This window comes from Hirundo rustica, chromosome 4 (genome assembly GCF_015227805.2).
Source record: "Hirundo rustica isolate bHirRus1 chromosome 4, bHirRus1.pri.v3, whole genome shotgun sequence".
In the NCBI taxonomy this organism is placed as follows: domain Eukaryota; kingdom Metazoa; phylum Chordata; class Aves; order Passeriformes; family Hirundinidae; genus Hirundo; species Hirundo rustica.
The window spans coordinates 47,755,621-48,014,785 of NC_053453.1; the positions used below are offsets into that span (position 1 = coordinate 47,755,621).

The 259,165-nt window shown below is 45.0% G+C and overlaps 8 protein-coding genes and 3 long non-coding RNA genes across 29 annotated transcripts; 6 read left to right on the top strand and 5 right to left on the bottom strand.

Annotated features, from left to right (window-relative positions):
• Positions 1-770: 770 nt before the first annotated feature.
• SEPTIN3 (septin 3) lies at positions 771-23,362 on the top strand. 8 transcript variants are annotated; one of them, XM_040062059.2, is made up of 10 exons: positions 775-1,201; positions 15,507-15,698; positions 15,948-16,076; positions 16,799-16,880; positions 17,255-17,392; positions 17,759-17,876; positions 18,320-18,415; positions 19,249-19,348; positions 19,828-19,879; positions 21,120-23,362. In XM_040062059.2, the coding sequence occupies exons 1-10, from the start codon at positions 1,153-1,155 to the stop codon at positions 21,253-21,255; spliced, it is 1,092 nt and encodes a 363-aa protein (XP_039917993.1). In that variant the 5' UTR covers positions 775-1,152; the 3' UTR covers positions 21,256-23,362. The 8 variants fall into 8 exon arrangements, with proteins under 8 accessions (XP_058276198.1, XP_058276197.1, XP_039917993.1 ...); XM_058420213.1 differs by lacking the exon at positions 775-1,201 and adding an exon at positions 4,569-4,682; XM_040062058.2 differs by lacking the exon at positions 775-1,201 and adding an exon at positions 5,208-5,975 and having other exon boundaries at positions 19,252-19,348; positions 21,120-21,668.
• On the top strand, positions 5,999-8,309 carry LOC120751743 (uncharacterized). The gene is made up of 3 exons (XR_005700525.2): positions 5,999-7,084; positions 7,857-8,041; positions 8,176-8,309. It is a non-coding gene; the product is annotated as an uncharacterized LOC120751743 (long non-coding RNA).
• Positions 23,363-24,478: 1,116 nt separating the features above from the next.
• On the top strand, positions 24,479-35,244 carry WBP2NL (WBP2 N-terminal like). Its single transcript, XM_040061435.1, has 8 exons — positions 24,479-24,599; positions 27,548-27,656; positions 28,191-28,326; positions 29,875-29,967; positions 31,076-31,294; positions 31,812-31,931; positions 32,265-32,341; positions 33,714-35,244. The coding sequence occupies exons 1-8, from the start codon at positions 24,541-24,543 to the stop codon at positions 33,759-33,761; spliced, it is 861 nt and encodes a 286-aa protein (XP_039917369.1). The 5' UTR covers positions 24,479-24,540; the 3' UTR covers positions 33,762-35,244.
• On the bottom strand, positions 35,189-41,064 carry NAGA (alpha-N-acetylgalactosaminidase). Its single transcript, XM_040061436.2, is given in 9 exon segments — positions 35,189-37,478; positions 37,731-37,874; positions 38,083-38,280; positions 38,755-38,916; positions 39,581-39,675; positions 39,955-40,132; positions 40,275-40,449; positions 40,816-41,010; positions 41,012-41,064. Coding segments are annotated over 9 exon segments (1,368 nt in total). The 5' UTR covers positions 41,050-41,064; the 3' UTR covers positions 35,189-37,295.
• A 426-nt stretch (positions 41,065-41,490) lies between these two features.
• PHETA2 (PH domain containing endocytic trafficking adaptor 2) lies at positions 41,491-48,018 on the top strand. The gene is made up of 3 exons (XM_040062038.1): positions 41,491-41,571; positions 42,519-42,615; positions 43,145-48,018. The coding sequence occupies exon 3, from the start codon at positions 43,155-43,157 to the stop codon at positions 43,968-43,970; it is 816 nt and encodes a 271-aa protein (XP_039917972.1). The 5' UTR covers positions 41,491-41,571; positions 42,519-42,615; positions 43,145-43,154; the 3' UTR covers positions 43,971-48,018.
• A 159-nt stretch (positions 48,019-48,177) lies between these two features.
• SMDT1 (single-pass membrane protein with aspartate rich tail 1) lies at positions 48,178-50,668 on the top strand. The gene is made up of 3 exons (XM_040062040.2): positions 48,178-48,410; positions 48,891-49,031; positions 50,374-50,668. The coding sequence occupies exons 1-2, from the start codon at positions 48,255-48,257 to the stop codon at positions 49,026-49,028; spliced, it is 294 nt and encodes a 97-aa protein (XP_039917974.1). The 5' UTR covers positions 48,178-48,254; the 3' UTR covers positions 49,029-49,031; positions 50,374-50,668.
• Positions 50,669-54,468: 3,800 nt separating this feature from the next.
• Positions 54,469-57,146, bottom strand: NDUFA6 (NADH:ubiquinone oxidoreductase subunit A6). The gene is made up of 3 exons (XM_040063400.2): positions 56,978-57,146; positions 56,674-56,789; positions 54,469-55,482 (listed from the first exon to the last, which is right to left on the bottom strand). The coding sequence occupies exons 1-3, from the start codon at positions 57,102-57,104 to the stop codon at positions 55,351-55,353; spliced, it is 375 nt and encodes a 124-aa protein (XP_039919334.1). The 5' UTR covers positions 57,105-57,146; the 3' UTR covers positions 54,469-55,350.
• A 370-nt stretch (positions 57,147-57,516) lies between these two features.
• LOC120752195 (cytochrome P450 2D14) lies at positions 57,517-67,617 on the bottom strand. Of its 2 annotated transcripts, XM_040062930.1 has the most exons (9): positions 67,128-67,617; positions 64,723-64,894; positions 63,855-64,007; positions 63,101-63,261; positions 62,796-62,969; positions 60,833-60,974; positions 60,043-60,230; positions 58,983-59,124; positions 57,519-58,869 (listed from the first exon to the last, which is right to left on the bottom strand). In XM_040062930.1, the coding sequence occupies exons 1-9, from the start codon at positions 67,338-67,340 to the stop codon at positions 58,691-58,693; spliced, it is 1,524 nt and encodes a 507-aa protein (XP_039918864.1). In that variant the 5' UTR covers positions 67,341-67,617; the 3' UTR covers positions 57,519-58,690. The 2 variants fall into 2 exon arrangements, with proteins under 2 accessions (XP_039918865.1, XP_039918864.1); XM_040062931.2 differs by lacking the exon at positions 62,796-62,969 and having other exon boundaries at positions 57,517-58,869.
• Positions 67,618-94,056: 26,439 nt separating this feature from the next.
• On the bottom strand, positions 94,057-231,460 carry TCF20 (transcription factor 20). Of its 11 annotated transcripts, XM_040061563.2 has the most exons (8): positions 227,165-227,187; positions 224,535-224,596; positions 218,915-219,025; positions 134,184-139,796; positions 107,278-107,371; positions 102,101-102,150; positions 99,084-99,211; positions 94,057-95,353 (listed from the first exon to the last, which is right to left on the bottom strand). In XM_040061563.2, exons 4-7 carry the CDS (start codon positions 139,758-139,760, stop codon positions 99,128-99,130), a joined length of 5,805 nt encoding a protein of 1,934 aa, XP_039917497.1. In that variant the 5' UTR covers positions 139,761-139,796; positions 218,915-219,025; positions 224,535-224,596; positions 227,165-227,187; the 3' UTR covers positions 94,057-95,353; positions 99,084-99,127. The 11 variants fall into 11 exon arrangements, with proteins under 11 accessions (XP_039917497.1, XP_039917496.1, XP_039917494.1 ...); XM_040061562.2 differs by lacking the exons at positions 224,535-224,596; positions 227,165-227,187 and adding an exon at positions 231,330-231,442; XM_040061560.2 differs by lacking the exons at positions 224,535-224,596; positions 227,165-227,187 and adding an exon at positions 231,330-231,442 and having other exon boundaries at positions 99,084-99,178; positions 218,910-219,025.
• On the top strand, positions 166,164-167,415 carry LOC120751560 (uncharacterized). Its single transcript, XR_005700466.2, has 2 exons — positions 166,164-167,198; positions 167,386-167,415. It is a non-coding gene; the product is annotated as an uncharacterized LOC120751560 (long non-coding RNA).
• LOC120751559 (uncharacterized) lies at positions 167,662-173,647 on the bottom strand. The gene is made up of 3 exons (XR_005700465.1): positions 173,591-173,647; positions 171,812-171,860; positions 167,662-167,892 (listed from the first exon to the last, which is right to left on the bottom strand). It is a non-coding gene; the product is annotated as an uncharacterized LOC120751559 (long non-coding RNA).
• Positions 231,461-259,165: the final 27,705 nt, after the last annotated feature.

The following is a 259,165-nucleotide window of genomic DNA, read 5'->3' on the forward strand; positions in this document are numbered from 1 at the left end:
ACAAATTCGGGCCTTATACATTTCAGTGGATATTAATCATCCCACAAACCTTTACAATAACCCACTGTGGCACATCTGCAGGGCTGTAAGTGTCAAAAACCAAGTGTGTAGAACTGAACAGCACAGGCATGGGAGCAGGCAGTTGTTCGGGCTGGAGCCAGTTGTTTGATTTTGCAAAAACTTTTTTGTGTTAAACAATTTCTGGGTCATGGTGAAAATTTCCCTTAAAAAAAAAAAAAAAAAAACACCAACAAAACAAACAACAACAACAACAACAAAACCCAATATGGAAAAACCAAACCAGTTTGCATGTCCCCATTTTTGTGCTGGTGAAAAGCTGAAAATGTTTTAATAAAACATCTCTTGTCAGCAGCAGCAATGACAGAACTAGGTATTGGTTCAGGAAAAAGGTATTTCACTGAAAGCAAGAATAGTACTTCAGATAGCACTGATTTTCTGTTTCCTGATGTAAAATTCTTTTGGTCAAAGTGTTGATTGTTTTAATTGTACATAAAAGCCCTGAAGCCCCCTTTCCTCTTCCACCCCTCTCTCTCTGCCTCTCACCCACTGATGAAAATCCACTAGCCCCCAGTGTCTGGGCTGCACACGCTGGTAGATCTGTGGAGCCTGAACATTCTGTCCATTTCCATCATCTCGAGCTCACACGCGTCTGCCCCCAGCATTTCTGCTCCTCCAGGGCTGCAGCCGAGCTGCAGATGATGCGGGAGGAGGGAGAGCATCCCGCGGCCATCTCCCCCGTGGCTCTGACCCGGGTACCACGTGCGGGTGAGCTGGGGAGGCTCGTTGCCATAGCGAGCGCTGCTAAAACGCCCCCTCCTCCCCGCGCCGGGATGCAGTCGGTTGCAGACAGTCGTTATTGCGTGCGTGGGGGAAGATCGGCGATGGGGTGCCCCGGGGAGGCTGCAGCGGGGCTGACACTGCCAGGGAGTCCCGGTAGGCAGTGAGGCCACGCTGCTGGCTGCTTGTCCTTCCCCCGCCCGCCGCGGCTGCTCCCGCCATCCCTCCTACCCTGCCTCCCGCCCATCCGCCCCTGTCGCCTCCCGCTGTCGCCCGGCTCTCTGGCGCGGTCCCTTCTCCCTGCACTGCCTGGCCGGGAAAGGAGCCTGACTCATCCCGGCTGGGACCCGGCAGATGCCGGAGGGAGCAGTCTCATCCCGTCGCCCTGCACCCGTGGAAGAAGGTAGGTGGCAGGTGTCAGTCAGGGCAGGTAGCGGTGCTTGTTGGGGATGCGGTGCATGGGAGCGAGATCATGTCTGGGTCCCCAGTCATCGGCAGCTCCGAGCCCCAAGCTGCAGCCTGCCCCAGGGTGCCCAGGTCCGAGGGAATCTCCTACGGTCGAGCCGAGCCCACGGCTTGTAACGCTGCAATCCCGGTTGTGCTCCCAGCCGTGCACGCGGGAGGGTTCTGTACCCAAATTCTCCTGTGTTCAGGTATGCTGCTCCTAGCCTCCCCCAAGCAGTTTCTGCCCTGCCACTTGCAACCTGCCTCCTGGGGCTCCTGTCACAAGTGTACCCACAGCACCTCGGGGGCAATGGGAGGTGGCATAGGGGGTCCATGGGCGACATTGAAGGCAAGAGGCTGGAGGGAGGTGTAGCATGGGTTTAAAAGGGGTCAGACAGCTTATCTGTATGAGACACGCTTTTGGATGGAAGACCAAGGACTCTTTCATGTCTTTGAGGGGACATGGATGCCCCACTGCAAAATGAGGTGCCGAAGATCAACTGGTCTAGCAAGGTTAAGGCACATTTAATATCTGCAGAACTGCTCCAGAAAGCTGACATCTTTAAATGAAACTCAATTTTTTCAGTATTTGCAGGAAACTCTGCTCACCCGCCTGACAAAAGCAAGTTGCATCTCCAGGCTAGCCCTGCAGAGGCTGGAGGGGGGCTCTGACACCTCACCCAGCGCTTGGCTTGGCCATGATGAGGACCTCTCATTGAGGGGGCGGGGGCAGGTGAGCAGCGTGGGGGCACAGCACAAGGACAGGGCTCCATAGCAAGTAGACTGAAGAACAGGTTGCTGGTGAGAAGCTAGGATATGTTAGCTCTACTAGTGATGGAGAAGGGATGAATTGGGAAGTTTGTAGGGCTGCTTTTTATTGCAGTGCTTTTTTGGATGGCAGCTTCATTCACACAAATTGGAAAGCGAAAGGTTATTGGCTTTCCTCCTGTCAGCCCAGGAGGTCCAAGCTGAACTCACCTTCACAGTGTGCCTAACCCTGCCCATTGCTGTTGCCAGACAGGGACAGATCCCAGCTGCTGAGACACCTCTGAAAAAGGGATTTGCAGCCTGAGTTCCCCAGGATGTCTGCAGCTGCAGCTGGAGGGTGCAGGGGGTGCAAAGGAGCTACTTTTGCAGAGCATGTAGGAAAGCTGTGCTGAGGGGTTTCTGGTCCAGAGTTCAGACCCAAGTCCTGTTGAGGAAGGGGTTTGGGGTTTGTGCCTAATTCGTCACATGGTCCCTTAAGGTGCATTAAGAGAAACTCCCCAGCTCCTCACAACACCTCTGTGGTGTTTATCCAAGTCATGGTAGGAGCTTTCCTCAGCAGTTGCTCACCTGAGGAAAGCACAGACAGCATAAAGAGGCAGCAGCAGTGTCCAGATCAGATCCATGCCAGTAAGTAGGAGGAAATCAGGCATTTTCTGCATTTTTTTGCTTATGGTTATAAGAATTGCAGCTTGTTTCAGACCTTACCCTGTGAAAAAAAACTTACTGTTACAGGCCCTTCTGGGACAAGAGGTGTCCAGAAGATACCCATTTATCCAGAAGATAAATGCTGCTGGGCACACTGGAAACAACTGATGGCTGTGGTATTAAAAAAAGAGAAGAAGAAAACAAACAAACAAACCAATCAAAAAAAAAAAAAAAAAAAAAAAAACCACCACCACAAAAAAAAAAAAAAAAAAAAAAAAAAAAAAACAACAAAAAAAAACCAAAAACAAAACCACCCACAAACAAACAAACAAAAAACACCAAAACAAACAACCACCAACCACCCAGCCCTGGTGTGGAAAAGGCATCTACCTTATGGGCGAGGAGCAGGGAAGAGGATGGAAATACTCAGAGCTCTCCTCTTAACATCCTGTGCAAGGGATTTGGTTATTGCAGAGGGATGACTTGAGTGATGGTCAGACATGACAACTTTCATCTGTCTGGAAAAGCAGGAGTTTGATATGGGTGCAGGTCTCCCCTAACTCTGTCCCCACTGAAGTCAATGGGCATTTCATCACTCCCACCAAGGGGCGAGGGTTACAGAAAGTTTCCTTTCACGACTGCGTTTTAGTGCTTTCCCAAGCATGAGGGTCCCAGGTTTAATCCACCAAAGTCTTTAACAAGCAGCACATTCACAGTGCAAAACCCAGAAGATCTGGTGCCTGATGAAGTCGTATCTGTGCTTTTTGTGGGAGGTGCTTTTTGATCCCCTTTTCTGTCCCTGTATGATCCATACCTTGGGCTGGCATTTTGATGCAGAGCAAGCAGCAGAGCTCAACAGGTTGGGCACCTTTGTGGGTTGCAATGTGGGTTGCTCTCTCGCTCTCAAAGGATGGGGATAAGGGATGGGCTCAAATGTGACGGATTTAAATGGCCCTAAGTTAGGGTGCACGCCCTCAGCATGGCATCAGCAGGGCCATAATGCTGGCGAGAGAGTGTGCCAGGGCACCAGCAGGTTATGGGGCTGGGACCCCATTTGTCCACTCCTCCAGAAATTTTCAGCCTGACATCTGGACAAGGGGATGTTTGCTCCTTCCTGCTGTCCTGTTTTTAGCACTGGGCCAGCAGCAATCCCACAGTGTGGTGTTGTTTTGTGCTCCCCAGGGCAACGCTGCTCTGGGCTCACCTCGCAACCAGCTGGCCAGGGGTTCTTGGCAAGGCAGATCAGTTGCTCCCAGTGAGTGTCCCCCACTGCACAGTGGCTGATGTGGTGGAGGGATCTCAGATCTGCTCAAAGACTGGTGCTGAACCAAGGACCCTGAGCCCTGGCAAAGCAGGACATGAAATAGAGGTGTGGTAAGGGAGGTCTCAGTCCTGATCCAGATCACCTCAGACTGGGTATTCAAAGGGGTGAGAGAGTATCAGGGGAAGCAGATTTTCCCTCAAGCAGGAGGTGAGAAGCAGCTATATTTACCCACTGCCTACCTTTAATCAGTGGCAGCAGGGCTGGGGGCAAGAAAGCTCAACCCCCTCTGTGGGGACGGAGCAGAACTGACACTCTGTGCAGGGTCCCAGGAATGACCCCAAATGCATTAACCTCTCCAGTGGATGAAGTGCCTTCATGTGCAACCAAGCATAAACTTGGTGCAGCAGGGCTCTGAGGAGGGACTGGGCACTGCTGATGGGGCAGATGTCTTGTGATCAGTCTTGGTGGAGGTGTGTTTTGGGTGCTCCTACTGCATGAGCTTTCTCTCCTTTTCTCTGGCAGCCATGCCCCACTTCTTGGATTGGTTTGTGCCTGTGTATCTGGTGATCTCCATTCTCATCCTGGTGGGCTTTGGAGCTTGCATTTACTACTTTGAACCAGGACTTCAGGAAGCCCATAAGTGGCGAACACAGAGGCCAATCATGGAGCGAGACCTTCGGAAGACACTCATGATTCGGGACAACCTGGCCTTTGGGGTGCCTGAGGTCTGACAAGCTGCCCATCACAGAGGCATCTCTCCTGGGTAGGCAGCAGGCCACAAGCCTCACTAGGGATGGCAGTCCGGCCCTGGTACAAGTGGGGCTGATCATCGCTTAGCTCTGTGCTGATCTGGGTCTCGTACTCGTCACTCACCATTCTGCCCCTTTGCTTCTTAGTCAAGATCTGTGTGGCTGGGGTTTCCCGTGTGCTCACAGCTCTTCAGCTAGCCAAGGATTTCTGCTCCTTCCCATGGCCAAGACTGACGAACCACTCAAATGAAATATTCCTTGTTAATCACCTGAGTTTGAGCTGCCTGGCATCTCAAGAGGACCTTCAGTAGGAGATGTACCAGGTTTTGCAAAGGGATACAGAACCTTGTACTCCTATTCCCTAGGTTAAAACTAACACAGTCTGCCCAAGTCCAAGGGGTATTTTGGGGAAAATAAATGGGGTTTCAATGCAAATTGTTGCTTCAGCTGAGCTCTTCCCAGCCCCTACTCTTGGTGCTAGGATGGTGAGCTTGCCAAAGCCCTGTGCAGAGGAACCAAGGGCTCAATGAGCCTCGGAGACTGAATGCCTTTATCCTTGATAAGTGCACACCCCTTCTGTGTCTGTTTGGGAGATGGAGAACATCCATCCATCTATCCATCCATTCCAGATGCACCACATTCAAATTAAATGTCTTTATTAAAGGGGTCCTGTCAAGTCCTGTGTCAAGGTGAGAACGTTCTGCAGATCTCCATGAAGGGGTGCTGCCAGACTTACCGCATGAGCTGCTCCTGATCTGCCTGACCTTCAGCTCCCCTGTCATGGAGGGAGATGGTATGGTCTGTGAAGCAACTTGCACTTGTTCAGTCCCCTGTACTGCAGAGCCCTACAGCTTGGATAGGCCCTTCCCTAACTGTTTTCCAATGAAAGCTGTGAAGCATCCCTCAGCCCATTTTTCCTGCATGTCTCTGAGAAGGAACATTGAGCCTGCCATCTAAACAGGCCCATTGTACCACCTTTGCTTTCTGGACTCAAGCTGTATAACGTGGGTCTGTCACAAAATTCCATGTTTATAGACTTCCTGCACTGTCACGGGGATGACCAGCCACCAAAGTGCTGTATGAAGCTGTGACACTGGGGCTGAGGGGGATGTTCCCATCCTCTCTCTCCCTGCCAGGCCAGTGTAATGCCCAGTGTGTACCAGGAGGTTTGAGAGAGCAAGGAGCCTGTGGCAAGAGGTTGTGTGTCCTCTCCTCCCACCCCAACTCTTTGCAGGTACATAGGTGCAATGGTGCTGTGAATGCTCTGGACGGGGGGATACTGTGTGCCCCACTCTTGCATATCGCAGGTACGTTAGCTGGTGCCACCATCCTATGTGCATGTCTGTGCAACCTGTTCCAGCACCTGGGCCAGCCAGTATATTGGCAACCCACATCTCCAGCGTCCTTTCATTGTTATGTGCTCTAGTCCCCAGTGGCTCCTTTCAGCAGCAGGGGTTCCTCAGGCCAGCTGTGAAAATCTGCCACAGCTCCTGACTTGTGTCACTCAGCCCCACCTGTGAACCTGGGAGCAGGAAGTTTTCTCCTCCATTCCCAAAGAAAGAAAGAGAGTTCATTGGGCTGCTGTGAGTGATTTATGCAGGGAAACGCAGCGAGTGGGATTACTCCTGTACCCAAAGTTTTGCTTGCCCTGGCAGGCAAAAGCTCAAAGCACAGGTGCAGCCTGAAAGTTGGTAATTCTCTGGAGATGGAAGTTAATTTTTAGCTCTAAGGAATGGATCAGGATGTCCTGCAAATATCCTAGGTCTTTCTGGGACATTTCATCTACCAGACTGCAATTGTATTTACCATTCTTTTCCACACCAAAACCAGGCACACTGGCAGGAGCTTTCTAGTTCTGTTTCAGACAGAGGACAAGTCAAGAGTCCTCTCATTCAGCCAACTAACAGAGACCGTGATGCAAGTACCCTAACTGGGGAGTCTCACTCAGCAGGGAAATGCAGTGAATGCGACTGCTGCTGTGCCCAAAGATATACTTGCCCTGGCAAAACTCAAAGAGCAGGTGGAGTATGAAAACAGATACCTTTTCATAACTTGGGGCTGGGTTGCATTGTCTGATGTGCCACCCTCACCTGCATGGCTCACCTTCCCTGCCCTCTGGCACATCACAGCCATACTTGGAAACCTGCTTCATCACCTTGACTCCCTGATAGGTGGGAATGCCCTGTAAATGAACACAGCTGAGCTGTGGGATAGCATAAAAGCCTCTCCACTGGAGCTGAGGGGTTTGGAGCGGTCAGGAAGAAGTTAAACTATCCCACTGGGGAGGGGAGCCTGCACTTACAGGGGTTCCCTCCCCCCCTCCTTCGTGTCTTCCTCTGCATGCTGTTGGGCCTGTTTGGCCTCCACTCTGCCCATAACTCAATGCAGAAACTGAGCAAAAGAAGTCAGCAACCAGGTGAGGGCTGGATTAGAGAGAAACTAATTGTTCATCTTATCTAGCTTATGTTTCATGCTGTTTAGTCCTGCCACAATCAGCGTTAAGACTTTATTGTCAGCAGTGTCAAAGACTTCCCCAGCAGAAGTGTGTGACAAACTGCATGGTCAATGCTTTATTTTCCTGTTGTTCCCCCTGGGAGCTACTTCACTCTAGCTCTGGGCAGGCAGCAAGGAGCAATCTGCAGTGAGGTTTCCTTTCTAACAAGGTGGGTCTCCATCGGCCTGGCTCTTGTGCCAGCTACACTGCCAGGCTACTTGAGAATAACTAAGCCAAAGGCAACCGCTGCCAGAGAACTGAGATTGTTTCTCCTCTGTGAGATCTGTACAACCAGAAAGATCTCAGGGGAGAAGGAAATAGTCACAGATACTGACTTAAATGGCATAAAAATCAGAGAAGGTACTTCTCTGTGCTGTGTTATACTACACAATATCAGGTTGGGTTTTTTTCTTGTTTTCATTTTTCTGTCTCTTTGCCCCTAAGGAAGTAGAGAACACACACCGTCCTGAGCTCTGCCTTCTACCAGCACTCCCAATGGCTTGATATGGGTCATTGGATGGTGATTCCTCTTCCACTTCCCTCAGGCCTGGTCACCTGAAGTCACACAACCATTGTCCCTGCCATGTTATGGGTGCTTGTCTCTCCTTCTCTTTGGTCCCACTTGCCCACCAAACCGTTCATATTCTCATCCCATCCCATCAAAACACCTTTCTCCTTGTGTTGCCCTTCAAAGTCTCTTACAGTGAGGAAGGTGTAGATTGGCAAGCTGAATCCCTCTTGACCCTGAAAATGCCACAAAGTTGGCAGAATTAAGAAATAATCGTAATAATGATAAAGAAGAAGCAAAAGAAATTCAGAATAAGGGAATGAAGCATCAATTTGGATGAACACCCAACAAGCACCCATTGAACTCATACGGTGAGATATAAATTGTTGCAATGGAATATGCATTTGAGGGGAAAAGAACTAAGAGAGGAAGGGAAAGCATTTCAAATTTTTTTTTCTTTTCTTTTCTTTTCTTTTTTTTTATTTTTTAAATCTATCCCACCCAGTGTCCTTGGCAGCAGGCAGCACCGGCCTGACCTGGCAGGTCTGCATCACTCCTCTACCTCCTGCCATGGGAGCAGGGCAGGGGAGCTGTGGAGCTGCCCACGCTGTGGGGCTGCTGGAGCCAGAGGTCAGGAAGGTGCTGGGCAGGAGCGGCCATGGCACCCAGCGTGGGAACGAGCCACGCAGGCCACAAGGGCCCCATTGTCCCAGCCGGAGGCGGGCTGGCCGGACAGGGCCGGAGGTGGGAGCTTAAGCATGTGAATGACAGCAGCCGCAGGGAGCCCTGCACCCCGAGACGCCACAACCCCGACCGCAGGGACAGCCTGGCAGCCCCCGCCCCCTGCCGTCGCACCTCTGCCTCCAGCCCTCTGCCGACCGCCATGGAGGAGGATACCGCCCTTCGTCGCAGCTGCCTGTCCGCCCCAGGGAGCCCCAGTGGCCCCAGCCGCGTCCCGGGCCCCTCACGGCTGCGGGACAGTCCCCTCGGTGCCGCCGCCTGCACGAAGCGGAGCTACCTCTCGGTGACCCTGCGCCGGGCTGGCGGGGGCGGCGGGGGGCTCCCCCGGGAGCGGCTGCGGGGCCCGGCCCCTGTCACCCCAATCCCTCCTCGGTCCCGGCCCGCGGCGGCCGAGGGGCCCCAGCGACACGGCAGCTCTGACGGGGCCGAGGCCACCCTGGTGGCGAAGATGGGGCTCTTCTGCGCCCCACCACGCTCCGGTGGGTCTCTGCTGACGGGCTGGGCAGGGGAAGGGAAAGCACCAAGGCGTCCCTTGGCGATGACATGGAGCCCAATATGGGCAGGACCCTTCGGGAGAGGTAGGGTGATGAGAGGGAGGATGGGGGCTTCCTCCCCCTGGAGTGATTTCCTCTCGACCCACGCCAGAATCGAGGGTGGGCAACAGCTGGTGGGAGGACAGCCCGCGCGTTTGCGAGCCTGGCACCCGGTGGGGAGACAGGCAACTGTGGTCACCACGTCAGGAGATTTTGTGGGGGCTGGAATGTCTGTCAGAAACTATCCTGTCCACTGCTCAGCCTAGCTCGGGGTAACTGCTGACAATTACTTCTAAACGTTCCTGTAACCTTAGTGGGTGCAGTTTTCTTTTTGTCCCAGAGCATTGCAAAAAGAGTAACCCCAAACTACTGACAAGTCTGCCAGGTATCCTACACCCTGGCCCCCCACCCAGGGGGATTGTCTTGTGGTGGAGGAACACATGGTGCTCCTGTCTTTCCACTGACTCCAAGGTCAGAGCGTTCTCAGATGTTGGTTCCCCAGCACAGCATGACAGGGACACAGTGCCTGTTGGGGCCAGGGCTCACAAATGTAGGAGAAGGAAATGCAAAGCAGGGAAAGGGCATCCCCATCCAAAGATGCAAGCAGCCAGACGCATCCAACATGGCTCTCCAGGCACGGGCACACGGAGGTGCCTGCCAGAGCACATGAGGATGTGACCTGTGTACCCAAATATGGTCCAAGTGGGAGGACCTGTCCCTGCCTGCCACAGGCAGGCACGCACACACCTGCACGTTTGTACACACACACACACACACACACACACACACACACACACACACACACGAACGCCGAGAGGACAGCACAGGCTCTTGCCTCTGCACCTTGGGCTGACAGCCAGGAATCATGGTGCTGGAGGAGAAAAGGTTACTCACATCTCCGCAAGCAAAGCTGAAGGGCAAATCGCTTTTGATGAACCAAAACATTTCCAATTTTCTCCCTCTGGGAAAGCAGAAGGAGATTTTGCTGTCCCCTGATACCAAGAAATACCTAGGGGCAAAGAGTACCCTTTCTCCGCCCTGCCGGAACTAGGCTGTGAAGGGTTAAATATGCCCCTCCCTAAACAAGCAGAGATGCTGAAAAGGCTGGGGAATTGGGAGGGAAAAGGGCAAGAAAAGGCCTGTGGGGTGTGGGTGCGCAGTGAGGTCCCCTCCAGGCCATGGGGGCCTCATCGGCAGCGGCCCCTCCAACCTCGAGGCCAAGCTCCCCCCACAAGTCAGGGAGGCTGGCGGGGGCCTGGGATGGAGCCGGGGAGGGTGCGCGAGGGGAGATTTTGCGGAGATGTTTAATATTCAGGTCACATGACGATGGCAGCAGGAGCAGCACCAGCATCCCCGCTCTGCTGAAATAGTCACTGGAGAAGGAAGGGGAGAGGGGGGAGAAGAGGACACAGGGAAGACAAAGGTAAAAGCAAGCGGAGCCTTACAGCACACCGTGCTGCTTCATCAGCATCAGGCTAGAAAAGTGGGGGGAGACCCATCCCCTTGGGAGAGGATTCGGAGACAAAGGAAGCTTCATGTTCAAAGGTAGGATGTTCCGGGCTTGGCGGGGCTGGGCAGAGGGACACCGCTGGGGCTTTTTGCGCAGGCATTCTCCGAGGTGCCCCCACGCTGCCCGGCTCTGGCCATGGGGGAGGGAGAACCCTGGAGAGCAGTGCGGGAAATCGGTCCTGGCTTTGTCTTTCCTCTGTTTTCTTCCTTTTGGTGGCAGCAGCTGGTTGTGGTGCTGATGGGGAGTAGCTAGTGTCAGGCACTGCTTTGAAAGGAAGGGATAATCCAGCTGGGGAGTGCCCACAAACTCCTTGGCACCTGGCTTGTCCCTTGCCAGTGACAGACAGTGGGGGTGTCCTATGCCTCTCCTTGGGCCTCTGCACAGGAGCCAGCAGGCATGGGGGCAGGGGCACAGGCAGCTGTGGTGGTGTGGGTACCCTGGTCCAGGGGTACTCAGCGTCCTCTCACCTTGTGATACAGCTGTGCCACCCGGGGGTGAGCTGGGACATGGGACAAGGATTGTACAGCTGGAGAGCAGCACCAAGGGCAGGGATGGGGCTGTGGTGGCTGGGGATGTGCCCAGCTCCTTCACTGCCAGCTCCTGCATCTCCAGAGAGGCTTCGGCACGTGCTGCCCTAGATTTCACTGCAGCCGGGCTCTTGCCCAAGCCCCTTACAGAGTGCTGAAGGGGAGAAAGGTTGCTGTCAGGAAGGCTGTGGCAGCCCAGAGGATTGGGATGATTTTCAAGCCAGGCAAAAAGATCTGGTAAGAAGAATGGTTCTGTTCTGTACTCTGAAGTCAGGCAGTACATCCAGCAGGGTGCAGCTGAAATGCCCTGGGGTCATCATGGGAACTGAGGAGGGAAAGGTATTTTTTCAGTGGAGAGATGCTCAGTCCAGCACCTCTGCAGTTCTGAAGCAAGGAGCAGGTCCTGATCCCCACAAACTCCAGGAAGGCTGTACTACTAAAACAGCTGCTTGCTTTCTTTCCTAGTAACCTGGCATCGCCCTTTGAGGGCCTGCTTCTGCCTTCAGGTTTTGAACCCATCCCTCCTCCCTGTTCCATGTCTAGAGGGAGTGGCACTGTGGGTACAGGACTGCGTAAGTGGAAGGGGCTGGGGTGAGATGTGTGTGAGGATCACTGTGTCCAGCTGCAGAGAGACAACCTTGTGCTGCACTGGAGGAGAGCTGCAGCAAGGCCATCCATGTGTTATGTGGGGGTTAAATAGCTTTTCCTTGCTGGAAGCTGGTTTGTGGTGAGCACTGTTTGCAGCTCTCCCTCCCTCTTGCCAGACAAAGGATGGAAAGGCAGGGGGAGGGGATGCAACTGTATCTGGGTTATCGGGACATAGTAGATGTTAGCCCCTAAGGGACCTGCAGGACCACCCCTGTCCCCACACAGCTCCTTGTGAACATCAGAGCATGAAGGGTGAGCTGCAGTAGTGGTGTCTGCTGCTGGCCACATATGCCAGCCTTCCAGGAAGAGGTTTTGGGGTGAATCAATGGGTGTCTGAAGCAGGAGCTAGCTGGGACCATGGGGACCTCTCTGGGCACTCATTCTGGTTCTGCCTGTCCCTGTCTCAAAAGCTGTGCCTTCTCTTGGTCCAGTCACATGGAGCATCTCCTGTGAGCCCGATATTCCCTAACAGCCTAGACCAGGGCCACCTCCTGCTGGATCTGGGCAGCGTGGCGGTATCACCAGCTACAGCCCTCTTAAGTGAGCTTCTCTTAGCACACAGAACAAAGCAGCAGGGAAAAAGGGGGCCTTGCAAACAGTAGGTGTAAGTGGTTAACCTTGGCTACTCCTCTGTTCATTATGAGCTGTACTGGCTGTAGTGCTTCTCGTGCATTCAGTTCAGGGGACGGTTGTGAGGGCTGTGGGATGTGCCCACATTATTAGGAAACATTATGCCACCCCTTAACCAGCCACTCCGTGTGCTCAGGAGGCTTCCTAGCAGCATCAGCTTTAGTGCACATAAAACAGAGCCACACCCAGGTGAGCAGGCATGTTTCATATCTCAGGGAGCCTCTTGGGGCTCTGGTCCCAGTTTTGCACACCCTGAACCCTCCAGCAGGCTGTTCCTCAGCTGGCTCCTTGAATTCATCTGTGGGAGGCAAAAGATGAAAAGCCATGTGCAGAAACATGAGCCTTGGGAAAATTTCTGCAAAATGGGGGCTTCTGTGCCTGAGGCTGTATGGGAAGGAGCCCCACGCAGAGAGGAAGGCAAGTGACCTAGAGGACAAAGGCAGGTGGCTTACCCTGACTCCTTGAATGTTATGATATAAAATTCAGGAAATATATTTAAGGAGACTTCTGGAGATATTTTCTCCCAATCTCAGGGTTTTCTACAGCTGCCCAAACACCTGAATCTGAAATATCTGCCCTAGTCACTGCAAGCTCTAACAGTAAAGCCTGCAAAGGAATGGTTTATTATGATGTTCACAGCAGTTAGCAACATCTGCTGGGTCTGGGCAAAGCTTTCCTTGGTGAGACTGAGAGATGAGTTATGAACCTCTTAGTGAGCCTTGAGGCTTGACAGCAAATTCCCTCCTTTCTCCTCCCTAGGTAAGAGCAAGGTTTGAAGGAATAAAGGAGAGGGCAACAGACTCCCTAAGGACAAACTCCCACCCAGGCATTGAAAGGGTCACAGCCCACATGGCCTGTGTCCTGCACCCATCCCATGCAGCTGCTCAGCTAGGCTTTCTTCCCATCTTGACCTGTTCCCTTCCTCCTTTGGGGTTTAAGTGCCCCCATTTACTCCAGTAGCCAAGTGCCTCACTGGGGCCACATCCCCCTGTCCCTAACTCCCTCAACGTTCCATTTCTCTCTCTTCTCCCACTCTTAGCCGTAGGTAGGACCCCAGCAGGGCTGTGTGGGGTGTATATGGAGGACACTGCAGCAGCATAAGGGACACAGCACAACCACACAACCATGATACAGGTGATGTGGGCAGCCTGGGAGAGGACGAGTGAAGGGCAGAGTGCAGGAGAACTGGCTGGCCTGGCCTCCTGTGCTGTACCAGAGAGATGAGCTTTCCTGGCTGACATCAGCTTTGAGAAAGCTGAAAGAAGACAACAGGAGCCTCAGGGGGTGTTTCGTCAGCAGGAAAGGCACATACTAGTTGTGATGGTTGTAAGAGAGGTTTGCAGCTGAGAAGCACTTGGCTTGGCAGGCTGCTTCCTCCAGCAGCTTCCCGGCAGCATGAGGTGCTCCAAATTACCAGTCTGACTCAAGCCAATGGTCCATCTTGTGCTCTGGTTGCCCCAGGGTGCTGCTTGCTGCTTCAGGAGAGGGTGATGATAGCCCAGAGTGCCTCAGTGGGGAGAAGCAGGAGGGGAGCCATCCTCCCACTGACTTCTCCTGTGTGGGCAAGGTGGAACAGAGGTGGCACAAGAGCCTTTAGATGTTACCCACAGTGCTGTACATGAGTGGCTGTGCTGCCATCGTCTCACACAGAGGAAAGCTCCTCCTCCCCAGTTTTATATAAAAGACTTCCCAAGAGTGGAGGCACCGTTCTCCCTGCCAAGGGGGGCCCTTTCACAAGGTCTTTCCATAGCACTTGATAGTGGGAATATTACAGCTTATTAAAAATGTGAAATCTTCACTGTGCAGAGCATCCCTTGCGTCAGCACCGGAGCTTTGATGTGGGAGTGCCAGGCAGGGCCCTCAGTCAGCCATGGAGCCTGCTGCAGCCCACCCCTGTTCTTGAACAAAATCTTCTCAATCTTTCTCTGCCTAGCTTGACTAAGCTATCACAGGGACCCTAGATTGGTGCCCTCAGTGTCCCCAGCCCGGTGACTTCTGAGTCATTTAACTTGCAAAGAGGGGTATGTGTCACCACCAAATGGCAGTCACCTGCCTGGCTGCTTATGTCCTTTTCTGTTGCCAGTGGATTCTGACACAAGGAGAAAAAACTCTGCCAAAATGATGGAAAGGGATAATTTAGTGTGAGATGCTTGAACTGAAGTGGCATCCAAAACAAATGAAGTATTTACCAAGCAAAATGCATTCTGTCTCTGTCCTGGAAAAATAACCCTCTAATGAGACAAAGCATGGGGGAGTCAAGTAATTAGAGTGGGAGAAATTCTGGTTTGCAGCTGGCTTGTAGATGAAAGGTATTTGGTTCTATCTCCTTCATCTTCCTTTCCAGATGCATTCCTCATGCCTCCCTTCCCCACCAATTAGAGCTTTTCTTCCATGCCCTGTCCTCTCCCAACCTCCGCCTTCCTCCCAGCGGGTGGGAGCTACTCACTAATGAGAAAGAGATAAATGGGTGAGGCCTGCCCCTAACAATGTGTGCCATCATCCAAAAAAGGGTCAGGGAGGCTGGAAAGCCCTCAGGGTTTTCTTTTTACCCGACTGTTTTACAGGGAAGACAAGACTTGAGGAAGCAGAGATGAGAAGGGAAAGATGCAGATAATTAATTTTCTGATGATGATGTTTAGTTTCTTGAATATGACAAAAACCATTGATCTATGGGTGGGAGGCAAGCACAGAGATTATGGCCATGCTTTCACTTCCACCACTGTCTTCCTCTGAGGAACTCAGCCTGTGGACCACAGGCAGTAATGCAGCCTTGGCAAGAGCCAAGCTTGCAAATCCTCATGGTACATCGCAAACTCTGTTTCAATGCCAGGACTTGACACATAATTTTTTAAAGTCTGTTCCTTTGCAAATTTTATGGTGAACTTGAGGGGTGATCCTGTTGAGAGCTGTGAGACTAAAATAAGGAGACATATAGAGCTTTGGGTATGTGATTATCAGCCCAGCCAGCCTCGCTGCCGCTGCTCCTGCTGTTTGGAGGTAGGCATCAATATGCTGCATTCTCAGTGAACCTCAGTTCACCTCCTTGTCTGGAGTGGTACATAGAAGAGTGTTCTGGAAACTCAAGTAGATGTTCCTCCAGAGTCTTAAAATAAAATCTTGACATTCAGTTATCCTCAATAGCCCTTGAAAAGGCTGCTCAAAGCTGCCCTCAGCCCCCTGTGACAGTTCAGCAAGGAAGCTGTTGGTACACCTCAATGATGATTTTTCAATCTTTGTGCCCATGCAGGACCAGTGGAGAGCAAAAACGAAGCAGCCATGTCTGAGCTGGTCCCAGAGCCACGACAAAAACCAGTCGTATTAATGAAACCCATGGGCATCAACACCAGCTTGCTGGGCTACATCGGCATTGACACCATAATTGAGCAGATGCGCAAGAAAACCATGAAGACAGGTTTCGACTTCAACATCATGGTTGTAGGTAGGCAGAGACCAGCTGCGGAACTGGGAACCATGGCTAGGGACTGTCCCCTGAGGCCAGGTGGGAGAGCAAGCCCTGCAGGGAGGGCATGAGGGAGCAGACAGAAGTTGCTTTGAAGGAAAACAGGGCCTGTGCAAGGCAAGGAGATACCTCCACCCTCTTCCCCCGCCAGCCTAGCTCTGTTCACTGGGCCTGCTGTCATCACCAGGCTGTGGCAAATGTCACAAACTTCCTCTCTGCAATCCTCAGGTCAGAGCGGACTGGGAAAGTCAACATTGGTAAACACCCTCTTCAAATCCCAGGTGAGCCGCAAATCTTCAGGCTGGAACCGGGAGGAGAAGATCCCCAAGACAGTGGAGATCAAAGCCATTGGGCATGGTAAGAGCCAGGCTGCTCCAGTGGAAGCAATACTGATGCCTCAGCATAGTCTTGCAGAAGATCCCAGTAGTCTGTGCAAATAATTCTTTGGTATTAGGCAGCTCTTTCTCCATAGAAAGCTAAAGGACAATTTTAGATGGCTTCAGAGACAGACAAAGCTTTTCTTAAACTGGAATGCTCCTGATGCCTCAGCCAAAAGTGAGGGGTAGAAAAATGTTTAGAGAGATTTCATTGTCTAAGACATTAATCTCCAGTTGTGGATTAAGCCTTGCTGTAAGTCATTTTCACCTGCAGTTACATTTAATAAGCTATACAAGTTGCATTGTTGGGTCCCATCCCAAGCCTGGCAGTGCACACCTCCTGAAAAAGCATCAGCACATCTCCTACAGTGGTGCAGGGTGAGGAGCATCATCTCAGATTCAGGATGATGCATTAGAGAGGAGAAGTTGTGTTTAGGTAGGTACCTCATTTGGGTAGTACAAAATTCATTTTCCTGTGGCAGTGTTGTAACGTGGCTTTTGCGCAGATATTACTAAAATTTGGGGTCAGACATGCAAATGAGGGTCATAACTGTTGAGGCATGACACAGCCTGGTCTGGTCATGCTTGCTGGGCAGGGATGAGGGCAGAGCTCTCTTGTTCACTTGTGGGACACAAGAGATATGTTTCATGATAGAGCAGGTTCCCAGGGAGGAGTATGATTGTTTGCAATTTCTCCCCTAGTCATTGAAGAAGGTGGTGTCAAAATGAAGCTGACAGTGATTGACACACCAGGATTTGGGGACCAGATAAACAATGAGAACTGGTGAGTTTTACAAGGTCAAGGCCTTGTGTCCCAAAAGGGCTGAAGTTAAGATGGTATTTGAGTGACTGTCATCTGCTTGGCTCTTGAAAGCACCTGGGATCCTGTTGCACTCAGGGGCCTGATAATGGGGCCATGGGACTGTGAAACCATGGATCTCTGTGTGTGATTGTGGCTATGCACGTATTACATGGTGAGTGCTTATTTCTGTGCCTAGTTATAGAAACACTTAATCATCTGTGCTGATGGCGAGATGCTTGAAGTGGATTTTTTTTATTCCTAAAACTGCTTTGCTGCTGTCAGAGCTGGGAACACTGTAGGCAGAAACATGAGGAAATTTGTACCTGTCTATTCATCTCTTTCTCCCACTTTAACAGCTGGGAGCCTATTGAGAAATACATCAATGAACAATATGAAAAGTTTTTGAAAGAGGAGGTGAATATTGCAAGGAAGAAACGAATTCCAGACACACGTGTGCACTGCTGCCTCTACTTCATCTCCCCTACGGGCCATTCGTATGTACACAGTCCCTCATCCTTCCTCCAGCCCTTGGTACCTCTATGCCAGATATATACCCTACACTGCTGCACCTCAGATGTGGAGCCAGGGATCCTGCCAGCAGGGCTGGCCACTGTTTAGTTTAATTTTGGGTGCTGTGGGGCTTGAAAGGGTCTAAAATTACAAGAGTGGGAGAAAGGCCACTGTGTTTTTTTGTCAGAGGGCAGAATGGATGGGAAGAAAGAGATGAGAACATGGTGGCAGCAAGTAGGGTGTGTACAAGGGAGGGTTCACTGGTGCCCTGATGCTTGGACAGTTATTAAGATGAAAGGCGAGGAGGGTAAAAAGTGACCTCTTCCATCTTGTTCCTTCTTGGGCTGCAGCTTGCGGCCTTTGGACCTGGAGTTCATGAAACATCTCAGCAAGGTAGTGAACATCATCCCAATTATTGCTAAGGCTGACACCATGACCTTGGAGGAAAAGACCGAATTCAAACAAAGAGTGAGTATCTCCTCTTCTGGATGGGATCCTCCCCTGCCCTGGCTTGGAGGCGAGAGGAACAAGTGGGATCCTTTTTCCTGGGATTGCAGTGCAGTCCCCAGGGTGTGCGCAGAGTCCAATGTAGGGTTGGTGGGTAAGTCCTAAAGATGCGGCTGTTTATACCTCTGAGGGCATCTGTTAGAGAAGGAAGAAATGTGTGTATCCCTGTGATGTCTTGTGATATATTCTGTCGTGTGAACTGGAGAGCCAGACAAGTAACTGAGGTTGGGAAGAACAACTCATCATTGCTGCCCTGTGTCCTCACTTAACTGTGCCCTTCCTTGGGACAGTACCTTCAGCTTCCACCCACTGGAACAATGTCCCAGATGTGTTTGCCTGGCCTTGCCAACTGCCTTCCCTTCAGGTTTGTGCTGCTTTGTGCTCCAAACTGTCTCTCTGCTTAGGTGCGCAAGGAACTAGAAGTAAATGGGATCGAGTTTTATCCCCAGAAAGAATTTGATGAGGATTTGGAAGATAAAACAGAGAATGACAAAATCAGGGTAGGAAACATTTTATTGTGGGTGGGGAAGGGGAGCGCACCACATTTTGTTCTGCACTTCAGCATCGTTGCCCTCACACATAAGAAATAAGCTGCTTTTTAATTTCCATTCCTGTGGTAGTTGCAGTCTCTTTCCAGGGGTATCTATAAAGCAGATAGAGCACCTGTGAACATCTGCACAACCCTATGGATCGCAGAGTCTCCTGCACTCTGTGCTCTGGAAACAGATAGTTTCTCCCTGTGCTTAGAGATATCTGGGTCCCCAGTAGCCTCACCTACTGTCCTACTTTCCAGGAAAGCTACACTCTTACTCCATTTCTGGCTTTCCTCAATACAATTTCAGCCACTTAACTTCATGAATGTTCTTGTGGCTTATAGGGAAGGATTTTTTGAGTCCTGTCTTTCTACTGTGACGAACTAAAATCTGGTCAGAAATATTCACCTCAAACTATCCATATGAGCAGCTCTGGGCTGACAGATCCCCTGTTGGTTATGCTAAGGTACTTCTTCTCTGGTCATCCCCCTCCTCAGAAATTCTGGAGATAATGCAGAAAAGCCCTGCCCCGGCTCTGGAGCCCTTGGCACTGCTGCAAACTACCCACTAAGCTTGTTGGGGTGCAAGGACACTTGGAAAACAAGAGTCCAGAATTCCAGGGATAGCACTGAGGGGTGAAAGGGACAGCCAGTGCAGCCAGTGAAGTTTTGCCCTGGAGAATCTCTTTCCTAGGAGAAGGTCTTGTTTTTGTTGAGCTGAGAGGTGGAAAGGTAGATGGGGAACTATGGTGCTGGTCTCTGGAATGGGTTCAATGGATCTTTCCACGTGTTTCTCCCCAGCAGGAAAGCATGCCCTTTGCAGTAGTGGGCAGTGATAAGGAGTACCAAGTGAATGGCAAAAGAGTCTTGGGCCGGAAAACACCTTGGGGAATCATTGAAGGTAAAAAACCTCTTCCTTATGGGCACTGAAAGTATTGTCTGCAGATCACAGTAATAGACAAGGGTCTAGATAGCATGTCCTGTGGCTACCTTCCCATCCCATTTGTGACAAAATGCTTGAAACCAAGCAAAAGGAGAATTCTCAAATAGCTGTGCCAGGAGGGAACTGCCACGGTCAATATGACGCCACTGTCACCACCTGGCAGAAGCTGGAGCCACTCCGAACACCATGGCATATGAAGCTAAGCTCCTGAGGTTGCCTTGGTTTTCACATGAAGGTTCATGTCTGACTGCTCAGCATCTCTTAGTGTCTCCTCAACGCTCGACAGTGTGGCATTCAGACAACTGTCTGTCCTTTCTGAAGTATGCAAGCTCTACCTACTTGGAACCTGCCCCCATGGCAGTGACTTTCCCATGCTCTATAACCACAAAGGGGCTGTTGAAAAAATCAAATGTAACAATTGCTTGCTTTCTTTTCAGTGGAAAACCTCAGTCACTGTGAATTTGCCCTACTTCGAGATTTTGTCATCAGGTAAGGTCATCAAGTTTACTCTTGATGAGCTGGGAGTCTTCCTGAGATCCACTCAGAATGAAATAGCCCCTACTAAAACGGAAATAAAGTAAATTTCAGGCAGTGAAAGCTTATGTGGTATAGGGTTGGATTAAGTTAAAGGGGAGTTCTAGTGCATCTCTTAGTGACATGACCACTATGTCAGGTAGGTGCTAGTTTTCATGTATGAGCTGGATGCCTGGAGAAAGGCAGGATACTACCACCCCTCTCAAGGTTGTAAAAACTCCCATTAAGGGAGTTTAAAACAAACAAACAAAAAAATCCCATTAAGGTTGCAAAAAATTTATTTGCTGCTGACAACAGATCAGTAATAAAGAGGTCACAACCACATCCTAGATTGTGTTTCATTCCAGGTTGAAGGATGTGCTGGAACATATGGGCTGGAAGTGAAAAGCTTCATATTTCATTAGCTTTCATCATCCTGTCTTATTCCTACTCTGTTTCATGAAGTTGCCTCAGCACAAATTCTGCAGGAGAGCTCTAGATCCAGGGTCACCTCTCTTGCTTATAAAAACAACACACAAAAAAAAGAAAATAACAGAAACACCATTCAAAACCAAAGCCCTGTGGCTCGTTCCACTACTGGGTATGGTGCTATTTAGACATTTGGCCAGCTACAATGCTTTGACATCACCCTACTTTCCTCTTTTTGTTCTGTAATACCTTCTGCAGCAGAAGTGCTTTTCTGAAGTCTTTCAGTAAAAACATCCTATCCAAATGATCTTCTCAAAGCCTATAGCAATCCAAGCCCCCAGGCTGTCTGCGGAGGTTAGGGATGATGCTCACAGCAGTGCTCTGCCGCTTATGATCTGCAGTGAACCTGATATACCTCCTGATGCTTCCTTGTCTCACCACTGCTTCAGATAAGTCCCAGTCTGCTCTGACACACCAGGATGGCCAGTGGCTGTGCCAGTGGCACAGGTGCAAGAAGGGCAGGGCACTGGCAAGCACAGCCAGGGATTTCAGCCCATGTCCTGCATCCTGCCTGTGTGTTCTCAAATGCTGATCCTCCAGCTCTCAGCTGTGTATGATGGCACCCATGCTATCCATGCAGAAAGAGGGGTAACAATAATTAGCTAAACTGACTGACTGAAAAAATCTTCCATTTATTTTGGGGAGTGAAATTATCATCAGAAGAATAATACTTACTGTACTGATACTAGCTATCATATCCTCTCCTATCCCACTTTGTCCCCTGCAGGACTCACCTTCAGGATCTAAAAGAAGTGACCCACAACATCCACTATGAGACCTACAGGGCCAAACGGCTGAATGGCAATGGAGGACTGCCCCCCATGACTGTTGAGACGGAGGAAAACCATGAAAGTAACCTGTGAAAGACCCTCCCCCTCCACAGCCACGTGGTGACTGGATAGACAGTCACCCACCCCTGCTACCTTTGACTCAACCATGGGCCTGTCTCTGAAGCATGTGGCACATCCTCCATGGGAGTGAGGGGATGCAAGTGTGAGTGTGTGTTGACGTGCGTGTGCCGTCCTGAGTGCCAGAGAGGGACAAGGGCGTCTCCCCCATCCTTCCCAGAGTGTCCTCATTCTCTGTTTTTTGCACAGTGGATTGTCTGTCAGCCTCCTTTCTCTTGTTTCTGTGTCTCAGCTGTGTATCTTGCCTGGGGGAAATAGTGTTGGGAGGGAAGGATTACTAGGGGCATGGATTTTGGAGGGGGGAGGGGTGGGGCATGCTGTAATCCTGTTTTTATCACTTGGAGACATGGCAAGGAGAGACTCTGGGAGTGATGGTGGAGTCGATGCATGCATGTTTCAAGAGATGTCAGCAGAAATTTCCCTTGGATCTTCCATGGGTGTAAAGGCAGCTGGTTGGTCTGAGGGCACTGTGGCCTGGCATTTAATTCCCTTTTCTTGCTATGGCTTCCCAAGGGGAAATGACAGTCTGGAACAGGGTAGATGAGAGAATGGCATTTTTTGTGGTTCAGAGCCAGTGACCGGTGGGAGGAGACAGAATTAATTCTTGGCCTGTAGCATCTATTTGAGAAGCACCGAAGTACTTGGGAAAAATTGATGTATTTTCCAAAAGAAGCAAAACCCAGAGGAAAATAACGTGTTCCTGCTGCAAAGGGTGCATTTACCCTGCCCAGCACTAAGGTCAAAAGTCATGTTTGTGTCACAGGCATTTGACTCTGTGCAGATCAAACCAATGTGTGTTGGGGTCACCCCAACTCATGGGATCACCCTATGCCCCTGCTGCAATCCCCCATTGCAGTGGTCTCTCTCCACCAGCACTGAGCAGGTCCTGGCCAAACCTTTCCCTGCAACATGGCCCCTCTGCTGTGGGAGTGCAGGGAAGACAGTGCCACAGGGGGTCCCTGCTGGGACCTCCCCCAGCCACAGCTCCGCTTGGCATAGCACCTTGAGGATCTTGGAGGAGTGCAAACAGCCATGGATTGAGAAGCATGGGGCCAGGGTGGGAGCACAAGAGATACCTCTTCCTCATTCTCTTCATTGAAATGGCTGCATCTGCTACTGCAGCAGTGCTGTTCCTCTGCTCTCTTACTGTCCCATGTCCTCCTCTACTCCTGTGCTTTTGTCCTCAATCCCTTTTAGCCCTCCATAGCTTCCTTCCTTCCTTTCTTCCCCTGACTCACTTTCTCTGTTTTTTATCCTTTAAGTCTCTCCTTCATTTCTCCAAGTACTTGAATATTCCTCTTCTCCAGGCTGTTTCCTCCTTCTCCCAAGCTCTCACACCTTCTCAACAATGTACTTTTGTGTCCTGTTGACAAGCTGTTGTTTTACCTTTCCCTGGAGGGGATGGGGAGGAAAGGTAAAGATGTGTGAACAGAAAGAGGCACAGCTTTCCTGAAGACTACATGCTTATGTCTATCTGGTCTGTCAGCTGTTTTCTGGTGTCCCTGAGCAAGGCTGAAAGTGTCAGGGCTGTCTGGGTAGAAGGAAGGAGGGGAGAAGACCAGAGATGTCCTGAGGCTGGCAGTGTCTGCCTGTCTGCATGTCATGTGATTGGCAGGGGCTGTCCCCTCCAGAAGAGTTGCCAGCCACACTCAAAACACATATGGAATGCCATGGCCTGGCATGGCAGCACTGTAAGTAAGGGGAAGTGCAAGGGGTTTGGGATGGGGTTTGGAAAGGCTGGCACTGGAGGGAGGGAGGAAGAAGACAGCAAATGAGCAGCAGAGGAGGACTTAAGTCAACCTTAATGTTGGTTGATGAAACAGTATGGGGACCAGGGCTGGGAACAGGGATCTCCAAGCCTTAGCAAAACTGTCAGGAGCACACGTCCATCTTGTGGCTTTCTCTGGTGCTGTCACTGCAAAGCAGAGGTTCTCTTCACTCTCACCTGTCCACACAAATCAACCATTCTCAGCACCAGTAGGATGTGAGGGCTGCACCAGCACTTCCTAGTCCTTTCACCACCCACATTCACAGCTCCTGGTGTTCCTATATGCAGTATGTGCATACACTCTTCCCCCTGCACCAGGCCTCCTCAGTCCTGCAGGGAACAGGAGCATTGTCACTGGTGCCAGCAGCCATACCATGGACACTTGCAGAAACGGTCCTGTCACGCTGCCACCCATCCTGCCACACAACTGGCCCTCCTCAGCCCAAGGACATCAAAGACACTGCCAGGGCTCTGCTTCTTCACAGCACTGAAGCAGGAAGCCACATTCCATCACCTTCACCCTGGGCTACAGAATGGTAATCTTTATGACTTCTGGGCCCAACCAAGGATTGGGCAGAGACACAATGCTGCTCTGCTTAAAGAAAGCAAAGCAGACCCACGCAAAAGAGACTTTCCTTTGCCTGTAATGTGGATTTGAAGGACAAGGCTGTGTGTTTTGCCCTGTAGGTATAGGAATTTTTGTTTGTAATAACGTGGTTTTTACACCCTGCTCCGTAATTTCTTGTTGGATCATAGACTACTTCTAAGGGATCCATAAAAGCTTGCTGAGAAAAACAAGCTCAGGTACTCCTCACTGCCATCTGCCCAAGCCAATATCCTACCAACATCCCGTGTACCTACCAGGAAGCCTACAAATGGCAAATACAAAAAAAAATTAAAAAAAAAAAAAAAAAAAAAAAAATCCCACTTGGCACGACGACGGGAGTTCCAGGATGACCACAGGAAGTCAGCTGTTCCCGAGATATCCCCTGAGTAATACTGCAGAAGGGGAGAGTCTAAACCTTACACCAGAGATACCCACTCAGCGCACTCGGAGGCACACAAACTGTTCACCAGATAAGCCGTTCGCCAGAAACTTTGCTGAGCACGGCAATCCTGGACAACTTCCACTGAGGCGACCACAGCAGCGAACAGGCGTGGGTGCTCTGAGCAGAGAGCCAGAAGAACGAGCAGGGCTGCGTGTAGGCAACGGTGTCTGTGGTTCGTTGTGCGGCCCCGCGCGGAGCAGGGCGGGACTATCCCTGACAGCGTCCCCGCCACCACCGGCGGCCATTAAACCACCCAGCGCCGCCTCGCTTCCGCCTCGCTTCCCTCTTACTTCCGCCCGGCGCGCGCCGCGGGCCGCGGACGCCTGGGGGGGCGGGGCCAGCGGGGATGGGCCGCGCGGGGGGCAGCGTTTGGTTCGATGTCACTGCCGCCGCCGGCGCGGGGGCGGGGCCATCGGGGCAAAGATGGCGCTGAACAGGAACCACTCGCAGGAGGGTGGTGTCATCATCCCCAATGCCGAGAGGTACCGGCGGGGTCGGGCGGGTCCTCCTTGCCCCCTGTCCCCTCATCAGGGCCGGGACGGCAGGGCCCGGTGGGGAGGAGGTTCCCGGTGGGGCGACCCCCGTGTCCTGCCCGGCCGCGCAGGCCAGGCTCGGCCTGGGGTTTGCGTTACTAAAGGGTTCCCTGGCAGGTTGGGGACGGGCTGGGGCGGGCGGTGGGGAGCAGGCTTGGCTGGAGTCCGTAGAGCTGCCCCGTCTTCACCGCGGGACCTCAGGGGTCCTTAAAGCCTCTCCAGTGGGCGTCCTGGATGAAGAACTGAGACTGCCATTGCTTGTATGTCAAGGAATTGGCCTTTTATTTTTAAGTTCGTGCACTTAATGACGCCAGAGAGGCAGAGACTATTTACGATAGGAGTCTTGATGACTTGAATTCAAAGTTCTTCTGCGCGGAGAAGCGCCTCTCCATGGAAGCACAGCTGGCTGCTCGCCCCGAGTGGGGATTGACAGACCAGTTTAACAGACTTGGCCTGCAGTTTGGTGGTGTTTGGGTGCTCCCAGCATCCTGGCAAGAGAAATCCTAGAAACTCGACACCCAGGAAAGGATCGAAGTGAAAGGATCAAAAGAGTTGGTTTGGGTCTGGTGATCAATAGGAAAATTACACTCAAAAAATATGCTGCATTTTGTGTTGAGTTTGGAGCTTGACTCCTTATACTTCAGTCAGGAAGGTCCTCTGACATGTTGAGCTCATGCCAGTTTAAAGGACGTTTTTCTATCCTTTGAATCCTGGGCTGCATCAAAAGCAGCGTGGGCAGAAGGTCAAGGGAGGTGATTCTGCCTCTGGATCCCACTTTGGCATGACCTCACCTGGAGTGCTGCATCCAGCTCTGGGGTCCCCAACGTAAGAAGGATATGAAACTGTTAGAGCAAGTCCAGAGGAGGCCATGAAATAGGTGAGAGGAATGAAGCACTTTCTCTGTGAAGACATGCTGAGAATGTTGAGGCTGTTCAGCGTGGAGAAGAGAATGTTGTGTGGAGACTTCATTGCGGCCTTCTTGTGTCTACAGGGAAGGCGCAGAGGGACTCTTAGTCAGGAGCTGCAGTGCTAGGACAAGGAGTAATGGGTACAAGCTGAAAGAAGGGAAATTTAGGTTAGACATTAGGAAGAAATTCTTTACTGTCAGGTTGATGAGGCACTGGAACAGGTTGTCTGGATGAGCTGTGGATGCCTCAGACTTGGCAGTGTTCAAAGCTGGGTTGGATAATGCCTTGAGCAAACTGATCTAGTGGAAGGTGGCCATGGCAATGGCAGGGAGGTTGGGATTAGGTAATCTTTGAGATCCCTTCCAACCCTTAACATTGGCTTGAGATCATAAAACCATACATCTTTGAGGTGCTACTCAGTCACAAGTGAGGACAGTGTGGCTCCACAGGGTGCACAGCCTCCCATGACAGCCCTGGACAGGCATGCAGGTGCAGACTGGTTCAGCAGCCTAATTACTCTCTGTGGTGGTGGCTGCATGTCATTGGCTTCCATGAGTAGCTGCAAAGCAGTAAACATTACAATGACTACATAGAAATTCTTCCCAGTGAGGCAAAATGATGTGAAATGCTGCTGCAAGACATGATAGAGGGAGTGCTCCGGTAAGATTAAAGTTGTCAAAAAGTTGGTTGTATTTAGCTTAGAATATATGTTTCCCCCTTGTGTTTTGGAAATGGGAAGAGCTCTGCTGTCTCATAACTCTGTCCCTTACAGCCAGTCTGAGAATCTCCATCTAGCTCAGCTATGAGGTAGTATCCCAGTAGAACTTCTTGGTCAGGTTTTTTCTCATCAAAGCTAGATTTTTCAGTGTCTTAATTCTCGGGTAGCTGCATTTTTCATATACATCTACAGTCTTCTTTTCTTCCCTAAGGAGCAAGCAATCTGCAACTGTAGGGTGTTTGGTTGTTTTTCCATATGGTGGTCCTGTAGATTCCTCCCTTCCCCAAATAATTGCACAGTTTCCTGACTTTGACTTCTACAGTATGCTGAACAGAATACATAAGGATTATTTTAGATCCAGTCCATTCAGGCTTGTGCTGATTTAGGGTTTTGTCACTTTGTTTTTCATGCTCTTGAACCATAAAACACCTTGGATTCTTCCACCACGGTAACACACTGAAGGTTTATCACCCCCAGGGTTCTTTTGTTTCTTCTTACTATGTGGTATTTTTAGATCTGCACCATAGACTCAATGACGTGCTTTCCCGAGATGACTCTTTTTTCTGAAAATGTATTTAATTTTTCATACACTTCTATACCCCTTACCCTGCAGTGTTCACAATTCTCATCTGGGTTTGTGTCATTAGGAAACTCTGCTAATGTTCCCATAGACATCCAACAATAATACCTTTATTGCTGATGTTGCTGACTCATTGTTTCATTCCTTAATATGTACTGTTTACTACAAAAACTTACTTAAGTCATGTGAGGCAGGGTCAGCAGTGAGGGTGTCTGTGCAGCCACTTCCTCAGTTTGCACAGTGGGTGTGGTGTTAGAGCAGTTATTTTCCAGTACAGTGGACTTGATTTGAGCATGGACTGGGGAGAGAAGATTGCTCTGAGATTACACCTTGGCATCAAGGGGATGGTTTCTGACACCTCAGTCCTTTCTGTGCCCTGATCTTTGGGCTGAGGGTCTTCATGTGTAGAGTGGAGTTCCTCAGTCTGACACCTTTGAAGACAGAACCTCCCCCGTATATTAAAGGTGCCCTTTATGAAGGAGGAGCAGGGCTTGTCTCAGATGCGAGGATGAATTCTTCCAGTTTGCATAAATGATCCATCTCTGTTCAAAGTCAAGACGGCGGGGCCCATAGCAGGGCTTTGGGAAATATTCAGAGTTTTGCTATGTTATTCCCTTCCCTGTGTGTTGAGGGTATGTGTCAGAGCTGTTACCAAGTTTGTCTCTCCAATCTGTCTGATTTCCTCCTGCAGTGTCCTCAAACAGTGTAAGGATGTGGAGCTCTCCTTCAGTGATGTGACAGGCAAGCCTGAAATCTTCAAAGGCACCAAGAAAGGAGTGTTGTATCTCACCCCTTACAGGGTAGGTCTGACGCCAGCAGGGTTGCTTCTTTCTCAGAGGATCCTGTAAACTTTAAACCTGAAACCTAGCTGATGATAGAAGGGATTTTTGTTGTGGAAGGAACCACTGACAGCACTACATAAGAGAAGGAAGGGTGGAAAGGGGGTAGTTCATACCTACGTCACAATCGCAATCACCTACAAAGGCACATGCAGTCCTGGAAATCATTGTCTAAAGAATATATTTCATAAAATGTTGCAGTCAATGATACTTCCTTTGCTTAGCTTATCCTTAAAAAGCAGAACAGTAAAACTCTCTAAATGTGCTGGTGTGTTTTAAGTGGTTTATTATTTTGGAATGTGCATGCTTCAGGTGAGTGAGCCATGTGCTGTCAAATCTGTTGGGGATCCCCAGTATTAAAGCTGTGGAATAATTCAATGCATACTCATACTAGAGGTTAAGTTACCTTCTTTTTGGATGCTGATACAATGAGAGCTCCATCATCACTCTCTATTGAATTCAGGTAATTCAGAGGCATTCCCTCCTGTCTTGCAGATGATCTTTGTGTCCAAGGGCAAGGATCCTATGCTGTCTTTCATGATGCCGTTTTATTTGGTGAAAGGATGCTCCATTGAGCAGCCTGTTTTCTCTGCTAATTACATCAAAGGACAGATCCAGGCTGAGGCTGGAGGTATGTGCCAGTGCTCTGTAGATTGAGCTCTTCCCCAAGCATTACAAGGCTTTTTTTGCTGAACATCAGACCATCTTATGTGCACAGGAAAGGTAGAGTAGCTGTGTGGTGTAGCTGGTGTGTCCACACTGAGGTAACTCCCCTCTCCTGCACTTCAGGGTACTGCTACCATGCTATGTTCTGCCCCCAGGCCAGGGACTGACTTGCCCAGGATGATTTTTGTTCAATTCTTTAACTTCTGTCTTGCTGTGTGTACCATGTTTATTCAGCTTGTTTTTCTTCTGTCTTTGACCTGGAAGTATAGGTAAAAGACCAAGGCACCAGTCCATGCTATTGATACACAGAATTAGAATTAGCAACCACTTTTGGTTTTGGTGAAGTCAGGAGCCCCTTGGGTATAGTTTGCATGGATCTGGGAGTCTGCTGCACTGTCCATCACTGATTTAGCTTTGATCCCAATTTGATTGTGAAGATGCAGTAAGACTTAACAGTGGTGTTTATGACCAAACATGGGGAATTGCAAAAGATAAACAGGGTTTGGAAACGTGGCTTCTGGTCCAAATTTCTTCCCTTTTCAGCCCTTTCACGGGTATTTTCATGGCATCTGAATTTGGGGGGGGGGGGGTGGGGGGGGGGGATTGTTTGTTTGTTTATTTGTTTGTTTTTTCCTTTGCTTTCTGTTTGTAACAATGTTTTAAAGTGACTGGGTTGTCTGGGGATCGTGGATCAACCCACTTTCTTGGGCTGAAGTCTTACTAAGACAGTGGTTTTATAGAGGTGGATCTCCAAAGGAATGACTTTATCTGTGATGGACTCTTATTTTCCTTATCTAATTAAATTATTATCAAGAGAGATAGTCTCTTGGGGACAAAGTAGGAATAAAGTATATAACAAATCTTATACTTAGATGACACATATTTTTTGTTAAAAACACCAAACCCAAAGCACCTTCCACCAAAAATAAGACCAAATCCAAAGAGCCCTAAGAAAACAAGACCTTGCAAGGTCTTAACCTTGCAAGACATCACCTTGAAATTTTTTTTTTTTCTGAGAAATTGCTATTATACCTCAGCATTTAATAATCTATCTGAGCTTCTATGTGTCAGTGAGATTAAAGATACTGTGTTTGATTTAAATCCTAGCTTGAGTTGCAGGTCCTGATCAATAGTTCACTGAGGATGTCAATAAAACTTAATCTGAGGGCTTTCAGCTAATATCCTCAGTGAAATAAATGTTTGATCTTTACACTGTTCATTATTAGGTTCTATTAAACTTTTCAGGAATGAAAAAACCAGCCATGTATTTAGAGTAGGCTGCTTCTACATGACTATAACTTTCAAAGGGTAAAAAAATATATTCCTGATCCTCTTGAGATATTATTTTGAAGGATATCTGATAGCAGTGCTATGACTCTTTCTCCCTGATAATAGGATGCAAAATAGTTTTGAAATAATGAAGAAAAAAATAATTGAAGCACAAACAATTTTGCTGTCTTGACTGGTATTGAGGAGGCTAATAGTCTGATTAAATTCTAATTCTCTCTCCAAGGTGGCTGGGAAGGGCAGGGGACATTTAAACTGACTTTCAACAGTGGAGGAGCCATTGAGTTTGGACAGCTGATGTTGAAAGCTGCTTCTGCTGGTAAGTGGTTTTCAGATCCTGTGGTTCCTCCAAGGTTGGCTGATCTAGTAAGCAAATCGCACTCGTTCTGAACTTCATGGGAAGAGGGGTACCCTAGGCCCTCTTCCACAGCAAAGTGTTTTTTCTCTTTCCAGGGGAACTTTTGGTTTCCCTTTCAATCCTTTTTCTTTATTTCATCTCAGTGCTTTGTGCAGTCAGAATATTCTGGGGGATGGGCTTCTGAGGTGGACCACATTTACTACAGTATTGATGATTGATAGAGAGATGGGAAGACTGATTTGGTGATCAGAATTCGATTTTCCAAAAGCTTATATACAGTTTCAGAAAGTTTAATAATTTTCCACTACAATAATCAGGTTAAAAGATCATACAGACAACTCATATATTCACAGCATGTTTCACTTGCAGAAGGTTGATTGAATCTCTTCCCGTAAGTAGGTTTAATCCTATTTCCTTTAACCTTCGAGGCTCTGTTTGTTCCTGCCATGGCATCTCGGTTATCAAACCAGCCATGCTAATTAAGTCTGTTTTACTCTCTGTCTTGTGCATTCCCACACTATAAAACCTTATTTCTCCTGGAAAAATGTTGAAATATGTGATGGTGAAAACTTGCTTCACTTACCTACTCTCAGCTCAGTTCTAAAATAGTGCAGTAAGATGGGGAAAGCTAACATGCCCATTTGGAGAGGGGAAAAATGGCTTTTAAAAAACAATTTATTTTTAAAATTTTCAAATTAAGGAACAAGTACTTTTTTTCTGATAAAATTTTCTTTTTAAAGAAATGGGCATTTTAAAATGTACTTGTTTTCAGAAAGAAAATACATTAAAAAAAAGGAAAACATGCTCTTCTGCTGCTTGCTTTAGAGTTGTCTTTTCTTCAAGCAGTGGGAGTTCTGTGGTAGGACTGGAACCTGTGAGGTTGTATTTTTGCAGCTGGTTTCCTTTAGCACTCCGTGACTAATGCTTTTCAGGCACAGTATTATACCAGGACTATATAGTGAATCTAGAGAAAGGGAAACAGTGCTGCATTAACAGGACTATTTTCATTTTATTCTGTACATTTAGTTCTAAGAAAAGATGTCTGGCTTACTAAACATGTGTTTGTTAGCTTCCAGTGGCGTTCCTCTGCAGAACCCTGGTTATGGATACACGCCTGTTCCCGGAGGATATGCACCCACTCTGCCTGCCCCTGGGGGCTACTCACCTGTGCCAGGAGGCTACGCTGCCCCACCGCTACCGAACGGATCTTATCCCTATGCACCACCTCCAGTGAATGCCTACGGACCTGCTCCACAGCCCATGGGATATCCATACGCCCAGACTCCAGGTTTGGAAGTTGTGTAATGACGGTTGTGTCAGGTTTTAGCTGTGAAGAAATCACTGTGGTACAGTGAGGGTTATGGTAAGGGTTGCTGTAGTTTTGTCTCCATCAAGGAACCTTCTCCTTGCAGAAATCTGTCATGTGCTGTTGATCACATCTTCTGCTGCTGTTTCTCTGCATCACTTCCCTCTCCCTCCTTATTTTGATGCTCTGTGCTACTTCTGTCTGCTCTCCCAAATGCATCTGCTTGCCCGCTAACCTTGACAACTTAACACTATAGTTCTAGCTACATGAAAATGTGGTTTGCAAATTGTGCTGCTGCTTGGTAGAGAATTACTGCCTGCTGACATGACAGACATTAGCAAATTCTCAAATCCCTGCTGTCTGCATCCCTGCCAAGCCTAGAGAGCTTCCCTTACCACTGCTCTTCGCCCCAGCTGATGTGCTGTTGGGCCTGTGAGCTCTATCCCCTCTGTCCTATGGTCTGTGGTCCAAAGCATCAGCTTGGTGTTGTCTTTTTCAGGTATTTACCCACCACTTCCAAACGTGAACCCCATGTACATGCCATCTCCACCACCCTACTCTGGGGCACCTCCTGCAGCACCCTCAGCTCCCCCAGTCTGGGTGAGCCCAGGAATGCCAGGTAAAAGGGATTGGGCAGTTGCCAGGGTCTGGGTGCAAAAGGGTGCCTGGGGGCTTGGGCTGAGGGTGGCATAGGCACAGCATGGGGTGGAGAAGCTGTTGCAAGAGCTCCAAGTCTTCTGTAGGGAGCTGCTCAGCCTTGCGCTGCACAGCTTGTGATCAGCTCTAGCTAGCTTTCCTGAGCTGCTCTGAATTCTAACCCAGCTTGCTGCAGTTCCTGTTGGCTCCTTGGGCCTTTGTTGGCTCCTTGGAAGAGGTGAGACTGGGGAGAAGGCTCTGGGGCTAGGGCCATTGCCTCAGATATTTAAGGTGACTTCTTCTCTTTCCTTTCCAGGAGGCAGTAAGGCCGTGGAAGCTGCTTCTAGTGCATATTACAACCCTGCCAACCCACACAATGTGTACATGCCCATGGTGAGTACCATGCCTGGTCTTCATGTCCCTACTCCCTCCCTGTCACTAGCTGAGATGGTGCTTTGCTTTTTTAGCAAAGTTCAGTGTACCTTCATCCTGCATATTGAACATGCACAGAAAGTATGCATTTTTCTGTGTGGGAGGCTCCCATGAAAAAAGCTAGTTAAATTTTTAGTCAGGAAAGGAGGAAGGCCTTAAGATTGATCCAGTAACTGCCATTTACTACCTGTCGTACTCCTAAAGGCATAACAGACTTGCATGGGCACAGAGAAAGCACGGAGCTCGCTGCATCCATTGGGTCTGAAAATGAGGAGAGTTAAAGAAAAATAGGTCACTTAAGGATGATGGCATCTGGGTTTCTGTTTTGCTTTCTTTCTGGGCTGCATGGAGACAGGGAGGTCTCTTACTGTTCAGTCAGTGGCAGCCAGTAGGTTGTCTGTAGCCTCCAGCTGGTACATGGCAGTATGGCTGTGCCCCTCCCTGCGTCGCTTGGCTCTGGTGGGCTGGAGACTGGTTGTTAGGAAAATCAATCCACAAACAACAGAGGTTTATGTCCAAAAAGGAGACAGAGGAGTCCTTTTTACTTTATTCAAATAAAGGGAGAGGCCATAAGGCGTTTCCCCTGGGGTCACTCAAATTTTCGGAGGATGCAGCCTCCTTTTTATCCTAATTTCCCGGCCGCATTTCTCTCTTTTTCCCCATTGGCTGAGGTACTTGAAAGGTACAGACTTCCTGGAATGCCTAATACCTAAGATTCCCCTTTTAATGTATAATGCCCCTAATTTTTAATTCTTATGGGATTTATGGGTTTTCCCCATTGTTACTTTCATCTTTTGATATCCAGTTTCATTTATAAACAAGCCTACAGACAACGGTTTGTTTGTAGAGGCAAATACCTTCTTTTCCTTTCATCAATCAGTGGAATCCTTCCCACTGTTTCTCTTATCTCTCAGTGCTAGTTTTATCTACCAGCAGACCTAGGACTTGTTTGTAATGACAAATCTTGTCATTCCTCTCACTGATGGAGCAGCAAAGCTGGCCCTCAGCCAAGGGTTTGGTGTCTGCTGGGTCAGAGTTATAAACTTCAACAGGGACAAAGCCCTGGAAGGGAAGGGAGGATGGCATTTAAAACAGATTAAATGGTCCATTTGCAGTAGACATTTGTTACCTGGTTTTGAGGGGACTTTTCCTAGAAATGTTTTGGAGACAGCATGTATCATGGAACATAGCTGATACTAGAGAGGAATAGAACTTGGTTCTGTCTGTAGCTCACTACAGGGCACTCATTTCTGGTGAGCCAAGCCTGGGAATGCCTGGAAAGAGCTGGTCATAAAACAAGGATGGTTGTTGACTCTGCTGTATCTCTTTCCAGGATCAGCCGCCTCCTTATGCACCTCCTGAGGATAAGAAGAACAACTAACAGAAGGAAATTGCAGCTAGCCTCCCACATTCTCTCTCCCTGAAGACTCTTTGGCTGTTAGTACCCCTCAAGTTAGCATATCTCTAGATCTCTGTCTACAATATAGTGCTGAGCGGCTGAGCACCTGCCCTCTTTAAACATTGAGTCAGTGGCAATACAAGGCAGGACAACAGCACTTTCCTACTTACTTGCTTTATTTCTTGGGGTTGAAGGACTAACTTTTGCCCTGCCGTTGGTTTCAGGAGAGAGATGGACTTCTTATTATTAAACTGTATCACATGACTAATCTAGGACTAAAATGTGAAGGCTCTGGGATCTTGTTGTGGTAGAACAACTTGGAATGCCAAACTTTTGACTTCTGAAGCCTGTCCAGGAAGAAAGGTGTAGAGAGCTGTGGGGTTCCCTGAGGATCCTCAGGTGCGCTAGAAAGGCGTTAAATTTCCTTAAATTCTAGGGCAGTTCAGTGTGAGATGGGACTTTGGAAATCCTGTATTGCGTTGGAAGTGTGTGGCATCCTGGACTAACCGTTGAGGGGTGATGACCCTGAGAAGTGCATTTGAAGAGGTGCTGAAGCATTTGGCTGCACAAGAGGGAAGGGGATGGGTCCCAGTCAACCTGTCTTTGTAGCCATTGAATAGAGACAAAAACAGAGGTGTGCCTCAGGGCAGTGAGATCATAGACTGGTAGGCCTATGAAGATCACTGTCTTTTCCCTGTCTGAGCACGCCCCATATCTGTGCAAGGATTCTGTGTCAAGCAGCTGTGTAATGGAGTCAAGTGCTGCATGCCTTGGAGTAAAATGTTACATTAGGCAGATGACCTGGAACTAGCTTTATCAGGAGACAAGTCCTGCAGCCCTGGCTCCCCCTGCTGAGCAAGCTTGCACTATGTGCTACTTCCGTAGGGGAGAACTGGCCTTCATGTTTTCCTTCAGCTGCTGGAGCCAAGCTGTGTGTGCCCACGTCTGAGCAACCAACACGGGCAGGTGGGCACTGTAATTCAAGAGTTGGTTGCTCACAGGTGCAATGCCCTCAGCTGGGAACTGCTGTCTGGATGGGGTTACTAATGCTCGGCTCTCTTGCAGAGACTGGCTGCTCAGCCACCTTTCCTTTTTCCTTAGGACGTAGTGCCGTTAAACTTGCTCTGAAGAGTCTCTGTTCTGGTGGAGAGCTTTGTGATCCTTTATATATAGGGTGATTGTACTTCTTCTTACAGCCTCCCTACCTTCACAAGGAGGGGTAAGGAGTGTTTTCCCTCTTCACTATACGGCAGGGCTCTCCTGCAAGTCAGGTTTGCACAACTTAAAAGTATGAATTTCTAAAGCAGTTCCACATGGGGGGGTGTAAGTTTCCTTATCGATAAATACTTTTTCTGACTTAGAGATATTCTAACAACTCTGTATTTAAAAAAAAAAATCAACCATGAATGTTTGTAACTTTTTGAATTGCACTTTAATACAGGAGTGTTGATATCTTTATCTGGCAGTTCACTGTTGTGTGTGTTGTGTTGACCTTAATTCCTGCATATTGCACAGAAGGCTGGAATGAGCTACAACCACTACTGCTGTTCCTTGGGGTCACATGTGGGTTAGTACATCTCTCTCCCCTAGTATGTGGCTAAGCTGGACTTGGAATCAAGTAACTGGGGGGTGAAGAAGGTGGGGCTTATCCCTTTGCTGCCTGGGAAGGGTGGAAGGCTGGTGCCTGTGGTTATGCCCAGGGATCCAGAACTGGCACATGTTCATGTCCCATCACTGCATGTAGCAGGGGCCATGTCACCACACTGATACTCACTACAGCTGCATTCATATGCTACTCTTCTATGTACACTACACCAGAGGGCAGGCCTTTAAAGTCTTTAAAAGAAACTCCTCACCAGCAATTTTTTCTAGCAATGGAAAAATAAATATATAATAAGGAAAATGGCACTTGGCTATAGACTGTAAAATCTGTTTCTCATTGTGCTAAGGAATGCCGCTGCCCGCTGAACATGATGTAACTACTGGAAAGCCATTTCTTACTCTGCATCAGTTCAGTTTCTGAGAGGAAACCAGTTTTATTTCCTAGCACAGTTGTTCCTGTTTTGAGGAAATGACCATGTAATCCTGCATTAACAGCTATAGCTAGCAACACATGAGACAGAGTTTGTGATCTACTTCCCTTTATTCAAGCAATTTGTCTCAATCGCTCCCCAGGAATAAAACCAGCTCCTTGTTTTGTTAGAAAGTCCTTCCTTACTAGAACTGCAAGTTTTGTGTTCAGTACCTTGACCCTGTACCCCAGAGAAAGTTTCTGGAAGGGGCCAGAATCAACTATTTGGTCCTTCAGGAACCAGAATAGACAGATGACCAGGAACCCTCCCACAGCGGAATAGAAATTAAGATTTTTTTTTTTTTTTTCCTAATCTAAAATGTATTTCCCCAGTCTGAGGCTTAATCTTATGTCACCTAGAACTCCTCCATAGGTAGTCTGCTGTATGGAGATGAAGCAGTTGAGGGCTTTAGAAGTGTCCTGACACTTCCAGTTTATTAGTGCAGGCTCCTCCTCAGGATAGAGCTGTGGATGCAAGGGCCCTTGAGAGAAGAAGCCCTTCCCTAAGACACCCTGAATTTTCAGCTGGAGTAGGATCCAATACTCCTTTTAGCAGAAATTTCCTTCTGGAGAAAGGATGCAACTTTCAGCTTGGAGGCACCTGTGACCACTCCCAACCCAAAAGATGATCTCAACTGAGCATCAGCATCTTTCTGCCTGCACTCCTACACCATGTGCTATGGCTCTGCGGTTTTTGGTGCGTATACCACAGCACGGCTCCCGGGTCGTGCGTGGCTCATGGAGATTTTTGCTCTGCTCTGCTGTAAACTTCTACCAGAGGGGCTTTAATACAACGCTAGCACGTACCCTAGGGTGCAGTAGCCTCTAGGATTGGCAACAGGATCAGGCCTGCAAGCAAAGCCCCACTGCATAGGACCTCCATTATGCCTCCAAGAGCTCTTGGTCCTGGTGGGGATATGTGGGAAAGATGCAGCTGTTGACAGTCCCTTATTCTAAACCGAGCTGATTATAGCAAAAAAAAGAAGGTGACCAAGTCTGATCCTTGAGGTTAACTTGGGGGAGGGGGAAAAGGGGATGTCACAACCCTAGGAGATACTAAAGTACCCAAAGCCTTTCTACAGGTGTAGTTCAAACAGCCCCTGCAGCAGCCAGTGGCACCCAGCTCAAAGCAATGAAGTTCTCAGGTGTCAGAGCTGACAAAATTCAGTAGTGGTTGGATTCTGCTTGGATGGCATCTTCCACAGGATCTCAAAAGGCTTTGCAATCACCGAGGCACTACGTTCACCACACCCTTAATCAGTGGGCAACAGGAATTCCTGATTTAAGCAGATGAAGCAGACATTAGCAAGCTGGTACCAGGGGATGGTCACTGCCTAGCATTTCTGGGCTCACCAGCAAAAGGCACTTGGTGCAGTGAAGAGCCATGTGCCCTGGGTCTCAGGGCTTACCCTGGCACTGGTCCACACCCCATCCGCTAGGCCCTGTCACAGATGGGCTGGGCGGAAATCCTTGCTGAGAGCTTGTTGTCTGACAACATGCCAGGGTTGTACCAGGAGTGTCATGGGACGGAGATACCACATCACCACTCCCGAGGGGTTAATAATGACTGAGAAGTTGTCTGCTGTCTTTAAGGTCCCGATGATCTTCCCGACGTACACGTCTTGTACCTGAAATAGAGAGATGGAGCTACCAGCAGTTCCAGACCTTTCATCTTGGGGTCCAGCTGTGGTCACTGACAGGATATAGTGGGACAGGGCACAGCAGTGGGCAGCAGAAGAGTGACCCAGTGGGCAGCTGCCCACAGAGACATGGAGTAAGACTACACCTTCTAACCCCCCCAAAATGCACAGAGATCTGGGAAGAGGGGGATCCATGTGCCGTGGGACTGCCCTGCTATGCAGTGTGTCAGTGGGGCTCACCTCATACACAGCATCCTCAGGGAAGTGGAGCTTGGCTAGGCTGGTGGTGTAACGGAAGGGCATATCCGTCCTCCGGCTGAAGAACACAAGGGCACTGGCAGCCTGGGACAGCGGGCGCAGAAACACCTCGATGTGGGATTTCTCCTAGGGGTGGGGATAGTTGGGTGAGGCAGAGCTGCTAGGAGCAGTGTAACTTCTGACTTTGCCCTGTGGGGCTGCTACACCAGCAGGCCCACAAACTCCCACAGCTCTCCAGCTCCTGTTTCTCTGCATTGCTTCCCTCTCCCTCCTTATTTTGATGCTCTGTGCTACTTCTGTCTGCTCTCCCAAACACATCTGCTCGCGCCCTAACCTTGACAATCCTGCGCCCCTGGATTCCCAGGGGGTCCTGGTTGATCTGGATCATCAGGCGGTTCTGCAGGATCTCCTTGGCACTGGGGGAGATGGTGCGAAGATCCGTGGACATGAGGAGCGGAGCTGCCATCACTGTCCACAAAGCCATTTGGGAGCGTGACTGCTCATAGCTAAGGCCGAAGTTTCCAATGATGAGCTGGAGGGGAGACGGTGAAAAGATGGAAGAAGCAGAAAAAGATTAGAAAATTGTCTGCTTGTCACCCACGATGCTGCTTCCTACTGGGAGGGAATGCACAAGGGAAGCCTCACACACACTTTTGCTTCCCCTTTAGTCCACCACGGCTGCCAGAGTCACCCGGGAGACCTCATCCCTGCTAGCAACATACATTCAAATGCACTCATTAACACCCTTTGTTTCCCCACTATTTGCCTTCAGACTGTGCAGGGAAGGACAAGAGCACCTGGAGAACTTGACAGGTAAACTGAAGTGGTGAAGGGTTTATTGCAACCACGGGTTTTTCCCTCGGCTTAGCCAAGGGAATCACCAGCTTTCTCTCTGCAGCAGCAGGGCTCCTACTCCTGGAGCTCTTCCTTTGCCCTGCCCCTAGAAGGGGATCCCTGGAGATCCTCATCCCCGGACAGGGTCAAAGCACCCACTACCCATCTGCACCATGTCTGGGTCATTCCAGTGACCGGGGCCAGCTACTGGCTGCAGCACGTCCTGGTTTGTGAAGAACCAGTCCACGATGGAAAGTACACTGTCCCAGGAGTCCTGGATGTCATCATAGTTACGCCACAGGTTGCAGATCTCTGCCAGGATGGTGTAGTTCACCTGACAAGGAGAACAGTGTCAGGCAAGAGAGAAAAAAGAATTGTTCTGGGAGGTGGGGGAGGCAGGGGCAGCACCGTTGAGTTGTTGAGAGCTGCACTGTCCAGCAAGTGTATGAAAGGCAGAGGAATCTGGAGAAGGGTGAGGAGGGAAGGGTAAGGAGCAAGACAGTCATATCCAACTATGTCTGGGCACACCCCGGTACAATAGGATGTCTGGCAAAACAACCATAGAGGCCATGGGGAAATATGGTAAGCTGTCAGCTACAAGAATGAGAGCAGCTCAGAACTGACCCAAGAAGTGAAAGAGGAAATAAGTGAGTGCAACCAATTCTCAAGAAACATATACTGATATACACGAGACAGTATTGTCTCACAAGAAGAGTGTCAGGACCAAGCTCACACCATCTGAGTAGGATGGAGAGGATACACCCCAGAGCCTTCTTCCCACAAACACCCATCACCTAGTCATACTGGGACACCCAAGTGTCCCTAGATGCCTGGCAGGAAGGCCTGGGGACCCTCTGGGGTCCCCTCTGGGGACCTGGAGCACCATCCAGGACTGGAAAAATAAGTGGGGTGTAACACCCTGCTCCTGGTGCTCCAGCAAGAGCTTCTCCAGGGCACAGGGGACACGGGAACTTGCCAACAGACGGGAAAACCATTACCTTGGGGGGAAGACCCCCTTGATATGCTGGCCAGCTGCAAGAGTAGACAATGGGGCGGCCTGTGGCGTTCAAAGCCCTTGCCATTTCTGGGTATCCTTAGGGAGAGAAGATGACAACCAGTGAAGGGGGTGGCTGGCAGCAGCCCATGTCCCAGTAGCAGCCTTTGTCCCAGCCCACCCAGCAAGGGGAATACCAGGCTAGCCTGACTTCCTTTTTTACACCAGCTCCAGAGCACACAAACTCCCACCTCTTTTCCCAACAGTTGCAGTAGGCAACACAAGGGAAGAACTGGCTGGCTGAGCGTTGCTGCAGAGGGTCAGCTGCCCCAACTCAAGTAGCAGGGGGAGGAATGTCCGAGGCTGGTGAGCTTTTACCCTTTGCCTGCTCCTCTGCAGACGAGTAGCACCCATCCAACTTCAGCATGTCCACACCCCACGCTGCAAAGGTCTGGGCATCCTGCTTCACATGTTCCAACATGGTGCCTGGGTAGCCCCCACAGGTGAAGATGCCAAGGTCACCATAAATGCCCAGCTTCAGGCCCCTGGCATGGACCTGTGAGGAAAGCAGAGCTGCAATGTGCAAATGAAGGAATTCAAGGTGTCTCTCAAGTACCAGGGTCCTCTATTCCTTCCCAGCTCTCCTACCATACTGGCATGGGGACAGAGATCCCCAGTGGCCCCCAGCAGGCACTCACATAGTCAGCCAGAGCCTTAATTCCACTGGGAAATCTCTTGGGATCGGGAACCAGCTGTCCCGCCGCATCCCGCTGCTTGGCAGACCAGCAGTCATCCATGTTGATGTACTCGTAGCCCAGTTCCCGCCACCCGTCCTCTGCCAGGCGGTCTGCCATCTCGAAGAAGAGCTGCTCGCTGTGGATTGAGGAGACATGGTAGGCTGAGACACTGAGACCCTTGCGCCTCACCAGGTGAGGTAGGCAGGGGGATTTGGGGGTTTACTGGGGGCTCTGGAGGGCTGGTCCGGGCCATAAGAGCGTCTCCAGCGCTCCCATTTAAACCCTGTCTGTGTTTATTGACCTCACCGAGGAGGAAGCGTTTTCCCTGACTGCCTGAAAAGCCCGGCCACATCCTTCAGCTCTGAGGGCTCTCCGGCCCAGCACCACGGCGCCTGAGCCTCCCTCCTCCCATGCACTGTCCATCCCGGGGTCCCAGGGACGCAGACGGTGCCAGAGCCATCCCGGGCCTGAAGTTCGCCCTGACCGAGCCCTATCCGCTGACCTGATGCAGTTGCGAGGATCCTCCTGGCAGTCCACGTTGCAGCGGAACCTCTCCCAGGACATCCAGCCCATGGGGGGAGTGCGCGCCAACCCGTTCTCCAGAGCCACGGAGGGCAGCGCCAAGACCAGCGCCAGGACCAGCCCACTCAGTTCCGTCGTCTCCATCGCTGCCGCCGGGTCACAGAGCGACTCTCCGAGCCTCTGCCTGGTCCCGCTCACATGATGTCGTCCGCATCACCTGACTGACCGCCCACGCCTCCCGACCGCCTCCAGCGACCGCGCCTCGTCGCTATCGCACCCCACGGCCCCGCTACCCAATTAGCGTCGCCCCTCCTCGCTGCACCCTGTCCGTGTCGCTCTCTGTCCATGCTGCACCCCACTGCTGCTGTACCATTGCTGGTACCCATCAGCATTGCGCCCAGCCCGTACTGCACCCCATCGCAGCTGCACCCCGTTACTGGCACCCTGTCACCGCCGCCCCCTTGCCTGCTGCACCCCAACAGTGACTCTGGGAGCGGAGGGTTTAGGTCCCTCCCAAGTGGCAGACCCCGCAGAGGTGTCGGGCGGAGCGACCGGGTGCAGGAGGACGCGGCTCCGGTCCGGCTGCGGTGTCCCCGGCCCCCCCGGCTCTCCCCCGGCCGGCGGCGGGGCGGTGCTGCCGGCGCGGCGGGTCGGCCCCGGCGGCCGCAGAAGCCTTCCCCCGCCCAGCCGCGGTAGGGCCGGGCTCCTCCGCACCGCCGAGCAGGAGCGGCCGGAGGTGAGCCGGGCGGGGTCCCGCCGTCGCAAGGGAGGCGCTGGGCAAGGGCCGGGTAGCGCCGGGGCCGGGGTAGGGTGGCGGCGGGGCAGGAGCGGCGGCGGGTCCGCGGGGATCGCAGGCACACGACGAACACACACGGAGGGGCGAACACACGCACAAAGAGACACGCAGCCCCAGTGCACTGGCGTGCGCCCGCACACAAAGACACAGAGCCCGGCACGGAACACGTGGGACCCCCACAGCCCCCTCGCGTCAGGGCCGGCCTGGGCCGCCCGGCTGTCTGCAGCCTGAGTGTGCCAGGCTGGAAGCTCCCGAGGGCATAGCACCTCCAGGGAGCAGCCTTTCCTTGTGTCTGATCGGGGCCTTAGGCATTTTTCAATGGGGTCCGTGAGCCCATGTGCTCAGTCATGTCCCACAAACCCTGATGGGAGGGAGGGGATCCGGGAGGGATTCTGGATGGTGCTCAGCAGTGGGGAGCTCCTACTAGCCAAATCTGTCCTGGGAGTGGTGGCCGTGGTTTGTTTTCTGCATGTTTCCATCTGTGAAGTTTTAGCGGTTAGAAATCCTTTTGCAATTGAACAATCCACAGAGGTTGTGCCGGCTCTGTCCTTCAAAACTCTCTCCTCCTTGACTTGCTGAGTTGCCTGTCACAAGGCCTCCAAGTGGGGCCTGACAACTTCTACAAAACATTTCTTTTTTTCTTTTAATAAATCCACAACAAACCCAGGAGCCAGAAAACAAACCCACAGGAGCACTGGCCTGTGCTGGGATGGGGTTCAGGCTTTGAATCGAGTGCATGTTACCCCAGTTTTGCCATCCTAGTTTCCAGTGCCGCTTGTCTGCTCTGAGGAGCCTGGATTTCTGGGGTGGGAGTGACACAGCTCTTAGCTCTGTCAGTCCCAAACTGTTCTGGTTCGTAACTCCTTCATCCTCTTCCTCCAACAAAGGATGGTGCTCATCATGCTGAAGCTTCAGACACCCTCAGCTACAGAGCGGCCTGGCCAAGGAAGACAGCAAGGGTTTGCAGTCTGACCTGCACAGCTGGTATGGCACCTTGCACCCCGCTGCTGGTGAAACTGCTGGAGCTGGGAGTTTTGCTGCCAGGAGGGCTGGTGGGGGTGGGTGGTCCTGCATGAAGACAGGGAGTAGGGAAAGGGGGCAGAAGTGTAAGTTCCAGAGCCCTTGGGTCTGAAACACTCCTTATCTTGCTTTCTAATAGAGAGCAAAAGGAGTGCCTTGCAGGCAGAGAGGCAAATTTCTTTAATGTGTCCCATTAAAAACCAGCAAACTGGGTCACTTGTGGAATAAGAAATGAAACAGCAGTGTTGGTGTTCCCAGGGAAGGCAGACGTCTGGGTGGTGAGGCTCTGGTAGTGACCTCCTCTTTGCGGCAGTGAGGAACCATCCTGCCCTTTTATAGGGGTACCTACTGGGTTAGACACTGTACTGTATCAGTGGCTGCTGGAGTCGTAGCTGCTTTTCCCTGGAAGCAGGATCAGGCCTCTTCTGGTGGGGCCAGTGACATGTTCCTCACACCTAGAGAACTTCTTCCCCCTCTCTTCCTCTGCTCCTAGGTGGGGGGCGATGAAGCTGAATGAGCGTAGCGTGGCCCACTATGCCACCTGCGACTCGCCCGCCGACCATGCCGGGTTTCTGCGCAAGCGGGTGGAGCGGCACCACCACCATGTCCACCACCACGGCATCTCCTACCAGCGCCACTGGTTTGTCCTCAAGGGCAATCTCCTCTTCTACTTTGAGGAGCGGGAGAGCCGGGAGCCTGTGGGGTTGGTGGTCCTGGAGGGCTGCACCGTGGAGCTGTGCGAGGCCGCTGAGGAGTTCGCCTTTGCCATCCGCTTTGATGACGCTGGTGCCAGGGCTTATGTGCTGGTGGCTGATGGGCAGGCTGCCATGGAGGCCTGGGTGAAGGCACTCTCACGGGCCAGCTTCGACTACATGCGGCTGGTGGTAAGGGAGCTGGAGAAGCAGCTAGAGGAGGCCTGCAAGAGCTTGGCTGCTTGCCATAAGTCTCCACGGAGGTCTTCCTCCTCCTCTGGCAGGAAGAGGCATCTCTCCAACCCTGCCTTGCCGCAACTCCAGGAGAAGTCCACCACCCTGGAGAATGGCTACTCCACATGGAGTAGTGGTGGTTGTGTCGCTGGTGGGGCCACCTGCACTGACCATGATGGGGGGCAAATGAAGCCCCCGCCGCTGCCTCCACGCCGGCGCTCAGCCGCCAGCAGTGCCACAGGATCCCCAGCACTTGGCCTCTCACCAGCCATGCTGGAGAGCCCAGTGTCACCAGAAACTATCTGCTTCTCCAAGCTGCACAACTGGTATGGGCAGGAGATCGCAGTGCTGAGACGGGAGTGGCAGGAGAGGCAGAAGAGGGGACACCCATGACTGGGGGCACAGGACGAAAGTCACTGGCCAGCTGATGCCCAGCAGCCTGTCATGAATGCAGGAAGAGTGAAGTGAGGGATGCTGCTTGTCTCCTCCCCTCGTGAGTGGCTGAGTGTGTGGGGTGTGTATGCTTCATTTGGGAGGGACTCAAATATCCTCTAAATCTCACATTTAATTTCCATGAGGCTTTATACAGCCAGAGAGTGTGTAACAACAGAGGAGCCACCTTTATTTAAACTCTCTCTGCTGGAAACAGGAGCTGCCCAAATCAGTACATATTGCAATGAACCTTAGCCAACAGGCTTGGCCACTTGACATGGTGGATGCTGTAGGTGTTTCATCCCCTACCTCTTCTTCACTACTCTGTTTGTTTGTTTTGGGTTTCTGTTTGTTTGTTTGTTTGTTTGTTTGTTTCTTAGTGTGGAAGTTTGCTTTTGATCTGTGCTTATTACTGTCTGTGGTCTTGTGCCAAAGTCCTTCTGCCTTTTTTTTTTTTTTTTGCAGCAGAAAAGGCTGGGCTCTTATGAAGTGCCTCTGACAGGCCACTCGCCCCAGCGCATGCCTCCAAGCCTTGTGCCTCTCTCACTATATGTAAAACCACTGCAGCTGTTGCTGGCCCAGCAGCTGGGGCTTTTGCATTGTTTTTTTTACTTTCATCTGTACTAACTCTTCTTTCAGTTAAATCCTTCTGGATGTGGATTATCATGGTCTTGCAACTGTCTCTTTGTGTGCTCATATTCAGCAGCAAGCCTGAAATAGAGACACGGAGCTTGGCCTGAAGCCACAGTGAGGACACCAGGAGCTCCCCAGGGCTGATCTGGACTCTGTCAAGTGGTAACCAAGCCTGCTAATATTCTGGCTCAAGGCTTCCCTGTTCCTAAACAGGGATGCTAAAGCCTCTTTGCCTGGGCAGGAGAAAATTTCTCAGCCTTTGCTTAGATCACAGTCCCTGCAAAGCGCCCTATAGGGCTCAGTCAGCTCATTGGGCTGCTTGCCCAACAGGGTCTCTAGAGCCACACTCCTGCAGGGCCTCTCTCGGTGGTGTAGCTTTGCCCAGCTCCTGGCCGTGCTGTGCAGTTGGAGGAGAGGCTTTGAAGGAGTGGGGAGGGAGAGAGGACTGGTCTCAGGGGGAGACGTGAAGGTGTGGGAGTGAGTTATGGGTGTTGGCAGTGTCTGGGCTTGCCTCTCCAGCATCAAAGCCATATCACTGCCTTCTACCAAGCCTGCACCTGGCCTGCTGGTACTTCACTCTGATTTCACGTCAGCATTGCTTGGCTGATCTCTGCAGCACATTCTATCTTCCCAGCAGGCTGGGAGGGCTACAGGGAGGCATGCCTGTTGCCTCACTATGGAAACAGACTTGTCCGTCAGTAGGTCAGAAACCTTGGCTGCAAAGCACATGGTACAAGTAGGTGGGTGCCAAGTCCAGGGACTAGAGCACCCTTGGGATGGGATTTAAAAATTTCCCTTATCTAGTTGCATGCTTCCTATCTAAAAATGTTAAACCTGTTTTTTATAGTTCTGTTTTATTAAAGAGCTTTGCTAGGAAAGCAAAAGCCCTTTTCAGGTCATGACTGGCTGGAACCTTTCTAGACTTAAACACACTCGGCTTCCTACTTTGCAATAGCCTGTAGAGATAGCCAATGAAGAAATCAAAATTAATTCTGTTAACTCTTGGTGCCTTTTAAAATATGTCTCTGGTAGTTTTGGATGATGAGCTTCCAGCCTCCTGCCTAATTAGGGCTCGATGGTATATTAGAGGAAATCAGATCTTAAATTAGATCTTACAAATTACTTTGGGCAGTGAGAGTGTAACCTTCACTTGCACGTAATGCAATCCAGTCCTCCCTGGTTCTTGGTTGTATAACTTCACAGTAAGGGTCTTCAAGTTTGGGAGGATTATTTTTGTTCTGCTTTTGTGAAAACAGTTCAGAAAAATCAGGAGCAGGTGGCCATGGGGCAAGGCCCTGGCTTCATCAGCAGCTCAGCTGGTTGGACATAGGGGCCATTTCTGCCTCCCTACCCTGCTGCTTGAAGAGTTCAGTACTGCAGCATTCCTGGCTGCAGATGTGTTCCTTTTCTCATGCCAGGGCAGCAGCATCAAGGGATTGTACTACCTGGTGCCTCCTTGCTCTGAGCAGGGGTATTTTGGGACCAAGGTCAAATTTGTCAAGCATTTTCCTGTGGTTATTTTTTTTAATGTAATACAGAGAGAATATTCCTGATGTCTCAGATTAACATAAAGCAGATTGACAGTAAAGACTCAACTTCCAAAACAAATCAAAATATAGTGGCAGTTCCTACATGAGAACCAAGAATTGCAAGTGACTTGAAAGGGAAAATAAATTAACAAAGCCAGTTCTGTCAGAACTGAAACTGGGACAGTATTATCCATTTAAGGGCTGTTTCACTTTTAAGAAGCTTAGTTTGTTTTAATAAGCCAGGATTGTGCCCGTAACACTAGTAAAGAGCTTATATTTAATGCTTTAATCTGTCCCATTCAAACAGAACAATATCCATGCGACCTACCTTTGCGTTAGCACATATCCCAGCTAAATCCCAAATCCTGCAAATGGGATGCTGCACTCTACTTTCTGTCTGATTACATTTGGAATAATTTTGTGGTTTACTCTGCAGTGCTGATAAGAAAATGGCTGAATCCTGATCCACACTTATGCTCAGCCCAGTCATCCATGCCTGGGTCTTTGCTAGGTCGCTAAAGCACTGAGTGACTTTGGATGCACTTTATCAGGATTCCTCACCATCCCATTGTTGCAGCAGGGTTGGCTCTTTTCTGAGTGAAAAGAGACATAATTGGAGCCATGCCGAAATTTGTATTGGAGTACAGGATTTTTAATGACCACTGCCACTTGCTTCATCAGGCAGAAAGCACCTGAGTGCTGCACTGCTTCCTCGGAGATGGAGGCTATTGAGCCAGCCCAGCTGGACTGGTTGTGCTGGAAGTGCCTTTGAAGCAGCCCCCAGGCAGGAGGTTGGAATTTCAGCTTCCGGAGGTTGAACATTAGCTGGCTAATGGAGCAGCCTGTCTGTCTTTCTACAGGCAGAGATAGTTACAGGAAAAGAAGAGAGTTTTCACTGCACATTGATCTTGGCAGCAAAATAAGACTGATTGCCACCCAGGGTTTTTCTCCAGTCATTCATGCTGTTTCAAAGGTGTCTCCACTGCCTCCTCCTGCCTCCGCTTGTCCTTTTTATTTTTAAAAATAGAGAATGTCTATCTAAACAGGTTCCTTGGCAAAGAGGGAGCTGAACACTGAAGTTGAATAGGTACTTTTCTTAAAGTACTGAAGTGAGATCCTTTTCTAAGAGTCCTCTTTAGTGCACAAGCGATAAGTGCTAAAATTTAAAATAAATTGAAAGAGTAAGGGCAATTCTGATATGGCCTTTGTGAGCTGTGCTGAGAAGGGCTCCCAGTCCTGCTAAAATAGTTGATTAAATCCTTACATTTTTCTGAGGCTGGCATTTCAGATTTGAGCCTGTGAGATATATATATATATATATATATATATATTTAACTGCTGTTTTCCACTGCATCCAGATGAAGAATAACCTGAAGGTTTTACCCGTGGCCACTCTTAGCCATGTGGTGGACAATCATGCAAGATCAGACATTTTGTGTTACGGTAGCTACTGCACTAATAGTGCCTCGGGGAGCCACCCCTCAATGTTACCTCTCTCGGCTGCCTTTGCAGAGAGGCTGAAAAAGCCCTCACTGAAATGCACGGGGGCATCTTTCACCAGCAGCACCAAACTCGTGTTCTCTCCCTACAATTACCGGGAAAACACTATGAGCAACTCCTGCCTTTCAAAGTGCTTCTGTTTTAGGTTGGGCATCTTCCTTTTTTTAGGAGGTGATTTTGCATGTGCCTTTGTTACACAGAACTTGTATTATGCATTTTATTACATTGTTTAGAGTTTGTTTTACACGCGGAACTTGTATTACGCATCTTATTACATTGTTTAAAGTTTGTATTTTAAGCCCTAAAGCCGAATAAACCGGTTTGATTTGTAGGCCGTGCGCTGCCAATGGAGCCGTGAAGCCCCCGGGCGTGTCTGCAGGCCCTGGGCATTCCCGCCCGGCCCAGTTTTCCCCTTATCGGGAGGTGACCCGGGCCCTCCCTCCTCCGAGGCATCGGGAAACGTTCCCAGGCTCCAGGGGCGCGGCCTCGTCCCGCGCATGCGCGGTGACGATCTCACCGCCCCCCAAGCCTCCTGAGAGCCCAGGTGACGTCTGGGCTCGGCCGGCTCGCGGTAGACGGGACGATGGCAGCGGCAGTCGGGCGGCTACTGGCGGCGACTGTGGCTCGCTCAGGGCGTGCGGGCTGGGGCGACCCGGGCCGAGCCCTGGCTGTGCAGCTAGTGCCTTCCCGAGGTGCCACCGTCACCCGCAGCGGCGCCATTTTGCCCAAGCCGGTTAAGGTGAGAGACGAGCGGGCGGGGGCGGCAGTAACGGGCGGGAGATGTGGCCAATCGGCGGCGGCGCAGCTGCTGCGGGCGGGGCGGTGGTGGTGAGTGACAGTACCTGGGGCCAATGAGCTGCGAGCGGGCCGGCGGAAGCGCTCGGGAGCGGCCCCCCGAGCGGGGCAGCGCTGTGGCGTAAGGGGGAGGTAACACCCCCCCTACGCGCCGCGTTTTGTCACCGGCGACCGCCTCCGCCTTCCTAAGCCACGGGTGTTCCTTGTCCCGGGCTGCTCGCTCGCTGGTGCGGGTGTTTGTAATACTATTATGCTAAAGTAAAGCGCGGTGCGGTGACGGGGGGTTGGCACTAGGGACGAAGATCGTTCTTCGGGCCGCTTCCCGGGTCCTCCGCGCTCCTGTGGAGCCGGGAGTGTGCCGGTTCAGCCAGAGTGCGATTTGCTTGGATGTAAAGATCCACTTTTTACAATCGACTCCTTGCAGACGCCCTTCGGCCTCCTCAGAGTGTTCAGCGTCGTGATCCCTTTCCTGTATGTTGGTACTCAGATCAGTAAGAACTTTGCAGCCTTACTTGAAGAACATGATATCTTTGTCCCAGAGGATGATGATGATGATGATTAAAGGGTATGTCATTAACTACACCAGCAATCTAATTATTTGTGCTTCCCGTTTGGCTTGGGGCAGGGAGGAGAATCTCAGACAAGGAAATAGGCCAGCAACAGCTTAAAAGACGCACTTAGAGTTAAACACATAGACATGGATATGCCTTTGGTTGTGAACTTTTTTGTTCTGTACCAGAGTCGGCCAGACTGGTATCTGCAACCTCCACACCATGCATTTCTTAGAGACTGGAAAAACTGATGGTGTTTTAGATCTTGTCAGCTGAATCAGAAATAAAATGTAATCAGTGAGGGTCTAAAGTGCAGACAACAGAGAGGCTTCAGTGTTCCTACATTACACATCCAAAGAAGGACAACAGAGCTGATGAGCAGTCTGAAGCACACCTATTATGAGGAATGGCTGAGGGAGCTGGGACTGTTTAGCGTGGTGAAAAGAAGGCTCAGGGGAGAACTTATCACTCTACAATTTTATGAAAGGAGGCTGTAGCCAGGTGAGGTTCAGTATCTTTTTCCCAAGTAACAAGCAACAGAACAAGAGGAAATAGCCTCAGCTTATACTAGGGGAGGTTTAGATTGGATATTAGGAAACAGTTCTTCAGGGAAAGGGTTGTCCAACATTGGAACAGGCTGCCCAGGGAAATGGTGGAGTCACACGCCCTCAAGGTATTTAAACGAGGTGTAGATGAGGCACTTAAGGACATGGTTTAGTCTTGGCAGTACTTCAGGACTTTTAGTACTTTAGGACTTGGCAGTACTGGGTTAACAGTTGGGACTCAGTGAACTTGAATGTCTTTTCCAACCTAAACGATTCCATGATTTTGTTCTACTTGTTTACTTGTTTAAAGGTCTTCTCCTAACTCACAGAATGACTCTTTGAGAACAGAGTCTCATACTGTCCGAAATTCTGATATAGGTGAACAATTTAATAGAATTCTAGAATCCATCAGAACCAACTCTGGTGGGTGATACAACACTGATCTCTGGAGTAGTTGGACCATTCAGACTCATTGCAGAAAGGAAGAATGGAAGTAATTCACCTTTATCTGCACCATGCTACATTTTCTACCATCTTCTATTATTCTGTTTAGCTTGCTCTTGTGTAAAGATTTGAGTTTGAGTGTATTTGATTATTTATAGAACAAAGAAACTGTTTTAGAGAAGTTGTTGTAAATAATGTAGATTTATAATTAGTTTGGTGGATGCACTAAGACTTAAAAGATTGCAAAGACTGCACTGGCCTGTTGGAAACTCCCTTTATGTAAACCCCATCTTGTGTTGTTTCTGGGAGGAGGATACAGACTGCAGCTCAGTAGTGTATCTGTAACAGCTTGTTTTTCTATTTGCAGCACTGGAACTGAAGAAAAGAAGGGAGAAAGCCATTGACAAAACAATGGTTCCAACATCTGTCACCTGTGTTTTGTGCTTCCTAAAGTGGACAGGGGGCTTTGCATCCCCTTTTGCCAGTGAGTGTCCTGCACATCTCTGTATGCTGGAAGTCTGTAGATCAGAGTTGAAGGAAGTGCTTTGATAGGCCCTGTGTCCTTGCACACACATGCTCACCTCATCAAAGACTGCTTGGGATGCCTTTAATTAGCAACATGGGAAACAATTAATTAAATATCAAGAGATTGACAAATGCAACTTTGGTCCTGTGTTTTTATACATTATTTGCCCATGTCCTAGCATTTCTGTCTTAACTTTTCTATCTCTGTATATCTGTTCCAGTTGGAAAGCTCTCCTCGTGCTTATTTTCTCTTTTGAGTCCATTCAGTAACTACAGGACATGTGGAATCCTAGGGGAAACAGCAGCCCCACAACACAGCCCTGTCAGAGAATGAAGTGCACATCAACAATGGCACTGTGGTTCAACAACCTAGCAGCTGTATGTGATGGGGACTGTGTCATTAACTTTACCTCACTGAAGATGAAAGACAGTATTATTACCACACTTTAAAACTTTGAGTGGCTTTGCTAAAAGGTTGAGGTCACAAGTTGCAAATGAACTTGCTCATGTGTTTTATAGCATTTAATCTCTGAACACTGGCTCCAATTATCTAATACTTCCTAGGTAGTTCAGTACTTCCTTCTGAAAGAGCCCTAATGTATTTGTTTTCTTCACCGTATGAATTTCAACTCCTCTTTTCATAAGTGTTTGCCATTGCACTTAAATCCTTGTATTAAGACTTAAAATCCTTGTATTATGACTTGAGAGGTCTTCTCTGCTGTTATGGCACAGGAAAAGTATCTTTAGTCACATCACACCAGCTGTTCTCTCAAAATGAAACTTTGAAAGGTTGGTCAATTATTTATTTTTCTTAAGCAAGCATTGCCCCAGCGTCTCATGGTTTCTGGTCACTAGATCTGGCCTCTTGACTGCCCACTTCTTTCTTCCTTATTGGTGTTGCTGTTGAATTGGGAGCAGCGTATAGTTCAAACAACCACATTGTTCCCTTATTCTTTGGCACAGCTTTTAATGTTTGCTCAGTAACTCTCCAGCATGGCTACTGAGAGAAAAGGGAGCCTCTAATCTGAGTAACCTCAAGAGCTGTAGCTAAAGGCAGCTGTTAGCTGCTTGAGTCACTTGGTATCTGAGTTGCCCCGTTCTTGCCCAAAGCCACCTGAGAAGCAGTTGTTCCAGTTTATGTGCTCTTGGGAGCCAAACTGTAGGTGCTCTATATGCTGCCAAAATCCTTTTCACTGCTTTGTCCCACAGTTCCTCCTGGGCCCCTCCTGACTTTGTTAACCCTGTCTTTATAAACATGCCAACCCTGGAGCCCCAAGGTACCTATGTACACATTCCTGAGGAGTGCTGTGTTACAGTCCTCATGGGGAAGAAAGCCCCACTACTTACAGAATAAAAAGATGTTTATTTAGGCTGGAAAAAAAAAGAAGCTTGAGTGTACTACAACCATCCAGTGCTGGTCACATCTGGAAGAGCTCCAGCATCAGTTACTTGCTGAAAACCCATTCTATCTGGTGAAAGAATAAATTCTCCTTATCCCTCTCAAAAGGGAAGTAGTAATTCCTGATTCAGTGCATGAGGTGATGGTAGGACACCATCTCCTGCTGGGCTTCAGAAGCTCTTACAGAGCCTTCCTATTCTAGAAAACAGTACTGTCATGGGTTAGCACAGTTTGGTTTTTAGTTAGGGAGGAATATAGAGTGTTTTTCCCTGTCAGGACCTTGGAATTGCTTTAGAAAGGACAGGGACCTATCAGAAGACTAGTTTGGGATATTTGCATCTGTTTTGACCACTGAGGATGTCAAAGGTGACTTTGGGAAGTACCCATATATAAACCCTGATTCCCTGCAGGTCACTCCCTTCCAGGTCAGTCACCAGGTAATATCATGGGTGGCAGGGGGGCCCAGCTCAGGCCCCGCTGCCCTCTGGGTGCCCGGGCCGGGCCCGGCCGGGCCTCCGGGAGCCGCTGCCCGCACGGGGAGCAGCCCGGCCCGGCTGAGCCCCTTTCCCCGGCTGCCGGGGGGGAGAGGGGAGGCCGCAGCTCGGCAGCGCCGGCCACGTGCCCGGGGCAGCGGCAGAGGGGGCCACGCCATGGCCCGGCTTAGCAGCCGCCGGCAGCAGAGAAAGAAAACCTGCAGCTCCATAGAAACTCTGAGCTGAGCCACCCTAAATGAGACTGAGGGGTGGAAAGGACATCCACCAGCCTCCCCCATCAGCAGGCTGATCTCTACAGCCCTGCAGCCAGGGGCAGAGAGCACATGGCCACAGCAGGCCTGGGCAGATTTAACCCTTTCCTGGCAACATGCAGCTTCCAAGGCCTAACCATTCCTCAAGAGAGAGAAGAAAGAGACAGAGTGCATGTAGAAAAGACACTGCATGACGTCAGTGGATCAGAAGTGAAAGAACTGGTAATATTAATGGACAGACGGATTGAGGAAGTAGACATTTTTAATCAGAGTTCTTTGGGGTAAACTATGGAGAAATGCAATATCTTAATGTTGTTTGGGGGAATGCTGGTTCTAATCACAATTGGGGACTGATATGATTGAGATTTAAGTGAGAATCTCAGAGCCCTCACCCCTAGGTTAAAAGGAGGTCTTTGTTTCTTTTGAGATAGAGACAATTTTAGAGATAGAAGAAGAAAATCCGTGTTTTGTACTAGAAGAAGCATTCTTAAACAGCACCCCAAATACACTGAGAGGCCCATGAGTAGGCAGGGGAAAAGCTGCTGATGGGTGGAACAGCACAATCTGCAAAAAATTCCAGTTGCAGATTTGTGACATTGGGAGGCACTAGACTGTTTTTGTCTTGTGGCGAATGTCTCTATGGTACTTAGAGACTCCTCCCAACGTGATGAAAGACTATTATCACAGGTTGTGTCTCCCTCTGTTTTTTTGTAAGAAGGTGTCATGGGTTAGTACAGTTTAGTTTTTTACTTATAGAAGAATGTAAAACAATTCTCCAGGTCAGGACCTGGGAATTGCTTTAGAAGGACAGGGACCTATCAGAAGGTTAGTTAGAATATTGGCATCTGTTTTGACCACTGAAAATTGTTGGCTACGACTTTGGGAAGTACCATAGAAAACCCCTTGATTTCCTGTAGGTGGGTCTTTTTTCCTTCTTTCCTTTAGCCAGAAAGAGACAGGTAACATCGAGTTGGGCCTGCTGCTCCCCCTTTTGGGGGGAGCTGGCCTGAGGCCTGGCCGGATTCTGTCAGCTCCCGGGTGGCGGGGGCGGAAGGAGAGGTTGCTGCTTTACAACAACTACTTTCTCCAAACTTCCCAGAAGCAGGGAAGAGATCTCTGCCTGGACCCTGATAAGAGCTATGGCCACCATTTAAGCTGAGGCCGCCCCGATTTACACCAAGGGGTGGGCCGAAAAGGCATTTATGATCCTGCCTGGTTTTTTGTGATTCTGGATTGCCCGGGTGCTCTGATCTCTGATGTTTCTGTGAGTTCTTCCTCCCTCACCATCATGGCCTTGAACATCTAATACCATGAGCTACAAAGGACAAAGACTGAGCAGATTTAACCCTTTCCTGGCAACATGAAGCTGCCAGAGCTTGGCCCTTCTCTGAGAGAGTAAGAAAGGACAGAGTAAACATAAAGAAAAAAACAGCATGAATTCAGTAGAGCACCAGTGAAAAGACTATTAGGACAGAGGGCTGAAGAGTTGGTTGTTCTATTCTTACTTGAGCCATGGAAATTAACTTTATATTTAGATCATTCCTTTAAATCATGGGAAAGATATGCATTTGGGGAGATGATTGTTTTGTGTGTAGATTTGAGCAAAGGTGTTTGTGATGGACTAAGTAATATTAATCCTATAAGATGCTTGAACAGAGATAAAGATGAGAAGCCCCCTGCGCCAGTGAAGAAGTGAGAAGATATCTCTGTACCTTGAAGTGAAAAATCCTTTGCTTTAGAGTTATTCATCTTTAAAAGGTGACACCCCAATATGCAAAAGTCTAAGACCAGAATTTAATGAACGTAAAACCACTACATTTATTAGTGTTTCCGCCCGGTTGCGAAATTAAAACTATTACAGAAGGTTAACAGTTTGCAGGGGGAGGAAAGAGTGTTTTGGAGTTTCACTCTGTTTTGTTTTAGTTTTTTCCCCAACTTTTTTCCATCCTTTTAGTGTGTGTTAATAAAGCTATTTGTTTATTTTTAAGCTTGAGCCTGCTTTGTTTTTTCTCCTAATCTTTCTCCCACAAAAAGAGAATAAATCCTAAGACCACTGCACTAAATTTGGCAACCAAAATTTAGCAAACATGAACCACTACAAATACAAACCCCCTTCTGTCAAGTACTTTCATTTTACAGCAGAGAAAATGGACTCTGCTTATGTTTTAATGCACAAGGATTTATTTGCCTACTGAATTTTATATATTCTCTGTGAGAAACTAAGGAGACTAATGTATAATTAAAAAAACAAGGTTAACAAAGTCACAGCATGAAATTGCAAGACACTGCCAGAATACACATGTACCTCAAGCACAAGAATATTTCTGTGAGTACGGTGGCTTTACTGAAGGCCTGTCCTTTTTCTCACAGAGCCAACATCTACAGATGGGGCTGCAGGCTAAGCACAAAGACCCACAGCCAGGTTGTGTTGTGGTTATTCAGCAGACACCCCAGGCCATGTGATGGGAAAAATGCCATCCACTGAAAATACACACTGGCAAAACTAGGAAATTATAGCTCTTCAAACAGATCATAATCACTTACACATGCTCTGGATTCATGTAGTCATTAGGCTCCTAAGATGCTAGAGAATCTCTTTGTATGGATTTTTTTTTTTTTCCTATTGTATAGAACTTTATTTGTAATGGAAGGCACGTAGACACAGAGTCAGTTTCTCAAGGATTGTGGCCTGCATAGAATCTGGACAGAAAGTCTCTAGGTTGCGGAGTTTCCGTCTCATGGAAGTACCTCATGACGTGAGTCCTCTGCTTCCAGACATGAATGGTTTCTTGAAGCTCCATTTTCCCCTGCACACACACAAAAGAATTTCAGACTAGTCGGCAGTTAGAGCCTAAGTCTAACCACACAGTACTGTGAAAGTTATTTGAATGCACTTAAAAACACCTTAGAAAATAATAGCTGCATCAACAGTTCTGTAGTCCTACAACCTGCATGCATCACCTACACTGTGACACAAAAATACTGTTCCTGACCTGGGACTTAAGTTGATTTCTCTGCAGCACAGCTTCCCAGCCCTGTGAAACAGGTAAGAGACTGTCTCCTTCTTAAAACCTGCTTTTTTTCTCCCCTGACCAGCATCTCCCATAAAATTCTATACAACATTCCAACTTTTGAGCACCTCTACTGAATTTGGGAGAACAGCAACACTTTAGCTGTAAAATTAACTGCTGCCAAGTGATTTGCATCAGTATCACTGCCACTGAGACAAGCAACTTCTTCACGATTCCATTCTTTTGTACCAGTTCTATAGGATGGTAGCACAGAGCAAGATGAGACTGCCTGGAATTGTCCATACCAACCATACTACCTAGGATTCTGTTTCCAGATTTTTTCATCATGTAAAGACAGAGTAATTGCCTTGAAATGCAAGAAACAAAACAGGTGAGCATGGCAGTCCTTGTTTGGAAGCCTTCTAATGTACTAGACCTGCAGAGGTCAGTTACTGTTGCTCAGATACATTTTGAAGGCTATTGGGCTGATTACTGCTTTGAAGCAGACAGGGCTCTCAGGCTTGTAACACCACCAGATGTGTTACAGAGTTGGAGTGTTCTGCCATCAAAACCAGCTTCCCACCAAGTACTGACACTGTAATATATGTTTCAGAATCAGCGAAGAAAAGCATTTTCCAATCCAATGAAGTACTGTAGAGGGTAGAGAGTTAATTTTTAATAATAAACTACTGAGTAGCACCTATTTTCCCTTTCTTTGATTGCTGTTTTAAAAAAAAGACAAGGAAGCAAGCAACAAAAATAAAGAACAAACTTAGTATTTTAACTGCTACTTTGCTTGACATACACTTGCTGAATTCTAAAGCCACCTGATCTCTTATCAACAGGTTTCCTGACATGGATATACCAATCCAACTGCCAGAGACAACCACTCCATAGACAGGCTGATAAAAAGTTGACCCTCTCTTCCATACCCACAATCATCCACATTCTCCGCAGCTTCAACAAATCAGAAGTAACCGCTTGTACCTTAATAACCAACATGTCTATCACGCGTGGATCCGTAACGTGAGCATTCTTCATGAACATCTCTCGCACCTTTTTACGCCCCTGTTTCACCGTGATGTCCAGCTGGTACAGGTGCACTGAGAGAAACACAACACCTACTGCAGTCATCCACGTCGCCCTGCAATTGTTCCACCGACAACGCGCAACACAACCCTAAAAAATCGCTACATTATCACAAGTTCATGCGACGCCCTCCGGCTTCTCCAATGTCATTAAGGCCGTTCCGACCTTGAGCCCGTACGGCAGGCCCGCGTCCCTCACCTACCCGTGTTGGGCACCTCGCGGTACCAGGCCCGGTACAGCTCCCTGACGCGCCGCTTCGCCTCGCCCAGGTCCCGGCTGAAGATTGGCTTGACCGCGGCCGACACCACTCCCTTCCCCGCCACCGCCATCTTGCTGCCGCCGCCGCCTTCCTCGCCGCCCGCGGGAACGGGCCGGGCACGGCAACTTCCCCTATTGACCGACTGAGCTGCCACTCCAGCCCTCCGGGCCTGCCACCTTCCATCCGATTGGTCAGAAGAAACGCCAATCACCACTACTGCGAGCAGTGGAGGCCCTGGTGGGCGGGCCCATGTTCGGGCCCGCCTCCTGACGCCGTCGGGCCCGCACCACCCCTCAGAGCTCGCTCCTCCCTCAGGGCCGGGCTGGGGATGTGATTTGGAATGACCGCTGCGTCGTTCCCTTTGCCCCCGGAATGCCGCTGTCGGTTGCAGTTCAGTCTTGCAGCTGGACTTCCAGCTCACTCTTGCATGTAGACAAGACGGTCCCTACTCTAGCTATACCGACGTTTTTATCCAAATACACGAGTGCCGGGACGCCCTCTAAAGTTAATTTCTCTTTAAACACACTTGGGTATGTGCTGGCCACTATAAATCCGATCACATTCAGTTCAGTGTCATTGAACAGATCAGAAAAGTAACACGGAAATGATCTTGAAAGACGCAGATATGGTGTTGGGTGTGAGGAGAGAAATCTCAAGTGAGTATCTGAGGCAGGAGCACAGCAGAACTGAGGCAAACACAAAGAGGAGGGGGAAGAAGGCAGATTTCACATTACTTTTATTCTTTCAACTTACTTTGTAGATGAAAAGCATAAATGAGCTGTTCCTGCTGAAATTCAAATCTTAATTATGTTAATATTTATTTGTATAATTCAATAGCTTTCACAGCTTCCAAAATTACTATTACACAAAATTACTACTGTACACAGTTGTACATAGGAGATCTTTTGTGCTGTTGTCTTTTTAGATGTGGTAGGGGAGCTACTGCTAATTTAAGCATCAACATATTTTTACATTTTGCAAAGCAATTTGTCAGTAATATTGCAGGAAGAAAGATAAATGTAACTCTGAAATCTATGGCCACAGAGTTTCAGTTTAACTCCACCGCTTTGTGAGTTCCTCCAAACTTGCCCAAGAGCTGACTTTATGTAATGCCAAAAAAAACCCCACCAAGTTTTAATTAGAGGCAATAGTAAACCTAAACACAAGGATTTCTCTTTAAATATATTTATCTAAATTTCTGTATTTCACAAACTACCTTCTGTGGCTGAAACACCATATGGATTATTCATGTACTTCTTGGTACTTACTCCTACTGGAGGCATAATGTGACATAAGAGTTGTCAGGATTAAAACTTACTTTCTTTGAGGCTATAAATTAAGACAATACAATACTTGTTCAACATACAGGAGACTGCAATAAACAGGAAGGAATGAAGAGGGCATGTACATCTTGGATAGTAAGATTTTCCAAAAGCACTACTCTTAAACTACATTTTAACGTCACCTTGTTGTTGAAGCTGAAGCTCTCTTATCTGATTCAAAAATCACAACTAGAATTAAGCTAAACAAGATATTTGCCTAGATCCTTATTTTACACAGATGTAGCCCTCTGCACAGATTTGAGATCGAACCTGGCATGATCTTGCCTAGACCTGCAATGTTTCTGACAGAGTTTGGGTGGGCGGTGGTATGCACTTATCTTGGGAGAGCTCGCAATAGGTATGGGTGTGGGGAGTTTGTGAGTGCGAAGTGACTATCCTCCCGTGGCCTGGGCTGGTCCTCAGGCAGCACGAAAGTGAATTTCTGCAGAAGAGTGGTAAAGAAGAGAAAGAGCTCCATCCTGGCCAGCTGTTCTCCCAGACAGGCACGGCGACCTGCAATAGAGGGAATAGACAGTGTCTAATCGATGCTAGAATTGCTGCAGGGCGAGCAGATCACCCTCCAGCTGTGCTTCTGACTTGCAGCTGGATCCAACCCTCAGATTTACCGGCTGAGAAGGGCAGGAAGGCCTCTGGTTTCACAAATTGCCCTTTTGCATCCAGGAAGTGTTCAGGGTAAAACTGGTTTGGTTTCTCCCAGACTGTCTTATCCTTCAGCACAGAAGATAAGTTGGTGATGATTGTTGTCCCCTGCATTCCATCACAAAAGGAAACAACTTAAGTGAGAACAGCAGCATTATTTTGGCACAACGGAACAGTGCTGGTCCCCCTTTAGTCCATGTCTTCCATCTAATAGCACCCATTTCCACTTCTGCATCTCATTTGATGCAGAAGTAAAGCAGGGTCCTTTTCCAGTGGCATATGGTGCCTACACTACACTCTGAAGCATCTAAACTTTTGCAATTTGTATCCTTACAAAAGCTGTTGCATGCAAATGCCAGTTTCATGGTTACACAGTGGAAACAGCCTCTGCTTCTCAGATCCTCCTAGACTTGTTTTATAGCTGCAGAGAAAAAGCTTACTGATAGACTTCAAAGACCAGCTTTCACAGGGAAAAACCTGTGTTCTCTGGGTTGACATGGAAAATTGCAAACTTTCCTGTTTCACATGTCAAGGTTCTAAACCAGAGGAGATACCACATGGCTACAAAAAATACAAAAATATCTCAGGCTTGAATTCTGCCACTGCTGCCAGGGCAACTTCTTGTCACAGCAGAACTGGTCTGAATGCCAATGGCATTTGAGTAGCTTCAGAGGTTAGAATTTAACTGCTACCATCTCAGGAAAGTCAGTAAGTTGACTGCCTCCCGAGAGCATGTTAGACTTCTTCTGACAGGCAATGAATATCATGGCTCATCAAGAGGAAAGGAAACCTTTGCACACAGTTGCCACTGCAGTTGTGTTCCCATACAACAAGCGTAAGCCTAGAACGCAGATGTGACCATCTGCTTGAATTTAGCATTTCAAAATGTCCTATTTTAGTACTTAACAGTGACTGTAATTGGGGCTGGATGTCCAATGCTGCAGGGTTGGATGGGATCATCCGCACCCCATGCCTGGCATCTGCACAAGGAGAGGCTGCTTTATTGTTTCTTTATTCCACGGTCACCTTGGGAATAAAGAAGCCTTGCAACTCAGTATCCCGGTACGTCAAGTGAGGTAGCCCAATAGGAAGGATATCCCCGTAGCGTTGCACTTCATGGATCACAGCATTAGTGTAAGGCAAGCTTGCTTGGTCCTTCATGGTGGGGGGTCTCTCTCTGCCAATCACTTTATCAATCTCTGCCTGGACCTTACCTGAAAGCAGAACAGATAAAGAATTAGAGGACCCTTAGATAACCAGAAGCTGTTGGTACAAGCTGAAGGAAGACTGGCTGCATGAGACTGTAGGCAGTGTGTGAGAACAGGGCAAGCAGCTAGAGACAGAAACAGAAACCAGATGGGAAGGCATTTTTCAGTTGACTGGTGACTCTGTATAACTGTTCTTTGCTTATAGAATGTTTAATAAAGGCCTTACTACTCAACATGCTACCTTACCTCTCCTCTATGCAGCTTGAATGGTACCTGGGCAAACAGCATTAGAGAATTTAAACCAATCAGCACCTATTCCAAATACCGGAAGAGGGTACACTGACCACTGCAAGTCCGCAGGTGAAGCTCTCAAAAGGAAGGCAAGAGCAAACTTGCCCTTCGAACTCCAGTCTTTTTATCACAGATACCCCCCTGCCAGAACAGCTGTTTGAGAAGTGTTTCTCCTATGTTTCTGCTAGACCAACAATCATCAAAGCCATTCCTCATTGCAAAATCCATGGATTACCATTCCTTATTGCAAAATCCTTGCGGAAAAATGAGTCTTGAAGGGAAGAGGCTACACTTCTGTAAGTAAGTTTCTGACTTACTTTGTATTTCTGGGTGGAGAAGCATATACAGCAATGCCCACCGGAGAGTGGTGGAGGTGGTCTCAGAACCAGCTACAAACAAGTCTGTGGCCACCAGACGAAGGTTGCTATAGTGGAAACCATTCTCTTCAGCTGCCTTACCCTGTGGAGAGCAAAAAAGTGGGTGATTGGAGCTGGGCTGTTTGCTGGGTGAAAAGACCACTGTCCAGAGAAATGCTGAGAGGCACTAGATCCCTTTTTTATCATATGTTCCTGTTTTTTGTTGGGAAGGTAGAGCGCAGCACAGGCAACAGTCTGAGCATGACTGATGAACTTTGTAACCTTGTTACCTCCTGTATTTGAAAGTTCTCAAACACCTCTAATATACTAATATAGAAGAATGCTACCCCTCCCTTCAGGACAGAAGTTAACTGCATTCAGCTCAAACAAACAGCAGGCCCATGCCCCTCACTGTAACATCTTCCCCCAGAGGAGGTAGAACACAGCTATTCAGGTTTGATCAGATGATAAAAGCCACAGAGTAAGGAGGAGGCTACATTGATGTGGCAAATGCAAAATTAGCATTATTTTAAGGGGGTTATCTCTAGCTATGCATTACAGATTTTTGCTGCTCCTGCCCTAGTACTTTCTTACAACTGGAAAAAAAAAAAAAAAAAAGTATCAGGGTTATCAGGTTAAAGGATTATTGCTGCCTATTAAGTCTGCAACACTACTTTCAGCAAAACTGGTCTCTCATCCAAATGCTAATTGAGCTCGAATTTGTTAGCATGTGAGATATGACAAGCTCTTTGCTTGAGTTCATCTGCTTGTCTTTTCTAATCCTCTTTACACTTCCCTCTCCTAGAGATTAGCTTCTGTTAAATTATTCTGTATATGTAGATGCTGTTGTGATATGGATAGCAATTAATAATGCATTTAAAGGCTCTACTCAGACAAGGGAGTTTGGGACTGACTTCATCAAAGTTACCTCGGGAGAGGGATTTATCAGACTGGCTTAACAGCTGATGTTAGTGAACAGAAGAGAGATATGAGAGGAGACAGCATGGTCAGGCTCACATCAACCCCCAGACTGTATTGCTCAGTGCAGAGTAACATGGGTCACATTGCTCTTCGTGTGAGCTGTGGGGGGCAACACATGGGCTGGAGGTGCCCAACACCCACAGCATGGCAGGGTTTGTTATGCAAAGCAGCAGTCCAGCCTGAGTTGGACTTGGATGGTGGAAGTGATTTGCAAGCAGAACTTGCTAATATTGCTTATCTGGCACTTGAAATTTAGTGAATCCATGTGCAGAAACATATGGCAGATGGACGGGCTGACCCAAATATCTTTGATTTTATACTGACTTTGTACCTGACTAGATTCAAGGAAAGACTCCTTTTAACTTCAGTGAAGTTCAGATTTAGGCCTTCCTCTAATATCTAGCAAACTAGTTCTTAGCAAGCAATTAAAAAATATATATCGGAGACACTAGTTTCAAATCATAACATGGTTTAAAGGCAGGCTACGGATGGGGCAATGACACCAAAAAGTCAGTGTTCCTCCAGTTTTGTGACTGATTTTGAGGCATCAGTCATTGAGGCACTAATGTTACACAGACTCTTGCAGGCTGACTTATTCCTTGGTGCAAACTTCGGACAATTAGTGAATTTTCAATCTTTGCCTTTTAAAAGGCTTCAAATTTTTGTAGGCTGGAAAGAAGGAAGTTCCTAGATTCTAAAGGAAATGTGAAGGCAGAAAATGGAAACAACAACAACATCAGCAGATAATATGGTGTCTTAAGATAGTAAAAGAGGTTGTGGCATGAAGTAATACCTTTCTTCTCAAGATACAATGTGGAATAAAAAAGCAGGAAATTAGTTAGTAAGAGGTCTTATGCAGCTCTATGAGGAAAGTCAGCTTCACAAGCTTGAACAGGCTAAGAAACTACTCCTGACCCCAGAGGGTCTGCTAGTGTCACCCTACCTTCTCCATTTCCTTTAAAAACACATCTGTGAGATCTCGGGTGTACGCAGGGTCCCAGCTCTTCACATGCTTATCTAAGACCCCATCTATGAAGTCAACTAACTCCTTTTGTGCTCGAAAGACTTTCTGCGGCACTCCAGGGACGCGCACCAAAATGGGAACCACGTTAAGAAGCTGGGGTGTGAGAACCAGAGAGAGCAAAAGAGAAAGAGAGAGAAGATATTACATGATGCAAAAAAAGAAAAATTATGAAAATACAATTCTCTCAAGCAATAGAGGGCAGCTTCTTACAGCTTGTGGTTTACCTGAGGCAGGAATCCAGTTTCTTCATTAAAGGAATTTTGAAATAACTGTGACAGCTTCTTGAATGTCTCATCACCGTAGTCAAAACGGTCTCCAAAGACAATGCTGCAGATTATGTTGCAGACAGCATTATTTAAAAGAACATGTGTATCAAAAGGTTTACCTGAAAACGGAAATGGAGACCAAGCCATGAAGCTCAGCAACACCAAACTGCTGGATCTGATCTGTCAACAATGAGAATACACAAATGCCACCTTGATGACACCAGGAGAAAAAGTCCCCAAACCACTCAAAGCATCACACTAGGAAATGAAGATCATCTCATTCTTACTAATATTTGGCTGATCTATGTTTAAAGAAGAAAACTCCCAAGAAAAACTGAGTTGCAAGGTTGTTCTGTGACTCTGTTCTGTGTCTGGATGACAGGCTGTGAACTCTCAGCTGCACTTTTATTGCATGATAATATCAATATGTTTCATTAAAATTCATAAAATTAGAGTTACTGAGCTCTGGGAATAACTATTTTACCTCTCTATTTCTAATTTCCTATTTGTTTACTGTTTCAAATGGATTAGTGTTACAGTAGCCCAACTGTGGAAAGCAGAAGTGGCTCCAAGGAGTGCATAGACTAGAAACACTGCATTTGCATGGGAAGAGAGCACTGCATGCAAACAGGAGTAGCTGTAGTATTACTTATCTCTGCATCACTGTATTGCTTTTTTCTGTGATTTCCCCATCCTTGTGGATGTCACAAACCTTCTTGAGACTTGATTGCAGAACAAAGAAATCCAGCTTCCTCTACCACTCGCTCCTCCAGGGATTTCTTTCCCATCCCAAAATTCCTCAGTGTAGAGAGTGTGAATCTCCTTAGCTCCTTCCAGGCGTGCCCATATCTTGCTATAATAAGCCCTGGAATTGTGGATGAGCAAGAAATGTCAGATGTGTGACTTGTACATCAAGCGAATTTTGTTAGAGAACAGCAATTGTGAGTCTGGAGGTACAGGTCTGTGTGGATAGATGAAACAGTCTGACCTTATGGAGCTTGTTCAGACAGCAATTCTGAAATGGATCACTGCACCTTCTAATGGCTGGTAGAGGTGCAAGGGGGAATTCAATGGGAGCAACAAGGGCTGCTAAGGATAAAGCAATCACCCCTCCAAACCATTCAGCATTGTTCCCATAGCTTGTGTGAACCGGCTAGCAGCTTGTACCACCACATAGGAGCTGAGGATGTGATGTGGGCAGGATGCAGGAAAATACTCTGTCTTGAATGAAAGTAATATATTTTTTATTCAACGACTTACATGTAACATTTTGCATAAGCATTTAGTCTTACATAAGCACCATAAGCACTAATTTGTGTTGGGAGCTGGCAGAAAAGTTGCACCACTTATAGTGTCCTTACACAGCTGAAGAAGTGTGTGCTTGCTGGAGCCATACTACAACCTCTTAAGGGAGTCCCCATTTAATCAAATGCAAGTTTGTTGCCACCAAAGGGTGCCAGACATACAAGGAGGTTGACCAGGGGGACATGTGAAGGTGCATCGTACTGAGAAAATCTTGCCTCTACCCAATCCTTCTCATGCTAGTGCCATCAAGGAATGTCCATTTTCATGGGACGTACCTTCAGAATTCTTCCCATAGCCCATATGTTCATATATTGGAAAGTCCGGTCGGTCAGCAAAGTCCTCCGATTTGTGGACCAGAGCTTCCTTCACTGTTTTGTACCCATTAAGCACTACCAGATTGGTCCAGCAGTTCTGGAGACTGAAGATGTTTCCAAACCTCTTCTGAAGCTGCCAAGATAAAAAAACATGTCCCTGAAAATGTGCTGAGTGTAACATCAGAAATATCACCATATCCTTAGGGCCTTTACTATTTAGTGAACTTTGAGGTACTTTTATTCAGAGATCTTCAGCTGATCTTTGACCTTTACCATTGCAGTGCAACAGCTCCAAACAGTGACAAGCAGCAGCTGTAGCAGGGATCAATGCCCTGTAAGTGGAAAAATTTCAAATACGCCTATCCTGGCCAAACTGTTGTCATGAACATTGTGCAAGTACTTTTAATTTTGTCAATAACCTTTCTGGGGATTTTTAAAGACTGCATGCTCAATCATGAATTATTTTCTAATCTTTCTATTTATTTTGATCTGAAAGACTAAGCAAGTTTTGAGTTAGTCTACTTCTGTTGAAGGAAATATTGATAATAAGGTGATATGTAATTTTTATTTAAATATGCATTTGTACCTAAAGATCTACCAGAACCAGGTTTCCAGAAACATGCCTGGGAAAGGCAATTCCACACTGGAGTTTCAGGTCAACTTTCTCCCTAAAAGGAGTGTACACGTCTAGTATGACTGGTAACTGGCACTCACCCTACATCTGCTGAGATCTCTAAGCCTCATAAAGCTGAATCGGGGTGGCTGCACACGTAATCCTGTCAGCCTTTAATGGGCCATAGACTCCAGGGAAGGCAGGTCAAAGCTCCCCTGATAGTCAGAACACTGAGCAAAGCTCAGAAGCATGTTGTTTAAAGACAGTGCAATAGTAGCAACACCCTATCGTTTTCTTTTACTTTTTTTTTTTTCTTAAAAGCTAAGATTTTTGATTTCTGCACTGTAGCATTGCAAGGAATTAAAGTACTTAATACTATATTTATAGTGGGGTTGAAAAGGGAATTAGCACTTCACTGGCACTAGAAATATGTCATTAAAAAAGATTACTGGTCAAGACTGTGGTTAGCATGACCCTGATGTGATATGATTTGAAAATAGTAAGCTTTTGGACTATATGCAAGTAAATAATACAAATGCTGCATTTCATTTCTCCACTTGACAGGTTTTGGACAGGCAGCTGAACAGCACTGTCCTAGAAAAGAGGCCTTTAGAGTTTGCACGTTGAAGCACAAAACATTTGTGGTTTATCTGCTGCAAGCTGTGAAAGCCATGCTTTCCCTTGAGAAAAGGTAAGCCCTGACTTCTCAACAGGAAGCTGCAGAGATTTTGGCCATTACTGCTGGGGCTAGTCCCACAGGCAGGTCTGTTTAACTGAAACTGTCACATGCCTGCAGACATGCTTCAGCAACTCGAAGGGAAGCCTGCCATTCCTGCAGCCATATTCCCAGCCCACAGACACTTGTCTTCCCTTGTTTGTATAACCTCTGCTCCTTTGCCTCAAAGTCCGCCCACACGTTAGGCTGCATCCAGCTCCACAGCAGCACCTACTGGGGGCACAGCAGTGGTCTCCCACTGAGCTCATACAGCGACGGGAAGAGAGAGGTTGGGAAGTGTCGGTGTGTGATTATCTCTTTATCTGTGCGGGCCAGGTCAGTGTCCTTAGGCAGTGACTTGCTTCATCCTGGACTTTGGAGAGAACATTGCCCTTCAGCTTTGTGCAAGAGTAGTGATACTGAAGTTGGCAAAAAATAAACTTTCTAACATAATTTGAAATATTAGAAAGCAGGCGTTCTTTATTGTAGCACTGGTCTCCTCTAATAAGAATGAGTGTCATGAAACTTTACAGAACGGTATTTATTCCATCATGGTGATACATATTCATTGTAGTGCGCTTCCCAGCTACTACATAAACATCACTTTTCCTAGGACTTACCTGCATGCATCTGCTTTCTAGTGGAAGTCCTGTTATGGTCCTAGAGGGTTGTCTAAAGGTGTCTCTGGGAGCCCTACTCACTGAGTGCTTCACTATTACAGGTGACCTTTCCTTGAACCTTTTCTTTGGACATGTGCAGTTGTTTCTTGTTACATAACATGCCAAAATGCCCACTATATTCCTCATTATCTGTTTATCCACTGTTTCCAGCTATGTTTATCATCCTGTGTGCATACTTTTACATTATTTTATCTTTTTTGCTAGTTAGTCTTAAAGCTGTATCTAGCAACTTCAGGGGAAATGAAAATTCCTATTCTCTGTGTTAATGTATCTGTAGCTGCTGCCAGGGTGTGACCCACCCCTCCTGGGCCCACGGTGGATTGTATATGGAGTGTTTTGTTCAGGGGCTGCCACTCACCTGGTTGAAGGAGTGGTGGGGACGGTGGAAGTCGATGGAGAACATGGTCCCGACGAATGGCAGCGAGGCAGGGCCAGGCGGGTAGTGGCTCCACTTCCTTCTGCGCTTCATAAAGTCAAGTAGTAAAGTAAACACTGTAAGAAAAACTGCCAGTATAGAGATGTTGCTCCAGATGGATGACAGCTGGGACCCCAGCCACAGGAGCAATGCCATTTTGTAGCCTGTCTACTCCTTGATCTTCCTTCCTTTGACCCAAGACTGTTGATGCCTCCTTTTGCCTTTTATCTTCTCCTCTCTCTCACTTTCTTGCCCTGACAGCTGCCCTTTCTCCTTGCTTCCTCCTCTTCCCCACACTGCCTTTTTCTGCTGTTCCTCTCTCCCTGCACTTGCCGGTTTTTGAATGTGAAACTTGGCTCAAACTATAAGCTCCTCCTCTTCTCAATTCAGCCTTAGGGGCGTAGTGACGAGGTTCATCCCTCCTCCTCCTCCGCCAGAGCTCAGAGGCATCTGTTGCTGCTGAAAGTGGTGGCTGGTGTTAACAATGCCCTCAGTGGGGTGGGGCTGGGTGAGCCATGGGTGTTTGGATGCCTTCTCTCACAGACAAGAAGTTCACAAGCAACCAGTCTTGCTGCATTCGCATGGGGTGATTTGGAAAAAGTTTGTTTAAATGTGTGTTACCTTGTTAGTACGGGCAAGTCAAGGAAGAAGCAGCTCCTAAACACAAGATCATACAGGTTTCTGTTTGCAGGCTAAGGATAGGTTCCGTTGGAACTTGACAAAGCTCAGGTTAGATCAAACATTTCCTTACAGAAAGCACTTACTACAGAAATTACCTTAAAACAGTCACTTGAGATTTAAAAATAATTTATGCTTCTAGGATTAAAAATTTTTATCAAACTCCAAATGTCAGTCAGCACAATGACCTCAGCTTTTGTAGAACACAGCTCAGCTACAAGGAAGAAGTCACATGTATTACAGGGTGCCTCAAATATCCAGCCTCTGGGGCAGCAGTAATGCCAACACCATTATGGAGTCAAAGTATTTCCTAAAGCAGCACAGCTGTGTACTCCTGGCATCTCTGCCATCGGAGATCAAAAAATCTTGCTCTTAGGACAGTCAGCTCTGGATTAAAAAAAGCAGTAAACCCATCAAAGCTTGATCTGTGATCTCAACATGATCAGAGGAAAAACTGCTAATGGAACAGTTGCTGCAACAGTGATAGAGAGCTCAAACTGCAAGGCAATGCACCGGCACAATGCTGAGCTGGTAGTGCTGGTGTGCAGCCAGGGCCTCAAACGCCCTTTTCCCTGGGAGGGGAGGTACCTCCATGCTCATTATTTGTGTGCCAACTTTTTCTTGCTGGAGATAAACAGCAGGATCCTGTTTTGAAAGCATCATGACTCAGGGTTCAGGGCTTGTCTCAAGTAGATTTAAACAAACATGTGGAATGGGAAACAACTGGGGGAATTACCAGCTCCCACACAATTGTAGAATTGTGATTTCTTTTGAGTTACAAAGACATGCTGGGGTCGTTCACACATCTGGAGATCTGCCACAATGGGCAGCGTCTTCAGCAAGAAAAGGCTGGAAACAGAGAGGAGTGGTTGTGTTCTGTGAAGAGGAATGCCCAGAACTTGGCCATAGGAGAGGTGACGGGCCATCTGAGTGCCTGTGGACAAGGAGGCAAAGCGCTATGGGCAGTGTTGTGCCAGGCACTCGCTACAGACTTCTTGGGAAAGGAAAGAAAATCAGTAAAGCCATTCCATACAATCACAGGCCTTAAGGCTAACTCTCAGTGTGCTTTAACCGAAGGGCTGCATGGTCAGGCACAATCTGGGTGCTTTCTTGAGTGTGCTCAAGACTGCTTCATGACACAGGTGATTGTTAAGACAAGTGGAGGAGATGCTGTGCTGGGTTTGCAGTTCACAAAATAGGAAGAATTGGTTGAGGATATGATGGCCAAAGATAAGTTTTCCTGCACCATAAAACTGTGAAATACTAAATCCTGCAAGAAATCAGCAGTACAAACAGCATTACTGCCCTTACCTGCAGGGGAGCAGGTTTCATTTCATTCAGGCATCTCCTTGGCAGGATCCCAAAGGGAGCTGCTCTGGAGAGTGAAGGGGCCCAGAAGAGCTGGTTGTTTTTCGAGGGCAACCTCCTCATAGCATGAGATCAGTGTGTCTCATTTATTTCCTGGACACTGTAAAGCCTTCAACACAATTTTCTACAGTACCCTTTTGGCTAAATCAATTATATAGAGATGGGCAAGGTAGCTGATAAAGTTGGTAGATGATTGTCCAGACTGTGGGGCTGAAAAAAGTGGGATCAACAGTACAGAGTCCAGCTGGTGGATGATCACCAGTTACATCCCTTGGGTGTCTGTACTGGGGCTGATAAAGTTTAGGTTATTAACATGGCTGATGGGACAGAGAGCACGCTTGGTAAGTTGTTAGGGGTTAGATTTGTTTCTTTATTTTTACTTACAGAATTTTTCCCCATAAGTTGCTAGGAAAGTAACAACAGAGTACTTGAGGGAAACAAAGAAGTGGCCAAAGGAGAGTGTTAGAGTGTTGCACCGGGCTACACCTTTTTTGGTCTCTGGGAGTTTTCTCTCCAGAGGGAGAAAGATACCTCGAGGTTTGGGGGCAGGTAAAGCACGTGGCTGGGGGCAGCTTCTCTTCTCTTCCTCTCGGCATCTTAGAGAGGATGGCTGCTGCTTGCTGTGGGAGGAGTTTGCTGTCACCACCAGGTCTGGTCCTGAGAAAACTATCCCATCATCAGCTCACGTACCCCAGAACTCTGAGCTCGCCTTCTCTTGCCCTGCTGGGCCAGCCCCATCCTGCCACCGCCATTTCTTCGGCACTGCTTTGAGGCTTTTTGCTATGCTGTGGCCCCACACTGCCCTGCCCTGCCGGGACATCCCTGCCATTCCAGCTACCACTGGTGGAGCTTCTGATATATCTCATCCACCAGCCCGGGATTTTCCACTGTTCCAGCTTGGCGCTCTTGGAGTCCCAAGAGATCAAACTGCCCCTGGCTTTGTGAAACAGAGCTCCTTGAGGTTCCTGGTTCTGTATATTATTAATGCTGAAGTTGTTGGTTTTTGTTTGCCTTGTTATACATACTAGTAAAGAAATGTTATTCCTATCCCCATATCTCTGCCTGAAAGCCCCTCTAATTTTCTAAATTATAATAACTTGGAGGGAGGGGATTTGAATTCTCCATTCCTAGGGAGGCCCTGACCCTCCCTAGCAGATACCTGTCTTTCAAACCAAGACTTAAGTCCAGCCTAGGACAGCTACCAGAACTGAAGTCTGTTTGTGGTGTAGCCTGGGAGTTTCTTGGCTTCTGCGTACCCACTGCATTTCAGACAGCTCTAGTGTGAAGTCTCAGGAGACAGAGCTGCAACGGTTCCCTACTCAGTGGGCTGGCTTGAGCAGGGGATGGTTGAAAAGGCGATCAAGGGCTTCTTCCCACCGTGATTTTCATGACCCATGCACTCAGATGACAGTAAAGATGGAAAATCTGGACCCAAGGATGTCAGTGGACATGTCCTCATGACCACACCAGTAAAAGGATGTTGCCTTATCTGTTTCACTTTATTTTGAGCTCAGCCTTTATCAACTTCAGCTAAAAGATATCCACCTAGGTCCTTTCAGTTTTGGTTACCTTGGCTAAGGCCAAAGACTGTTGGACTCCCATCATTCACCTGCGGGCTCTAACAAGGATGGTTGATCAGAATTCTAGAAATAGATTTAATTTAATGAACATCACCCTGGAAGGCCATCAGAATAGGAACTCTCCAGCTACTCTGCTTCCTCCAGCTCAACCTTGACATAAAGTGACAAAGCTGCAACCTGAGAAATGCATCAGCTTAAGGAAAAAAACCTACACTGACACTGACTTACCAATTGACATCTTTCCAAAAGGTCACTTGATAAAGGATTTTTTTCCTGCAAACTTGACACCTCCTCCACTTATGGCTAGTAGCATGGCCAGTCCTGCAAAGGAGTGGAACAAGTGGTATAGCTTCATTATTTCAAAAGAACAGGTTTCAAAACCAGCAAAGAAAAATCAGACAACAAATCTCTTTCTGACAGAGAGAAAGAGAAAAGGGTAACTATTCTTCTGAAGAGTGAAAGATGCTCATTTGCTTTTTTTTTTTTTTTTTTTTTTAATAAAGTAATATTTTGAGCAAATTTCAAGTCAGGGAAAAAAACCCTTCAAAACTATACATATTAATTTTAGCTAACTGCTGCCCTGCTATGCTATGCTGGGTGCATGTCTTTGACTGTGCACAGTCACTTTAGAGATGAGCTAAGTTGAATTACAGAAGTTGCATGCAGACATCACCATTCTTTGAGGGAAAACACTGAAACATAAACTGAAAAGCAGCTTTAGGGAAAAAAACTTATTAATATTGCAAAATAAAACATCCAGAAGGAAGAAAATGCAGGAGTTACTTTTTTTTTTTTTTTTTTTTTTTTTTTTTTTTTTTGTGGCAATTTTATTTGAGCCTTTTTGTCCCTTTATTCAGTGCACAGAATAGATGATGATCAGTTACTAATCTGGTTTTAATTACAGCAATTTTCTTCAATGTCTCTTTTGCCACCTACTGTTCACACCCTGCCCATAAAGGTGGTTTAGATGGGCTTTTCCACAGTGGTCATCAGTGCCTGCATGGGTGAGGAGCAGGCAGTCATTTGTCCCCAAAGCATCCCTCTGAGATGCCACTAATGGAGGCAAATCTAAGTGTTGGTAGCCCAGAGAAAAGTCTAGAAGGTGCCACACACAGCTGTCCACACATAGCACATGCCCAGCTCCCAGCTGAGGCTGCAAGCAGCTTCTGCAGATCTTCCTGCAAGATCACAACTTTGGCACCCTAGACATGGAGGTCACAGATGAGTGCCTGGTTTTGAAAACTCCTGTTTCAGTAATTACCCAGCATCACATACTCCTCTCTCCACAAAGATGTGGTGAAACCCTTCCACTGGTCAAAGAAACACTCTTCTTTCCGTCTCTCTTTGCTTCAAGCCTGGAGCCAACCAGGAAGCACTGGTCACATAGCATGAATATTTCCATGAGCTTTCAGAAATTTTTTTGTCCAAATCCCAGCAGGCTGACTGCTTTCCCCTTAACACCTCAGATGTAGACGGACACAAACCTCACACTTTTTCATTCTGGAGGAGCAAAGCCTCTTGGAACAACATTGGTTAGTGTGAAGCCTTCTGCTCCCTGGCTATCCATCTCTCAGGCTACAGCAGAGCTGGGGCTGGTGAAGACCCCAGGAACCTTTCCTCTTTGGTGGCTTCTTCTAAGCCTAGAAAAATGGTCTCCCACCTAGTTCCAGACTTCTTTTTTGATCCTTCCTCCACCTCCATTTTACAGCACACAATCTCTTTTTGTTACATGGGGTGATTGGTCAGAGACAGAAACCACAGGATTCATCAACAAACAGCATGTTTTTTTGTTCAGAACCTTCTTATATAGGGGATTCCAATTTTCCGGGCTTGGACAGCTGATTGTTTGGGGTCTTGAGACCACCCAGCTCCTTAGCTAGTGATATGTCTGCATTCTGGATTGAATATGATTGGCTGAGATCCCTGTTTGAGTTCAAATCTGTTCTATCACTGCTCACCCAGGGACTTGTTCTACTTTTTTCTAGAACAAGTCAGGCTAGCCAAATTTGGTTTATGTTATGGCCAGATTTATCTTGTCCAGCTAGAGACAGGCTGTGCTGTGACACTCTTTTGCCTGTTTTGCCTTCACTCAGATGGCTTCCCCCGCAACCATTTTGGTGCTGGAAAGGGCAAGGGATGCATGGCAGAAATCAGCTTCACACTTATCATTCACCCTTAGCAGCCCTTGGCAGCAATAACCACCACCTGCTCCACTCAGACATCTCAGGGGAATTTTAGATGAAAAACTGAGAGCTCTATCAAGTGCACGCAAACTGGATTTTCAAGTGTTTGTAACGTAGCCAAGTTTGAGCACACTTTTAGAGAGCTGGTGCAATGTGTCTTCGTAACAGAAAGCTGCCTCCTGCCAAATTTTGCATGTAATGCTTCAAAGCATTAAACTAAGAAAGGAAAATATAACCAGAAATTTTTCTAATGGGTGATGAAAAGGTCAGATAAACAATGGATTTTTAAGAACTATGTCAGCCATTAGAAAAGGATGAAAAAAGTTTTGGCTCCAAACAAATTTAGCCTGAAGCACAACCCCAAATCAGGAAATTGTAGTCTCATCTGTGACTTTCTTGGCCTTCAGATGGGGGTTTTAAACATTGGAAGTACTTCTACAGCCTTAAGATGGACTGTGCTAACAGCTTGTTCATAATAATGCAGTCAGCAGAACTGAAATAGCCAAGAGTTTCATAGTTACTGTTACTATGACTTACTGCCAGCCTTCCCACATTACAAAGAAATCTGTTCTTCAGGCTTTTCTTCCTTAAATTCCCCATGGCTTTCTACCCTTTCTCCTATATCAATCACACCAGTTCACTTATCACCAAAGTGAGTTGTAGTTGAACTTCACTTCTTTCACCCATCCCTTCCATGCCATTACCCCTCATGTCATCCCATTATCATACATGTCCCTTGAACTGAAAGAGCAATGACTCTGAACTTGGTACCAAAAGCAACGCATGTCTTGGGCCCTATCTTTCACCTCAGGGAGACACCTCTGTGCTGGTGCTGGAAGGTCAGAGATGGGCTCCAGTGATGCTGTGAGCAGTTTGGCAGAGTGAGCTGTTGTCTTTGTTTGAAAGATTAGTGTCTCCTAGGGAAGGCAGGAACCTCTTCTGGAATGGAGAATGTAAACTCCTTCCCTCTGAATTATTATCATTTTGAAATTAAAGGGCTCTCGGGCAGAGGTATGGGGATAGGAATAACAGTTCTTTACTAGTATGTATAACCAGACAAACAAACAACAATAACTACAGCATTAACAACAAAACGGAGCCAGGAACCCAGTGACAGCTTCCCTGACTGCAGGCACTCTCCTCTTTGGTGCAGTTCTGGTCACAGCTGGCAGGGGTGCTGGTGGCTCCCGCTGGGCAGGGCAGGTGTGATAATCCCCATGGGGCTGCAGGGGACGGTGTGATCCCTTGGGGACCGCTGCTAACGGCAGCTTTGTCCCGGACGGGAAGAGATGGAAAAGATGGATAAGAAACTCAGTAGCTGTGGCTGAAGATGCAGAAAGTCTCGGCAGGCAGGGGGTGTGGACTAAAGAGTAGCGAAAAAAAATCGAAGCAAGGCTGAAGAAGCAGTGGGGGCGGGACAACAGCGAACTGGCACCCAGCAGGACAATGAGGGGTAGGCTCAGGATCCTCGGACGCTCGAGAAAACGGCGACAGGCCCTTTCTTTAGTGAGGTAGGCAATAACGAGGTCCCAGCTTAATGGGTGCTCCCAGAAGCAGAGGCTCACCCTACAGCATAAGAAAAAGGACCGAGCTGTCCTCCAGCATCAGCAGTGAGTTCCGTTCTCTAAGCAGCAGCACCTCCTCTCGTCCTCTTCCGAAGGCTGAGAGCCGGAGTTCGAGTTTCCCCTCCCCTCTGTCTCAAGCACCCAGCCATTAGTGTTCCTTAGCAACTCAATGGGAAAAAATTCCACAGGTAACAAGGAAAGAAAAGGAAAGAAAAACCTAACCCCCAACAGCTGTGCCGTTATTGCAAGTGTCAATACCTGCATGAATAAAGCAGCCACTGAGATGAAGTTATCCCTAGAAAAGCCTTGGACAGTAAGGGCTGAAAAATCAAAATGACAAAAGCAGGATGGCTTTATTTTGACTTGGCATCTCACATTTCATGTGAGCTTGAGCTCACATGTACACGTAATGCTGTCCAGCAATGGTTTCACCAGTTCAGCAAGCCCAGGGTGGTTATGGGCCCTAACCACTGCATCCTTGTCATGTTAACTGGGGCTAAGCAGAGATAAAAGAAAGCTGGCTTGGTTTTAATTGCCAAACTCAGGTTCTCTCACAGTCTAAAATGTTCCCAGCTGTTATTTCAATCTGAGTTAGCCAAACAGAGCTCAGCACATGCAATTTCTAAGCCCAGCGCGGGGAAATAATGAATCAAGGTGCTGCTTTGCACAGGTTGTGGTTCCAGCACTGGTCTAAAATGCCTTCTGAGGATTCCATTTAAGCTCTGTCTGAGCTCTGGGAAGATGCGTACTCATTTGGAAAATGACTGGCAGCAGTTGCCTTGACTCACATTCTCCTGTGAAACTGTCAGAAAATACGGCTTATGCCCCTGATACCATGGGCTGTTGATTTCTCTCAGCTGCTGCTTTTGGTTTGCTGATTTTTAAGCTTCTCAGGTGAATATATTGCTTTTCTTTTCATTTTTGGGGTTTTTGTTTGCTGTAATGAGAGCATCCTGGGGAATTTTGGACACAGCTACTGGTTAAAACCCTGTTATTAATTATTTTTTCCATAAGAGATACATTTAAGTCTATCTAGGAAAACTCAACCTACTTTCCTAAAGTGTGAGATTAGTGGACACCTTTGGAAATAATGGTGTAATTAAATCCATGTTTTGGAAGCCAGCCAGACAAAAGCATTTGGTTTAGTTTCTGCCGTTGATTTTCCCTGTGACACTGAGCTATGACACTGATCTGTTGATAAAAATTTCATTTGCTTATATTTTTCCTAAACTTCTTGTGTTAGAGATACCCTGGTTGTGATTAGTGTATATTTAAATTGTGTAATTTAGTACCAGAATATAGTAAACTTCTAACAGCTTTCCTATCTCATTTGTATATTTCCTATCCTATTTCATTTGTATATGAAACCTACAAATTCACGTATGCAATGGAAAATGCAGACAGCAATATAAAACTTGTTTTGCAAACCAGCAGATTGCTGTTGGAACACTTAGCTGAGACCTGGATCAATAAAGAATGCATTTTAAGATTCTAGATTTTTTCTGTGTTTTCTATGGCTTTAATTAACCTGGCAGAAATAATTGCCTATTCCATGAATGTGATCCTGTATGACTCTTCTTCAGGGTTCTGAAGTTGCCAGGAGAACAACACTAACTTGCCAGGGCACAGAGTTGGGCTTTCTCATAACTGCCTGGGAAATATCAAATACCTGTTTTAAATATTTGTATTTTGTAAGGAAAGAGCACGATGTATCCCAGCACTAACTTTGCCACAGCAATGTTCATGAACCCATATCATGGGTCGGCACAATTTTGTTTTCTGGTTATAGAGAAATGTGAAATGCTTTTCCTTGCCATGACCTTAGAGTGGTTTGGGGGCGGGGGGAGGACAGGGACCTATCAAAAAGCTGGCCAAGAAATTGGCAGCTGAGTTGACCAATGGAAAGTGTTGATTGCAACTTCGGAGGAGACATTTAAAACTAATCTGCAGGAGATCGGTCTCTCTCTCTCGCTTCAGAATCAGCCATGAGGTAACATCGTGGGCGGCGGGCTGGCCCGGGTCGGGCCCTGCTGCCCCTCTGGGCCCGGCCGGGCCTCTGAGGGCCGCTGCCCGCACAGGGAGGGCCTGGGCCGGCTGAGCCCCTTTCCCCTGCTGCCGGCAGGGAAGAGGAGCGGCTGCAGCTCGGCAGTGCTGGCCACGGGCTCAGGGCCACGGCAGAGGGGCCAAGCCATGGCCCAGCTTTTAACTGCTGCTGGCAGCAGAGAAAGAAAGCCTGCAGCTCCATAACAACTCTGAGACCGAGGGGTGGAAAAAGGACATCTAGCAGCTTCCTCCATCAGCACAGCTTTGCAGTTTCTTCAGCCTCATGCACCTTGGGATGTGCACATGGCCCTTGCAGTCCTGGGCGGATTTAACCATTTCCTAGCAAAAATGGAACTTTTAAAGCACAACACTTCTTTGAGAGAAAGAAGAAAGAAAACAGAGGGTACGTAAAATAGACACTGAACGAAGTCAATTAGGTTAAAAGTGAAAGAACTAATAATATTGGAATAGGATAGAAGAAGTGGACATTTTTAACCAGACTTCTCTAAGAGAAATGGACTGTTCTTTGTAGCATCTTAGTGTTGGTGGGGACAATGCTATTCTAATCAAAATTGAGGACTGATGTAATTGAGATTTAATTGAGAACTTTAAAGCCCCTGCTCCTGGGTTAAAAGGAGGTCTCAGCCTTTGAGACAAAGATGATTTTAGACTAGAAGAAGTGTTCATAAATATTCGGTGTATTCAGATACACTGAGAAGCTTTGCTGATAGAACATCACAGTCTGCAAAAACTCCAGGTGGCAGCAGACGTGTGACATTGGGAGCACTGGACTATTTTGTCTTGTGGCAAACATCTTCATAAAAAAAATCTTAGAGAGACTCTTCTCCTAAAGTAATGAGTGATTATGTCTAAATAATGAAACTGACTGAAAATCTCAAGTTGTGTCTTTCTATGTTGTCTAATAAGAAAGTTAATAGTATGTAAAAGGAGAGAAGCATGTTTTAAAGTGTCATTCTGTTTTAGTTTAAGTTTTCTTTTTCTCAGGTTTTTGGGTGTGGTGTGGTGGTTTGTGGGTTTTTTTTTTTGTTTTTTTTTTTTTCCCCATTCTTTTAGTGTGTGTTAATAAAACTATTTTTGGTCATTTTTAAGCTTAAGCCTGCTTTGTTTTTTTCTCCTAATCTCTCCCTCCCACAGAAAGAGAATAAATACTAAAACCCCTACAACTCAACACACAGAAGATGGAAGAAGGCTAATACTTCTACCACATACATTTCTGGGAACATGGACTGTGGAGAGTGGATGTTCTATCAGATAATTGTCCTGGTTTAACAATTTTCTTTGCACTCAGATACTGTAATGATAATTGTAACTACATTTCTCCAAACATTAGATATGCAGATTATATAGGTGATTTATATGTCCATCCTCAAATGGAAGATATCATAACTTAGCAATGCTGAAAATTTGTTTCCAGTAAAGCTGTTATTTAATAAACAGTTATTCTGTTTAAACTTTTCAAGCATATACTTGAGACTAGCTTCCAGTTAAATTCTAGTTTTGCTGTTTACACAGTGCTTCATTAGAAGTAATAACATTGTGCTTTTAAGATATTTTTTTCTAAGTATAATCTGAAGTGTAATATAAATATAAGGAGTCTATCTTGCCTTGAAGTGGCTTAATACACTGACTTAGTTTTAGAAAACATTTCAGTCTGAGAATGGAATAATATTTGCCGCTCTGTATCCATGTGAATAAACAACGGAATGTTACATGGAATGTCTTGCGGCAGGTCCAAAAAATACCCAGAATAGAATTTGGGTGCAGAAATCAAAAGTTCTAAGTCTGGAGGCATTACTGTTTATCTGCTTACCAGGGAAGCATATACTTGGTTTTCCATTGTACTTTAATTCTTTTGCTTTTTATTGTCTCGGATTTCAGATACTGTGAATGTTAATACTGACACAGTAATCTTGATAATTATGTTCAATATCTAGAGACTAGACTTCACTGTATTTCACTCTTCAGAGAGGCTTATTATGTTAGGAAGTTTCAGACCATGTGTGAAATGGAGGCTGATTTAAGACCTTTGTGAAGTTTGGTAACAGCTATTGCTTTTTAAAAAGAATATAGAAGGAAGAGGCTTTGCCCCACTTTTTCTCTAAAGCCTGAGTGAACCTTTCCCCAAGTCAGAATACAAAGCTGTAAGAAATCCTCAGCGTGATGGGGAATCAAACTAGAGCTTCCATCTATTAGGACTGTGGCCTAGCTATCAGACTTTGGCTGCATATTTTAATAAGACGTATTCACTGTCCTTTTAAAGTAGTACCACTGTATAAAAAAGAAAAAGTGCTCCACTGAGATAGTGACAGAGTAGATTTGTCTGCATGGCCCTGCAGTCCCAAGGCCTATATTGGCCAGATATTGGCTAAACTTAGTTTTACAAATGAGGGCTTGTTACCCAAAAAATCCTTAGCACAGGCTACAGTAATGCTCTTTCTTGTTCTCCATGACTGTCCCTGTGACTTTTCAGTTCTTGAAAGAGTGGCAAAGCAAAATAGTGGAAAATTGTGCTATATCTTCATGATTATGGCATTTGCTGGGAAAATCAAAGCTTCATTCAATCAGAAGAGGAACTCAAACCTGTATATTCCACTTTGTGGACAGTTTCAGGGGCATAAAGAGAAGGGGAGAAAACAATTAAAGAAAAACCTCTTCTAAAAGGAAGGAGTAAGCTGTGCTCTGTTCTTTAAAAGAACTGGGAGAGAAGGAGCCTCTGTTTCCCAACAGGCAGAGATATTTTCTATCAAGTATAGGTGATTCAGCTAAGATGGAGAATGGCTGTTGGCTGACTATCATTTCTTTTTTGCTCAGTATACTTCATGGCTTGGAGTCTATTCTGAATTATGGGACCACTTCATGAATTCTGTGTGCCTTAAGTCCCCTAGCTTAGAAACTTTTATGTTTCTAAGTCAATTAGTAGATATAACTCAGAAATTATGTACTTGAAAAGGGAGTTAGTTCTTTATTTCATCTCTGCTTTTCAGTCCCAGTCACAACATCAGTAGTTAGAACCTGAATAAGGTTCCTGCATTATTAAATCTCTAATACAGGTAAATTTACTTAGGCAAAACCCCTACTAAACACCTTCTCAAACACTTGCTCAAAATGTACTATAAATTATAAGAAATTAAAAGTATGGTATAGAAGAATACTAAGTAAAGCCAGATATGCACTTCTTGTTCTTTGTAAAGTTTATTGTTTAGTAAGTTTCCATAAATGTTTCATTCATTGATGAACAAGGAGTTTCTGGCAAAATTCAAACATAAAAAGGGAGTTTATAGAAGGTGGAAGCAGAGATGGTTAACCTGGAATGGTTAACCTGGGATGGTTAATATTGAGCCACTCTTTGGCATCCAAAGATACATCTGTGAAAGCCAAAGTCCACTTGTAGTTGAACCAGAGAAATTATGTCAAAAGCAGCAAGTTAAAGTTCCTGAATACACAAGTAGCAAAAGCAAGAGTTGGGGAAATGTGAACATGCTGTTCACTGGACAAGTCATCCCATTCACTTTTGTTGTTTTCACTTTGTTTCATAATTCTATCTCTTTTATTTTAGCATTTAATTTCTTCCATTTCTTCTCCTGTCCCTTTGTTTACCTTTCTTCTCTGATTTTGGGATTTTAATGGGAATATTTTTTGGCAAGTTTCAGTGCTTTTCACTGCACCTCATTTCATCTCAGTACATTTGGTTGTAGTCACTCCATTTGCAAATTTTCTGGGGTTTTCCAATTGCATTTTATTTAATCATATCTCCTTTCTAGAGTGTTTGTTAGACTTTGTTCTCTGGTTTCAAGGTTACAATGAGGATCAATTAGGCAAACTCCAGTCCATTTCCCTGCACTTCAGGTCATCCCATTCACTTTTTTGTTTGCAATTTGTTTCAGAATTTTCTGGTGGTGGTTTTTTTTTTTCTGGTGGTGGTGTTTTTTTTTTTTTTTTTTTTTTTTTTTTTTTTTTTTTTTTTTTTTGTTTGTTTGTTTGTTTGTTTGTTTGTTTGTTTGGTTTGGGTTTTTTTGGCATTTCATTCCTTCAATAGCTTCTCCTGTCTCTTTGTTCACCTTTTCCCCGATTTCAGGAAATGAGGTGCAGTGTAAGGAGCTTGCCAAAATTATACTCATTGAAAATTATACTCACTGAAAATTATACACACTGAAATCCTGAAATCAGGGAATGACAGGAATGGGCAGGAGAATAAGAGGATGAAATGAAATACTAAAAAAACAAAAGAGAGAATTCTGAAATAAACTGAAAACAATAAAATGGTCTGGCATGACACGAAACCTTGCCGAATTGCTACTCATTGAAATCTTGAAATCAGAGAAGAAAGTGAAACAATGTGAGTACAGTAGACTTCTAATAAAATGAAATTCAGTTTAAAGAAATAAAACAAAATTCTGAAATGAAGTGATTGTGATCAAATGTAATGAGATGACATGAAGTACTCTGCTTTGCATGCATTTTGGAGTTGCAGCATCCCTAGAAGTCTAGGCTTTATGGTATTCACAGGCCTAACCTGAAGCATAAGCCTAAACCTAAGCAGTTGTGCCTGAGAGTGCAGCACTCAGCTGGCTGCTAGCTCAATTTCCTCACTTCTATAATGTTTTTAATGGAGCTGTTTATTCAGTTGTGATAAAGAACCTACAAATCTTGGTGCAAAGGGCATTAATGAGCACTGATGCCATAATTATTACGAAGCAAAGATATGCGTTGCCAATGATCTCAAATTGAGATTAATATAGCTAAGAGCTAATCTGAAGACGCTTTTTTTCCAAGAAGTGTCTAGCTAGGATCTTTCTCTTCTGGCAGAGGTAGTTTTTCACAGGAAGCATTTTGCTGCTGTTTCCATGCCTTGGAAGGATAGTCAGGGATGCTGCCTTTTCATAGTTAGGTCCTCAATTCAGTTATTTATGAATTTAAAAAAACAACAAAAAACAAACAACCAAGGAAGCTAATCTGTCTGAAAAGAGAACTACATTTTCCTCCTCTGCTTATGGCTCTCAGGAGCAGGCAGAATAACCTTGGATTCTGTCTCCTTATAGGAAAGTCAGATTTCAGGTTTCAGCAATAATTTTCTATCTTTTCAGTCCAAGCTCATTAGCCTGTCTCTGAGGGCTGCTGAACATTCCTGGCTTCCCAGGAAAGAATTCAGAGCAGCATGGGCTCAGCACATCTCAGAAAGAGGAGACAGAGGCATAACTTCTGAAGCACACTTGCTGTTACCATTTTCTTACAGTCAGTGGCGTAGAAGTGACTATCTCTGTTCACATCACCTTCCTGCTGGCTTGGTGGCTGTGATCACTCCAATGGTAAGAGTGAAAATACTCATGTTTTGGGAAAATGGCACATTATCTACTTTGTTGTTCAAGCATGTGCTCGATGGTGCCACGGTGGCTCTTTCGGTGCATGCTGTTAGCTCCTGCCTCATTCAAGTTACACATTTTCAGCATTGTGAGCATGTGCTGTCACTGAGCTCAGGACCCCTTTTCTCCCATCATGCTGCCACCTTTGCACAGCTGGTTTGCATAGGGTAACTCCTGTCCCTGTGTGGCACCGTGTGACAAGGTGTGCAGACTCATGCCTCTCAAACACTCGTTTTGTGTTTGCCTTAGGCCGGTTGGCAGATGCAGCAGATCCTACAGAAACAGCAGAGCTTTTCCAAGTCTTGGGCCCTGCTGTGCCAGTCTCTCCAGAGGAAGGGTAGCAGGTATCTGCTCCCCATATGTTTGAGACTAAACTGTAGGGGAAGTAAAGCGCAGGACATTAAATATGAGTAACCTCTTGTGCAAACCAAGACCTCACTTTTGCCCACCTGGGCTCAGACTGCCAATGTGAGAGGGGCAACCCACCTTTTGTGGCAAAGGTTAGCAAAAACCTTGCAGGCAGAAGTGACAGTGCAATTTTTCCTTAGTTTAAAAAGACAGTGAACACAGGTTCAGTGCACTTGCATGAACTTGGATGTTTGCCGTAGCTAATTAGTAACCTTGCATAGCCCCACGGTCAGGCATTGGGGGCTGTGTGGCCAAGCACATGTCTCGCAGGCAGTGGGAGGAACCTGACGGTTGGGTACATCGTGCTGGGTGCATGCAACAGCAGGCCGACAACAGATACTTCTCCAACCACTACAAACCATTGCCAGATTCTCCTGGCCATCTCTGGAAAATAAGACACCCCCGTGACATTTCTCTGGCTTTGTTAACTAAAAAAATCAGCACAAATCCCAACAATATCAATGCTCCTGTCTTATTCACAGGCACCCAATGAGCTTTTAGGGACAGAAATTAACGATAAAACAAAGTAGTGACCGGTAGAGAAATCCAGGGGGAGGAGGAGAGCAGTGGGAAAGACAACATGGTCTGGACAGCAGACTGTCACTGGCAAAGGCACGTGTGGTGACAGGCCAGGCTGAACTGCAGAAGAGGACGGGGCTGCTGCTCACAGGGCACAAACTGAAGATTGTTTTGTCAAGCAAGTCATGGTCTCCCGAATTCTGCCCTCTGCTCTGCTGTCCATGAAGGCAAAAAATGATGAGCAGAACTTAAAGATATTGTTTTAAGATTTTAATACAAAAAAATAAAGCAAAACTATAATATCAAAAATAAAATGTGCATATGTCCCAGCACATTTTATCCAGATGATATTAATGCACTAAACTGAAAATACTCAAACATACAATTTTGATGATCTGAACACCCTGTTAATAATTTCTGAGAGAATAGTATGCTTGCTAGAGTTTATTGTTTTCCTATTTTCATAAATAATGCAGCATCAAGCTCTCATTAGCAATTTTTCATGGTTTTATCTTCACTTTTTCTGTCAGGATAAACAATGACTTGAGTACAAGTCAGCATTTAGAAGTTTTTCTCAGTGTGCTGGAAATAGAAGATTGCTGTGTGTTACTATGACACTGAAATGAGAGTTGTTTATATTTGATTTTTGTATGATGCTCCCAATGATAGTTTATGCTTCACAAATCTGAATGTGCATTGGAACTCAGAATGTGTATTTTATATATTTGTAGGAATAGAAAACCCTCAAATAACTTCCAATTTGAAATATTCGCACAATTGTGCTCACAGATGAATTAATACCAGTGGGAGCATATGGAGTGAAACAGAAACTAGAAATTATGGAGGTGGATGCAAGACCTTACTACTGGGCTTTCAGTTTGTCAGTTACCTTTGGAGATCCATAGCAAATGATCTGCAGGTTACTTCTGCCACTAGTACTTGCTACACTCTCATAGCAACCATACGTAAGAAGCTTATTTTTCTGTGCTCATTTATAATTGTGTTTTTCAGGAGATATCCACAGAGGAGATATCCGTAGAGGAGGTATCCACAGGAAGGAGGAAGGATCAAAGGTGGTGGCTGCAAGGGAAACTGAAAAGGAAAGCATTTTTGTGATTTTTAAGCTGACCAAAAGACCAGATGGATGCTGAGCAACATTACAATGCCATGCAGCTTGTGAGTGGCAGGGAAGCACCCTGGGAGGTGTTAGGGCCTGCTCTTTTCCTTCTGATGGCAAACCAGCAAGATACTTGACATAACCAACTTCCTCACCTCACAGAAGCAGCAGCTTCCTAAACCTGCTGAATCCCAGGTTTCCTGGGAATGGCTGTGTGGCCCAGCATCTGCAGCTCAGGATGAGGTATTCCTGAGCACCAGCAATATGCAGGGCTGAGCTAGCCTTGAAAAATGAATGCTTCTGAGGTAATAACCCTTTATGTTGGGTTGCTTAAAAAAACACAAAAGCCTGAAAATTTTCAAAGCCATGCCACAGATGGAGATGACGAACCTTAGTTCTCCTATGGGCTGAAGACAGGCACTCTGTATGTGAGTTAAAGCCTTTCTGCAGCTCCTTTTTTGTGTGTATTACTCCAGGATAAAGCATATTGGCTCATATCCAGAAAGAGGGAAAGGCCTAATAAAAGTCCTTAATTACTTAATTTACTTAATTACACTTTATTGCCTATTTCAAAATCAAAAGCTTTTTGATTTGTGTTCACTTTGTTATGACCTAAGGCCTAATACCCGGGATAATCTTTGCACTTAGAATTAAAAATCATCAACTATTTCTAATGCTACCTGTTTTCCTGTGCAAGTCTTTTGATAGTGAAGGACACCTCCTGTGCTGACAGCTTTCTGGCTGATAGGTCCCACCCCCTGCATGTACCTGTGGAAACACAATCCACATGGGCTCCTACAAGCACACCTTGCTGCTTGTGCTGCTGGAGGGAACAGCAGTAGAGGGGAAAGTTGCCAACCTCAGCCAAGTTGACTTCTGTGGTCTCTGCTGTGAGTATGAGAGTTGCCACTGATCTCACTGTCTTCTGCTGGCTTGTTGCTCTGGAAGAGTGGCTTCAGACAGACCCTCAGGTCAGAGGTGCCTCCTCTCAGTGTCACACAGCACAGGAATTTTCAGCCAGAAGAACAATGGGAATGTAAAGGCTGAAGATCACACAATAAGCCAAATAACAGCAAAAATTACCACCAAAAAGCATTTGGAGTGCAAATGCATCCACACCTCTCATTTGTTGCTGAGAGCCAATGAAAACAAGCCTCAAGTCCTCTGTCTCCACAGGGGCTGCGGTCAGGCAGCAATGAAAGGCTGCCAGAAAGGCAGGCTGTAAAAATCTCCTCTGAGACAGAAATTTTCATCTTCTGTCTCATCTGCTCTGACTCTGCCCTACAAAGGATTATTTCTCATAAGCCACAAAATCAGGAGATGTACACAAAAACTTCCATGAAATCCCACTATACTTTCCCATGACAGCTGGTGGAGGAAGCACCGGGCTCAGCGGCAGCAGGGTAAGGGCTTTGTCATCCTCCAGCCGCTACAGATGGCTTCTGGCCAGTCTCCAGCTCCTCACCCTCTGTCCCCAGGGAAGGAGTGCACGGGTTTTGCTGGAGGACAAATTTAGAGCCTTAAGGTGGCAGCACCTCAAGACCATGTCTGCAGCTCTGGACCGGCCAGGAGCTTGGCAGGACAGAACCACTGAGGGCGGAGAGGTGGTAGCGATTGAGGAGGGACAGGTGAGTAGAGAGGCAGAGGAGGGTGTGAAAAGCTATGAGCTGTAAGAAGGAAAGGGATTTCGGTCCTGCTTCCCTCAAGCAGGCTAGACTTGGCTGGAAGTCAGGATGAAGACCTTTGGTCTTCACCTGAACGTCAGGTTTGCAGGAAAGTAGGAAAAAAGCAAGCAGAGAATTGTCACCAAGACACAGAAGTTAGAAGAAGTAAAGCTTTGAAGACTCTAGTCTTAGAGGCTCTGGTAGCTCTTTCCTAAAGGCTTCAGAATGCAGGCAGTGATCTACACTCCCCTGTCCTCCTGGCTGTGGAGGGAGGGATTGAGGCACAGCTCCCTACAGGAACTGGATCCCAAACAAACACCCGCTGCTGCCCCAATTCCCCAAGCTACTCTGGACAGTTGCTCCAAAGCCCTGCAGGTGTGCTTGATTTTGGGATTAAAACCACTGCTAAGTATTTCCAGAGATTCATGCAGCCTGACTGTCCTACCACCATGAATTGCTGATTTTATAGGCAGGGTGGAGTCAGATTCTTCTCCAAATGGCACAATGACAGGGCAAGAAGCAAATCTCAAGATGCAACAATCAGAACTGTGACTAGATACAAAGAAGAATTGCTATTCCAAGAGGATGGCTCAGCACAGAACAGGGGCCCAGAGATGGTGTGGAGTCTACCCTGAAGGTTTTCAAAACTTGACTAACAAAAGCCTTGAACAGCCTGGTGTAGTTCTGAGGCTGACCTTCACAAAGCCATCAGGTTGGACCAGAGGCCTTGAGAGGTGCCTTCCAAACTGGTCTATAATAGGATTTCCAGGGAGTTTTAAAACATGAATGTGGATGACAAGTGAAAATTTAATGTGTCCTCTGTTTGTAATAGGCATGGCTGCTGGATGGGATTCCTGATCACAGACACAGTTTGAATTCTTATTTAATTTTTTGACCTAGAGCAGGTATACCTTTGCAAACACTGCAGAAAATTTCTTCAGTTTTGGAAAAGCAAAAAAGTTTTAAGAGTCTGAAATAAATGTTCTGATTCTAGAACGGAATAAGAAAGAAGAGAGAGAGAGGCAGAATTTCAGGACTTCAGACCAGCTTGGATGATGAGGACACGTGACAGGCCAAAAATCCAACTGGAGAAGTTGGTCAAGTGTAACAGCACTGCAACAGACACCCGATACCAAGGCAGTAACCTCTGCATAAGCCCGGAGGCACTGGGGCATTCTTTGCTGCCTGAGGGACAGGGACCAGCTACAGATATCCTTCATCCCATGTCAGGGTGAGAGGGAGGGCTCCTGCCTGGGCTACAACTCCAAAATAGAACCCTTGAGTTACACCACAACAAATTATGACAAACAGGTTGAGTTATCTGCGAGCAACACAGACACGCAATACACAGATAACCTGTAAGTAAAGTGAAAGACGGAGAAATGCAATGACATCCCACAATCAGTGGAAATAAAATTAGAAGTGTCTCCACCTGGTCACACCTGTTAAGAATCCTCATGGGCTCTTGGAATCAGAATGCCTGCCACAAGGCTTTTCAAAATGACTGGAGATAGTTATCTGCTCTGGCAACTGCAACAGCCTGCAAAAGGAATTAAGCTCAAACACTAGCTCTCAGTTAAGGCAAAAGTGAAAACAAAGTGGAAATACAGGAGTTGCCGTGTTGTGTGGCTGTGAGAAGCTAATTTCAAGGATGAGCACATTGGAAGCTGTGGCCTAAAGGTACAAAGCCTATTTACTCCATGGAAAAGGTTCATTTTTTTTTTTGTTTCAGGTCCACTGCCTATTTCACAGTGCCTTGTGGGACACTTTGAATTGTGACATTTTAGTTGCTGAAGTGCCCCCTGAACTTATGACAGACCTTAGCTGTTGTTTTTACCACTCCCACCCAAGGTCATACAAGCTAATCAATTAACATTTTTTATCCATTAATGAACCATTATGTATTTCCAGATGTATGAGCAGGCTTACAAATCAAAAAGATGAGGACATATGTTCTTAAAAACTACAAATTTGTATATCCTCAATGCACCTAGTGAAGAAAAGGGTAGGTCAAAAAAAGGCTGTGGCTTTTTCATAGGGGGTTGTGGCTAACAGACATGAAAAGGCTGCTCAGGCAAGCCCCTGACTCATTCTTCCTCTTGCATTGTAAGGAATAGTAAGTTTCACCAGGCCCTGTATTGCACACGTAGCTGCAGACTGGGAAATGTTGTTCAGATATTTGATCAGCTACTCCTAAAGTCCAAGTAACTCCAATAAACACTAAAACTAAGGGGTGAATCTCATTCTCTCTCTCAGGGCAAAAATGGTAAATACAGATTGTACAGACTTGTGGTATCTGTCACAAGCAGCTCTTTAAAACAGGCCAAATGAAACCCTAGAAAATGAACATTGGCTGTTGTTTCCCAGTTTCTGTAGCATGCCACTGACTGGAGGCTGAAAACCAAGATGAGGCACTTATGAAGAGGGACCAACCCGGGTGGCCTGGCAAACATTCCCCCTTGAAGCACAACAAAGACTATCCCCTATTTGGAACAACCATTTGGATGCAAAAAGGGTTTCCTATGTTAAAGAGTGGATTTCAGGGCCTGTTGCCGTGTAGTGCAGTAAATGGCACAGAATGGATTTGGTATGGTACCTACCTGGGTTGTTCTTCCAAAACTCACACACACAGAGCTTCCCACAGGAAGGGTCATCAGCAACAGCCACCTCCACCAGTGAGGCCCTCAAGTGCCTTTCCAGTGGTCTCAGGGCTCCTCTCATGGCATAGCATTCCCTAGAAGGAACCTCAGGAAAAAAACCTTCCCCAACTTCTACTGACCTGTTATTTCTCCATGACTCTTTCACATGACTGGATCACTTGTAAAAGGTTTTCTCACCTCTCTTTATTTTCAAAAGGAACTCTGGATCATAAAAGTGCCTGTGCTCAGCTCAGAGGTGAATCTATCCAATGTGGATGGTGGGCAGTGGTTGAGGCCAATGGCCATGCTCCAGAGCAGAATTTTGCCCAGTTACTGGCAATCTTACAGTTACTGTTGCTGATTAGTAGTGTTCCTAATAATAATTTGTACAACTTCTGATCCATTAATCTTCTAGACAGCCACAACTCTGAGCAGTTAAAAAGATGTACCTTCTTTCCTTCTTCTCAAGCAGCAGACCACAAACTTAATGTTTGCTAAGTCCATCTTTCACATTTGTCATAAGGAATGTTTACACTTCAGCTTTAACAGCATCTTTTCCAAGTCTTTTGTGTGCCTGTGGCAACATGACACTGCTGGTTTTAGTAAAAATGAGAGGTGCAGGTAGAGTCAGCCATGAGGACTGCAACCCCTGATGTTCTCTTTAAGGCTGCAAATGCCCACTTCCACCTCACAGCTCTGGAAACTGTTTCCTCTGGCACATTTTCCTGTCCTGTGAAGCCAAGAATGATTCCCACTTGGAGTAGAATCAAACACAACCCTGGAAATCTGCTTAGACACTACAAAATTTGGACATTCTGTATGGCCTCTGCTTTTGGTTGCTGGAAAAGTCTCCATCAGCAGTATTACAGAAGCTTGGCTTATTTTCTTGCAGAGTGCAGCTCTTTGGCTTCATCCCCAAATGGGCACTTATATTTTTGCCATCTATCACCTGTACAGGTAGTGATTCCTCCTCAGAAGTTTCAGCCACAACAGGACACCAGGTGAACAGAGAGACTGCATCATCCTCTTTACACAGTGACCTTCTCACACTGGTTTCTAAAGCAGCAAAATATTACAACACCCTGGAGTGCTACATTAAATTGGTTCTTGTTCTGCTTACAACACGGTGCTTTCTTGCCTCTTTGAAATCCATTGCCACCTGCCAATTCTGAATTTCACAGTAAAACACTGAACAGTAATTTCTCCACTTTTCTGTATTTCTTCTGACTACAAATTCAAACCGCGAGATCTGTCTTACATGCAAGTTACTCCAACTTCAAGGTGATGAAAAAGTGCACAAGAAGTAGATATTGCTATGCCCCATAATCCAAGTTGTAATTCCAACAGCCTTCAAAGGAATGTCCTCCAGTTTGTAAGAATCTAATAATTCCATTTCTCTTCTGAGAGGAAACACAGTTCAGGTGGGCAAGAACTTGGATAAAAGTCCAATTAAGTTTTTTTCATACAAATGCTGTGAAGTGTACAGACTAATTTTTAAATAAAACCATGAGAAAGGTGACATTTCTTTGATGAACTGGCTTCAGCTCAGAGGACTCTTGCTATACAATGCAAATTTATCCCTACACCACCATTTTTATTTTTAGTGTAAACACCTCCCAGCTCTTTCTCCAACAATTTCTCTGCCATTCTTTGCTGCTCCCACTAAAAGATGTGTCACTGAAAATAAGAAGTTTCAATAAAACTCAGGAAACTATTGCCATGCTGTTTATCTCCAAGCCAAGGAGCACCAACCTCCAAACCTAGTGTGAACTCCCAAGTTTGGCTGTCAGCAGGGGTAGCTACAACCCAAAAGCCCCTAACGCAATACAGGTGGTATTTGTAGGTAACCTGGCCATGCTGATGTTCAGTAGCGCATGCAAGCAGGTTTTATCATGCAGAGGAGAACACGTCAGTCTGAATCCTGAACCCCAACTAGAATGGAACCTTTCTTTCACAGGGGGTTTGCTATGAGCTAAGAGACTACTTTTCTTTTTCAAATTATTTGGACGGGAGTCTCTCTTATGCTGCTAAGAAATAACAGCTTTTCTGAAGCTGGCCACGTAAGATCAAAACCTTGAAACTACAAAGTTAAAACTGAGTTAAGCAATAAATTGCAAGAAACCTCTGGAGGATGAAGAGGGAAGAGAAGTAATCTCAGCTCTTGGTATTGCCTGTGGAAGAAGCCAGCAAACAAGGAATGCTTTCCTTCCAGTTCAGGCTAAACAGGAAAACACACTATGCAGGAAAATACACTAAGCAGAAGTGGGATCCACTTAAGAAGTTAAATCCTACAAAAAGATTCTGTAAGCAGCCCCCTCTTCACTTTCCAGCTAGATGACAGAGTAGACCATTTGGACTCTACTAAAAGTACAGACTGAAAAAACAATTAATCAATGTAGGGACAGTGACAGCAACTATTTCTCTGACCTTTGAACTCTAAGGAAAAACCTCATTCTCTCCTTCATAGCTTCACATAATTTCTGGCTGAATAGCACAGTCAGGTGGAGAGCTCATGGTGCACAGTATCTGTATGGAGCTAATTTTTCAGTGATATGCTCTTCTTTGGCCTGTAGCAATGCCAGGAGAAAGTACCAGTGTTACCAGTCTCCCACAATTTTTTAATAATTACTTTTGTCCTCTAACTTTTTTTGACTAAATTCTCTGACTCATAACATTCTGCCAGAGTTCCATCTCAAAAACACCCGAAACGAACAAAAAACTAAACCCAAACCTAAACTTGTTTGTTGGAAATATTTCACAGCCAGACAAGAATCTCGTCCTGTTTCACAACAGGGCTTTCTAACCCAAAGCAAAGATTGCAACTATTCTTTCAGCATCTCATAGCAAAGTCAGTAAAACCACATCTTTGTGTTTTCTAGATCTGTAACTGAACCTTTATTACCTGTACTTATTTTTCATGTAACTTTTAACATCTAAAAAAAATTCCAGAGCAATGGTGAATTATTCATCCTCAACCATCTAGATATCCACTTCCAAAAGTATGATATTTACACTCAATTTTCTACATTTTGAGACAGAGGACTGCTTCTTTCAGTCATTCTGGTAAGTCATGGACTAGATCAGCCAAACCAGTGCTGCGTCCCTCTCCCAAATATTTCTATCACGTCCAAGACACCCACTGCACTCAGGACAGCACAGATAATTCCTTACATAATAACTCAGTTAATAGGCACGATAACTTATAAAGTTTATACCCAAATCATCCCCCAAATGTTCCCCTTGTAACTGTGCCAGTTTAAGGTATTATCTTTCCTAGTATATATTTTTATGTACATTACTGCACACTAAATGGTTAAAATACCAGAGCTGTCATTCAACTGCCCGTATCTCAACAAACATTTGTTTTTTTAAATGCACATCCCACCAAAAATGTATTTACCTTGCCATTACCTGGGCTCCATGAACTAGATGTGCCCTTTTCTTTAGCAGATACTGCACCCCGAACCCCTGAATGTTTATTTCAATACTATTAAACATCATCAGTTTGTCTTTTTCTAAGCAATTCAAAAGGTTCAAGAGTGTCACAACCCAAAGTAAAGTTTCCTCTCATACCTACCTCTATGGTACAATTAGTGAGGTTGGCCACTGCCTTCTGCAGTGGCAGCTGAGATGGTTTTCTACTGGGCTGCACAATCCACAGTGGTCTGTGCCTCGGATTTCTAAGCATGGATTTCACATGCAGTAAATACATATGACAAATGTATTAATGGGCAGCTCCTGGTATTGAGATCTGCTCCGTACACATCCCATGGCCTCCACCAGCTTGTGCAGGACTCCCTTTATCCTTGTCATATCAACAAACATCCTTTGCATGTTGAATCCATTCCACATTCTTGATGGGAAAACATCTTTTTCTTTGACCCTGTGCAGCAGTGCTGACTCACTCTGATTGGCTTGGAAACACTACTAAACCATCACATTAAATTCCAGTATTAAATTCTTACTGGTGCCAGTCTCTTTCAGGAGATCCCAATGGGAGTCAGCATGGAGAAACACTTTGAAAACGAGCTGCCTTATCTAAGCTCTCGTTAGTTCATTCCTCATCCAAACAGGTGATTCCCAAGCAGGTCCCAGGCCTCTCATTGTCATTTATACACAATCTCATTAAAGGTTTTAAGGCTCTGCTGCAGGTAATTTCTACTCCACAAATTCTGAATCAGCCAAAACTTCCAAACCTTTTCTTTCTTTCCAGTTTGGGGTATCCACAATTTTAAGCTGTTAATTGCTTTTGCAGGATGGAGCAGATAAACGCTTTCAAAATCCACTCGGTACTTTGTATTTTCTCAGCCAAAAGAAATTTTTATTTCCAACAAGATTTTTTGACTCTTCTGGATCATTTCCAAGTTCTCCCAGGAAGCCATTACACATTGTTTAAATTCCTCCTCAGAATTAGAATCGTGGTTTGACTCACGACAGTTCTGGTTTCTGTAAAGACTTGACCACCAAGTACAATCCTGTTTTACTGGAAAGCACCCCTCACTTCTGACCACAGCACTGGTGGGGGTTAAGCCACAACTGAGTCAAAGAATTTTAAGCATTTCCCACTGAGAAATACTTCCCATGGAGTCAACTGCGGTACCATTTCTTTATTTGCTCTATTCAACTCCCATTATGTTCCAACCACGGTGCACGAGGAAATGCTGAAGCTCCATACTTGCCACAAGCTCCCACATGGAAAACCTCCAAGGCTCCCTCCCAGCTACCCAAAAACCTTCTGCCTCTGCTGTGACACCACCCTGAAGTGCCAAAGTGAAAGTGTCAAATTCAGCAGGTCCAGTACACACTGTTCTGCTGTCACAGTGCTACATACAGTTGACTCTTCACCAACATAAAATCAGTGCCATAACAGGAACTTTTTTTTTTTAATATGCAGAATAGAACAGACACTATGAAAAAACCAGTATTTTTATTCAGTTGAAAAGAAGTAATTTACTCAATCACATTAACTATGCTAAAAATGACTTTTTTTCTGACTACACCAGCAGTTAAATATTTTCAGCACCAATTCATGACACATTAGTGACATTTATCACAACAGGTCTATTTCTTAATGTAAAGGACATACTAACTTCAGTAGCTGCTACTGGGAAAGGAGTAAGCAGAAGGCTGCCCTTTCTTTCCAAATATTTATGCATGAGAGTAGCAACTTCCAGAAATAAGAAACTGCCAAATTATCTCCCAAATCTTTAATTCGATCTTTTAAAAATAGAGTTAAAATAGATATCTTAATATGAGCTATCATAGATTTTTTTTTTATGTGCTGAATACTCCAAAATGTGAGTAGCTGAGGAAGCATCCAGTACATAATTTTTAAAATAGTTCTTCCCTCCCCACAATATTAACCCCATTTTTTAATCCATGTCATGCTGGTTAGATCCCTATCTATAGTGACTTCCCAGTAAACACCACGCTGTTTGATATCACTAGGATATGCTACTATCCTATGAGTGAAAGAAGTCAGTGACCTGGTGAGTATTACCACCAACTCACATGAACAGAAAATTCATTCAGTCATTGGGCTTGTTAACTTCCAACATCAAATGAATTCTAAGCTTCAGTTTTTCAAAGCCTTTGTGGTCTTCCCCTTGCTGGGCCAGCTCAGGTCATCACTGAAGGCAGAACCGATGAAGGCAAAGAAACCAAAAAGCAGCAGATAGTACTGTGTCTGTCCTTTTAAACAAATCAAGTTTGCACAAAACAAAAGGCGACAAGGTTAAAATGAAGTTTATTCGTTTTTTTGGTTTTTTAAGCTTTTTTTATATAAAACTGTTTGTGAAACAGCTATTTTTATTCCCATTGCAGAGTGACCCCTGAAAGATGCACTAACTCCTTTCTTAAGGCCTTAACAAGAAAAAAAAAAAAAAAAAGTTGTTGTTCCTAAAACCCAAATGTTTGAAAATGACATAATTTACAAAATAAAGAAAAAAAAAGAACAACCCCGAATAACCACATAGTGTAGGCTGTTACACTGACATTCCCTCTTCCTTCCTTAGGAAAAGCAAAAACATAAAATAAAAAAAAAAAGGGCCAAGTGGATTTACCCCAGTCAGTCTGAAGATACATTGACTCCACCAACATTCAGACTTCCTTTCTTTCCCCAGTCTGGCAGGTAAACCATGTCTTCCGCTCACCTGCCTTCCAAACTGAAGGCAGCTTTCTTGGCATGATCTGGAGGTCATGTTGTTGCCACACAGGACAGAATACTCCCTTCCCCTGCATGGTACAGGTGTTCCCACACCAACGAGATGTATGGGACTTAGCAAGCAGCAGCCACCTCTTACTTCATGAGTCTCACGACCCAAGAATCTGCAGATGTTGCTCAAGCTTACATTGTTAATAGTGTTTCTCAAAAATGGAAACCTCCCTACCCCTCAGACACAACTACTGACACCAAATTACCTGCAACCATCCAATCCTTCTTCCCACACCCTACAAACAAATTATCAGCATTTTATTTGCCTTTCAAAATTGAATTTCATCAGATGTTGTAAGAAAGAAAGCAAGAGAACAGAGACAAGTTCTGTTTGAAGTACTCTCACTTTTGCTATTCTTTCCCACAAAATGTTAAGCTCCACATACCTTACTTTACTTTTGGATTTAATATTTACTTTAGCTATAGGTTTCATTTTTAATTTATATGGGGTTTTTAAAATTTTAAAAGCATCAAAATGGATATAGCGCACCTTTCATTTAAAACAAAGTCTTTCAAGACTAAAAAATAGATCTTTATATATATATATTTATCCCTCCCTCTTTAATTCCCCCCACTTGTTTCCTTTTCCCCCTCCCCGCCCCACTGTCACTATGGAGATTGTGTCCATGGAAACAGCTGGTTCAGACTCCTCGGTCAGATTCTGTGATGTCATCAGTCTTGAGTGTGATGTAAGAATTTATGAAGGAAGTGCTGGCATTGGCAGGCACGTTGAGAGGGGGCATGGCTGCACAGTGGGAGAGATTCCATTCAGTCACGAATGTCCACCACTTTTTATCTCAACAGCCTAACCTGAAAAACAAAGTCAAAATAATATTGGAATGGTTCCTTCCCTCCATTTGCAAACAGGCCCCTCAGACTTTGGAAAAACCCACTCAGCAGCCTACCACAGCAGCAACACCAAGAACTCTTTAGTTTTGTGGACTGAAAAGAGATATACACAATGGCAAGTAGTTCATAAAAGCTAATCCATGTGATAAAAAGTCTTAGTTTAACAATCAGGAAAAAAAAAAAAAATTAAACAAGCCCAGTTCTGAAGGAGGTCTGGGATGACAGGATTATCCATGCCACAATGGCATGATGTTGTGGCTCTTACAGAACCTCTACCTTCAGCAACCAGGCAGGAGCTCACTCACCTCATGTCCACTCTTCACACTGACTGTGAGAATGGGAAACAGAGGGGCCAAGCATGTCCCAACATGGTGACAGCTCCTGGGTTGCCACAAGGGACTGCAACCAAATGTCTCCCTATGGGTCATGCTGCTACCATCCAATGGTGGTTTCCAGTGAATATGTAGCAGATAGTGAAACTAGTATCAAAATTAGAGGAGTCCAAGAATCAAACCTGGGAAATGGCCAGATCTCACCAACTAAAGGTAAAGTTGTGTGCAGTTTAACTAATTGAAGGGCAGGTGGTATTTCTTTCTGCTGCTTCTTTGATCTGATTTTCATATTACGGAGACAGTTCGTGGAAGGACTAAGCTTGTGATGTCTTTCAAGACAAATGTGGAAACAGCCAAGTACTTGGCATGTATTCTCCCTGTCCAGAAATTCTGTGAGGTGAGAGAATGAACTTCAGGAGTTTGCAAAGTTGGTAGAGGCTTAGTTCAAAAGAGAAACAAAGTTAAAATTTAATTTCTCTGAGTTATAGTTCTCATTCTTAATCTGCACAGAGAAAAAACAAAGCTTGAAATAACGTAATCCTTTCTTCCCTTATCCCATAACACAAGTGAGCCCAACAGCAATTTATTTATTTAGTAAGGTTACTTACTTTGATATGACTTAGATAAATCCCTTCCTACTAGCTAGTGAGCTCAGGAAAAGGAAAAAAACTTGCACCGTAAGTGATGCATATGGAAAGCAGAATTAGAGGTGTGTCTGGGAGCAAAGTAACACCCATGTTCGTTCATAGCTGGCAATTAAACGCCAGGAACCCTAACTAAGTGTGATGCAGAAGTCAATTCTGCTCTGATCATCAGCACACCAATTAGATTGTATTCCAGCAAGCCCAACTCTTGGCTGCAAATATCCCCCATCCAGGGGTGCCACACTTAGAGCGAGTAAAGAGTCAGGCAAATACATAGAAAAACCAGATGGGCAACGTTGCGGAGCACCAGCTGAAGAGGAAAGGGGGAGGTTCCTAGAGAGTTCAGGCAGCTGCCCTTTGTGGTTTCATTACTGCACAACTGCGAGCCCTTGCTGGAGGAGTGTCAAGGCTGTGTTGCTGTCTCTGGCTCCTGTACAACTGCAGCTTGCCCATGCCTGGAATTGGTCCAGAGCATTAGGTACTGGCTCGGGAAAGAAACAGACTCAACACAGAGAGTCCTGCCTTGTACCTGGACAAGATCCAAAGCACCAGACTTGCTCTCACAGTCACTCTCCAGATCTGGACTTGATCCAAATGTTCTAGAGGCAACTGGCTCAGGGAGAGAGAAGCAACAAAGACAGAATACACTGACTTGCCTGGATGTTATCCAACATGCAGGATTTTTCTTAACTTGTTAGGCCTGGGAGTGAACCCGAACTGAAACAGCCCAATAATCTCGCAACTGAGTACCCATTGTATCTCACACTAAGGCCAGCAAAAGGGCAGTTCCAGTACTGCCTAGACTGCTATGGAGTTCCCCTAAAGCTCTCTAATTACCACAGTAATTCTTTTAGATTTGCACAGATTTTGGAATGCAAGAACAGGTTGGAATTGGAGAATCTGATTTTTAAGACATTCTGAACATTGAAAGGGGGTGGCTAAATAGGACCTTCTGATATGAACTACTTGAGGCAGAAGTGGATTTGGAAAGAAATTATGCCTTAGAGAGACATCTAGAGCATACAGCGAATACAGTGCAGAGAGTCCACAGCCTGCAAGTCTTAAGACATTCCTATGATATATAAAAAAAAGAGCTAGCACTGGAAATAAAGCAGGGAACAAAGCTGTGTAAAGGTCTCTGGGACACAGTAATGTTCACCAGTACCTTAAAGGAATGGCCCAAAAATAACCAGACTTCCCCAGTATTAAACAGCCAGAAGAGGCACCTCAGCTGTTGGGCTCTCGTCCTGCTTTAATGTTATAAATTACATTGCCTATTACACTTTAAGGAAAAGAGGAAATCCCAGTGACCTTTACCATGGACGAAGAATGCTACTCAAACACTGAATACTGTCAAATACCGTTTACATGGTAACTGTTAAAACAACACTCTAAAGCCAAGAAGATATGTTTTAAAAATGAGAAGTCACAGAACACAGCTGAGCTAAAACAAGTCAGCAGCAAGTCTACAAAACGCGTTTATATGGAACACTACCCATCTTCTGCTATCAAAACCCCACAATTAATCTCTCATCCGTCACAAAAATCACCATTAGAAGTACTTCACGATTACTTTTCTTGAAAAATATGAAAGATTTTAAGTTAGGGGAGGTGCCTGGGAAGTAAGGGAATGGCAATAAGGGAAGGGGATTACCATCAGCAGTTCCAAGAACTGACATCAAAGAGCAACTTCCTCTGCATGATTGCAAGAAAAAGACAGAGACACAAATAGCTTGAGTAAGAAATGCAACTGAGTAGTGAAATGAAGGCAAGAGACTTTCTTGGGCTGCAGTTTCATGGAAAGGAAGTCAATAAGTATTAATTTGAAACCAAACACTTATTTCATGTTAATCCACCCTGCTGCCTTTGAACTTCAATGTAACTGCAATTGAGTAAGAAATAAGAAATCCCAACCTCATCCCATTCCCTGGGTGCTAAGTCGCACCACAGTGCTACTCCCTCTTCGTGCCAGTGTGTTTTCCCAGCCACACAGTGAACCAGATTATGAAAATGACCCAGCTCTGATGGTAACATGGCAAAAAGCTGTTTCAAACAAAGTGAATTTTCCATCAAGTTCACACCTGGCTGTATGATCACTGGGCCTAGACAAAGGAGGAGACAGGAAGGAAGTGCAGTGAGGAACTTGGGGCACATTACAAAGTTTGGAATTGTCACCTCTTCTGGATACAGTTCTACCTTCTATGCCCTATGTCTGCTGGCAAAACAGAGAAAAAAGCTGGGCTAAAAGAAACACAGTGGACTCCTGCTAAGACTTATTTACTTACCCCTGGATCTATCTACATTTCCAGAAAAATGGGAATCCTAGATTACAATAATCCTGAACTCATCAATATTATTTATTCCTTACATATAGAATTTAAGATAATTTGATTACTTTTTTTATACAGATATTAACTACTCTGAGACTCAGAAAAAACCCTTGAGATCCTTATGGACATGATACAAAAGGAGACTTCTGCCACTCACTCAGCTGAAAAAGTAATCAAGCAGCTATAACAGCTAACAAGCGTTGCCTTTCACTGTTTAACAGAAGGAACTGCTGTAGAAATACAAAAAAAAGAACAGGATAGTAGCAGAGAAAAAAAAAATTACAAATTTTCTGAATATACACAAAAGCACCTCGATTTCTCACAGAAATGGGGAAGGCACTGGAGGTAAGGCAGCAGGTGGAACTGGAAGCTCTTTCCCACTCACCTGTGCTTGCTTTTATATTCATTCCCAGGAGTACACTTCCCCCCTCACCCCCGCTCCGACTGCTCTGTGCTGAGGCTGCCTTTCACCATCTTGTTCTGCAAGGAGGGAAGAGAGCAAGGAAGGAGGGGCTGACGAACCAGCAATCCAAACAGAGGAGGAAAAAGAAAATGAGGGACAAACAGAAGACGGGGCAGGGAAAGGGAACATAAAGAAAGTGAGAGAGAGAGGGAGAGAAAGAGAGGTCAGTATTGGAGCCAGAAATAGACTTTTCAGATAGAGTTTTTCCCAAGACAAAAGCACGTAATCCCACAAAAGTTAGAGTCTGAGATACGAAAGCCTGGCTAATTTTAAGAAACACAGAATTTAACAGAAAAGGGTAGAACAAGCTGAGAAGCATCACTTTAAAATTGCCCAAACAGATGGCTTAAGACAATCTAAGATGGCTGAGCCACCAAAAGGTGAGGTATCCCACCCCCTTTACAAGCCTCTCCATGGCTGAGCATCCTCATCAGGTCTGCTGCATCCTCACTTGCTGTGATGCAGAGGCAGTTGGATCTGTGAGAGGAACTCTTCAAAAGATGATAGATTTCAGACAGCATTTTCCCTGTGATAAAAGCTGGTATTTTGCATAAGTAGCACATTCAGGACATGGATGGTTGAAGCATCAATTCTGACAGAAGAAAATGGAAAAGCTCACTGGGGAGCACACAGAAGGGCCAGACCAGTCCCTCTGGTCTTATCTGGCTTATGCCTTAAGCGCCAAACACAGTTAATGAGGCAAGGAACACCTCTGCTCTCCAGGAGCCACTTACTGTGATGAAGTGTATTTGCCAGTGTGAGGCACAGACTGCCAAAGGGTAAGAGGCCCTGTACTGGGGGTCCTAATGCTGAAGATTTATAAAGTTAGCTCTTCCACCGATTTGCAACAGAATGGCAGAGTGAGCTATGAGACAGTTACTAATTCGCTAATAGTGCTAAGCTGGTGTTACCTAAAAGCATCGCTTTCAACAGATTAATTGAAAGTCTTTCTTCTTCTCAATTGCTCATATTCCTATCATGCAAAAAAAAAGATGCAATTTGTTCTCCAATCATTCTAGGGCAATGGTTTTCAGCCTTTCTGTTCCTGCATTGTCACTGTCTGGAATTCCCCCTTCCAGCTACTACAATGGAAGGAGCACAGGGATCTTATATTCTGCACTGCAGAAGGATTGGGAACAAATTGGTAATGATTAGTGAAACACATGGTGAAGGCGGAGAAAGAAAGCAACGAAAACTCTACTTGGCTTCAAACAAATTATTTGTGTCTTTACTAAGCAAAAGTCAAGAAAGAATGGCTGCTGGTGTTGAATTTCTGTTTGTGACACAATGAATAAAGTGATCTGCAGTGGGATAGTTCTGAACAGAATTCAAAATTTTATTGCCTCATGAAGTACTGTTATGAACTCAATTGGTAGTTGTCCCCCTCCCATCCCGCAAGATTACTTAAGAAATCCATGTGCCTTCTCAGAATTTTCTCTGGAAAGCTGGATTCTTTGCCTGAATTTAAACCGGTTCTTTCTTTTTATGGTTTGAGCACCGTCACGGCAAAGTGCTCACATACAGCAGCATTGACCCAAGCCATCTATGTAATACCGTATTTCCCTGGAATACTTCAGACAATAGGCAGCAAAAATAAAAGAGCCTTCAAATACACAACCCTCTGTCATGGTTTAAATCCAGCCAGGACACGCTCCAATTATCTTTAGTCAAGTATCCAAAATTGAGCAGAGGGTGGCACTTCGGCAGTTACATTACAGAGTAAGGGGAGTGCATCCTTCCTCGTGTTGTTTGGTAAGATCTGCAGGTTCTTGTAGCATTAATGCATCATGTTAAACTTGCTGTACATTGTCAATGTTATTCCACAGTTGTGCAGAATAATTTGTTTTCTTTTATATAATGAAAAGTAGGCCAATTCTGGATAAGAGCCTGAACGTGCACTGAATCTTCCAGCGCATTTTAAATATGTGTGTATATTTATCATTTTGTGATAAAATATCCAGAAAGGAACGCGAGGATAATTCCTCTATGTTTACAAAAGACAGATTAAGAATAATCTGTGAAAACAAAAGACCACCAGATGTCAGTCTAATTCTAGGCAGGGATCTGCAGACCAGAACTAGAAGAGACTAATCCCTGCTAGAAAGAAACAGAGTTCTTCTCTATTATCAATTCCTTTTCAGCACAAGCCATCCAAGCTCTTGCACAATTCCTGCTGTATTCAACTGGCAACAAGAACAGTTGTTTTTCTGGATACTTTCTGATCATTTAAAACTGGAAGGCTGGTATCCACAACCTCCCAGGGATGTATCCTCAGGGGCTGGGAGGGGTATTCCCAGTGCTGTATCTCATGGCTACAGAGAGTATGTATTTTATACCTTGTCTCCTCTTTCCATACAGACAGCTCTTGGCACCACTGTGTTTGTAAGCTCTGAGGACAATTATTAAGGATGCCCAGACCCTGGGCAGAAGCAGCATAGGGGTCTTCTGAAGAACCAAAGATACACGGAACTCCACTGATCCACTGAAGGCTGAGTGGTTAGACTCAGTCCAGTTACTACTACTGGTAAACTAGAACAAGATGTTTCCAAAAACCAGGAAACTTTTTCATGAAGTATTTTTTCTTCTTCCTTGCATCCTCAGTAAATCCAAGGAGAAAACATAACAGCTCAATTCAAACAGGAATAGCGAGCAACATACTGATTCTATCACAGAATTCAGGAAATGAAGCTGAGCTTTCTGAAGAGTCACCAAGGATCTAAAGAAACACTGAGCAGAGGCAACAAAATTTTTATCTTCTTAATCCTGGTATTCTTCTTGAGTTGACGCTTGCCCTCAGAATAAATCACAAGCACATATCACAGAATAACTGAACTAAAAGCATCTCTGACTACAGACATTATCCAAAACTACTAATCCAAATTTAGAAACCAGAAGAGGGCAGCAAAAAACCCAGGTCTAATCCAGGAGAGGATTCTTACCTTGTGCTTGGGGCACCTCACTGAGAAATTCTCTTCGTTTAGTAAACAATCTAAAGGAGGAGAAGACAGCAATGTATTATTTTTTTCAATGAAAACCAATTTGAATAATACATCACATGTGTTAATCTTGCATCACTTTTTTATTCAAAGATCTCTTATAGGAATACTTTGTTATTAGCAGGTTGATTACTTCTACCCCCAAAGTTTTAGCAAACAAAATAACTGAACACGCCAAGTGACAATGCTGCTTGGATTACCAAGCAACCCCGGTTTTCCCAATGATCTCACACAGTAAGAATGACAGCAGCTAGTCTACAAATCCTGTATCCCAAACCCCTTCAACTATTCCAGCCTTCTTCGCTTTAACACAAGGAAGATGAACACATTTCATAGTACAAATGCTGCCTTTCACCCTTACCCCAAGGCCCTGCCAGCATCAAGGGGAGAAGGGGTGTGTGTCTCTAGGTATGTGTGTATACAGTTTATATGCAATCCCAGATCCTGGTGATAGGTTTACACTGTGACACTCTGTCTAGTACTCTGGTCACCCATGCTGCTCTTAGATCTGCTTCCATGAATCATAAATGTGAAGCTTCTATGATCTAAAAAATGGTTTAGTTAATTATTTAAACCTATTACATAAAGTGAGGCACCTATGTGGAACTGCTTATTTAGGAACAAACTAATTAATACTGCCATTTGAAGAGCACTTATTTAGCAGCACTGCCTGAGTACGGATTGCTTCTCCTCGCATCCCCCCTCCCAGAATATGCCTCTAAGTGATGCAAGTCAGCAACTCCTGGAACTTCAGCCACGCGAAGAAGCAGCACTCCCCTCAGAGCACTCAGCTGCCTCCCCTGGGCACCTTGAACTGCAGGGTCACCTCTCAACCTGCCCAAATGCCTGACAGCCCTCTGTTCCAATGTCCTCTTGCATCGGAGGCTGACCACGGCTGTCACCTCATCAGCAGGAGCATCCATCCCCACCCCAGCATGACTGATCAACACTGCCCTGGAGAATTGAGCAAGGTGCTTACGACTTCCTGCCCGCTCCAACACACCCCAAGAGCTTACAAGCAGAGAAGTGGTAACTAGGATGTGCTAATTTAAAATGCTCTTAAGTATGCAGCACAACCAGTGCTACCTGCTGTTTCAACCTGCTGGAAGAGTTTAGCAGACAGCAGGAGACTGGAACTAAAGCTTGAGGGAGAAGCTCTCTAGATACCCAAGCTTTGGCAGAACATCTCTCTGCTACAGGATGCTTAATGTTTCAAAATGAATGCCCCTGGCCTGAATCAAAGGGAAACAGCATGCAAGAGGCTAAGTTACTTGAGAGATTTTAGCAAGGGGAACAAAAGCCTTAATCCTGCCAGAGATAACTTCAAATACAGCATTAGCAAATCACAGGAAACGAATAAAATGTCTTCTCATTATAAGGGCAGGAATCATATATTTAGACTACAGCATGAATTATCACTGCATAATACAGCAATCATCAAAAATATACAGAGCAATTGTCAAAAACATACACAGTATGTTAGAACAGAATGGAGTTTTCTTCTTTGTTGGAAATCCAACATTGGCAATGAATGCCCTTCTTTAGCTAGTACATCAGAAAGGAAGACTGTACAAGGATCAGGAAGAAGTGCCAAAAACCTTGTACCTAATGCCTGATCTGTGTATGGAGCTCGATTTCTTACTAAGGTCAGCATTTTTGTTGCAAATACTAATAGCAGGTCCAATTAATAGCAATTTGTTTTGTTTCTGTTAAAGGACTACTATGAAAAATGTCATCAGCACACTGTAGAAAATCAGCTGAATACAAATAAGGCAGAAAATTGTTCATCATTACAAAGCTGGCCTGGATTTTGCTTAGCAGTTCCAAGTATTTTATATAACAGATTACGATTTGTCATTAAGTCAGCAGACACAGAGCTATGATCAGCTCATTGTGGCAGAAAGGGAAAAGAACTGAGACTTGTTTCAACATAGATTTTTCTCCATAAAGTAGTCAGGGAAAACCTAAAACACGTTCAATAGAAGCAATTATTCTTCTGTAAGCTTCATACTTTTGTCTCACCCTCTGTGTTCTGCCTGTTTCTCATCTTTAATGATACTTGTGAAGACATACAATTTCTGTTCTCTGAAAATTCATTTTATTTTGCCATTAATCTTATGTAAGTGGAACTACCTGGGATATATATTGTAGGGACAAGCGTGCTGCAACCATCAGGATCTGACTCCAGGTGGGGAGGAACAAGTGGAGGGAGAGGATATAAAATTACAGAAAACAAAGATCCTGTTTCCATGGAGACATCCCTAGGACTAAGGACTAGGACTAAGTTATCTTAAGACATCAGAGGCTCTTCATAAATTTGGACAGACAAAAGCCAAACACTGACAGTGTTAACCACAGTCGCTTCCATACAAAAACTACTTACATGGCACCAGTGATCTTGATTTTTATGTAAATGGTTAAGAAATGTTCAGCTTTTGTACACCCTATATTGCTAAAGACATGAAAGACATGCTTCTATGAAAGGAGATTAAAAGCCTGAATCAGGCTATATAAAAGCATCCATATTTACAAACTGATGACTTACAAAGCCACATGCCTTGCACAGCACTCAATCAGCAACAGCAGGGCAAAGCCTGGTTCCTCACCGGGGTGGGACTGGACCCCGACCATTGGCACAGAAGCCAGGGCCCAGGTCCCACCCCAGGACTGCCATCAGTGCTGCAAGGAACTGAAGCCGTTTGACATATTCCAGCCTCCAGCTCTTTCGCAAGAATGTACTGCCTTTCAGGAGGCACAGTAACTGACAGGTACTAACTTCTAACCCACAAGGATGCAAAGGCAGAAATTACTCAGCTCACACTGCAACTGCTTCAGAATACAGAATGGGTATATCATCTTAACTAAGGTACAGTCACTTCCAGGAATTCAGGCAAACCAAGTGTGCATGACTCAACATACCCTAAAAAACACTCTAGCAAGTGTTTTCTGTTTGGCTTTATTTCTTTTAGATACAAAACCAGTCATACATATTCCAAAAGCCTGAAAGCCCTTGTAAATGTTAACACATACTTCTGAGGATTCAGAACAGATCTGTGATAGAACCTAAATACAGCAAGGTGGTACCATCCTTCAAAGCAGGAAAGCAGGATGGTTGACTTCAAAATGGAGCTACCACTGAGCTCAAGGAAGCTGAGAAGCCCCTGTACAGTTTCACTACAGAAAGACAGTAGAAATGCAAAACAAATGTAAAGGGTTTACAGGCAGGCAGCAGGCTGAGCAAAGAGAAAATAATGTTGATTTGTTTCTCAAGGAAGCCTACATTTTCTGCTTGGGCATAAATGAAAATCAGGTCTTATGCCATACAGCTTGCTTATTTCTTCTACATAGATTTATTGGAAGAGTGTCTGTAGATTAAGATAGCTTGATTACACTCACAGATAATACCAACTGCAAAAAAGGTCTTTTACTGTCACACCATCAGGCTCAAGTTTTGAATGCTGAGAATCTACTTCAAGCTAGAGCTCTTCTATTTGTTTTGCTTGAAAACTTCACCTGAAGCAGCCCAACAATTTCCTTAAAACTCTTTCTTGGAAAAACGTTTTTCTGCCCATGTTAAACATCCCAGGATTTTTTCCCTGAAAGGCTCTACAATATCCTGCTTTTCAGCAGGACCTGGATTTTATCTAAGGCATGCCCTTGCCAACTACCACAAAACCAGCAACAGAACTCCTTGAAAGGTGATATGGGGATTTTCATGCGCACATCCTCAGAAGAGGCTTGTTAAAATTTCAGTAGCTAGGTCCTTTTACAAATTCCACCAAATATACTTCTGTCTGGGGGTGATCAAGCCTTTCCTGTAAATGAACCTCTGCCCTCAGATTCATGCACTGTTGTGGTGCATTAACTGGGTTTATATTTGTAATGTTCTTTTCCATCTGTCCCTGCCCAGCTGTGCCCACCCCCCTCACTGAGATGTTACCTAATGCTGTTTTATCACTGATTGGGCAATGCCTCTGGGTCTCGCCTATGGGCCCTGCCCCCTGGGGGAAAAAGCCGCGGCAGGGGAGGGGCCAGGACTCTCTGGCCTCGGCTCTGCATCGGGAATGTCTCCAAAGCTGAACAGGACATAAGAATAAAAGCAGAACTACCCAAACTGAAGTCAGAGACTCAAGACTCTACCTTTACCTTCAGCGGCCGTCTAGTCTCGTGAGCAAGGCTACAACTAGTGCCTGAACTAGGGCTTGAAGCCACAAAAGGTTCCCAAAAAGCTGGAACCATTCAGAGAGCACGTGGCTGAGGAAACTCACGCAGAGACAGACCCGTCAGGCTTGGCGCTCACTCTGGAGTCTCCAGATACAGGACTCAACTCTACCGGCCACGGCTGCAGTTTTCTTCCTTGGACTTAAAAATCCCATAGGAGTGCTGCAAAAAACCCATGACCGGCAAGCTGCCTAGGGACGGCCACATGCTCGTGGAAAAATGACCCTAGGATCAGAGACTGAAACCTCTTTATGCACCAAAGAAGGGTCTCTAGGTAAAAGGAGTGGTTGGGAAAGAAAGGAAAGAAAGGCTGGAATTTTGGAGAGTATTACTTTTGGTTTTCTAAGGGAAAAGGGTTTTTTCTCTATCGGGGAAGGTTTTGCTTTCAGAGTGAACCTTCAGAGTGCTTTAGGTAGAGCACACTTATTTGGGCTGCCTTGGGGGGTGGATCCCCTTGGCTTTTTGTCTCTCCAGCAAGTTTTTTTTCCTTTTAGTTTCTCGGTCACAATAGGGAGAACACAGAAACTCAAAATCAGAGCCAAAAATGGGTGCAAGATTGTCTGTTCCCCACAAAAGAGTCTATTATTACATTTTATATACCTCAAATAATGACGAGACCCATTATTCAAAGAAACAGCTGAAAAAATTAACCCTCTAGTTATTTTCTCAATTTTCACACTTAATATCAGAGCAGACAAGCTCCCCAGAATTCTGGGAGGCTATAATAAAAAAATTGATTGAATCTGGCTCCTCTAACAACAAAGAAGATGCAAATTTTGCCTTTTATAGCTTAAAAATTAAGTTTGCATTGCAAAAAAATTGTAAAGTACCTCGTAATTATTTAGTGTCATATGATTTGAGTAATTATGTAACACAGTTAAGATGTCATTTGTTCCTACCTGCATCGATGGCACATGGGTAGTGGTATCGGAAGGAGCAGCCTTTGTTGTAGCAGCCTAAGGTGGCTCCTGATTCCTGGCAATAGGAACATTTCTGAAAGGGAAACCAAAAAGCAGTAATGAAGATTGCAGTCATTTTTCTGAATACCTGTATTTTCCTGGGAATTTAATCAACCACATTCCAGCACAAATTTTTAGACAAATCATGTTAAACTCTATCTTTCTGCACCATACAAATAAAGGCCTTTCAAACAGGTAACAACATAAGCTCTTTGAAACTACAAACTTTTCAGCTGTGCTAACCAGGCAAGAGATACAAATGTTCAGCCATTTAGAAAGAATTTGAAATACTTCTCAAATATGCTTTACTGGCTCATGTTTCAGTACCTGACAATGATGTCACTATTAAAATAGGAGGAAAAAGAGTGTTTTTGAATCTACAGCAGCTTTAAAAGCATGAATTTGCATACTTAAAAAAAGAAAAATTAGCATGACTAATAATGATTTAGAAGACACACCATAAAAGTAATTTGCTTACATCATTCTCATTATCACTAGCAGTTAAAGAAGGTCATGGCCAAGTTGAGTATTTTTTCACAGATGATCAGAAAGGGTTTATTTGGACCAGGAGAAGGTGCCATCATGGGAGAACACTGTATCATCAGAGAAATGGCATGAGTCCAAAAAAAAGCACTTGCAGTGCAACAAGGATGCTCATACAATTATTGTCAAAGTAGCTCAGATTCATCTGATGACCATGTTCAATTTTCATTAGTTAAATCCTATTAGCTCAACTAGTCAATGGTGTATTTGACCGTAATATCAGACAAATGTGAAAGCAGAAAGAAAGTCTCTCACCCATTTACTTCATCCTGAATGACTTAGGAAATTACCTAAGGAAGTAATTCTAGAGCACATTTCAGCCAGCCATTTTATTTCTTGAATGTATACACTAAGTGATTTTTGTTAATTAATCTGATTCTGATGAAAGCTGATTTCTGACAGATTGATATTTTTCCCCTAAAAAAAGATATAGCCATACCTGGTAGAATTCACCAAATGCTAGGAGACTGCTACTATTTAAAAATTAAAAAGTGATTTAACTACTGGCAGAAAACAAAGAGAGAAACTACCATAATTTTTGAGTCGTCCTTAAAAAAGACAGGAATTTTGCTTATTCTGCTAAATACAAACAACACCCTAATAAGGCCTTGAATTACTGGTACATTTTACCTTGAATTCAGGCTGTGAGAAGTTGCCTTTGGTCCCCACCTGCACACAGAGATCTAAAATCACTGCTGCTACAGGAAAAGCCGGTATCAAACTTTACTGCTCCACTGCCACTACCAGTGAGCTCCACCTGTGCCACATAAGAACAGCTGTGCTCCAGCCAGCAGTACACCTGGCACTGGACACGAGCATGGCTTTCCCACCATATGGGGATGTTTGTTTGCCAACATGGCCACATACCCTGGACCACACATCTTCAATCCTTGATCAGCACATATGCTGCAGTGGAGATCTGCAGAATGGATGTGACCAAAGCTAACAGCCACAGCAAAGTCCCTCACTTTGCATAGTAAACATGGAGGTTGATTACATTATTTCCAAGCCCTCTGAGAATATTTAACAGTTACTGCTCTTCCTACTATTCTGTGCTATACAGCAATGACTATAGTTTGTATTTAAATGTCTAAAGGAAGCTGAAAGCAAAACTAGCTCCATCCATAAACCAGAGGGCCCTCCTCAAATCAAAGCAGATGCAACTAACAGAAAAGCTTGTGAGATGTCAGTTTGCGTGACATCTACAACTGCAGTTTTGAGTAACAGCTTCTCTTTACGGGTATGCCAAAGCATGCTGAGCCTGATCTTTAGTGCTTCCTACTAAATAGCATCTACCGTCTAAGCACGACAAACTACTGCAGTATTTATGATGCAAGGGAAGTGTTCCGGAGGCCTAGAAAGAGACACACAAGCAGCTTATTATTGCCTGTCAAAACATGAATGCAAGCTTCCAAAGATTAAAAAAAAAAAAAAAAAAAAAGAAAAAGGTTAAACCAGTATTGAAATATGCACCAAAATATACAGACCACTAGCCAAACTGCAATGTAATTTGCTCTCCCCATTGGAGTAAAACCAAACTTCATCCACAGAAAATGTCTTTTCCTGGCTCTGAAGCCAGCTCTAGAAAGATATTATGCACTGGCAATAGTCCCAGATTCACCTATGCCAAGTACCCACGAAGTGTAGCTTGAGGAGTTCTGAAACAGAGCTCTGTACTTGTGTACTTTATTCTCACTTTTAGATGTGGCTGACTGGGATGAATTATTCTAATAGGACAGAACCCAAATTGACTATTCTTTTTGAATGCAGATATGAATTTCTAGTCTTGTTTCTCAGAGGCATACTGCCCTTCTCACTTTATCTCATCTTTTACGTACCATCACACTTTTGCAACAGAAGGTCATTCTCTCCTGGAACACTGTGTGCTGTGTAGAGCAGTCAATAAGAGCATATGAACTACAGCAGGAGAGATTGAACTGCAGCTGTATAAAATATTTAACACTAAAAAAGCATGTCCTAAAAGACTATGATACAACAGAAAACAAGACCTCTAGCAAAATTTTTGATACTTTTCCAGAAGTCCGTTTTTTGAACTTATTCTTTGCTGCATCTAGCATGGTTCGTGTTGCTATTCTGAAAATCACATTCTGAAACATGACAGAAAATCTGACAGATTTTCAGCTGAGAATGGATAAGGAATGCTCTAAAATTGTTAGTGATTTTAGGAGTGATTACAATAAAAGTGGGTAGTTAAGGTGCCAGCTCATGTGCATCAAGCATTCATTGCCTCTTTTTTTTAGTCTGCCAGACCAACAAGATTTTACCAAGGTTACCTGTGCTACGCCCACAACAGCAATTCCCCAGTGAATGATTATGCCACTGACGGCTCAAGGCAGAAATCATCTGCTGCTGCTGGCTCCCCTGCCGCTGAACAAGTCTCCATTCTGGCAGATGCTTCTGCTTTTCACAAGCCACTGACAGTCTAATGGCCCCATTTCTTCCACCTCCCAGGACCCCCAACCATCTGCTTCTTTCAGGGGAAGCTGAGGGAACGACATACACAATAACCACTCTTTTGTCAAGTTCTTCCTTCTTGACACACCTGAGTGACTGAACAAAGCAGATGCCCTACAAAGCTGCATAGTTCTAAAACAACTGACTAATCTATCACCTTATCTTTGAAAGATCATCATGTAGTGCCACATGGTTTCCAAATACACGCAGGTGTTCCCATGAAGAAAAAAAAAAAAAAAAAAGCAAGCTTAAAAAATGTCTGGATTGTCTCAGTCTTCTTTTGCAAGACACTGCTGCTGTGCCTTAAAAAGTAAAAAGATGCCCTATTCATGCTGGTACTTTCTGTGGCTTTAGTTAAAACCCTCATCTCACTATTTATACTTCAATACAGAAAATATTAATACAACAACTAGGAAACATTTTAACACCAAAATAAAATCACAGAACTTCTTACAAGGAAACGTGAATTCAGCATAATGATGACTAGTTGCTCTCTTGGTCCATGAGAGCAAATTTTGACCCAAACTCCACCATCCTGCAACCACTCGCCAGCAGATGGTAGCAGCCTGCTTGTCACTTGCAAAGGAATTATAGCATTCTTAGCCAGGGAAACAACACTCCAGCTCTCCTGGGAAGAAAAATTCCCTTTGCTCAGTAAGCAGCCTGCTTAACCTCCCCTGCTCGAAAGAGCTGAAGGCTGGTACTTGGAGTGTGCTCCCAATGGGAGGTGCCAATGGATAGTAATCATTGCCAGGCATCTAATCAACTCTTGGTTTTAAAAAAAAAAAAAAAAAAAAAAAAAAAAAGGGCGAGCAAGCCAGTGAGAGGGAGAGAGAGAGAGACAGAAGGAAAAAAGAGACCACACAGCAAAGACTGATTCATAGGTCCTATCTCCACAATTCATCTCTGGCCACAAGGCACATATATCTCACTTAGAGTAGGCTGGAGAGACTGAAAAGTACCATTTACAAGAGACACTTCATCCCACGAACTAAGTTATCAATAGCATTAAAGCCAGATACATTGTCTCTACCTCACTATGCTATTAGCAGCCCATTTCTTCCTTGCTACATCTCATCATTCTGCGTCTACCAAAAAGAAATAACAGCCAGCCTGGAAGTGTGAACAGTTGGGGGACAGCTACCACAGCAACAGTAGAACAGCTCTGATTCATTTAAAATGCTATGGCACCTACCAGCTATATTTCTTTATGCTTGGCTTTTTTTCCCCCTTGCAATCTGTATGCTTTCACTCTTCTGAGACCACACTGCTATTATGTAATAAATAAGAGCACCCTTTTGAGTACCTTTTTTTGTCTCCCTCAGATTCGTACCCAACTCCACGTAAGTGTTGTAACATAAGGACGTCCTGAGCTACCTATCTTCCTCCTCCTGAACAAGCACAAAGCTCTTAGCCTTGTGAAAACCAGTACCTCGCTCTGTTCAAGTAAAGCACTCACCTGCTCACTTTGGCTCTGCACTGACAGAGATAGCATCTTTGTCCCTAGACAAAATACTCTGTAGTACTGAAATCCTACAGTGGACATGGTTTCACTGGTGGGAGGATGGAAGCTGCTGACTAGCCCTTCCAAAATATTCTGGGCAGGAGCAGGAACAGTTGCTTAAAAGCAGAAATTAATTGCTTCTAGCACTAATGTAAGGTGCTTTCAGATGACTCCTCACTCTCTTCCTCGCTGAACAATTACCAAACCAGTTTACACAAGGACATTCACAACAGACAAAACAGGATCATATTTTCCACTGTCCGTAACACAAAGCGTCTTTTCTTGATGAGGGTTATATACCCTATACTCAGATCTCTTGACTTCCTCTCTTCCAATGACCAGTTTTTCCTTTGGTCTGTTTTCCTTCTTTTTCCTTTGCTTTCCAGGCATCTCGTTACGTCCCTTTTCACATACCAGTGTCAAGAACGCATAAAAGGAGTAAAACGGAAAGCAACAACTGAAGGTTACTAACAAAGCAATGCAAGCAAAAAGTGAAATATATGTGCCATTAATTATACAGGTACAAGTCTTTGCTTTACATGTTATATGCACTTCTCATATTCTCTCCTTCTCCTGTTTAAATCATAAGTTTTTAGGAAAATAATTGTTTCTGTATAATTGCACTGCACAAATGGGGATGTACATAATGAGGACTTCAGAGTCAGCTGCAATATTAGGAAGGAGGGCCTTCAGACTATTTCTGATTAAACAGCTGGCAGGGTCAGCTGCTTAATATCCAGGCAAAAGGGCACCAGAAACAGCAGGCAGCCGCATTCTCTTTCCTGGAAAGTGGGATGCAGAGAGACAACTTAATCCAAAAAAGCGACAAGAAAAAATAAAAATAAATAAGCGTATGTGTGTATGTGTATATATACATGTATATGTACTGCTTACTACGGGAGAAAGAAATAAGTGATTTTGGAAGACTTCTGCAAAAAGGGACCAAGATGAAAAAAGCAAGGTAGGAAGACATTTTTAGGGAACAGGAGAGGAAGAGTACTTCCACTTTGATGTGCAGATACTGGTTAATGAAAAAAATTGTTTATGTGATTTGGGTTAGGGATAACAACCAGTACTGAAGGACACTGAACTATTAATCTACATTTCCTGACAAACAATTTTAAGTTATCAAAAAAAATCAGGCACAGAATATCAGTAAATTAAACCACACAACTGAAAAGATAAAAATCTTTAAACTTGTATTATAAAAAGGCATCTCTTGCCAATGATGACAGCACCCTTGTAGCAAGCAAATCAAATAAATAATAAAGGATAACAGTCCAGAAGTAAAACTGGACTGTTGTCTTCAACTCAAGAAACTAAGGACAAATTTAGATTCCAGGATTTCAGCAAACAGACAAATCAATAATCTGGAAGATGCCATACTAATAAAGCAGCATTAGGAAACATAATAAAAAGAACTGCAGTGCTGTACAGGCTGCTGTAGCACAAAGGGAAGCTGCCGCTCAAAATGGATGGCATAAAAGAAAAAAAACCACAAGAAATCCAAGAGATGGAAAATGTCTTAAAAATGGAAAATCCTATTCAATACATACAAAACTGATTACGCTAGAATAGAAGCATTTGAAATTAAGAGCAGAGCATTTTATTACCCTCAACTAGAAGGAAAATTAGAAAGCAACAAGAACAGAAATAAATTTTTAGTTTTAACAAAGAATGGTTTGCCAGCAATAATTTTAAGGTCCTATGCAGACAATTAAGGCATTCAACTGCACTTACAGACACTTTCAAAGAGGGGGGTGAACAATAAGATGTGAAAACTTGAAGTTTGTAGAATTATCCACAGTAGCCAGACCTCAAACTGGTAGTAAAAAGCTGCAAAACCATCTCACAACCATGGATAACGGTATGATAAATGTAGATGAAAATAACTATTGTTAAGTGCAAAGTGATGTATGTGTTGAAAATATTTCCACCTATGCATATACATGATGACAGATTCTAAATTAGCTTTTACTACTCATCGGAAGCTATTAGTAGTCATCCTGGACAGTAACATGCAGTCCCCACAAGCACAAAAAAGGACAACCAAAACATAAGTAGTTATTGAGGAAAGAAATCCATAATGAAACTCAAATGTTCATGATGTCTGTCTGCTACTCTTGTAGTAGCCTGACATCGTAATATTGTGTGTGGTTCTGATGACCTTCTTAAGAAAAGAGTACAACTGATCAGAAACAATGATGGACAAACCACAGAGATAACTGGGAACATAAAGGACTTGTATAGAAGAGAAGTTGAATTTTTTTGCAAAAGAGAGAACTGAAGGGGGATTGAAACCTACAAAATACAGTAAGATGCACATAACAGAATGATTCTTAGCCATTTCCAAGAAGGAAGAGCAGGTTTAAATGTAACATAAACCTGCTTTTTTTCACTCAAGTAACTAAAACTCATTGCCAAAGAATGCTGCACTGGCAAAAACATAAGCAAGTTCAAAAACAGATTAGACAAGTTCATCAAGGACAGGTATGCCTCTGCCTGGTTGTCTTGGTTTTGAAAGACAGTTGTCTGCCAGGGAAAACTAGAGCCTCCCTTGGAATGGAGAATGTAAACCCCCTTCCCTCCAAATTATTATAATTTTGCAATTAGGGGCTCTCAGGCAAAGATATGGGAATAGGAGCAACAGTTCTTTACTAGGAATATTAAAAATAAAAAGGAAAATACAAATGTAGTAGTAAAAAAAAAAAAAAAAAAAAAAAAAGCAAGGAAGCAAAAAAAAATATTCGAAAAAGCCCTGACAGGGTCAGGGATACGACCTGGCACCCTGTTGGTCAGGGTGTTGGAAGCAGTCCAAATAAGTCCTCCTGGAGTAACAGATGTGGTTCTGTGGAGTAGAGTTGGACCTGTAGAAAATCCAGCGGTGGCGAGATGGGTCCAGTCTTCCTCTGGGAATCCAGTGGAAAAAACAGATACCTTGTGTCCTTCAGTCCCAATTTTTATCTAGCTGGGAACAGTTGGCTCCTCCCCCACTGTGTGGAGCATCTCACAGTGGGATGATGGAATGTGTCATGTCATTGGTGGCCCTAATGGCCCATTATCAGAAGATGTCCCCTGGAGGATGGAGGGGTGGTGAAAGAGGTAAGAAACACTGCCCTGCCTGGTTTTAATGGCTGGGCCATTATCAGGAGGCATTCTCCTCCCTCCCCCCTGGAGGGGCAAGAGAAGGACAAAACATCTCCCAAAAAACCAGCCTTCAACAGATGAAATACACTACACATTTCTAGGTTAAATAATCCAATACACTGGTAAACACAGGGATACGAAAGCTACAATTCTAAAGCTGTGGTTGCTGAAAGGAGGGAGAAAATATGCAACTATCATTCTGCACATGCCTGGTTTACTACAAATCTCTGAATACGTGCAGTGAAGTGGTAAATACATGGTCATTGCTAGAGACAGGATACCACAACAAAAGGTACTTTTGCACCTGTCTGGAAAGGCAGTTCCTGTGAAGACCAAGAGATGTGATTGTGAAATTCCAAAATGAACAACAAAAACCCCCACATGATTATCAAAAAGAATGCAGGCACTGAATAAATACTGTTTAGTTACAAGTTTTTAAGACTCTTCAGTTTTACCTCCCTAACAAGAAGGTTGAGCTAAACTGTAAACTATATGAAAGACTGAAATTCAACCTAAGTGGTAAATTCATGTTCACTACTCCTTACAAGCCTGTTCTGTTCACTTGGTAGAGCAATCAAAGGCTTAAATGTGCATGAATACATAAGACTGCTGAAGAGCCAAATAAGATTTGAAGGGGTATGAACCCTTCCTGCCTCTTCCACAAAATGGAAGGAGAAAAAACCCAAAGGAAATAAAGACCCAATGTAACTGAACCAGAATAGAGGTTAGGTCCTTCAAGAGTCAACCAGTGGCTAACTAAAACAGATTCAGCAAAATTAACAAAACCAGTAATTTTAAATGGTGTGGCAAAAGCACATTTCATTTCAGTTAAACAGGCTAAGTACATACCTACGTAGCCATTTCATATTTTAAAAGGAATATTAAAACAATACAGAGACTACCAAGTTCAAGAAGCCAATAAATCCATAAATCTTGTTTCCTTTGAAGCAAAGAGCCAACCTGAATGAGAGAAACATTTCAGAAAACCACTTTTAAGTATAGAGGTTTGAATTTGCCAAAGTATGCAAGTCTAGCAGAAAAAAATTATGCCATTCATGTTATTTTGACTATTCAATTGGGGAATTAAACATGCAACAATAAGTGCAATTTAGTTACAAAAAGGTCTGAAAGATAGAAAAGCAGACTTAAAAGAGGAAAAACAAATTTAAATTTTCAAGCAGTGATTATGTGGATAGAGGCACACTGAGTTGTGGGAACAGCGCAGTCAGCAAGAGAGCATTTTCACCAGTTGTATCTTCTACCCGTACTAGATTTATTTCCCAGCCATCTTGGACACTGATTGCAAGAAATATCCAAACACAGCATGAATTTCTATTTAGTGCAAGACCTACCAAATAAAAGTATAAAACAACAGCATGCAGTTACCTTAAAAGAAAGCAAAATCTCCATCATAATCAAAGAGATTTTGGATGAATTAATTACCAGAAAAGTAATTGCTTTGAGTATCAATGTCTGAAGTAATATGAAAAAAGGAAAAAAAACCTGACATAAACAAGAAAATGCAATAAACTCAAGGATTTCAAGAGGTGAACTGCATAACAGACATAGCTTTTGTCTAATGAAAGAAAAAAAAGGGATGATGCTGAGTATTTACTAAAAGGCTCAAACAAAAAAAAAATTGGTTCATTAAAGACACAATCACTATGTTATTAGGAGCAACAGAAACAAAATCTTTATAAAGGCTTAAAAATAAGGAAATACTTTTGATAAAAGCATACTGTAAATGAAAAATATTTTGACAAGATATTACAAATCCATGCAACCTGACAGGAAAAAAGATGCAGCACAAACCCATCCTTGTCAATGACTCAAAGACTTGCAACACTGGACAGAAATATACCACTTATCAATACTTGTAATAATCCATGCAAGCCTTCATCATAAACAGAGCCCCACTCTGCAATACACTTTGGTAAAAGAGAACAAAGCATTGGTGGAAGCAAATGGTTGAAATAGAAATAGTGAGACTGAGCCCTATTGGGCAGAGGCCATCTCAGCAGACTAAGCATATCCAGTTATTCAGCACAAATCCCAGACAAGAAGGGCTTTGAAGAAATGCATGAAGAAAAACAAAGGTGAATGTGCAGGGGTTTCAAAGTGAAGCACTTAATTTAGGAAATTATAAAATTAGCCAGGGTGTACTGACTGGGAGACAATCTTAAGTTCTTGAAACTGAAAGAAGAAAAAGCAGCAGGATACAAGCAGATAAAATAATGATGAGTACCTTATGTTTGAAGCGTAAGAAAATAGGAGGGGGGCAGATGAATGTGAAAGAAGTAGTAATGCAAAAACAACGGTTTAGAACAACACATGTTTGTGACAGCATTCCATGCAAATTGCACTTTACTAAGAATACCAATTCTTAAACTGAGGTCTGAGAAACCATTCCTTCACAGTCAAAATACATTTCACTGTAAGGATAGGTGAAAAAAGTACAGTGTTTATCTTACTGGAAAATGAATAACTTGCCTCTAGGAAAAAAGGTAGCAAAAAAAACTACTACTCAATACCATTAAAGAAAGAAGAAGACAGGTCCCCCCGGAAGCCACAGCAGCAGTGGTTGGCAGCAGAGCTCCAATAAGGAGTAAGAAAGTGCCCACCAGTATTCCTGAGCTCACTGGTGGCTGTTGCCACCACTGAAGAAAAGCAGCAGAAGATGAATCCAAAAGAAGAGGTAAAGGTGCAATGCTTGCAGAAAGAGAAATGGCTGTAAGCCATTAGATCTCTCTTCGGTGATAAGCTGTCAAGTAATATATCAGTATTAAAAAAAAAACCAAAAAAAAACCATCTTATGAACCATAGCAATAAATCGTCAATCACAGCTGAGGGAAAGCAGACAATTAGAACACATCGATGAAGTGTCCTCAGATAAACAGAAGGTGCTCTATGCAAAGTAATATTCACCAGCCAAAACTTTGAATGGGTTTAGAGAGGAATACGTTATGTCATTATTCAATAATCATCAGGGGAAAAAACAACCTACAAACCACAATATTTGTGCTGCTTAAACTGCCCATTGCAATAATAGGTACTGTTTATGAATTACAAACTGAATTTATACAAAGAACATGTAGCGTCTGCAGGCTTGTCACAGACATGACACAGGAAAACATGGCATGAGCTAGCAGCAGTTTAGAAGAGGCAGAAAATATAAATAGCAGCAGTCCAAGGCCCCGATGGCATTCCAGCTGGGTATTACACAGCAGCTGAGGTAGTGTCAGTAGTTTCTTTATAGGACAGACATAATGTGGTTCTCTTGAGAGAAGAACTTCCTTCCTCTAAGGATTAGATGGGGTTCTACTTCTGAGATCTGAAGGGAAAGGACTAATGAAGATCTTCTGGGCTCAGAACACTGCTGAGTCATGGTAATGGCAATAATATTATTCATTTGCAAGCCACACCTTCAGTTTTATAAATCTAGATCAATCTATGCTATGAAAAAAGGGCTGGGATGAGCCATAAATTACTAGAAATAAATCACTGGACAAAAGCAAAGAGAAATGTCAATATTTTTTTCACCTGAGGTGGAAGTCAAAAGGATACAGGCACTTTTGTTTTGTTTTTCTTGTATTTTACATAAACACACCCTCTTCTTACCTATCCCTTCATCTTCTGAAGGGTCTAGCTCAAAAGCAGAAGAATAACTCAACATTAAAGTATTCTTTGTTAAAGCAGCTTCTTCAGAACAGACAATTCTTCTTTTGGCATTACCCTTGTAGCTATGTGTCCAGGAAACTGAATTATTGGTAACCATTCATAACTCCTCTTCCCCAGGAACTCTGAAAGATTCTGCTTGTAAGAGTGGTACCATGTGGCATCATTAAGAATCCTTATACCTCCCAATGATAAACACTTCAAAGGAAGAATAATTAAAGTACCGAACTTAAGACTGCATAAAAAACCCTGTAGAAGAGTTTTATGTACCTATAACGTGAGTATTGGAATTTTCTAAACAATTTCCTAAGGTTAACATTAAAAAAAATGTTGGTTTTCTGGAAAGTATCAGTTTTGAATCGTGTCAACTCTGCAATTTTAGTGATTAAATTTAACTTGAAGACTTACTCCCCAAGAAAAACCTTAATGATTAAATTTAACAATGAATTTACATATGGGATGGACAAGTACATTGTTGTTAGTACTTTCAGCATTTTAACTTTTTACAACAAAAGAGAAAGCTAACAGCAAATGAACACATTACAAAACGTTTTTATTATCTTTTTGGACCTGACATTAAATGATACATGAACAAACTTTAAATCCATCTTCCTGCCATTACATCTATGTGCAACTAAACCATGAAAACTTGTTTCAGCTCCCTAATCTTCCAATTTAATTGAGAACATCTGACAACTTAAACACATACTGTACTTTCAAAGCACCCTACAAATTTGTCTTAATGGTCACAAAATAAGTGGTCTTAAAGTCCACTTTACAGAATAATTAAATGACTTGTCAAAGGCCATGCAGGCAATTTCTGACAGTACAGGCATGAAGTCAGAAAAGTTCACAGCTTTCATAGCTGAACAAGTACATGAACTTGCTTTTCCCTCCCATCCCCACCCACCTTTTTTATTTTCCTTTTAAGCTTCACATTGAGCAGCAGTATCCTTCAGTGAAAGTCCCCATTTCAAAGATTCATGCCAGGATGTTCTACTCCTATTTCCCCTCCCCTAGCAGTAAGTATTTTATGAAGCTGGTCAGTTGCCTTTAATCATCAACAACTTTCTGAAACTTAGCAAGTGTGAGTTCTCAGTAAGAATAAAGGAGTTGAAGGCACAAGAAAAGCTGTAATTAACAGCAGTCTAGTGCAAAGTAACAACAAAACCATGTTGTGAAATGAGCAGCCATGAGAAAACAAAATACAGCTAAGTCTCCTAGTTCTAAGCACAAATGAAAAGAAAGCATGCAAGAAGCTAGAAATAGGGAAAAAAAAATCACTAGTAAATGAAGACTACACAACCAGTTCTTAACATCAACTTTTAATATTTTCTCAAACAGAAGGAAAGCTTATGACCCAGACAACAATCATCTGGCTGAGGTAAGACCTAGATATACTTATGCTACAATCAGTTGTGCAGCCAGACCTCAGGAAGGAAAATGCAATCTATTTTAACCACCAGTAGTTCAGGTAGTGACAAACAGTGCAGCTGCAACACCCAGAGCCCTGGGAAGGCTTTCTGCCACTTAACCCTCTGTTGTGCCTTTGGCTGGAATTTTAGACCAGGTCCTACCCTGATATTTCTCCTCCTATGGCAAGTCTGAAGACAACTTCAGTAGATCTACACCATTAAAGTCACACACTGAGCACTGTCAGAATTTCCCAGAAGTAACTAGCTACTTGAGACCTTTTAACTAGAAGGAAATGTCTGTTTTAGGCTACTCCAGCTGGCAAATTAGGCCAGGGGAGGGAGGAAGCATCGAGTCCCTAGTGCTTCTGCATCATGGGATCATAATAAATAAAAACCTCTATCTTTCCCTATGTCTAGAAAATGAGATGGATGTACTTGACATTAGTAATAAATATATATATTTGAGAGCCACCTTGGACAATCTTTACTCTGTTCCTTAAAAAAAAAAAAAAAAAAAATCACTACTTTTGGAATGTTACCAATTCAGAAGGGAATTCTGAAAAAAGAGTTTTAGTTGTGGCAAGGAGACAGACAAGTCTATGAAAGCCAATGTTCCTGTGAGAGCAACTCAGAACTTCAAAGGGCCTTTTCAGGATGATTATTATTTTTGTTAACTCCCTACATATGGGCTAATCCACACCCAGTATCTGTACCCAATGTCCAGGCTATGCTCTTCTGGATATCTGCTCCATTTCCCACTCCAATCCACCCTCCTGGCTTAATGCTGCAGTAGGAACAAGTTGATGAGGTCAACTAACCTCAGAATTCTTATGCCCATGTTCCAAACAGCTCTGTGCCCACATCTTCAGCTACAGACCTTCTCCCTCAGCATGGCTCTAGCCATTTGTGCTCACCTATAGCTTTAGCAATACAAGACTGCTGTTACATGCTAATTGCTTACTAATGAAAACTAATCATCATGCAATTAAACTTTAATCACTAAGCAGCTGGCCGGGATCCAATCCGTAATAATGAAGGCTTATTAATAACTTTTTGCTAAGTGCTCTATCTATGAAGACTATTGTATACACAGAGTCCAGCTAAGTGTATGAAATAGTTTGAAAAATATTTTCTCTGCCAACAAACTAGACCAGAGCACAACAGGCTAAGAGCAATATAGTATAAATTAGCTAAGAGGGATGGGTATAAGATTCAGGGAACCCAAATATTTTTCTGGCTCCTTCCATAACCTCAGGCACAATGTGCTGCACAGAAAGGACTTCTTTTCTCCAGTTCTTGTCTCTGCAGAGTAACATTCTTTAAGGCAAAAAAAACCTAGTTATAATTTTGCTGTAGTTTCTAAAATTACATGAATACTCATCATATTTCATTTTTTTTTACTCATCTTTCTAAATCAAGGGAGATTAATCTAACCTCTTTCAGAACATATTTCTCTAATTAAAAAAAATATATTGAGGTTATATAACTAGGTTTATAATGGACAGATGAAAATCTACTTTTGAAAAGAAGAAAGTTTAAAATCTGCTTTCTACAAAGCCACAAAGATAATGAGAGGGCAGAAGCACCTCCGCTATGAAGACAGAGAGCTCGGGTTGTTCAGCCTGGAAAGAAGGCTTCAGCAGACCTTACAGACCCTTCCAGTACCTAAAGGGGCTTATAAAAATGATGGAGAACAACTTTCAACATGGGCAGATAGTGACAGAACAATGGGGAACTGTTGCTAGAGGACACAAAAAGAATTATACTCACACAGTCTGTAGTCAGGGTAAAAGAAGGGAAGATTATTTCTTGACCTCACTTATACAGATTCTGGATAATGACCAGGGATTGGAGAATGAGGTTGCTACCTCTCCAACCCCACTGGTCAAACTAGAAGTCCATCAATTGTTCCTCCTCCAAGGAGCAAGGCAAAACCAATCACTTTGTTTATGTTACACTGCGTGAGAAACTCCACTACAAAAATGCAAACAATCAGAAGGCTAAAATCTCAGGGCAACGTGGAACAGCTTTAAACTAAGAGGAAAGGTTTAAATTAGGCATTAGGAGGAAATTCTTTACTGTGAGGGTGAAGCACTGGAATGCTGTACAGAGAATCTGTGGATGCCCCACATCCCTGGAAGTCTTCAAGGCCAGGTTGGATGTGGCTTTGAGCAACCTGGTCTAACAGAAGGTGTTCCTGTAAGGTCTCTTCCAACCCAAACCATCCTGTGAATTCATGATTTTAACGTAATTTCATACCACCATCAGTAAGTGTCCCAGTTCTGCCTGCAGAAATCTTATCCCAACCTGGCTACTGCATAAAGCCTTATGTGTAGATAACCTTTTATGAACTTGGTTTGCACTGCCATGCTTGGAGAGTCTTCCTGTATTATGAATGGTAGAGCACTAGTATAATTGAAGCATTATTCTTGCTTATTCAGTGATCAAAGAATTCAACATAATGCATATTAAAAAGAAAAAAAGCAAAATTCGTGGATTTTTTTAATTTTAAAAAGGTCTTACGAAAGATAGAACACAGTTCTAATAATGCATTAAATGTTATATAAAAGAAAGTCATAAATTCTTACCTTCAGAAATTGACCTCTTTTCAAACTGAGTAAAACAGATGAAAGACGAAAAAAGAAATAATTTTTCCTCAAAAATCAGGAAAAATACTTTTAAGTCTGCATTTTTGCCCAACTGTAATCAAATATACATCATTTTAAATACAGACACGTGGAGCAGAATAAACTCATTTGCTAGTAGTGTTCTTCTAACAAAGCTAAAAGAATACAGCTGAAATGACCACCATCTGCAATTAGTCTAAGTTTAAAAAATTGATTCATTTAAAGTTAACAAAATAAAACACCAACAACACAACAACCTTCCTCCGAAATTTTGGAGAATCTTAACAAGCTTTTTACCAGCACAGCTTAAAAAGATTCAAGCTAAAATGACACATACACGGATTGCATTCACTCACTATTGAAAATTTAATAACAGTTTGACACCCCTATGCTAACAGGCAATTGAAATCTTACCAAAAAAAGACAATGTGAGCTTGTGGGTAAGCCAGACAAAAAGCTCTAAAGCTCTGTCTAGAAATCCCCTTCACAGAAAAGGCCCCATTCACATTTGGAAGAGCTTCCTCAAAATTAAGTTACTTAAATATATTTTTAAATTAAAAATGTACACAGATTATGAGGATCCCTGATGCTTTATAGAAAGGTAATTGTGGAATGAGCGAGCTGCTTTTTGCATACAAGTTTCCAGTGCTCTTGGCTACAACTAATGTAAGTAGGTAAACATCCCATTCTTTCCCAACACTCCATTGTCAGTAAATCTATTTTCCACTTTTCCCACACCACATGCAAGACAAACAGTAAAATATAAAACCACATGCAAGCACAGACATAATGCCTGTACTTAGGATAAACTAATGACAAAGGAGTCTGCTAGTAAAGATGCACAGAAAATACTTCCCTCCATTTTCTCTGTTTTCCTGTTACAAAGGGATCAATACTGGAATCTTTCTTCTTACCAGCATCATCTTTATGCTCAAGACCTCAACTAAAATGTGCTAAAATGTGCTTCCTATCACCTGCAGTCCATAATCACCAATAGGCTGCACCAAATTTACCTCACTTTACTCACAAAGCCAAAGAAAACCAACTTCATTTCACAACCATAATTACTGGCTTCTGATAATTTAAGATATTGAAACACTTGCATCAGACAGGTACACGTGGATTCTATCTGCTCAGCTCTTAAGCATTTAAGGCTTGTGGTAGCATTGCACAGTGCTGCTGTGAGCTACCAAGTGCTGCAGCAGTAGTGACTCACACTTCTAGGTCTCCAAGAGAGGAAGGTAGTGAACTGAGAAACAACGAGGGCTCTTCCCAGGCTCTCCTCTCTGTGAAGGAACACTCTTACAGACCAGGGGTCACGACAGCACAGAGTTTCAGCAGCACAGATATGGCAATGCCTTTCTGAGAAAATCAGATCTGAAGTTCATCATTCAGCTGTCTTTCAGAATCTCTCCTCCACCCAAAATTTCATGGTTTCTTATTTTTATAACACAAGAAGAATATTAAAGATGCTGCCATTTCCTGAGGAATTAAAAAATGAGTATTACACCAGAGTGCGCACATTTCCAGCTCAGACAACTAGGTATTTGGGCACAGTCTATCAATGAAAACCAGGAATTCAGCCACTTAAGGGGTAACTGTAGAAAGTGCCTCAAGGTTCTGTGGCAATCCTCATTTGAAGGGCTAAAGCATACCAAAAGCTGCTCCCAGAGATAAAAACAAGCACACAATGTTCTCAATACACCTCTTTTCCAACCACTGCTGGCAGTGATTTTAAATCCGCCACTGGTTTCCTTTTCCCCACAGTGAAAAATTAAAAAGCTCCAGTGTCACTTCTTCCTACTCTTGAAATGTGTCCTTACTAATACGGATCTAGGTGTAGTAATACAGCTGTTCCTTCCTGTGTGTTGTAAGGCATGTTTTTTTTGAAGCAGCAGATTATTTCAGTTGAACCCTGACCTAATACAGAACTTCACTTGAGGGGTTTTTTTGTTTCATGCTTTGGTTTGGGGGAGAAAAAAAACCTACTAGGTTCTTCATGTTTTTCTTCTCTACAAAGAAAGATGACGAATAAAAGGTTAACATTCTTCTCCCAACACTATAAAACAGTAGTACCACAGATGTAAAACCTTTCAGGTGCCGGTGGCACCTGGGCACAATTTTATGTTACAGCTAAGTTGACCTAATGGTTATCATTACTAGTGAAAGGACACTCCCTCTCAGATGCAGCAAACATGGTTCAGAGGGTAAGGAGAGTCAGATGGCTGATCTGGCATGAAACCCCAAGCTAGTCTTCTGATGGATTAGCTGGCTAAAAATCAACCCACTGTGCAAATGCACAGGTGGTAGATCTAACACAAGTGAAACAGTGGAAGCAAGCAGCTTGCGAAGAGGATAAAGTAGGATCACTCCTCATGACAGCAACTCCCTCCTGGGTCTAGCTTAAGAAGAGAGCCTACCTGTGCCAAATGAGACATTGAGAATGAACTGATACTTTTATACTTGTATGGCACTACAGTACTCAGGTTTCTGGGGCTAGAAACTGTTTTGCTTTGTTTTGCCAAAGGTAGCTAACCTTCCACAATTTTCCCAGCTCATACTGATTCCCTGGCTTAGCCACTTGATTAGCTATGCAGCCAGGAACATTTTATAAGCAATTACTTACAGAGCATGGGAGCTTTTTTGTTAGGCTTTAATTTCCCAAATTTGAGAATATAAATAGCTTAAATCCTAGTGATCCCTCCAGGCACCTTTCTTTACCCAGTTTACAGCTAGGTCCAGAATGGTGGAGGTAAACAAAAGAAAATGGTTCTATGAAGGCATCTAAGTAAACAAAGTCTTATAGAAAGGCAATTTCCTCCAAATAAGATACTGTGGAAGACCAACTATTAGGAGTCTAAAGTCAAGAATAACTTAACCATGCAAAACCAGGAGCCATTCCCGGTGAAATTTGGGTAACATGCAAACCCTACCTCTAACACTACAACTAACAAAGACACACTCAACAAGAGGTACAAGGCTGCCACCGCCTAACACTCATGAAAAATTCAAGTATCTAGTAACAAGCTGAGGAGAAAGAGGCTCCAGGCATTTAGGTTCTAAGCATCTCACGACGAAGTCTATCAGACTTTCAAAACAGGCTTGTTAACAGTCTTAAAGCAGGTAGATTTCTTCACTTTGGGTAAACAGCAGGCTTTGAAAGGGAATCCATGGAGAGCTGGACAGACAAAATTCCAGACTGGTGAGAGAAAACACAGAATCTTCTGCTATACTGTAGATCATGGGCAGGTTTCACCTTTCACCATTTGTTAATCTAAAGTTCACCTGACTGGTGAACTGAAACCCAACTGGTTCACCTGAAACCCAATACGATCTTCTCAACAAGGAGCCACAAAAGAAACGGGTTCCAAAGACTTCTTTCCATGCATAAGGATTGTAAGATTTCTCATGCTGGGAGAGATGCAGAGATTGATGAGAAAAGCATTACATTTTTTAGACCTTTTAAAAGAGATCTTCAAAAGAGGAATAAACAAACTTTCCTTTCACAGAACATTCTCAGCAGGAACACAAGATACATTTACCTTCAGCAAGGTCAATTCTGATAAGAGGAGGGGTAGAAGAAGGAAAAAAAAAAACAAAAAACCCCATCCCAACCAGAAGTAATACATGTGCTAGGTGAGAGCCTCTGCCTTGGGAAAAAACACGTCTTATAAAAAAGCCCTGTAAGAAACAGCATATCACCTCCTAGTGAACAGCTTTTAAGGAGACAGTAGCTGAACTATCTTGGATTCAACTTAATACAAACAATGTTCTTTGCATTGTTCTTCTCTTCATTTACAGCTTCATATATTTAAAACTGAGAATAAAGACCATCAATTCTTCTGAACATTAAAACTGCTGACAACTACCAAAGTGACTCCATAATTCTTCCAGTTTCAAAGGTAACCAATACTTCATCTTCCATGGAAATCAGCTTCATTAATAGAAAAGTGGTGAAAAAATAGACAAGACAGGAAACTTTCTGGCCACCTTCAGTATTTGAAAGAAAACATTTTATAAGCAACAGGATCACCTAGCACTAAGGAGATGACATTTTTTGAGTTTAAGATTCCATCAGCATTGGAACAAAAAAAGTCTAATTGGAAGAAGGCCATTTAGCACTGTTACTATGCATTAACTGTTTATGAGAGAGACAAACTCCTTGGCAGTTAGGATCATCTGCTGGGGTATCTAATTTGAACCTCAAAATAAGCAGAAGGATTAATTCTGCAACTGAAGCAGCCCAATTAATTGGATCACATTCTCAGAAGCAAAAAGTGACCAGAGTAAAAGGAACACCTTTTTGCCTCTAAGAAAGGCAGATTCTAGCACTTTGGAAACCACCTGGATTGCTGCTTAGCAGATAACACACACCATTTTCAGTCCAGAGTGAAAACAGACTTTAAGGAAAGCTCAAAGCTCATGACAATCACTTCACTTTGATAAACCTTTTTAAGATAACACCTTCTCAGGAATTCTTCTAGAACATCTGGTACAGTTTGATCTTTGAGCATCTTCACATACATAAAAATCCTTTCTTGGGATTGACTATGGGGCAGTTGTCAAAACAAACAAACAAAAAAACCAACTGCAATAAGAAAGACATTTATTCATATGAGAAACAATTTAGTAGGAAAAAATTTTCTGATTCTGGAAAGCATGTGAGAAACAGGTGTTCAGGGGAAAAAATTATAATAAGCTTTCAAGTGATGAAAAATAGGTGAGCCTGTCTGAGAAGAAGAAACACAGGATGGGTTACTCATATCACTACCTCTACACCAACAGCCTTTGATTGGAGGTTTAAGTTTCCTATTTCTATACTAGACTGCTGCATAAACAACAGCAGCTGAGCCAGATGTCTAAAGAAAATATTTCAACTCACTTAATGCTATGGATTCAGTTTAAATTAGTGCATATTTACCCTGTCAGTACCACAGACAGTTTATGTAATTTTTAGTTATGGGAGTATTTAATTTGCTCAGAATGTCTTATATACATGAAGCATTCACTTCCAGGATCATGACCCTTCTATACCATAATGCTAACGTCCTCCCTTACCTGCAGACAAAATTCAAGAGCTACCTTCCTGTGTGCCTGTGCACACATCTCTCTACTTGTTCCTGGTACAAAGCAGCTACTTGATTTGCACATCTGCTTTTCCATGACAGCAACACTAGTGATCTGCATGTCAGGGGAAAAAAAAAAAAAAAAAAAAAAGGCACTTGCAAAGCACACAGGAGGTAAAGAAAAAGCACATGCAACAACCATAGGAAATCAGCCGTGTGAGCCAGAAGGCTTTCCTCAGGCAGCAGAGCAGGAGAGCTGAGCTCAACAGAACCTTTCCACTGCCTGGGGATGGCTTCTGGCAGGCACACCTCTGGATACCCCATGGCCATCTTAATGCTGCACATAATCCTCTGTGAGCTGAAGGGAGGCCGATACACTGCTTCCAGGGGAGAAACCATCTCAACAGCTTGCTACAATAGGAAAAGAAAAATGCTAGAAGAAAACCTTTTCCATTATTTGTCACAGAGGTGATAAATAGATTACTCTTATGGATGTTATACAGAGGAGCCCAGCACTGTGTTCGGATACTGTGTTTGTATGAGACACAATATAGAGCTTTGATTCAGCAGGGGGACAGTATTAGGCTTGTCCTTGGCGAGCTGCAGGATGAGATACAAAGGTTAGAGGGGCAGGGTGCTAGTGAAGGCACTCTGCCCTTGACTCTGAAATGTGCTGGCCACACTGGGGCACACTTGGAGTCTTACAGAAACGAGCCAAGGACTCCTGAGGTAACAGAAGCCAGCAGGGATACAGCAGAGAAGTATCTCAAGGGAATTAAGCTAAGGGGTGTTTCTCCAGGAAGATGACACAGCCAACAGCCTGGCCAAGGTGCCTTTACACCAAAGCATGCAGCACAGGCAATAACCAGGAACTGGAAGACACCATGCTGCTGGAAAGTTACGATCCTGTTGCCATTACTGAAACTTGGTGGGACAAATTGCGTGACTGGAGTGTGACTATCAATGGCCATGAGCTGTTCAGAAGAGACAAGAAAGGAGAGAGAAGTGGAGGGGCTGCTCTCTACATCAAGAGGTGCACTGAGTACGAAGAGCTGTCTCTGAAGAACAGCCTTGAGCAGATTGAAAGACTGTTGGTAAAAATCAGACACTGAGGCAACAAAAAGAACCTTGCGGGTGAGGTCTGCTACAACTGCCTGACCAAGAGGAGCCTATTGACAAAGCCTTCTTGCCCCACTTACAGGTGGCATTGTGCTCACACATTCCAGTCCTGTTGGGGGACTTCAGCCACTTTGACATCTACTGGAAAGCACCAAGGCAAGCTGCAGGCAATCCAGGAGACTCCTGCAATGCATGGAGGATAGCTTCTTAAGCCAGGTGGTAGCTCTACCAGAAGGAACCTGATACTGGATTTGATGATCACCAGTGTAAATGAACTAACTGGGGATGTCAATATGGGAGGCAGACTGGGTTGGAGCCATCATGCATCAGTGGATTTTGCAGTCCTGAGGGATATGGGTCAGGTAAAGAGTAAAGTTAGGCCCCTGAACTTCAGGAAAACAAACTTCCAGGTCAATAAGGAGATAGTCAATAGGGTACCCTGGGAGGCTGTCCTTAGGGACACAGGAACAGAACTGAGCTGGCGGATTTTTATGGAAGTCTTCCATAGAGTTCAAGAGCTACCAATTCCCAGGAGCAAGAAACTGAGCAAGCAAGGCAAGAGACTGGATAGCTGAGTAAGGAACTCCTGGTCAAACTAAAGGGAAAGAAACAAAGACACAAGCAGTGGAAACAAGGACAGGTAATGTAGGAAAAATACAGGGATGAAGTTCAGTTGTGCAGGGATGGTTTGAGGAAGGCCAAGGCAAAGCTGGAAATGAACCTGGAAAGGAATGTAGGAATAACAGGAAGGGCTTCTATAGGTAGGTTAACCAGAAAAGGAAGGACAAAGAAGGCCTCCGGGACAAACAATGCAGGCAAACAGCTAACAAGGAGAAGGCTGAGGTACTCAACAATTTTTTTGCCTCAGTCTTCAATGGCAACATCTCTTCCCACACCTCTCAAGTGGATGGATGACAGGATGGGGACTGAGGCAGGCAAGTGTCCCTCCCACTGTATGCAAAGATCAGATTCATGAACATCTGAGGAATCTGAATGTACAAAAGTCTATGGGATCCAGAAAGATGTATCCTGGATTCCTGAGAGAGTTTGCTGATGTAATTTCTAAACCACACTCCATGGTACTTGAAAAGCTGGTAGTCAGGTGAAACCCCAGGTATAAAAAGGGCAGAAAGGAGGACCCTTGGAATACCAACCTGTCAGCCTCACCTATGTGCCTGGAAAGATCATGGAACAGACCCTCCTAGATGGTATGCTAAGGCACACGGGGGACAGGGAGGTGAATCAGGACAGCTAGCACAGCTTCACCAAAGGGCAAGTCCTGTCTGACCAACCTAGCGGCTTTTGATGATGGAGTGACTCCTTCCTCCCTGGGAAACACTGAGGATGTATTTTTCCTCCCTGGGATAGGCTGAGAATATAATTAATATGTAATGCTTTTAAGATATAAGGCTTTTGACAGTTCCACACAACACCCTTCTCTCCAAACTGGAGAGAGATAGATTTGATGGATTAGGAATTGGTTGGACAGTTACATCAAGAGGGTAGAAACCAACAGCTCAGAGTCCCAGTGGGCATCACTGACCAGTGGTGTCCCTCAGGAGCCTGTACTGGGAGCAGTGTTACTTAATGTCTTCATTAATGACACACATGAAGGGATCCTGTGCACCCTCAGCAAGTCTGCGGATAATATCAAGCTGAGTGCTGCTCTTGACTCACCCCTGAAGGATGCAATACCATCCACAGGGATCTGGAGAGGCTCGAGAAGTGGGCACATGGAAATCTCATGGGGCTTAACAAGACCAAATGTAAGGTGGTGCACCTGAGTTGGGGCAACCCCCAGTATCAACACAAGCTGGAGGATGAAAGGATCAAGGGCAGTCCTGCTGAGAAGGACTTGGGAGTGCAGGTGGCCAGGAGGCTGGATACAACCCAGCAATGTGCACTCAGCCCAGAAAGCCTATTGTGCCCTGGGCTGCATCCAAAGCAGCGTGGGCAGCACAGTGAGGGAGGAGATTCTGCCACTCTGCTCTGCTCTGGTGAGACCCCATCTGCAGCGCTGTATCCAGCTCTGGGGTCCTCTGCACAAAAAGGCCTGCTGGAGCAAGTCCAGAGGAGGCCACCAAAATGATTAAAAGTGATGGAGCACATCTCCTTACAAGGAAAGGCTGAGAGACCTGGGATTGTTCAGTCTAGAAAAGAGAAGGCTTCAGGGTGACTTGATTGTGGCCTTCCACTACCCGAAGGGGACATACAAGAGAGAAGCTTTTTACAAGAACGTGTAGTGACAGGATAAGGATGAATGGTTTCAAACTGAGAGTAGGTTTAGCTTAGATATTAGGAAGAAATTCTTTATTTTGAGGGTGGTGAGACACTGGAACAAGTTATCCAGAGAAGTTGTGCATGACCCATCCCTTGAAGTGTTCAAGGCCAGATCGGATGGGGGTTTAAGCAGCCACGTCTAGTGGGAGGCGTCCCTACCCACAGCAGGGGTTTTGATCTTTAAGGTCCCTTCCAATTCAAGTCATTCTATGATTCCATAACAAAACAAAATATATGCACAAGATAATGGTCCCTGATGGAAAGTTCAGTCGTATAAACAGATTAAAAATGGACCTAGACAGAACCATGGAGAGCACTGAAAGACTACATATTACTTATCATATACAAAAAGTAAGCAGTATTTCTTGCAGTCTTAAATAGGAAAGATTAGGAAGAAATAATTTTAAAATCAAATGAGATTGTGAATCTGAGTGACATGAAAATCAGAATAAAATGAGAAGCAATGGATTAAGGATGATGTAGATTAAAAGCCATGTTTTAAAGTGAGATTTTGAAAACTCATTATGAATGCAAGAACAAGTTTTAAGTTTGTGCCAGAAGAACATGAATCTGGAGAAAAAAGGAAGCTCGACAAGACTCTGGAAGAAAGTGATTGAGCTACTCAAAAGCATGATATTGCAGGATAAAGGGAAGAAAAGCACAAGCAAACTTTAGTGAGCCCCACAGAAAAAGTATGAAGTAATGAACAACAGCCTCTGAAGAATACAATGGAAAGTAAGGAGGTAATCAAAAGACACAAGCAGAAAAAAAAAGGTGAAACAACACTTCAAAAGCAGCACAGCTGATAGTGACATTGCAGTTGACAGAAAAATGGAAAATTAGGCACTGGATCTGAACCTTAACTGGGAAAAGATCACCATAAACACTGATTACAACTGCAGTAGAGCATGACTGAAGCCACAGCAGAGGATAAGAGCCCTGGACAATGCACTCAAAGGACTTTGAGACGAAAAAAGAAAAAAGGAAACTAAGAGGTTGTTGCAAATGCAAGAGAGGCCACAAGCATTTTGTCCTTTAAAAAAAACCCACAAAACACTTATTTCTACTGGCATTATGTGGGAAAAGAAAAGACAGAGGAGTTGAGCAACTGATTAAGGGGAAGAGAATACAGGTAGAGGAAAAGAACACAAATTTCAAGGGAGATAAGGAGGTATTTTTGTAAGGTGCCATAAGAGCAGATGAAACGGTTAAGAAGAGGAAAAAAATGTCTTACTTGTAAAGAGGAGAAATTGTAACAGTTGGAAAAAGTGATAAAGGATAAGCCAAAGCATATTCAATCAGAAAGTCATAAAGATTCCAGAAAGAGAACTAGATGCCAAACAACATGCAAAATACGTATAAAAATGTGGATAACAAACTGCTATTATTAACAAGTTTGATTAGAGCCTCTCAACACAGCATGTTTTAGCACAGCTGGGCTTACGTCCTTTGCACAAATGGGGACACAAAAAGGATCACTGGAGGATAACTCAAGTGTTTCAAGAACTTGTAAAGAAGGCACTTGCTACTGGGAAAACCAGAATTCTAAGTGAGAGACACACCCTACATATAGTAAAAAAGGAAAAATCAGGCTGGAAAGATACAAATTCAAAGTATTGGTGAACTACCAGACAAATGAAAGCACGGCCACATTTTGAGTAGAATCCAAACGGTGGCGGAGAATCTAGAAGAAACCTTGCAATTATCAGAAATAAGAAATTCAGCAGTTGCATCAGAACAAGCACATAGGCATGGCTCGATGAAAACCAAATTAAATTAACTGACTATGTTTAATTAGAGATTAGAAACAAGAATGCAAGCCAAATCAAGTTAGGGCAAAGAAGTATGTAATTACTGTCAAAGTTGAGTGAAAATTTAGAACAAGCCAGAGGTTTGTTCCTCTGTAACGATACAGAGGAAAGAAGATAAAAACTGGATCCCAACACTGTTTAGAAAAGGAAAAACCTGAAGGCAACAGGAAAAAGTAGTTCTATGACTCTTCCATGGTCTGACCCAGGACAGAGAACAATACAAATAAGATAACCATAAAAAAAGGGATGCAGGATACTGATGATGGCAAAACAAGGCACATAACTGTGATTTAAAACGTCAGCTTCTGTCTTAGGAAACCAAGGACAGCAGCGTGTTCATCCACAACCAGGCAGTTGTGAGTCAAGATTTTCCTTTGTCCCTGCTTTAATTTTACCTGTTTCTTCTTACTCGTTGTATACTCCTGCTCTGGAGAAAGTCAATTATCAGTATCATTTGTGAATGCTGAATTTATCAATACTAAACCCACACACATTTCACTCAATGCTTACAGACCTCTGTGCAAGTCTGCTGTCTCCACTTTATTTTGTAAGAACAGCAAATTCTCCAACAGCTGTGCAACATGTATTACCGTGCAGAGTAACTCACTCTGGAAAGAACCCCTACTGAAAGCAGAGGCAACTCTGAAGGCAGATCCAACTTCAGACATAAAGATGCTTAGGGCTTTGCCCAGAACCAAAGTCTGCATCTCCAAAATCAGGGCAATTCCACAGCTTTTCTGTCATTTCCTCTCCCTCAATCCAATGTTTGACTACCCTCACTGAAATTTTTTGCCTAATTGGACTAGAACTTTCTTCGCTGCAACGTGTCTGCTATCACTTGTCCTTTCACTCTATGACTCCAAGAAGAGCCCTAGAGAACATTATGTAACTAACCGAACAGAAGAAGGAAGGGCAAAGACATCACTGTAGTCATGAGATAGCCTTTGGGCATCCAGAACTTTTACTAGGTAATAAGCATCCACCTTTCTGATGTCCAAAAAATCTTATCTGATCAGGTAGCAGAGACCTAAGTGAGGCCATCAAAAGGACATCACTAGAGATTTATTAAAGCTAAAAGATAGTTGTTTAAGACATGAGATAAGAACAAGGAAAAACAGTACTCCAAATGGCATACATTTGCTAATGAAAGAAAATAATTTTATATAGCAAGGTTAGGTACTCACCATCTCTCTTGCAATCTCCACAGCTTCCTGCAGCCCATAGAGCCTGCCACAGACCAGGTAGATCCCATTGGCCCAGAGAATACAACCCTCATGGACCCAAAATTCATTGCTGTCAAGAGGTAGTTCAGGAATTTGTAACTCCAGCTCAGTGCCACCTTCTGAAGTGGGCACAGACAGTTTTGAGTCCAAAGGAGTCTTTTCACCAGCACTGCCACCATCAGTGGTTGCTTTTTTACAAGAAGCTCCCCTTGAAAGTGACCGAGAGGCTCCACTACAGTCCTCAGAGCGGTGCCGCCTCTTAAAGCGGGGATGAGCAGCCAGGCTTCTTTGTTCCTTCTGTTGTTGCTGTTCCTCCTCCTCTTCAGTATCTGTCTTCGAACCATTAGAAGCGCTTTTGTGCCGTACCTTGACCTTGCTCTGCATTTCTGTGGCCCTCTTTGGAGGTGGATTCTTGGGCAAGGTAGCTGCGTAATCCTGGGGGTAGAAAGGACCAAAGAGGTCCCCCATGTTACGATAGCTGGCCCATTTGCCACACAGGCAGCAAACCAGATGTCCCAAGACAGAAGACTCTGTTACTACAGGGCCTTGCAGCATGAAAGTTGAGGTGGGCAGCACTTTGCTCTCCGTGTTGCTAGGAGGGGGTGTTGAAGACCTCTGTCCTTTCCGACCCCTCACCAATTTGTTCTGCTCCTCTTCCTCCGCATTTATGATTGTGCACACAGCGCCTAATTCACACTTGTTTACCACATGAATATAAGGGAAAAATGACTTATTCTTGGAGTCAGTTTTATCTACAGACTGGGTAGCATATTTAAGCTTGATCTCTGGCTCTTGAGGCTCCACGATTGGAGCAGCCCGTCTAGGCTTCCGCTTCCGTGGCTGTGCTGCAGGTTTTCTCCTCTCCCTCCTTTGCCTCTTGGGCTTTGGCTCACCAGCACCTGCCCCTTCTGCAGGCTGTGATGGTGCTGGTGGGGTAGGCAGGGGCACAGGCAGCTGCTGTTGCTGTTTCTTCTGCTTGTTCACGCTCCCAATTGGCCTCCCTTTTTTCTTTCCAGAGGGGAAATATCCCTTTGGAGGGAAACCATCTGGTTTGGGTGAAATGTTTGTCACATCTCCATCTTTTTCCTCAGACTTTGGATTTGGTTCAGAAACGAACATACTGGAAGGAGAAATTGTTTTTGAGTCGGAAAAGGTCAGAGTTCCAGCTCCACTTACAGATCCATCAGACCTTCCCTGAGCACCTGATTTCTGAGAAGGTGGTGGTGCTGCACTGGATCCTGCTCCTTCTTTACCAATACTAGCGGTTTCAGGAACCTCTTTTTTGTTTTTATCATCCTCACTGCTCTGCCACTCGTCTGAAGATCTTGCAGTTTTTTCCCCAGTTGCATCCTGGCTTGCTGGCCCCACTTGATCTGACATCTCTCCTTTTCTCTTCTCAGCCTCTGGTCCATGTCCAGCCACATTTCCTCCTTCAGGTCCACTCTTGAGGGACAGGATATCATCAAGAGTGACAGTATCTGAACTAGTTTCAGCACTGTTGGTAGAAACACTTCTCCTAATATTAGGAGATGTAATTTTTTGAACAATAGCTTCCAGTTTTAATCCTCGCCCCTTTCTCGGGGGCAATATTTTGGTCTTTGCTGGACTTGTAAGGGAAACAGCAGGACAATTCCTATTATCAGGACTTGGCAGGTCCTTGAAGGAATCTCCCTTTGCAACTGACTTGCCAGCATCTTGGCTTTGAGATGAATGGGTAAAGGAGTTATATGTTTTATCTGCTCCTTCTTTTGCTGAAGTCATCAGTCGCCCTTTATCTTCACTGCCACTGTTCTTCATATCATGTGGCTGTCTTTTGGTAGGGATAGGAGAGATGAAAGAACGGACCCTCCTCCTCATAATTAATGGATTTTGAGGAGACTGGTCTTCCTGGCCAGGGAGCCTAAGCATAGCATTACCAGGCTTGGGCAAATCTGTGGATTCCTCTCGTCGATGCCCATCGCTTTCTTGAGGGCAAAATCTTTTTTGGTTGGATGCTCCAAGAGGGCCGCTGCTTTTGGCAGGAGAAGTTTGCCGAGAGAGGTCCCAACCAGATTCATGATGCTGCAACTTCTGGTTGCTGTGTTTCAGTTCGGTGCATTTGCTCTGAGTACTGTCACTCCCCACAACACAGCGCCCAGCTTCTTGGCTTCCAGTATCATGGTAAGAGCTACCTTGAAGGTACATCATTCCATCCTTGTCATTTTTTAAGGGACTCCTTACTCTTTCCAGAAACTGCTGTTGTCTTGGGCTCTTCCTTGCTCCTTCCTGCCTGTGCTGAGCTGCAGCAATCACACCCTGAGCAGCACTGCTTGCCCAATCTTTGTATTCTTCTTGCTGTTGCTGGTATATCTGTCTCTTGTAATGATACTGGGAATTCAGACTCTGGTTGGGGTCACCAAAAGCATGAGGCCTAGCATTTGTGTGATATGCTGAAACCAGAGATGGGCCTTCCGAATTCTGAGGGTAGACAGAATGCAAGGATCCCCTGCTAACTCTTTCAGACAGTGTCATGTGTGGGTTCATGTGATGCAGATCTACCCCTGGGCCTCTGCTTCTGCCTGGTGACATTTTCAGCTTATCAGCAAGATCCTGATATTGAGATGGTGATTTACCCCTTCCAGTTCTGCCAGGTCCTCGTCTCATCTGTGTCGATCTGCTGTCCTGCTGGGGCATGTAGTCTGGAGCAGCATCAGAGACTGCAGCTCCAGCGCTGGCGTTGCCTCGGAAAGATTCATGCTTGATGCCAGCAGGATGACAATGGTCTCCTGTTTTTTTATTATTGAAACTAGCTGAGCTCTTTGACTGTTCAAAATCTTCTTCCTTTATTTGCCCACTGTGAGCTTTCATCTTTGCTTCCATGGATACTAAACCACCAGGGAGTATTACTGATTGGCTCAAGCCAGGGGCAAGACGTTCACTCCTTCCGCTTCTGGCCTCAGGACCCATGTGACCCATGGGGTGAGGGCCAGGATCTCTTACAAGTTGCCTTAATGGAGATATGTCACAGATCACTGATCTCCTCTCTGAGAGTGCTCCTGCCTCATGGGCAGCAGACTGAGACTCCACATCAAACTTTCTAGCAATAGGGTAATCAGCTAAATTTATCTGCTTCATGTCTGGAGCTGCACTACTAGACTTCCTATCCCAGGGACCCCAGTGAGGGCCTTCTAGGAGGGACCCCATGCTTTTGTTTAAGAGGCCTCTATTGGTCAATTCATTGGTTTGACTAATTAAAACATTGGGCCTCATGGCTCCCTCCAAACTCCCAGCCATCCCAGAATGCTCCTGTGCATTCCTAGAATACCTTCTGTCCGGATGATGGTGGTACCCCTGTAAAACCTCTTGTAGAAGGCTAGGAAACTTCTCATTACGGCCTTTGCGCTCACTATGCCCTGAAAAATCTCCCTTTTCTTGACCAGATGGATACTGTGGAAAACCACCAATATTTCTCTGTATACCAGGTGCTGTATTATCCTTGTAGCTGTATCTTAAACTGCCAGGAGACTTCGAAGATTCTGTTCTTGCAGGAAAATTTGTCCCAACAACTGCATGACCAGGCTGGCTGTTCCTGTCCCCATTATGGTTAGTGTTATCACCACTTTTGCTCCCTTTACCTCCTCCTTGAGTTTCTTGTTGTGTCCCTACATGCCCAGCTTCTTTTGCTCCACTAGTGCTAGCTGGTGCCTGAGGGGCTGTGGAAGCATCATCTTGTGTAGGTTTATCTTGTCCACCTGACTTGTCTACTCTTCCTGTCATGGCTTCCCGGGAGACAATCACCCCAACTGCCTTTTCGTTCACTTTTGGAGCATTTTCCACAGCCACCACAGCTTCCTTCCCATTAGGTGAGGCCGCATCTTCCCTAGCTGCAGGACTGCTGCTGAGTTTTGATGGCTCATTCTGAGAGCTTTGTGCTGGTGAGGAGTTGGGTCTCTCTAAATTACCGCCTTTGTAAGTGGCGTCTGAGCTGGTGCTCTGGCCACTCAGCTGTCTCACCCTTTCCCCATGATCCTCTGAACTACTGGAACAGCCACCATCCAGGGACTCTGCCATGGGCGATTTAAGTTGCTCCTCTGCCTGGGAGGAGCCTTCTGAGTTGGTGCAGCTGTCAGCCTTCTTGGAAGAGGATGATCTTTTGGAACTTTTCTTCTGAGGTGCCAAGGCATCTGAGAGCAACATGTGCTGGACTGTGTTGGGCAGATTGGCAACCTGAGAACTTAGAGCACTAAGGCTGCTCAGTCCTGGATCTGTGAGCCTTTTTTCCTGCAGTCCTTCCAGTCCAAACCCCTTGAATCCACCCGCATGAGCATTGGGGCTTGGCATCATAGATGGTGTAGGACTAAGTTGAGGCATCATCTGCAGGATTCGGTTTCTAGAACCCATGGACATGTTGCCTTGCCCACACTGGAGATTTTCTCCACCTGGCATGAGTGGAGAAGGGGTGGAGCTGCAGCTTGGAGACTGAACCACAGATGCAGCAGGAGATGGATTAGAGATTGGACTGAAGTTTTGGTGGAACTGCATTGGTGACCTCACAGGAACTTCAGTCTGGCTGTACTGTCCCACTTGACTTTGAAGAGAGTGTTTGGTGGCAGTATTTGAATACTGCATTACGTGCTGAGGTGGGTGTTGCTGCTGCTGCCCCTGCTGTCCACTTTGGGGCAGCTTAGACTGCTCAAAGCTTTTCATTGGCTGAGTCTGAAAGCTGTAGTTTGACTGGGTCCCATAGGCCTGTGCATTGGAACCCACAGCATGGCCTTCGTACTGTGACCCAGAATTCACATTGTAGCTTCCATCATAATTCTGTCCTGACTGGCCAAAACGCTGTGGGGAAGGGAAAGAGGAGGAGGAGGATGATGAAGGTGGCTGATAGTGTTGGCTGAACTGACCCACTCGTAACTGGTAGCCTGAAGCAGAGGAAGGCAGGGTGGATGGACGCTGCATTGGCTGCAAGTGTGAGGTGCTAGAAGCAGACTGACTGGAAGCCTGGGGTAAAGGCTGATGAGATTGATAGATCTGCTGTCTCAGCTGCTGCACCTGCTGCTGCTGGCTAGAAGCCTGCTGCTGATACTGGGCACTCCCTGGAGAAAAAGGACCAGTATAATCCTGTTGATAGTGGGATACACCCCCAAGGGTCGAGTGCTGTGTTTGGAACTGGCCCACATGTCCCTCACTCCCATACTGACTCCCAAAGCTACTCCCTTGAGGGGGCCCATAGCTCTGTACTGGTCCAGAGGGCCTGCGCTGAGGTGGCTGCTGCCCTCCTGACACCACTGGATCTTTGTTGGCAGCCATATAGTAAAACTCTCCTGCTTCTTTTCTGAAACCTTGGTAGCTCTGATGGCCAGAGCTCTCACCAGGCATTGCTGTAGAGGCTCCTGTTGCTCCACGACGTCCACTGCCAGCACCTCCTCCGAAGCTCTGGAACATCTGGGCCTGCTGGCGGGGGCTGAACTCTTCCAGTCGGGATGAAGTATGCACTTCCTGTGGGTAGCTCTGCTGGTTTCCGTGATAACTACTTTGCTCCCGAAAGGACTGCATGCTGTTCAGCAGCAAAGCGGTGGCTCGAAAGCCCTCCTAAATATGGAGAAAAAGAGAGGGGGAAAAAAAAAAAAGGTATAATATGTTTCCCAGTCACAACAGCACACCATGCAATTTCCCTGTTCTAACAGCAATTAAAATTCAGTATTTCTCTTCTACTTCCTGGTACATCAATGTTTAACCCCTCTTCTTGCAACCTGCTAACCTTCTAGGTAATGCAGGCCAATAGCCTACTACCAGTTGGGGTGAATTTCCAGCATTAATATTTCCCCGTCATCATTTACTAACTGGTTTTGTGTTTATGGGCCCCTGAAGAGAGAAACTTCCAACAACATTTGCAAAGCAAAGGAGAGCAATCCTCAGCCTCCAACTACTCCCTATGGCTAATACTGGGAATAATCCAAGTATTTTGCTACCATGCTCAGAGACACCACAAGAACCCTGCAATGCTTTCAAACCACACTTGGATTTACCACAGGAATGATATCCAAGGTCCATGTTTCACACTGGGAAAGATCTCTATAAGCAAACACTCAAGTTACAATTGACCAAAGCTCAAACCAAGATAACCCAATGAAAGGATCTATGTGAGTGTGTGGCACCAGTGTACTCAATGAGTTCCTGAGTATTTCCAGTGACACTCCTAGGTGACAACCAACACAAGACAATACATCGCTTTTCCTCCCCAGCCATCTGCTTTGCTTTACAGGATGGAAAGTTGAAGCAAGTTCACTCTATTTGAGCAAAACAGACTACAACTTCATCCTGCAGGACTTTTGTGTTACCTTGACTGAAACATAACTGAAAACATTTGCCAGTCAGTATATATATTTTGGAATACCAGTATGATCATCTCTATTTACATAATCAATTCATAAGTAAACAAATTCCAGGAAGGCTCTCTTTTGTATTTCAACATATTATTCAGTATGTGGAATTATGACTCACCCTCAAGGACTGGACCACAACTGCAGAATTGTTTGGGGACCCTGGTTAGTCCCTCTATAAAAGCCTGTCACATTACTAGATGCATTAAGAAAAGCACAATAATAAACAAGTATGTGCATGTGCACTGTTTTTAAAAACCAAAGCCAAACAAAGATAAAAACCAAAACCAACCAAACAAAACAGAACTCCCAAATTAACAGATAACAAAAGCATTTCATGTCTGAAACACCTTGTGGTTTTCTCTTCCTGGAAAAAAAATTATAAAGCCACCTGGAAAGACTCCTTCCTTTAAAAGAATGTTAAGACAATGATCACACTTTTCCAGGAAACTCCAGGAAACTCCCAACTCCTCAGACTGGAGACTTCCTCAAAGACTTGCCTGCATTATGTTCTCATATTTAGCCATGTTTTTTGTTTGCCATGTTCAGCTGAACCCATTGAGAATTGAATTCTAGCTTTGCACTTAAGTTTTGTTCAAAGGGATCACCAAACTCACAAAAAAACCCCAGGCATACAAATGAGATGCAGACAAGATGTGGCATCCAGTTCTTTTCTCATCTGCTTCCCAAGGTCAGTTTTTTTAATTAACATTTTATGTTAACTACAGAAGACTAACTCTACCACTGGAGTCTTTCATCTTCTGCTATCTGTGTGTATAGGCTACAGAACACACAGGCACAAAACTACCCCACGGCACTGCAAGTCTCTGCAGCCCTCCTCCTCTAATTCAAAGGCCCCTTTGTATTGCCGCCTTGGTTCATGCAGCTCGATGTACATAATATTACTAGAATCAAAAGGGAACTTGTCAAATTGTTAATACTTCAAATTTTGTCTCTCTTCTTCTAGGAAGTCCAGTTTACTGCTGTTTTAATCCTATATTTTAAGTGTCATACAAGAGATCTGCTGTTCCACTGAACTTCCATTTTTCTAGTATTTTAAAGACTACATATATCACATGAGTAACATTTCTATGAATGCCGCACTGTGCCAATCTGTCCAGTTCAGGCTTATTACGGATAAGCTCCTCCTTTTTCTGAATCACTGCTTTTGATGTTTCATCAGCTTGAAGCTCCAGCCCTATTGGTGTAGGACTAAAACTGGGATATCTAAGGCAAGCGTCTTTTTTTGTGAGACTTGCTGTTAATGCAAAAAAAAAAAAAAAAAAAAGAGCGGGAAAAAGGAAAAAAAAAAAACATACGTAGAAGAAAGTTATCAAGCTAAAGTTATCAAAGCTAAAGGTAAGAGAACATCTACTGTAACTGGCAGATGTTAAAAGCGGTTCTCTAGATAAGCAGTTTGGAGCTCTGCAATCAGCAACATTCACATGCCATGGAGACTGCATGCACACCCTGGCTATCACATGCTTGTCATCCATCCTCTTTCAATGAAAGTAACATTTCCATCCTGCACAGGCTCAGTCTCCCACAGAATCTCAGACACAGTTTTTAAATGCAACTTTACCAAAGCTTACTCTGCATAGTCTGGACAAGATCTCAGGAAGCCTCTTCTGCATTACATCATACAAAAACTTTAATCTCTGAGTGATATTCATTCTCTGTAACTCTACCAAACAGGCTTGAAAACTGCTACATTTTCAAGTTAATGTATGTTAACAATGCTGGCAAACATTCTTAAGGCTTCTTCACCATTAAAAGAGTAATTAGAACAGAGATACAGTAAAGATCAACCAAGGCACAAAAACAGGGAGAACATATTTCAATCCTTTTTTTTTTTTTTTTTTTTTTTTTTCTTTCCCATCTTGGAATTTACCCTGACAAACAAATAAGAAGTTTTCAGCAGGACAATATTTGGTTTGAGTATCTCACAAGGAGCCTAACTTGAGTAACATAACCAATAGAATAGCTGCCAAAAAGAAAAAAGGCATTTCATTATAACAGGTGCAAGAAAATACAGGATGTGCTCCAACTCATTACATCACTGATAACGTAAGACATACAGCACATTTTCTGTCATTAATGTGCTATAAATACAGAACTACTATAATTACTACTACAATAGCCTTTCTTAACAGTAGTAGTCCTGTAAAGTGCTTAGATACAAGCCCTTCTTAACAGTAGTAGCCCTCTCAAGTGCTTAGATATAAGTGCTATGCTCTCAGCAAAACCACTGAGAGTAACCCCCTGGACAAGACTTGTTAATGAAATACCTTCAGACAAGTAAGGCCTTCAAAGTCTACCCCCATCCGCATAAAAAAAAAAAAAAGTATCTGTTTTATTAATTTTTTACTAGAAGCCCTTAAAAAAACCATTTTCAGCTGGCACATACTCCTCCTCATGCATGATCTCAAGAGGACAATGTACCACCTGCCAACTAGAGACTGCAACACAATCATATAAAACTCCATAATGGTGGTACACATCCATAATGCCATCCCCAGTAGAAGGGACAAAGTCCAGCCTGCAAACAAGTGCTTGATTAACTGCCATGAATTACACACATTTACAGTACTTTCCAACACACACAGTATGAAATGTCTTTGCTTATTCAAAGGGAAGGTAAGAGTCTGGCACAGCTCTGACTACTCCAGTGTCACACCTACACTTGCTATACGTGCATGCAGCTCTCTCAGTAAAGCTGTATGACTTTAAAGTATTTATAGTCAGTAGCTGTAGAGCCATCTAAGCAAATCCGTCTAGACACTGCAGACTGCACTCACTAGGCTAAGCAGTTTCACTCTGCTCCAACAACACATTCATTTCTCCCCCAATAGCCCAGTAATCAAAGTTTGCCTTTAACCTGGCAGGAACAAAAGAAGCATATTACAAGCTTGTGTGGCTGATAAAAACCAGCCTCACTTATGGAATCACTGCACAGAAGTCTTGAATAGAAAGAAGCAATAGGTCCTCCTACCCAAATCTCAGACTTATTTGTGAAACATGTGAAGTTACTTCAAGCAGTGTATCAATTTACCTTCTTCATGTGAACTTATTTTTAAGCATATTGCAGATTTTCTATCTTGTTTAATCATTTGAAACAGCCTCACAGAACTTTGTTAACATAGGAGCTCCTCAAAACATGAAGTTACTGCACGGTGACCTCACTATGCACAAGATTATCCAATGTTAGTCAACAGCATGCAAGCATCTTTCAATGGCTCCTCTGTGTGTATCAGAGTGCCCCTGACCAGTGCTGATTAACAGAATTCATCAGTATTCCCACACCAAGACTACTCTGTGAGATGATCTGCAATATACCATGCTAGGCTTTTGTTTATAGCCACATATATCTTAAAACTCTTTTTGTCCTGATTATCAAAGACTGGACAATTAGCAGGACAGCTGCCCAGATCTCCTCACATAACACTGATGGCAACATAGTAATGTATCACTACAGATATCTCATAACAAGTGAACAAAAAACCAAAATACTGTGGGGACACACCTAATTCTTGACTATAAGCCTATAAAGGAGCAAATGAAACCACCACCAGCTCATTCAGTAGGACACAAGGGAGGTCTTTTCGTTTGGTTAAATTTTCTTTAGATTTAGGTTGACTACCATGATCCATCTGTGCAGAGACGTCTCAGGCAGCAGTCAAATGCAATGTACCTTTAGCGCTGTCAAAAGCCTCTCACTTCCTAGTGTGCTTATCAGGCAAGAAAATGCAGTTACAGCCTGTCTTGGTTTGAAAGACAGGTATCTGCTAGGGAGGGGTGGGGCCTCTCTAGGAATGGGGAATTCCAATCCCTTCCCTCCAAGTTATTATAATTTAGAAGATTAAACAGGCTTTTCAGGCAGGGCTATGGGGAAAGGAATAACAGGTCTTTACTAGTAAGTATAACAAGGCAAACAAACAACAACAGCTTCAGCATTAATAATAAATAGAACCCAGAACCTCAAGGGGCTTTGTTTCACAAAGCCTGGGGCAGTCTGATCTCTTGGGACTCCAAGAGCACCAAGCTGGAACGGTGGAACACTCCTGGGCCGCTGGCTAGAAAGGCATGATGCCCCCAGCAGGCAAGGGGGAATGTCCCAGCAAAGTGAGCAGTGCTGAAGAAGCTGTGACAGCAGGATAGGGCAGGAAAAGGGGCTCTGAATTCCTGGGCACACAAGCAGATGATGGTAGATTTCCCAGGACCGGACTCTCTGTTGACCACAGACCCCTCCTGCAGCAAGCAGCAGCCTGACTGTCCCTTCCGACGCTGAGAGCAAGAAGAAGCCACCAGCTCCCCCAGCCCTGTCCTTTTCCCTCCCCCAAAACTCATGTCATCTTCCCCCTCCTGGCCATGTCTTTTGTGTTGGTCAAGCACCATCTAAGCACCAGCACTTAGTCTCTTAGCAACTTATGGGGAAAAATTCTCTAAGACAAAAAAAAAAGGAACAAACCTAACTCCCAACATTATCCACCCCAAATTTTTTCCCATACCAACATATTACATTGAATTTAAACCTTTAAATTATATAGACATGCGGCTATGGATACGGATACAAGTCACAACGTTCACCCTAAAACAAGGTCCCCTTGAGCCATGCACTGGGTCTCTCCATCCTATTGCATCACCCACCATGTGCAACCAGGTCCCTGAGCGAAAACAAACCCATGAGTCGGACTGTCTTTGCTGGAGGCAGAATTAATTTAAACAGTTTTTCCCAGCATACCTCTCATGTGTACCACTGGAACCTTATCTCCATCTGCTGTTCTCAGGGGCTCAGATGGAGCAGGACCTGCTCATTGTTTCAGTGCTCCTCATTAGCCCGACTCTTGGGGACATGGGCATCTACATGACAGACTTTCACAGGTAGCTTCTCTACCCGACTGGCAATGTCTTTCCACTCATCAACAGCCCAGATTGGTTGTCCCCTATGCTGCCAGTTGGCCTTTTTCCACCTGTCCAGCCAACCCCACAGAGCATTGGCTACCATCCACGAATCAGTGTAGAGGTAGAGCTTTGGCCACTTCTCTCTTTCAGCAAAGTCCAAGGCCAGTTGAACAGCTTTGAGTTCAGCCAGTTGGCTTGACCCACCTCCTCCTTCAGCGGCTTGTGCAACCTGTCGCGTGGGGCTCCATACGGCTGCTTTCCACTTCCCGTTCATCCCTATGATGCGGCAGGAACCATCAGTGAAAAGAGTGTAGCATGTTTCTTCTGCTGGCAGTTGGTTGTATGGTGGAGCTTCTTCAGCACATGTCACTTGCTCCTGTTCCTCTTTGTCTGTGAGACCAAAGTTTTCACCTTCCGGCCAGTTTGCAATTATCTCCAAAATCCCAGGGCGATTTGGGTTTCCAGTGCGGGCGCGCTGAGTGATGAGGGCAATCCATTTGCTCCAGGTGGCATCGGTGGTGTGATGGGTGGAGGGAACCTTTCCTTTAAACATCCACCCCAGCGCCAGTAGTCGAGGTGCCAGCAGGAGTTGTGCTTCTGTGCCAATCACCTCTGAGGCAGCTTGAACTCCTTCATAGGCAGCCAAGATTTCCTTCTCTGTTGGAGTGTAGTTGGCTTCGGACCCTCTGTGGCTTCGGCTCCAGAATCCCAGTGGTCAGCCTCGAGTCTCCCCAGGCACCTTCTGCCAAAGGCTCCAGGACAGGCCATTGTTCCCGGCTGCACAGCAGAGCACATTCTTCACATCTGGTCCTGTCCTGACTGCACCAAGGGCTACCGCATGAGCATTCTCCTGCTTGATCTGGGCAGAGGCTTGTTGCTGTTCAGGGCCCCAGTGGAAATCATTCTTCTTGCGGGTGACCAGGTAGAGAGGGCTCACAATCTGGCTGTACTCAGGAATGTGCATCCTCCAGAATCCTATAGTGCCTAGGAAAGCTTGTGCACTTGCTGGTTGGTGGAGACATCGCAGTGATCTAATTGATGGCCTCAGTGGGAATCTGACGTCATCCATCTTGCCAATTTACTTCCAGAAACTGGATCTCTCGGGCAGGTCCCTTGATTTTGCTCTTGATGGCAAAACCAGCTTTCAGCAGAATCTGGATGATCTTCTCTCCTTTCTCAAATACTTCCATTGCCATGTTACCCCACACAATGATGTCATCGATGTACTGTAGATGTTCCGGAGCCTCACCCTTTTCCAGTGCAGCCTGGATCAGTCCATGGCATATGGTGGGGCTGTGTTTCCACCCCTGGGGCAGTCGGTTCCAGGTGTCCTGCACGCCCCTCCAGGTGAAAGCAAACTGAGGCCTGCATTCTGCAGCCAGAGGATTGGAGAAAAATGCATTAGCAATGTCAAGAGTGGTGTACCATTTTGCTGCCTTGGACTCCAGCTCGTACTGGAGTTCCAGCATGTCCAGCACAGCAGCGCTCAATGGTGGAGTCACTTCATTCAAGGCACAGTAGTCCACGGTCAATCTCCATTCTCCATCAGACTTGAGCACAGGCCAGATGGGGCTGTTGAAGGGTGAGTGGGTTTTACTGACCACCCCTTGGGTCTCCAGCTTACGGATCATCTTGTGGATGGTGATCACGGCACCTCGATTTGTCCGATACTGTCAGTGGTGCACTGTCGAGGTGGCAACTGGAACTCGTTGCTCTTGTACCTTTACGAGTCCTACTGCAGATGGGTCCTCCAACAGTCCAGGCAAGGTACTCAATTTCTTAATGCCCTCTGCCTCCACAGCTGCTATTCCAAAAGCCCACCTTAGTCCCCTGGGATCTTTGTAATAGCTGTTCCGGAGGAAGTCTATGCCCAGAATACATGGGACCTCTGGGCCGGTCACAATCAGATGTTTCTGCCACTCCTTCCCGGTCAGGCTCACCTTGGCTTCCAGCAGAGCCAATTCCTGTGATCCCCCCGTCACCCTGGCAATGGAAATAGGTTCTGTCCCCACATGTCCCAATGGCATCAGGGTACACAGCGCACCAGTATCAACCAAAGCTTTATATTCCTGTGGCTCTGATGTGCCAGGCCATCGGATCCACACCATCCAAAAGACCTGTTTATCCCGTGCCTCTCCCTGCCTAGAGGCAGGGCCCCTCTGGCACTGGTCATTATTCCCTTCATGGGCATACATAGTAGAGATTCCTTCACAGGGATCTGACATATCATTCTCACTTCTATAATACCTGGGAGCTTGGCTACGGGAGACTGAGAATACCTTCATCTTAGTGGGACCCCTTCAGTTAGGGTTTCTCTCCTTGAGCTCATGCACCCATGCTGCCAGGGCAGATGTGGGTTTCCCATCCCACTTTCCCATGTCCTCCCCATGGTCACAGAGAAAGAACCACAGGTCAGCTTGTGGGGTGTAACATCTCTCTCTAGCTGGGGGACATTGAGCTCTGACTCTGGGGCCTGTAACTCGCACTGCTGCCACATGGGAATTGTTCCTCCTCATCTCCTCCCTCATCTCCTCTCTGAGTTCCTTAACCACGGCAGAGACCCGAGCCTGCACTGGGCCACTGATCATATTCTCGTAACTTCTGACCTTGTTGGTGACAGAACCCACTGTCTCTCGGTTGTTATCAGCATTAATTGTTGCAATGAATGTGGCGTATTGCGATGATCCTAGAGCTGCCAGATTCCACAGCATTTGCCCTGTGCACCTGACTTTGTCAGGGCCATTATCATGCTGTCCACCCCTCCCAAAGAGTACCTCCAATACTGCCACTTCTCTCAGCTGTTGGATCCCTTCCTCAAGGGTCTTCCAGCACATTCTGTGGTGGTGCTGTTGCATTCTGTCTCTGTGGACAAACTCTCTCTTACACTCATTAAAAGCCACTTCCAGAGAGAAAGGGGCCCTGGCTCCCTTACGAATACCTGATTCACACCTGAGTCCTGGGTCAAGGGTTCCAAATTCCTTGCCTCACCACTATCTAGTTGCATGCCTATACCTATAAGGTCCCAGACCCAAAGTAACCAGGCTGTATAAGCCTCACGTCCCCGTCGTGCAAGATCTTTTTGCAGATTACGGAGACTTTCATATATCAGGGACTCAGTGATCATCTCAACCTCTGACTCCCCTGTGGGCTGTGAGGGTCCTCCTTTCTTATCCTTGCTGCCTGAGTGCTCTGATTTCACCTTATACTTCTTTGTTTCCACAGGGGCAGCTGCTGCTGGCTGTGGCTGCCCCTGTGGTTCAGGGAACCTGGATGGTTGTAAGGTCTCTGGGTTCCGCTGCTGCGCCATCCGACTCTCCCTCTCCAGGACAGGGGGAGGGTTTCCCATCTGCTGGGGCTAATGAGGCTACTACAGGGGAAATGTGCTCCTTCAGCATCTGGCCCATCTCCTTTCACCAGAACTCCCACCCAATCCAGGTGGTTCATTTCTGAGGTGGGCTACGGGGCAGGGTCAGGTGGTGGGCCAGCATCCCTATTCTGTGGGGCAGTGTCAGGCCCTAGGCAATATTCCCAGTCTCTGGGGCAGCAGTATAGTGATGTAAGTCAACCTCACCTTATCTCTGAAAGCTAAATAGGCTAGGATTAACAGCAACACTTGGTTAGTATCTAGAGGAAATTTAAACCCTTCAAAAGCTGGTGGGGTCTCGGTTTCTTTTCTGAGATTCAGGTGGTTTTAGAGTCTTTTTGCCTTCTGCAAAGCCCTGAGCCAGACGCAACAAAGAGACAGAGTCTCCAGGTTCTGATTTTTCAAGGTTGCATGTTCATTTATTGTTTCTTACCTTACAATTTTCTCAGTGCCCAACGAAGGTCTGTGCAGCTGCTCGGTCATCTGGCGACTCCTCCCCACCGGGCTGCGGCGTTATCTATTATACTAATTGTTACATGTTCTTTATTTATCATTATTTGCCAATACCTATCACTTATACTAAAAAGGTCATCCCTACTTTGACCCAATCTCTTTAAACTACTTTATGCCACCGTCACTGCAGAAAATGGAGTGGGGGAAGAAGAAAGAAGAAGCAGGAGACAAAGCCCAAAATCCTCCATCTTGCTCCCATTCACTTCCATACTAAAAACCCAAACCTACTGTTTTTTCACCCTGTGATAAGCTAAACTACTATCTTTCACACTCTTGTGGTTTGCAATCCATCCCGCAGTGCAGGAAGCCTTTCCCATGGACTGGGATCAAAGCCAGTGTCGCTCCAGGCTCTGTGCCAGGGTCCCAGACCCCCCTGTCCAGGTCTCTGACCCTCCAGGGCAGCCAAAGGAATGCCCTGGACTCCAACAGTGGGGTAGGCACAAAGAACTGGTTGAAGGCCTGGGAGAAAACTTCACGTACTGTCATTTCCACACATTACTCCATTCTTAAAGTATTCCCAAAAACATGCACTTAGTGTGTGATAGCCATGTATCCATGTGCCTGCCTTCCAGAGGAAGTTAAAAATCCATGCATTCCTCACCTTATCAACCATAAAGCAAAGTGGATAACAGCCACAGTAGCCTTAGTTATAGGGCCCATGTTTAGATAAGGGCCTGCAAATGGAAGAGATACAGCCAACAACCATGTGCCACTGAACCAGGGTAAGTTAGACCACATGATGCTACTTAATGAGGTTTCTATATCCAGTACACAGGAAATTAGGTCACTTAAGAACCGTTCTTCCTTTTTCTCTCAATGCCCCACATTGGGCACCAAAATCTGTCTTGGTTTGAAAGACAGGTATCTGCTAGGGAGGGGTGGGGCCTCTCTAGGAATGGGGAATTCCAATCCCTTCCCTCCAAGTTATTATAGAAGATTAAACAGGCTTTTCAGGCAGGGCTATGGGGAAAGGAATAACAGGTCTTTACTAGTAAGTATAACAAGGCAAACAAACAACAACAACTTCAGCATTAATAATAAATAGAACCCAGAACCTCAAGGGGCTTTGTTTCATAAAGCCTGGGGCAGTCTGATCTCTTGGGACTCCAAGAGCACCAAGCTGGAACGGTGGAACACTCCTGGGCCGCTGGCTAGAAAGGCATGATGTCCCCAGCAGGCAAGGGGGAATGTCCCAGCAAAGTGAGCAGTGCTGAAGAAGCTGTGACAGCAGGATAGGGCAGGAAAAGGGGCTCTGAATTCCTGGGCACACAAGCAGATGATGGTAGATTTCCCAGGACCGGACTTTCTGTTGACCACAGACCCCTCCTGCAGCAAGCAGCAGCCTGACTGTCCCCTCCGACGCTGAGAGCAAGAAGAAGCCACCAGCTCCCCCAGCCCTGTCCTTTTCCCTCCCCCAAAACTCATGTCATCTTCCCCCTCCTGGCCATGTCTTTTGTGTTGGTCAAGCACCATCTAAGCACCAGCACTTAGTCTCTTAGCAACTTATGGGGAAAAATTCTCTAAGACAAAAAAAAAAGGAACAAACCTAACTCCCAACACAGGCAGGTGACAAACAGTAAAATAGTATTTTCCATAGGCCAAAACGTATACAAAGAAGTTGGGAGGGTTACAGAGCATCCACTTAAAAAAGACTCACCTGATAAATGCTGTGCAAGCGACAGAAATGTACATAGGTTTGCAGCCATTTCTTGCCATAACTCATACAAAATGCAAAAATTACTATTTTTGTCCTTCCTCATTGTATATTCTCAAGCTAGCAGAGAACACACGTAACCAATCTCAAAATCCAGACCCTGAGTATGAGCAATTCAGAAGTATATTTTGTAAGAAATAATGCCCGTGCTCCAAATTCAGACAGAAATAGAGGAAAAAAGGATTGCCGTGTACTGAGTACCACTTCTACTGTCAAGGCCAATTTGCTAACCCTCATTTCTGAAGGTACAGAGTTATTACTTGCACACTGGATCAACAGCTGGGAATAGACTGACCTTTTTTCGGTTTTGGAGGAACACTGCTGCTCTTAAGAGAAGGCAGATCAGCCACTAATGCTACAGTAAGATAAATTTAAAGTTCAAACCTAAGACTGCACAAAGTAACAGACATAACTAATTTCTTCTACGTTTGATGCCTTTTTAAAAGAAAAGGGAGAATAATTGAGACTTGTTTTCAACATTAGGGTGGTATAGAAGTAAACCAAGACAGTCAGCCCTTCAGTCACCAGTTTGCCCAAGCAGTAACATTCACTGCTCGCTTCTTTCAGAAAGTTGTGTTTCTGGTATTATTCACCACCATATTTTTAGGGAAAACTACAGTCAGATCTGGCTCTTGCCAAGCCATCACAATATGTTCTGTCAAACAAACCTTACTACACCACTCAAAGCTGAAACAGGATACAGTTAATTATCACTGAGAGCTCCAGACCCTATGGAAGTAGCTAAACTGAAATATCAAAGTACATAAAAATTAAATCAAACCCAGAATACTGCATTAATGGAAACAAAAATTTATGATTCTAAAAAATCGCAGCACATCTTAGAAACTCTATGTAGTGGTTACACACGCTTAAGTACCTATGTCTTGGTTTGAAAAGACAGGTACCTGCTAGGGAGAGGCAGGACCCCTCTAGGAATGGGGAATGCCAATCCCTTCCCTCCGTGTTATTATGATTTGGAAGATTAAAATAAAACCTTTTCAGTCAGAGCTATGAGGAAAGGAATAACAGTCCTTTACTAGTAAATATAACAGGACAGACCAACAACAACAGCAATTATAATAATAATAAAACAGAACCAAGAACCCCGAGGGGTTTTGTCTCACAAGTCCCGGGCAGTCTGATCTCTTGGGATCCTAAGAGCACCAAGCTGAAACGGTGGAAACTAGGGGCTCATGGCTGGAAATGGTGGGTTGTCTCGGCAGGCAGGGGGGTGTCCTGGCAGGCCAAGTGAGCAGTGCTGAAGAAGCCGCGGCGGCTGGACCCGGGCTGACCCAGATCCAAGCAGGGCAGGCGAAGAGCTCTGAACTCCCGGGTGCTCCAGCAGACGATAGAATTCCGAGGACCGGACTCCTCCAATAACTGTGGACTCCACGCAGCTAGTTATTGCTCGACCGTCCTCCCCGGAAAACTGAGAGCAGCAAAACTACTACCCTCAGCTCTCGGGAGCCTTTCCCTCCCCCACTAAACTAAGTGATCTACTTCTTTTGTATGGGTTAAGCACTTTTTAAGCATTAGTATTTAGTCTCTTAGAAACTCTTGGGGGGAAAAATTCTACAGGAAAACTTAACCCCCAACAACCTATTAATAACACGTATTAGCAACATGTCTTACAAATCAGCAGTAATACCGGCCTTGACCAAAAAAAACCCCAAGACACCAAAACTTAATTTTGTCCTTCCTAGAGAAAAACCTTTATAAAAAAATTCCTCAAATGAGCTACAGCTTGGCCAAGTGGATTGTAACTAGCTTGCATCATCTCACAGAGACACTATGCCTTCTTTACTAAAATGTCTGCACAGCTTTTCAGAAAGTCAGTATGTATCAGCTTAAATCCAAACAATTAAGGAAATGGTTCTCACAGAATGGGTGAGGAACAGATGAGCGTGGCAGAAGGAGCTCAGTGAGCTTTTTCAGTTGAGAGAGGGGAATGCTCTGGAGATTATTTTGCTAGATAAAATCTATATATTTCCTTAAGTGACCACAGAAAAAGCCCAAACTACAGTAAGCCTGAGTCAGCGTACCTTCCTATCTCAAAGGGGAGATGTGAGCAAACATATTCAGAGCATTCAACTGCTATAATAAAAAGCATCATGTAAACAAGCAACAACAAAAAATAATCAAATTTTACATCTGGCTATTACTTGGATGCTGCTTTCTTCCCTCACATTCAAAATATTTTAAAAACCCCCACATTTGTATAACAGAAATACACACACTTTTTTGCATCTGCAAGTTTTCCTTACTCACTTAGCAAGCAAATCTAAAATACCATTCCAGCTTAGCCCTGCACTCTTAGTGAAGTGTACTGTTAAATCCATATTCCTAAACATGAAGAAAGAAGAAATTTGACAAGAACAGCTTCTGTTGTAAGCCAGTATTTATGTTGTAGTACTATGAAAATATGTATTTCTAGAAATATAACAAATGATCAAAGTTCAGCAGAATTTTGGCTGATTCTATATATCTGACTTTATTATTATGCCATTGGTTCTCAGTCTCAATCAACAGCACAGATGCACTTAAATAGCTTTCAAAAATCCAACAACCTTTTGTTGAAAGTTATCCATCCAAATTTTTAACAGACACTGCTATTTTAATAAGCATCTGCGTAAATCAGTCAGATTCCGTTTTATGTCAAAGATTAAAACAACAATTTTGGTTTCACATATAGGGTCAGTCTTCTCTAGCCCAGTTGAAGAGGTCCAGCCACCTCTATGGTGTTAACACAGCCATTCATGAACAAGTCAGATCAGGGAACTGATACGACCGAGAAAATTCTGTGAGGGAAAAAAGCCATTCCTGACCTGATAGATCCATTCACTGTATCATTACACAAACATCTGTACCAGCAAAACGGACCCAGTAAGAACTGTTTTAGAGTGGCGTGGCTACTGAAGGGCACTTGAAATCAGGAGCTCATATTTAAAAGGCTCCTCATCTTTACACAATAGTTGAACTACCCTTCCTAACATCAAAATGAAAATATAATATTGAACCTTCAGCTCATCTCTTTTTTTTTTTTTCCTTTCTCCAAGCTGCAGATCAGCTGATTACACATCCTAATCCATCTCACTAGTCGTCCAAAAATTTTGGCAATTCATCAAATACCTCTTATTGCAAATTGACCTGTGTCCATAGCCGCTATGTCTTCAAGCAGTCAAACATGCTATCTGCTCTGGCAATACAGCAAAATCTGAACATCCACTTCAAGAACCACTTCTGCTCCTCCTGAGACATGCAAGACAGGAGGTTCAGCAAAGGCATCACAGCTCTCACTAAACCTTCACCTTTCAGTTACAAAACAATGAAAAGGAGAAGTCAATTATTAATTGCAAGAGGAAAATAGTAAAGTGCAAGGAGCGTTGCCAGGTTCTATCTGCCCAAGCTCCTACTTTCTGTACAGAAATTTATCCAGTTATCTAAATCACTCAGAACTATACAGTGGGAGAAAAAACCACCTCACCATCCTAACACATTATTTTTAATTGATTTTTCATACTAAGCAGTAGCTCCAGCCTTGATGACAAGTTGCTAAGATGAACACTTTTAAGTCATATTAAATAGTACCTGTAATATGTCTGTCTTTTCTATTCAACTTAGTCTTTACAATTAAATCTTTTTATTCTTTTTTTTTTTATGATGTCTGGTGCAATGAGTCTGTAACTAAGACTCCTGGGAACTCCTCAAGGCAAATGAAGTAAATTGACATAAAATCTGTATCAGTTATGTGCAAGTATTACTACAATAGAAGCCACAAACTAAAGCAGACCCATTCTTACAGTAAGCTTTGTCTTCTGAAACTAACAGGGAGTGACTAAGACACTTACATGGAGACAGGAGAAAGAGTACAGAATAATACAAAATAATTTAATACATTTAAATAATTCAACAAAGAGACTGCTTCAGAGGTAGGACTATTTTAAGGAGGTCTTCCCCCTTCCTGTATACCCACCCCCACCCCTGCAGGCTTTCTTCGAAATTTTCAGCTTGGACCAGTTTCTTGAACCACCTCATTATGCATCCCCACTGTAGCTCCACTGGCATAACCAACAGACAGATGGGAGAGAGAGAGAAGGCAGCACAAAGCAACATTGGAGCATAAAGTGATTAAACTTCTAATACACCTCAGTTAAAAGTCTGAAAAAACTAGGTTTTAAACTCAAGCCACTGTAACCAACAAACTCCACACTTGCAAGTTTTGTTGCCACAGCCAAAGGCAGGGATGTCAACAGCAGTCAGATCACACTACAGGCACAAAATTAACTCTAATGAGCACAAGCAGCTGAGAGAAATTAACAACCTACAATTAAGAGAGCTTCTTACAACCAGGGTTTAAAGCCTTCTCCTTCCCCAGAGGATTTCTGTATCACCACAGTGACAGTTTCAGGAGTGTTTGAAGCTGGAAAGCCAATAGACAAAGCTTCCATTGCATTCCACATCATATGAGGATATACCCTTAAGGAAATCAGCAGTTGAAATGAAAGAGGAGGGATGAATCCAAAACCAAAAAAAACCCCACCTCTGTAAATATTGATTAGTGGAGGATAACAAAGATATTGCACTCAGAGCATTATTTTTGGAAATGTTAGAGTTAACATGTTAAAAGTATGACAGAGGGAGCTTAGATGGTCCACTACTCTCGAATCAGTCCTACTATTTCTCTTAAACTTAGGTTCCCACACTCCTAAAGTCATTCAACTTGTACACCAGAGAGGAGAGGAAAAAAAAACCCAAAACCAGAAGACTCTACTGTTTCTGTGTCCACCTATCTCCCCTCATGAGGAGGCTAAATAAATAGGTACAATTAATATAAACCGTACACAATAGATTACATTTAACCATTTCATAATGCTAATGTAGCATAGATCTCTTTTTGCCCCTGCTCTAAACCATCCCAGCTTTCTATGAAAAAATAAAGCTTGCTACCTCATTTCAGCTAGAAAGATGGCAACAAAATTACTTTCACGTTGAGAATTGCTCCTCATTTAATTCTTCAAGTCCTGTTAATCAACTGACCAAAAGGACCTTACTCCTTAGCTTGAAGAAAGGTAGAAAGGCAATGTACACATAGAGCCAAAATTCCATGAGTAAGCATAGACCAACAAAGTCTTTATAAACATTACAGTTCTCTGGGCAAGCAAAAAGTTTGTTTCCTAAATCCTCCTCCCTTCCACTTTCAGGAACTCCCTAACGCTGTTTCTCATTGAGCTAAGAGATGTAGTTTCGCTGGTGAGTTTGACCCAGGTTTACTGAACTTTTCTTTTTCCACCAGCTTTGACACAGTTTTGACTGCTGCAGACTATACATATAATTAACCTCTTCTCCCATTGTTATTTTCAGCAGTTCTATTATATATATACCCCACTTTGGTTTTCGACAAATTCCACCTTTCAAACATAAAACAAGCTGTATTCCTGCAAGGCAAAAGGACAAGGAAACAAACAAAATGAACACATGACAAGTCAAATTTCTATATCCTTACTGCAGGATACTACCATTACTGAAATAAAAATGTACTCAACCAAGCAATTCGCAAGCAAGAACACAGTTTTGTCTCTGATAAGCAGAATATGAGAGATACCTAATGCAGATGTAGAAAAGGACACAGAGCAAAAGGAAAATAGGACAGAATGCAAAAATCCCTGCTCTCCAAAGTAAATATAATATTAGCTGAAGTCAGAACTGTAAAGACACAGAATACTACACTGCAATGGACACACAGCTCATTGCCAAAACCAGTGCCCTACCACAGCTGGCAAACAATTCTTCAGCAGAGCTCTCTTCACACACTCCAGAGTAACATGGGATGAGATGTCCCACCATTAAAATGCAGTGATTTAGATGGAAGGGAGATAAAGACAGCACAGTTCCGTTTTCTCATGCAAAATAAAAAGTGTCACTTTGGAGCAATTGTCAATTATGCTCCTGCTTATTCCACTCTCCAACACTACAGAAGAGAATCTGACACTCATTCAGCAATGCCCTGCAATACAAAGACAATCTGCTGCCTCCTTCTGTAACTATTTTGCCCAACCCATTCAATTTACTGCCTGCTGTCTATTATTATAATACTTATCAAGACTTATCTAAAAGATCAACTTTATCCAGCAATACATGCAAGGTATGGTCAGGATCAAGAACATCAGAAAATCAGATGTACACATTTCATGCAAAAATGTTGGAGAAGGGAGAGAAGAGAAACCTCCCCATCTCCACACAAGATATGAAACAGGTAAAACTTACAGTGGGCAAACCAATTTACACAATGTGACAGAACACTGTTGAATTCATGCTTTTTCCCTCAAATGCAAGATGAGAGACAGAAGGGAAAGACATGGTTTATAGTGTCATGGAATCCATCAGTTTGTAAAAAACCTTTAAGATTATCAAATGCAACCCCTCTCACAGAACTGCCAAAGCCACCACAAAACCATGTCCTTAACCAAAATGTCTACACATCTTTTTAAGTACCTCCAGGAATGGTGACTCCATCACTTCACTGGGGAGAATGTTCAAATGTTTGACTTCTTCAGGTAAAAAATATTTAATATTGAACCTAAACCTCTCCCGGTACAACTTGAGGCCATCTCCTCTGGTCCTACGGCTTGTTACTTGGGAGAAGAGACTGGACTCTACCTGGCTGCAGCCTCCTTTCAGGTAATGTAGAGAACAAAAAGGTCTTCCCTGAGTCTCCTTTCCTCCAGGTTAAATAACCCCAGCTTTCTCAGCTGCTCCTCCTAAGATCTGTGCTCCAGACCCTTCACCAGCTCCACTGTTCTTCTCTAGATGCACACCAGCCCCTCAATGTCCTTCTTGTAGTGAAGGAGCTCAAAACTGGACACAGGATTTAACGTACCTCACAAGTGTACAGGGGTTGGCCACACTATATGATAGGAGCCAGGTTGCCACAGGCCTTCTTCGCCACACACACTGGCTTATTTTTAGCTGCTGTCAATCCACTGGGCTGCTTTCCAGCTGCTCTGCCCACAACCTGCAGCACTACCTGGTACTGTTGTGACCCAAGTGCAGGACCCGGCATTTGGCCTTGTTGAACCTCATACCACCGGCCTTGGCCCATCAACTGAGTCTGACTAGATCCCTCTGCAGAGCCCTCCTACACTCCACCAGATCAACACTCCTGCCCAACCTGGCTGCACACTGACTGAGGAGCCACTCAATCCCCTCACCCAGATCATCGATAAAGACATTAAACAGGATTTGCTCCAGCACAGAGCCCTGGGGAACATCACTTGTGACCAGCTGCCAGCTGAATGCAACTCCATTCCTCACCACTCTGAGAGTGGCTGTTCTGCCAGTTTTGCACCCAGCGAACAGGGCACCCATGCAGGCCACAAACAGCCAGTTTCTCCAGAAGAATGCCAGGGGAAACACTACCGTAAGCTTTACTAAAGTCCAGCTAGGCAACATCTACAGCCTTTCCCTCACTCACTACAGTTGCCTTGTTGCAGAAGGAGATCAGGTTGGTCAAGGAGGATTTGACTTTCCTAAACACATGCTGACTAGGCCTAGTTGTCCCATATGTGCCAGGTGATGGCGCTTAAGATCTGTTCAATGACATTCCTTGGCACAGAGGTCAGGCTGACAGGCCCGCAGACCCCAGATCCTCCTCCCAGCCCCTACTGTAGACAGCAATCACATTTGCCAACTTCTAATCATCTGGGACCTCCTCAGGTAGCTGGGACTGCTGATGGAAAGTGGCAAAGGGAGCATTTCTGCCAGGTCCACCACTTCCCATAAGCGGTATACCAGGGTCACCGATCATTTTCCCTTGGGTTACAGGAGCTTCTTTCTTCTCCTCATCCTTGTCTTCCAGCTCTGGACACTGGATACCCAGAGAACAACTGGTCTTGCTATTTCAGACTGAGGCAAAAAAGGCATTAAGCATCTCAACCTTATTCTTTGTCACTTTGTTTCCCTGCACACCCAATAAAAAGGATTCTCTTAGGCCTTCCTTCTGTTGCTATTGTATGTTACAGAAATATTTTTATTGTTTTTCTGGTAGTAGCCAGATTTAAGTTCTAGTTGGGTTTTGGACTTCTAGTTTACTTTCCATGTAACCTCACAACATCCTTGTAATCATCCTGAGTTTATTGTCCCTTGTTTCAAAGATTCTCTCTTTATTTTCCCCAGACTCCAGCCAAAGCTCTCCACTCAGACAGACCAGTCTTCCCTGCTGGCTTATCTTTCAGTACATGGTGACAGCCTGCTCCTGCACTTGTAAGATTTCCTTCTTGAAGAAATGTCCAACCTTCCTGGACTCCTCTGCCCTTCAGCAATGCCTTCCAAGGGACTCTGTTAACCAGGCTCCTGAACATGCCAGAGTCTCTGCTCTCTAGAAGTCTGAGGTCACAGTTCTGCTAACTCCACTCCTTACTTCCTTAAGAATAGAAAACTATCCTTGCATGACTGCACTGCCCAGGACAGCCTCTGACCATCACATCATATACCAGTCCTTCTCTGTTCATAAACCACAGGTCCAGCAAATGCCTTCCCTAGTTCTCTACCCCATCATTCATGTCAGGGGACACACACACTCCAGGAACCTCCTAGACTGTTTCTGCCCTGATGCTTTGTATTTCCAGCAGAAAACATAACGTTAACCATGTAGCATTCACTACACTTATCATATAACCATTTACGTTAATTTAAAAAAAAAAAATCACACATAGCATTTCCACTATTCCAGAACACCCACTCATAGAAAACACTGTTGTCTTGGATTATGTAACCTAAAAATGTGTATTCTATTTCATCTGTTGAAGGCTGTTTTTTGGGGAGATGTTTTGTCCTTCTCTTGCCCCTCCAGGGGGGAGGGGGGCAGATGCCTTCTGATAATGGCCCAGCCATTAAAACCAGGTGGGGCAGTGTTTCTTACCTCTTTCACCATCCCTCCATCCTCCAGGGGGACATCTTCTGATAATGGGCCATTAGGGCCCACCAATGACATGACACATTCCATCATCCCATTGTGAGATGCTCCACACAGTGGGGGAGGAGCCAGCTGCTCCTAGCTAGATAAAAAGTGGGACTGAAGGACACAAGGTATCTGTTTTTTCCACTGGATTCCCAGAGGAAGACTGGACCCATCTCGCCACCACTGGATTTTCTACAGGACCATCTCTACTCCACAGAACCACATCTGTTACTCCAGGAGCACTTATTTGGACTGCTTCCAACACCCTGACCAACAGAGTACCAGGTCGTACCCCCGACTCTGTCAGGGTTTTTCCAGGATCTTTGTTTGCTTCCTTGCTTGTTTTTTTCTACTACTACATTTGTATTTTCCATTTTTTTTTTTAATATTCCCAGTAAAGAACTGTTACTCCTATTCCCGTATCTTTGCCTGAAGGCCCCTAATTGCAAAATTATAATAATTGGAGAGAAGGGGGTTTACATTCTCCATTCCAAGGGAGGCTCTAGCTTTCCTTGGCAGATAACTGTCTTTCAAAACCAAGACAACTGTTGAACAAAGCAAATCTTATGGAAATTCAAGTGTATCCAGGCATCTGACCAAAGGTAACAGCAAACTGCAGATAGCAAATTGAAGGCTGATTAACAATCATTATGGTGTATGTACGTCTATTCCTATTCTGGCAAGTATGAGAGCACATAGTTTTAAGTATGCTACTAAGTTTTAGGTATGTTTTTCCTAGTCATTAGTGATGCTGTACATGGACACTGAATGGCAAAGCCATTCAGTCAGCTCTAACACCAAGCCTTTAGATCAGTTAAAAGCTATTAACAAGACACTTTGCAGTATCTAATTTTACAAGGAAAGTGGTACGAATAATACTTCCAATAAACTGTACTAAAGCTTCCAGGGTAGTAGCTCCCTGTACAATTTCTAGCTAAGTATGGAGCTCTTAACAGAGCTCATCAGAGGGTTCTGTTTAGGATTTGCAATTTACTAGCAATTAGATGACTGAGTTCATACTAGTAAAATACTACAAAGTCAATCATTGTATTCCAGCACAGAATATGCAATGAATTCCATACAGGTATTGGTATGGACGTAGGCATACTGTGTGCTTGTAATGAAGAGGTAGGGGGAAAGAAAGTAATTTTCCTAGCTTCTTTCTATTTCTTGCATCACAATTCAGGCAAGAAATAATGGCCTTCCTAAATGGAGAATAGGTCAAATCTCAAGGGACTCAAGCAAAGGCCCCCTAACAAAGAACCTGGTAACACTTTTTCCCCTCTTCCAATATCATCACAGGTTACACTGGGGTAAAAGATAAACACAAAATGCACTGGAAAAAGCACAAGCATATTCACTATCACCAGGCTGAACTGACAGGATGCTTGCATTTTTTGCTACCACTGCTTAGCTCCATTCTTGAGGAATCACAGGTAAGAGGCAAGAAGAAACAGGAATCTTACTGCAAGATCACTGCTCTGTTGTATCCAAAATTGGAAGTTTGACTGCTTGTGCTGTTGTTCATGAAGGCAGGAAGAAAAAGCTCAAGAGCTGGCAAAATGTAGTTCTACATTTTTTTTGTCTTCAAAGGCAAACAGGCAGCAAATAACAGACTCTAGAACACCCAGAGCAGATCTTATCTTCCAACAGGGCTAAACAGAATCCACTTCTGATTACATGTCAGTCTTGACTTTTGAATCTTTGGGTCTGGCTTTTTATTTTTGTCCTTTTTTGTTCTTAAAATGAAAGGAAACCCATGTACATGCATAATGAAGAAAGTCGCATGCTTCTCCAAGTGACTCCAAACTAATCAATAAGTATCTTAGTGGTAAGCAGCAGTGGAAAAACTCAGCTGAAGCAATCAAGGAGTGGTGTGGCCAGACACCAGTGTGACAGAGATGCACCAGCAGTGCTGTACATGGCTATAAGACATCTTTCATTTTTCTAGTTCAGTCAAGGACTGAAGTGTAATCAAGAACTGTCAGGAATAGGACCTGAGTCATAAGAATAACTGAACTACCCTCTTTTTTTTTTTTTTTAAAGTATGAAAAGTTTGATAAGAACAAAATTGAACATCAGATCGCACTACAGGGAAGTTATTCCCAGGAGAGGAAGAGCCTCTCCTGCATGATTTTAGAGAAGTATCCACCTCTGCTTCCATTATGTTTGTGTTTTCTATCAGTAACACTAGATGCTTTTCTACAATAAAGAAAATTCTACATAGCATATCAACACTATTAGAAGTGGGTCTAAACACTTAAGACTGCCTTTATTTTTGTTTTTAGAAGTCCAAAAGCTAAACCAGAAATTAAGAGGTTATTTTGAAAGAGATCTCACCACAAACAGTCAATAAAAAACATCTTTTCCTATTAAATGGCAGTTTTAATTTCTTGAATGGGAAGAATTGGTTTGTCTCAGTCCAGTCTCCACAAACGAATCAGTTAGTTGGCTCTTCAGAAATGGCCATCCAAATCTTTCCCATTTCAGAGGCCAACGGGATTAAGTAACACAAATTCTCACACAGCCAGTTAAGGTGCACTCTAAAGCCTGAGAAGCCAGCACTGCCAAAAATGTTACTAAATCTTTGTAACTTATAAGAACTCCAGTTCCCAAAACAGGAGTGTAATACCTCTCATAAGTATAAAACAAAACTGAACAAGGTATAAAAAAATAAACACATGCTTTAGTTACCTATCCCACCCAAATGGAGATCCGGCATGCCCTGTGTCAAAAGGCAGGTTATGCATAAGCCAGCTCTAAACTCTTAAATACTTTTATCTCAAATTATAGAGAAGCTAAGGAAGCAGCATTAAATTATTCAAGTACATTACATATTATGCCCTCACTCCAGATAGCAACATGCCAAGCTGGTAGAATAGCAACAGGACACGTGCACTGCAACTCTTTTGAAGGAACCCTTCCAAGAGCAGCATTACTGCCACTTCGCTGTGCCTCACCAGTGGGTTTAGTTAAACGCGACCTAAAAAGGGGAGAAAGGGAGTAAGCAATGATTTTCTTTTTAACATTGTCCTAAGAGCCCAAAGGGTTGTCTTTGCACACATTTCCACAACAGCAAGTGAGAGGGGGGGAAACCCCCAAAATCCTACACATTTCACTCTTTGTTTTACAAACTTCATACATGTATCAACCATAGACAGAATCATTAAGAATGTTTTTACTTACACTCTGAGTATCCTTTAAAATGTAGCAAACAGGTTAGTAACAGCCTATCTCTTCAGCTCAAGATACAGAAGCTTCTTCTGACAATAAAAAGAGGTCTTTAATACACAAATAAGCTCTCTTTCATTTAAATAACCTTCACGTCTTATTTACACATTACAGAATCAGATTTAATCCTTTAATAAAAAATTCACTTCGGGCTATTTTTATGAAGCAAAACATTAGTATTATTAGTAACTATTAGTAACAAAGAAAAGGAACAAAAACAAACCCAAAATTCCTGATCTCCTATCAAAGTCACTAACAATGAGGCTGCTACTATAGCTTTCATATAGGGAACCATGATTACCTGCCCCAGGCTACAAAGGTATATGAAAATACATTTCAGCAAAAATCCACATTTCGCCAATCTCAAAACCTCTGAAAACTGATTTGTTGGTCAAAACCCAAAATGAGTCAAACCACATACAATTCTACTAGAAAGGATGCTAACAGACTTAGTGCTAAGTAGTTTGAAGAATACCAAACCAACAAAAGAGTCCAAGAACTTCCCACTAGATATTTAAACCTAACCATACAAAGCCCAAAAGTTATCCTGAAACTACAAGACTTAGGAGAGTACAATTGGAAAGTAGCATTTTTTATATAAAAAGAATTGTCATACTTTCACTCAAATGGCATAGTAACTTGTTTGATAATTTAACCAGAATACACAATATACATTTCATGTACCAGCAATTTACAGAAATGAGGAATGACTATGTACCTCTCCTTGTAGCACTAACAAAGTTTAAGAGACAGATGACTAAGCAAATAAATATTTTTACTTTTTTTAACAGTAATTCTCTCTACAGTATACTAATGCAGCTGCCCTTTTGAATGCCAATGGAACCTAATACTATACTAAGCTCAAACAATACAGGTTTAAACAACTCAAAGTGAACAACATGGAACCCTATTTAAAGGTGTGGATTTAGAGGGGATAAAAAAAAAAAAAAAGCAACATTTCAGCCAAGAGAAGACTCAGCAACACTAAAAAATATCACATACCCTTAACTAAATGCACTTGATTAGGCTATGTAATAATACCCATCAATAAGCCTCAAAAAACAAGCTTATCTGACAGGAAAAAGAAGTCTAGAAAATGTGTAAAAGAAATCAGCTCTTCTTGAATTGAGTTCAGCCAATGTGCTACAAACTTAGCCCAGAAGCTGCTGCATCACCATCATCCAATCACCTATTGTTCTATAAAATCTGAGTAGAGGTGATCCAACTGCTCCATGCACATCTATTGGTCTGAAAGCAGACTAAAAATCATACTCTAAAGAATTACCCATGCACGCAGCAACAGATGGCAACAAGCGACACAGACATAAATAGCTTTCAAAATGCTAACCTAAACACAGCGAGATCTGAAACTCAATCCCCCCACAGGTGTACCTTTTATTTTTCTTCTGTTTTCAAAGGAGGACTTAAAAAAAAATTGGAATGGTACAGAAAACAATGGTGCAATATAATCAAACTATTTGCTGTTTTAATGAATGAAAAGACAGCATGCAAGAAATAAAGGATTCTGGTGGAGCCAAATCTACCTGCAGAGATAGCCACTTGTTGATTCACACATAAACATCTTATTTTCATCTTATTTTAATAACAGAACCATAGTACCATTAGGCAGCTCTGATACATAGATTAAAACACTTATGTTACATAACTTCCTCTTATTCCTCCCCTGAGGGTAGGAAAAATAACTTCCAACTGCAGCCCTAAACACGACTTCCAGAAAGTAAGTACCACTAACAAAATACAGGCTGATCCTAACAGCAGCCCAAACGCATTATATCCTGATTATCTCTGCAGATAAGCAAGGGCTATGTTGAGCCTCCAAAAAGCAGACACTACAAACCTCAAGTATTACCAACACAGCCTGTTCACCTACTACAATGTGAGCACTGTGCATCCATCTTGTCCAACAGTTTTAACAGTTTATCTCTTCGGCAAAAACACCAATCCCCACAAAAACTTGACAATTCATCCAAAAAAACATTCTTCCGGGACAGGAAAACAGGTAGGCACCCCACCAGACAGCACGAGGGCGTCTCTGAACACATATAAACATACACTTTTTTTCTTTAAAGTAAAAAGAAAAAACATACACTCACCAAAAAAAAAAAAAAAAAAAGAAAGAGAAAAAAAAAAAAAAAAGACGGGGGGGGGGGGGAAGGAGAGGGTTAAACTACGCAGAAGCCAGCCCTTTGCCCTTTCACAAGCCCCCCTCGTACCCAGCACTCGCCCTCCAACTCACAGATGACACCCTCGCAGCCCCTCCCACACGCCCAGGCGACCTCGGCTTTCCCCGCCAGGAGCTCGCACTCCCTCCCCAGGCCTCCCACACACACCGACCAGCCCGGGCGAGCGCGGCCGTCCCTTACCTGAGACCACCCCCGCCGCCGTGCCCGGCGCCCTCCGCCGCAGCGGGCGGGGCGGGCGGGGCGGGGCGGGGGCGGCTCAGCAGCCGGGGCGGCGGGGCCGGGGGACAGCCGAGGACGCGGGGGAATCCGGTTCCATCCTCCTCCTCCCCTCACTCACACCTCACACACACACACACACAGGAAATAACACGGCGTCACCTGACCCCCGGCAGCCAATGGCGACGGGCGGCGGTGGACTCGGCGCGCGCGCCAACGGAACGGCGGCGCGAGCGGCGAACCCTGGCCGGGCGAGAGAGGGATGGAAAGGAGGGGGAACGGCGCGTGCGCGCGCCCTCGCTTGAAGGGAAGCGTCTCCCCGCGCGCAGGGGCGGGGGGAGGGGGGCCGCATGAGGGAGCCACCTCCCCGCTCACCACCATGCGCCCGCTTAAAGGAAGCGCGCGCTGAACCCCCACCCCGTCCCGCGCGCTCGGAGCACGTGGGCGAGGCGCGCCCGGTGCGCGTGCTACACCACCCCGCCCGTGCGGAGGGAACCGGGATTCCCAGGCGGCGCTCTGGGCCCCCCTCCGCCCCTTTCCGCAGCTCACATTTCCCTCTCCTCGTAAATCAATACCGCCCCTCTCTATCCCGCCCCCGCCACCCTCACCCACCCCCTAGAAGAGGGGTTTTGAGAATTTTAAGAACCGGGTTTTGCTCCGTTTGCACACTTGTCTCCGCCCGGCCTCCCAGCCGGGCACGGCGCGGACAGCGGCGGCTGAACCCTGAAGGGGCCGGGACGCCCGTCTACCGGCCCGGAGCCCTGGAGCACACCTCGAGGCGGCAGTCGGGCCGTACGCCAGGGCTGGGCGAGCCCCGAATCGCAGGTGCCCCAGCGGAGCCGCGGGGATCTCAGGAAACAACATGGAGGTGGCGGTGCCCGGGCTCTCCTGCCCCCGCAGCCCGCTTGCCCGCGCACCGCCAGCCCAGAGCCGCCCGGACCATCGGAATTGGCACTGCCGGCCCTCTGAGTCCCCACTGGCCTTGCATTTGAGAGTCCTGTGTGTCTAGTTGCACTTCTGGAGAGACAATTAAGCTTTTTTTCAAATTATTCACTAGTTTTGGGGTTTGAGAGCAAGGGGGCAAGGAGACTGGTGGATGGGGCAGCTGTAGAGCCCATAGGGCAAGGATGCAGTGCCTGTCAAATCATCACCTCCTTCATTTAAGCCTGTATGGCAACAAAGGAAGCTCTATATGATATTACAGTTTCCTCCATCTGCCACTTAGAACATTTCAGGTGAAAACGCAGGAGGGCTGGCAGTCTGCGAAGCTCTTACATGCTGGGCAGAGAAAGCTCAAGATCATTTAAAACTTGCTTTGCCAGGAACTTTACTGAGCAGATATGACACTTTCAATAAACTGCTCTGTCTCCCAAGCTTTGTTTCCCAGATCCTCAGCAAGCCTTATTCCAAGAAAAGGCCTCTGCTCAGAGCTCATCCAAAAGGCAATGAACTGCTGGGGACAGTGTTGTAAGCACAGCCAGTTGACAACTTCACTAATGGCTCCTCCACAGGTGACTTGCTTTTTATGAAAAATAAATATGAACCACCACATCTCATACCATGCATTATCTGTCAAAGTAATTTGGAGACTGGCTGAAATTCCATCTAGATAAGCCTAAAATTATGCCAGTAGTCTGGGGAAAACAACCAGAGCAGAGAACAATTACATGTTACGTGCTTCTACCGTTTGTCTTTCAGGTTAACAATTTGTGGGTGTTAGGGACTCTCCAGCTGCTGGTCAGGCAATTGTGCACCTGGAGCACCTAGGAAAGACTTCCTGCTCCTCTGCTCACTCGTCTTGGGACTTGAGAGGCACTGTCTCCTTTCCGAGACAAGTCTACTGCTGTGATCTTTGCGTTATCTCCTTCAGATGAGAATACTGCGATGCGCTCTGCAGCAGCTCTGGAAACTGCAGCTGGAGCACACAGGTGCTGCCTGACTGCATGCTCTCGTAGTACAGTACACCCTGCTCTCTTTGCACTGGCTGCCCATTTACAGGTGCTGTTTCAGGCACAGTGCTTTGCTCACAGGAGGTGGAGGTCATTGCTTCCTTCGCCTGGAGAGGAGGCTCCAACAGTACATTCACCACGACAAACTGCGAGGTTGCTCTCGTCAGAAACAGCCTTAATCTTGTTGACTGCCACGGCATGCTAAGAGCTTGGTTAGAGCAGCATTCCCCCTGGGGATCCAGGACTGTGATAAAAGCTGTAATGGAGTGGGGAAACTCGATAAGATTTTTATAATTCGGTTTTCCATTATCTGTTTTCTGATTTTGAAGTGAATCATCAATTGAGGTCAATCCTTTATGTAAATTTATAAGGTAGGAGTGCTTAGAGCACTCTAACTTAAGTAAATTTAAACTTACCTTAAGGTAAACCCCTTTGGTATATATAAATACATGAGAGCATAGCTTATCTAGATAAGCTTGTTGTATCAAGGTATTTTTTACCTAATGTTGAAAATGAAGTTGCAGCATAAACAGCAGAAGTTTTGTAAAATGCTCAAAAACACATATAAAAATACAAGGACAGTAATCATTCCCAAGTCAAATATTTCTCAAAGGACCAAAAATAAGTGAATTCACAGAGTTAAGCATCTGGATCTCTAGTCTGCTGCACAGCAGCATTTCCCTTCTCTGTTATAACTACTTTATAGGTGTTACAAGGGAAATACAACAGGCGCTGCTTTTTAAATATTGTAAAGCTTGAAAACTTTATGGCTGATTTTGAAGGTGAACTGAAGTTTTAAAAGAGCTCATGCTATAAATACAGGCAATTGTCACACCATCATCAGCTGTTGCCTTTCAGCAGGTATCACTGGTAATACACAGGGTCAATATAAGTGCAGAATGTAAACAAAGTTTATCAAAACTATATTAGTTAAGTATCACGCAAGTAGAGACGCCATATCCTTTGCAGCTCTCCAAGTGATATATCAGGCTTCAACATAAAACCCCACTGAGCTAAATGGATAATTTAATACTCTCAGAAACTAATTTTTGGCTGTCTGCAGGCTCCAGATGAAAAACCACTGTCATTAGTACACCTTGTTCACATTGCCAAGTTTTCCTTTGCCACTGAACATTTCATTTTCTTTCCAGAAGAAAGAAATTCAACCTTCTGACTTGGCCATTCAGTGACATCTACCTACTTGACCACCATCAGTTACACACACACACACAAAAAAAAAAAGTTATTAAAAAAACATTACTAGGACTAATGAAGAAGTAACCCCATCATGCTACTAGGCCTACAATCCCACACACACAATCAGGGTGGGAATCTAACACCCATGCAAGCCTTTCTACTTCAGGCTAAAGTTCTCAGTTGCATCTATACGCTCTCACCCTTCTATTCTGAAAAGAAGAAAAAACCCCAGGGATTTAAGGCCAAAAATAGTTGCAAACACAAACCTTCTGAACCCATAAAGGATCAATTTTACAATCAACACAACAAACTAAATGGGTTTGAATGTAAATTTCCAGCAAATACATTCCATTATCCAAGAGTAAGTGCTATAAATTCAGCAGATATGCTACACCACAGTCGTAAGAAAGATTGAAGTCTCTGCTTTTAGTGCAAGAAAATCAGCTCTATCATAATTGTACAGAGCCACTATGGTACTACCACAACAGAAACTTTCCAAATCCTACCCATTTCCTCCCTGAAATCCTCCTTGCCATCTCCTAATCAAAATGCTTTTGAAGATAGAGGCACAAATAAGACAGGAAAATGGCGTCAAGACTTGACACTCTCCTCTGTGATGGATGGGAGATTCTGAGCAAAATAAAGTGCCCTGAGCAGTCGTCTGGGTTAGTCCCACCGCTCACCAGTGCTGCTGTTATTACACACATGCAAGCAATGCTGCATCTTACTGCACATGAACTCTGCAATGGCTAAAGCAAACGTTTTTCCCTGTTATGTCTTAATGTAAGGCTTACCTTGCACTTCCATTTCCCCTCCCTCACAGATGCCAGCAAAAAATTGTCCTTCTGACCCCAAGAGAACTAACAAATGAAGATGGAGAGTCTCCTTCTGTCTTTGAGGTCACCACTTCTGATCTAGCTGTAATTCAGTAATTACTCAGTTTGTATGGCTGTCCAGAAGCATACATTAGCAGCTTGGAGGGGGAACAGAAGGATGACACCATTCCTGACCTCAGCGTCTCATCTTCACACACCCCCTGAGCTCCCTCTGCCTGAAGGGAGAACAGTAAGTGATGCAGGATGGGGGATCGAGAACAAATTTGCAGGTAACATATGCTGGAAAGGCTCTGAGCACCCCAGTGTTTGTTAGAGGAAACTGATTGCAGCTGGTGGGGTCCTCTGAGAGATTTCTTTTTTACAAAAGAAAGAAAAACTGCTGATGCAGCACTGGGAAGGTAAAGCCTCGGCAGAGTCAGGCATGCACACTTCTCACAGACATGGTACCCGTCCCCTCAAAGTATTACCCTTATCTTTTCCCCTGTAACACAATTTTATGACATGCACAGGCTTACCACTGCACTTTTACAGCGGTCATCTAGAGGCTCTTAGATGCTATGGGAATGGGCATTAGTGACTACCTTGAAAATAAATAATACAAAACATGACAGCAAGATTGCACACCTACAGGTCATGCAACCAGGGGCTGAAACTTATATTCATGGTGGGACAGCTACATCTTTAAGCGACTGTAAAGCAAGGGCAGCTCACCTGTTTTTCTTTCTCCAAGAAAGACATCAGAATGGCCACAGTCATTAACGTTTCCTAACTCTCTTCCTATCTAGCCCCAGGATTTCCCATACCTTCCTCCTATTTCTTTTACACTTAACTTCAGATAAAAAGTGTTACATCTGACCCTAAACAAGGAAGAAGAAGCATCAGATGTCTCCCAAGGAACTGCAGCAAAGACAGGGAGGGCTCTCTAATTAATTCACTGATATTTAACTTTTCCCCTTAAGACTACCAAAGGATCTTTGCTTGCTGGGATATATTTTGGACAAGCACAGATTTTCAGCATACTGATGGCCATGTGGATCACTTGGAAGCTACTCTCCTCCAGACACTGGGAGTGTCTTCATAAGCCACAGCGTTAAGTCCTACAGCCCCTTCCTGCAACAGAACAACAAACAGATTGAAAGACTCATCTTCCTTTGAGCGTCTCAAAGGAAGGAAAAATGAGAAACCAGGTGAAGGTAGGTAGCGTGAATCATAGCGGGAGAAAAAAATTAAAACACTGCAAACACTTCTGCCTTTTCATCTTCCCATTACAAAGAGCTGATTCATGAAAATAAGATCTTTGTACCTTAAGACCTCCTCTGCTTCTTCTGCTCCTTCCTTTTGCTTCCTGCCAAAAAGCTGTTTCTGGCAGAATAGAATTAGTTGCTGTGAAAGTCATTGTGATGATGCAGACAAAAGAATCTGAGCCCAGCAAAAAAAGCGAGAAAACAACAGGAGCTTAACTTTTCAGGAAAAGCCAATCACATTTCCATGCAGATGCCCAGAGTAATAAAGGTGGAAATTAAAACAGAAAGCCATACAAATATGATTGTCCAGCAAGACTGTCTCCAACAAGGCAGGAAAGACCATCAATAAATCTTCATTATCTGAATTGCTAAGCATATCTAAATAAAAGTAGAAATTCAAATATTAGGGTTTTTTAAATGTTATTTTTTTTTTAAATGATCTTACATAAAACCAACTCTGCCTTGCCTGAACATGTTTTACAGAAAGGGATTTTTTTTCTCTCTCTTACTTCTGCTAGCCCTTTACAGAGGTTTCATTTGCTGGGGTGGCTTTTTCTGCCTACGGGCAAGTGGGAATTTCTGGGCTTAACAAGCTCAAATCCCTGTGACATATAGTTCCAAATTTTAGAGGCAACTAAGGTTTTGATTCTTACTTTGCTCCCTGTTGGCTTCCTCCCTGATGTATGCAATAGCTGTTGAATCTCAGCTTTTTTTCTCTCAACAGGAGGGGAAGAAATGTCCCTGAAGGAACAGCTTTAGTTCTTCCAGTCACCTTGCTGCTACCATGCTCCAGAATTCCAAGCACATGAAACAACACATAAGAAGAGGTTGCAGCAGCAAGGGACCAATGCAGAAAGCATCAGACTGGACCAAAACCAAAAGAGTCTTCTATACTCACCTGGTAAGAAGTCTGTACTTATACTGGGTAGTAGAAACATAAGGGTCCGCTAAAGATAGACATTGCATGAAATCTCATTAACTTCTTGTCAGAGAAATCAACTTCTGTGCTTTTTTTTGTTACATATAGTGATGTTCTCTGTTCCTGATTAATCTGACAGATTGGTTTGCTGACAATATTTTTAAAGGCCCACCACAGTTTACTTATATATCTCCTCTTGCTAACAAAACATGAGGGAAAAAAACCTACTTCAAACACAACCACTTTAATTACTTTGTGTCTTGAGATTCATTAAAGTTTATTCAATGCTTAAACACTCTAATTCTACATTTCAAAAGATAATAATGTCTTTAGTACCCTGCATTACTTTAAAGTTGCACTTATATCCAAATCAGGATAGGGCACATGAGAACATACAGAACTTACAACTCTGAATGCAACATACTCCACTATTTATGAACACTACCGACACATCTGGGGATGGGGAAAAGTAGCATATTTTCAATTACATTACCTAACCCAAGTGACGAAAATGATTTAAAAGCTATTAGGTAACAGACACAAAGACACAACTGTCCTCAGTTAAGAAAATCAGTCCTTAATTTTTATAGGCTGGACAAATCTATCATTAGGGAGTCCAAGCCATGTAGTAAAATCTTAAGTAACTTGGTTTTCTTTCAAGATTTGAGGGACTCTTCCAGTTGCCTACTTATGTTCAGGCTCAAACTAACAAAACCTCTGCTTATGTATCATGGCTATCATCATTCCGATCTTCTGCAGATGGGAATCCTGCTGGCACTCCCATTTGTCCTGAGAGATGATTAGGACTGAAGGTCTCCCATTTAACTTCTGTAAATGTGCTGTGAATAATTAGACCTGATCAAAATACTGTCAGTTCCATTAGGGCGCTGAAAATAAGGTCAGCACTTCTTAGGACAACAGAAGCAAGAACAGATACCTCAGCAAGCACAGTTCATGTCAACCTACCAAATGCAGCTACCAACTCAGTAAGTCTCCACTGGTTTTAGCAAGTTTAGGAAATAGCCCAAAGTTCCAAATAAGAAAACAAGCTATCCCAACACTGACACTTTCAATGAGAAGCAGCAGCATTGAGCGAGGGTGGGAAGGGGGGCTGCAGTACTCAAGGTCATCCCCTGACAACCCTGGCTGAATGCAGGTTTAATGATGAGACACTAGTTAAACTGGTGGAGAGAAAGCATTTCACCAGGGTGAAATTTCACTTTCCCTGGGGTACCTGCCCCCAGCTCAAGGATCCCCTCATCAGGGCCAACCTCTTCATAGCAGGGAGCATAATGTGAAAGAAGAAATAACTACTCTTCTCCAAAAGTAACAACTCTTACAATGTGTCTCATTCCACAGGCAAAAATCAAGGCTTACTCCTAATATTGATGAAAAAGGATAGTCACCCTATTTATAATCAGCTAGCATTATCTCATCTCAAGAAACAGTAAGTCAGCATCTAGCTTCAGGTGATAAGTAGGGGGTTTCCTTAACAGTCCTCTTCATTGAGACACGAGTATTAAAAAAAAAAAAAAAAAAAAAAAAGAAGCCACCAAAAAACCCCCACCCCCCAAAAAAACCCCCAAACAACAACAACCAAACAAACAAAACCACCCAACCCATAGAAAAGAAAGATGAAAAATAGTTGTAGTTACAAGAAAGGAATATTTTAACAGAAGTGGGCAGGGGAAGGAACTAATTAACACTTTCAGCTCATTCCCCTTCACCACTGCCTGGAAATTCTTTTCTGATACACACATTGCCTGCCTAGGGCTTTCTGAGAGACCCTTGCACATCCTCACTGATTACTTCCCCTACTCAGGGAGACAGACTGTCCTTTACCCTAAATGCTTTTATCCTCTTGATGAGGTCTCTTACCCAGCTGGATCCTGCTTACTTCTCCCACTGCCGTCTCCGAGCCTGAGAGAAGACACCTGGGGACTTTCCACTTTGCTTAGGAAAGAGATTTAATCCTTTCATAGCCTAGCATGGGGCTGAAGTGATGCACATCTCCTGACCTGAACACCTACAGTTACAGTCCTGGGCGATGGATGTCCTCAGCTGAAGAGAAATCAAAGGAAAGGGTTTTCTCCACTGTTTTCTGCTCTTTTAAAAGCAAGTGTAGATAAAGAACTGAGGAAAGCCCTGTAGGGGACAATCCTGCTGTACCCAGACAAAATAATGAGGCTTAAAATCTCTTCTGTATCTAATCTTAGCTAAATCACATCCCCAATGTCCTCTGCCCTGTTTTGCAGGGTGCATTTCACTCACCACCTCCCACCTCCCAGACTCATATGGTCCCACTTGGTCACCCTTCCTCCTGCTCTCCCTAGGGCCAGAGGTCCAAGAGGACATCTCAATGGTTCTTTTGACTTAATCCTCCAAGTGGCCTGTGGGGCAATTCTAGGTTTCACTTCCCAGGCAAGGTAGTGACTCAGACAAGCCAACAGACAGTATTCTGCAGAGACAACGATTTTTATCTTCAAAGTGTTTTACAAACTTACAAATCCTTATTTCCTCTCTGAGAGAAAAAATAAGGACAAAAAATCTCTAAACGTCACCATTATGATGGAAGAGAGATGCAAAAATGCCTAAAAGTTCTTTCACACTGGAGCAGAGGCAAAGGAGTCCTGTAGTGCAGCAGTGCTTTGGGTTTGGGTTGTTTGTCTCTTTTTTGGTTTTTACACCAAAGACCTGGATTCGAATCCTGTTTCACATCACTCCAGTAGGACAGAGGCTCTTAAACTGCGGCCAACAGGTCCCTTCCCCAAGGGCTGTGGAGCTTTGGCTCTGAGAAGCAGGTGGCAATACATGGGTATCTTCCAAGAAGTCACTTGCCTGTTCAGACTGCAAAAGTGCTCCACAATTAATTACACATCTGTGCTACAAAAGATCAGCTCTATAACTGCAGGGGGTGCTATTCATCAGCCTTGAAACATATTGGCAGAGGACAGCCAGGGTCCAGTAGCTGAAATAAAGAAATAAATAACTACAAAAGCAGGAGGTGCTCCGGGTCTTTAGAAGTGAAGTGCAGCAGGACCCAAGTGACCTGGGAGTGGAGAGAAACCTGGCCCTGCAAACAGTTGGGACGTGGTGCTTTCCACAGGAGCTTCAGGAGCCAGAGCAGCAGAGAAACCACCAGTCATTGGGGTGATCGGGGTGAGATGCATTGGCAGAGTGGTGGCAGCAAGGAGCCTGCCTGACATCTGCCCTTTTCGTTTCTCAGCCCTCCCTTTTCATGGTGGCAACAGAACATCACATTCCCAGCAGCGAGAATCCAGTCCAAAGTGGCTTCATAAAAGGGCAAATTCAGAAGGACCCCCTTTTGCTCATCCCTTTCTTTTGAAGCCCTCCTTTCCTGGAGCAAGCGTTTAGCAAGTACAAATACACCACAACATTAGGCATCCTTCTACTGTCACTATCCTTCCTCCTCCAGACACGCACACTAACACAAAATGACGGCTTCCTCAACAGACTGAATGAGCAAAGCCCTCGCGCTGATCCTTAATTGTCTGCGCTTTACTCTCTTGGTCCAGTCATATTGTATCACACAACTCAAAGCAGCCCACCCACGACCCCCATCTTTGTCCAAAATCTCAAGTGAACAGTAAATTTGACACGGAAAAAAATTGCCAAAGAAGGGAGGGGCAAGCTAACCCCCCCCCCACACACACACACACCCCTCCCCCCCGTTTTCCTCCTCCCGTGGTTTTTTTGGGTTTTGTTTGTTTGTTTGTTTTTGGGGGTTTTTTTGTTTGTTTGTTTTTTGGGGTTTTTTAAATTTATTTTTAAAAAATATTATTTAGGTTGCTCTTTGCTGGTGCACCCACATTGCTATTGTGCAGCTGTCAGTTAAAAAAAAACCAAACCAAAATCACCAAATCATGAACACCCCTCCCAAAATGAAGCTCTTAAAGCAGAAATCATATCTCACAGCCTTTGAGAATGTGACCCTGAGGCCTTGCCCTTTTCCCTCCTGATGCACCCACATATCACGGGGGAATGGCAGGCCCCCTCCCCATTCACCCCCGTGCTACTCTGAGCTACAGAGCAAGGAAAAATAAAAACAAACACATCCAAAATCAAAACCAAATAAATAAATAATAATAAAAAAATCATCAGCGAGAGATACAGGGGGAAGAAAAGGGGGGGGGGTGACAGCCCTCACCACCCCCCACAAATGCATAAACCCCGTAACCCATTCATGGCGGTCTCGGAGAACGCTGCAGCGAGCAGCCAACAGCTGGGGCCTTTGAAATGGGACAAGGCGAGCGGCTCGCCGTGCCCAGCCACGCCAGGCTCCGGCTGCCCCCGCCGCCCCCAGCCCTCCCCGCCCGCCCCCAGCCCCCCCCGCCGCGGGCAGCCCCGGTGGGCACGGCGGCGTCGTGGGGGCGGACGAGACGCGCAGGGCGCCGCAGACACACGGCTGCCACCGCCGCCACCGCGCGTGGTCGGCGAGAGCTGGCCTCTGCAGGGCAATTTTCCACTCTCAACTTTCAGGGAGAGGGAGAGAGAGATAAAGCCCATTTACTGTACCTTTCTGGCATGTTTCTCAGCTTTCCCTGCTGCTTCTCCCCACCCCCTTCGGATTTATCTCAGCTACTGGTTTTATAAACTGAGGGGGGGGAGGGAAGAGGAGAGGAGGGGGCTTTTTTTCTCTTCTCTCAGCCTCGTCTGCACCTTCTGCTTGATCCCGCCGGTGAAGTCACAAGACCGAGTCTCTGACATCACACAGAGCCCACAAACGCCAGATTGTGACTTCACTGCAGGGTAGAACAGGGAGGAATAGGAGAGGGGAGGGGAAAAGGCTCTTATTCAAACACATATCTGCAGTAGTAACAAAAGAAACTCAGGAAATGGCTGGCCAAGAAAATGGCTTTTTTCTTTGCCTTTTTTTTTTTTTTTTTTTTAATAAATCATATTAGCTTTTTTGTTGTGGGCTTTTTTTGTGGTTTTTCCTCACAAATAAACTTTGTGACCACGGTGGAAATACCTTTTAAAAGAAGTGGCCTGGGCAGAACAGACAGCGAGCGCTAGTCCAGGCGCCATCCTCCAGCGCAGCACAGACACCGGCAGCTCTTGTGGGACAGAACCACTCGCCATGGCCCCTTTGGACCTGCCAGGACTGGAACAGGATGAGGTCCGGGGGTAAAGATCAAGGGATGGCAGTAGCCACAGGAGAGGCTGGAGGGGGCACAGCAGAGGGGGATTGCAGGGTAAGGATGGAAACAGGCAGATGCTCTGGGTTGTGCATGAAACACACAGGGAAGGCAGTGCTGAGAGCCACCCGGCAAGCAGGGCCACGCAGAGTGAACAGAACTCCGTGCCAGAGGTCTGTGAGCTGTGGGCCAGGCAGAGGTAAGGCTCGTCAGCAGGCACCTGGATTTTTTTACCCCCAACCTGAGGATCTGAAACCCCTACTAAAGTACAATTTAAAGTGGTCGGACTAAAGGTAACAGAGTTGTATGTAAGGCCTAAGCAAGGCAATAAGAGTGGAGTTTTTGATTCCGTACTGTATTTTTAGGTTTTAGGTGCCCTGAGGAGGGGAAGACAGACTGGGGCAGATGAAAGAAAGGCCAGGAGACTTTGATATATAAGGCAATGCTCAGGTGTTGCTGTGGGAGCACAAGCTGATGACATAAGACTTCTGCAGTCATTTTTGAAATGAAGCCTAGAAGAAAAAGAAGGCTTATTAATTAGCTATTGGCTTAATGTAACCTGTAAGGTTTTAAGATTCTGGGGCTTTCTTTTTGTTTATTCAGCTGGTGTACTTTTTTTAACATCAATTTCTCAAAATTTAACACCACCTCAAACATGTCAGTAAATAAGCCTAAAAAAAAAAAAAATCTGTTGTGTTTAAAATGGATTTTTTTTCACCTTATGTAGCAAGGCAGCTCAAATACACTGTGCTAATCATGCCTGAAGGCAGGAATTCAGAGGAGTCAAGGGCACAGCCACAGCCAAGTGAAATTAAAAATAAATTTTAAAAAATTTAACTATCCTAATTGCAGATGTTATATTTATGAAGTTATTGGAACTGCAAAGACAAAAGGGAGACAGCTTGTGATCCTCACAGTGCATCCACTCCTCTCTTCAACCTCCATCCCTGCCCTCATCAAGACCTACAAAGCAATTCCCATCACCATGTGGACCTGGAAGGGAGGAGAAAACAGCACTACCATCGTAGTCTGCCCTTTCTACAACCTGCCAGTGAGGCAGGAGGGAAATTGCATGTGGAGCAAGCGAGAAGCAAGGAGGAAGCAATCCAGATCCCTGCCATGAACCAGCTGGCAAGTACATTCCCAACTTGCTGCTGCTGGACGGTGGGAACACCCCATGAGTGCCTGAGATGCCCCAGAGGGCTGGCACCAGCGCGGGAAACCCAAGACATTTGTCAGAAACTTCTGTACTCCAGCAGCTCTATGTGCTTCCAGCATAAAATCCAGGCATCCAGAAGATGGTCTTCCAGGTTGGAGCTGCTCCATGGCCAAAGCCTCTGTTCCCACATTGACTCTGAATCCCAGTGCCTTGGGGCATCATCCCAGCCCTGGCAGAGACACAGCATTAGGGAAGATTTCCCCTGTTGTTTTACGGTGCCTCCATGCCAGTACAGCAATAAACCAGGCTGCAATGGATAGAATAAACTCCCCTGCCTCTGCTTGTGAGAGGGGAGGAAAAGGTATGAATTGCAAGCAGGGGGGTCCCCAACCAATTTCATATCCTTTAGCAAGTCTTGCTCCTTGTTTGGCCACAACTTTACTACCATTTTTATATCGACTCCTTTCATTTTTTAATCTATTTTTTTCCACCCTGCTGACTGCATAAGAGGAAACCTCCATGTTTATCCCACTCCTGGCTCTCTCAGAGAATCTCTCTCAACCTGCCCGTGGCAGGGAGGCAACATGGATGCCAGGATGCAAGGTGAGGAGGTGAATGGGGGAGAAAGGGAGGCACAGGCATTTGCTGGGAAGAGGAATAAAGAAGGGGGAAAGAGCAAGGAATCTAACGCATACACACCAACTAGCATGGGCTTGCTCCATCTCGGCCCATGATGCAATTACCTGACTTGGAGGCTAGCCAAGCCTCCCAGGTTAAGTCCCTCTGTACTTGTGCAAAATGCTGTCAGAGCTGCCAGGACTGTGAATACTCAGAGCTCCGACAGCATGCCTCCAAAAAGGAAAAGGAAAAAAAAAAGAAGAAGAAGAAAGGAAGGAAAAAAAAAAAAAAAAAAAAAAAAAAAAACCAAAAACCAGAGACAGGGCAGGGACTGAATGGGCTTATTTTCACACAACTGCAATTGTTTTGTTGATGTGGAAAGGTAATTAAAAAAAGTTCTGATTTCAAACGTGCCACAGAATTCCCAGAGCCCAGAGGCTGCTGCTTAGAGGCAGATTAATCACACTGAATTCTCCATCTAGATATTGCATGCACTCCAAACTCCCACCGCTAATAGCTCTAATATTCTCCTCAGCGTGTGCATGCTGCTGGTGTTATGTTCCAGGAATATTAATTCCCCAACTCGAGCTCCTTTTGCTTGCGCATGTACCCTAAAGTCTTGCTGCCGGGCACCAGGAGATTATGGAAAAGAGAAAACATGGCTACAGGAGAACCAGGGTGCAAAGGTACTGGCTGCAACTCCTCAAGGAAAGTCATTAATGTTCTTTGAATAACCAAGCCGTCCAAATAAAATCTACCTGAAGGCCAAGTTCTTTAAACAAAGACAGCCAACTACACACACACAAGATGGTTGAAATTAAAATGAGCTCCCAGTGCTGGCTTTGTGTTACCCATTCCCACTACCCTGAGACTCGCTCAAAATCTCAGTCCTGTTAATTGTGAGCTCTGAGCTAGCGGTTTCATTTGTGTGTTCTGCTGGTGTCTTCCCCCAGCCCCCCTTGCCTCTTGCCCCCAAGCAAGGCTTTGTGCATCTAAAACTCCTGCTGCCACATACCAGTAACAGTGAAAATACAGCAGGTTGTAGTGCAAGCATCTGAAGAGCAGGTAGCACTTTGCACAGCAAGTCCCTTCTACCCCTAGCAAAACTGACAGACCGGGAGGTTCATGGTGCAGCTCAAGGCATCCCCAAGATCCTCATTCCACACACAAAACAGGAAAGGGGAAGATGAAGGCAGGAGAGAAACATGATTTTTCTTTGCATTCAACTAACTGCCATTCCTGATAAGCAAGTCAGAGTGTTTGTGATCTATATATATGGACAAAAGGCCAGCTGCTAAGCTCTAAAACCAATGCATGCTTGAGAAGTACATTTAAGATCCTATGATGTAATTTTCAGAGCTGCAAAATGCCCAGTGCTTCCACTGCTGTTCAGCGAAGCCTACAGGTAGTCACCAAATTAAAACACAGTTCCCTAAAACCGGCCATACCAGGATGCTGGAAATTACCACACGGATGAGACCTCAAAAATGGATAGTGCTGGTCATGCTTCTATTTAGTAGGATTACTTGCTTGACGAGAAGCTGTCATGAGCATGATTTTCTTTGTCAAGCAGTCAAAATATGTATCTCCTTGTAACATAAATCAGTGTACTTATGTCAGTACTGGAAAATCAGAAGGGGTTTTCCCCTTTTGCTGCAGGTTTCTGATAAGCGAACCAGTACAATACCGGAGTACCGGAGTCATAGGTTAAACTGGATGTTTAGACCAGCCCATCAGCTGTTTTCACAGCTGAGAACACCTTACCTAGTCTCTAGACTAAAATCTGTAACACCACAGGTACACAGGCATAGGTGGTGGCCCTCTCCACAACCATGGCAAGTCAGAAAGGAAAGGGCATATTTTTATGGCTAAATATTTTACAGGGGGGCTGTTGTTGCCGGGAGAGAAAAGGATAGGAACATTTCTGAAGATTCTTCTTGCTATCTGTACCATGCAGGTCTACAATATACATGCACTTTGAACTTAAGCTGATTCCTTAAACTTGGCTTCTGTTGCAGGGAGGGAAAGGACAGAACTCCAACTGAGGGCCTGTGTAAGGCCCTTGGGGCTTAACTCTGCTGCAGTGGGCAGGGAGAGGCATGGGCTTCCCCCAGTGTGATAAACTATGGCACTGGCATCACTCTGGGTGGCTTAGGTGCAAATCTCTGATCCTCTTTCTTTCTTTGTGCACAAAGAATGAAGCTGATAGCGAAGCTGACATCTAAATCCTCTAATATTGCACATCTGAGATAACACCAGTTGGTTTTGTTTTCCAAACTCAAATATAATGAGAAGAGAGAAAGACAGAAGGATTTCAACTCTTGTCAAACCCTGTCGCCAACCCCCTGAGTTACAGATCTGTGAACTCTTACATGGGCTGAGGGCTCCTTGCTTTTATCTCCCCGTGCAGCATGTGTCCTCAGCCCTTTGCAAACAGATGTTTTGCCCTCCAAAAGGAAAGAGAGGGGGAAAAGAGAGCATGAGCACAGGGAAAAGAGAGAGAGAGAGAGAGAGAGCGCGCGGGCATGAGCAAGAATGCTGTCCGCAGATGTCAATCAGGACTTCAGTCTAGGTCTAACCTGCCAGTCCTGCAAAAGGAGGATACATGAATTTTCTAGTTGGATAGTCAGTGTCATCAAACAAGAAAATTGTGAAGTTTAGATTGTAATGCAGTCTCATATTCAGTATAAAGGCCTTGCTACATGGAGATGATGTGGGACTGAGGAGCCTATTCCTAGCACCTTAAAAATTAAAATTTCACTACAAATAACTCAAATGAAATGGTCAAAAATAGTACAGCATTTCAGACCATTTTTGTAGAGCATGGTAGTATTTGGCGAAGGGAAAGCGATTGTAGGTAGAATACTGTCAGGTTTAGGGAAAGCTTTCTCTGCATTTAAAAAAAATATATGAAGGAATATATTCTTAGGAATGAAGTCTAATGATTACATGCACATAGAGTGTCATGTCTATCTTGGCGTTTAACAGAAAACTCCCCCACACCAACACCTTCCCCTCCAGCCACCCACCCTGATATTCTTCTTCACCTCTTCCCACCCATTAACCCAGTACCTGCAGTGCAGTGCTCAAGTGGGACTGGCGGAGCTGCTGCCGCTGTCATCTCCTCGGAGCTGGCAGTCACCTGCCAATCTCGCCCCCACTTCCTCCTCCCCCCTGCTCCCCCCCACCCCTCGTCAGTGCAGCTTTCCCTGGGGATAGATCTCTCTCCCCACCCCGCCTCCAACAGCCTCACAAATAACTACTGTTAACTCAGTAATATCCCTCTGCACGGTTTTTAAATTACCAGCTGTCCACAGGGCACGAGACTCTCACATACAGGGAGAAACGGGTCAGAGAGGTGGGCTAGCAACAGGGCGTTGGGGAGTTTGGGCTGATGTGGGTTTCAGCCGAGAGACGGCTCCTTGTGCTCCATCCACATGGCCGGGCTGGCACAGGCAGCCTGCAAACCCCCGCAGGACACTGCCGCGCTGGGCACGGGCACACGCAATGTGTCACTGTGCTTAGGGAGAGGGGGACTTGGTCTTGCAAGGGCTGGTGTGGAAAGCTGCTCCAGCAGGACAACGTGATGCTCTGCTACACCAGCTGAGGAAGCATCATCCAGGACATTTGTTTATATGGTATTTTAAATGGGAACCAAAAAAAAAAAACGTGGGGGAGGGGAGAAAAGAAAAAAAAAAAACAAAACAACAAACCAGGTGCATTTCTGTTTGTGTATCTTCACCAAATACGTCTCTCTTTTCACATATGAAAAGGCCTTTTTTCTCCTTTGCAAGACAATAGCCTTATTTCGCCTTTTTTGTGTACGTGAAAATTCATTGGTCTGTGGCCTGAGGCTTTTTCTTACCCTTTTAAATGGACATGGCTTGCTGAACTTTCAGACAACCTCTCCACCTAGTATTTGTGCACACCCATTTACACTCTCTTGATTTTTAACAGGTCTGAATAAGGCTTATTTTTTTAAACATTCAGTTAATGAAGTTCTATCTGAATAGTCATGAGCCTATTAGAGCTCAAGTTGTGCATCAAATTTCCCCTCCCCCCCAGAGGTTAAGACCAGAAATCTTTTTGTATTTGTGAAATAACACACTGGGAAGAAAAGAAGCAAAGAAGGATAAAAAAGCCCAAGTCCCCCATTAGATCCCTTTTAAATCAAAAAGAGACACTAGAAGCAGGGATAAATGCAAGGTGCTTTCCCCCTTCCCCCCTCTTCATTCTTCTCCTCCCTCTTTTGTAGGTCACCTTTACTATGAAGACATTGATGCTTCAAGTCTTCATTTGCTTTAATAAAAGAGTAAGTTCAACACCCCAGTTAGGTAGCCACTGTACCCCCAGAGAGGCAACGAAGGGAAGGGACATCCAGGGAGGGAGGCACCCTGCCTAAGGTGAGGACTGGGTCCTCAACATACGTGGGACTGGTGGATCTTCCCTGGGAAACAGCAGGTGCTTTTGGAAGAGGACAAGTTTGACAGCATGGCACTGAAAATGCTGGGCTCAAATGGAAGGGGAAGAGACAGACACGCTGCGCTGAGGGATGGCCCCAACACTGGCCTCTGCACCCTGGGAAGGGCTGAGGGCAGCAGTCGAGGGGAAGGGCATGACAATCGTGACCTAGAAGTCCTTTGGCAGCTGTCCCTCCATCCCGGCAGAGCATCCTGGCGGATGAGAGAGCCCCCACTCCCCTGAAAGAAACAGCAGCCTTCCCAATGCTTCATTAAACTAACACAGCTTCCCGCCATTGCCCCGGCAACCGACACAGGCCTCCTGTTTGCCAGCTGGGGAAATTAAAGGAAGCTTGGCAGCCAGCCCCTGACTCCTCCAAAAGCTCTCCTTGCACAGTCAGAAAGCATCCCCCGGCAGGGGAAGGGACCAGGTGGCTCCCAAGGTGCCAGCTGAGATGGTGGAGTCCTGCCCGCCCCTCCTCTTGCAAGATACAGTCCCCAGGGGGCCAAGGACCCTGCCACAGCCACCAGTACTGCTGCTGGAAGGCAACACAAAGCTGGAGGGCTCACCAAAATGGTCCCCCAACTGGAAAAGGACTAAATAACCCCTGGATGGTCCAATAGCGCAAAGGTGGACGCTACTCTCCACAGCGTTACCTCTGTCCAAATGCGATCAACAGTTCACATTAATCCGCAACACATTCCTCCTGCTGCCCATCCACCAGCTGTGTGAGCAAATGATATCCTCTTGTCCCTGGTTTGCATGCTCTCATCCCTGGTTTTCCTCCTCTTCCTTAAACTACATAGTCTCTGGGGTAAGCCTTAACATGACCCTCACCTCAGCCCCTTGGTGGATGAAGAAAGCACCACAGACCACCAGCTGCCCCACCCTCTGCTGCTTGCCCATAGAGAAAGCCATTTCAGGAAAAGTTCGAAATGGAGCTGTGTTGTACCAGCCTGTGGATGCCTCCCTGCTCTTCTACCTGTTCTCAATCCATCCATTCAAAACAAGTAGATTGGCCCTTCAGCCAAGACAGAGACACCCCTCCACAAGTCCTCAGCAAAGCAGCTCTGCCCAGATCCCAAAATCAGACCTGCTGGGCTGGTGTAGGTGCAACATACCAGCTGCTTCCAGCACCTCCTTCCCACCACGGTCCCAGGCCACTGAAACCACAAAGGAAGCTCAGCAAATTGGTGAAGAGAGGAAAACATCACACTTCAAAACAGCAACGAACGAAGCAGTACTATTCACTTGCTCAGGCATCCACATCTGTTTTGTCCTGTTTTCCATGACTACTGGCTGTGAGCAGAGGTCTCACAGGGACATTAAGTATTTATTCCAGCTCTTGGTTTTGTCAGCTTCTGATGCCACCAATATGTTTCAATTCTGCTTGAAAAACAACATTGTTTATTTTATTTTTAATCCGGGGATCCCAAAACAACCATACAGAGGTACCTCCAATCTCCCCAACAGTAGCCTAGCTTTCCATAGCTCTGCAGCACACATTTCATAACATACTTAACCCTGGAGATACTCATTTCAATCCCACCTCTGAACAATCTATGCCCTAGTCCTCTCTTATTTCGTGATGATATTTAGCTTTGTGAAATACTACTTAGCTACATTTAGAACAATTAAGGAAAAAAAAAGGAAGAAACTAAAGAAATTTGTACATTCCAGATTCTGGCCACAGCTCTGCATTGCATGAGGAAGTGGCACGTGGAAAATCTGGAGCTGTTTATAAGCATTAAATAACACTCTCTAGCAATCTTGCAGGGGCAAACATAAAGGCAGCGAGTCCAAGCAGCCTTACAAATATTAGCTCAGCAATCCCACCTCAGTGACAGAAGACAGCACTGTAGTTAAAGATGTTTGAGCAAATCTTGAGCAGAGGGAAATAGGGGTAGGATAATCAAATACCTTCCTTTAGTGGAATGCTCTCAAAAAGAGCTGTTACAGACTGTGAAAGGGGAGTCTTTGAGGTTAAAGAGACTGTAAATTATAGGGGGAAGAATACTGCCTTATCTTTGATGAAGAATGTAGAGAAAAGGGGACACTTTCCGCTACTTGCAGGAGAAATTAAAAGGCGAAGATGTGTGTGCAGACCACTGCAGGTAATGGGCATTAGACTGGGGAGCCTTGTAAAAAGTTGCAGGCCGGCCACTGGTCCTGGTTTAGACGTGTCTCCTTCTCTGGAAGTTTTTGATATTCTCACCTTCTGGTTCTCACCCTGTGGGGCTCTGACCTCGCAAAAAATCACATATACCCACACACATAAAGAAAAAAAGACAGGTTCCTATTCCTTAAACTTTTCTTTACAGCAATACAAGTCAGATCCTGGAGATTTAAAACCAAATATTTTCCCCAAACGTTTTCCCCAGAAGAAAGCCAAATTATGTTTTTATTTATTGGGTTTCTTCCCCCTTCAGGTATTGCTGGGGTGTAGAGGGAGAGGTGGCTGACAAGTCCCGAGGCAAAGAGAGACCTGCAACAACAATCTGGACTGATGTGTGCCCTGTCCCCACCTCTCCAACTGGGAAGCATTTGCAGCCTGCTGTTGCCAAACCTACTTTTCTTTTTTCCATGCTCCTCACTAATTAAACCTTCAGTCAGGTCTGCCTCTTCTCCCGCCTGGACTAGTTCAACTCCCCGCTTTCACATTTTTTTCATTCTTCTCCAGACCCCGGAGATTTAAGTTTCCTGGAGGATGGGGTGGGTAAGGAGCGGTCTCTTGGCTCAGGTGTAACATGGTCCCCCTCTGGCTGCCCTCCGCTAGGGCTGGTTTTCCGAGCAGAAGAGATCACTGTCAGCAAGCCAAAGGGGCGCGGGGCTAAGGGGAGATGCTGGTCTCCGTGTGCGCACCGTGTCCTCCCTCCTCACTGCTGCCATACATGATTAATCATCCCTGAGACACGCCTGCTGCTTCCCTCTGGCTCTCCAACAACCACAACAGCGGCGGCAGCAGCAGCTGAGAGCACAGAGACCTCCTCAGGTTCCCGGCCCCAGCCCAGCGAGCGTTTCCCAGCGGGGACCTCTGATCCCCGCACTCATCTCTCCCGCGCATGCCAGTCCTGCTTCACGGCCTCGCAATTAATCGTTCCACTCCCCCCATTTTCAAACTCAGCTCATCTCCCACCCCTCCCCCATCCCCCCTCCATCTGTGTCTAATTGCATTTCATCTGTAGTCATTCTTTGGAAAACTCACCAGGAAGGTGTCCAGGAGACTAGCACATGCTTAAACACACGCTTGACACAGGAAGCCAGGGAGCAGCCCGCCGCTCTGCTGGGGTGGATCATGGGCCCGAGGGAGATGGTCCTCTCAGCAGTCCAGCCTTCTCCCAGCCTGGGCAGGGGATGTGGTGCCTGCCAGCGGGTGGGGGACTGGCAGCTGGAGAGAGGCAGGCAGCCAGGAAGGGCCGGTGAGAGCCAGTGGGGCAGAGGTGAGGCTGCTCAGATGCCAGCTCGTGCTCCACCGCGGGAAGTATTGGCTCCCCCCCTTCCTCCGCTGAGCACCGTCGGCCTCCCTGCGGGCTCTGCCAAGGCCAGTGTAGGCCAGTGGCAGGGGAGAGGCGAGGTACCACTGGTACAACCTGCCCCGAGACTGATCCGGGGGCTCCCCTGGCTTCTGGCTCATCTCCAAAGAGGCACTCTCCGCTTGCATCACCAATGTTCCTGGCTTGACCGGGGCACATTTAATCCCAACATGTCCCAGACGCGTCTGGTATGGCATGCGCATCTCTGCTAGTCTCACAGCTCCACAGTACCGCCCCATCAGCTTGCTGCTGCTCTGATCCTGCATGGCGTCCTGTAAAATCCAAACATTTTCCAAGGGCTTGTTCACCCTGGGAAAGGAGCAATAAGCTGGGCTCTGAGCAGACAGCACACTGGGCACTGCACACCAAATTATGCTGTAGCCACTCTTACTTATCACTGCTGAAGGAAGCAGCCCAGCTCTTAAACGCACATGAAAAATGCCCACACAGAAGAGTCAAGACAGCAGGGGAGCCATAAACTCATATCCCATCTTATTGCATGCCAGCTTCCTTGCATTAGCAAGGATAAGTGCCCAGTGGGTTTACACTGAAAGCAAGGTTTCCTCCTGGAGAGGTAGACCCTGAATGTGGGCTATTTTAAGGTTTTAGAGCTTGGGTAGAAGATCTGCAGCCCAAGGGCTGGGCATAGACCACAAGTTCATTTTGCGTAGGCTGGAGCCACCTGACTTCACACATCGCTGTTGGGTAATGTGAAGCTATGGATTGATGTGTGGCTGCCCAAATGCCCAGCTTGGTTCTCAACAAGGGGAAGGCTCTCCACCATTTCCACAAAGGGTCAGTTTTCCAGCTGTGGGAGGATAGGGAATAAAATACTAACCTATGTAACATCACCTTCAGCTTTGTCCATTTGCAGCCAAAACTCTGAATATAAAAATTGACAGCTTGGAGAGGGTGACAGACTTATTTCAGTAGGCCAGCAACTTAGACAAAGACAAAACTTTTTCCGTTTCTGTTTGCCATCAGCTCTACAAGCAGATCTGCTTCTATCCAGAGAACAGTGATTACATCCAGGTAAATCCCAGGCTTTTCCTTTCACTTGCCTTCCATTGACAATGGTCACCCACCAAAATCAGTTCAAGAGCTACAAACACAGATATAAACAATTGAGTTACCACAACTAACAACTTACCATTTGCCAGCTGAGTCACAGAAACACTGAATCAAGCAACCTCCAGATAGTTTAGGCAAATGTTTTACTACTTATTGCAATGAAGAAAGATCAGAGTTAAACTACTATAGCCCAGATGACAATTTATAATCTTATTGTGGTAAATAAACTTGGTGGTGATCATCTGTTCATATGTTTTGCTCTGCCAGTATCACACTGAGTCAAATCTTTTGATTTCACCAAATGCCACAAGCCAAGTGCATTCCTGCAGTACAATTGCAATGCAGTTTGCAGTGAGGATGCAAAATCCCCCTACATTTTTATCCTTCTAAACCCTTTCTCAAGATCATTATCCTAACGAATGCTACATTGAAGCTGTTCATCTCCACAGGCCGATTCAACACAAAAAATACGGAAATGTACCTTTAAATAAGCACAAAAATCATCGTCCCTTTTTCCTCATTCTTCCTGAGTATTGGACACTGAACCAAGAATCTGAGAAGTCTGGGTTTAGTTCCCAGTTTTAATGCAGACTTTCTACACCATCTCAAACCACACAACACAGTTCTTCATGAAGCTATAAAATGGAGACAGTACTACTTTTGACACAAAGCAAGGTGAAATACGTACATCAGTGCTTGTAAAAAGCTCTATACAAAAGACAAGGGTTGCATAAATAACTAAATATAAATATACACATAGATTTACCTCTGCCCCAGAACTCTGACTCTGTAAGGTAGTCTACAGAGAAGGGTATTTCCCTCATGCTTTCCCAGCTAAAGCAAACAAATACCTGTGAGAGAACAGACAGCATTCCATCTGCAGATGAATTTTTCCTGCTTTCAATGCTAGTTCAGAGCCAGAACATGCTGGGAGTAAACAAAATCCATTACAAGACAACAATTTATGACAAATGAGATCAATACATGGACTGAGGACCATTGAACAGGTTCCCCCCCCTACACAGCAAGATGACAGAAACTACCATCACCCTTACAAACTCTTGCAGAGGTCAGTTGGTGAGACAGAAATTTACCGGTCCTCCAGCTGCTAGTGGCACTCTGCTCCATGTCAACACACATCCTCCACACTGGCAGAGGAAGTTTTTACTGGCATTGTCTGAACTGTATCACTACAGTGCAATGACTGTCAACCTTGTCTCATCAGCACAGATTTCTCCTTATCAGAGAAGGGATGCACAATAGGGAAAGAGAATTACGTACACACGAGCAGTGTTTCTCCGAGGCTCAGCATAAAAATCTAATCAAAATTGTACCAGAATGGTGATGTGAAAAGCACCCTGCCAAGTCAGTAATAAATATAAAATTCATATCTTACATTTCCACAATGTATCACCTCTCATTCCACAGCGCTTTACGCATTGTTACAACTCAGATGAATCCCCAAATCAGAACAGATTTGTATTGGAATCTAACATTTTTGTTGGCTTCACATTCATTCAAATTACAGCCCTAAGTGAGACTAGGGTAACAGGCACTTAAAATGGCCCCTTGAATGCGGCAGCAGCCATTTTAAATAGGGCCCAACTCCTTCCAGCCACCAGACTGACTCCCTGAAGATCATCCCCTACCCACCTCTCACTCCTGAGTCCTGCATGAGGTCCTGTTTCCCCTTCCACCCAGTTTGTGGCAGAGGAAGTGGTTACTTTAGGGTGCATAAACAGCAGTTTCTCCCCAGGAGGCCTGATGGAGGATATCCTAAATCCAAACACAAACCATCTAATTTTGGAGATTGCAGCCACCAAAACCTGAGCAAGCCTCAGGTTTAAAGCCAATAAACCCCTATCTTCTTGGTTTTCACCCTTCCCAAGCAATACCACTGCATGGGTATTACATACAGCACCTGCAGAGCTCAAGAACTCTGCAAGAGTTGAGCAATCAACAATAGTAACAGCTTTTCCTTTTTCTGAAGACCTTGTGAACTGGGAGAAAAGTAGAGATGGCAAGGAGTGAAAAGTCATAGTCCACCTCCCCGTGGCTCATTATCTTAACCCGCATTACTCAATCCTACTCTGATGGGAACATGGAGAAGTGCCATTCTTTCTTGTCCTACCAATATGGCTGTATGACAAAACTGCACTAATTTTTGGCCCAAAGTTGCACTTTCTGAAAGACAGATGCATAAAAGACAGAAGGTGTTAGAAACCATGAGGAGCACTACAAGGGTTAATAGCAGTAGGTACCTTAAGACAGAACTGCTGCTTGAAGTCCTTCAAGCATACCATACATAATCACTGCCATAATCACTGCATGTCTAAGTAGGAAAGGCATCTTCTAAATGCCCAGCTAAGACTAAGGTGTCTAAACAAAGACCAGGTTTTCATGACTCTTCAAAAGCCTTGAGCAGTAGGGGTTCAGTTCTAAATTCTGATGTTGCCTCTAACAAGCCACAGATGATCTCAAACTCCTCTGCTTTATCACTTGAGTAGCACAGCTAACTCAAGACAGCAGCAGTGTAAGGTAAGCCTTGTAAGGTTTCCCTTTTGTCAGTAAGGTTTTGGAGATCTTCATATTTTTCATATTCATATCTATTCACTTCTTGGGGCACTGTCTACAAACCAAGTTGAAAGAAAAAAACCCTTGGAAATCATAATAATATGAATGGCTTAAAATGGTCCCCTCAAAGCAGGAAAAAGGAACTAGTAATACTTGGAGATGCTTCCAAAAAAATTACATTATAAAGGTAGGAGTCTTCTGTAGCTTCAAGTACATTTATCTGTATCTACACTGATGAAATCAGGACACTTATTTCACCTCTGACAGCAGAAACACAGCTGCAGCACATGCAAGAATCGGCTCCTGACATTAAAAAACACCCCAAACCCTTCCACAGTGTCATTTAGCTTTATAATGAAACAATAAAACTGTGCATCATTTGTCTTCCTTTTTCTAGTACAGATAAAGCCTTAGAACAGCATCACCTAAACTGTGGTCCATAGGTCACTGCTGGCCTGCAAAGCACAATATGAAGTCAGTGCAGTGCCCTATCTACAAACGACACTCTGCAAGCCACAGCACCCAGTAAAACTGCCTGTCCATTGCTATGTGTCATTTTTCTCCTTATAAACTCTGCATGTTTTCATGCTTGCATGAAAGACAAGCATTTACAACTACATGTAAACCATCATCCAGAGTGCATCTGTTTAGACCAAGGAGAAGAGACAGCATGAGACCCTTCCTGAAAGAAACAGCCATCACATCTGAACCATGAGCATTTGGTACTACTCAGAGTCCTTGCAGTGACACAGGCACATGAGATGCAGGATGCAATCTCCTGAAGAAGACTGTTGTGACAGTCTTCTGTGTACAGGTGGGCACTGCTGGAGGCAAATAGCTGCGCTTACTGCAAGTGCTTACAGTATTATTAGCAGTCTCTAGAGCTGACAAGCCTCGAATTATTTTGGTTGCAACCATACCAGAGAGCTGGTATTTAACTCTGGGCTAAACATGCTCAGAAAAACCTCATGACAAAATAGCAGGTCGCAGAAGAGCAACAAGTGCATTATCAAGAACCAGAAATAATTTACAAACACAAAGACTAAACAGGAGATCTGACTAAGCAACGGCCAGTGAGCCAGGAACTGAACTGTCTACAAACCTCTGAGATGCACAAACTGAAAAGAGGATCATTCAGGGCCACCTGGATATTCAACAAAACCTGACCATTGCTGCATGGGGAAAAGAGGCCAGATCATCTTAACAGGGAACATACGGTCTTGTCTTCTCAGGAAAACATTGGAAATACAATCACTTGGGACAGCTAAAATGAAATTGAACGCAAACACCAGGAAACGTATGGAAGGAAGAGATGTACTGGATTTTGATCATGCATGGATCTAGGTAATCAGATGGGGAGGGGGAGTGGTTGTTGCTACTGGCTAAAGGATATTCAATTCCACAGCTAAACTGCGACTTAACTCTGACTTACTCTTCACATCCACCTTGCTTCTGGATAACAGGATTCAGTGTGTAAGGTCAGTCCCTGTCACACAGGACTGACACTCCTGTATCTACAGTGCAGTGAAAGATGCTTCAGGCAGAACCTCCATTCTTGACTCTGACAGGATAATCAAATAACCCTGTTGAATCAGACTGGTTGTCATGCTTAAGATATATTTACTTCAAGAAGTAATTAATATTTTAAGCAGAAAAGACCTTTGTTAAAGATTCACCATATTCACCCCTTCAATTAACATTTTAACCATTCACATTCATAGATTCATTTACACCTCCCACTTGTCCTTCAGCAATGCCAGAAAAGATCAGAGTTCACATTCCTGGCATCTCAAAGATAAAAGAGAGAGGAAAAATAAAACTAAATCCTACAGAAAACAGCACAATCAAAACCTACATTAACCAAATAACAAAAAAAACCAAAAACCCACCAAAACAACAAAACCCAACCCAACCCAAAACAACCAAACCTAAACCTACCGGCTCTTCTATCCATCTCCAGAAAGAAGAAATGGTGTCCAAGCTGTTTAGAAATCTCTCTCCTCTCACATGCAATACTGCAGCTGTAAGATGAATTAGAGGAGCAGCTTTGGCAACTGGGACATCACCAGCCACTGAAGGATAAGACCTGAGCTCCTCAACCAGGACATGGGGCTGAAAAGTCTCACACTGCAGCTCTGCACCCCAGTGTGGCCAATGCAGAGAGGTGTGGGCTGGGGGGATCTGGCCCCCTTCAGTACCTGCAAGAGGGCCCAGATACTTGGGCTGTGCCCGCAGTGAACTCGATGTACCCTGGTGATGGACAGGTACCACCGGGGTGGCTGGGATCTTTGCATATGTTAATTGCAATGTCAAGGTGCTTGTGCCTGCCGCACTCACTTCTTCAGGGAGAAACGGCAACGACAGGATTCTGATCTACCTGTGCTGTGCTGGTGATGTCACAGGCAGCTATTTCCAGCCCTGTTGCCATGGAAACCACCAGGCCTCAGCACCAGTTAGCAGTTCAATATATAATTTACTTATTCTTTTTCACCTAAGTGATTAGGACTCAAAATACAGAAGCATCTCACACACCTTCAAACCGTCTGACTGCTTCGTAGGAATTTCTCAAAGGCGAAAACCAGCCTGAAATAGTGAGCTGGGCACTCTCCAGGAGAAAAAACCCAGGCAAACAAAAGCCTAAACAAGACTGGAAAAAATCCACAACCTTTTTCCCTGCTTCTTCCCCTGCCGTCCCAGCTTCCAAGGGAAATGTCGTGGCTCCTGGAAGATTTCACAGTACTGTTACTATCTGAAGGAGATGAGCCAAAAGTGAAGGAGGAGATAAAAGCTCAACACAGGAGCTGTCACATCTGGATACCACACTCCCCTGTGTCCTCCAACGCCACTGACAGGGCAGGGCACTTGCCCCATTCTGTGCCAGTGGTGATGGGCAGCACCAGGATACCCAGCAAGTCTCCCCTGGCTCCTATAAGTGACCACTGTGCATTAAGTCTCTCCTCCTTATTAATCTTAGCAGGAGTGGTTATAGCTGCTGCTAGTCAATACAACACCAACCAGAGCCCTGGGGAAGGTTCATCTCCATCTCCACCCCTTCTTACAATTCTGGATTGCAGTGGTTGCCCATATTTTCCACAACTTTCTTAATTAGTGCTGTGGTCAGAGGTGAGGTGATTTCTCTGCTTTTCCACTGCCTAATTAGTCACCGCAGAAGCTTATTCGAGACCCAAGGTTACACTTTAACATACTGTTTTGTTGAGAGAAAATAGAAATCTTTTTACTGGGAGAATTTTCAAGCGATTTATCTGCCTTCAGGTAGTTTCAAAGTATCTGTCTTAATGTTTCTTATTGTACTTCATTATATTTTGAACTAGTACTTTTCAAAATGGGAAGTTTTAAACATTAATTTTGAGAATCAGCTGCTTTCTGGCTGAATCATACAGTCTGGCAGAACAATAGGAACAGCAGCACTCCCCCCCCTCTTCCACCCTGCATGGGCCATCCCACTCCTATTTCCCAAAACAAGTCATCACAAACCATCCTTGCTGCATCCCTTCTCCTCACAAGTCCTTCCTCACACACAGACTTGGCAGCAGGGAAAAGAGGACAACCACCACAGACAGCAACCAAACAATGCCAAAGGCTTTAATTGAGCACAGTTTTAAATCAGGCACATTACTCTCTAAACAGTAAAGGAAGACAAAAAATCCACAGACAACAAACTTCCTGTAGCTACTTTTTGTTGATATTTTAAATGCTTTACATGTTAGAAGTTGTCCTCTACAACACAGGACAATAATTTGAAAGCCAGCAGGACAATTTGGCAGGGGACTATGTCAAGTCATTAACACAACGGTTTGAGGGACTATTTTCTAGGGAAAGGAGGAAGCTATCAGACACCATTATGACCTCGAAGAGCAAACTTAAGAGATCTCCCTACTCCAAATTATTTAGTGTGATAATCTAGAGTGTTCAGATGCACCTCATTTTTCCCGAGTTTAGAAACATAAGGGTAATGTCGCAAAAGTACAAATCAGATAATCTACAAAGCTAAGGGAACTGAACAAACCTTTTTCCTTATTCCATCCCTTTGCTTTCTTCCAACTCCTTGACTTAACCCACCTTTCTCCAAATCATTGCTTTCATTTGCACTTCACTTCCCTTCCTTCTTTGATCTGCAGCATCTCCTTTCCTCTCACTTTCTGAATAATTCTTCCCATTCCTTCAACTCAACATCGGCCACCGGCCAGTACCTCTCAGTCTAAACTTCCTTTTTTCCCTGTCACTGGTCCCCTTCTGACCCTTCATCCTAATTCTGCTAGGCCACCAGGTGTGTCCCTTCTAGTATTAAGATTCTTCTACCAATATCAACTATATCAAACAAGCAGGAGTTACCCTGATTTCAAAGATAACATAAATAAAAGATAATTTTACAAGTGACTGAGCAAAGGCCACATGGCAAGTCAGTAGTATCATATGGAATAAAATGTAGAATCAGGCTGATCTGTACCTGGGCCACTTCACAGTCTGAACTGGACCACTGCATGCACCAATTGAAATAGATCTATGTCAAGTCTAAACCAGAAACAGTCACTGAAAAAAAAAAAAAAAAAGTTGTTTGGTTGTACATTGAAATTATGATTAAAAATGTGATTGTTTCTAAATTGAAAAAAAAACCCAAACAAAAAGTCCCAACCCAAACAACAAAGAACATCTTTAAAACCCTTTTGCTACAGTAACTAATTTCACACAGGGAACAAAGCAAGAAAAACATGTTGCAGTGACTTTAGCCCATGGGAAAATGACTGATGCTTCGGGCTGAGCTGACAGCTGACTTACAAGTCATCGCTAGGGCTAACATCTTCCTTCTCCCCACAGCCTTAGTGGTCTGGCTTGTCTCAAAACTTGTGGGGGGGAAGGGAAAAAAAAAAAAAAAAAAAAAAAAAAAAAAAAAAGCCCTGCTGATTTCATAGGAAAGTAGCCAAAAAGCCTGTTCGGAGGATGAAGTCAACTACATATGGTTCTATTTATTTGTTTGTTTTGGGGTGGGGAGAGGGAGTGAGTGGCAAATTCTCAGCCCTAACAACCTTCATAAAAGCTTATGAAGTCAAGAGTTCATCAAGGAAAAGAAATACTCTTAAAGTTTGTGTTTATTACATAAATGCCAACATATTTGTAAGATTCCGAAACTCAGGCAGCATCCAGCTTGAATGATTAAAGAGTATTTCTCCTTGAGGATTTGAATCCAGCCCAGATAAACTGTAATCCAAAACTGCCTTTGGATAGCAGGTCGATACAATTTACACAAAACCCCCTCTCTATGCAAAAGTGATACAATACAGGTACACTAGACAGGTGATGTCCTAATGCACACTTAGACCTCTGCACCACAAACCAAACTGAACTGCATTTAAATGCATGATCAGACCTTTCTGCATTTTCTTTTAGTAGGGGGAAGAAAAATATCTCCCTAGGAAACAAAAATACCCCTTCTCTGTGCTTTATGAATGGGAATTGACATAGAAAAAGGCAGGAAATGAGGCAAGTTGGCTTTTTTCCTCATTTTCTATATTATGACCACAATGCATACATACATTTCTACATTTAAGAATATAACCACATACTCATATAATGCTGCATCTCATCCAAGCACTGGTCACTTGGGAAACAGAAATTCAAGAATTCTGCGACTCTGATCCTACAACTATTACCAGTTGGGAGCGAACATACTTTTCCTTTTTTTCATTCATCCTAAAGCTTTGAATTATAATTTGCTCATTATAATAAAGATCTCATCCTTGTGTGGCCTATAACAGCAGAAAGAGCAGTTATTATAGCAATTCCCCACTGCAGCAGGGGAAGCTTGTCTGACCTCAGCATCCCTCAGCACTTTAAGCAAACATGGATCCAGTATAGCCAGGATCCTCATGGAGCTTTCATGCTAACCCAGACACAGGAAAGCAAGAGGTGTGACTTTTCTCTCTCCAGAGTGCACAGAGACTTTTCTCCAGTCACAAGAGAAAAATCCCATCCCCAGGGGTTTTCTCCATCTGGTCTGGGTAAGAGAAAATTCACAGTCTGTGGCACAGGGGCAACGTGCTGTAAAAAAAAGTTTCACTAGCTCAAGTGCTTTGGTTATGCTGAACATTTCAGTTGTGACCAACATAATTTCCTGTCACTCCACTTTTCCCAAGGTGCCTCTGCATTTGCCCTGAATCTATGTGAAACTCTTGTTTATACGAGGGTAAGAAAACAAAGAGATATTAACAGTTAACAGATTTTTATTTCTAAAAAGCTTCTCAATTAATATAAAAAATACCCCAAAATAATGAGTCTGATTTGTGGTAGGTTTTTTTGGTGTGGTTTTTTTTTTTTTTTTTTTGGGGGGGGGGGGGATTTGTGTTGTTTGTTTGTTTTGTTGTGGGGTTTTGTTTTGGGTTTTTTTGTTTTGTTTTTGTTTGGGGGTTTTTGGGGGGTTTTTTGTGGGGGGGGTTTTTTTGGTTTTTTGGGGGTTTTTTTTGGTTGGTTGGTTGGTTGGTTGTTTTTTGGTTGGTTTGGGGGGGGTTTTTTTGGTTGTTTTGTTGCATTTCAAAATGGTTGTTTTGTTTCATTTCTTTTCTTCCCCCAGCTCCCCCCCACCGCCCCCCCAGTTTTTCGGTTTTGTTGTTTTTTGTTTTGGGTTTTGTTTTGTTGGTTTTTTTTTTTTTTTTTAATAAAAGAAAGCTGAGATTGTGATTTTTATTCTGTTGAAAACCCCCATGGCCCACTCCCAAAACATATGCCTGATGAGAAGAACAATGACTCTCCTAAATGTACTAAAAGGGGCAATTTTGGGACCTCTTCCAAAATCTCTTTCCATCTGTCCATCATCTGCCCAGCAATTCATCATCTCCCCCAAAACTCCACTGCATTCTTCAGCCCTGGCATTGACATTTATCTCTGTCCTAAGTTAACCCAGTCACATCCCATCTCTGAGCAGCACCTTTGCCCGTCCCGGAGTTGTTTCCTTTCACAGACATGACACAAGTTAAATTCTCCAGTTTACCATTCCCAAAGCCAGGTGTCTCTGGGGCAGAACCCAGTGCTGGCAAAAGGAAGAGGGATAATTCTATGTCACAGATCTTTTGTTTTCTGCTGCAAAAACAGGCATCAATCAAAAAAGCAGAGGAATCAAGTTCTGTCTCTTCCACACCAGCTCACACAAGCTCCAACAGTCCACTCGTCCCATTTTCTTTGGGATTCCTTTATAAGCAAGGCGGAACCCTCTAGCAGCATCATCTGACCTAATCCAGCCCTGCTGAAATCCCATTATTTGACTGCACAAAACATGGAAAGAACTAGCACTGATCTTAGATTCCAGACTACCAATGGTCCCTGTACACAAGAGAGTTAAGTACTGACACTGCACATGCCCAGAAGAGGTGGCAGAAAGACTCTTCTGCCTGCAACAGGTGAGAGACCTGCAATTTTTCTGGGAATCGGGCTTTTTCCTTTAGCCTTCTGATTTACAGCGCAATCAATAGGTTGCTGCCCATTGCTGCCACCCTCTTTAGTTTCAGAATTGATGGGAGGCAGCGCTCCAGTGCTATTGTGTTATAGACAAACTGCGAAATGCCACCGAGGCAGTGCTCGGCTGAGTCACGCACAGTCAGCACAACACAACGGGCCAGAGGGGCTGGAAGGCTCAGCATGGACCCGGCCGTGCCAAGGCATCCCGTTCCCACCTGTCAGCAGCCCTTGTCAATGCCATTTCTTGCCTCGCAGAGGTTCTGACAGCAGAAATTATTCTTAGGTCTCTCTCCCTCTCTCACACGTATATACGCACACACGCGCTTCGTCGGATCACTTCTCAGCCCGCGATAGCCTTATCACACCCTCATAAAGCTGGGAAGTCCTATTAAATGGGGATAACAGGAGAGGGCAACAGCAGGAAGCAGATGAGTTAGCTAAATGAGCTGAAAACAAGTTGTCAGATAACACGTCAGGACAATCCGAGTCCTCGTTTTTGCTGAGGGGGGCAAAGAAGCCCCTCCTGCCTCTTTTCCCTCAGCACATTTCCCTGAGTAGATCTGGCTGAAAAACGTTGTCTTGGCTAGTTTGCCACGGCATACTTGCAGAAGTAACAAGGAATGTGGGAGACAACCATGTCCATTCCATTTGGTAGCTGTGCTGATCTCTATGTCAGCCTATCACAAAGCCATGCCCTTATGAACAACCTGACACCTGCAACCCAAATGCCAATACCGCTTCATATCCAGGCCACAGATTTCAACTCCAAATGGTGAACAGCACCAAGTAAGTAAGTGCAAGCCTGCTTTCATTCATGTTCTTCCATCTGCTTCCCTTCCCCCTTCTCAGTCGGAAGAGGTTCAAGCCTAATTCCTGCCTTCCTCTCAGACATCCACAGCCAGAGCTTACAAAGGGAAGCCCTCCAGCACATCCTCTTCTGGAAGCGCAGAGAAGCTTAACAATGTCATCAGCAGAGGCAGGCTTGGGTTTGAAGCCAGCAAGTCCTGTCCTCATCCAGCACCTTCCCTCCAGTGGGATGGCCTATCTTCTCCCCTTTCCCTGAACTGCACATGTTCTAAATGATACTGCAGCCACAGCACTGCCAGGACCACTTAATACAAACCCGCAGCTCAAGAAACAACTATTTAGTGCATCCTATCAACAAGTACCTGGTTCATAACTTGACACCCAATCCTGCCCTTTCACCTTCCAACATCTTTTGAAGGCATTTTTCAAGAACAACTTACAGTAAACCAGCTTCCAAAGCCAAACAGACATAAGAATGCCTTAATTACACTGCAGCAGGTGACACACCTTTTCAAAACTTTAAGGAAACAAAACAAACCAAAACAAGCTTCTCTTCCCACTCCTCACAGAACGGCATGAAGTCACAGAAGGATCCTGGCTGCCGGTGAGAAAGCCAGTTTCCAAAGCCATTTCCCTACTTGCCATTTCTGGGTGTGACTGGGAAGAAGGATCCATCTCATAAAAGACAGCCATGAAAAACCCTCTCTGCCCACCACCCTATCCCATCAGAAGCAAAGGCTTTGCTCTAGCTTGGAGGACAGCCTTTGTGCTGGCAGGCTAGGGCATATTCTGGGCAGCCGGACAACACCACATTCCTTTCCCTGAGAAACTTGTATGAAATGCTGTGTCTTGGACAGACACTACTAGTGTTTAAACTAACACTTTCCAAAAGAGAAAAATCCCCCACATTTAATCAATATTCCCAACCAGCTCACGTGCTCATATCTACAATGCAAGAAGAGAACAACTAAGAAGGGCAGATAGAGGGAAAAGGGAGTTTTTTCAGATTAAATGAGACACATGAGAGAGGAATGGCAAAATGGTCAGCAAGTGCCTTTCAAAGTCACACAGCTGTACAGGAGTTTTTTGTACCAGAGAAGAAATTCTATAGCAAGCCAGAAAATAAGCTGCTGTCTCCAAAGGACCACAAGGTATGGCGTGAAGAGAAAGTAAAAGAAAAGGGAAGCTCAAGCTGCTCAAGCAGCTGTAGTGCTTTGACTGGAACCAGTAGGTTATAAGCTATAAAACACATTAGCTGGATGTATGGTGTAAGTATGAACAGGGGGATCCCACATTTTTGTCTCCAGTGCCCGCAGTTCTGGAAGGAGGATCCCTGGATACTTGGACATGGAGGACAAGTTAAATTTCTTAGATGCAGGCACGACCCGGGAGGAAGTCTTGCCAAATCACAGTCTCTTCAACCACCACATGATAGATAGAACCACATGGACTTCCTTTGACAGTCCAGAAGACAGACTGGCCAGTATCTTAATTCAATCAGACTTTTGCAAAGATAACAAAAATATCCTCAGTGGTATCAGACACAAAATCAGTTATAAACTAGTGCAGACCCTCACATTTTGAAGTGTATGAAAACCATCTGACAAGAGACATAAAGAAGCAGCTTCTCCCTTACGATCATTGCTCCAAATTACCCACTCTGGAGTAGTTCTTCACTTTCTGAGGACACCTGGAGTCAGCTCTGGCATCACAGCCAGCTCCAGTGCCCAAGACAGAGTACCAGACTGAATGGTTCAGTAGGCCCAACAATGGGGCAGTGTCTCTGGCACTTTACCGTGGGCAAAAAGCAAACCACACATGAACCATGAGATCCCACACAACGATGATCCAGCAAAATGTCACAGTAAGAGGCTTGGAAGAACCACTGACAGTAAATATGGTCTATCCAGCCAACACCCCACTCACTTCCATCAATCATTCATGTTCCTCTTATGTAACCAAAATAATGAAAAATCCAGTTCTGTGGTATTTGACATTGAAGTTTGTGCTACCCCACTGCATCAACCTGCAGCCTAGGTCTCAGATGCATGAGTCCTAAGAGAAAGAGGAATAGCCTGCAAATATCAGGGAAGTAGATGCTCCTCCCCAGTAAGGATTAAAGTTCAAGAGTCCTCTGAGGCAGAAATGTGGCTTGCAACAAAAACTCAGGGGAGGGGACTAAGAAGGAGGATTGAAATATGAGGCTACATTTAACATAAAGCTCTTCTAGGGAAAGACACTTTGGCAGTGCAAAACCCCCTATGGCTCATCTTTACCTGAATGGCCTCCCCATGGGGTCTGATCCACTAAAGTGCATGTTCCACTGCTGAGGGACAGGCCAGACAGGCAAAGGCACGTGAAACAGAGGGCCTCTGTGACCTCCACTCTGCCAACGCACAAGCTGGAAGTCATTGCTTCTAAAAGGGGATGAAAAATTGAGAAGTTTGGAGGTGGGGGGGAAGATCAGATTCTATATTTGAGATTCTGGGAGCTGAAGGGGAATAAAAAGCTGGTTGAAGCCTAACTCTGCTAAAAAACCCTATGTGCAGACATAGAAACAATGCTCATTTTACATTAGAAACCAGGAAACGAGGTGGAAAGAGAATGCAAGACAGCACTGTGTTTCTGCATTAGGGTTTTTAAGTACACTGCAGGATTTCTGTCTCAGAGTACTCATTGAGTTACATCAGACTGTAATGGCCTGTTGATTTTGAGAGATTATGGCAGCGCTGCTGATGCAGGGGGAGAGAAGATGGAAGGAGAGAGACGTGATGCATCAGCCGGCGTGCACATACATTTCAGATGATTACTCCTACACTCCTGTGTGAGAAAGACATGGCAGATTCACAGCAGGACTAGGACCAGGAGTGGACCGTGCACAGGACCCTGTTAGCAACCAGCGCAGCTGCAGCAAGTGGGGTTTTGCCCCTCTGGGGCAGCAGATGCCAAAAGCAACATTTCTGCACGGGAGTCCCATTCAGGGATAGCAGGACCAGAGGGGCATGGCATGGCAGGCATGCATAATGGAGAAGGTGAATCCCATATTCAAGGTGTGCAACTTGTTCCTGAGATGGATTCAATCTCACTCTGCCAGGCTGACAACTTTGCTTGTCTGCCTATTTCTCTCTCCTGTATTTCACAGAAAGATGGTATCCTTTCCCTTTCCTTTCTTTGCTCCCGGGCACAAGCAATCAAGAACAAAGGATGAAAGAAAAATGCAGGGGGGGATTGGGGCGGGGGAGGGACATTTGAGAATTAGGGAGCAATCTTTAGCAGAGAGAAAATAATTCCAAAAAAAAAAAAAAGGCAAAAAGGAGATGCAGAGGCTTGGAAGAAAAACCACAATATGTAAATGAGGTAGAACAAAAATCAGAGCTGTGAAAAAAAATAAAATCACACTAAACCAACCCATGTCTCCATAAGCTCGCTGTCTCTCAGACAAGGAGATGCCATTTGGGTGAGGGGTTCCCAAATCCTTCCACCACCCTTCACCTCCAGCAGACACCCATGGCTTACTGCAGGCAGGCAATCAACCCTCTGGGGCATAGCAAAGGAAGGGAAGAGGAAAGAGTAAAGCGATTCTGGAGCAGTGAAAATCCTCATTTTCTCTCAGAGGTAGGGACCTGTGGGGCAAACAGAACCAGCCAGGTGCTTCTAACACGATGTCTATCAAACAATCTGATTTCAAGCTTCACTGGAGGAGTCCCTCAGCAGCTGCTTTAATCTACTGCAGCACTTTTCCCCCACAGCAGGCTGCATTCCCCTTGTGCCTCCTCCACTCTGCCACTAGGACAGAGGTGCCACAGGAGCAGAGACCTCCACCTCAGCTGGCAGGTTGCCGCACAGACTGAACTACCTCAGGCCATACCACGAGCTAAGGAGGATCAGGCTTGAACTGGAGCTTTCCAAAGGGCATCCAGCTGCACAAGGAAAAGCAGGATTTTGCTCCTTCAGATGACATACTATTCTTGATGCAGAGCCCTCAAACTGCTCAGAGGTGGGCATCAGCAAAGGTGGCTTCTTCCCTCCAGACCACAGAGTAAATAACTCATCCATCAGCTCGTTCATTAGCGACACCATAGCTGTTGGTGTTGCGACACACCGTAGTGCAGTTACCCTTCTACTCACTATAATTTATTTTTTCTCTTTCCAGGGTATGGCACACATCAGTGCATGCTCCTCAGCTGAGAACAGCGAGAGCTGTAAAAGGGAACTAGGAAGCAGCAGGATTACTGGCTTTTAGATAAAGTCTAGGGCTGACTCACCTGATGAAATACCACCTTTTAGCACCAGGAGTGCTCTCTTTTCATGTAAACAGCAGCTCCTCTGCTCCAGCTTTTTTCTCCTGTCCACATTTCTATTTGAACCATTATTTGTTTGTCCAGTTCTGCCTGTGAACACCCGAAGCTAGAGACTATAGGCTATGGGTTGGTCCTAACAATATATTTTTTAAAACTCCATCAATATCAGAAACATGGCATTACTTTTACTTATTATCAAGGAGCATCACTTAGTAAATAGTAACTGCCTAGAAGTACAAGTCACAGTTGTGTTGCAGAGATTAGTTAAAAAGCAATTTCAAGCTGACAAATTCCACACCAAAGGTGTCTAAGCTCTGGTGGCATGTCTGAAAGCAAAAGCTAAGCCTTGCACCACATTTTATGAAGGACTGTGGATATCAAGGTAAAGCAAACACGGCAAGCTGTGCTGGTATTGAGGGAAGTCAGATGTCTAAGAGGAAAACAGCAAGAGAACAAAAATACAGCAGTGAGAGGACAGGGAGAAGAGAACTGTAAGTTTCTCCCATGCAGATTGGGAACTCCAATCACCTGCAAAGGTCACTCGCACCTCCTGAAACCAGAATGGCTGCAGGCACTGGCTGTATTTCCCAGGAGCTCCCTTGCTCCCAAGCGTGACTTCCACGCCCTAGAGACCCACAGGGAGGCAGAGTGAGAAGATGTATGATGTCTCAAGTTCACATCTTAGCCCAGTCTGTGTCCCCATCAGTAAGAACTGCCACCACAGCTGACACTAATTGGTTCTCTTGTCATGCTGCAGAGGTGACATAGACCACATGGGCACAGACAGGAGGCCTCCCTCTCCCTGCTCCCCTCAGGTCACTGCTAGGTACCCTGGTAGAACAGTGTGCATGCATAGCTGGTGTTGCCATGATGTGTGATGCCTGCTCGGTGAATAAAGAGCATCATTATCTGGAGCTGTTGAGCCTGCGTCACTCACTGCAAGAAGCAGGGGGAGGAAGACAACTACCAGCTTAAACCAGATTTTACTGGTAGGAGCATCACTAGAATCCAGGCTCTCAGGGACTTTACAAGGGATCCTGAAACATTACCAGCTGCAGTTGCAGCCTCCATATTCTCTGTCAGCCTGGAAAAACAACAATTAGCACATGCGTGCATTAGTGCATGCATGTGTTTGCATGAGCCTGCGGTGCAAACATACAGAATAAACAGTATGAGGAAGAAAGAGATTGTTGTTTGAAGCTCAAAGAAGCTATTTTTGTAAAAATCTGTGTGCAACTGAGAATGAAAAAAAGGCAAAAATTACTTTCATCTTTCTGTGAGGCAGAGGGGGCAGGGAATTAAGCGCACACACACACACACACACCCCCTCAAGCAATGCCCAGGAAGAATTATGCTGCTTGTGATAAATGCACTTTTCTGGTTCTGTGAAAAATCTGACATAATGAAAGTACCTTGAATGCAATTACTGGCATTTGTTTAGCATGGCAGGGCATTGCACTGCCACTGGGCTCACTCCTCTCTGCTCCCAATTAGCATGTCAAGTACTCCAGCCACACACATGGACTCACGGGTCAGGGATTGGTGCGGAGGAACGGCAAACAGCTACCTGCCCACCAATGAGGGAGCGAGTGATATGCTGGAAAGCTCCAGCTTCCTTCATTTTACATCCTCCCATCGCTATCACACTCTTTTCTTCCACTCCTCCAGGATCTCTGGAGGCAGTGATAAAAACCACAAGCTCTCCCCCTCCTCTCTCAGCTGGTCTCATTCACGGCTCATGGCAGACCCAGTTTTCTCTAGGGACTCACTAATGAAGACGGCCAACGTTAATCTCTTTCCCCCTCCCTGACAGGTCGATTTATAGTTCCACGGAGAGTCCTGGATTGCAGCCAGAGGGCTTGACACATTCTTCTTGTTCCAAGACGAAAGGGGAGGGGGGGAAGATGGGCTTGTGCACACACACATTTGTGATTTGGATTCGGCTGGAAGATGCAGCTGGAAAACCTGTTTACCTGTTCCGAAACAGAGGCTAAAGGGAATAGTAGCCAACAGTGCCTTTGTATACATGCGTACATGCCAAACATATTTGTGTTTCCATAGCACCTCTTCCAGCCCAAAGACCCCAAACCACAGGGATCACTCCCTCATCACCAGGATGAAATAAAGCATCAGTTGTGTGCCAGCAGCATTACCCACGAGTCATTAAAAGAGGAAGCAAATGATAACTTCTCCAGGACAAACGGCAGGGGGACGGAAAGGGGAAATTTTACACAGGCAGAAGGCAATGAACTGGAATTTGGCCAGGACACTGAGGTTACTGTCCCCTCATCTTGTGAGAAGTGCAGTGGGATCTTTACCAATCGATTGATCAAGACCTCGGGTCTACCTCTCATCCATAAGAGTTTCCAGTACTCCTTGCAGCTTCTTCAAGAGCAATGCTGGTGCATGGGCTCAGCTGTGGCTCAGAGAGAAATGCACCCCTCTGGTACCCCCACCTGCTTTTCTGCAGCAACGCACTGCACTGCCTCTACTGGAACTCCTCAGACCTGTCATTCCCACAGCTGCACCTTCAAATGAGCGGGAGAGAAGGAGAGACTCTGGTATTTTTTTACAACAGCTATGAGGGAACCTCTCTTCCTTTCCCCATGTGGCAGTCTCTGCCACAGCCTTGTTGGAAGCCCTAACTCGGTGCTGTTTGTTCAGCTCAGCTCCCTGTGCACACAGTGGACTGGCCCACACTTGACAGCACAGCTCAGCTAATAGGGTCAGTCAGTGAGCTACTGCTGCAGAGCCGCAGGGGAGCATAAACACTGGCTTTATTCCTGTAAGACCTATACATTACGTCCTCACCCCCGCCCCCTCAGGAACCAAGTGGTGGATTTAAAAGGAGCACTGTAAACTCATTTAGGCCCATTATTTTGCACTAGAAGAAATGGCCTTTACAAAGCCCAGTAGAAGCACACTCTCGTTCCATCTTTAAGTAATCCTGAAGGTTTCAATTGCAGGGCTGTAAACCACAATGCAAAAAAGCACAAATAGATCACATCAGATATGAGACTGCCCAGACACAGAGCTCCCCTTGCCAAGCTGACTGCAGAGCAAAACCAGAAATGGACACTAAACATAATTATAGTATTTTACATTTCCACTGCACTTTCCATCCTGAAGGACCCCCAAATGCACGCACACGTGCATGTGTGTGCATGCAGAGAGGTAGGACGTTGGGAAAATTCACTTACTCGTGAAAAAAACCAAGGAATTGCTGTCCAGTGGTAACAGCTTGTATTGAACTAAAGCCTTCATTAATACACACACAAGCTCATAGAAAATCATTATAGTGTAAAACAAGACTAAGCCAAGCCACAGCAATCTGCAGATCAGCAGCTCCAGCACTTCTGCTGCTGCTCAGTGTTTCCCACAAACAGATTAGAAACTGATCTTTTATTAGCTTTCGCCCTCTTGTTTCCCAGCGAAGCCCAAAGTGCCAATTCCATTTTGCTACCGCAGGGCAGGGGCAGCTCTGCAGCTCTTGATCCAGTCTTCCCTTCTCCTGCTGTCAAGTGCTTTGCAGTCCGTGAGCAGGTACATCTCCCAGGCCTGTGGGCTGCAACAGCCCCGTTCTGCTGACAGCAGAGCATCTGATCAGGGGAACCAAAGCCAGGGACAGTGCCCAAACCACAGTGCTCCTCCTTCCCGCCTGACAAAAGAGCCCGTACCAGGAACAAAGGCCTGCTCTCTACTTTGTGCCACCCAAGATGGTCTGAGTAAAGATGAAAAGAGCCAGGAAAGGACACTGGAAGAGAAGCAGGAGCAGAGACCTGATGCTCTAGCAGAAACCTTTGACTTTCTCAGGAGGCTAAAGAGGGAGGGAAGACAAAAGCAGGCGCTAGCTCACATCTCAGCCTGGGGATGCTGGGTCACTCTCTTCTTCTTCCTGCGTGTCTGTGGCAAGTCAGTCTCGTCTTCCACATATTAAATATCTCACACTCGTTTTAAACTCCTCTCAGAGCACACAGGCGTTTCAATGTTGGTATGTGTCCAAGCACATGAAGAATGGGGGTAGGAAGTTCAAGAAGAGACAGAGAAGGAAGAAGCTCTGAAGCACTACAAGAATGAACTAATAGGTCAGAAGCAGGGAAGGAAACAGTCTGAGGTTATGAAATTGTATAACAGCTGGCTTGAGAAAGCTGGGGGGAGTTGTTTGTTTGGTTTGGGGTTTTGTTTCTAAATTAAAAACAGGAATCACACCAACAAAACAACGTAATCAAGTGTAGTACACAACTCCCTGTTCAGGGAAGAGCCTTAGCCCTTACAATAGCATGAGGCCAATATCTGCCTTTGATGCCCCTCAGAAGAATCTGTTCACTCAGCAACATGCTGCAGTAATATCTAAAGCTCAGTGAATGAATGGCCCATGCCCCTCTTGGCAGATATTCTGGGGAAGAAAGATATTTTGTCAAGGACGCTGCAACAACAGCCCCCCCTATACTTCAGGAAACAGTCATGGGACTGCTATCATCTGGAGAGGACTCCAGGTTTTAATAAGGTCACATCTGAAAGAGCCCCACCTAATAAGCTGCATGGAAGTCAATTTATCGACCTCAGCACATGAAGTTGTGGTTGCAGGGTGTGTAGGTATTCATACCTGATGCTCAAGGCCATCCCCTGTGGCTAAAAATGGGAGACCAATGTGCTTTCTTAAATTTCATTTAATTTAGTAATCCAGTGCTTTATTCAGGAATGCAAGGAAGAGCCTGGTTAAAACAGGATTTTTATTTTGACAACGTCACTTTAACAACAAATAGGTGGCTGCTCAGTTCCTTTAGCAGGAGACAGCAGGTGCTCAGCTGGCTGATTTAGCAGCAGCCACAACTGCCACCACGAGCTGCTGGGTGCAGCTCACAGGCTGCAATTCCCCCAATGCACATTCCCATGGAGGGGGAAGGGCTAAGGAAGCCAGAGGAAAGGCAAGGGAGTGAGCTTGGGGTGAAGTGTTATTGAATTAATGAACAAACCTCACTGCCAGTTCCCTGGGACATCTTCAATGGACTGATGGACACCTGCATCAGCTGCCTTCCCCCAGTCTTGTCTGCACACCTTCCTGCATAAGGGAATTAAACCCCTTACATCCCTCCTTCCCCCTCAGGAAATAGCATGCCCACTTTTTACACGCATGCAACACGAGCAAGACACTGTGATCTTCCGAGACCTTCCCCAATGGCCTCATTTTATGGAAACCAGTGTCCTCAGTAAAAAACTAGAAAGCAGGAAGGCCATGTTGTACAGACTTGTGCCTACAGAAAATCAGGGCTATGGAAATGCGTCTTGGAAGAGGGTATGGTACAGCTAGAGGCCTGTGGCAGAGATTGTTAGAGATGACATTACAATAATCTTTAAAAATAGACATGTGCATGTGACTTTGTGATTTGATTTTTGTTGCAGTTTGGTGATTGTATTTTTTGAAACGTACAACATAAAAAGACAAAAATTTTGGCCATTTCCTTTACCTCACCCATCTTGCAGCAATCAAAGTTTTTTGTAGACTGAAAGACTATGAGAATCAATGGCCCAAGAAAATTTTATCTCCTGAACAGTGAGAAACTGAAAGCTGTGTTGTTAAAATGGAATGGGATTTTACCCAGCTCACAACAAATTCTGCATAGTCTTCACTTGATTTTGCTACTGTCTATACCAAGACTTGTATCTATTGAGATATTTTAAGCTGCAGAAAGGCAAAATTCTCTTACCTACAATTAAAGTATTAGAGCTCACAGAAACATCCATTATACCTCAGCAGTAGTTCTCTAAGGCCTCCAAAAAATTAAAACACAGAGCACAGATTACTCTTTATTGCAGCCTTAGATATATCAGGCTTGATGACAGCACCATTTTTAAAATCCATTGTGACAGAGTGAATGGGGGAAATAAACTGGCACAAGCCTAGTTTAGAACATTCTCTTTGGGTCATCTGTAAAGCTAATCTAGACCTAACACTATAAAGCACACTCAAGGAGAGAAACAAAATCCTTTCTTTTTTTTTATAAGCATACTGTCAGTGGAAGAGGTTTGAGTTAAAATAATAATATATGAGTTTATTAACCAACTGATATTGTTGGCTACTCAAGCAAAGAAGGACTTCAACAACTCAGAATTTACAGGGCTGGGAGCCCTGGGTTTTTGTTTTGTGCCAATTTGCATTCACTCATGCTCCTGAGTAAGTGATGATGCCATCAGCAGCTGGAAAAGTGGGTTAAGAAAGCAGTGGACACTCATCAAAAACTAGGTCTTGTCTGCAAAGGGGCACACAGGAGAGATAAGCTGAAGCACTTTAAGCGGATGGGTAAAATTACATAAAATACCTGTATGGACAGATTTATACAGAATGCAAATGTATCCCTGATTTGCCTGCTTCATTACTAAACCTATTTTTACCAAATCAGCTGAAAGTGAATTTCAGTCATAAGAAGGGTATGGTCAGATCAGCCAAGAAATTGAGTCAGGGTTGTCCTTTCAGACAGGTATCAGTAACTTACCATGTGTGCTGCCAGTCTTCTGCAACACAAAGAAACTTACAGTATCCTCAGAGAAATCTCCCACAAACTGTTTTTGTGGAACTTAAAAATCAGAGGGGCCAGTTTGGCTGGGAGTCAGCAATCTGGTACTTTGTCAGGGGCAGGCTACAGAGGGTGTCCCAAGAGTTGCCAGTCTAGCACTGTTTATTGGCTCCAAAATTAAACAGACTTCCAATCCTTAATATTCCCCCCAAAATACATCTTTGACCCTGTAGGGATGATACCTTGGGAACACCCAGAGAAGCTGCCACCAAGAAGAGGCATATCTGCTGTGGGACATTTTCCAGCCTCTCAGAAACAAGAAGCCAGGTGAGGGCTGCTGCCAATTCACACACCCTACTCCAGAACTGGGCAGTGACTCAAGAAAACGACTCCATGACATCCTCCCAGCAGTGACCTCACCTGTGCACCTGCCTCAGGAGATGCTAGCATGCCTTTATGGCTTTGATAAGAGATGCCTCACAGGCATTGGCTTCCTTACTCAGAGAAGGGCCTGCCAAGCCACCTGGGTTCCACACTGGGTGGACAGATCTCCTGTAAGTGGACACTGAGATATGAGCTTGTCACTGAATACAGGGGAGATACAGAGCTAGTACAGTAGCTGTTGCTTGAGGAACAACAAGTTGCTGGCAGCAGGGTAAAACCTAGTTTGGTGTCTACCTGATTTTCAGTCCTTCCTGCCCTAGGAATCACCCATCACCCTTGACTGGGATTTTGTAAGAATGAGAACACAAGGACAGAGAGAGGTGTCACTGCTCCCCCAATCCTCCTGCACCAGGAGTTGGCTGGGTGTAGACTCAACCCATTGTACCTGACCATATCAAAACCCTTCCAGCCCACCTGCCAATGTGTCACGAGCGCCATTCTCTCTTGGCAGTTCCATCTAATCAGCACACACCAAGTGCCAGGGTTCCTCATTGTTTGCTCTCACCAGGGCTATGCAACATTGATGTTTCACTGCAGCTCTCACTCTCCTCACAGCCCCATCAAGCACATCTCTGCTCTGACCTACCACCCCAGGCACCTGGCTCCTGACCCCCAGAACCCACAGCTGCCCCAGCCTGGCTGCTCCTCAATCCCGGTAGTGCTCTGCATGCCTATGGAACAGGAAAGCAGCAGAACCCCTCACTGCCCCAGGCACCCAGCTCAGACCACCAGTCTTATCCTGCCTGCAGCTTAACTGGGATATTAAGGCTGGAAGGAGAAAATGCCCAGCACCCGCCCTGCATCTCTGCCCGCCCCCTCCCTCCCGCGGCTTGCCACCATAGCATAAACCCTTTTGTTTCTCAAAAGTATTTCTCTGCAAAAATACAGCAATTATTTCAGAAAAATCTCTCCCCTCAGCGCTGGTAGAAATACCATAGTCTGATACAGGTGATGATTGCAGACAGTGGAATATTCCAGAAAAAAAGGAAGATTTGGGGAGGGGGAGGGGACGAGGTATCTGGGATCCAATCTTTCTTTCCCTGCCAATCCCCTCCGTCTCTAGGAGATTTCATTTTTATCAACAGGATTTCTGTGAAATTTTCACTCAATCCTCCCTCTCTCCCATTTCAACTCTCAGCTGAGCTCAAAGGTGCAAAAGAATAACGTGCTGCCACCCTTTTCTCGCAGGCTGGACAAATAAGTCCTCAGCTAGCCACATGGAAGCCATTAAAAATATATTAACATACCCAGCAGGGTCTGTCACTTTTTCTTTTCCTCCTCCTCCCCCCCTCTCTTCTTCTTAAATACAGAGAAGGATGAAATCTTGCCACAGTAACAAGAGGTTTTCATCAAGTCTCATTACCTCAAGCACAGCCATGCACCACAGCCCCCACAGAGAACAGCCTTCGGTTCCCGCTGTCATTAAAGGAACGAAGATCTTAAACAAAAATTAAATCCTGGACAGCATCAAGTTGGGAGCACATGAATGGATCAGGCAGGGAAGGGTACAAGAAAGCCAAGGGAGAGAGCAAGAGCAGAGCCACCAGACTCCACTCTAGCAGCTCGGGAGGGATGGAGCAGGTTAAACGTGTCCCACACAGAAGGGCAGAGGGAAGCATTTGCAATGTTTCAAGCCAGCATCAAGGTATGCTGTATTTCCCACACTTAGGGGCACAGCAACATCACGGAACATTAATAAGGCTCAGGGTGAAACCAGACCAGCAATCATGATAAAAAAAATCCCAAAGCTTTGTCTCGGCCTGTGATGTTCCATGAAAGGATGATTTTGCACACTTTGACACATGTCCATGTTTACTCCAGGGGATCCTCATCCCTTCCAAGCAGTACTGTGTCCCATGCATCCTGGAGCAGCACAGCACACCTTTAAGCTGCAGCAGCTGCTCTAAGCCTGAAGAAGGTGGCCGCTGGTGTTTGATAACTCAGGAGGAGGGTGTGAAGGCCTGAGGCAGCAACTCTACATTTAAACAAGGGATTTCTATACCAGGGGGTTGTTAGTCAAAGGGCTATCACGTCAAAGTGCTCTTAAACTATAGTTTTTCAAGTATTTCTTTGAGCAAATCTCTGGGTTAAGCAGCTTTCCTCTCCACCTTGGTTATTTTAATCCAGATCAATTCCCTGATCCAGTTCAATGTGCAGCAGCACGTTCAGCTGCACTAGCACAGCTGAACAAGTAGCTCAGAAGCAGCACCAGGAATTGCTGAAACCACCCTTGGATTCAACAGGCATGACACTTAATCCCAGGGGAGCAAGACATTGCATGCAAACCCCATGAAAACAAAGAGAAGATGGATACCTCATACCTGGTCAACAGAGAAGAGCTGAGTCAAAGAGGACACAAACTTACCAAAAATCCGGTGACAGTATGGCCATGTTTTACGCACCTCTAGACAAGATAGACATTTTATTTCTGCCATGGGAATGGAGAAAAGCAAAAAGCTCTCCCTTGTAAAATGGGCACTACAAGTCAGGAAAGGCAGAGCTTACAGAAGAACCAACAATGGCAAAGCACCAATGAAAGGTGGACAAAGATCTCTGAGGAGCAAGGAGAGGATAGGAGCCCACAGCTGGTGAGGAGTAAGAACTGTGTGGGAATACCAGAGAAATAACTCACTGGCAGAGCAGTGAGGAGCAGAAGACAGCCAGGACATGAACTGGAGGACACAGAGGGAGGATATAGAGGTTCCACGTCAGGCAGAGAGGAAAGGATCAGGAGAAACATTAGGAAAGCTACTTCACATCTCTGGTGTCACAGCCATTCTGGTTATGAACAGTTTAATGGGCCATTGTCCACACAGTTCATACAACCCCTGGTTCTGGAGTAATTACATCCATCCTTTAAAAAGACACCACATAACAAGGTCTACCAAAATTAGAGAAGCAGATAGAAGAGTACTGACTGTACTAGAAAGTGACTAGAAAATAGTGTCAATTTCATAACAATGCAATGCAAGTGAAAGATACATTTGCCTCTGCGGCACTGAAATGTGCTCTACTCATCCCACCTTGGAAAGGGAATGCATGAAAGTGAGGAGGTTCAGCAATAAAGAGAAGAGATCTGAAAAGCATCAAATGTTTTCATGAAGTCCACATGTGCAAAACAACAGCCATGTGCCGTGGAAGGAAGTCTTCTAGTGTCTCTATACTACGGTGCCGTGACCAGGACCGTGACACTGGGTGTATGCTGTTCTCGCCAGGAAACCTGTCCGTCTGCTCACAGCCAGCTACCACAACCTGCCCTAACTGCCACCCGCCTTGGAAGAGCCACTCCTTGAGGAGCGAGCAAGGCAGACTCTTCACCCACACCCGCCAAACTGGGTACACTGCATACAGAGTCTACATTGCTGAGCCTCATGGTTGGTATTTCCATAGCCTCACAGACGAACAGCTTGGCTGGGTTCCTCTTCCTTGCTGCTTCAACATAGCACAAACTCTGTCGTGTAAAAGAAATCAAAAGCTCTGCTTTAAACCGACTGCAGGAATATACTGGAGCCTTACCCACACTTTTGGATTTGACAGCAACACAATTAGGTCACAGGATAGCTGTAATGTAAGATTCCTTGGACTTGGCACTATCCAAGGTAGAGACACACACAAATGCTGCTTCAGCGTGTATTTCCTTACTTGCCAGCAGCTTGGAATCTTGAAAACGGACTCAGATGACAAGTCCATCTCACGTGGTCCGAGCCCTTTGGTGTGGGCTTCCAGATCTGCAACAGCAGCACTAAGGATAGTGGAGTCCGAGCCAAGGTACACCTGCCTATAGCTGAAACAGGCCTACAATAAACGCCAGAGGAGAAGGAGGAGCAAGCTCTAGGCAGCCCACGCAAGGAAGGCACCGGTATTGATGCAGGCTAAGATCATCCCAGGGACCAGCAGTCTGACACCCATGATTAAAGCCCAATCAAGAAATGTTTCCTGACAGAAAAGTCTATCAGGCTGTGGAACAGGCTTCCACGGGAAGTGGAAGAATCCTCATCCTATCCTCTGTAAGGAGTGATGGGATGGGCAGTAGGGAATCCAGTCCTAAGACTGGTGAGATTGCCTGCCAGGGAAAGTCTAATAAGTGCCCCAGGAGTAAAACAAACTTTAAAAATTTCCTCTGCCCCCCCCCTGCAAAACAACTCCTCCCCAGTTCTGCTGATACTGCTGCTTGCAAGGCAGCACTATGGACTAAATCACTGTAGTCTGGGTCATTTCACATATTTGGAGGAACGGGGCCTCTAACCCACAGCAGGTAACTAATGAACGTTACAGCATGGCCCTGCCAATGGCTGCACCCCCAAAACCAATGGGATGATGGCAGCACAGGACAGAAATGAGAGGTGAGGAAATAAGAATTTCTTAGTCCATGCTACAGGCATCCTTATACTAACTCTGTGTGTGCATGAAAAAATGCAAAGAAAGGCAGTCGAGGATGCAACTGGGATGAAGGGTGTTTACTAAACTATGATTGAGTATGGTCAGACCTGTTTAATAGGATATGGTCTAATGTATATGGAGATTATCTTAGTTTACAGCAGACAATGTCCCTGTTAATAATACATACAATATCAAGCAAGTTTCTGACACACTGGACTGACACTAACTTAAATGTCTGAGGTCTGATAGACTGTTTCAGTTTATACTTTATTTAACATTTAATTGCAACCCTTACATATTTCCTATTTTTTTGAATGCGAAAAGATCAGCTTGGTTTTGAACTGTGTATATCGATAGGAATGCTTACTTTGCCATATTTAAAGCCAGCAGATGCCTATCTTCTGTTCGGTTTGGGGTTGAGTTGTTGTTATGATTTTTTAAGGTTTTGGGGTGGTTTTTTGTGGGTTTTTTTGTTTTGTGGATTTTTTTTCTTCTTTCTTTCTCTCTTTGTTTGGGGATGTAGGGAAAAGAGGTGTTAAGGGTTCACAAATTAATGTTTCACAAAGTTCAAAATTAATGTCCCAACTTGTTATACACTTCCTCTCTCCCACAACACTGGTTGAAGAAGCTACCCATGGCTGATACGACTCATGAAGCTCCATATGGTTCTGCTTCTCCTCAGCCTAACAAATTTTGGCATTGCTCAGATTTTCCTCGTCCTGAGGAAACTGGAAATTGTTGGAGAGATTTCCAGCGATTTCCAGTTTCTCCTTCTTTCACTTTTACAAAGCTCCCATGGTGCCATCTGTGAAAAACCTATTGTAATGGCAAAGCATAAAAGCAAACTTGTCTGAACACCACTGGTAGCGTGGAGTTTTTCATACTGTATTTAGTATTGGTAACAATTACTAACATTGCATTGGAGTTGATGGACTTCAGTAACCTCAGGGCACCTCAAGCTCAGCTCAACTTACACAAGCAGCAACAAATGTCTGTGCCTGACTAACAGGCTAGTAAAGTTTTTTAAGGTAGAAAGGCTTCAAAACAGATCATCTTTTTAATGCACCCATGAGTTGACAACAGTCTGTACAATTATCACAAAACACTAAAAAAAAAGCTTCCACTACAACTGGGAAGTGACCATGCACACACTAAGTACCCTGTATGCACCATAACTCAGCAAGTGCTTTTTGCAGCTCCCTTCTACACTCAGTCATGAAGGATATAGATCATTACAGCCCCCAGCTATAGAGCTTTAGCTCAGAGAGTAGCAGCTCACACTTTCAGCTCTGGAGATCCCCAGTTCAATCTGTTGCATGTCAGCCAAGAGGGCAGCTGTCATATAATTACAGCCACAACTTGGCATGTGAAAAAGTAGGGAGAGCGAACAGAGATCTTATTATAGAATTCTAGTTGCAACCTGCTGAACAGCTCCCTATTTAAAGTAACTTCTTGTAAAGAGAAGGGAGAGGGGGCCAAAAAAAAAAAAAAAAAAAAAAAAAAAAAAAAAAAAAAAAAAAAAAAAAAAAAGGAAAGAGAATCCTCCAACCCAGCTTCCCAATTCCCTCTGTTTTATGAAGCAAACCAGTGCTGCTTCGCAGTCTTTTGTTACAAATGCATATGTACACTAGATGAAGTACACAAGTGCAGAGGCAGGAGTCAGTTACATCCTGTTTTCTTCAAGCTGTACATACAATCTCTTAGGAAGATTAAACAGAACAGAGAATCCAGGAAAAGAGCATGTTTGAAATGCAAAGGTACACAGCATAGTGAAAAGTTCACTCTCAAATTAGAAGTTATTTTAGTGAGTGAAACATAAAACAACAAAACCAAGTTTCATCTTAACCATTGATCTTTCTCCAGATGCTTCTGCAGAGAGTCATTTTTGAGCCAACCTTTCTTCCAAGCCAAGACGGACAAGAACTAAATTTGAAACAATGTAACCCAGTTTAAAGGAAACATAAGTTTTCCCCTGTCCTAATTTACAACGTAAGATGTGCCCACAGTATGTATTCTATCACCATCTACATGAGCTGTTGAAACTAAGTTGTGCACTGTTTCCCTTGCCCCCTCCCTCCAGACTGTCTTCTGTTAATGGCCCATCAATGCCCTGCTGCATGACTCATAGGTAACTCCCTCCAGGAGTTATCTCTGTTTAATGGGCAATCAAGGACCCATTGCAAAGCTCATAGAATGATATCAGCCCATTGTGAGATGCTCTGCCCAGGGGGAGGAGCCAAGCATTCCCACCTGGATATAATCTGGGATTTGGGACAGCACAGGGAGCCCTTACCCACTGGATTCCCAGAGGACAAGAGCTACCAGACCTTTCTATGGATCACTGCTTCAACAAGACCACTTCATCTGGACTGCTACCACCACCCTAACTAACAGGGTGTCAGGTTGTACTCTGACTCTCAGTGGTCTTTTGTACTATTGATTTTGTTTTGTTTTATCCTTTTTTTTTTTCCCCCTCCTATTAAATTGTTTTTCTGACTTGGAGTCTCTTGCTGGTTTTGCTTTCAGGCCAGCACATCCCCAAAAAACAATTCTAGAAATCTATTTCAAGTTTAAGACACAGATTCGTTGCCAAACATTCTTTTCTCCTCGATAGTTCCATCTATCCATCCATCCATGACCCAGTGGTACAAAACCTGTGGGTCTCCACTGCCTGATGCGAATCAACTATTTTGGACCAGGAGTAAAAAATGGGAACCAACTCTCCAACTTCCTGAAATCTATTCACCGACTTGTTAAATACCACTTAAATGGACCAATCTGCCCTCAAGGACAAAGGACTGGTGAAACGCCTCAATTAGTTCATGCATTCTACACCACTGGCCCTCCAAAGCTCCCTGAAACATGCTGCCGTACTTCCAACAAGATTTGAAGAAGTACCTGGTCTCCAGCCAAGCTGGAAGGTGTTCAGGTAATTGCTAATGCCAAGCACAAACCTGCAACAGTAAACTTCAGAACAAAAGTCAGCAACACCTTCTATTTAAACCAGTTGAGTTCTTTGGTGACATCCTCTCATCAACTTTGTTTCTGAAAACCCTTTTTCATTTGACTCAGTTTTCTGCTTCTCCCTTCAAGCAAGACGTAAGGAAAAACATAAACTAGCTGACCATGTCCTTCCCTTTAGGAGAGAGTAAGGGAGAGAATCAAGGACAGGAAGCCCAGTTTTGAAGAAAGTTACATGCAGCTTCAGCAACACAGATGCAGCAAAACCCTGGCTGGGCTCATCCCATAGGAGGAACCCATAAAAACTTCACCTTCCACTCACATCCTGCAACCAAGGAAAGCTCACAAACATCTGAACCACACTTGTCCAACAAAAGCAGTACAACCCTATGCAGAGACAACTGAAATGAAATACCATTATGCTATTTTCTGGTATTACTTCTGAGAATTCAGCATTGCTAAAAGGTTCCAGATAGACATGTTCTGAAGACCCAAATCCTCTGCCTACCTTGAGAACACATGCAGAGGGAACATACATACAATTCTCATCTCCTCCAGCCTGTCAAGGCTGAAACGACTGACAAAGGTCCAAAATGAGGAGCACATATAAATTATTAACATTGCACTAGTAGTCTCACTGTTGCTGCAGCAGTCTAAAGACTTAAGAGAAGCAGGCTCTGCAGGGAAATACTTTACTTCAAAATCATCTATTCAGGAAACTTACAAAGGAGAAAAGAATCACTTTGCAGCACACCCTGTCAAACCCCTCAGTTTCAAGACCCATTATTTTTAAAGCAAAAGCAATTTTAACAAGAACAGGAAATTGATTTGAAGCATAAGAAGCTTCAAATTTCAAGTGAGCAACACTGGAACAGCATTACTTCTGGATACAAATCCCAACACACAGATCTTCCCATGGCTGACCTGGGAAGTCCATCCCACTTCTGAGAGCCAGGTAAATTCTGTTTCTGCAGCTTCTCTGCTGGAACAGCCAAGTGGTGAGAAGATGATGGGGAGCCATGCTCTACCAATTGGAAGGGAGCCAAAAAACCACTTCAGTTTGCTTCTTGAATTGCAACCTGTGCTTTACACCCATGCAAGGCTACAGATTCACATTCCCACCAAGCTTTTATTTCATTCTAGATCTCATGCTGTACCTGCTGCCACAGTAGCCACATGACCACAAGCAGTACACAGACACAGCTTCTTACTGATGTATTCACCTCCTCTCCCCTGTTGGAAGGGGAACGTTTTATGCGGGGGTATTAGTCTGTTTTGCACTAATTTCAAGAACTAGGACAAATGACCTGAACTTCGACATTTCTGAAAACAAAAGTTAAATTATTTTCATCTTTCTTAGTAATCAGAATAGATTTACTTTTCATTTAAAACATTAAATTTCCCTCCCAAAATATCTCAAGTAGTTACTGAAAAGTTTTCTTTACCAAAGCCTGCAAAGCCTCAACAATATTAACAACATTTTGAATTTAAAGAGGCGCAACCCTGCTCCATACCAGCAACACCAAAAAAAGCAGTCATGTTTTCACACAATGAAGCAATTAATTTTTAAACTAGTACTTGCTATTAAAAGTTCTCAGACACTGATGGGGACAAAGAAAAAACAGACCCTACCCCCAGCTGGATGGCATTCCTCTCTTTGGGAGCAATGTGGTAACATTTGATCGACGCATCTGATCCATTCCAAAACTCCAGGCGTTGTTTTAATCATCAATGGGTAGAATCCTATTAATTTTCAGGGAAAAAAAAAAAGAAAAAAAAGAAGAAGAACAGAAAAACAGAGTAGAATATGGATACAGGACACAGAAAACCTCACATTTGTCTAGCAGATCCAGCTGATTTAGCTAGATCCACAATAATCAACAAAATTGAAGACTGAGTTGATGACAGAAACTCGCATCTACCAGCATAAGCCCCTTTTTCTTTTCCACCCTCTTTCTCAGCTCAACCCAGTGTCTCAATACAACCTGGAACATTAGTCCCATACCAAAGGAAAATGAAATAAGAAGAAGGAAAGGAGTGGGAAGAGATAAACCAGGGTAAATAGGGATAGCATGAAAAGCCCATTGGCATGCAACCAAGAACCTGCACAGGCCCTTGCTACAGCAGAAATCAGGTGATGAAGCACATACAAGGAGACAGTGGCAGTACCGATGTGAGAAGAAGGTTCAAATGTCCCTAAGCTCAGGGGGTAAGAAATGGCAGCAGAGCACAGCAGTGAGCCCCAGCACACACAATGAGCTCAGCCTTCAGCAGCAGCATCAGGTGACTTGGCTTGGTGTCTGCCATGATAGGTATTTTCAGTATATCAATATTGATATTGTATTGTACAAGCAATATCGTGTGAACCTTCCACATCAACTAAGGCTTCCCAGTCTGCCCATAAATTTATCAGGCTATCAGCCAAACCCAGATCCACCAATACAAATCACTTTTGCTCTGAAATAAGCCTCCACTTAGTCTTGCAACAAACAGTCGCTCCTGCTTCAGTGCAGTGCTGATGAGAACTGCAAGCCCTAAGGACTCACAAAATATAAGAGGCAGCACAATTCTAAAGGAATTTATCCATTCCAGAAGCATCCAGAAGGTGAGCATCTGACCCTGCCAGCTGACACATCAGACCAGCCCACATTCCATGCAATTGAACCTGGAGTCTGATACCCTTCCACTAGAAGGCGAAACCTGGCCGAATGGTCAGCAGAACATCAGGAAAATACTCCTGGTCTTGGTGACCAGCTGCCTGTTTGGGAACACAAGCTGTACAAAGGTCTTCAGACACTTTGCTGTTCCTTGGTTGTCCCTTGTATCTATTCTGTTTGCAAGTCTCAGGAGGATTACCAGCAGAGAAGTGCTAGGTGAGGAAAAGTAGGAAAGGCAAGAAAAAGCTGATGTACTGCAAAGTGAAGGAAGCAGCAGATGGAATTTTACAGTAGGAAAACTGGTTGCTAGAGTGTAGAGCAGAATCTGGGGGGAACAGAAAGCTGGCCACAGAAAAGAGGCAGGCAAAGGCCTGCTATTACAGGGAACAGGAAAGGCCTGTTGCCTCGGGCTGATAAATCAGATATTGCTGCCAAAGTCTCACACCAGCCCCTAAAGCCTCTAGCACTGACTGGGGGGGCTCAGCAACAAGCAGGATCTGCCACAAGTATGCCCAGCCAACGGCTGCAGGTAGTTACTTAAGGTATCTCAGGTCCAGACCATTAAGTGCCCTGATGACACAGACCTTGAATTCCACACGACAGGTCACGTGGAACTCACCAATGAGAAGGATACTCTGCACAATGAGAAGGATACGCTGATTTGCCCAGCCTTGGCAAGGACCACACAGCTGCAGCTCATGCCTCCCTTAGGCTCCTCAGAGCCAGCAGCGGCATTCCCAGCCAGCCTGCCTTTGTAATCAACACCCCCACCCGCCAGGAGGGCCTGAACCCTGCACCATCAGCTGTGAAAGCACAAATCCACCTCATGCTCTAAATAATTAAACTCTGTGGGAACATCAACAGATTCATAAAACTCCCAGTCATTAATGGGGGTCAAAGATGAGTGCTCTATTTTTTTTTTTTTTTAAGAGTGCTTTGATGCGTGGGGAGAGTGGTGAGAGATCTTCATTATTCTTCTCTGGTACCCGATGAATTTCTCCTTTCTTGGCTATCAACACCTCCTACTTCCACCCGAACTCCACACCATGGGCAATCATCCAGCCAGAGACAACTGCAAGGTGTGCTTGGATGACATCTGTGCTAGCTGGTCACCTACAAGCAGGGAAGCAAGGGGCCTTGCCAAGCAAAGCCAGGCTCTACCAGAGGCCCAGCCAGTGCTTACTACAAGGTTTGGGTTCCCCCAGGGCCAATGCAATGTTTAAAGTCCTGCAAACCACAACCTCACACACCCTCTCCCCTACAGCAAGGCATGGAGCAGAGCACAAGGCAGTAAGTAAAATGTGTCATGATTATTAGCTTGGGCTCAGAGCCAGAGCTGGGAGCTGCCACAAGGGTAGGGAGTCTCCCTGCAGCCCTGCAGGCCAGCAGGAAGGAAGTGTAAGTCTGTCTTGGTTTGGAAAGACAGGTGTCTGCTAGGGAGGGCAGGAGCCTCCCTTGGAATGGAGAATGCAAACCCGCTCCCTCTGAATTATTATAAATTTGAAATTAAGGGGCTCTCAGGCAAAGATATGAAAATAGGAATAACAGTTCTTTACTGGTACGTATAACAAGGCAAACAAACAATAACTATGGCATTAACAAAACAGAATTAGGACAGCCTTCTTGGCTGAGATGGGAAGGGATGGAGGAGAGGCTTTGCTTCACAAAACCCTGGGGCTGTCTGATCCCGGTGCCCCTGCAGGACTCTGAGGAGCACCAAGCTGGAAGGGCAGGAATGAGCTGGAAGGGTGGATGAGATGTAGCAGAAGCTCCGCGGTGGCAGCTGGAACTGCGGGATGTCCCGGCAGGACAGGGGGTGCGGGAATACAGCGCAGAAAGACCCAGAGCGCTGCCGAAGCAGCGGCGGCCCGGCTCCAGCAGGGCAGGAAAAGGCGAGCTCAGGGTTCCCGGACGCACGGGCTGATGGTGGTAGGTCTCCCTAGGACTGGACTCTAGCGATGACAGTGAATTCTCCCCGCAGTAAGCAACAGCTTGACCCGATGCCGAGAGCGAGAACCCAGCTGCCCCCAGCCCCGTCCTTTCTCCTGCCCCCACGACTCGCGGTATCTCCCCCCTCGGAGAGAAACTCCCAGAGACAAAAGACGTGTAGCCGGATGCTACCCTCCTCTCCCGACTTTGGCCACTTCTTTTGTTTTGCTGAAGTACCCGTAAGTACCCAGTAGTTAGTTTCCTAGCAACTCATGGGGAAAAAATTCCGTAAGTTAAAAAAAACCAAACAAACAAACAAAAAAAAAAAAAACACCCAACCAAACCACCACTACTAACTTCCACCAAAGTCCCCTGACAGGCAAGGAGAGGCACCAGCACGCACCAGGAAAGGCAAGTCACAGTTGAGAAAAGGTCACAGAACCACCAGTCTGACCCTTCTAGCCTTAAAATACGCATATATATATATACACACACACACACACTCTACATTCCCCTGATCCATACCAGCCTTGGAAATGGTTTTTTAGACTTTCCATCAATGAAAGCCTTGGGTGTAAAGAAAGGAAAGCAGGCAGTTTTGGGGAAAGGATCACCACAACGCAGAAACACCCCAAGCAGCAGGCACGGATGTCGGATGCTCTATCGGCAGCTCCAAGTCCAGCTTCCACCAGCAGAGCCTCTGCCTGCTTTCTCTGCTGCATTTGCTTTGTGTGGAAGAGAAGCCTCAGACTGAAAGTGACTCCATGATCTCCGCTACTGTGCCAAAAAAGTGAGTGGCGTCGCAAGGCCAGTTTCTATTTATTAATCATAAACAGAACTGACAGATGCCCCTTTTTTCAGGTCACTAGAAACCTCCCAACAAGGCCCAATACTTGGACATTCAGAGAGAAATTAGATTTACACACAGCATCAGCACTCATCTTTTCCACCATGGCAAAAGCAGCAGCTGTTACTTCCCTTATTCTTGGAAATAAGGGGGGGAAGTAGCTAGGACTCTTGAGCCTTGGCACCTCTTCCTTCTCACCCTTTGGCTACCAGGCTCCTGTTACAATTCAGGATAGAAGTGCTCCACAGGGCATTCCAGGGGACTGAGCCATCCCACGTGGCTCAAAATGGCAGACAGCGAAGAATAGGATAATTAGAAAGTACAACAGCAACATATAAAAGCAGCCTCTATTACAAGAAACAGTTCTACGGCATGGTTAGATCCATCACCCCATATGCCAGGTTGTGGCAGTGCCTCAGGAGCCTGCTGCTATTATCTGTTTGCAATCACATTTCAGCCTTTCTGCTTAATGCTCAAAAAGCAAAGCTAATCAGATTTGCTCTCTCTTTCTGCTTTAATGTGTCCAGTTCCCAAGCATGCTCTGCACTGCTTCAATTGATGTTCAAGTAACACTAGCCAGGAACATGCAGTGCAAAAGAAAAATCAAATGGAATTACCTATTAATTTTAGTCCTTCTTTGCACCTATTTTGTCTAAAATTTCTTTTACGTTTGATCTTTGCAAACAAAAGTCAGGAAATTCACATTTCCCCCTTTACACCACACCCGGCTTCCATTTGAGTTCCTTTCTTCAAGCTGCTCCTCCAGTGGTATCTGGGCAATTAATTACAGCACAGACTTCTCAGGCTACCCTCTTACTCTCTGGAATAGCTTTTTAAAATATTTGCTGGCTAGGAACCTCCAGATTAGGATATCTTCTGCTGGCACTGTAATAACCCCTCTTTGCTAATCTATCTAAAATGACCATCACATACTCTCCTACTCCCTCTTCCTCCAGTACTATTTAATTATTACAGTCCTATATGGGAATTATGATGTGCTCTCAGCATTTCAGGCCTGAGGACAAAAAGGACCACCCTCCACCCCCCCCCAAAAAAAAAAAGTTGCTTTTTTTTTTACTGCATTCCTTTGCACTGCAAAGGGCAGCTGGAGCATTGCTGGAGTCAGCTACAATACCTGGACCTTTGCTAGAACAACCATCACAAGAGCAGATAAGATGCCCCTGGACACAGCAGATTGCAAGAAAATTCAGCAAAGTGATGTAGGAAGAGACTGGCTTACAGGAACATCCATCATCATGAGAAGAGTCACCCATTACAAGTACAGTAGAAGATTTGCCAGAAAAACAACAATAAAACAAACAAGCAAACAAGAATCAGCAAGTATTTACATGAGAAGAAAAAGAGATGTAGGTGGAAGACAGATCTGCCAGGATACATATCTCTATCTAGGAGTGGAAAAAAGAGAGACTGCAGAGATGAAACCCCAGACAGCCCATCAGCCCATGCATCTGTACACATTCCCCCCTACATCAGTCAGAACAATAGCAGCTCCAGAGAATACCCCGATTATCCAAGCTCCTTCACGAACATCTTCCCCAGAGGCTGCATGCATGTGGCAAAGGAATGGAAAAAACTCATACCTCTCAATGAGATTACTTCCAGTATTTTCTATAGTGCTCCCACACTTACAAATGTGTCTTAAAAAAAAAAAAAACCAAACCTGCAGCTGGCTTATAAATGTGTCATTTAAAAAAAAAAAAAAAACAAAACCAAAAAAAAAAAAAAAACACAAAAAAAACCCCAACAAACCACACCCCACCCAAACATACTTTTGAAAACAAAGACACTTTGTACTCACCATATCCAGTGGCATCATTATTTAATACCAATGCACTGATTCTTTCCTTTTTTCACTCCATCCTTGGAACACAAACCCACTGTAAGAGCCACTCAATGTATAATCTTATCATGCAATGCAACACAACCGTACAATAACCTTTCTGTTGCCATGTCTTCAGCTACCAATGAGAATAATTTAGGTTTAATGCTTCAAAAACCCAACCCAACGGCAATACAAAATGAAACAAATCTCTAACTCTCAAAGCTGGAGCAAATTCCCTCATCCCTCCCTATGACTCTCCTTATTTGAAAATGGCTGCACAAACATTTCTAATTTGCGCACCACAACAATTGCAACCTGTCCCTCCTGCCAAGTACAGCTGCTGGGTCAGCCCACACATGCACAGGCTCACTGCATCCTGCTGCCTCTGGCACACTGCTCTTCACTGACATAATCTCCACCTTCAATGCTACAGAAAATTCACCAGACAAGCACTGTTTCTGCTCCTTTAGCTATAAGACAACTGCTGTAGGCCAACAGATGCCTCCATCTCATCTCCAAACGCACACTCCAACCTGCACTGTGCCCCTGCTAAGCAGCTGCTTGGGCACGTGTCTCATTGGGCACACATCCTCACCGCAGCCAGCATGGGTTGATGCAGATACACCAAAACATCAGTGGCAAAGCCGAGGCAGAAACGCCATCCCTGCCAGTCAGCAGAAGCAAAGTTTGCCTTGGCCAGCTCCCATGGAGCCTGAGCTTCGCCTCACCCTGGGCTTCATCACATCCCTGGAGCAAGATGGCACTGTTCTACAATACCACAGCAATGTCCCACAAGCCCTTCCCAATTTCTCCTAGTGTCTGAAAATGTGTTAGGCAGTAGCACCTGGAACGACTGCAAGCCACAGTTCAGAGAAGGAGAGACTTCCTCCAGTGCCGCGGTACCCAGTTCCAGGTCCGGCTCACCACGGCATGCAGAAAATTCTTCAGACGTTTCCTCTCCTCGTCATTTACCCCAGACCACCTGGTCCCACCAGCTCCAGGGTCTCAGTCCATTCAGCTGCCATCACCAGGTTTGGGGAAGCTCTTTTACGAACTTGACCTACAGCTATCCCACCAGGCAGTTTCCTTTTGCCCTCTCATAAAAAATTATTACAGATACTATTTTTTGAGCCTGTTAATAATAATAATACATTAGCCTAATAATAATTCGTAGACTCACAGCAACAGGCTCTCAGGAACTAGAGTATGTCTCCAATTCTAGAGACAGTGAAACTCAATTATTTTCCCGTTTTTCCCCCCTTTTGAAAATACTGCTTGGGAATGAAGTAGGCATCTGCAGGCACACGAGTACATCTGAGCGACAGAAGAGGTGCAGGGGGGAAGGGAGGGATCTGAAAATGAAAGCTGAGGGCGAGGCTTCGCATTACAACTGAACCAGGATAATAGGTCACTGCTGCCAAAAAAGGGGGGGGGCCATTTTCACCTTTCTTTCATTCCTTACCTTTCACTGCTGGCAAAACAAATTTCACCCCTCCTTAGCGGCAGCTCTGTTATGAGCCTGAACCTGGAGAACAGGTTAAGCTCTCTGTCCCAGGAGAAAACACTTCACTTTTTTATGGTTTTGTGCAAGTCAGCTTTCTGAAAGCTGAACAAGCTGTATCCACAAGGCAAGGAATATGGCCACAGAGCCAGGAGCAAGGTATGATCACCCCTCTTAGGAGGAGCAAATGGTTAGATTGGGTCAGCCACAGCAGGAAAATCCATCCAAACCCAGATAAAACTTCAGTTTCATCCAACGAGGATACTGGTCAGCACAAAACAAGCAGCCTAGCTGAAAAGCCAGCAACAGAGGTGTTTGCTAATGATCTTAGAACAGGCAGTTCTACCTATTAGTAAAGTGTCCATACCAGTAGCATTTATGAAGGCAGCCATGCAGATAAAAAACAACACTAAAACCGAGCAGACCCAAACTACACAGAAATACAAGAGGTACTGCAGGATTTCCAGTAAAATCTTCCCTGTTTCTAAACTGGACTCTGTTATTACCAAGCAAGATGGCTGCCTTCATGTCTATTAAAGAAATGTCTGTTTTCATTACAAACTTAACAGTTCGTTTCAGGGTGCATTTTTCTTTTCCCATTAGCTTCTGCATCATCAGATGAACAAAAATTATGCTTTTCTTTTATTAAAAGAAACCAAGCCCATATTAACTCCACTGTCTTTATTTCTTTCTATCTCCTCTGCTCAATTACTAGAAGCAATTTACAGACAATAAATGTAACTTCACAGCTGCCTGTATGAAGTATTCCCTTCATTTTATAGATGAGGTTACAGGCTATAGAGAAATTAATATCAGCAAGGTCTACTTCAAAGCTGGATGAGCAAGAGGAACAGATGCACTCTTAAAGAATGCAGATCATGACTGTACTCTAGTAAAACCAGTAATAAAGGATTAAGAATGTTGCCAGTTAGATATAAATTCTTTGAATATATCTACTTAAACACAGTAACAAACAAAAGCTTGCTTTGAGGTTTTGCTTGGGTTTATTCTGTTACTATTATGAACAACATTATGAGATTTCAGATATGCCACTCACAGACCAAACATCCTCACTTCACTAAGTCAACACTGCTTAACTGCTTACCTCATGGACTCAGAGGGTCTCTTCCTGGTGCATGGTCACCAGAAATCTGCAGCTAGGAACTCCATACATAATTTTAATCGATACAGATAAGGAAGCTAGGAGAGAGTCCAGTATTTTCTGACATAGCCTCATGGGCTTTGGCAGCGTTAGGAGAAGCAAGAACTGCTGTCTGTTACAGCTGCCAGCCATGGCTGTGAAAAAGCATTGAGAGTAACAACACTAAAGGGGGGGGAAAAAAATAATCCAAAGGTGCAGTTTTGCGCAGGCACTCTTCTGATGATAACTGCTCCTTAAGGCTTAATAAAAGTGCTCAGCCAACTTGTCTTCTTCCACACATTATCAGAGCTCAGAAACAGCACCTGAGTCTAGTTATACAACTCAGAAGGCACAGCTTCTCCTCAGAAGCAACCATCACTGGCATGCAGGTACTCCAAAGGCTGAGTCATCTCAACAGGCCCTTCAAGGGAAAATAATCCTATTAAGAATTGGTATGTTGGTATTGAAGGCAAAAGGGAGTGTTAATTTTGGCAGTTAATTACACTGCTTTCACTCCATCCATTTTCTACCAAACCTAACACCTGTAGGTTAGTAAATTCACCACGTTCTCCATCCACCCTCAAGGCCCTTTCTTGACCCTAATCCCCTCTTTAGCTAGCAACTGCCTGTCACTACCCATGGTTCCTTCTCCCTGGCTAACACAAACTAGTATTTGTTCAATCACAGAGCTTGAAAAACTAATTTAGGACTTAGGCCTTCATTTCTAGCCTGCATACAAATTCCTTCACCTAAGGACAGGCTACAGCACTCCCCCTATCCTAAACTCTTCCAAAGGGGTGGACTGAGAAAGAAATCAGTGGCTTAGGTGGAGAATTTTACTTTCGAGACTGACAGATCTGTTGTGGAGACTGATCCACTGATACTTTTCTATATTTGAAACATATAAAATGCCTAGAATTTGATATCTGCTTTTTAATTAAATTGAAATAAGTAAATCACAGCCTGTTGCCATGGAGAATGAACAGACACAGCCTCTTGACTCCAGGGCAGGATCAAGCAGGAGAGGCAGACAAGGCTGCGAAATTAAAAACACCTATTTTAAAGCAAACGGTCTTCATAATTAGCAAAAAATGTGGCATAGGGAAATAATATAACCATATGGCAGGAAGTGGTTTTCAAGGTGAACTACAAAGACATTTTAAATAAATGAATAAACTGCTGGAGCTGCTGGGTCACCCGTAGAATCATATATGCAGGACTAAATGTGATTTGAAAAATACACCAAAAAATAGTAAATAGCCCTTCTTTCACCTTCCTACCTGTAGCCTGCATCTGTGTCTGTTCTTATTTTTAAGGACTCGTTTCAAGCAATTAATGCTTGCACCTATTTGCAGTTACCAGAGTGTCATCAAATTCAGACATTTTCAAAAACCGTGCAGTTTACCCTGAAGCTGGAACGAAGTTTATGGGAATAAAACCTTTTATCTATTACTCAGTGTCATCATACAATCTTGGTCAGGTCATCAGAACGAATAATCATTCCTGTATTTGCATCCTTGTTATGACTTCCATGACAAAGTGACTTTGGTAGGAATTTGCCCTCCACACACCATGTGCCTGATCCTGTGCTAGACCTGTTAAGAAGCATAGCTCAGAGAGAGTCAAAAGGTAACTCTGGTTTATCAGTGGGAGGCTGATAGCACATCCACACTTGGCCAGTGGACAAGAGCCTTGCACGCTCCCTTCGCAGTTTGTCTGGAGCACAGGACATCAAAATATTCCACCCCTTTTAAGACACTTCTGCTCTGCTCAGATCTAAAAGGTACGCAGCAAGGAAACACCCTCATCACCTTTTTGAGCCCAGCCAGGGCAAATCTGAGCAAGACTGTCTAACAATTTCCAAGTGAGCATGTGGCCAAAGTGCATCAAATTCATAAGAGCTTAAAATGCTTGAAATAAATTGTACCTAATGACTCAGTTTCAAAAATGTGCTGTACATTCTTTAAAAGGGAAGGGACAGAGAACTAACTCTCACTTCAAACCTCCCATCCACCCTAAAGCCAGCCTTTTCTCCTATTCCATGAAGACGCAGGTTGTCAGCCACAATCATTTGGTCTTCCATAGCAGTTAATGACCCACATGAAACAAGTTCTCAAGGTCTCAAATCAGACCCCTGCAACATAGCTAGTTGGTTATATTAAAAACCAGTCACATTCTCAGGCCTCAGCAGCACAACTTGAGCTGGCTATTGACAAGTTACCTTCTGTTTTCCACGATGACCAAGAAACAACCGCAAAGTGATGAGAGTTGGGACAGAAATCTTGGGAAAAGAAGGAGTTGTAGAAAAATGCACAATTAAAATTAGTATCCTCTGTTTTCACAATTTTGCCCAGTTTTGGAACATTTGCTGCTTTAACTGAAGTCACACTGCTTAAAATATTTGGTTTCCATTAAAAATAAACTCCAGGACCAAGTCTGCATGAAGATAGGCATAAATGTGCAAATCTGGTTCACCCTGAAGGACACCAATTCCTTAAAAATGCTGGAGCGGGGGCAGCATATGTGAGCTAATTCATAATTTTTGAACAGTCAAGGCTAACAGCATCTGCCCAACTTCTTTGCTCATGCACCCCATTTCTTTCCAAACCCTGCAGCGAGAGGAGCTGTGAAACACCCCAGGACACAACAGCCGTACTGGAAGGTGCTACACACCCTTGGCTTCCTCACTGACCAGCACCTTCCCTGGCATGCCAACAGTTTCCTACTGCTCAAACCACAGTCCTGCAACACCACCCAAACGCAAATGGCTTTGCCAAAAACTGTTTCTGCCCTCACACGCACCTGGCACATGGAGGGCAGCAGGTGGCTTGTTTCTCCCTCACCTCGTAGCTCTACTTATGTTTAATTTTGACTTGAAGATATTTAACACAATTATAAAGGCTGGCAAGCATCTCCCTTTGAAAGGAAACTGTGTTTTCTTATCCATCCACACAAGCCAAGATAACCACGCAGAGCAAGACTTCTTCCCAGGGTCACTCCCAGTTGGACAGAGCCAGGGTTTAGGAGAACCTCCATTAAAACACGAGCCAGTGGCCACTTGGCATATGAAGGAAGATGCTAACTATGCCCAGGAGAGATTATTTTTGCATCACAGCACACTGGGTCACAAGCCAAAAATAATTTTTTTAAAAAGCCAACAACAACAAAAAACAACAACCGAAAAAACACCCCCAAAACCACCTAACAACCAAAACCAAACAAAAAACCCCTACACCATCCCTCATACTGTTCTCTTCAGCAGCATCACACTGAACCATTCACAAAATAGAGGGGCCAAGCACCCTGCCTAGGCTGTCCACAGCTCCTCATTCTCATCACCCGTGCCACGGGGCCAGCTCTCTGCAAGCCCCTCCTGCACCCCCAACAAACATCCCCCGGACTGCCTTCACCCACACACAAACTCTCCTGACATCTATGCCGCCGGGACTCCTTCAAGCCCCACAGCCCTGGCAGAAGGCTCCCCAAACAAGCAGAGGCTTCAGCTGCCAGCCTTGCAGGGGTATTTTTCCCCCGGCGGTGTGGCTGTCCGGTCCGGGCTCCCAGCGGGAGTTTCCAGCCCCAAACCTCGGCGGCTCCGGGAGCGTGTGGCACACGTGCGCGGCCACCGATGTCAACAACTCCCAGCCACCGGGCAAGTCCCGGGGGCCGGGGAGATGCCTACCACCCCAGCAGCAATCTGGTCTGGGAAAGGACACTCGTAAGCAGGACAGCGCTTTAACAAAACTAAAGATCACCTTAATATTATGCTTAACAGCCAGAAAGGTCACGACGTGGAGGTTCATAAAGGGGGGAGGGGAGGGAGATGGGTAAGAGATGGGGAAGGAGAGGGGGAAGGAGGGGGGTGGCAACGCACAAACCCCCACTGTTTTAACTGTTTGACTGCCGTAAAAACCCGAAATAACACGAAGAAACTGGAGACTGACGAGACGCACAGACCCCCACGCGCGGGGACTGCCCAGCTACCCGAGCCCCCGCCCGTTCTTCACACGAGGGAAGGCGGCGGAGGGACGCGAGAAAGGGAGTATGTAGAAAGCAAATAACACCTCCATCAAACGCCGCACACGCCGGGGTCACACACACACACCCCCACGCCCCTGCCGCCGCTTACCTGTGCGGGCCGGCGGCCCTCAGGGTCCCATGGCAGACCCGTCCCGTCCCGCGGCGGGCACGGGAGCTCCCGAGTCTTTGTTGCGCGGAGGCGAACGGGAGCGGATCCTGTCAGCTCATGTGACGCGGCGGGCTCGGGCTCCGCTGCTCCTCCTCGCCGCTCTTCCCTGCCCGCCCTCCGGCAGCTCTCGGCGCAGGCCCCGCAGCCGAGAGCGGGTCGCAGGCCCGACTGGCTGCTGGCGGAGCGGCGGCGGCGGCGCAGGAGGAGCCGGCCACGGGGCGGGCTCGGCGGCGGGGCCGGGCTCGCTGGGCTCTGGCAGCGGAGCGCTGCCTGCCTGGAGAGGGAGGCGGCGAAGCCGGGCGGGCGTTGTCCTGCCCCCCGCGGCAGACCCCCGCGCTCTGGGAGCGGTAACACGGAGCCCCGAGCCGGGAGTTTGTTCGCCTCCTGAGGCTGCTGGCGGTGCGCTTGGGGCCCTGATGCACAGGCCGGGGCCTGCCGCAGCAGCCAGGAAAGTAAACAGAAACGTAATTATGTGATTTCTAGTTGGGGCTCGCAATAAAAGAGAGGACAGCCCCTCGTTTTCTCGAGAAGAGATCTGACAAACAGCAGTACTGGATCAGATCAGCATCCTGCCTTTGAGAGTGCTGAACAAACCCTAGTAGTCAGCTACAAGAAACAGACCATAACGCTGCCCCAGAAGACTCCCCCCATGACCATGACTATGATCCTGTGGTCAGGCACTTCCCAGTAGCTGGGGTCTTCGTATTTAACAGCTCCCAAAGGATTTTTTTTTTTTTTTAATACATTCAGTATTTTTGGTTTTGAAACATTTTAAATTTTCGTGTCTGCTCCATCATACAGAAAGCATCCAGCCTTTTTCTTCAGAGAGCATTTAGTCCTGTTTTGTTTGCCAAACGCTGAGTAGGGGGCAGAGAGAAATTGCCTTCCTGCAGGTCTTTAAAACCCTGATATGCCATTTTTCTTCACAATCCAAGACTGAAAAACACCACCACCAAGGCAGGCTTGTAGAGGAAACACAGGTGACATTTCTATCAAAAATGTAAACAGCTCAGAAAACTTCGGATTCCTTCATCAAATACAATCACCAAATCAATGAGCAGTTTCCCTGTCATCCCAAGACTGCTCTTCCACAGACATCAGCTTCCTAGGCACCACAGCTAACATTAAAAATGGCACCCCACAAGCTGGCACATACATGAGAACCTACAGATCATCAAACTTGCTCTATAAAGCAGATGTAGTAACACCTGCAGTGTCTTGGTTTTGAAAGACAGTTGTCGGCCAGGGAAAGATAGAGCCTCCCTTGGAACAGAGAATGTAAACCCCCTTCCCCCCAAACTATTATAATGTTGCAATTAGGGGCTTTCAGGCAAAGAGATGGGAATAAGAATAACAGTTCTTTACTAGGAATATTTTTTTGAAAAAAAAAAGAAAATACAAATGTAGCAGTACCAAAACAAACAAACAAACAAACAAACAAAAAAAAACACACAAGGAAGCAAGCAAAGATCCTAGAAAAATCTTGACAGGGTCAGGCATACGACCTGGCACCCTGCTGGTCAGGGTGTTGGAAGAAGTCCAAATAAGTCCTCCTGGAGTAACAGATGTGGTTCTGTGGAATAGAGATGGTCCTGTAGAAAGTCCAGTGGTGGCGAGATGGGTCCAGTCTTCCTCCAGGATCCAGTGGAAAAACAGGATACCTTGTGTCCTTCAGTCCCAGTTTTTATCTAGCTGGGAACCGTTGGCTCCTCCCCCACTGTGTGGAGCATCTCACAATGGGATGATGGAATGTGTCATGTCATTGGTGGCCCTAATGGCCCATTATCAGAAGATGTCCCCCTGGAGGATGGAGGGGTGGTGAAAGAGATAAGAAACACTGCCCCACCTGGTTTTAATGGCTGGGCCATTATCAGAAGGCAACTGCCCCCCTCCCCCTTGGAGTTAGAAGGATAAAACACCTCCCAAAAACCAGCTTTCAACAGATGAAATAGAATACACATTTTTAGGTTGCATAATCCAAGACAAGCAGCCATTCACAAAACAAGAGATTCAGCCAGTCCTGCAGATACTGTTACACCCATTCTGAGGGGAACACTGGTGATCTGCTTTACACATGAAGATCACTCTTCCATAAAATAGATACAAATTTACTGCAATAAAGATATGACAGCAAAATCAGCAATTCTGGAAAATAACTTCAAGGAATCAAAGTTTATTTGGTGTTTGTTGAATGCTACCAAAATTAGGAGGGGCTGGCAAAGTCTCTAACTCCATTAGCTTTCTGCCAATCTGATTTTCCTGCTTTTTATTTTAGTCTCTGCTGCAGCATTCTCCCCAGCAACCACGTGCTGCTGCTGCTGATAATACTCCATGCTAAAATCCACACGTAAAATAATCTCTTAAACTACTGGCTCTGAAAGGGTGCTTCCCCCCCCCCCCCCCCCATGTCTCTCCTCCTAATCTTCAGGCTCTTCTTTTTGCAACTCATTGCAGAAAGCATATCCACAGATGCAAACATGAGAAATAGAACCAGATATCACGAGAGCATCAAATATGAAATACATCAGTATCGCCCCCCAGACAGCAGAATCAATGCCCTTCCTCCCATAGCAAATCTGTCAAAATTCTTTGTTCCTCAATGTACTTGTCCCAAATCTCTACAGTTTATCACTTCATCCAGCACATTAGATAGCCCCACAGAAACCATGTCAATGAAATTATATAATTGCTGTCTTACAATGAGCACATACATTCAGCCAGTAAAGGACATTGGGAGAGTATTTGTCAGACAGCAACTGATATGTGGGGTCGTAAGTTGGAGACAGACACACAACTCACTGAAGCTTCATCAACAAACAGCATGGTTTATTGTTCAGAACCTTCTTTTATAGGGAGTTCAAATTTCCCAGGCTCGGACAGCTGACTAGTTGGGATCTCTGCACCGCACAGCTCCCTGACCAGCGATATGTCTGCATTCTGGATTGAACAGGGTTGGCTGGGGGTCTCCTGTTTAGGTTTGAATCCAAGCTGTCCTTGCCTTATCTGGGGACTTGTTTTACTTCTAGGCTGGTTGAATTTGGGGGTCTGATATGGCCATATTTATCTGGCAGCTATGGACCAGCTGCAGCCGTAACAATTCCTCCTTTTTTGTTTTATTAAAAAATGCAAAGTGTTCTCTGTTATCCTACCTGCAAGGGCCCTTTTGCAGACAGGATGACAAGGGACAGCATGGGCCTAGTTTGAAATTAGGCTTTCCACCCAACTTGACAAACCTAGCTCCCTCAGCCAGCAATGTGTCCCATGTACCACCAGAACTGCAATACTCATGTCCTGGAGCTGTCAAGTGAGAGCAAAATCCTTCAGGCCAACATACCACAGGTTAACTGCTTATAGTTACAAATTACAACTTAACACTAAAAACAAGAAAACATTCAACTTTTTGCACTGTGAGGAAAACCAACTAAGAGAAGAAACCATTTGTAAACAGAAAAAAAATTGTAAACAAATAAAACCCTTAAACTGTCACTTCAAGAGTCACAGATTTTCGTGAGGTAGGTGCACAAGTTGTTTCAATCACTATTCCACACATGGCTCCATGAGGTCTGTTGAGGAGCTACCAGAAGGATGCTGCTTGTGGTCCCGGGTAGAATGTAGGGCAGGACGAATGTTGCTGTGTGTTATTTGGTTTCATATTGTATTTCATTTTTATATTGGGTTTTGTAATGGTTTCTTCTGTACCTCCCAGTTCCCCTGGAAAATGTAACATCCCGAAGTTTGTCCCTGCCCTTCCACCAGCCCACCTCCCCAGTCCCCTTCCTGGAATGTAATCCAACCCTGTTCCGCTCCCACCTTATCCCTGATTGGGCACTGGCTTATCCTCACCTTTAGCCCCTTCCCTGGATATATGTCCCACACCATGCGGCCCCCTTCCTCTCCTGGTTCGGGCAGTGGGACAGGGCTCCTGACCCAGGCTGGGGCAGGACCACAGAAGACAGACTGAATAAAGCCCTGGTTTCACTCCCCAGATCAAGCACAAGACCTCCTTCCTTTACCACTGATGGGGTCTCGCTCTCTCGTGCTAAGGGAAAGGTTCTCAGCCACCTCCTGGCTTTTGGGACCCTGAGGAAACCCCTTCCAACTGCGGTTTGTCTCTCAAGCTAGCCGGGGCGAGAATGGAACCGGAGAGCTCTGAGAGAGAGACAAGCCACAGATGGACACACATAGCAGGTACCCAATGCATTCCAGTGTCCATGGTAATACAAGCGTATCCCTGTCCTCAGACTGCAGATCCCATGGTCCTTCCCACCTGTTGGTGATAAAGGTCTCTCACTATTACCTCGGGTTTGATTGACTGGGCCTCATTGGATGATTGTAATGATGAAAAGTGATTTTAAATTACTGGGCTCTGGGACTTTTCTAATACTCTCAAATGATTTTGTGTATAGATAACTTTAGCTACCCTGCTCTTTGCGGGTCTCATCACGCATTCCATCCTTCTGTTTCTCAAATATGTCTTTTAAAGTGCCATGTGCCGCTCTACGATGGCCTGTCCTGTTGCTCACTGGGGAATACCAGAGTGGTGTGACACATTCCGGAGCTGTAGGAAATGCCTTGTTTTTTATGAACTGTATGCAGGGCCATTGTCTGTTTTGATGGTACGGGGGTACCTAGAGCAGCAAAGGCTGATCGCCAATGTGCAATGGTATCCTGACCTTTCTCTCCTGTGTGAACTGAAGCCCATAATGCTGATGAAAAGGTATCAATGGATACCTGTACATATTTTAGACATCCAAATTCAGGGATGTGTGAGACATCAGTTTACCAGATTTGCAAAGCACGCAGTCCACGAGGGTTTACCCCCATCTGCAGTGGTGTAGTGTGGCCTTGCAGTCAGCACAGGTGTCTTGGATTGTAATATATAACCAAAAGTGTGTATTTGTTGTGGTTGCTTAGTTTAGTTGTCAATGAACTGTTCCGTATTCCCCTATTTTCCACTGAGTTACTGGTTTGCCCTCAAAGTTGTATTTGCCCCCCTGAGTTGTCTGTCTCACCTAACCCTGCCCACAATTTCCAGAACATTCCCTGCCAATCCTTGTTATCCCAACCCCCCTGCCTGAAACTCCTCTCTGGAAAGTACCTAAAACTCAAAGCCCTATTAACCCACATGGCCTATTCTCCTCCCATCGCTTCGCTCATTGGTGAATGTAAGGTAAAATCCCACCTTATATTCCTCTCCTCTTCTTTCCCCATTGGTTAATGGACTTTACCCTCCCCTCTTTATAAGTCTTAGTGCACCCATGAGTGGTGTCTTTCTGTCCCTGAGCCTCTTGGAGAATAAACCCTTCAGAAATCACACAGAAGACCTCCCTCTCATTCTTCCCCTCCAACCTGCGTCACTTCAGATCTGAATGCTGTAGAGCAAGGGGCTACGATATGTGTCTCTTGTCAGTTGTTCAAGAGGTGTGTCCCACTCCTGGTGTGGTGCTGGGGTAGTGGTGGGCTAGCCATGGGACTCTGGCAGGACATCAGCTGGTACCCAATGTAGGGTTCTTCACTGAAGGACCCTCCAGACAGACTGCACCTTTAGTGGATTTACAGTTCTGGTCATCAGTTGCCTTCTGTGAACAGACTGACTTTTGTCCAGTGGCACTCCAAGAGGTGAAGGTGACAACCCTCTGGCACCTGAGAGGATCGCCTTTGGTTGGGGGATATTTCCTGCATGTTTTCTGTTCCAGGAGACCGAAGGAGGTGATTCCCCCAAGGGAGGGGGTGTTCAGGTGGACAGGTGAGGGTGCACTGCTTCCCAAGAAAGGGGACACCAGGAACCTACAGGCCTCTGAGTTGGCTGCTGATAGCACCCAGCACTCAGACTGGTTCCTGGCCCTTTTTGTTTGGTTTTTCCTTATACTGCAGGGGAGGGAGGACTGGGCTGAGTTGATATTGGTGGAAGAGAAAGATGGATGCAAGGCTGTCAACTCAGCAGAGAGGGATTTTGTTCCAAGTTGTGGTAATCCTTGAAGGTGAGGGGAAGTTGAAGTGTTCTAAGGGCTTGTTAAAAAGATTTGGAAGGTGGCTGTGTGTCTTGGTTTTGAAAGATAGTTTCGGCCAGGAAAAGCTAGAGCCTCCCTTGGAATGTAAACCCCCTTCCCTCCAAATTATTGTAATTTTGCAATTAGGGGCTTTCAGGCAAAGATATGGGAATAGGAGTAACAGTTCTTTACTAGGAATATTTTTTGAAAAAAAAAGAAAATACATATGTAGCAGTACAAAAAAAAAAAAAAAAAAAAACAAACAAACAAAAAAAAAAAAAAAAAAAACAAAAAAAACCACAACCCACCCCAAAAAAACAAGGAAGCAAGCAAAGATCGTGGAAAAACCTTGACAGGGTCAGGGATACGACCTGGCACCCTGCTGGTCAGGGTGTTGGAAGGAGTCCAAATAAGTCCTCCTGGAGTTACAGATGTGGTTCTGTGGAGTAGAGATGGTCCAGTAGAAAGTCCAGTGGTGGCGAGATGGGTCCAGTCTTCCTCCAGGATCCAGTGGAAAAACAGGATACCTTGTGTCCTTCAGTCCCAGTTTTTATCTAGCTGGGAACCGTTGGCTCCTCCCCCACTGTGTGGAGCATCTCACAATGGGATGATGGAATGTGTCATGTCATTGGTGGCCCTAATGGCCCATTATCAGAAGATGTCCCCCTGGAGGATGGAGGGGTGGTGAAAGAGGTAAGAAACACTCCCCCACCTGGTTTTAATGGCTGGGCCATTATCAGAAGGCATCTGCCCCCCTCCCCCTTGGAGTTAGAAGGACAAAACATCTCCCAAAAACCAGCTTTCAACAGATGAAATAGAATACACATTTTTAGGTTACATAATCCAAGACACTGTGCATGCACTTTCCCAAGGTATCTCTCACAGAAATTGAGACCATTCCCTTTTGGGACTAGGTCAGAATGAAATTGACTGAATTAGTGAGACAGGGAGATAGCTCAGCAGCCAGATTTCTTCAGTTGTTTGTCCTGTTTCGGGCAGAGTTGATTAAAAAAGGGAAAATGCATATACAGCGAAAGCAATTTTCTCCAGTTTCCCTGTCCCTGTCTTGGTTTGAAGACAGGTATCTACTAGGGAGGGGCAGGGCCTCTCTAGGAATGGGGAATTCCAATCCCCTCCCTCCAAGTTATTATAATTTAGAAAATGAAAGGGGCTTTTGGGCAGAGGCATGGGGGAAGGAATAACAGCTCTTTACTAGTAAATATAACAGGGCAAACAAACAACAACTACAGCATTAATAATAAACAGAACCAAGAACCTTGAGGGGCTTTGTGAAACAAAGCCCAGGGCAGTCTGATCCCTTGGGACTCCAAGGGCACCAAGCTGGAACGGTGGAAACTCCCGGGCTGGTGGCTGGAACAGCGGGATGTTCCCAGCAGGCAGGAGGGGATGTCCCGGCAGGCAGGTGAGTGTGGGGCTACAGTGTAGCGAAAAGAGCAGTGCTGGAGAAGCCACTATGGCCAGACAGGGCTGGCCCAGCTCCAGCAGGGCAGGTGAAGGAGCTCAGAATTCCTGGGCACATGAACAATGATGGTAGATTTCTCAGGACCAGACTTTCTGTTGACAAAGGACTTTTCCTGCAGCAAGCAGCAGCTTGGTCATCCTCTCTGATGCCGAGAGCAAGAAGGACCAAGCTGCCCCCAGCTCTGTCCTTTTCCTGCCCCAAAACTTGCGTGATCTTCACCTTCCTGACTTTCTTTCAGCCACCTCCCTTGTGCTTCTCCTTCCCCAAATCCCTTTCTCCCTTCATTCAACCCCTTCCTATCGCTAAACCCTTCTCATCCTCAGGAGGCTCCTCCTCTTCCTTCCTGTTGGCTGCACCTCCTGTTCCCATGAAGTCATTCCCTAGCTCCACCCCTTCCAGTCTTTGTCCTGCACCTAGCTCCTCCCCTTTCTCAGGCAACTCCACCCTCCCCTTCCAACTTCTGGTTCCCACACTCCTCCCTCCAATTGCCATGCTTCAGGGACTGGATGTGATGGGTCTGGAAACCAGAACCTGGAACAGGGGGCCCTTCCCTTCACCGCTCCAGTACATTACAGTCATATAAGACGGAACTCTTCATGGGAGCTTTTCTCATACCAAACCAAAAAGGAATTCTGTAAAGCACAGAGTTTGGGAGAAGGAGTGAATACTTTAGAGGCCTCCTTAAGGCCACCTTCTCCTCAAATGTGTTGGCTCCCAGTAACCTCCGGGATTTGTTTTCATGTCTACTTATTCCCACAGAATATCTTCTCTGGGAAAAGGCATGGAAGAGGTCACTAAGGGAGCTCCTTCCTGAGCTTTTAAGAGTTCCAGATTGTGTATTTGACACAGATTATAATCAAATCATCTGTGAACATCTATGTGGTGAAGGGGAATGGGCTTTGGCGACCAAACAGGCAGAGAAGGTCCCAGAGCCTCCCTTGGAACAGGTCAAAAGAGTTGCTGAGAAAGCTTTACTATCAATGCCTACAAAAGATCCTAAATTCAGTTGCATTTGTATTAAACAGTCTCCCACAGAGTCATTTCTAGATTTTTTAGAAAGACTTCGGGTGTCAGTTGAACAGCAGGTGGAGAGAGGAGTGGTGCAAATCGAGGTCATGACGGAGCTAGCACCAGCCAACACAAATGACACTTGCAAAATAATTATTTTGGCCTTGCCACTGGACCTACCACTGTGGTTTGTTTCTCTCTCAGAGCTCTGGCTCTGTTTTCACTCTGGCTAGCTCAAGAGACAAACCACAGTTGGAAGGATTTTTCCTCAGGGTCCCAAAAACCCAGGAGCGGCTGTGAACCTTTTCCTTTAGAGAGGGAGCAGGTCCCCGTCTATGGCAAAGAAAGGTCTGCACTTGATCCGGGGAGAAAACCAGGGCTTTATTCAGACTTTCTTCTGTGGTGCTGCCCCAGCCTGGGTCAGAAGCCCCTTCCCACCCCCAGAGCCAAGAGACCTTGCCCGTCTGTTGCTCTGGCTTTTATCCAGGGAAGGGGCTAAAGGTGGGGACAGGGCACCACCCAATCAGGGATGAGGTGGGAGTGGAACAGGGTTGGATTACATTCCAGGAAAGGGACAATGTGGGAGAATGGGCGGGGAAAAGGGGCAGGGACAAACTTTGGGATATTACATTTTCCAGGGCAACAGAGGGGTACAGAAGAAACCATTACAAACACCATCAACTCTCAAGATGTTGATTGAGGCATGTACTAAGAAAGCCACCAGAGCCACTGAAAAGGGAAGAAGGGATGAAGAAGACACTTGCAACAGCGACATCTTTTAAACCCCAAAGCAGACCTCTTAGTTGTTATATTTGTGACCAGGAGGGGCACATAGTCCGGGCTTTCCCACAGTGGAAACCCCGGCAGGCTGGACAAGATAACACCCAGGGAGGGGTGGGATAGACTGGTTTATAATAAAACTAAAAGGAGAGTGTGGGCCAGCCCCGTGTGATGACAGAAATGGGGCAGATCAGAAGGGAACAAGGGGAGAACAGGTGAACACTAATAAAGTTTGGGAGCCGCATAACCATTTATGCTAGCAACAACAAAAAATATTAATTTTAAAACACACCATTGGCAAGTAGCTGTCATTGACCCACTGGACAGGGACTCTTTTACCGGACTGGACTGTAAGTATATCATCATCAGGGACACTAAGTACACGCCCCTCAAGATTGAGATCTCTCCTGAGGTCATAACATCCGACCCGGAGGGACTCATTCTCATGGCGCGCTGTCTCCACCTGCCCTACTTCCTCCCAAAAGGCCAAGCCATCCCGGTTCCAACAAAGCTACTAGTGGTCAATTCAGCACCAGGCATTTACTGGGCAGAGGTGGTGGGGGAGGACAAACCAATCATAGGGTGTGGAATTCATCGGGGTGAGTAGTATTGTTACCTCAATGGATTATAGGACATGGGGGCAGATGTGATGATCATATCTTCCAAGTTATGGCCATCACACTGGGATTTGTAACCCATGAAAGGTAAGGTACAAGGCATTGAGGGTGTTCAATTTTCTAAACAATCTAGGAGCATTGTAGAAATCAAGGGGCTGGATGGGTGATTGGCAAGTGTACACCCATTCATTTTGGACTATGAAGTGCCCTTGTAGGGGGGAGACACCATGGCTCAGTGGGGGGTGAAAACTGAGATCCCAAAAACCCCTTGGGATTTCTCATTGTGGTCAGTGAGGAGCACCCTACCCAGAAGCTGAATTGGAAAACTGATTGCCCATTATGGGTAGATCAGTGGCAGCTAAACAAAGACAAATTGTAGGCACTCAATGAGCTCATGGACGAGCAGTTGGCCAAAGGCAATATTGTGCCAACCACGAGCCCTTGGAATTCACTGTTTTTTGTTATCCAGAAGCTGGGGAAGGAGAAGTGGCGGCTCTTACACAACCTCAGAAAAATCAATGAGGTCATTAAGGATATGAGGTCACTCCAACCAGGGATGCTTTCCCCTTCAATGCTCCCCCAAAACTGGAATCTAGCCATTATAGATATCAAAGACTGGTTTTTTCAAATTCCCCTTGACCCAGCTGATGCACCATGGTTTGCCTTCTCAGTTCCCTCCATCAAACAGGAAGCCCAAATGAAATGCTATCATTGGCAAGTGCTCCCTCAGGGCATGAAAAACAGTCCTAGCATTTACTAATGGTATGTGGCTTCATTGGTGTCCCCTGTGCTCACCAAAGCAGGGAAAGCCATCATCCTACATTACATGGATGATGTCCTTGTGTGCGCCCCCAATGACGGGATGCTTCAGTACGCACTTGACCTGACCATTGATGCTTTAATTGCTGCAGGGTTTGAACTTCAGCAAGAAAAGGTTCAACAGACACCCTCTTGGAGGTTTCTGGGCCTGGAGATTGCCAGCAGAACCACCAGACCCCAGAAGGCGATCAAGGACAATCCTAGGACCTTGGTGGATTTTCACCAGCTGTGTGGCTCTTTAAATTGGGTCAGACCCTGGCTAAACATCACCACCGAAGACCTAGCCCCCCCCCTCTATAATTTATTGAAGGGGGGAGAGGATTTAGATTCAGCTAAGGTACTGACCCAGGAGGCAAGACTTGCTTTAGAGAAGGTACAGTCAGCGATGTCTGACAGGCAAGTCCATCGAAGCCCGCTGGACCTGCCATTTAGATTTATTGTTTTGGGGAGGTTGCCACACCTCCATGGATTAATATTCCAATGGGACAAGGGCCAGAGGGACCCCCTCTTAATTATAAAGTGAATGTTCTTCAGCCATCTGCAGTCTAAGAGTATTATGAAACCACAAGAATTAGTGGCTCAACTAATTAGGAAAGCTAGGGCAAGACTGCAGGAGCTGGCAGGATGTGACTTCACATGCATTCACCTGCCACTTAAATTGTCAACAGGCCGACTGACAAAAGAGGTGTTGGAACAGTTGCTCTGGGAGAGTGAGACACTCCAATTTGCCTTAGACAGCTATCCTGGACAAATTTCAATCCATAGACCTTCTCATAAATTGTTTAATTTAGAATTTAAATTAATTCCAAAAGAAAAATTGAGTAGGTGTGCTGGCTTGAAAGCAAAACCAGTGAGAGACTCCAAGTCAGAAAAACAATTTAATAGGAGGAGGAAAAATGGGTAAAATAAAACAAAATAAAATAAAACAAAATCAATACTACAAAAGATCACTGAGAGTTAGAGTACAACCTGACACCCTGTCAGTTAGGTTGGTGGTAGCAGTCCAGATGAAGTGGTCTTGTTGATCTCGCAGAAAGGTCTGGTAGCTCTTGTCCTCTGGGAATCCAGTGGGTAAGGCTGCCTGTGCTGTCCCAAATCCCAGATTATATCCAGGTGGGAATGCTTGGCTCCTCCCCCTGGGCAGAGCATCTCACAATGGGCTGATATCATTTTATGAGTCTTGCAATGGGTCCTGGATTGCCCATTAAACAGAGATAACTCCTGGAGGGAGTTACCTATGAGTCATGCAGCAGGGCATTGATAGGCCATTAACAGAAGATAGTCTGGAGGGAGGGGGCAAGAGAAACACTGCCTCACCTAGTTTCAACAGCTCATGAAGATGGTGATAGAATACATACTCTGAACACATCTTACATTGTTGTTTTTGTCCCATCTCGGGTGCTAGTTGTTTCTGTCCCATCTCAGGGACGGCAGTTGTTTCTGCCCATCCCAGGAACGCCAGTTGTCGGGGGCTCCTTTTTAGGAGCTTAAATTCCCCGGCATTCAGGTGGTCTTTGAGTTCTGGCCCTCTGCAAAGCTCTGTGCCAAACGCAGGAAAAGACGGAGTCTTCAAGGTTACATGCTTCGTTTATTAGTTCTTATCTTACAATTTTCTCAGTGTCCGAAAGACGTTTGCCGCGGCTCGGACATCTGGTGACTCCCCCTGTCTCTGGGCTGTCCTTGTCTTTTATACTAATTGCTACGTATTCTTTATTTACTATTTATTACCAATGTCTATCACTATTACTAAAAAGGTCATCTTTACTCTGACCCAATCCTCACTAACTACTTTGTGCCAACGTCACTGCAGAAATGGAGCGAGGGAACAAGAAGGAAGAAGAAAGAGACAACGCCCTAAATTCTCCATCTTGCCCCATTCACTTCAATGCCAAGAATCCCAAACTCACTGTTTTTTCACCCTGTGATATTCTAAACTACTATTTTTACACTCTTGTGGCCTGCAATGCTTCCTGCAGTGCAAGAAGCCTCTCCCATGGACTGAAATCAAATCCAGTGTCTCTCTGAGCTCTGGGCTCTGGGCTGGGGTCCCAGACCCCCCTGCCCAGGTCCCTGACCCTCCAGGGCAACCAAAGGAATGCCCTGGACTCCAACACATTGTAACCTAGGGCAGTAGGAAACCCCTTAAGGCTCTGACAGTTTTCTCCGACGCATCCAGTGCTTCCCACAAGTCAGTAATGACTTGGAAGGATCCTCAAACTCAGCAGTGGGACTCAGATGTTGAGGAAGTTGAGGGTTCCCCTCAAATTGCTGAATTGGCTGCAGTCATCAGAGCTTTTGAGAGGTCTTCTGAACTGTTTAATTTAGTCACTGTTTTGGCCTAGTAGCAGGGATAGTATCTAGGGCAGAGAATTCAGTTTTGAGGGAAGTCTTGAACCCCAGTCCCTTCAGCTTGCTCTCACAGCTGATTTTTCTGATCTCCCACCGAGAGCAACCATATTATGTGATGCATGTGAGGTCACATACTGACCTGCCCGGCTTCGTTGCAGAGAGCAATAGTAGAGCTGATTTTCTAGCTGCCACAGTAGAGATGGCCAGTCTACCGGACCTATTCCAACAGGCCAAGTTGAGTCATCAGTGATTTAATCAGAATGAGCCAACATGTCCAAATTGTCAGAAGTTTGCAGTTCCATTGCTGGGCTCAGGGTTTAACCCTTGAGGCCTCAGTAATTGTGAAGCATGGCAAACCAATGTCATGCATGTCCCCCAATTCAGTCGACTCAAGTATGTCCATGTTTCTGTTAACACCTTCTCTGGAGCAGTCTATGCCTCCGCCCACAGAGAGGAGGCCACTGATGCACAGAAACACCTAATACAGGACTCCTCTGTGTTGAGTATCCTCAAGGTCATCAAGACCAATAACAGGCCCAAATATGCCTCCAAAGTCTTTGGGGAGTTCCTGCAGCAATAGGGAACAGAACATAAGAAGGGCATTCCCTGCTCCCCCACAGGTCAAGCCGGTTTTGAAAGAACAAAAGAGTCCTGCAACAGCAAAAAAGAGACTGACACCACCAATGAGATTGTGCAGAGCATTTTTTATTCTTAACTTCTTAAATTGTTTGTTTGACAATCTTAACCACCAGTGATCCGGCACTTTAACCAGAACATGAGCCTGCGACTGAGAGAACATCCACCTGTTCTAGTAAAGAATCCTAAGACCTGGGAGGTAGGGGGCCCACATGAACTTATCATCTGGGGGTGGCAATTTGTGTGTGTGTCCACACCCTCTGGATTAAGAGGGGTCCCACAGAAGTGGGTCAAACCCTACCGTCCCAAAATATCTAGAGGTCCAGCAAATAAAGTCAGAGATGTGGCAGCGGCCTCTCTCAGGAGATACTGGCACAAAGGAACAAGAGAACCTGAACCCCCAAGAACAAACCCCCGTGTGAATTATTGATTGTTTTACTAATGTTTATTTAATTTGTTTCCCTTTAAGACCATCCCGTCCCAGACAATGTGCCAGTACATTTTGTGGTTCTTCATCGTCCAGTCTTCAGAGGTGTGGGTCATCCCTCAACCCAGAAAAAATGTATGGGTCACCCTAGCTGAGGCACTTCACCAAGACCCCATCTGCCTATCAACAACAGCAGTGGACAATCCCATGTTGACCTGTCTGCTGGGGATCCCCTTTAAGCCCACTGAATTTCCCTAAAGTATAAGACTCAGACAAGAAAACATTTATCATTGAAGGATCCCTCATAGAACCACTGCTCAGTCTGGCATTCTTTATAAGGTTTAAGTCCCAGGAGTTAACCCTCTTCTCTTGTGGCGAGATTGGGTTGAAACACTGTGTCTTGGTTTGAAAGACAGGTATCTGCTAGGGAGAGGCGGGACCTCTCTAGGAATGGGGAATTCCAATCCCTTTCCTCCAAGTTATTATAATTTAGAAGATTAAAGAGGCTTTTCAGGCAGGGCTATGGGGAAAGGAATAACAGTTCTTTACTAGTAAGTATAACAAGGCAAACAAACAACAACTTCAGCATTATAATAAACAGAACCAGGAACCTCGAGGGGCTTTGTTTCACAAAGCCTGGGGCAGTCTGATCTCTTGGGACACCGAGAGCACCAAGCTGGAACAGGGGAAAACTCCAGAGCTGGTGGCTGGAAAGGCAAGATGTCCCCAGCAGGCAGGGGGAATGTCCCAGCAAAGTGAGCAGTGCTGAAGGAGCTGCGGCGGCCGGACAGGGCTGGTCCAGCTCCAGCGGGGCAGGCAAAGGGGCTCTGAATTCCTGGGCACACAAGCAGGTGATGGTAAATTTCCCAGGACTGGACTTTCTGTTGACAATGGACTCCTCCTGCAGCAAGCAGCAGCCTGACTGTCCCTTCCAATGCCAAGAGCAAGAAAAACACCAGCCCCCAGCTCCCCCAGCCCTGTCCCTTTCCCTTCCCCAAAAACTCATGTGATCTTCCCCCTCTCTCGGCCATGTCTTTTGTGTGGGTCAAGCACTCTCTAAGCATCAATACTTAGTCTCTTAGCAATTTATGGGGAAAAATTCTATAGGAAAAAAAAGAACAAACCTAACCCCCAACACACTGCCATAGGCAGACAAAAAAACCACAAGAATTTAAAATCTTGGGGTCTTCCCGTGTCATATTGTGTCCAGTTTACTTATGAGCCCCTGTATAGAAAAGAGCAATTTATTTCAGTAATACATTATAAGAAGGAATTCACTGCTGCACATTGGTGTCAGTCGATTGGGCATGTTAAGATGGCATCAACCAAGAGATTTTACCCCCTACAATTAGATAAAGGAATATATCTGATCTGTGGTGATCATGCATGGGCAGGCATCCCTTCTCGCCTGCTCGGAGGCCTATATACTTTAGGCAGGCTGTCCTTGCTTTCACCCAACAAAACCCAAATTAAGAATTGGCAAGAGAAAAACAATTTGACTATTAAGAAACGCAGGTAAAAACTTTAGGTCCAAATTGTAATTCCAAAATTATCCATTGGTAAAACTCAAAAGAACTGCTGTATCCACATTTTTGCCTTGGGTTACAGCAGCAAAGGCTCTAGGTGAATTGGGCCACCTAGAGTGTTGGGTTGCAAAGCAAGCCAATTTGACGTCAGCTACCCTAGAAGACCTCCTAGCAGATGAGAAAACAACCAGGCAGGTGACCCTTCAAAACTGTGCTGCGATTGATTTTCTGTTGTTGCACGGCCACAGGTGTAATGAGTTTGAGGGACTTTGTTGTTTTAACCTTTCTTCCAAAAGCAAGAGTATCCACACCGCCACTGACAAAATGAAGGATTTGATTGAAGACATTAAACAAGAGACTAATTGATGACTGCATGAACAACATTTTTAAAAACTGGGGACTTCAGGGATGGATGGGTTCTATTGTTAAGCCAGTTATATGGTTTCTCCTTGTGGTTTTTCTTATATTAATTGTTTTTGGTGTCCTGAAGACTTTTGTTGTCAGGGGCTTGAGGCAGATAACTTCTCCCACTGCAGAAATAAACCATGTAGTTGTTCCCAGAGAGCTCAATTGATGGAAAGAGGCTTATCCTCAAATTTAAAACACATCCTCTCTTAAACAGAAAAGGGGGAGATGTTGTGGTTGCTTAGTTTAGTTGTCAATGAACTGTTCCGTATTCCCCTATTTTCCACTGAGTTACTGGTTTGCCCTCAAAGTTGTATCTGCCCCCCTGAGTTGTTTGTCTCACCTAACCCTGCCCACAATTTCCAGAACATTCCCTGCCAATCCTTGTTATCCCAACCCACATGACCTATTCTCCTCCCATTGCTTCCCTCATCGGTGAATGTAAGGTAAAATCCCACCTTATATTCCTCCCCTATTCTTTCCCCATTGGTTAATGGACTTTACCCTCCCCTGTTTGTAAGTCTTAGTGCACCCATGAGTGGTGTCTTTCTGTCCCTGAGCCTCTTGGAGAATAAACCCTTCAGAAATCACACAGAAGACCTTCCTCTCATTCTTCGCCTCCAACCTGCATCACTTCAGATCTGAATGCTGTCGAGCAAAGGGTTCCAAGATGTGTCTCTTGTCAGTTGCGCAAGAGGTGTGTCCCACTCCTGGTGTGGTGCTGGGGTAGTGGTGGGCTAGCCATGGGACTCTGGCAGGACATCATGTATTTTATTTACCATCTGTTGAAACTGGCTGGGGAGGTGTTTATCTCTTGTATAACCCATTCCTCATAACTCCGGGGAGGGAGGCGCCAGGTATCTTCTCTTAATGGGACAACTGTTAAAACCAGGTGGAGCAGTGTTCTTTATCTCTTCCACAACCCATTCTCCCTTCAGGGTGATATCTTCTGTTAATGGGCCATTAATGCTGATCACATGACTGATAAAATTACATCATCCCATTGTGAGATGCTCCACCTAGGAGAAGCCAAGCATTTCTACTTGGATAAAACCTGAGAGTCAGAACACCAAGGCAGCCTGTTTTCCACTGGATTACCAGAGGAAGACCGGACCCATCTCACCACCACTGGACTTTTCTACAGGGTCATCTCTACTCCAACAAAACCACATCTGTCACTCCAAGAGGACTTATTTGGACTGTTCCCAACACCCTGACCAACAAGGTGTCAGGTCATATTCTGACTCTGTCAGTGTTTCTAGGATTTTTTTGTTTGCTTGGGGTTTTTTTTGTATTACTACATTTGTATTTTTAATATCCGTAGTAAAGAACTGTTATTCCTATTTCCATACCTTTGCCTGAAAGCCTCTTAATTGCAAAATTATAATAATTTGGAGGGAGGGGATTTACATTCTCTATTCCAAGGGAAGCTCCAGCTTTCCCTGGCAGATACCTGTCTTTCCAAACCAAGAGCCTCTGTGTTTGACAGCTGGAATTGCTGCTGTAACATTAGAACACCTTGGTGGAAAAAATTGTGTGATACCTTTGCTTGTGCTAGCATGTCTGGCTGTGGTGCTGTCCAAGCAGGGGCAGCTAGCCAGTCTGCTCGAGCATTGTCCTCTGTGGTGAAACCTGGCAAATTTGTATGACTTCTAATGTGTAAGATGTAATAAGGGCAAGTTCTAGCTTGAATGGTATGGCACAAAGTTTTTAGTAAGTTAAATAGTGAAATTGTGCATTGTCGATTTCTTTTAATAGTGCTCGATCTGATCTTTGTGTGATATCAGCAACATAGGCAGTCAGTCATAACATTTAGAGGAATGTGGGGAAAATGTTGGAAAGCCATAGCTACAGCATGTAGCTCTAACTGAGGTGATCCACTCTCATAACCCTTCAACATTTGCCACTCGCTTTCCTCTTTCCATGTAACAATGGCTTTTCCCATTTTCCTAGAACCATCGGTAAACGCTGTAACACCTTTTACGGGAGTGTGGCTATTCAGTAGTTTTTAAGACAGCACAGTTTCCCCACTTAACTTCAGTAATTTGTGGCTTCATATTGGTAAGTAATGACAAATAAGTAAAGATGGTAAGTAATTTGACCAGAAAAAAAAATTAAGGTACTTTGCAAAGCTGTACTGTTAGCCAAACACCATTCAAATGGCACTTGTGTCAAAGGTATAATAATTTTGGAAGGATCTCTACCATTCAATTGTAAACATCTGTGATAACATGTGATAATTAATTGTGCAATCAGCTCAAAGATGGTAGGTGTCATCTTTTTTGGTAGATGAGGTAAAAATCATCCACTCAAGAATGTGCAAAGAATCGAGCCAGTGAGTATCCCACTGCCCAATAATACCAGTAGGGTGAAAGTTGACAATAATAAACATAATTCTGAGAATAAACTCAGCTCTGGGCATATCTGGTGGACTTGCCTGTGATAGCTTGCTCTAGTGTTTCGAGAGTGGCTTTTGCTTCTGGGGTTAATTTTCTGGGGGAAGTTAATTCAGGATCACCTTTCAGGAGGTTAAATAAGGGTGATAATTACAAGTTGGTCAGTCCTAGATAGGGTCTAACCCAGCTGATGGTACTCAAGAGTTTTTGTGCATCATTTAGAGTTTTAATTTTGGTTGAAAGTTGAATTGTTTGTGGCTGTTTTGTGTGGTTCATTATTTTAAGCCTTAAATATTTCCAGGGTGGTTGCTGCTGTACCTTTTCTGGTGCTACCTGCACCCAGCAGCCCAATTGTTTTTAAGGCTTGCAACAGGCTTGGGCAAATTTGTGAGAGTTCTTTTTTTGTTTGGGTTGCTATCAAAGTGTTGTCCATGCAATGGTAACAATATGCTCCTGGAAAATGTTTTCTCACTGATGGGAGTGCCTGTGCAACATACAACTGACAAATTGTGGGGCTGGTTTTCATGCCTTGCGGAAGAATTCTCCACTGATAATGTTGCACTGGTGCCACGCTATTAATAGAAGGCACTGTAAAAGCAAACTTTGGGGTTTCTGGGTCTAATGGAATAGACGTCTGGGTGTAATGGAATAGTGAAAAAACAGTATTTCAAGTCCTCAATCAGAATGTCCCAGGTGGCAGGTATCATGGTAGGAGACGGCATATCAGGTTGCAAAGTGCCCATACTCTCCATTACAGAATTGATTTTTCTCAGGTCATAGAGCAACCTCCATTTACCTGATTTCATTTTTGTAACAAATACTGGGGTGTTCCAAGGGCTCGTAGATGGTTCCATGTGCTCTTGAACTAGTTGTTCTTGTACTAGGGACTTTAGGACATCTAGTTTCTCCTTTTCGAGGTAGCTACATAGGTGGAGTCGTAAGCCATTTTAGAGCTAATGTGGGATACCTTGCACCCTTTAATACAGTGGTCCCTGTTATAAATCCATCCCCATCCAGACTCCCCATGCAGACAGAACATCCTTCCCCACAGGTCAAGAGATGCAACACTAATGTTACGGTCGAATCATAGCCGTTTGACCCTCAGAATTTTTGATCAACACAGCTTTGCTGCTCAAACAGCTCCAAGGCCAGCAATGGCAGATCCCGCAGGTGTGGTAGGCCATGATGAAGACTGAAGTGATGTGTTGTTGAAGATGAAGTTGATGAAGTTGGCAGAGACGATGGTGATGTCTGTCCCTGTGTCAATCATCCCACTGACCTTTATCTGCAAAGGCTTTTCTTGAGGCATCATAACAGTACAAACTATATTAGGTCTTTGGTCACCTATGACCAGAGTCCAGTACACCTAGGGCTCTTCTGTTGGTACAAAGCCTTGGTCTCTTTGGTCCCTAGAATCTGTTTTGGGGACAGAAGACTTAAAAGGGATGAGTTGAGCAATTCGGATTTTTGCAGGGATAGTCACGGGTGGAGTAGGGGCTGACACCATGGCTTGTATTTGTCCTGTAAAATCAGCACCTAGGACATTGGGGTGCACAAAGATACCTTGTAAAGGTAGCACTGGCTCTCTCTATAAGGAGAACACTCAGTCCTCTCCCCATGGGGCCCTGGCCCTTGAGAGGGACTTTATGTACCTTTAATGAGTTTACAGTTACTGGGATTGAGGTGGAAACATCCATACTAGCTGATCCTCTTGTCCTTGCTGTAAGCTGCTCACATAGGCTTGTACCAGAGAGTGGGAAAATGCTTGTGTCATAGTGTGTTTCCCCTTCACACTTGGCTTCCCATTTCCCTGGTTCTTGAGAAATTGTCCATGAACATGAAATTTGGACCTGCATACCTGGATCACATGTCTGGACCTTCCACATCAGTTGCAGCTTTAAATTTACACTTCTCTGTCCTTGAGATGTCTGCTGTGGAATGGACTTATGGGAACAGTTAATTTTCATATGGTCTTGTGTGCTGGTTTTGCATTGATTGACATCTGGAGAGGAGAGAAGCCACCCACAGAAGTCTCTTAGAAGTTTTCTAAGAAAAACTGTGACAAAACCAGTCAGTGACTAGTTTTGAATATTGACACTTTGTTAGACCACTAGAAAGTTGAACACGCCTCTGTGAACACACATGTTAAAAATAAAAAACCTATATATAATCCAGATCATTTATAATATATAATATTGTATATTATAATATAATTTTATTATAATTCTAATTCTATTTTAATTTGTAGAAAATATGTATGGGGAGAAGAAGAGTGTTCAGATTACAGATATGACCAAAGGCATTTGCATTGAATTAAGTACATTTTGAAGTAGTTGTGATGTCATAAGAAGTTTGAACAGTGAGAGAGATGACATGAAGACCTACCCCCAGGGAGAGAAAAAGAAGATCTATGTTCCCAGAGATGATGATGATCTTAAAAATAGATGAAAAGAACCTTTGCTTTTGAACTGCTCATCCTTAAAATAGTTTACATTTTAAGTTTACATTGCCCATAAATGCAGCTATGGGAAGGCTGCATGGGATGGGAGGGACTTCAGAAATGCAGTTTGTGCTATTATTTGCTATTTATTATACATAAATATAATTGCTATTTATTATACACAAATAAAAATATTTGTGTATATTTAGGCTGCTATTTGTGAGAATTGAAGCCACAAGAGAACTGTTTTTCTCGTGGAGAAGTTTCCATGGCATGGCAAAAGAGACTCCTCTCCAAGAGAACTGATGAAAGAATATTTTTTTTAGAGGTTGTAAACTGACCTAAGTTCTAAGTTTTGTCTCTGCACGTTGTCAGTGAGAAAGAAAAGAAGCTTGTGGGGGAGGGGAAGTGTTTTGAATGTTTTATTTTGATTCTTATTAATTATTTTTCCCTTCTGTAGTTTGGTTAATAAAGCTTTCTTCATACCCTTTAAAGTTTGAGCCTGCTTCACTTTTTCTCCTAATCCTATCAGCAGAAAAAGAGTAAATAATTCTAGTGGGCACAGCCCACCACGTTATTTGGTGCATTGGCTGGGAATTGAAAAATGGGTGAACCAAAACCACTACACCTTGTTGTCCACATCTGAAATAATGGGGGGGGCGGGTCAGTTTAACAGCTGCTGTAATAGAATTAGCTAACATATCCATGTTATACAATCCAATTCCAACCTTAGCACATGCAGTAATCATTTCCTATAAGGATGGATTCTTTTTGGGTCATGCATCTATAATCTTTCTGCAGTCCTCTTTTGCGTTATCTCATGCTAGTTGCAGTATTAATTGGTTTCTTGCTTTGCTGTTCACTACTTGGTTTTCCATAGCATCTTGCAGATGTTCTATGAACTGCATATATAATTTGTTGGGGTTTTGTCTGATGCTTGAATATCTTTGGCTAGGCACAGACATATTTGTAATTTTCACTAGAGCTCACATTCCTAGTTCTTTTGCTTGGACTAGTATTGAGGGATTCAGGCAAGCCTGGATCTGGGGACTTTCTACGGGAGGAAGTCACATAAATTGAGAAACCCCTGCCCCAAAACATGCGTCCTGCTGCAAGGCTTCTGAGTTTAGCAGTCCCTGTTCCACTGCTAAATCTCTCCAGGCTGCTTCAAACATCATACATTGCACTGGAGTACAGAGTAACTTTATGATTTGCCTCATGTCAAAGGGGGTTAATTCACTGACAGTTATGAATTGAAGCATATTAGCAACTGCAGGTGACCCCAGCCCGTGTTTAGCAGCTAACTGATGTAACTTGGAGAGGACTTGCCAATTGAAAGGGATGTGTTTATCAGATCCATTCTCATTACCTTTATGAACTCGGAATGCTGCAACTGTCTTGCCTCCCTGCAGCCAGTCCTCTGATGATGGCAAAGACATGGGCACAGAAATTCGCTCAGCCCTCTCTATATCCCCACTCGCAACCGTTCTTTGCTTTACTTCTTTCCAAAAGCTCACCGGGTCGTGAGTGGGGATGGCCTCTGAGCGGAACAATGATGGGGCTGGAGCTGGTGCCAGCAGTGTTGTAGGGGCTTCTTCTCCGGGGCTTGCAGCAGGGCAGTGACTCATGTTTCCTCTGTGGGGGTTTTGTGTATCCATCAGCGATGTGGTTCCTTGGGGCTGTTCAAGCCTTGGCTTCTGGCTTGGTGGTGTCATAGTGGCTGTGGGAGCGGAGCCCAGACCAGGAGCGGGAGCAGGGCCTGCCGCTATGGTGTTGGTATTTCCTGGTTCTGGCGCACTTCTGGGTGCGGTGTTAGGATGACATCCGGGTATCTGTAGTGACCTGTCCTCAGTGCCCACCTCTGATTTGCAGCTGCAAGGGGGCACGGCCAACGGAGGCAGGGCCGTAGACGTGGCTTTGGAGCCCAGCCACTCAGCTCCAGGCAGAGGCGGTCCGGGCGTTTCCACGGTGACGAGAGGCGTGCTCAGTGCGTGCTGAGTGCGGGCTCAGTGGGGCTGCGGGGCTGACTGGCGCTGCCGCATGGCCCCAGGTAAGGTGTCCTGGGCACGGTGCGACCCTGCCGCTTACTGCAGCCCCTCTGCTCAGCGGAACTGCGCAGTTTGGCGCAGCAGCAGGGGCTGCGCAATGCTGCAGCACAGCTGCAAAGCGCTCACCCGGCGCGGAACAGCGGCATGGCGGGGCTCTGCCACCCGGGGCCGTTCCACCACCTGCCAGGATTTCACTGCTCGCCAGGCACTGCCTGCTCCACGTGCAGCTCCGCTGCCCACCTCCAGTCCTCTGTGGCTGGGATTTCGCCATGTGGCAGGGTTGCACCGCCTGCCTAGGCTCTGCCGGCTACTGCGGTTCCACGGGCGGCCATGGCACTCCCTCGGGGTGGGTCTCCACTGTCTGCGGCGATTGGGCCGCACGGCAGGGCCGTGCCACCCAGCATCGCAACTCTGCTGGGCATCGTGGCTCTGCCGCGTGGTGGGATTGCGCAAACCGGCATGGCAGGACACAGCATTCATGGCAGAGCGCCCATTCAGCGCAGCACCGATGCGGGGCAGCTGTTTTGTTCGACCACTTCTCCTGCACATCTGGAGAAGCACCCATGCTTCCCACTGCCTAATCTGGCACCCAGTCGTCGCCACGGATCTCTGTTTTTATCTGCCTCAGTAAGTCCAAAATAAGTTTCCAGGGCTTTATTACTTTTAAGGCACTTTCGTCACGTCTGGAGGCTGCTTGAATCATAAATCGGCCATTCTGTGCTCAAGTACTCAAATCAAGTGCAGCCTCTTTGGTTGCGTCCAACCCATGGTCCTCAGCCCAGGTTAGCAAGGCTAATAGAGCCTGCTCTTCATAATTTATCCCCCATTCCCATAGAAAGCAAGTCCATACCTGCATAGCTGGGTGTTCTTGTACTGAGATCCACCCACCCAAGTCTTTAGTGGGGGTTTTCTTCTGCTTTTTCAGCTTTTCCACTTCTGTGTTAGGCTGTTCGCATTTTGGTTTTTTCAGCTTTTCGTGTCTTGCCTCGCTGCAACTGCCTTTTGTTTTTCAGCTTTTCACTTGTTTTTCCAGCTCTGTTCGCCTTTGTCTCCCCTGCTCTGTATGCAGAAATGGCTGCTGTCTTCACGTCGGATTTTACCATGCGTTACGTGGGGTCATAGGTTGGAGACAGACACACAACTCACTGAAGCTTCATCAACAAACAGCATGGTTTATTGTTCAGAACCTTCTTTTATAGGGAGTTCAAATTTCCCAGGCTTGGACAGCTGACTAGTTGGGATCTCTGCACCGCACAGCTCCCTGACCAGCGATATGTCTGCATTCTGGATTGAACAGGGTTGGCTGGGAGTCTCCTGTTTAGGTTTGAATCCAAGCTGTCCTTGCCTTATCTGGGGACTTGTTTTACTTCTAGGCTGGTTGAGTTGGGGGTCTGATATGGCCATATTTATCTGGCAGCTACAGACCAGCTGGAGTCATGACAAGCAACATGAATGCCTCCATCTTTACCCCAAAGGACACCAAAACCTTCCTAAAAGCTAAAGCTTGGCATTAAAACTTATAATCCCTTGATATTAAAGCTATGGATTTAAGGGAGATGTTGCCTGCCTACCCTGTTACAGCCTCCCCACTGACCTCTCCTTTGTCATCAGCACAAATTGTCCTTTTTCACTAGAGGCCCATGAGAAAACCAGCACCTGTCAGTCACTGCTGTTTAACACCCCTTTCCACTTCATAGGTGCTCCTTTTTTTTTTTCTCAAGTGTCCCAATTGATTAATATAATTAGATTAAACTAAGAGCAACTGCATGTAACCTGTAGTTAGCTTGACTATTGCTGCTTCTGTCAGATCTGATAAAAAGACCCTGAGCCCAATAGCTTGTTTGCTTTTCTAACTCTATCAGTTGATCTAATACAAGATATTACCTTTCACCACAAACCTTGCTTCCCTACGATCTTTAGATATCATGACTACAATACCATTTTAATGTCTTACCTTAAACAATTCTTCCATATTCTCTTATCTATGAAGTAGAATATGATAAAATGTATTCCGTCCTGTATCAGTTCTTACACTGTTTTCATGAACATAATATCCAAGTACCTTCTAGGACTGCATTAGCTGATCTGACTACCATCTGTCATATGAAGGGTTTGGTTTTCTTTTTTTTTTTTTTTTTTCATTCTCTCCCCAGGAAGAAAATGATGCATGGAGCAAAGCTTTGGTTTTGTGATGGTTTCATCCCCTTTCCTTTATTCATGTTGCTCTGTGTTTATACCATAGAAAATGAGGACAATGGCAGTTTATGTGATAGATAGACTATTTCCCAAGGAAGCTAATTTCAGTGTTGATCCACCCATAGAAAGACTCCTGCACAAAGCAACATTTTACTATGTCATTCCCCAGCAAAGAATAGCTAATCCATATTCTTGACATTTAGGACAGAAACTTCCTAAGGAAAGAACAGCATTTTCCTTTCTCCAGAAAGAGTTTCAACCTGTGATCCTCAGTATGCGACATTTAAACAGATTGTGGCAGATTATTAACATACAGGCCAGCGCTCTATACAGTTATAAATAGGAAAATCTGGAAACCAAAAAGAGTAACATGCCTTATAATTGCTGGGGCAGATGATCATAGGACAGCTTGGAAGGGAAATGGTGGAGACAGACTATTTCATGCTAAAAAAATAGAAGGAATTTACTTATATGTAAGGAATCACACTGCTGTTCCTCAAACAGAAACCCTGAATGATCCCATGTGTTTACAGAGGCAGTAGGTACAACATACAAGCTACTAAAAGAGAGAAACTGAGGTGAGAAGAATCATCTGTGCTCAAGCATTGAAAGCAGAAATGCCAGAACACCTCGGGGAGACAGTAGGCAGCAGATTTAATGTTTTTGCAATGTGATATGGCAGCAAAAATCATGTAGTTAATTTAATTTGGGGTTGTAAAGGCAGAGACCTCTTCTCAGAGATACAGGCAATAGTTTCATTTTTCAATACAGTAGTGAGACCACAGTTTGAAGACATGTTTAGTTCTGGACAACGTGGTGCTAGCCAAATGTCAACAACTTGGAGGGGGGAAAAAAAAAAAAGAGGAACATAAAAAGCTGGAAGGGATTACAGCATGTGTAGGTTGGCCAAGTAACAACTGTGAAGACCATCATGGAAATTGCAGATGAGAACTTCAGGGGCGCAGAAGCACCAGGGAGTGAGAAAGACTGTTTTGGGTTGTCTGAGTGAGTATAAAAGGTATAAATATAAAGTAAATTAAGTAAAGGAAACATTCATCTACAAGACTGCAAGACAGCATCCCACAGGAGTTCCTATCACCTGATTCACACAAGACTATGGAGCAAAGCACACAAGAAACCACTAAAGAAACCTTGACTGTAGGAAAGGATTACGTGAGTGTAACAGATATAGCTGGTTTATAGCTGCACAAATAATTTGGCTTAACAGATACCAGCTCAACCGGCCTAGTTCGAAGTAAACAAGCCCCTGGACATGACAACAATAGGTTGGATTCAAACCCAGACACAGGACCTCAGCCAACCCCTTTGAAGGGGATATGGATACACCTGTATCACAGGCCAGTGGGCTAGTCAGAGTTGAGACCCTTGACCAATCATGTCTGTAAGCACGGGAAATTTGAAAGCCCTATAAAAGGAGCTGCTGAACAGTAAATGTGGGTTGTCACTGCACAAACTCACTGTGTTAATGTCATGTCCCTGTCTCTGACTCCACAGCGACACTAGAGGACAATATGCCTTTGGGACCATTTAACTGCTCACTGACTGGTGCATCTGCAGAACAATAGATTTCAGCCCAATACATGGAAATCTCCCTTCTCCATACCATTGCTAGAGGCACTTGTAGACCAAAATAACCATGTAGGTAACCATGGATGGAGTCTTGTATTCAGAGGGGCTGTGGGGAGGAAAGTCTATTGTCAGAATTTTCCCTTTTATCACTATGATTTCCTAGAGATGTCACTGGCTCACCATTTGGAAAAAAGCAGCAGTGATATTTTAATATACATTCATCTGGATTACACAGACCTTTGAGTAGATGTCTTGGACAGGACTAATCTCTTCTGAGGTCTGTGACAGATACAGCAGTTAATTAGAATGAAATCTTTAATATTCCATAATTAGAGAGATGAGGCCAAGATAAGATGTAATATAGAAAAGCTTACACCCGTAACACCTTTACATCACACTGTGCCATCATATATATTCTAGCCTGCCTGTCATACAGAAAAGGAGACCTAACAGTAAAGTATGTTGCTTCAACATGCTGATACACCATGTTGCTGCTCAGCCCAGATGTGCCACACACTCACTGCTGCGAGGAAGAAAAAAAACAGGGGGGAAACAAACAATTTTATAAATGTTCTATAGGAAGTCTGATTTTTATTTATTTATTTATTTATTAATTTTTTTTTTTTTTTTTTTTTTTAAATTTGGTCTGTATTTTTTTAACACAACCGTTTAGGGAGGCATATGCAGTGATCATTATCAGTCCATCCATACACAAAGCACACAAAGGTATAGTCCCCCGTAAGTGTTGACCTTAAATTGTCTTTCTCTACATAGAAATGTCATGATCTTCATGAAGGAAACCTTTCTGCTTATTTACGTAAATGAAAAACATGGCCTAACACACACAAATATACAGTAAATCTAAGTGTACTAATATTTGACATAATCTTGTAAGGAATTGCTGAATTATATGCTAAAATTAATTCATCACCCCCCTAGCATATCACAAACGTGTGACTGTTTCGTTTGCACTCTGCTTAATGGTCCATCTTTCTCAGGACAACGTATGTTACAAACCTCTGTAATTTCATGCTCTTACCTTACAGGCCATGCTTATAAAAAAAGG

Bases quoted from the DNA above. Each gene is read 5' to 3' on its own strand.
- NDUFA6 (XM_040063400.2), bottom strand. From the start codon at position 57,104: ATGGCGGTGGCGGGGAAGGGAGTGGTGTCGGCCGCGGTCAAGCCAATC. The intron at 56,790-56,977 runs GTAGGTGAGGGA...TGTTTCTCTCAG, and splicing joins CCGCGAGGTGCCCAACACGG to TGCACCTGTACCAGCTGGAC. The intron at 55,483-56,673 runs GTACAAGCGGTT...GTGTGTGTGCAG, and splicing joins TAGACATGTTGGTTATTAAG to GGGAAAATGGAGCTTCAAGA.
- TCF20 (XM_040061559.2), bottom strand. From the start codon at position 219,011: ATGATTAAAACAACGCCTGGAGTTTTGGAATGGATCAGATGCGTCGAT. The intron at 139,797-218,909 runs GTCTGTTTTTTC...CTCCATATTTAG, and splicing joins GCCATCCAGCTGGGGGTAGG to GAGGGCTTTCGAGCCACCGC. The intron at 102,151-107,277 runs GTAGGAACAAAT...CTCCTCCTTTAG, and splicing joins CCCATGTGCCATCGATGCAG to ATTGTTTACTAAACGAAGAG.
- PHETA2 (XM_040062038.1), top strand. From the start codon at position 43,155: ATGAAGCTGAATGAGCGTAGCGTGGCCCACTATGCCACCTGCGACTCG.
- LOC120752195 (XM_040062930.1), bottom strand. From the start codon at position 67,340: ATGGCATTGCTCCTGTGGCTGGGGTCCCAGCTGTCATCCATCTGGAGC. The intron at 60,975-62,795 runs GTAGGGTGACAC...TGCTCTCCACAG, and splicing joins TTTTAAAGGAAATGGAGAAG to GGTAAGGCAGCTGAAGAGAA. The intron at 58,870-58,982 runs GTAAATCTGAGG...CCTCTATTGCAG, and splicing joins CTTCCTGCCCTTCTCAGCCG to GTCGCCGTGCCTGTCTGGGA.
- WBP2NL (XM_040061435.1), top strand. From the start codon at position 24,541: ATGGCGCTGAACAGGAACCACTCGCAGGAGGGTGGTGTCATCATCCCC. The intron at 29,968-31,075 runs GTAAGTGGTTTT...TGTGTTTGTTAG, and splicing joins GTTGAAAGCTGCTTCTGCTG to CTTCCAGTGGCGTTCCTCTG. The intron at 32,342-33,713 runs GTGAGTACCATG...ATCTCTTTCCAG, and splicing joins ACAATGTGTACATGCCCATG to GATCAGCCGCCTCCTTATGC.
- SEPTIN3 (XM_040062057.2), top strand. From the start codon at position 5,777: ATGTTCCCATCCTCTCTCTCCCTGCCAGGCCAGTGTAATGCCCAGTGT. The intron at 5,976-15,506 runs GTACGTTAGCTG...GTGCCCATGCAG, and splicing joins CCCACTCTTGCATATCGCAG to GACCAGTGGAGAGCAAAAAC. The intron at 15,699-15,947 runs GTAGGCAGAGAC...TGCAATCCTCAG, and splicing joins CTTCAACATCATGGTTGTAG to GTCAGAGCGGACTGGGAAAG.
- SMDT1 (XM_040062040.2), top strand. From the start codon at position 48,255: ATGGCAGCGGCAGTCGGGCGGCTACTGGCGGCGACTGTGGCTCGCTCA. The intron at 48,411-48,890 runs GTGAGAGACGAG...GACTCCTTGCAG, and splicing joins TTTTGCCCAAGCCGGTTAAG to ACGCCCTTCGGCCTCCTCAG.